Source organism: Artibeus jamaicensis, unplaced genomic scaffold, assembly GCF_021234435.1.
Source record: "Artibeus jamaicensis isolate MK-2021 breed Jamaican fruit bat unplaced genomic scaffold, CSHL_Jam_final contig_354, whole genome shotgun sequence".
Taxonomy (NCBI): domain Eukaryota; kingdom Metazoa; phylum Chordata; class Mammalia; order Chiroptera; family Phyllostomidae; genus Artibeus; species Artibeus jamaicensis.
This window is the reverse complement of record NW_026521803.1, coordinates 27,538,248-27,787,434: the sequence shown is the minus strand read 5'-3', so window position 1 is coordinate 27,787,434 and position 249,187 is coordinate 27,538,248. Positions and strand designations below refer to the sequence as shown.

The window sequence follows — 249,187 nt, the reverse complement described above, 5'->3', positions numbered from 1 at the left end:
GCTGTGTCAGCCACTTCCTCCTTCCTCCAACCAAGGGTTGTGGGGGTTTTCTTCTATTTTCAGGGGACCCTCGCTCTGCACCCCATTATACTTTCTGACATTTGAGGGGGAGCACGGAACTGGCTTCAGCCAGGTGTTCCACCAATACTTATTGAGCACTCATTTTGTGCCAGGTGCTGGGGAACCGAGGTAGTAAGTGATGAGCAGAATGAAGCCCCTGCCCACTGGAGGGAAGGTCCGGTGGGCGTGTCCAGACTAAACCAAGGGTCCTACAGCCCGAGTCAATCCCAAATTTTGAAGGTTGGCAGGAGAAAGATGGTAATTGCCAAAGCAGAGGATACTTCTCAGGCCTCATCTTCGACATCCCTGTGACCTGTGACGGGGTGACCTCTGGAAGCTTCCTCAGGGTTCTCCTCTCTTTTCAGGAGCTTTCCTTCAGAAATCCCAGTGATTCACAGCCTCAATCCTTTCTGTCCTTGCCTCTTAAACCCCTTCCCTGCAGGCTGGCCCTCTCTCAGAACATTGGAACCATGCCCACTGTGGTCTTAAGAATGCCTCTACCTGCGTGGCCTGTCAAAACTCAACAAGTCCTCAGATCTGGGCTCTACCTCCCCTGTCACTCACTAGCTGTTGACTTCGGAGGAGCTGCAAAAGCCCCTGGAAGCTCAGATGGAGGAGGCCCGGTCACCAGCTCCCCCAGCCGCAGCCAGGCTGGGTGAGACGGTGCTGCACAATGTCTAGCCCAGCGCCGGGCACGAAGGAGACACCCAGTGAACACGGCCTCCTTCCATCCACCCCCCCACTCCCGGTCGTCCCTCAGTGGGTGGCTCTCCTGCACCACTTCACTCAGTCCCAAACCTGGGTCACCCTTTGCTTTTCTTTGTCCTTCCCCTTCTGGCTCTGTTTGTTCTTCAAATCATGTCAGTTCCGATTTGTGAATATCCCTTGAATTTATTCTCTACCTGCATCCCTCCTGCCCTAAACTCAGGCCCTTCTGACTGAGCTGCTTCCAGAGAGTTACCTCCTGAAAATACCTTTGGTGGAGTCCATTGCCTGCCTGCACCACGTAGTCCAGATTCCTTAGCCAGAGAGGCAGGGCTTGTGCCAAGCTGGCTCACTCACTTCCCCGGAGACCTCCTGCCACCTCCCCACCCCACCCTCGCACCCCTCCAGGTGCCCTGCATTTGTACAAGCTGCTGGAAATGCCTGATGGGCTTCACACCCCCACCCCCCCTCTGCCCCCCTTTACTCTGTCACTTCTGCAGGTGTTAGGTTGTGGTCCCTGTGTCCTCCCCTCTGTGGGCCGGGCATTCTCTCCTCCTTGCTTCTGCCCTAACCGTCACTGACTTCATTTAGAATGCCCTCAGCTTGGCCTCGCCAGACCTTGAACCACAAGCAGCCTCCTGGAGCAGGGGTGCCCTGGCTGCAGGGAGAGGCCGGGTGTGTGCCGAACTCAGAGCAGCACCATCCCCGCCCCCCAGGGGGAGGGCCTGGGCTCCTGGCCTCCTGCTGGGCCTGTGCAGCAGTCTGCAAAGCTCAGCTCGTCTGCCTCTGGGTGAATAACACATTTTCATAGCACGTGGCCCAGGCATCCTGTATCCCTGGCCGAGGGCCTGTCCTTTCCCCAGTGGAAACCCCCTAATCTGGCTCATCTTTGCACCCCCAGCACTGGCACAGAACCAGGTGTTCACAGCAACAAGGGGCTCTGGTTACCTAGTTCAGGAGACCCTCGTAATAAACTGAGTGACATCCTGTGGAATTGTTGGCTTAAAAGAGTCCTGTGTTTATTTATTTTTTTTTGCCCAGCACCACCTCTGTGGGAAGCGCTGAGCTGTGAGGATGCCCCCAGCTGTCCTTGGGGAGCGTGGCCCCAGAAGGCCGGGCTGTCTGTGTTGTGGTGGCTTGTGGCTCCATCTGCTTCCCTCTCTGTTTCTCCCCTTTACAATCTTGCTCATCCGCCTCTTGCCTGCTACCAAAACCTCTTTCTCTAGATTACACTAAAGAAGGAAAAGACTTTTTTTTTCTTTTTCTTCCCTCAAAGCCAGACAGATTTGTCAGGATCTTGTATGAGGTGCAAACCGGATAAGGAGGGTATTTTCAACAGTGTCACCAAAACACGTGGAAAATGTGTTATTCACCCAGAGGCAGACGAGCTGAGCTTTGCAGACTGCTGCACAGGCCCAGCAGGAGGCCAGGAGCCCGGGCCCTTCCCCTGGGGGGAGGGCATGGTGCTGCTCTGAGTTCGGCACACACCCAGCCTCTCCCTGCAGCCAGGGCACCCCTGCTCCAGGAGGCTGCCTGTGGCTCAAGGTCTGGTGAGGCCAAGCTGAGGGCGTGGCTGTGGCGAGCGTGTGCCTCCGCTGTTCTTTGCAGGTCTGGTCGAGCCAGGCCAGTGTGTGGAGGTGGATCACAGCCCACCAGGCATCCTGCTAACGCAGTGCGTCCTTCAAAGGGTGGACTGAGTGTAGGTCACCTGCGTGGAATCCCCTGGGTGCTTGTTAAATGCCTCCATCTGGACTCAGAGCCTGGGGAGGTGGGGTTGGTGCAGAGAATCAGCTTGCAGGACACCCCAGGCCGGAGTCTCAAGTGAGAAAAGAGCACAGACAAGAGTCTGGCTCACAGTCTCACCTCGGAGTCCTCTATAAATACAAGCACAATGCACGGCCCGCCGTTAAACTAGCAACAGGAGTTAACTGCTTGGGAACCTGTAACATTCACAGAATCTGTTTTGGCCTTGACACCATCAGAGATTTTCGGCTTTTTCGTTTTTAACTGTGGTAAGACACACATGCCATGCATTTATCATCTTCACCATTTCTAAGCGTGCAGACCAATGTGCATCCAACCTCGGGAATGCTTTTCATCTTGCAAAAGTAAAACTTTATGCCTATTAAAAGACAAGTCCCCATTACCCGCTGCCCCAGCCCCTGGTGACCACCGTTCTGCTTTCCATCTCTGTGGATCTGACCCTCCAGGTGCCCCAGGGAAGTGGAATCATAAGATCTTTTTGTGGCTGGCTTGTCTCACACAGAATCACTTCGATAGGAGCTGTTCTCAAAGGACATGAGCTGTTTTCGGTGGCCCGTAATAGAATTCTGGTTTTGTCTTTGCCTGGAGCAATTGTCCTGGGTCCTCGGCTGACCCCTGGCTTCCGGCACTTCAGCACTTCACTGAGGGGCAGCTCGGACTGGGTCTTTCTTTGCAGCGTGGGCTCAGCCGTCCAGCCAGCCAGTGACCCGAGAGGCAGGAGCCTTGCCCATCTTTTCTAAGTCTTTAGGCATCCCCCCTGTGCAGTCTCTTTATTTAACACAAAATAAAAAAGAAGAAAGAAGGGGAAAAAAAGAGAGAAATATATGCCACCACAACCTAGCTCTTGGCACAAAGCCGGAAATCAGTGGGGGAGGGAGGGGGCTCCTTTGTCAACCAAGTAAGTCATTTCCTTCCACTAACTGACCTGTTCAGCTTTGGGATGGAAGTTTTACTCCCCCTAGAATTGTGGTTCTCAGCCTCATGTGCCCATTTGAATCAACTGGGGGTCCTGGCCCATTGGACGCCAAAGCTGGGCCCTGCGCGGTTCCACCCCCCCAGGGAAAACGAACACAGCTGGTGCTGAAGAAGAAACCTGGGTCCCACGGAACTGGGCGTCACGCGCTTCCCTCCCTTGCCTCCTTCCTTTGGAAAAGGCTCCGAGTTTCTGCCTCAATCTCTTCTCCCTGCAACTGGAGGCACACCCCTCCCACTTCCCCGCTGAAGATGCCCGAGCAGTGTGGTCCCAGCGAGAACTCTATGCCTGTGGCAGCTCAGAGTTCCTCACTCAGCTTCAAAGTTTACGAGACCCCTGGACACCGTGACTGGTTAGAGGACGCAGTGGCTGCCCCCTTCCTTCCCAGGTCCACGTAGGTAGGGTGTTCACTCGGCCCTCAGGGAGCCGGGGACCCAGTGAAGGAAAGTTAATCTTGAGACCCAGCAGTCCTCGCTGTGAACCTCTGTATCAAAGACCAAATGTGTTGCTGACAGCAAATCCCCCATGGCGTTCGCTTTAATTTTAACTTCAGTTCTAGCAGACCTCATTCTAGTTTTTTGTAACCAAGCAAACTAAGACAAGGGTACCAGGTGCCAGACAGAGCAGAAGCAGCAGCTAATGGCCTGATAGTGATGGCATTGGAAACGCCCAGACTGTGTATCACAGAAGATACCAAGTGATCTGAGGCTGTTTAGTGCAGGGGCAAATAGTTTAGTGGGGGGCAGATATGTCATAATAACCCCCAGGGGAGCAAAGCATTTCAGGGCAGCTCACCCTGGGGTGTCCATGCCAGGCCAAGGTCCAAAAACCCTCAAATGCCGTTCATTTGGGTAAGGAGGAAGAGCAGCGTCTTATCCACTTTATAATTGTTTCCATCCCCAAACACTCAGAAGACATTCATAGTGATCTCGGTGCTTAGAAGCTTAGCCCTCTGTTATTCCGAAGTCCAGGCAGCTGAACCAGTTCATTATCTGATGATCCAGGATACATGCGATGAGCAGGCTCTTTGGGACCTCCCTGTTTCCCTGTGACATCTTTTTTCCCCTCCGGTGATGCTCTCCTGCTGCTCCTCCCCCAAGACAAAAGCTGAAGAGGAGGGGGAAACACGCCTCTTCCAGCTTCCCACCTTAAGGGTGGGAACTTGCAGTGTTGTTTATGGTCCATGGTCATGGCTGTGGCCTCTTTGTGCACCTGTGTGGGGGAGGAGGCTTCCTGGCCCTTGGGAGCGGGATCAGGATCTCAGCTGGGCAGGCGCCAGCTTTGCAGTCGCTCAGGCCCGGGTTTATCTGTGAATTGAAGAGCAGAACATCCCCCACCCTCAGGTGAACACTCCTACTTTCTCAACACCTTCGCCATCGCTTTTCTCACCGGGCCTCCCTGTGCTCCTGAGAGGAAGGTGGGGCAGATGGTGGCAGTCCTGCTTGGCTGTGGCCCAGAAACATGACTGTGGGGTGCCCCAGGTCACACAGGGCTGGTCGGAGCTGTGATGTTGGGCACCCAAGCTTCCAAGGGCGGGGCCGGTGGCCGTGTCCTGCTGCAGCTCCTGAGACCTCCTGCTTCCCTCCCTGTGGGCTGTCGGGCTGACCTGGAGCCTGGCCCAGGCCTCACACACTGCCCAGCGTCCATGCGGAGGGCCCTGTTTGATATTCACTTCTTTCTAGGACCTAAGCCCTGGGCGCTCAGAGCCAGCAACACCGGGTGGCCTTTCCTGGCAGGGTGGCGGTTATACTTGGTGAGAGTCACCAAAGGCCCTGGGCCTGGGCAGTGCAGGAGTGTGGAGGGAGATGGCATCAGGCTTCTTATGCCAGCCCCCTGGTGCTGAGGCCCTGTGGGAGGAGACTGGGGGGGGTCCCCAGTGGCAGCTCCTGGGACCCCACCTGGGAGCTAGCTGTCCTGGACCCTCTGGAGCAGGACCAGAGATGGGAAAGAGATGGAAACCACTTCCAAACAGGCAACCCCAAATGCGGCACTAGTAGTCCCCGGGTCAGCGTTCTGGGACTGCCGTCCACTGGCCAACCTCCCAGTGTGACACTCCATGTGGCCCCCGCCTCGGGAGTCTCTCTGCCCCCACCTCCTCCTCTCCCTTCTCTGCCTCCAGTTCTATCTCCCCGGCCCCCTGTCAGTGGAGAACACATCTCTCCTTTCCTCTTCGGAAAAATTCGGTGTTCTCCGTGTGCTCGGGCCCCTGCTGAGCCCGGACTGCAGCTCACCCTCCACTTCTGGGAATTGCAGTGCCCACTGCAAGGTGTTCACACATTTCCTTGTTCTAATTCTAAAACGCCAAACACTTACTCTGTCATAGTAAGAAAAGGAGCCGGGGGTCAGGGAAGGAGGACTTCAATCCGAATTTCTGAATAATGAATCGATGAGCCGGGGGATAGTCCATTTATTGAATAAACACTTATTAAAGACATGCTAGTTGTCACTTTATTTAAGAAGTGTTTCTTCTTTATTTTCACTTATTTTTAATGTAAGTATAGTTAGTATACAACATATTAGTGATATTGGTGTCAGGTGTACAATGTAGTGGTTTGACACTTTTACACTCACAGTGTGATCACCTCACTGACTCCAGTAATCTGTCACCGTGTAAATTTACCCCAATATTATTGACCAAATTCCCCCGCCCCTCCCCCATCCCTCCCCCCACTCCCTCCCTCCCTTCTGGTAACCGTGCCTTTTGTGTTTATTTCTATGAATTTGTTTCGTTTTGTGGATTTGTTTTGCTTTTATGTCCTACAGTGATGTGAAACCATATGGCATTTGTTACTCTCTGACTTACTTCACTCAGCGTAACATCCTCTAGGTCCATCTGTGTTGTTGCAAACGGCGCGATTGTGTTCTTTTTTATTGCTGTGTAATATTCCACGGCATATATGTCCTCCTCTCTACGAGTATTGCTTGCACCTCTACTTTGGGCCAGGCTACTTGGGGATTGGGGAATACCAGGCTGCGCAAGGCACACGCCATCTCCGCGCTGACGCGCCAGGGTCCGGCCAGAGGAGCGGAGGAAACCGGGAATTTTCATAGCTCAGTGTTTACTTAGAGACCGTGCTACGAAGGGAGCGTGCCAGTGTGGCTGGCCGGGGACTGAGCCCGAAGAGCGTCCCCTGGGGAAGGGACAATGCAGACAGCAGCTGCAGGGTCAGGAAGAGTTCACCGGTTGGTTGCCAGGCAGGGGTGGAGTTATGAGGAAACCAGTCCCAGCAGAGGGCGCTGTGTGGGGAGGGAGCGTGGGACCCCGGAATAAGAACAGGATGGCCGGAAAGTCTGCAGGGCTGGACAGGTACAGCGGGCACGGTGGGGAAGGAGCAGAGGGGACAGAGTTGAGCGCCCCCCAGAGATAAATAGAGCAGATGGGCCAAGGGGCAGACGCAGAGAGGTCAGAGGTCAGAGGTCAGAGACGCAGAGTGACTGCCAGGGAGCGAAGAGAGGAGCCAGGAGGGCGCTTTCTCAGCTGAGACAGAGAAGGCTGAGAAACCGGCTTGCTCCGAGGAGGGGGTGGCCCAGTGGGAGAGGCCAGAGCATGTCATGCTGGGAGCTTCAGTCCAGGCACAGAGCTGCTACAGATGCTGCTTCCCAAAGGCGGTAGACCATGGGCCAAGTTTTCAGACAGATTAGCTACAAACCAGGCAAACTGTTCTTGCGCCCTTTGTGCAGATCAAAGATTATAAAGTGGCAGAGACTTGACAGAATGGTTGATTTTTTTAAAAGGATTTCCAGTGGAGAGATCTGTGAGCCCCAGCCTCAAGGTGGAAGGGTGGTCTGGACACTGGCTTAGTGGGAGGGGCTTCCATGGGACACCCCCACTGAGCGGCAGCTGGGTCACAGAGCACTGGTGCCTCACTCTTGCCTGGGGAAGCTCAGGTGGCCCCCTGTACAAAGCCAGCTGAGTCCTGGCGTTAGGATGTGTCAGCCAGAGGTCATTTAGAAAGGGGGTTTCCTTTGGCGAGGGTAGCCTGCCAGGGTGAGGGAACCTTGGCGGTGGGGGTCTGTGGGGTGTACTGCTGGGGCAGAAGGTGAGGTGGGATTAGGGACTGTCCATCCAAAGGGGGGTCATGGCCCTGTCTGGGGCGAGGGGACACGGGGAAGCCTGGGAGCAACCCTGCAAAGGTTCCCGTAGAAAATTGGACCTTAAACTTCCATGCGACCCAACCCTGCTGTGGGGCTGGGTCAGACCCCCAAGAGTGGGGGGAGGTGAGCAGACCCTCCACCTAAAGTGGCCACTCGGCCTGGCTGGGAGAGTTTCACCAAGACCAAACTCGGGCCACAATGGCGGATGGTGCGGTTCTTCTAGCTGCTGACATGAGATGGCGCTTGTCACTAGGGAGTGCCTTAGAGTGATCAGAGACATCGGGGGTCTGGGAGAGACTTCCTCCAGTGTCAGTGGGGGTGGGGGTGGCGGCTCGTCCTGACCAAGCAAACATAAAGGAGCTTTTCATCAGTCACGAGCCCTGCCTGGGGCACCATCCCAGGTGCAGAAGGGATTACAAAACAGTGGGCTGTGTGTCACTGCGAACAGGAAGTGGGTGTCACAGGCTTGGCCAGTGACCAGTGACCAGACCTTGGATGACTCACTGGAGTTTGCCAGTCGGAGAAGGGGGCATAGACTTGAATATGAAGGTCAGCAGGAAGCGAAAGCATTGGGTGAGTGTGGTCAGGTGGGGTGGGATTGGGGTGCAGGGGCCTGAGACCTGGCTGGAGTAGTAGACAGCACCAGTTTCGGGGGGCCTTGGGAGTGGGGCTAAGGAAATGGTACTTTGTTCTTTAGGAGATGGGTGACAAGGGCATGGTGTCTGAGTCATTCATGCATGTTGTGGCATGTTACCACGACTTCATTCCTTTCATGGCTGAGGACTGTTGGCCAGGTGATGAACAGTTGCGTCATTTCTAGTGTTTGCCTGTTATGCATAAAGCTCCTCAGAGCGTTCACAGGCACATTTTGTGCGGACATGTGCTTTTATTTTCCTTGGGTCAGTACTGGGGAGTGGAATTTCTGGGTTGTGTGGGAAGTGCCCAGTTAGCTTGTAAGAAAGTGTCCAACCCTTTTCCAAAGTGGCAGGACCACTTTACACCACCCCTGCATGGGAGGTCCAGCCGCCCCAGGTGCCCGTTACACTTGGCATTGTTTCATACCCTGCTCACTTAATCACCGAGTTCTCAAGCCATGGGTGTGTCTAAAAGGATTTGATTTCAATTTTTTGAAAAAACGTTCCAACAAACATTTTATTGTTTTTTTCTCTGAACGGATCCTCATGCAATGGTTACTTTCCCCCAGTATTCCCCCAGTAATTAAAGTCTGAAGAACGTAAATGTTTCTTTAACAACAGAGGTCAAACCACATGCTGCCAGCAGAGGGCGTGCATCACCCACAAGTAAATTTCGCTCCTATTCCTCATTCTGTCTTTGGGCAGACTTTAAGGCTGTGCCGCAGGGGAGGGGGGGAGGAGGTGAAGTTGCTCTTTTCTGGGTGAGGATGTTTGAGGTAAGAGATGCCTGCCCCTGGTGGGAACCTGGGTGGCTCCAAAGAACAGAGCTGCCCCAGGGATGGGAGTGCTGACTGCTGCTCAGGTGTCTTGCATTTGCTGGGAGTTTTGACAACTCCCTGTGCCCGGGCTGGACCCCAAACCAAGTGAATAAGGGACCCAGGGGTCGGTCCTGGGGATCAGCATTTTTTGGGGGAAGGGAGTAGTTTCTTATTAGTCTTAACATTCATTTCTTTTACTTTTTTACATTAGGCAAGCTTTTAACCTAGCAGATTTCAATACTTTTTATATGCATTTTTTATGTGTGTTGAAGCAAAAACATTTTTTTTTATTCCCATTTCCCACCCCCTTCCCTTTGGCAACCATCAGCTTGTTCTCTGTATCTGTGTGTTGGTTGGGGTTTGTTTGGTTTGTTTATTCATTTATTTGGTTCTTTTTAGATTCCACATGTAAGTGAAATCATGGTATTTGTTTTTCTTTGTAACTTATTTTACTTAGAATCGTATTCTCTAGGTCCATTTATATGGTCACAGATGGCAAGAATGCATTCTTCTTTATCACTGAATAATATTCCACTGCATGAATATACCACAGCTTCGTTATCCATTCATTTATTGATGGACGTCTGGGTTGCTTCCATATTTTATCTATTACTACTAATTCTGCAAGGACATAGGGGTGCACATATCTTTTTGAATTGTGTTTGTGTTTTCTTTGGATAAATACTCAGATGTGGAATTGCTGGATCATATGGCAGCTCCATTCTTAACTTTTTGAGGAATCCCCATACTCTTTTGAACAGTGGCTGCGCTAACTTACAACCCCACCAACAGTGTAAGAGGGTTCGTTTTCTCCACACCCTATTATACAACACTACTATTGTATTACTGTGGATTTCTCCCTTTACGCTCACTAATAATTGCTTTATCCGTGTGGGTGCTTCTGTGCTGGGTGCGTAGATATTTATGATGTTACATCCTCTTCCTGGATTGACCCGTTTATAATTGTCATGTCCCCCTTTGTCTGTTTTCACATTTTTTTCATTTTAAAGTCTATGTTGTCCAATGTAAATATTGCTACTCCAGCTTTCTTTTCATTTCTATCTGCACGGGATGTCTTTTTCCTTCATTCCACGTTGTCTGCATTGTCTTTCGATTTGAAGTGAGTCTCTTGTAAACATACAGATGGGTCATGTTTTCTAATTCACTCAGCCACCCTGTGTCTTTTTATGGGAGCATTTAATCCTTTTACATCTAAAGTAATTATTGATAAGTATGTCCTTGCAGGCATTTTTTTGTTACTTATTTTTAGTTTTTTTATAGGTGTCCTCTGTTCTGTTCTTCTCTTCATCTCTTCCTTTGTGTTTCTTTTTTTCCTTTAGTGTTTTGTTTGGGTTCCTTTGCCTTTGTTCTTTGTGTATCTTTTGTAGGTTCTTGGTTTGTGGTTACCAAATGAGGTTTCTGCACCTCAGTACTTTACGCTGATAGTTGTTGAGTGGAGCTCCCACCAGCCGGGTCAAAGTGGAGGAGACGGAGGAACCGAGACGTGGGCTCACTGGGTGCTCCTGCCCTGGAGGGTTCCCGCAGTCCCCGGCTCCCCAGCCTTGTCTCTCTTCTCTGGTCTCCTCCTCTTGTTTGCTGTCAGCACTGTCCATTCAGACTTGGGTGTCTGGAAGGACTGTTTGCTACCTATATACACGCATATCTACTTCTGCTCCTGGGAGGGACCTTGTGCAGTGCCTTTCTCCACTGCCTGCTTCTCGGGCGTTCCCACGTGTCAGCATTTAGAAACTCTTCTGGCGACTTAGGTGTGCAGCCCTGGGGTGGAAGCTGGCTAATCCCCTACCCTTAGTCCAGGTGGGCTGATCAAATTAGCAAGTTCATGTGCCAGGGTATAGGCTACTATGGTTTCCCAATTTAGTCCATATAACACCCCCACTGGGGGAGAAGGGGTTGTTGAAAACGAAGATTCCAAGTTTCACCTTAAGTAGGCCTAGAGTGGGAAGGGGAAGATCACAACAGAAATCGGCATTTTGATGAGTTCTCCAGCAGCGTCTAATCCAGCTGGTCTTGGCATCCCATTTTAGGAGACATTGACCTTGACAGAGAGCCTCTATGGGGAGAGGAGACCCAGAACAGGGAAGGGGAGGTGGTGGCCAGGGTTCCTAGGTGCTGGGGCTTAGGGTTAAGGGTGCAGTAGGTGGCCTCAGCTCCCGGCAGGGAGGTGGTGGGACAAGGAGGTGACAAGGGCGGAATGTGAAAAGCCCTATGGTTGTGGCAAACCAGCTCCCTCCTCCCTTCTGCCTTCTGCCTCCAGCTGGGGGCCCCAGGCCAGCTAGCGGAAAGCTCTCCTGCTCCCCCACCTCTGTCCCCAGTGGTTTGGGGACAGAGCCCTTCTCTCTGGTCTGGGTTTTGCAGCAGAGCCTGGAGCTGGCCCATCACTCATGGCGGCCCCTGGCTGGGTGACCTGTCAAAGCTGCTTCACTGTCTACCTGCACCTGCCATTCAGCACCTTAGAAATTCCCAGCTACCAGCAGAGGGCTGTCAAGTCCAAACACAAAGGACCGCTGGAGTTCCCCCGCTGCAGGCTGACAAGGGACGCTATCCAGCCTCCATAGCTGTCACCCCACAGCCACTGTCACCAGGCAGCATGCACTGTCCCATCCTTCCTCCTGGGTTGCATCGAAACCTTCTATTTTGTGATCATAAGAATCCCCTTTCAGCCATACGGGTTGGTCTAGTATTCACCCTATGGAACGATCGTTCATACTTGTGAGATCAGAGCCGCTGAGGAACCACAAGAAGAGAGAGAGCTAATAACAAAGCAAGGAGTTTATAGAAAGTGGGGTCCCTCGGGGCCAAGGGAGGGGAAGCAGTCAAGCTGAGGCCAGTTCCCAGTTCAGACAAGTTCCCATCATGGTGGTTCTGTGCAGGGTTCTTAAAGAAAAACCTCACACACTATGGGGAAGTAGTCTTGTAACTGGTACTTTGAACTGCTCTGCTTCCTTCCTCCTCTTATTGGGTGTTTCTGCCCCATGGCTCTCTAGGTCCTGGAACTTGTTCTTGCAGCTTTCTAGTTCCTGGAGCTGTCCTGTCCCTGACTGATTACTTGGGTGCTGTCCCACCCTGGTCTCTTTGTTCTGATAGCCTGTCTTGCTGGCTTGGGTACCTCTATGCAAGGTCAGAACCAACTGTTATTTGTGCAGGCAGGGCACGTGGACCCTTGAAATGTCCTCCCCTCCAGGCCAGTGTACTTGGAGTGGTTTCGGTCCTGGAACACTCACTTCCCCAGTATACTGTTTAGAGTGTGGTTTCTTTTCAACCCACACTGTTGTCCTTGTGGAAACAGTGAGCTTTGTGTTAATGGCCGCTTCCTTTTCTAGATCTGCCTGTACTTTGTCAACGTGTATGTCCGTTCATTCATTCATCGGTTGGTCACTGAACAAATGAGACCAGGGAGGCTCACTGTGTGCCGGGTGTGTTACAGGTGCTGGGGCCTTACCCCGAACCTGGGGCTGCGGTCCCTGCCCCCAGAGAGCTCACGGCTGGCAGAAGCTTGGAGAGGGCACCAAGTGAGCAGGCCGTTTCCAGGCCACCCTCCCAGGAAATTGGGAGGATGCAGGCATTTTGGTCTGTCCACTTGGGTTTGCTAGTGTGCGATTGCGGGCTGGGTGCCATGGCGAATGGAGTGGACAGGGGTCCATCCTCGCATATGGGGTCTGAAGGAGGGCTTCTGGAACAATCTGAAATGGTAACAGCCATCACCCCCATCACCGCCTATCGCCCCCATACAAAACAAGAAAGAGAAATGCCCATTGGAAGTCGTGAGCACTTATGAAGCCCCTACTGTGTTCCAGAGGCTTCCACTCCCTGAATGCTTTTTTCAAGTGCTCGCTATGCTTTAGTGGGTCATCAGTATCCTGCTTTATGGGTGGGAGACAGGCCTCGCCCAGGCCACACAGCCAGGAGGTGGCAGTCAGCCCAGTTCTCGCCACCACCTCACGCAGCCAGGTCAGGGGGACGAGAGTTGCAAATGGATTGACAATTTCTAGTATTTTAGGGTTTACCTAGAAATCTTACAACCTGGGTTGTAAGGAATCTGAATAAAATCCTAATTAAGTGCCTTAATAAAATCTTAAAGTAAAATAAATAAGGAAGAGGAGCCTGGTGACCCTGAGGGAAACTCTCCTTGCTGACTGAGTGGGGAGGGGAGGGGTCCGGGCTCTGCTTGTCTTGCTCTGACTCTGAATCCCCCAAATGCGGGAGATGAAGGTCAGGGCTCCGAGCAGGGCTGGTGTCTGCAGTGGGCTCTGCAGGGTTCTACTCGCTCCTGGGAGAGTGCGGAGGGCAATGCCACAGACAGTGAGCTCGTGTTAAAACAGATGCTGGTTAAACTGGCCAGCCCATCGGGGCCTTGTGGGGTCGCCTGGGGGTGGTGGGCTTCCCCAGTGTCCTGGGCTCTGGTCCGGCGACGTCATACCTCACAGCTCAGTGTGTGCTTTGTGGGTGGCCCTGGTGCTGGTCAGAGCAGCCGAAGGGCTGCTGTCTGTTGGTTAAATGGCCACTTCCAGAGGCAGCGGTCTCGAGAAGGAAGCAGAGAGAAAGAACAAGAAGGAGCAGGTGAGAACCCCACCTGCTCTGTAAGACGATCAGAGGTCATGAATAATGGAGGGAAATGGATGCGGATGCCCGGATGCCTCCGAGTCTTGGCAGCTGGGCTGATTTGGGGTCCTGCCCTCCTCAGGAAGGTCCCAGGCCTGGGGATGCTGTTCACAAAAGCCTTGAAGCCTGTGAGGCTCGGGGACTCTCCATGGGAGGAGGCCACCACCTGCCCTTGTTGGTGATGGGGGGCTGGAGGGGTGCCAGGGGGCCCCCTTGCTGGGTGGCCAGGTGGGAAACTGATGCCAAGGGCTTGATGTCACCTGATTCTCCATGAAGCGGGGAGAGGCGGCTGGTGGGAGGGGCTTGGAGGAAGGAGGACAGCCTGCCCTCGGTCTCCATAAATAAGTGATGAGGCCCAGGGAGAAACACCAGGGCAGGGGCAGGAGGAGGTGGCCAGCGACCGGGGGGGCAGAAAGAGGGGCCCGGGAGAGGAGGGGCAGAGAAAGGCACTGAGGTTTAGCTCAGAGGCCAAAGAAGCGAAGGGCTCTGTGGGTACAGGCATCCAAGTGTAGGCTCCGGCCCAGCCCGACGTGGGTGCGGGAGCTCAGGGACAGAGAGTTGAGGGTCGCAGGAAGTATAAGAAGGTGGTCACAGTGAGCCAGCGAGTGCCAGGGAAGGGTAGCTGGCAAAATGATGCCCCAGAGGAAAAGGCGGAGAAAGAAAGACATTGACTTCATCGGCCTGTACGAGGAGGAGCTGCGGAACTACGACTCGGAGGGTGACGAGGAGGAGCTGGAGCACGAGTACTACAAGGCCAAAGGTGTGGGGTCTGGGCCCGTGGGGGAGGGCGGGCAGCGTGGTGCCTGGGAGCCTGCCCTGTGCTTTGATGGAGGAACTGGAGGTCCAGACCGACCCCTTTCTCACGCATTACCCCATTGCGCCTGGGCTACGAGCCTTGGAGTAGGCGATGCAGGCATTGCTCTGGGCCCCCACTGTAAAGGCAACCTGCCCCTCATCACAGCCTTAGTGGCACAGAATACTCTAGAACGGCAGGGCCCATACTCTCCAGCCTGTTCTTCATGGCGTGGCCTGCTTCAGGCAGAGCCTGATCTGACCATGCTGTGATGGGGTATTTTTCGGGGGAGGCCTGACCCCTCATCTCCTGCCTAGTGGGGGTTGGGGGATTCTGCTCACCATGGCTAATGAAGGTGGGGGCCTCAAGGTTTTGCAAAGAGAGGCTGTAGCCCATGTTGAGAAGGCAGTTGCTCTGGACCCCAGGGTCCTGTCCTTTTAACCTCCTGGGGTGCGTGGGAGCTGCTTTGGAATGCCCCACCTTCTTGCGGTGAACCAGAGAAGGTGCCTCCATCCATCTCCTGACTGAGACGGAGCCCATGAGGGGAAGAAAAGGACTCCTACCAGAACCTGAGCTCCAAAGGGACCTCAGAGGCCACCCTGCACAAGCTTCCAGCCCCGGGGCTCTCTCCCATCCTGCATCCCAGCATAAGCCCAGCATATGTTGGAATACACTTTCCCAAGGCAGCCTCCTTGGATAGGCTGTTAATGGAGATGATGCAGTGATGGCAAGGAGGGTGTTGGTGGTGATGATGACAGTAAGGGAAATGACAGCGGTGGTGACGATGACAGGTCTCCTACCTATGGCACGCACGCCATTCATCCAGCTGTGGAGGAGTGTCTGCAAGAGAAGCTCCTGGACGTGGACACACCAAGCCAATGCATATGGCCATTGCAGACTTCGTTTTATTGGATTGAACCCTTACCATAGTCCTTCAAGGGGGAAGAGATCCCTATTTCAGAGAGGAGGGCATTGAACTCAGAAAGAAATTTGGTTAAAACCACATAGCCAGTAATAGTAGAACTGGGATTTAAGTACAGGTCCCTTTAGTTCCATAGTTCACATTCATTTCATTGTTTTGTTCATTCATTCATTTGCTCATTCGTTCATCCCGGCTATTACCTGGTGAGCGTCCCCCACTTACTAGGTTCCGAGCGAGGAGCCACTCTCTGTTGCTGTTGACAGCTCTGTGCGGGTGGGGGGACATTCTGGGTTGGGGGCGTCCCTCTGGAGCCCAACAGCATTTTGTGTTTTCCACAATACAATTGTCTTCCACAGGATGGTTCTTCAGCTATCTACATTTTTTATCTTAAATTAAATTAAAAAAATAAGAAATAATATATACGTGGCACAAAACCCATCAAGGTACAATGGGACGAATTTTCACCTAATGTGCCTGCTTGCGTGACCACCCTTCAGAACAGGACGCAGAACTCTTCCAGCCTCCAGAAGGCTCCTTCACTCTCCTTCCCAGCGGCAACAGCTTTCCTGATTCTATCACCGCAGATCAGTTTTTTTTTGCTCTTGAACTTCATGCAAATAGAATCAGGCAGTATACTTTTTTGTTCTAGCCTCTCAGTCAACATTATATCTGAGAGATTTATCTGTGTCATGGCACGTTATATAGTTTGTTCTTTTCTTGTTGTGTACCATTGCATTTTGTAAACACGTCATTGCCTTTGATTCAACCACTGTGTGGTTGATGGACTTTTGGGTTTCCTCCAGTTTTTAGCTATTATGGCCAAAGCTGCTACAGATCTTGTATACATCTTTGACGGACATATGCACTTATTTCTCTTGGATTTATAGTTGGACATAGAATTACTGGGTCATAGGGTGGACGTTGTGTTTAGCTAGCAGGGCTTTGGCACTTTACACTCTCTCCAGCAATGTGTGAGTGACCATGGCTTCATGTCCTTGTCAGTACTTAGTATTCTCAGCCTTTTTAATTTTAGCCATTCTGGTGGGCGTATTGCAGCATCTCATTGTAATTCTAATTTGCATTTCCCTAATGAATAATGACACCGAGCCCTTTTCCGTATGTTTGTCGGCCATTTTCTCTTTTATGACATTCTTGTTTAAGTCTTTTGTCCATTTGCCAACTTTATTGGAATATAATTTACTTAACAATGAAATGCGTCTATTTTACTTGATTAAAAAAAAGATTTTATTTATTTATTTTTTAGAGGGGGGAAGAGGGAAAAAGAGAGGGAGAGAAATATCAGTGTATGGTTGCCTCTTGTGTGTCCTCTACTGGGGACCTGGCATGTGCCCTGACTGGGAATCGAACTGGCGACCCTTCAGTTCACAGGCCAGCACTCAATCCACTGAGCCACACCAGTTAGGCTTATTTATTTTAATTTTTTTATTTATTGAAATTAGAGAGGGAGAGAACTAAACATGGATTTGTTGTTTCACTTATTCATGCATTCACTGGTTGTTTCTCGTATGTGCCCTGACCGGGGATCACACCTGCAAACTTTGACATACTGGGATGACACTCTAACCACCTGAAGCAACCCGGCCAGGGGAAACACATCTATTTTTTTAAGTAAATGATAATTTGTTAAGCATTTTTATAATATAGCATGACATAAAACCACTTACCCTTTGAGAATAGTGATACTACTTTTGTGTCTCTTTTTCACCTAGTTAATAAAGAGTAGGAGTGATGTTTTTGAGTCAGGTCTTCATATGAAACACAGGGTCCAATATACCCAATAGGAAGTGCACCTGTTCTAAGTGTGCTGTTTGAAGAGTGTTGACACACGTATGCATCTGTGCAATCGTCAGCACAATCTACTTAGAGAACGTTTAAATTATCCCCCAGATTTCCTGGGCCTCTTCTCAGTCAATTCTCCTACTTTCAACCCCAGGAAGCCATATTCTGCTTTTTGTGCTAAATAGATTCGATGTGTCCTTTCTAGTTTCGTATCAATGGCATCGGAGTGCTCACAGTTATGTGCCCGCCTCCTCTTGCTCCGCATACCCCACTCGACACTCGTCCCTACTGCATGTGTCGGTAGCTCGCTCTTTCCTGCTGCTGAGTACTGGTGCGTTGTACGGACGTGCCACAGTGAGTGTATTCATTCACCTGCTGGTGGGCGTTTAGGTTGTTTCCAGTCTTGGGCTTCTGGGTAAAGCCGCTGCAAACATTTCTGTGCAGGTCTTGGTGTAGACATGTTCCTATTTCTCTTGGGTAAAGAGCTAAAAGTGCCATTTCTGGGTCACATGGTAAGTATGTTTATTTTTTAAACAAATTGTTGCCCATTAAAAAATTGTGTAGTCCTTTTTTTTTTCTTTCAGATGTGTGTGAATTCTTTATATCTTCCAAGTCTGAGTCCTTTGTTGGAGGTATTCCAAGTATCCTCCACTCTATGACTTGCCTTTTCATATTCATGGGATGGTCTTAATTTTAGAGAAAGCCAGTTTGTCGGGTTTTTTTAACGGTTAGTGTCCTATTTAAGGGGAAGTCGTGCGCCCTTAAATCAGCTATAGTTTCTTCGGCCTTCTCCGGCACCTCAGACTCCCCTTTTCTCCAAACCTAGCATTGCCTGGCCTCTATATCCTCTCTCGTGTAATGAGGGTCTAGAATTGCTACTGTGCTGGTTGCCTCTTGTGGACACTTGGTTTGGAAATGCCCTTGAGCATATGGAAGCCATTTGGGCAACACTGTGGGTCCCAGAGCTGCCCCAGGAAAGGCTCAAGGGGTTGTCTGCAGGTCAGGCACCCTTATGGTGTAGACTGTGAAGATTAAGGATTTGGTTATCGCAAGACAGAGTCATGCAAATGTCCTGCTTCCTCCCTCTCCTTCAAGGTGCCTTGACGGGGACCTTCATTAGAACTCAGGGCATTCAAAGAAAAGGCATCCATAGCAAACAAAACAAGCTTCAAGGGGACAAAGAGAGGGGAAATCAGTGCCCCTGCCGAAGAGAGACCCCCTTGGCCAAGCTCCACACCACCCAGACCCAGGGTGGAGTATCCTGAGATTAATGACAATGCCCAGGACGTCATGGGAGGTGAGGGCTGGCAAGGCAACTGCGTTATGCAGAAGACAAAGAGGAAGGTGAGACCGAGGTGTAGCCTCTGAAGGTCATGTCTAGAAGGGCATCCGCTGCAAAGACCGCAGACTGGGCCTCCAGGGGCCTTGGGCTGGACTCTGGCATTGACACTGTGTAATGTGGGACGTGGGCTTGTCCCCCTGCCTTATCTGTGAAGTGAGTGTGCAGCATTAAGTGGGAGGTGTCGGACTTCCCACAGGACTTGGTGTGGGCCTGACCCTGGCTCAGAAGATGGCAGGTCGCAGCAGGAGTTTGTAGAGTCCTTTGTGGCTGGGCATCCCGTGTGGGGCTGGCAGGGTCTATGGCTCCTCTACATCCATGCAGGATTCAGGGGTTTTTTGTGTGTTTTTTTCCCCCTGAGCCTGCCACCTGTCTCTCCTTTGATCCTCCAGTGTACGAGGTGGTTGTAGCCACGGGGGATGTTCGTGGCGCAGGGACAGATGCCAATGTCTTCATCACCATGTTCGGAGAGAACGGGCTCACTCCCAAGCTCCAGCTCACCAGCAAGTGAGTACCGCCCTGGCCTGGGGTCCTGGTTCTGGGACCTGGGGGGGAAGCCATGTGTGTTCACACACCTGTTGAGGGGTATGGGCCTCTGCTAATGACAGATCATGTGTCAGCCAGGTGTCTCCCTGTGATTTTCTGTCAACCTTCCCTAACTCCTCTGCTGATTTGTTCTGTGTACAGAAATGCCTCTTTGGATCTTAGAATTCCCAAGAATTCATACTCATTGTCCCTTGATGTGGCAGAATGAACACTCAGAACCAAGAAGGCTGGGTCTAGGTCCAGCTTTACCACTTAGTTGCCTTGTAACTTTGGCCAAATCTCTTGCATCCAAGGCCTTGACTTCCTCGTATATCACCTGGAAGCGATAAGCCCACTTTTACAAAACTCACAGGACTTTTGGGAAGAGGAGACAAGATCCTGCATGCGAGGGAGCCATGAGCTTAAATGCTCTGCCCTCCATCTCACACAGGACCAGTGAGATAGTAAACCCGCCCGCCAATCGCACCAGCGAGTGCATTCCTTGCGTGTGTGTTTGTGTAGATGTGCACACGCGTGTGTGCCTGTGTTCCCCATTTTTTGTAACCCACGGCGAGCAGGGACTGCTTTCTCTCCCTTCGGTTCTTCCCCGCCACGACACACGTGCACACACAGATATACACAGTAACTAACACTCAGCAGAGTCGGTGAGTTCCAGGGCTGTCTAGGGGCCTTACGGATGGGCTCGGCAGCTGGTGCTCAGTCTGTGCTGAACGGCACAGGGGGCCGATCATCTGGTCCTGGGCCCACCCCATCCTTCCTTCCTCCCCAGCAGCTCGACTCATGGTTATTTAACCCACCGAGTTTCTGAGTCAGATTCTATTTGTGTCAAGAGCTCCATAGCCAAGACAAAAGTGAGCACCACTAAATCTAATTCAACCATTCGTGGGGTGACTGAGGCCTGGAGAGGAGCAGGGAGCAGCTCCAAGTCATGGAGCTTTTTGGTGGGAAAGCTGGTCCTCAAACCCCAGGTTCTCGATGTAGAACTTTTCCTCCATCACGTGGCCTTGTGGCCCGGGCAGGTGTGTGGGAGGCTCCAGGTTGTGATCTGGGGTTTGTGGCTTGGCACCTCCCAGGGTGGCAGGGGAAGCTGTGGAGGGGCGGGGTCCACAGGCCCAGACATCCCCACATTCTGTGCTCAGCAGACTGACCCGGCCCCGTGTCACATGCTTACCCTGAATGTGTGCAATGGTGTCAAGGCCACAGCGTCAAGGCTGGCATAACGTCCTCTTTTGTCCATTCCTGCAGAACAGGGTACCTGCCTTCTCCCGCTGCTTGCACTGCAGAGTGACTCGCGTGTGGAGCCTGCCCCTGCAGTGCTGTGGGCACGGTAAAGAGAATACATGAAACGTCCATCCTCTTTGCCATGTGACCTCCCAGAGTGCACTCCTTGGGGGAGTTGGCCAAGCCTGTCTCTTTTAAACAAAAGAGCCATTGTTTTCTTTTCTTGTGGTGGTTCCTCACTGTCTGTTCTTTCATGCATCCAGTGTCCTCAGACTCTTCCTTCTCCCCTTTGTCATCTGTCAAAACATCCTTTCAGGAAGGGCCTCGGGTTGGTCACCTTCTTTAACCTGGCCTGAGACTTAATCACCAGCAGCCTGAGTTTCAGCCTTTCTTCTCAGTGGGGAGGCTGCATCATGGGAAAGGGGTCTAAAGCCTGAATGTGCCAGCAGGGCCAGGTCTCGGCCCACTGAAACCACATGGAGGCAGCCAGTTACTCCAGGCTGGCCCCATGTATAGGAATCAGCACCCTCCCCCATTACCCCATAGGTCTGCTGATGGGGGTCTCTCTCATATATGTGTTATGCCCCAGGCAAGGAAGCAAGAGCACAGGTCTAGCCAGGACTTCAATCTGGCTGGTCCTGAGAGCTCTGCAGGAGCCCCCAGACAGGGGTGGTTTCAGGGATGCAGGCATGGTTTGCAGGATCAGCTGATGTCCTGGAGAGGCAAGAGGTGATGCACAGAGAGATGCCAGGTACAGCAGAGGCTGAGGACAGGTCTGCTTTGTGCTCTCAGCTTCTCTCCCCGTTCTTTGCAATAGAGCTAGTGGATGATGTCGGATTAGTGTGGCTAAAGCAGGGCTGTATAGGGGAGGCCATGTAATCTGGGCCTTGCATGGGGAAAAGGACTGGGTAAGAGAGGAACTGAAAGAGGGTACTTTAGAAGGGAACAGCTTTCAAAAGCATGGAGGCTTCAGGCCCAATCCTCACCAAGACCCCTTACATTTGAGATGGAGGCCTCAGGTCTGGGAGGGGAGTGTTGCTTTCCCAGGGATTCCAGGCGGCCTGTGTAACCCAGATGCAGCTGGCTGGGGAGGTCACCGTGCTCTGTGAGATGCAGATTCAGATAGCTCAGCCCAGCGTCACCCCTTCCAGTCCTTGAGGCCTGCTAAGAATGCCCAATGGTTCCCAAATCTCTAGTCTCACTGCTGCTGTTCCCTCTTCACCATACAGTGTCATCTCAGAACAAAGCCCTATGTCAACCTGAATAGAACTTATGCACACAGACTGCAAGGCAGTTTGGAGATGATCAGGTTTCACTGATAGCTCAGGGCATCAGAGAGGGTTCATATGAACTTAAAATGAAACATTAGGCAGGCTCTGTAGTCTTAAAATTAAGCCACCACCTGTCCTGGAGTTTCTCCCTGACCCTTTCTCTGCAGCCTCTGGCCATGTCCCTCACGCTGTCTTTCTCTCCAGCTTCTCCCACGATCCTTTCTCTCTCTCCCTTCAATTCCTGCTCTCTCTTGTGTCTTTTCTCCTAGGCTCCTGGATTTGTGACCTTCCACTCCCATATGGCTTATCAGGATTTTTTTTTACTAACACAAAATAATTCCTGTTGCAAGAAGGACTTTGGTGGCTGTTGGTGGCAAAGGGCATGAATGTTCACTTTGATTCCCCAATAAGCTGACCTGTACCCCGACCCCCACACCAGTTAACGCCAACAGCCACGGCTTGGGGATTCCCTTCCCCATCATCCAGGACCAACCCAACATTGGGTCACGTGTTCAGAATATGGCAAAAGGATGAGGTCTCATGTATCTTCTGGGACACGGCTCTCCTGTGGAGAGTTCGCTGTCTGAGAGTGTCGGAGAATGCCTGGCATTTTAGCCTGCTGGCCCTGCCCAGTGGGCGCCTGGAATGCCCTGTGTGGCCTTGAAGGCTCTCCTGGGTGGGGACCCCGGGCAGGGAGGGGTCTGTGTGCTTCTGCATTAGCCTTCCTTTGCAGATGGGCCAGGAGCCACGGAGAAGCGGCCGCCTCCCAGCAGGAGACATGAAAAAGTCTATTTCAAAGGTTTCCTGTGCGCAGGGAGCCTATCCTTTGCTCTTCCCTCCACACCCCCAGTCGTTTTTGAGATCCATGGGCACCTGTGTTCTGACTCAGCAGAGGAGGGGCCAGAAGTGGGGATTTCAGTCTCTGACCCCCAGTGCGTTGAGGTTGGGCCTTGTTTGGGATTGTTCTGGCCCCTCCCCTAGAGAGAGGGAACTTGCCCCTGAGTCCTTCCTTCTCCCTCCTCAAAAGACGAGACCCCAGCAATGCAGAAGGCCTTCTCTGTCTGCCTAGACTGCATTGGTGGCCAAGCTGTAAACACGGTGAACCATTGCTTTGTTCCCCGTGATCCCCCTGATGGCTGCAGTGTGATCTGGGACAGTGCCAAGCGCCCCTGCGGCCAACCTGGCATCTTTTTCTCCTGGTCTCCCTTCTTCCGACTTGCTTTGTGGAGTTTGTTTCCCGAGTGGCTCAAAAACACCACAGTCGCCCATTTCCCAGACACGGTGGGATGTGCGAATGCCCACTCCCCTGTCGGTGCCCAGGGCCTCTCTGAAGGCCCGGGGGACCCCTCCCTGAGAGCAGCGGTCAGGGATACCCAGAAAGCCAGCTGCTTTACTTCCAAACTCACACCTTACCTTTTCCCTTCCACATCAGCCTCCTCTTCCCCTTATCATCAGCATTGGCTGCTCCCCAAATTCCACACACCCTGAGGGGACACAGCCAATGGTCCTCAAACTTATTCTAAAGACTTCACCACAGGCAGCTGTGGGCTGGGAGGAGGGGCCGCTGAGGCACGGCTGTGCTTTCTTCGTGATCATACAAACAAGACCTCCCTTTGGAAAGCCGAAAGTTACACACAGACCGGAGTCAATAACCAATGCTTCGTAATAGTTCTTACTGTGTAGATGGGATGTTTTTGTAGAAATCTCCCAGTCTTTGTTGGTTGTGCTGTTTGTGCATTCTATTTTTAACCCGCCTTTTCTTTTAAATCTCTATCATAAACTTGTTTCTTTCATGGAATCTTTTTCTTAATAACCGGATTTTAATGGCTGCATAATATTTCATCATTTAGCTTCCCAGGGTGGCTGTTTCTTTGGTGTTTATTTGCAGCAAAGATTCTTGTCTATTTATTCTAAAAGTCAATTTTCTTGAAACGGAAAATACCTCCTGTTTGTTTCTTTGTTTCCTAGTCACATTGCTCTGAAGCACAGGGTTGACATTCATGTGTTTTCCAAGTCATTTAACCGCCACTTGGCTCCCAAACAAGTGTGGTGTGTTATTATTACCCTTGGAGGTGAGGTTCTGACAGGTGCATTTGGGGAGCCTGGGAGTGGGCCCTTGCCCTCCAGCAAAACTGGCCACGCCTTCGGGCCCTCTTTCCCCAGACAAAGTTGCCGCAGGGTACATTTCACCCGCTTTCACGGTTCTGCACTGCCTTAGGCGGGCCCTTGGCCCAGGTCTGGAGAAGTGCCACCACCACCACCACCACCGTGAGGAGTTTCTCCCCAGGGCAGACTGTTTGCGAAAGCGGGTCTATTTTCAGAGTCACAGCTTCTGAGTCTGTAGAACCTAAAAAGCCTTCTGTTACTGAGTCTGGGCTTTACTCCCTCGGGGAAAAGACCCTTGCCCTCCCTCTTTATTTGGAAACACAGGGATGGCCAATAATCAGGCACATATCTTTGCGCTTCTCTTTTCCCACGGGCTGCACTGGTGCAGCCCTGCCGGGAGCACAGGGTGGGGTCTGCAGCTCTCAGCCCCAGGGAGGCCTCACTGCAGGGTGGGGGCGGGGGGGGGGCAGGAAGACCTGCAAGCAGGCTGGGCTGGGATGGCTGGGGTCCTGGCCCACATGGAAGATGATGGAGCCGATGCCAGATGGAGCCGTGTGAGAGTCAGGCTTTCGCTCCTGGAGGACTCCTGTGTCCAAGCTGATCGAATCTGGGGTGCTCCCGAGTCTGTGCCGGCCTGGGCACCTCACAGTGGACCATCTCAGGTGCACTTGCTTCCATTCGCACCGTCTGCAGGACGCCGGATATGTCCTTCCTTGCCGCCCCACTTCCCTGGTTGCCGATTTGGGTTGAGTATTTCCTTTCTTGTTGGAATGGCAGGGCCATGGACCCCCACCCAAGGTCTGCATCCACTTGGGGCTGCCATTGCAACTCTCCCCAGCAAGAGCAAGGCCTAGAGAGGCAGGCCTGCGGACCAGAGAGCACCTCAGCTTTCATGGCGCTGCCTTCCTCCGCCACCGTCCCCACCCAGAATGACCCGGGGGGTATCAGCTCGTGACTTTGGAGAGGCAGGTTCTGGTCCCAACTCTGCAATCAATGAGCAGTTTACTTGTGTGCAACATGGGGCTAATACTGCCCCCTCTGCTTGCCTTCACAGTGCACAACAAGGACCGTGAGATCCTGGGTGTGAAGGCAAAGGATGAATACCAACCGCCCTTGCGCCTGCCTCTCCAAATCACACCAGAAAGGCATCTCTGAATGGGACTGGGTGCTCGTAGCACTTCCCAGGAGTGGGACAGCGGAGGGAGAAGGGGGCTGCCAGCCCTTGGCTTTCCTCCCAGACCTGTGAGCCCAGCGCAGGTTGAGCCATGTGTATACATGTTCTCTGCAGGAGCAAGTCCGCCTTTGGGAAAGCCAACACTGACGTGTTCCGGGTGAGGACCAACAACGTGGGCCTCCTCTACAAAATCAGGTGAGAATCCGGCCCTCGGCCAGGCGGGGATGCGGTGGAGGCAGGTAGACTAGGAACTGACCTCGTACTGACACTTTCTGAGTGTTGATCACTCTCCTCATGTCATCTGAGGGGGGACCAAAGGCCCAGATCTTTTCCTCCCACCCTGAGTCACAGTTTTCTAGATGTCCCCATTAGAGATTTCATTCTCTGAGTTCAGACAATTTGAGGTGGTTTTTCACAACTCAGGAAATATGCTCCAGGAGACCCTGAAACACAGTTGCATGAAATATGCTCCAGGGGTCAGGAGCAGACCGAGTCTGGGGGGCCTTGGTTCAGATTTCTGCCCCACCATTGACTAGTTCTGGGACTTCGGACAGGTTTGTTCTCCAAGTCTCAGTTTCCTTGTCTGTAGAAGTGGTGAGGACTCTGTGAGTGGCACTTTGGACAGTAACCGGTGCACAGTGAGCCCTCAGCGAGTGTCAAGATGCCCGGAAGGTAGAGTGTTAGCAGGAAGCTTCGAGACATGGCAGGGTGCCTGTTGACAGAGAGTGCCCCCGATCTTGTCTTGTAAATGCAACAGGAGGGATAACTCTCTCAGCCAGGCTGCAGAGGAAGAGCCTTCAACGGCCCATTTTTACCCTCCTGCCCCCGTACCTGCCCCCATTCAAGTTCATGCCCATTTGTCTGGATGTCAAGATCATCTGTGGTCTGTTGCACCCAGACTAGGGCCTGAACAGGAGTCAGATGCTGCCTCAGTTCAGCCCTGACTCTAGTTCCTCCCACTGGAAAATGTAGGACCGGGCACCCCTTTACTGGGAAAGTCAGGGACACGTGAGGCCACTGGCACTAGCTGTGTGGGGAACAGGGCCCTTGCAAGGGTGGGTCAGGAAGAGGGTGTCGGGTGTGGGGGAGGTGACCATTAAGCTGAGGTCCTCCTTTGTGACAGGCAGAGGCACGCATCCTGAGCCGGTCACACGTGCCATTCACTGCTGGGGTGGCACTGGCTTGAGCTGTGCTTGTCCCACCAAGACCTGTAGGGATAAGGTTTCACTGTGCTGGGCAGGGATGAGAGGCTTGGTGCAAAGTGAGGTTGTCCCAGGGTCAAGTTCTGGGGAAGAAACTGACCTCAGAGAGGAAACGAGGGCTGGCAAGGATGAGGGGGGAGTTATAGGGGTTCCCGTTACAACAGTCTGGATGTGTGCTGTTCTGTACAGCAGCCCTGGGCCACGGGGGCGCCGCTGAGCACTTGAAATGTGGCGAGGCCACGTATGCTGTGTGTTTAGTAGCCACCAAATCTTTTAAAACGTAGTATAAGGAAAGGAATGTAAAATATCTTATTCATAAAGCTTTACATGATTACATGTTGAAATGGTATATGGATTAGAATATATTATTAAAATTAATTTCACTGGTTTCTTTTTCAGCGCGACTAGTAGAAAATACAAAATTACATAGGTGGCGAGTGCATGCAGCTGTATGATGTTTTTATGGGACACCACCGATCTGGATGGCTATTGGGGATCCTCTGGGTGGTGGGACTAAGGAGAGTAACTGGGGGGGTCTGAGCATTGGAGAGAGGGGAAGCTGAAGATAATCCCGCGGGAAGCCTTGGCAGTCCTGGATTTTCTGCGGAAGGCAACACTTCCTTCCATGCGATGTAACAATGTAACATTGATTAATAAGCACATTCACCTTGCAAGGCATCCGCATTTGGTAGACAAGGAAACTGGATTCAACAGACAGAGTAACAACAACAAAACGATGGACCCTTTCTTTGCACTCAACATGAGGGTGTTGCAGTGCAGGAGGGGAGTCGTCTTTGTTCCGCCAATGACAGCCTGGGGGTCTGCTTCTGCCCCAGGATCGAGCATGACAACACCGGCAAGAGCCCCAGCTGGTACCTAGACCGCGTGATTGTAACCGACACGAAGCGGCCGCACCTCCGTTACTTCTTCAACTGCAACAGCTGGCTGAGCAAGGTGGAAGGCGACCGCCAGTGGTGCCGGGACCTGTTGGCTAGCTTCAACCCCATGGACATACCCCGAGGTCAGTGCCGGGCTGCTTTGCCCATGTCCCTCCCTGCCAGGCTGGGCAGTCCCATCTCTCCTTGCCACCCTCCAGGGTCTTCCTGTTGCCCAGGGCCCAGGTGAAGCCCTGTCTCTTCCTGGTGGCCTTCCCACGGGCAAGCTTACATGAGAAGTGGGAAATGTAAGAAGACCTATGCAGTGGCCCCTGCCTTCCTATTCTGTTACCTCCCTCCTGGTGCCCAAGGAAGCTGAGTCAGAGCCGGGGGCGTGGTGGATGGGGATCAGAACTCGCCGCGTCCAGGGTTCTGTCATCCTGCCCGACTCCCGATTTTTATGACGGAAATGACTTATTTCAAGTGCATGTCTGGCCAAAGGTCTTAAATTCAGTCTTATTAGCTCAACAGGAGACAGGGAAACAAAGCCTGTAAAAATACACACTGTATGCCACGTCCTGTTTTATCTCATTTTGTCCCTTAAAGCTCTGACCTCACCGCACCCCGTTACTGAATATGCTTTTCTAAAAAGAGAATACCACAAGTGGTTACCACCATCCTAATACCATCCCAGAGATGCACGGGCCATCGGAGGGAAAGGCACTTGGCAGCCAGGAGAAGTGACTTTCCTATGGCCACAGCAGAAGGCTGACGCTGTCCTTGGATTCTGCCTTCCAGCACGTCCCCCTGGTCTCCAAGTCCCACCCTCTCCTGTAACCCGGCTGGGCAGAAACAGATGCACCGTGTGTCCCCACCTCTGATCTCCCACCTCCCAGCTGACCTCGAACGCTTGCCTTGTTCCTCTTGATCCCCATCATAATAACTTGCAAGCTTGATTTAAAAAAAAAAAAGATGTTATTGATCCTTTCTCTTATTATAAAAGCCAACTTTGATCATTGCAGAAAAGTTAGAAAATAGAGACACACAAACATAAAAAAAGAATACCTGTGATTCCATCACCTGGAAAGACATCACTGGTGACATTTTTGGGCGCTTGTTTCTAGCCTTCTCTCTGCATTTGTGCGCGCAGTTTGAAAGAACGGGCTGTCGGGAGGAGCACTTCCGAAAAACCACCACTGAGAAGGGGTGGATGTAACTCAGTGGTTCTTCCGTTGTCCACGAGCATCATTCAGGGGAGTGTCTTCTTGCCTTGTGAAGGGAAGGCAGAGACACCTGCTGACTGGTGCGGGGCCTCCCACCCCTTCACGGGCTGGCAGGCACTGAGTCTTTAGTGTTCCCAGGCTGGATTATGGAAACAGGAATGGAAAATGGGATCGTGAAGAATTCAAATGACTGCATTAGTAAACAAAAGGTTAAATCTCCTTGCCTTTCAGCTGGAATTATGTGAACTTGGTTATTGATTGCTACCAGAGATCTTTGATGATCAAAATGGGGAAGATAATTATTTTTTTATTCATGCAGTTTGATAGATAAAAATATTTCATAGTATGGGCTATGGGCCATACAGAGGAGAGGAAAAGGGACATTCCATTGTTTAGTCCCCCACCTTCCCAGCCTTCTAAGGGAAGATGGATCCTTTGGTGGCCTTGTTCCCTGCCCCCCCACCCTCACCTCCAAGGGTCATCCCCTAAACTTCCGGCCGAAGTCAGCTGGAACTTTCTTTCATACCTGCTCCTCAGGGAAGGTAGGTAGGTGTTGAAGGCTGACCGACTGACCCTTTGACCGACCAGCAGACAGCAGTGGGGGTGGCGGGGACTAGACCTCATCGGGTTTCTAGATGGTTTATCCACAGGGGATCTCGAGTATCCTGCTTAAAGACGTGGGTGTGTGGGGAACTTGCCCTGCCTGGTGCAGGAGGCGAGCTCTGGGCACCAAGACCGCTCCCTGGGCAAGGACATCACCGCGCCTGCGGCGCTGCGCCTCACACTGGCCATGGAGATGATTTCCCTCTCTAGGCTTCTCTTTAAATGCAGATTTTGGGAGAGGCACCCAACATATTCCTAGTGTCTTGCGTTAAGGGCCTGGTCAGGGCCCCCTCTTCCTTCATGGAGAAGGAAGGCATGAGGAGTTTCTAAAAAGAGGAGGTAGAAGTTCATTAATTCCCAGTTGTGTGGATGGAGGATCCCGGAACCAAGTTCAATTTCTTAGTTGTTTTGAACTGGCTGGTAAAGTCGCTGCCTCTGGCACCGGGACCAACTCCTGCACTTGGCCTTTGGGTTTCTTTGGGGTGACTGCCCGGCCTTGGGGATCCGTTTCGGGGCCCTGGGGAGCCAGGTTGGTGTGTCCCTTCAGTCCAGTGGGGGTTCCTGTACCCCAGCCACTCACGTTCCACCTTCAAGATTTGTGTGTTATTTAAGTATCACTTCCCTTATTATTAACTTATTCTTAACTCACTTTTTGCAATTTATATTAACTTGTAAGTTTAAGAATGTTGATATCAATAGCATAGAAAACTGTTATCACTTGCTATAAATATCAGGTTTATCGGTACACAGATAACCCTCCGGATCACCACCGACATCTAGCACACGATCAGGGGTATATAAACTGGCCCCCCCCCCCAAACACCACCAGCCCTGATCTGGGAGGAGGGAAAGCCGAGTCCAGGGGGGATGGGAGGAGGGCTGGGAAGATACCTGGGCTCCTCGCAAGTCCTTCCTTCACTTACAGCGCCGCTGGGTGCGAGGCGGTGAGGAAGGGCAGGCAGATGTTTATTACACAGGAAAGGTGTGTAACTGAGGCCCAGGGAGGTGGTCACTCAGCCAACGTCAAACAGCCAGCCCCGGATGGAGCTAGGACTAGAATGCGAGTCTCTTAACCCTCGGTGGAAAGTGCTTTTTACCAGCCCCTTGGGCAGGGCCAGACCAAGGGCAAACAGTCTGGCACCTAAGGGGTCAGGGCCTGAGGGGTCACAGCTAAAGACTGTGCTGGTCAGGGTCTTAACATCTGTTAAAAAAGATTTTAATTATTTACTTCTTATAAAGAGAGGGGAAGGGAAGGAGTAAAGAGAAGGAGCGAAACACCAGTGTGTGAGAGATACTTGGTTGCCTCTCTTGGGCCCCTACTGGAGGCCTGGCCCACAACCCGGGCACGGTCCCTGTCTGAGAATCAAACCAGCACCCTTTGGCTTTGCACTCAGTCCACTGAGCCACACCGGCCTGGGCAACCATCTTAACGTTTTTAAGTGTACAATTCAGTGGCACTCAGTAAATTCACACTATTGGGCAGCCATCACCACCACCCATCTCCAGACCTTATTCGTCTTCCCCAAGTGGAACTCTTACCTACTAGACAGTAACGCCGCATCCCTCTTCCTCTCGGCCCCTGCTAACCATTCCTCCACGTCACCTCTCTCTGCGTGTGACCACCCAGGAAGCACATGCCAGTGGGATCACGTAGTATTTACCCTTTTCTGACTGGCTTATTGCACTTAGCATCCTGCCTTCAAGGGTCATCCCCATTATAGTATGCTTCAGAATTTCATTTTTTGTAAGGCTAAATAATATTCTAGTGTTTTACATGTATATATATGCATGCCATATTTCATTTATTCACTCCTCTGTCAACGGACGTTTGGGTCATTCCCACCTTTTAGCTGTTGTGAATAATGCTGCTATTAGCACTGGAGTAAAATACCTGTTTGGGTTCTTGCTTTTGGGGTTTTTTTGAGTTTACACCCCAAAGTGGAATTACCGGGTTGCACGGTAATTCTGTGTTTCACTTTCCGAGGACCCGCCACACCGTTTTCTGCAGCAGCTGCATCATTCCGTCTTCCCACTGGCAACATACAAAGGTTCCGGTTTCTCTGCTTACTCATTAGTACTTGTGATTTCCTATTGTGTTAAAATGACAGCCAGCCTAATAGGTGTGAAGTGGCATCTCCTTGTGGTTTTGGTTTGCATTTTCATAATGATAGTGATGCTGAGCATCTCTTCATGTGCTTATGGGTCATTTGTGTATTTTCGTGGGAGATATGTCCATCCACATCCTTTTCAAAAATTTCTTAAAAATTTATTGATGAGAGAGAGTGAGAGCAAGAGAGATTTGTGGTTTCACTTAGTTATGCATTCAGTGGTTAATTCTTTTTTTAAAGATTTTATTTATTTATCTTTTAGAGGGGAAAGGAAGGAGAGAGGTAGAGAAATATCAATGTATGGTTGCCTTTCATGCATTCCCTCCTGGGAACTGGCCTGCAACCCAGGCATGTGCCCTGACTGGGAATCGAACCTCACTCCTTTGGTTTGCAGGCCTGTGCTCAATCCACTAAGCTACACCAGCAGGGCTTATTGGTTAATTCTTGTATGTAGCCTGCCCAGGGATAGAAACTGTAATCGTGATGTATCAGGATGATGTTCCAACCAAGTGAGCAACCTGGCCAGGCACCCAAGGCCTTTTTGATCATTTGTTATCATTGTTGACAAGTTGTAGGTGTGTATCCAGAATGTATTTATGGATATTAACCCTTTATCACACATATGATTTACAAATATTTTCTCCTATCCCATGGGCTGTCTTTTTACTCTGTTGATGGTTTGTGTTGGTGCAGAAAAGTTTTTATTTTTTATGAAATCAAGTTCATCTCATTTTTTTTTGCTGCCTGTGCTATTGGTGTCATATCCAAAAAATCATTGCCAAGTCCAGTGTCATAAAGCTTTTGTCCCATGATAAGAGTTTTCTTCTTGAGTGTTTTGATTTTAGCTCTTATCTCTAGATCGTGGATCCATTTTGAGATACTTTTTATATGATATAAGTAAGTTTAAATTTAACTCTTTTGCATGTAGATATCCAGTTTTCTCAGAATCATTTGTTGAAAAGACTGTCCTTCACCCACTGAACGACCTTGGCACTCTTGTTGAAAATCGCTTGAGCATTTACATGAGGGTTTTTCCTGGGCTCTGTATTTTGCTCCATTGGTCTACATGTCTGCCCTGATGCCAGTACCATAGTGTTCGATTATAGTAGCTTTGTAGGAAGTTTTGAAATCAGGATGTGTGAGACTTTCAACTTTGTTCTTCTTTTTAAAGACTGCTTTGGTTATTTAGGGCTTCTTGATGTCATACTTCTTTTAGTGCATCCTAAACATTCATGAACTATTTTTAACAGTGACAGTGCGCCATACTGACTCTGCAGTCGAAGGGCTCTTACTCACCTGGAAGCAAAGGTGAAAATGCAGCTTGCAGCCGAGGTCCTCAGTTCCTGCCAAAGACTTCGGGCTGCTGGCAGAACCCCCTGGATCCTCCTGACTCATCCCCGCACGAGTGAGCAGGAGCCGGTGCCCCAGTCTTGACTAGCTGGCTCCCTCCCCACGTCTCAGTGGGCTGGTCCAGGCAAGCACCACACGTCATGATTAAGAATCTCAGACATACATGCGCATTAACAGGGAGTTAGCAGCTGTCCCTGTGCCTGTCTCCCTCTTAGAGTGCGTATCGGGGGTCCTGGCACCTTCTGGGGCCCGGGGAAGGTTGGTAGCCACTTTTTTAGCATAACCTCATCAGTTATCCCTGGGAACACTGTCTTGGCTTCCAAACTGCACCAGAAGTGGAGTGGATTTTCTCTCTTGCCATCTGCCTCTTGGCATTTCCCCCATTACTGCGAATGCCTGACTTCCTTCCTGGAGGATTTCTTCCTTCCCATCTGGAACGGCCCACCCTCTCGACAGCCCCGAACCCAGAGGAGCAGAGCAGCTACACTGACATCTGCACTCAGATGGCAGCCCCTGGCCAGAGTCTAAGCGCTGTCTCCAGGCCTCGAATTGACCCATCAGCACTAACAGCTGCCGTTGGTGATGATCCCCTGAGGTGCTCCTAGATGCTGGGTCTGGGATAAGGACATGTTCCTTATTCCCAAGGTACTTGCAGCCCAGTGGAGGACACAGATTGCCATAATACTAGGCACCCATAAAGAAGGTAGAGGCCTTCATGGTTCAGAGCTCCATCTCTGAAGTCACAGAGTCCTAGGTTCAAATCCCAACAATGCCATCTACTAGCTATATGACCTTTGAACAAAATACTCCTGTAGCCTGTGTCTTTGTGTGCATACAGTTTATAACTGGTACCTTATTTAAAATCCAGAGCACCCCTAGGAGGTAAGGCCTATTCGTATCCCCACTTTGCACCGGCTACAAAGATTGAGGGGAGCACGCAGAGACCACCTCTTACCCTCCTGTTGCCTCGTCTCGGGCTAGCAGCTTCCTTTTCTCCACCTGTTTGCTCAGGTCGTGTGGGCTCCAGTTTCTGGCAGGTGGCAGCTCTGAACACTCTTCTCCCACGAGAAGGTTTTGAGGGACCCGTGAGGCCTCAGGGACAGGATGAGACCCTCTGCCACCCACACCCGGACTGTGGAGCAGAAGCCAGACTGCTGATGGCAGTTTCTGGGGGTCCCATCAAGCCTAGCAGGGACCTAGTGGGGCTCTGTCCCCGGAGCCCTGGGGGCTTTCCCGGCCACTGCCTGGGTGGGTTCTCTTTGCTCCCAGACTTCTGTCTCAAGTCACTAAGAGAGAAAGCCTCCATCAATACATATGCCAGGGTCTGGGGCAACGTCAGGGCCAGTGCCTCTCCCCCTCATCTGCTCTCTTTTATCCTCCCCTTCAGTTCTCTGCAGGCCACCCAGACCATCAGGTTTAGGGCCCCCAGCCTCTCTGGGAAGCAACAGCTGCCCCCATATCTCGGCTTCCCCTGCCCTAGCAAACTCCAGAGAAATTGGAGTCTATGCCATTCACGGTAGCAGGGTGACTCTCCATGTGGCCCCTGTGGCCCTAACTGTAGTCAGGGATGGGCAAGGAATCTCCTGGGCAGAGAAGAGAAACTTTTCATCCTGCTCCCGGAGACTCAGACTTGCTCTGGCTGAATCACCGCCTGAATGAGCCACCGTGGCTGATGGGGTGGAGCGTAGCTGAGAAACACCAGATCTCAGGGACCACTGTTTGCCTTTTTTGGCTGCTAACTACTTAATATGTGTCTGTCTGGTCTCCTCAGCCACGTGCAGGTTCCTCTGAGGATAGCACTTTCACTGGTACCTGCCACTGTGGTCATTGGGACTTAGGGACTTGGGTGAAGATTCATAAGAAACAGATCATGTGGCTGTGGTGGGGGGTCACGTGTAGACACACCTACCCGTGAAGACTAGCACAGAGCTGGATGGAACAGGCTCTACTGGGGGGAGGAGAGCTGACTTGTCCCTCGATCACTGTGTGTCTTGGGTAAATTACTTGTCCTCTCCGGGTTGTTCCTCATCTCACCAGAAGGTTGCACCGGATGTTCTCTGAGGTCCCTCATTGCACTGGCTTTCTCTGATATTTTGCTAGCTAAGTGTCTTCTCATCCCTCTTGCCTGGCTTTGCTAATTTCACTCCCCCAACCTTGATGCTGTCACTTTTGGAGTGATGTTCATGGGGCAAGGTGCCCAGGTGCCACTGACGAGCACTCTGCAAGTTTCACAGGCTGAGAGCACAGGACTACTGAGTCCTCTCTGGCCCTGGGGAGGCTCCGAGCACACTCCTGAGTCTGGGGGTGGGGGCAATAATGAAGGATGGGGGGATGGAAGGGAGAAGGTGGGGGTGATATATGAGTCAGACAAGGCAGGATAAGATGGTGTAATCTCTCTGGGTAGATTTGAAATGACCCAGGATTGGGTCTTGAAGGAGCTTGGGCCAGGGGCAGTCCCCTGGTAGAGACGTATGGGTTAGATCTGTTTAGGGAAGACCCTGCCTGGCCTTCTCACTGCCGATATGATATCATTTCCTGCCTTCTGGCCAAGTAATTGTCCCCATCCCAGCGCCAACCCACAAACCCTCCCACCTTGAAAAGCATTGAGATGGTCACGTGGCTTAAATTAGTACTGAGCCCACACCGCACTGCTCTGGGAAAGCTCTGCCAAGTTGGCAAAGAGACAGGCCTCCGAAGCCAAGAGCTGAGTTCCAGCTGGCCTGGGGGCTGTTCACACCCCAGGGCTGTCACTTCCCAGGCACAACAGCTCATCGATGATTCAGACCCAGACTCTGCCAACAGCAGAGAGGGCCTTGCTCTCAGAAGGGCCCAGTTCGCTGTGGGTCCTGTTTCTCTGCTCTCAGCTGGGAACTGCTCCTCAGGCCTCCTTAGGGATAAGCATTCTTCTAAGAAGCATTTGTCTTCTTTGGTGGATTGATAATAAATATGGCTGCAGCCAGTTTTAGGTTATGCTCCAAAGAGACTGAGGGGCTGGTTGTTGGAGAAAAGAGAACTGTACCAAATGAGATAGCTAATGCTGGGGCCGCAAGCTGCTGGGAGCCTTGCGGGAAGAGGTGGAAGCGGGGCTGTGTTTGTCCCACACAATCACTGTTTTCACTCCTGGTTACTTCGTCAGGTGACTGGGGGACACTTTCATTGCCGCCCATGCGGTGCTGCACAGGGATTATCACACAGCTCCAGATGTGTGGCTGGTCTTAGCAAGACCGTGTTGGGCATGGTGCCCAGGGTGCATTTGAAGAAAGGACAGGGCCAAAAAGGGATTGTGTTCATGTATGAGGGGCATGTGCAAAGTCGCTACCTGCAGTGGATTGTGGACCTTCCAGAGGACTGCATGGCGCAAAAGCAAATGCAAATTGAAAGGATCTTGGGTGGTTGATGCAAAAAACTCCCTGAAAGGTTTTCTTAGGCTCTGCTGAGGAAGAAATGCCGATCAGCCACAAAGTTAGGCAGTATAGAGATTTATTGGGGTTTGCACACCTGGGCGAGGTTCCCCAGTCCACAGAGTGGGACTGGGGAAGTCTCACCCAAGCAGGGAATATGGCGGGGTTTTATTTGGTTGGCTCTTTTCGTGGGAGCTGGGGATTGGTCCCCTTTGAACAAAGCGGCAATATATCATTGGTGGTTCTCCTTGGGCTCAGGTTGCTATGCAGATAAAGCCCACCCTTTTGGCTCTCTGGTTTGACGTCAGCCATCTTTCCAGGTTGTAGTTAAGCCGGCATTTTGGGTTGTAGTTCAGCCACCATTTTGTCCTACCCCACCCATCCCATCATGAGGGCTCTGCCATATAAACCAATGGGCCTGACTCGTTCCCAGATTCTACTGATAATGCCAGAGAGTAATTACATCATTAACTTAAAAATATGGCTCTCTGTATCACAAAGCACCTAGGAGTATACACCCAGAGTTCTCAGGTCTCAGTTCCTCTCCTAGCTTCAGTTTCTGCCTCTATGGCATGGGCACACTAGTTGGCCTCTTGGGTCTTTTTAGGATTAGTTGAATATTTACCTTCACGACCCTTTGGGAGTAGCCCTCCTCCACAGGGCAAAAGGAGATTGGCTATTGGTGCTTGCTGTCCCTTATGCTGTGGATACACTTTTCCCACTTAATTCCCACCCCACCCCCGCCCCTAACTTTCTATTCTTCTGTATAGTGTCCACCTCCTCCCTATGAGCTCATTCTCTGGATCTTATTCTTTGTGATCAAAACCTGATCACTCTACCAGTCAGGCAAGCATGAGCTGATGCTTTAGGCACTTTGCCTCTATTTCCTCATCTGTAAAATAGGGAACAACATTAATTCCCACTCATGAAGTGGTTGAGCTGATTAATTGGGGTAATAAACATCAAGGACTTACTGCAGTGCTGGGCACAGAGTAAATGCTCAGTAAATGACACAAGAATCATGGTGGTTGGTGCAGTTATTGATATTCTGGTGCTTCCCTGTTATCTTCCCCTACACTCGGGCTTGGTCTGACGCTGAGATGCACAGACCCAGGAATCTGGCCTCTCAGAATCAGAAAGAACTTGGGAGCCACTCAGTGCCAGGATCTCTGCCTCTAGAATCTGGCAGGCTCATCTAGACAACTGGAAATAGGCTCACGACCTTGACTGCAGTTGAAGTCTGCAGGAAGCATCCTCTTCCCTCTCCCTAATATTTCCCCTTAACCCACCAGCTCAATGTTATCCAGGGCCTCGCTGTAGCTGCTGCAGGTGCTTCTAAGGGTTGTTGTTTCTAAGAACCCTACAAGGTGGTCCTGGCTTCACGGACTCACAGCGCTGGGTGAGGGCTTCCGGGTGGGGAAAGCTGGGCCAGCCCTGCAGCACTCGCCTCCTCTGAACTTCACAGCAGCTTCCTGCCCACCCCATCTGTTCCCACGTAGCATTGCAGAAAATCATCTCCGGAAAGAGTGGGAAGAAGAGAACTGCTTTGAATGAGGCCCCAATGAAGAGCATCAGAGAATTTCAGGACCAAAAGGGACCTTCTCTACTCCACCTCCATTTTATAGAGGAGAAAATGGAAGCTCAGAGGAATTAAGTGATCCGCTCTTGGTATCCTGGACTCATGATGCCAGCTCATGCTCCTCCAGTGTCATTCAGTGATCCAGTGGGTATTTATTGGGAATCTTCTATGCACCAGACCCTGTCTGTGCCCAGGGTAAATATGCAGGGGCCTAGATTATAAAGGGGAGAGTCAGGCCAATAAGTAATCAGAGTGCAAGGGGATAGAAGGTTCTAAGTGAGGATGACTAATGGAATCCAATGGGAGCATGGAGGAAGGGTGAATCAGGAGGGCTTCATAAAGGAGGTGATATCCAAGTTAAGACTTCGGAGTTGAGAAGGAATTTGCTAGGCTTTCAAATATAATGAGGACACTTGCAGACCTGATGGGCTCCGATGGCACAGTATCTGATTCACACAGCTGGAAATAGGCCCTCTGACTCACGGCTTCGCTGTGGCCTCAGGTTTCCTGCCCCCCAACCCCATCCTGCTGGGACCACTGCCAGTCACTTTGTCCTTTAACCCAGCATCCAGGACATTTGGGGAATACACGAAATAGTATATTTGGCCTATACTTGGTTATTTCAATTTTTAAATAGGTGTTTAGAAAACCTTTGTTTTCTTCTGTTTGTTAAAACAGTACTTCCTCAGTGCTGCTTTTGCATGCATGAAAATCTGAATTTATGATACAGACATTGCGTCAGTCCTGATCCAGCTGTTGGTGTTCATTCTAGCCACCTGTGGTTTTCTACCTGACCTCTCCCCAGAGCTTTAAGCATTGGCCAGTATGAGCCCATTGAGAGTCAAGAAGAGGTTCCCACCTGCCTGGGGCTGGATGGCCACCTGACAGCCACTGTGTCTGTTGTTTTCTTCTCCCATCCAACCTCAACCCTCCCTCCAGCCTTACAGCCACTTTGACCAGCTCAGAGGTTCCTGGTGCCAAAATCAGCCTGAGGGTGTAAGAGTGTCTATTGTGTGCATGGATTTTCTTTAGGTGTGTCTGTCCTGCAGACTAGCAAGAGTTCTCAACAGCTCCTCTGGATGACAGAGAGCTTGATTTATTCAAGCACTGACTCTGGGTGACTTCAACCTTTAGTTTTCAATTACAAGGGAAAAATATAGCTGTTGTAAAAAAATTTTTTTAAATACAAATAAGCAAGAAAAAAATAATAAAAACTTCTGTAATAGCCTCACCCAATGATAATAGCTAATTTTTATTGGGCATCATTTCTTCCTTCCTATCTATCTATCTATCTATCTATCTATCTATCCATCATCTATCTAATCTTCACAACACCTCCAGGAAGGAGGTGTTATTATTATTTCCATTTTATAGATAAAAGAAACAAACACAAAGAGGTTATTTAGCATATGAATGATGGAGCCAAGAGTAGACCCAGAGCCTTGAACTTGAACATAGTGTAGGCTAACCTTGGAGACACTCCAGTTAACATTTTGGTAAATTTCCTTCCTGTTCTTTTTTTGTGCATGAATGTATTAAACACTACATATTAGCTTAAATGTTATGATATTATAGTCAATTCTGTGACCAGGTTTTTTCACTTAGCGCTATATTTTATCATTGAATAATGTTTTAAACCATCATTTTAAATGACTGCATGGTAGTCCATAAATGTGTGAATAGTCGTAATTCACCCCAGCAAGTCCTGATTTTGGATAGTTTTAGGTTGTTCTTAATTTTTTATTAGCAGTACTGTGACAGACATCTTTATCGGTAATCTCAAACACAATTATTTCCCAGTCAATTGAATCGTTGGTTCAGGGGGTTTGCAGAATGTTAATACTTTTGACAAATATCACTTGCCTGCTTCCAGGAAGGCTGCATGGACTCGCTGGTCCCTCCATGCGCTTATGAGAAGTGCTGGCTTCATAGCCCTACGGGAGGATAAACTCCAGCAGTGGAGTGGAATCTGGGTTGGAAAGGGAAGAAATGGAGCCAAGGAGGCTGGGGTGCAGGTGGAAGGGAAGGCTCTTCCGCAGAGCAGCAGGTGTGCAAGCCAAGGAGAGTGACTGAAGGGCCTATGGAAATAGCTTGCGGGCTTGGCAATGAATTAGATGAGGGGGGTGAGCATGATGGACTGAAAGGAGTGAAAGCTTATCCACTCTATACTGTGCTTCAACACCTGAGAGCATCAGGCTTACTGTGAACATTTCCTTAGGAAAATATACTAGCTATATATTTATTTGGGGGTAGATCAAGGGGTAGAGTGGTGTTTTTTGATTACCTCCCATGAGCAACTGTTTAATGACTAAGTGATGTTTTAATGTTTTTGTGTGACCAGGCTCAGCTAAAGTCCACCCATGGCCTGTTGGAGCACATGTTAAGTGTCAAGTAAATGACACAGGCCCCAGGAGTTCTGGAGTAGAGCCCTGCAGGCTTGGCAGGTGAGGTTTAAGCTAGACCCCCGACCATGGCAGAGTGGGCGAAATGACAGCTAAGAGAGAACCTTCTTGTCTAGGCCCTCAAGTCTAGATCTGGGCTTCACCCTTTCTAACTTGGTAAATTCTCTTAACCTCCTGCTTCCACTGCCTCATCAGTGGATGGGAAGATGACATTAGTAGCAATAGGGTCTGTTATACTGAGGATTCAATGAGATAATAGGTGTGATTGCCCCATGGTAGGCCCTCAGTAACCATCAGAGGCTCTTATTATTATTTTGATAAGTGGATGTGTGTGAAAAGGCTGCCAGGGTGAGAAAGCAGAAAAGTTCCAGTCCTATTTGAAGAATAGGGTGAATCTGGGTGAGAGATTCAAGCCTCTTGACCTGAGGGAAGGGGAAACATTTGGGGGTCATCTGTCAGTGGCTGTGACCCAGCTCCCGGCATGTGGCATTGCTGTTCATACTTTGGTTCCTCTGACCACCACCTGCCCATACCTGGGCAGGCTTGGGTAGTCTGCCCCTGGCGGGGGGAGAACATTTCCTCTCATTTCCCACCCCCACAGGGCAGCCCCACTGAATTTCTCTTCCCACGAAGCACCCATGATATCTCACTTCTCTGCATCTGGCTCTCAGTGAGCAGAAGTGATGGGTGTCAGGGTGTGAGCCATTGCAGGTTTGGGCGTAGTGTAAGATCAAGTCCAGTCAACCTCCTTCCAACCTCCTCCCCACCCCTCACCCGCCAAAATAAATAAAGCCACGATTTAATTACACAGGATCTGAGAATGGGTGAAAGGCAAGGGAAAGTAACTCCGTAAGTCAGTTTGCCACCAGTTCATTCATGATTCTCTGCTTCCTAAAAAAGCCTGGACCACGTGAGCTTCTTTCTCTGAGGCTCAAACGATGGTGGGTGTGGGCTGGTCCCTTCCTCAGCAAGAGAGATGGAGGCTTTTTGACAGTGTTTGCTTGATTTCTGTTGTCATGGGCGAGGTGAGCATCCAGCCCGGCTCAGCCGTGCATGCAGTACCAAGACTTGGGGGTTGCAGCCCCCTCATGGGTGTGCCTCTCCCCGCCCCCGAGGTGGCTCTGTGGAGATATGTCTCGTCGCTGCCACGAGCTGACTGTTCCAGACAGTGTGGGGAGGCTGTGGGGGTGGCTGGCACACCAGCCGCAGGAGGCAGCTGAGGCCTGCCATTGCCTGCCTTTTCTGGAAGCCCACGCAGGCAGCTTCCGTCTGGCCTGCAGGGGACAGATTTCCTGTTTGGCGGGAGCAGCCTGTGCCCCTTCCATGGGGCTGGCAGAGAGAGAAAAAGAGGGGGCAAAGCTGGGCTTGTATACTTCCTGAGCAGGGCAAGAAGGACACAGACTACCCTCCGCTTGGGACCTGAGGCAGGCAATGCATCTTTAGCTGCAACTAACTCCGCCTGCAGAGGACTTCAGCCCACTTCTGTTTTTGGAAGGCACCGTGTGATTAACCTAATTCCTGGTCTATATCCTTTATTGTACACCTTTCAGATCAGTGCTCAAGTTAGCCTGGCCTCTCAGAGCTCACACTGACCTTTAGTAGAAGAAGGATTCTGTCCGAGAGCTTGGGTTGCTGGGTTCCGTGGTACAAGTTGTGCACTGCACAAGCATGTCTGTGTAAGGAGACAGTTTGCATATCATAGAGGTTGTAGGTTTTTACATTTATTATGACAATTATTCCACAGATGGAAGCAAAGTATCTTGAAGAAAGGATCCTTTTTTCTCGTGTGCACAGAGAGGCCGTGTGGGCTAATGTTAATCCTGCTGAAAGGCCAGAGATAATTCAGTTCTGGGGAGAGTTTCATAACAGATAACGTGCCAGATGGGCAAACCATAGGCCAGCCTTGGCTGGAATACAATTCCTGTGATCCTATAGGAGGCCGTGTCCCTCCCATGCCTGCTCAGGAAGGGTGCTGAACTCCTGCCTAGCTCCTCCTCCAACTTGACTTTCCCCTTCTTCCTGTCTCTGCTCCTTGCTTGCTCTCAGTGAGGCAATGAGTTGAAGGCACAATGCCTAAAGTTGAAGAACTGGTGCTTCCATCTGTCCCCACCTTCCCCGGACTCAGGAACTTTAGGCCCAGCTCAAGTACACAGCATCAGGGAAGTAGGGAAGGCTGGCCCTGCCTGTCCACACTAGGCATGGGATGTGTTCCTTCTCACCCCCTCTGCTCAGAGAAAGGGCAATCGCTCCCCAATCTTTGGAACCTTGACTACTTAGCTAGTGGTTAGGAAGTGCCGTGATCTTCCTGTGACCAGCAGTTGACCACCCCCATGCCAGGCAGCTCTGCTCTCGTTCCAGGCCACAGAGCGCTGATTGGCCACAGTCCTCAGCCCAGAAACACACAGAACGGTGCCGGAGAGCATGAGAGCTTAGGGCACGGGGTGGCCAGCTGTGGCCCGTGGGCCAAACACTGCCTGCCTCCTGTCTTACTGTGGACTTGGAGCTAAAAAAGGTTTTTCCATTTTTAAAAGGTTGAAAAAAATCAAAACAAGAATAATAATTCAGTACCCAGGAAAGTTATATATAATTTAAATGTCTGCGTTCATAAAGTTTTATTGGAACACAGTGATGCTCATGTGTTTATACATAGATTGTGTATGGCTGCTTTGTTGACACATTTGGTAGAGTTGAGCAGTTGAGACAAAAGACCAAGTGCCCTGTACAGACTAAAATATTTACTATCCGTCACCTTACAAAACACGTGTGCTGACCCCTGGCATGGAGTACGAGAGGCCGTGAGGTTTTCTGGAAAGACCCCCAGATTTGGGTCTCGTACCGGGTAGCCGTCTGAGCCCTGGTTTCCTCATCTGTAAAGGAGAGTGTCAGCAGTCCCTGCCCTGCCTGTACCAGTGGCCATTGTGTGAATCAGGTGACTTCAAGGACAAGCTGAGCCTTGAGAGCTGCAAGGCCTATGTGAAAGTTTAGTCGAGTTTTCCCTAAAACCTGGGTCAGCCCTGGTCATCTTCTGTCAACGCTTTTTTTCTCATCATCTTGATCCCTTCTGGCCTCCGGGCAGGGCAGGGATTTTTACTGGCCCTTCACCTCTCCCCGTTATCGCCAAGTTCCTGTTACCAGGAGGGCAGCGCATTTCATCTGTGTGCGTTTGACTCTCTCACCTGTGATCACCAGACCCAAGGGGTGGATTCAGCCTGTCAAAATCCACTTGCCACCCAAATCATGGTGTGCGCTCCCTGAAATTCTAATTGTGGGAAATTGTGAGGCTTTCACTCGGCTCTGGGGGAGGAAGGTCTGAGGCAGAGTGCGGACGGTTGTCCAGACGGGAGCGAAGGAAGCCCTACTTTTACTCAGCTTGGTCTTTCATCGATATATGTACTTAGCTGCAACCGAGGGTTGGCATGGGTCCTTGGTCTTGTTTGGAAAATGGCAAGTTAGATAGACCGTGGTTCTGCTAAAAGAGGAGATGTTAAAAAAGAAAGAAAGAAAGAAAGAAAGAAAGAAAGAAAGAAAGAAAGAAGGAAGGAAGGAAGGAAGGAAGGAAGGAAGGAAGGAAGGAAGGAAGGAAGGAAGGAAAGAAAGAAAGAAAGAAAGAAAGAAAGAAAGAAAGAAAGAAAGAAAGAAAGAAAGAAAGAAAGAAAGAAAGAAAGAAAGAAAAAGAGAAAGAGGGACAGCAGTAGCTTAATCAGCCTCATTGTCACTCTGCGGGACCTTTTAAAAAACAGTTGTGAGGTGTGCCCCTCCCATAGTGTAGTCAAAGGACATCTGACACTCAGGGATCCTACTCTTACCCAGCCTGTTACATGGGGACCCAGGGCCCCATTTTGACATTGAAAGTTCTCAGAGGTTAGAAGACCATCTGCCGTTGTGCCAGCCTTGACTTCCTCCTGCACTGTGTTCACCTGATCCCTGGCACGGCCTCAACCAGAAAGGCCTAGAAGCCCCTTTCACCCCAGCTCTGTCTGGTCTCTTGACCCCTGACCCTTGGCTGACTCCACACTGCCTTCGTCAGCCCCGATGCTCTGCTTCTCTGCACTTTCCCAGCACAGGGATGCTGTGTGTTCCCAAAGCCCTCGGCCTCGCCCGCACAGGCCTAGGGTACCTCCCCCATCCTCTGAGAGGCCTCCTTTAACTCCTGTCTTCCCTCCAGGGTCTGCAGGGATGCCTTTCCAGGTCAAATGTCATGGAACTGCAGATTGAAAAGGACCTTTAGTGTTCTCACATTCTCTTGCCTCTGGTGTTTTCTCCACAGCGTCCTGGCACATGGTGGCTGCTGACATGTCTCTAGGGATGGCAAACTCACTTCCCCTAGAGCATCCCATTCCTTGTTGGGTAGCCTTAGCCACTAGAAATGAGCTTTTAGTGAGCTAAAATATCCTTCTTTGCAATTCAACCTGCTGATTCGAATTCTGCCTTTTGGAATGATTCAGAATGTCTGCTACTCCTCCCACAAATGCATCCAGCCCCTCATCCTTCCACCTGCTGCCCTGTGCCCAGTGCCCTCTGGAGTCCTGCTGCCCCCGTGACTGACCGATGTTCAGCAGTGCCCTCAGAGACTCCCCTGGTCCCCACCCCACTGAGGCATCACTGGCCATGGGGCCCTGGACATGCCACCCTGCAGAAGGGCTTGCTTCTGTGTGGAGTGAGCCCTGGACTGGACCTGAGCAAGAATGTGAACCAAAATAAATGGTTCTCAGAGGCTCTTCCAGCAAGGGGAGGGAAGAGTTGATCTTTCCCCCATAACCCTGTGGGAGGGCTCTGCAACTTAAAAAACGAGTGAGAGCAGAATCATCTGGATGTGGCCAGGGTCTTCTTGGTCCCTTGCAGCCACATGTCCCATGATCTCTGGGAGGGGACCTGGAAATCTGCTTTGTTAACAAGTTCCCCAGGTAGTCAGCATGGGGCCCAAGTTTCAAGCCACTGACCTTGGGGTTGCCTGGGTCTGGCCTCTTCTGAAGACTCTGGTTCTGTTCCTGTTTCAGAGGGGTCTTTGTGGTGACTCAAGAGGGGCTGGGAATCTGAGAGAAACTAACCTTCTGGAGCCTTCAGGTGGGGCAAGCATTGGAGGGTCTTCCCTCCGCCATGACGGGTCTTATTGAGTGAGGCCCGAGGAGAGAAAGAGAGGACATTGCTGCCTCCTGGCTCAGGGTTCTCAGCAGGTCAGAACCCAGCCCTCAGGGCAGCGTAGGTGGTGTGTGTGTGTCCTCTGTGGGTCCCCTGAGGTATTCTTGAGGAACTTAGAAGCCTTATGTAAGGGAAACAGCAAACAGCAGAAGGTGGTAGATGGTGGACTTGGAAATCATTGACACAGACAATGTGGCAAAGCCAAGGAGTGTGGAGGAGAAAGACCTTGGGTGCTGGGACGTCAGGAAGGCTCTAGGGAGGAGGTCAGTGGGGGGACCAGGACTCTGGGCCTCAATGAAAAGAACTCTTGTTTTCATCAACTTCATATACTGGGCTGAAGATATCTGAACAATAGTTTCTGCTATGGGAAAGGTAGAAAGCCATTGAAGGAAGGGAAAGGGGAAGATAAAGTTGCCTCAGGCCTTGGAATTCTTGGCACCCAAAGAAGCTAGAGGAGTGTTGCTTCTCACACCAGAAAGCAACCCCTGCTCTTTGCTTCCCCCCTCCCCCCACCACAAGGCAGAGTCCAGTTGCGGAGATGTGGGCAGGGCTCAGCATGTGGTCAAATTTGCATTGACCGCCATCCCCCCTTGAGGCTAAAGCCAAGGCTGAGGCATTTGGGGGTTCAATGAATGGAGCAAAGATACAAGAAGCAGATGTAAGTCTTTAAATGAGGTAACCCCTAAGTGTGCATTTGCTGGCTACTATTGGTGTCTCTAGTCTTTGCACTGGTTATGGCCTTGACAATTTTCATTCACAGAATCCATTTTCCCCAATGAATGTTTACCCTGTGATGAAGTATAGAGCTTGGATCACAGAAGACAGAGTAGATGTCAGGGGCCCCGTTTGAGGCATTTTAATATCCAAGGGAGATATGCCAGGGTGGCTCAGTGGACTTGGGCTGATTCGTGCATCCCTAGGCAACATGTTAGTAGACAGAAAGAGAAGCCCCCTCTACCTCCAATTTATGCAATGCAATCAGTTTCACAGTTACCATTAGACTTTCCTCAGTGTTATTGAGATATAATTGGCATAGCACATTGTATAAGTTTAAGGTATACAATGTGTTGATTTGATATCCTTGTATATTAGCAATGACCATTTGGAACCAATGTCAGGCCATTTGTTTCCTGCTCAGTTATTGACTGTGACCGTGAGGATTCGTGCATGACTGGAGGGGAGGGTGGATGGTGGAGTGGCTCCTTTGGGGCCTCTGTTCTTCTCAGGATCCTGATGAGCTCAGTCTTTCTCTGTCCTTGTTCTCAGGTAACAAGTACGAACTTAAGGTGTGCACTGGCGACGTCCTTGGTGCAGGAACCGATGCTGATGTCTTCATCAATATCTTTGGAGAATATGGAGACACAGGTACCGGGGTTTGAAATCCTTTCTTCACACACCTTGCCCAGAATTGCTTCTTAGATGGGCTGTTTCCTATCTTCCTTGCAGAGGAAAGCAACCCCCATCTTCTCCCGGTTCCTCCGCTCAGGATCTCTCTTCTTGCCTTGTGCTTTGTCATGTGCTTCTCTGCACAACAAGGTGTGCATCTTATAAAGTTTGTGTGTGATGTATTTTCAGAAGAAGATGTGCTTGGATTTGGGTGCAGTTTAAAATTGTCCTGCATCCTAGAAAAGGTCCAAGCTCCACATCACCAAGGAACTCATTCTCAGTTATATTCTTTGTCTCCCTACACTCCATGTCCATCTTGAATTATATATTTGGATGTTGCATGGTCTGATTCAACACAGTGGTTTGGGGCAGCCCAGGATGGGGCAAAGGATCAAATCGGACTTGGTTTCATAGATGGAACAGGAACTGAGGACACAGGTAGAGAGAGGTCCAGGTGTTGGGAGGAAATTCAGCCCAGCAGGACAGAGATAGGCAGTTCTTTGCTGCTTCTGCCAATTTAATGGAAGAATATAAGGGTCAGTAAAGCTGCTGAGACATGTAAAATCTGGACACAATATATTAAAAAATTCAAAATGCATTGCTGAGCATATCAGGGAAAGAAACCAGAAGTCTCCAGGTGCCAGAAATAAAGAGGGAACTCAAAACTAAGTTATTAGCTGTGAGTTGGTGCAGGGGCTCTTGGAAGGAGGAAGCTTTCATGTTCAACAAACTATAGGATGGTTTTATACCCACTTGAGGTCAGAAAATGAGATAGTGGCCCTTTGTGAGGCAAGATATGAAAAAATAGAACCACACATACCGCTTAGAGTCCTGAGAGTTCACAGGAACATCTTTAGTTAAAAAAAACAGGCCAGGAAAAAATCTGCTCATTAGTGCAGTGAACTTACCTGTGCAAGAGCTCAAGATTAAAAGACAGCCGCTGAGAAACTGATGCCTTAGGCTTATACCTCATGCGAGCTTGAGGTTTGATTTTTACACTGTAAGTGTGATTTGGGGGCTTTTTTTCCTCCAATACAGAAAATTGGTTCCATGCTAGATACAATAGAAGAAAATAGTAGACACCAAGAAAAATATAGCAAATAAAAGAGGGAATGATTGAAACTTTTTCAAAATTGTGCAAAGATATGAATCATAGGATTAAAGTAAAGATACGAATTACTTCAGATTAAAGTAAGAAGATAAGTCATTAAACAAGATAAATAAAAACATCCACATTTAGATGCATTGTGGTGAAGTCAAAGGCACAGAGAAAGATCTTAAAAATAACCAGGTTTGGCAGATCACATAAAAATTAGACTTATAACAAATTCCTATCATCAATGTATAGAGGTCATAAATTCATGAATAATATCTTCAAAGTCCCAAGCAAGAATATAGACCAACCTAGAATTCTGAACCCAGCTGGGTTATAATTCCAGAGAGAGAGCATAACTAATGAATTTCCATGCAAACAAAGAGAAATAAGCATTACCACTCATAGACCAGTACCTAACCACTAAAGAAAATATTTTAAGAAAAAGAAAATTGTACCCAAAAGAAAGATTGGAATGCAAGAAACAAAAGTGAGCCAAAAATGGATAATTATGTGACAAATCTAAGCAAGCGTTTACCATACAAAGCAATCACAGTAATGACTGTTACCAGGGCATAAGAAAACATGGACCTGAAACACTAAAAAACAATACTCTTTGGGAAGGGAGGTAGATAATGAGAGGCAAAGCATAAGAAGGTCCTTGGTCCCAGCCCATTCTCCCATCCCTAAGAGAGTAGAGAAATTAGCTTTAGACTTTGACGTCAAGTATACATATTAAAATTATAAACTAACCACCACAAAATAAGAAATATATACTTTCTAAACCAATAGAAGGAGTAAAAGGAACAAAAACCGAACCCATCCAATAGGAGGCAGAAAACGAAAAAAGAGAAAAAAAGAAAAAGCATGACTGAAAGCAAAAATTGAGATAAATGTACAAATAACCACAATAAGTAGAAATCAACTAAACCTATCAGTTAAAGGATATATATCCTCATATTAAATAAAAATAAATAAAATCCAGCTTAAATATATGTTACGGAAGGGCTGAAGATAATCAAGATGGAGTAAATTATTTCAGGGATGTATCAGCAACAGGAGAGAAGGTAGTGTAGCTATATTAAAAGGTATAAATTAATCTTGAAGGAAAAACACTTTGTTAAATATAAAAGTGTGTTAGGCAGTGTAAACCTGAAAGATATGGTGATTCTGAACTTGTATAAACTTAACATATTTCAAAAATATAATGAAGCAAAAATTAACAATATTCTTGGAGAGACTTGGTAAGTAAATGATACTGGAATAATTTAATACAACACAATAATTGATAAGTCAAATGGATATAAATTCAGTATGGATACAGAAAATTTTAACTATACAGTTAATAACTTGATTTAACAGAAGTTTGTAGATTCCTGTATCCAACTGGCAGAGAACACACATCTTTTTCAAGCATGTGATGATAACATACAAACCTACAAAGTAAGTCAAACTCAGATCAACATCATAGAGACAACATTCTTTGATTATGTTAATAAAACTAGGACAAACCCCAATCTCTCATTCCATTTAGAAACAAGTTTTAATTTTTATCAGAAATAATCATCATTTACAAAATCCAGGAGAATTTACAAGTCATTAGAACCAATGAGAGGAAAAGGTTAGTAAAGATACTGGATATAAGATTAATGTACAAAAATTAATAAAAAACAAGCAAACATTTAAAAATATGTGACTTACAAGAGCAATTATAAGAGACCTAAGAATAACCCTAGCAAAAGAGTTTTCTGGAAAAAAACCATAAAATTTTATTAAAGGATATACAAAAATACTTAAACAAGTGGGGTAATATGTATGTACATGAGAAAAGACTCAAATTCATCAAGAAGTCAAATTTGCTCAGATTATTCTCTATACACAATGCAATTTTAGTCACACTTCCAAAGGGCAATATCCTGTAGCTTAAGCTGAAAATAAAATTCATGTTCATGAAGGGCTATGTATCGCCAAGACAATTTTGAATGTTGAAAAGCGCATTAACCATTTTAACAATATGGGGATAGTTACCCTGGCAGATATTAGGACAATGCAGGTCTCTAAAAACTGGAGCAGTGCGATGTGGATAGAACAGCGATTTTCAACTTTCTTCATCTCATGGCACAGATGAACTAATTACTGAAATTCTGTGGCACACCAAAAATTACATATTTTTTTGCTGGTCTGACAAAAATAGGTATAGTTTTGATTCATTCACACCAAACAGCTATTGTTGTGTTGGCTGCTGTCATTTTTTGAATTTCACAATCTAAGGGAAAAAAGGCCAGTGTCCCTCACTAAACACTCAGGTATAGCATGTTTTAAAAATTCTTGCATCACACCAGTTGAAAATTGCTGGGATAGAGGATAAACAAACCGATGGAGCAGAGTAAAGAGTCTGGAAACACACACGAAGGCAGCCGTCTCAGTCGGAGGGACGAGGGTGGAGAAGTCAGTTACTGGTGTGTGAACAGTCATTTCACCTTGTGAGAAAAGATACAGTTGCATCTTTTTACCTGTCACCATACACACAAATAACTTCCAGGTGGGCCAAAGGCTTAAATGTGAACAACTCTATGAAATTTTTAGAAGAAACTTTGAGAGTGTCTTTTTAAAATCTCAATTTAGGATTCAGTTTCTTGAACTATTCACTAAAAGCACAAACAACAAAGAAAAATATTGACAGAGTCCATTAAAACAAGAAAAATGTTTACATGATAAAAGACATAGTAGACAAAGGAAAGATGATAGAAAGACAAGAAAGTACATGAACAAAAAATTATAGAAGAACAAGGTCTAAATTATATATGTAAATCAAATATGTATATGATACATATATATGAGACATACACATGTTCCGTCTCAAAATAATCAAGGGAATGCAAATGAAAACTATGATGAAATACCAGTGTACACACGCTAAAACAAAATTGGAAAATCTGTATGTTAATAATGACTGTGGACAATGGGAATTCTCATGGATGGCTGGTGGTAACCGGTGTAGTACAAGCATCTTGAAGGACAGTTTTGCAACTCCTCATCCACTGAAGATGAGTACACCCAGCACCCAGCAACTGTTTTCATAGGTGTGTCTGTCTGCTCAGAGCCATTTTCACAAATGTGCAGCGGAAGGTAGGGACAAAAGAGTCCATTTCAATGCTGCTCATGGCAGCAAGACACTAGGAATGACTTCAGTGCCCATGAGTATCAACATGCCTACATCAGAGTGTTGGCTTCACCCGATCACTAGCAGTTGGACTAATGAACCAAAGTTTACAGCATTGGCGGGGTCTCAGAAGCACAATATGAACTGAATGAAAGTGAGTGGCACACGGGTATTTGAGGATGAAAGCAGCAGCACTAGCAACAACCCCAGTTAGTGACAGAGCACTTAACTAGAAGCCCTTTGTCTGTGTTAACTAGGTCACTCCACCTAGTGATCCTGTGGACGGTGCTTCATCACCCCCACTGCACAGATGAGGAACTGGAGACCGAGATGTGCGCTATGGTGTATTTGTGTAAAATTCTAAACTATGAGAAAATAGAATATTTTCTTTATGGATACACACCTGTGCAGGCAACAATCTATGGGAACAATACACAGCAAGTGAAGACAGTGTTTATTTGAGGGAGGGAGTGGGGGATGGGGATGGACGGTGAGACTGTCCACCTCTCTGGAGTGATTCATGTCCTTTAAAAAGGACGTTAGACAGAGTGTTAACATCTGCATTAACTCTTAAATCTGGGTGGCAGATACACGGATGTCATATTATTTTCTGTTTGAATTGTTGCAATGGAAAATGTAGAAAAATGTAAAGAATTAAATTTTAGAAAGGAAGAAAAACGTGACGGCATAAGCAAAAGGTTGGTGATTTGATGGGGCTGGAAGGGTTCGCCTGACCTTCAACTTGGAACATTAACACGGAAAATCGCCAAGTAGAAAGAACAAGTTAGAATGAGTCCTAAGTGACCCATATGACTTCTGGCAATGGATTTGACTTCCATAAGTCTCGGTTTCTTCATCTACAAGAAAGAGTTAATAATGCCTCCTTCCTGGATTATAGCGATGGGTAAATGAGAAGAAAATCCATGTTAAACAGCCCTGACCGGTGTGGCTCAGTTCGTTAGAAAGCATGCTGCAAAGTGAAGGGTTACCGGTTCAACTCCCTGCTGGGCATGGTCCTGGCTTGCAGATTCGGTATCCATGTTAAACAAACAAACAAACACACAAAGAAAATCTATGATTATAGCTCTCATGGCTATTTTCCAGAAAAGGAGGCAGACCTAAGGAAGTCTGCTGGCTGGGTCCCAGTCACAGCACCTCTGTACCAACTACCATGGCTGGGCTCCCAATTCAGGTACACGTGAGGCAGGGCTTCGGGTCTAGGGGTGTGGTGCTGATTGGTTTACTGGCATGGGGGCTCCAGACTAAGGCAAAAATCAGAAATGCAGTTATGGGCCCTAGGCACAAGCCACGCACAAGGCAAGCTTCCGGAGGCTGGATGGCTTTAAGGACACCCTTGTTAACTTTTTTTAAAAATTAACTTTATTTTTAGAGCATTTTTAGGTTCATAGCGAAATTGAATGGGAGTACAGAAAATGCCCACATACCACCCATCCCCCACTACAAAACCTCCTCCCCAAGTTGACTTTTGAGACCGCCCTTCAGGGGACAGACCATGAAGGCTTGGAGCTGGTTGTTTCTCCTCCCCCAGTCTCCTTTGTAACGTGCGTGCATGTCTGTGCCTACAGGGGAGCGCAGGCTGGAAAGTGGAAAGAACAACTTTGAAAAGGGAGCTGAAGACAGGTTCACAGTGGATGCCCCTGATCTGGGGCAGCTGATGAAGATCACTGTTGGCCACAACAACAAGGGGCGGTCTGCGGGTTGGTTCCTGTCCAAGGTGGGTTCAGCTGCCTGTCTGCAGCCCCTGTGCCCTGGGAGGGGGGACGTCTGGCTCTTTACAGGGTTACATTTCAGCCCTAACTTCCCTCCCACAGTCTATCTGCCTCCACTCTTCTGCCTGTGTCCACTGGCCAACCATCCTGCTCTCCTCATACCTCTGAGACTTTGCCCATGTTCCCACTTTTCTAAAAAGCCCAGTTCTCTCATCTGAAGCCTGATCATCCTTCAAGGCTCTGCCATGCCTCTTTCCCTGACTCTGGTCCACCAGATCCTCTCCCTCCCACAGATGTTCATAACCCTGACTACTTAGAGCATTCATTTCACCCTAATCATAGTTTTCCTTGTGGCTTTATTTGGAGCTATTGCCATATACCTCAAATTTCTGAGCCTCAGGTCCTTGGTAACTTCACCTACCCAGGACCAAACCACACAGCAATAAGATGATGCAAAGGCTTCTGAGAAGCTGGAATGTATCCGTCTGGTCCAGTTTGTAAGGAAAGCTCATGTCCCTGGCTCTATACTGTTCTGCCCTCATTTTGAAGGAAAGGCCCCTCCGACCCTCACTCACAGCCTAATGCTTATTTATAGTCGTGCCCAGAAGACTCACTACCAGCAGATGTAAACCTTTAGCAGAAAATTAGAGGTGGAAAGAGGCACCAAAATAGGTGGGACTATTGAGAAATGGGGAGTCATACAAGATATAAAAAGCCAAAAGAATATTAAAAATTGATGAAAGTTTGAAGTTATTTAGAAAATGGGATACCAGCCCTTTGCATTTATTTCTCATAGTCATGAGGCTATCAATATATTTCAGCTCATCACAGAATGATAGGAAAAGGTTAATGCAGAATATATCTTTAAAAAATATTTTGAAAAAGGTCTTACCACTTAAAATAGAAAACCCTCAGATTTGTAACAGTTTGTCTATAGAGAAGGAAGCTGTTTGATAGTTGAGGTTTTGCTATTATTTAACTTGATTTATCTCCTTGTATCAGTTAGGAATGTATTTGGTTTCAAGTAGGAGAAAATACAGTGCAGTGTTAAACAGTTAGGGGCTTATTTTTGTCATCTCACATGAAACCAGGAGTGGTCAGTTCAGGGCTGGTACAGCTGCTTTCTTTCTGAGACAGCTGTTCTCTTGCTGCATCACCATTCTCCACACTATGGCTTTCATCCTCCAACTTGTTGCCTCGTGATCCCATGATGGCTGCCAAACCTCTAGCCATCTTATCTGTGTTCCAAGCAGGAAGAGAAGAGGAGACCAAAAGACAATTTTCCTGTCAAGCCTTTCCTTATTGTGAGAGAAGCAAAACTGGTCTTGGAACTTCTGCCTGCATTTCATTGGCCAGAAATATGTCACGTGGCCACCCTAGCTGCAAAGGAACCTGGGAAATCAAGGGCCTAGCTTTCCAGTCTTTATAGTAGAAACAGGCTATGAAGGAGGTTATCGGCATGGGTGTTGAGTAAACATCCTCGAGTGTCTGCTATACTTCTCTCCACAACTAGACTGAAAGTTCCTTGAGGGCGCCTCCCCATCCCTTGGCTTGGGGCAGGGCACTGACTCAGTGAAGAGAGGAATGGCCAAGTTTCCTTCAGAAAGGAGAGGGCTCGGCTGGCCCTTGGAGCAGCCATCTCGGTGCTGTATAAGATGCCAGGGGGCTAAATGCTGGGTGGATTGGAGAAGAAAGGGGGTGGGCATCCAGACCCCAAATGGCCAATGCACGGACAGGGTGTGTCTCCAGGGAGGTTTTTTGTTGAGCTGGGGGCCAGGGCAGGAGAGGAGGGAGGGGCATCTGTGGCCTCAGCCAGGATGGGGCCCAGAGCAGGTACTCGGAAGCCCAGTTCCTTCATCCTGAGAAAGGAGACTGAGTGAAAACACAAGGTTTAGTGGAAGGAACAGGAAAGTGCTCCTGAAGTCCAGGTGTGACCTTCACACTGTTGCTGCAGCTGCATTTCAGGAGGTCAGGCTCCTCCTCGGTCACGTGGGCCCACCCACCCAGTGGGCTCGGGAAGGGTCATGGAGGGGGCAGGTTCACGCACCAGGGCAAGACCTTTCCTCAGTGCCCTGCTCAGGGGCAAGGGCAGCTTGGCCAGGTGTGAATGTGTGGGCGGGAACACTGGTCCTAAATCTTGCTCCACTGCCTTCTGAAATTTGGAACTGCGGCTTTTGTTCCTTTCTGGACAACATGTTTTGTGGTTTTCTTTTTCTTTTTTTTCCTGGGTGCTCACAGGATTTTTTTTCTTCATATTTATAATTCTAAACTCTTGACAGAGAATGCTAGGAGTAGGGTCTATGTTGGTTCATTCATTCTCCCCCCAGCCCCCCTCCCTGTCAAAGAGTTCTGCTCTTCTGCTGATTTTTCGGAATGATGTTTTCTTCTTTCCTCCCTTCCCCATCACCCCTCTTGTTATTGTTTGCTGTGTGGGTACTATTTGAAACCCAAATGCCAAGCAGGCTACTTTCAGTGTGATGTTGGCTATTCAGTTAGGGTCCCCATTATGTACATGGGCGAGTTCAGGGCCTGATAGGCAGGTCCCCATCTGTCCCCCCAAAGCCAAGGGGGTGCTCCCCTCAAAGGTTCACTGGCTCTTCTGGAAATTTCATAACAGCCTAGTCCTTTAACTAAGCAGACTGAAATTCTCCCTCGGGGTAAAACATAAAAATAATTTAAGCATTTTGTAGGTCAGTGTACCTGGATTTACTAGATATTTTCCTGAGGGAAAAATTGTAATGAGAAAGGAGGAACAGGGGTTCTAGGTCCCAGACAGAGTGGGTACAAGCTGAATACCAGGAGCTGGGGGAGACTCTGGCTCCTTTCTGACCGTGCCGAGGACAGCCAGCCCTAAGCTCCTGCCACCCTCCATTGGGTCTCCAGGCTGTCCCTTCTTCTCGGTCCACTCTGATTGACCTGCTTGCCCTGAGCTCCCCAGAGAGGCCGATTAAAGGGGCTGTTAAATTGACTGCACTCCCAGGTCTGACGTGTGCCCAGAGAGTGCCCGCGTCCTCCAGGCTGCCGGGCCAGCCTGCACACGACAACCACTCCCTGCTGTCTGTGTTTAAGGCTGTGGTGGGGTAGACCCAAGAGCCAGTGGAATTAAGCCCTGCATAAGTCAACTCCCTCTTCGTCCGTCCAGCCCATCACCCGTGTGTGTTTCTCAGCTCGGGCTGACGGACCTCGGTGAGAGGGACACTCCTCTCCCCCTGCTCTTGGCCCCTGGCCGGGCTGACATCCTCCCTTCCGGAGGCTTTGCTCATGGCTTTGGTCCCCACATCTGGTTAGCCCAACAGTTGCCCTCGACTCAAATGGTCAGTTCAGTTCTAAAACCACTTCAAAATGTCAACCGTCACCAGATGGACCATTATGCTGCTCGTGGGTCCATCCTTGGCCCATCTGCTTCAGGAAAGAGATTAGCTCAGAGCCCCCACAGCTTCTCAGTGGCAGGACTGGTACCTACCCCGGGTCCTTGGGACCCCCAGCCTGGATTCTCTCCCTGCGCCATGTGTTAGAAAGTCCAGAATTGGGTGGCCGACCAGCTGCGTGCTGTGGAGAGTGTCAGTTCAGCCAGCACTGCGGGCTCTGATAGGAAGAGAGACAGAGGCTCGCGGATGGATTACAGGGACCTTTAGAAGCCCAACGGGCCCTCATGTCACCAATTAATACTACACACGTAACAAACATTTACTGAGTGTCTACTGCATTCTGGGCCCCACACTGCCAACTGCAGCTGTTACGTAAACACATCCTGCTTCCAAAAGAGAAACTCCTTAAATTATTGCCCACTTGCTGTAAGGCAGATTACTTCCCATAACCTTATAGTCCAAAGTTTCAGGGAAAGTCCAGCTTCATTGAATGAACAGCCTGTCCTAGGGGGTCCCATGAGAGTTGATCAGCCCAGGTTTCTCAGTTTGAGGATCAGAATTCGGAACCACTGACTTTAAGGCAAAGCAGGATGAGATAAGAGTCTTGAGTTACAAACAGGTGTTGTGGGGGTGAGTCGTGTCTGAATGGAGGTCACAAGAGACTTCAGGGAGGTCCATGGGAGCTGGGCCATGAAGGTGGCTTGCAGGGGCAGGGGTGTCGAATAGACCTGGGCTGGACACAGGGCTCAGGGAACCGAGATGGGATGTTGGGGAGGCGGGCGAGGCCAGTCTTTACTGAACGCAGTAGCCTGAGGTGTGGAAGCAGGCACATGGGTGGGTTTAGGGGAGAGGGAGAAAGTGTAGAGGAAGAAGGGAGAGTATCAGGAATGTCACCAAATGCTGTCACTTACAGATATTTGTATTCGTGGTGTGGTACATATCATGTGACAGTATTTCAGAGTGATGTATCAAACACAGAGCATTTGAGGAAGGGCAGCCTTTTGACAGGGAGGAGGAGAAGATCCCACCTTCCTCTGCTGGCCTCAGTTTACCCCATAGAACATGCTCTCGCTCTTCCACGAGTCCAGGTCTGTTCTGGTAACTCTTGGATGCTGAGATTTATTCAAAGCGGGTTTATAAGTTCCAGAGCCTCCTCCTCCCTTGTTTCCTGCCTCAGAACTCACCTGTCCCTCCAGTAGTGGTTCCTGGGATGTGACTATGGTTGCTTTACTGGAGAACAAACACATCTGCCCTTTAAAGGGAAGGGGGAAAACTCACAGGGCCTTGGGTCTCATTCCATTCCTGCCCCTGCGGCCGATACATGGAGGGTACACTGTGGGTCCCTCAGGTTGTCCGAGCCTCAGCTGCCTGGGCATGTGGCAGGGAGGGACACCCCCACATTGCTCTGTGTGGGGGAGGGGTTCACTCCTTCTGCACAGTGGGCCTCTGCCCCAATCAGGGTGTATAAGTCAAATCGGTGGATGCTATCCCAGTGTCCAGGAGGGAGAGCTGACGTTCCACATCAACTGAAAACTTACTGACTCCAACACCAGCACCACACGTTGGAGACGTGTTTACTCTGTTGAGAGGACGTGAAGGTCCTGAGGCCCCAGGTCTGTTCAACTGTATCTGTGAACCTTCTGGAAAGAAGTGACCCCTGCTTAGCAGCTCCATCTTTTGTTCCTCTTGTTCAGGGGTAGTTTGTCCTTCTTGGCTTTTTGTGTCCAGTGGTCTTCCCCTGTGACCACAGTGGGCTTCACTGTGGCCAGGTCCCTCCCCTGCTGCCATCTCACCTGGAGGAGCTCATGACCCCTAGGGTCCCTCTCGCCTCGTGGAAGGCCAGCGCTGTCCATGGGTTGGTCTGCTGCCTGCAGGGAGAATATTCCTCTGGGAGAAAATAGCTCTCACTTTTCTATTAGATCATTGCTTCTGTCTGTCTGCCTGTCTGTCTGTCTAACACACACCCACACACTCTCCAGGTGTGCACTTCTATCATCCACGGTGAAGGGTGCTTCTGCCTCTCCTGACTTATTTTCCAATTGTCTCTGCCCTAACGACAGAATCCACAAAACAGTGGTCTGGTATGTGCGTTCTGTTAGCAAAAACATGTCTTGAATTCTGAAAAGGAACTCCATGAAAACCCAGAGGTGTCTGGGCAGTTTGGGAGCAGGAGTGGGAAAGCAGCTCACTCCTCCCTGGAAGGGCCCTTGGCAGTGCTCCTTTAAGCCACAGGGCTCACGGCTCCACCAGGACCCATGTCAGCGAGGTCAGGGTACCCTCGGGAGAACCCTCTGCCCCCTCCACCCCTGCAGTCTCTACACCCAGTGCCTGGGTCTGTTCCCTCCTTGTTTCACTTCTCTGCTCCTTCCCCCTGTACCCATTGCCATTTGCTTCTATATTTGTTCCAAAATGTTCTACCCTCCAGGAGCCAGCTCCCTCCAGCCTCATCGTGCAGACTTTGGCACCAAGAGAGGTCCCCATAATTGTCCCCACATTCCAATATGCATCTGGAAAATGTTTAGAGCTCTTCATGGATGTCCATACTTTCTGTCCCAGAATTTCAGATGTGTTCTCGGCCTTTGTTGTTTTTTTTAAGTACTTTAGAAAGTCTAATTTTAGAATCTCGGTTGTTTTTAAATATTCATTCAAATATTGTCTCTTTCCTTTGTGGTTCAGCTACACAAGCTAGTTTTGTCCTATAGAGGCATCTAAGGGCGCGCATTTCTCAGATTAGTGAAACACCTCAAGTCAGGAACTTCCTTCAGGCGCCAGCCCAGTAGAAGGCCCTTTATGATGGCGTCTCTGTGAGCTGTGAGGGTGGCTGTCTTGCTCTTCAACCCGTGATTGGCACACACTAGTCTGTGAACATTTAGAGACACATATAGAGTCTCTATATCTAGGTTTATTAGTAGGCTGGACAACTCACCCGATAAGCTAAGTCCTGTCTTTCTTTATCTCGCTTTTCCAACTCTGTGAGAGACCCTGAGGGGCCTTAGGAAGCAGGCTGAAACCTGGCTCAGGCTCCTGTTGGTGACTCCCCACTGCCCCCCACCCCTGGGAGAGAAAAGCCATGAAAACATGCCAGCTGATGAGTTGAGAGAGGCTGGACTTCCATGGCAGAACCCCTCTGGGCAGTACCAGAAACATTAATCAAATCCACAGGCTCTGAAGGGTGACTCATACCAACCAAACTTGCAAGAAGCTAATTATAAACTAAGGCCTGAATGCTGACCTATCTGGGACGGCTGGTTCCAGTCACTGGCGCGGGCCACTGGCTCTTCTCTGGAGGGCGGTGTCCTCAGAAGCCCCAAAGGGTCCTTTGATGAACTCTGGATTAAAACAAGGACAGATGCCCTCAGGCAGCCCAGTGTGTGCCCTGTTTCCACACTGCAGACACTTGGATCTTAGGAAGTGAGTTTCCATTGAAAATCAGAGCCCCTGCGAACCAAAATGTCACTTGTTCAATTCCCAGTCAGGGCTCATGCCTGGGTCACGGGCCAGGTCCCCAGTAGGGGGCACATGAGAGGCAACCACACATTGGTGTTTCTCTTCCTCTCTCCCACCCTCCCCCTCTGTCTGGAAAGAAATAAATAAAATCTTGGGAAAAAAAGAGAAAAGAAAACCAGAGCCCTACCCTTTCTCTCCGGCAATCCTGGGAACACCCAGGAAGACATTTTGACTTTCCAACTCCTTTCTGTCACCAGATCTTCTGCCTGTACAATGCTATGACTGAAGACACATTCTGGCTACTGACAATGCTGTGGATGTGAGACTGAGTTTTCAGCTGGGTCTTGCCAAGACATTTTGGGAAGGTCCATCAGCTCCTTAGTAATTTCTGTAAGACACATGACCTTAACCTCATCTAACCTGCTCACATGTGAGCTTGCCGAGGGAAGCTTCCTAGGTGGCCAATTCCATTGGCTTCACTGTGCGTGGCTGACACTTTCTGACCTGATCACCAGCTCCTGGGACTCTGGATGCCTGGTTTGAGGCTTGCAGTTCCCTTTGCGTAGACTCTGCTTCTGACCAAGGTTGGCACCCCCAACGTTCCTCAGGTAAGGAAGAGGATGGCCTTGCTGTCTGCAAATCCAGGTTTCGAGTTCTCACACCCTGGCTCCCAGGGCGCATCCTGCCAAGTGTCTTACATTCAGTGTCTAAAAATGATCTGCATCAGAGGAGGGAACAGTGGGCATGCAATTCAAGTAGGGGACAATTGACAGGCCTCTCTATGTGACTCTCAATATTTTGCAAGGTTTTCTGGGCAATAGGTGCATCCTTGGGATGTTTTCCCGGGCCCCTAGGAAGCTGAGAGAGTGTATTCTTACAGTACACTCCAGGGTTGGAGGATTTGGGTGGACCATCAGGTGCATCCTAAGCACAACTAACATTCTTTTCCTCTTGTTTTAGATTGCCATTGAAGATGTTGGCAACAAAAGAAAATACGACTTTCCTCTTAACCGCTGGCTGGCCTTGGATGAAGATGATGGCAAAATCCAAAGAGATATCCTAGTGGGTGGAGCAGAGACCACAGGTAGAACCAAAGAAAGAGGAGGCCCCTTTGGCTAATAGTTCACCTTCTGTCTGATGCTCAGTGTTCTCATCTGTGGGCCTGGAGGCCTACAATCAAGTGGGAGCCAGCTGTGTCTCCAGGAAATGTGTCCCCAACCCCCATTCTTGAAGGTGTTCTGTCTCTCTGAGCTGCAGTCAGGGGCTCTGCTGATGTCAGAGGAGATGGGAAGATGCCTTTGAGCAGACACTAACTGCCTAGGGCATAAAGAGTCATCCATGGGGTGAAGCCAGAACTCCTGAAACATGTGGGCATTTATGAGGACATTGTTTTACTCTTCACTCCTAATATTGGGTGCTTACTCTGTGCCAACCCTCTGCCAGGCACCTGACCCACTTCATCTCCTCCAGTCCTCACAGTGACCCTCTAATATAGGAACTGTGACTGTTTCCACTGCACAGGTGAGGAAACTGAGTCACACAGAAGTTGAAAGACCTGCCCGAGGTCTCAAGCAGGTAACTGACAGGTCCAAGATTAGGTCTGCCTCCTGCATTTCTACACTGTGAGAATTCCATGAAAAACCTGCAGCTCCCAGCATGGAAGATTATGGAAGTTCCAGAAAGCTGATGTTAATGCATGCATGTCTGAGAGTGTGCTGTATTGCAGAACCGCCCATGGCTCCCTCTGCATAGAGAAAATGTCCGGGTCCTGGGCAGTAGTATACAAGTTGTTCCCTAGTTTGGCTCCAGCTCACCACATCAGCGGGATCTTTCAACACCTTTTCCCACCACTTCCAAACACCCCCCACCTCCCTCCACCTCACTGCACAATTTTCTCTCTTTCCTGTGCCTATACCCCTTCCTCATCTGTCCACCTCATCCACAGGCCTTCTTTCTCTCTTCCCTTATCTGCTTGTTCATTCCTTTTTTCTATCTGGGAACCTGCCTTCTTCTCAGCCTGTAATGCCATTTCTCTTCTTTGTGTTCCCCAAATTGCCACTTCCAGTCACTTCCTTGGAACCCTCCCTTCCTCCTCTAGACAGGACAAGTCCTCCCCTTGGTTGTTGCAGACATTTTGAGCAGGTCCCAGTTGCTTTCGTTCAGGACGCCCAGAGCTCCTCTGCTCCAGCCCTGTGGCACCTTGGCCTGGCCTGACCTTTGTAAGGTGTGGCTCATGTCATTTGGAACTAGAGTTAGCAAATTATGTACTTAAAACCATATACTAGAATGGATTTCACTTAACCCCTTTAACCATGATACCATGAGTTGCCTGGAGTGGTAGAGGAAGGGCAGGAAGGGCAGTCAGATGCCAGGAACAGCTGGTAACCCTGGCCACCCTGAGCATGTGTGGTGTGAGAACACCATCCATCCAGGTGCTTTGAAGAATAAAGCTGGAGACCGACTGTTTTAGGGCAGTGGCCATTCCTTTTTATCTTCACATTCTCCCCATGCCTGGCTGAAAATAAGCACTCAGTAAATGCTTGTGGAACAAAGGAAGGTGTAAATGTCTGAATGGATAATGCAACTGGGTGGTTGCATGTGCTAGCTCCTAAAGAAGTTTGGGAAGTTTATTTCCCTGGGGTCAAGGAGTGAGGGGGCTGTGGTAGGGTCAGGAGTAGGCAGGGGGCATTAGTAAGGACTAATGAGTCATTGCCTTAGACTCCAGGGCAGAATGAATGAATGGGGCCAGACCTCAGCAGAGTTTCCTCTCCGACTGTCTGTTTCAGTGTTTTCTCTTACTCAGTCCCACTCAGAGTTTCATCTTCCCTTGCTGGCTCTTCCCTGGGACTCCATGACCTCACATTGCATCCCAACTGACCAAAACCCCAACTGATCTCCTCCTCCCTCAATCTTCCCTCATCCCTCCAATCATCAAGTGAAGGAGGACATTAGTGCCCTTCATTAGAAGTTATCTTTTGAAGTTATGAGCAAAAGAGCAAACTGAATCAGATAACCCTGACTATAAATCTCTATTAATGGAGTTGACTATTACAATTAAATTAGACATAACAAGAATTCATCCGGCAGCTATTAATAATATACGCATGGTAATTAACATTAATAAGAACTATTCTTGGCTAACCCAAGTTCCTCCTCCTCCTTGCTAGTTTCCTGTGATCAGGGCTGGCAGCTTCCTATAATAATACCTGCCGTTTATTCCTAGACACAGGAACACTGACACATACACTCTGATAAAAAAGATAAAGGGAGGTTGAGAGGGGCACTGGTTGTCATCTGGGATACTGGGACAAAGGGACTGAGGGCATATGGAAGAGGGAGACCTAGGGAGGTGGTGGCCAGGCAGGGGGAAAGCGAGCGCGATATTGTAACCTGCTGGCACTAAACCCTCTCTTGTTTCCACACCAGCTATCTCATACATTGTCACCGTCTTCACTGGGGATATCCCAGGGGCTGGGACCAAATCCAAAATCTACTTGGTCATGTACGGGGCCCGAGGGAATAAGAACAGTGGGAAAATCTTCCTGGAGGGTGGTGCATTTGACCAAGATCGAACGGACATCTTCCACATCGAGCTGGCCCTGCTCCTCAGCCCCCTGAGTCGGGTCTCCATTGGGCACAGCAACGTTGGCTCCAACAGAGGCTGGTACTGTGAGAAGGTAAGGCATGCTCCTGGGAGCACCCTTCCCTGAGTCTACCCCTCTCTTCTTTAATTTGCAAATACAAGCTCTAACTTGAATCCTGCTTCCTTTGGACCAGTAGCAGAGCACACGGGTGATCCCTTTCATTGGGCATTTTGGATGGTAACATGTCCATCTTGTCTTGCTGATGGTCAGGAAGGGAGGCTGTTCCGTACATGCATCTGAGGGCCAGACACAGGGTAGGGGATCCAGATGTGCCCAGTCGGTGGTCATAGACTATTCTGATTCCTGGTGTGATGCTTTGCTTCAGTTTATAAATCTCTCAATCAACAAGTATTTTTTTAAACAATTCTTTTCTTTAAAAAAGATTTTATTTCTTTATTTTTAGAGAGAGGGGAAGGGAAGGAGAAAGAGAAGGAGAGAAACATTGATGTGCAAGAGACATAGCTATTGGTTGCCTCCCGCATGCCCCTGACTGGAAATCTGGCCCACCACCCAGACAGGTGTCCTGATTGGGAATCAAACCGGTGGTCACCAGTTTGCAGGCCAGCACTCAATCTGCTGAGCCACACCAGCCAGGGCTCAACAAGTACTTTAAATATATGTTTGTATTGTGGGATACTTATGCTTTAAAGAATATCCATAACAAAAGATATAGAGAATTATTTTAAAAAAACCCAAAAGTCAATTCTGTCTACTGCCAACTTAAGAAACAGTATTCCTAAATCTCTTGAAACTCCTTGGCAGCTTTTCCCAATCATAATAATGCTCTCTCCCTGCCAAAAGCATTATGAATTTATGTAAGTGTATATCAGTGGAAGATTTTGTAGTGTTTCAGGAGCTTTCCTTTAAACACCTGTAATGTGAGTGGCCTGGGCTGGATAGACTTCCCTGTTCTAAACCCAGGAGCCTGGAACACAGGTTGAGATGGAGAGGGTGTAGGAGAGAAGGGTGCATGAGGCTCATGTCTAGAAAAAGGCAGGTAGTTTTTGTATTCAATTCCAGATATTAATTACCTTTCACGTGACTGATCTTTTTTTTCACATGACAAATAAAGGGTTAATCTAATATTTAGGTAGTTCGGTTCAGACCGAGATCTTAGATGTACCTAAAGAAATAGGGTGTTTGAAGGGGTCATTGTGTATAGAGGAAAAGGTTGGAGATTTGGGCTGCAAACTGGGGGATGGATGACACCTGTTTGGGAAGGCTTCTCAGAGGAGGTATTTCTTGATCTAAAATTTAATGACAGGCAATGGGAAGAGTATGCTGTTCCTTGAGGGTCCTAATGCAGATGACCCTTAACACGGCGCTGAGGAGGCTGCTGAGCATGGCCAGGAGGTGCCGTCCAGGGGACCTGCTGCCACAGACTTGTGGTCTGCTCCCCGCAGGTGGTGATTCTGTGCCCTTTCACCGGCATCCAGCAGACCTTCCCTTGCAGCAACTGGCTGGATGAGAAGAAGATGGATGGGCTGATCGAGAGGCAGCTCTACGAGATGGTGTCTCTCAGGAAGAAGAGGGTGAAAAGTAGGTGAAGGGGGCCCAGAGCTTGGTGGTCTCCCAGACAGGGCCAGGAAAAGCACAGGATGTTAGACCCCTGGGCAAGAGCTTCAAAGGGGCCCACTTCTGCTTCTTAATTCTCTGGAAAGGAAGAGAAAGGGACCTCTAGGGAGCTTAGTTCTCCAAGGTCTAGGTCACACACCTAGCCCCAGGGCTGATACTCTAGTTCCTCAAGTTGAATAAGCTGCCACAATGGGCTCGATGTTCCACTGAATGGCTGAAGACAGCGCATCCTGAATGCACCAGACAGAGGGTGGGTGGAGTCAACTCTTCTCCCTGTGTAAAACACACTAACATGCCATCTCTAGTAAAAGGAACACTGAGCACCCTCTCAAATAGCAGGGGATCCTTGGCTTCCTAACACTGGAACTTGTTCTAAAGGGTTTCTGAGAGTGGGACCCACCTGTGCTTCAGTCCTGATCACCTTTGATTTGCTCCTCTTCCTCACTGGTACCATGAACATCTCCTTACTTATTAAAGTTTTTGGTGCAACTTGACCTGTCTCTGCAGAAATTGCTTGGTCCCTGTGGGTCTGGACGACTGACTTGAGAAAAGCTGGTACCAACACTCCCATCTACATCCAGATTTATGGGCGGAAGGGGCGGACAGATGAGATTCTTCTGAACCCCAACAACAAGTGGTTAAGACCGGGCATAATCGAGAAGTTTAGGGTAGGACAGAAGTGTGCCAGGGTGGGAGGGAGGAGGGGGGCAGGGGCGGAATTGGTATTTGTCATGGGATTCTAGGTTTTCCGAGCCAGGGTAGATGAAGCTTGAAGATAAGAAGGCACAATGGAGACTTTAGGTCCCTATGAGGAGTGGCAAATTTGATCTACAGATGTACCACATGGGATGTGGTTTAGCTCTGGCCCTGCCTCTGAATCAGATAGTCCAGAACCATGCCTGGGGGAAGACACAAGTATGGAATGATTGTGAGCATCCGGGAGCCTAGCCACGGGGAGAACCGCTGTAGCCCAGAGATCCTGAACTCGGTGTCAAATTGCCTGATCTGGACTGAATGAGACAGTGAGGAGCAGATTTAAGGGAAAGTACAAATTTCAGAAACTTTCAAAAGAAATTCAGCTTTAAATTTCCATTATCTATATAACTAGAGCAAGGCTTATTTTGCCAACAGAAGTGTGGGTCTGACCTTTAAGTAAGAATAATTTGTAATTTGCCACTTGCTTCTCAGAGCACCCCACCGGTGCCTTTATTATACCACTCCATTCACTGCTCTTTCTGTATTTGTCTTCCTGGCTAGACTGCAAGCCCCTGGGGAAAGGGTACGGCTGCTGTATTGATCTTCTTGTCTGTTTCAATGTCCAGCAGTGCTCTGGGGCTGTGGGCTTGTGCTAATTTGCAGGGCTGTGTATGAATTTTGTTACTGGAAGTTTATTGCTTGGAAGATTTTCTTTAGTCTGGATCCTACTGTGGGTCAGTTATTTTTGTTCAGTATCACCAGCTCAGGCTGAACCCTAGCTCCACATAGCTCTCGCCTTCACGTGCCACTGGGCACTAGGGCATGAGAGGAGGCAGGATATGAGGGTGTCTGAAACCCATTCTCATGGCTCGAGAAACAGCCCAAAGTGGGTGCCCCCCTGCCAGAGGGTCAGCTATGGAGATAAACACATTTCACTTAGTTATGCTCACTCAAACCTTGTTATTTCTCACCATAGCTTGAGCTCCCGGATCTTGGCAGGTTTTATAAGGTTCGTGCATGGCATGACAGAATGTCTCCTGGCTCCGGATGGCATTTAGAAAAGGTGAGACACACCATCTTGGGGATGGGGAGGGGGTAGGGAGAAGAGCCAGAATTATCCCTTTATTGTTTTTTAATTTGAATTTAATTTGAATTTAGTTTTATTTTTCAATTAATTGATTAATTAATTAATTTAAACAATATTTCAGAATGATCCCTTTCTAATGAACCTGTCACATAAGTTTGCTTTTTATCTGTTTGGAGTGAGGATGGGAAAGGGTTATGGTGAGACGTGAATCTGCACATGGGACACAGGGACTTCCTTATGGGGAAGGACTTCCAAAGTAGGCTAAGGAAGTGCTCAGGTGTTTAGTCTTGACTTATATTCTCCTCCAGCACCTGATTGCTAGGCAAATGTGGGTCTCAGGAGACCGGAAGGATGAATGTTAATCTGGCACTCTACCTTCCACAAGAGTCGTCCCTAGGGAATGGCCTTGGCCTCCTTGGAGATTAGAGAGTGGAATGAGGACCACAGGGAATGGATGAATATCTTTGGTACACCAACCTACTCACCCCAGGACTTCTTTCCAGATGACCTTGATGAACACTCTGACCAAGGACAAATATAACTTCATCTGCAACCGCTGGCTCGATGCCAACGAGGATGACAATGAGATCGTGAGGGAGATGGCTGCAGAGGGCCCCGCCGTGCGGAGGATAATGGACAGTAAGTGCTTGCCTGCTCTCCATCCCAGGGCAGGCAGTGGAACGTCTTCTTGGTGTGTCAGTGGGGGTCTGACCAATGAGCTGTCTTGTCCGCTGTGCACCATCAGGCTCCCTGTGAATGCCAGGGTGGGTTCAGAGGCCCAGCCTCAAGACCATCTTGAAGGAGCCATTTCCAAGGCATGATGCCAGAGTTCTGTGCTGGTGGGTATGGAAGGGGGGTATGGAAGGGGGATGGCAGGGAGATTCAAGGGCCTTCAGGCTGGTTAGAAGGGGAGGAGAAGAATCTGCACTGAACAGTATTTCTCGAGAGTATCCCTGAAAATAAAGAAAACATCCTCTTCAAATTATCTGTGAGATGCTCCCCAAAATGGAAGGCCGGATCTAGTAGCCAAGCTTAACAGCTGCTGATGGATCCTCTATTTCTAGTTAAGGTTAGTAGGAGAGGGACGAAGGTTTCAATCTGGAGTCCAGTGTCCACATTCAGAGGGGTAATGGGAGATCGATCGTTTTACCTCTAGGTTATAGTAGCAGAGTGTTGGCAAATGCACAGCACACGTCTTGTCCTTTTCCTTGGTAGGCATCACCGAGCGCTCACAGATTCTCTGCCACTGAGTCTGAAATGAGCCTCACAGCCCTCAAACAGTCCTCCAAACAGACATTAGCAATTGATCAGAATTGGCACTTAATAAATTCACCTATTTGTTTTCCTTATGGTAGTCCTTAATTCATTTAGTAGTAAAGAAATATTGCAAACATATAAAGAGTTAAGAATATAGACAACAATGTCTCTCATAGTTCCAGTAGCCCTTATAAATAATTTTACAGTGTTACTCCTCGGGCATTTACATATTAGTAGAAGCACTGTATATACTTATTGAGATGGCTTGAACAGAGTTGAATACACGAAAACAAAGAAACCCCGAGTAGCACATATCTAAAAGAGATCAGCCAGTCTGTTCATCTAATTAGGCAATGTTCGCAGTTAGCACTCTTTTATGGGTCTTCTTCATTTTCTTTTTAGTTTTATTTGCTTATTTTTTAATAGGGAGGGGAAGACAGAGAGAAAGAGAGGGAGAGAAACATCAATGTATGGTTGCTTCTCATGCACCTCTAACTGGGGGCCTGGCCCACAACCCAGGCATGTGCCCTGACTGGGAATCCAACCAGTGACCCTTTGGTTCGCAGACACACACTCAATTCACTGAGCCACACCAGCCAGGGCAGTCTTCTTCATTTATTTGGCTATAGAATATTTGTGTTCAGGAGCCCTTACAATAGCCTGGATCAGATAAGGAAACTGAAGTCATTGCCCTGCTTCTTGGTTAGTTAGAGACAGAGTTAGAGAATAAGGTCTCTCGCCTCCTGGGTCAGTGACTATACTCTGCCTTTTCACATTCAGCAGTATGTTCTTGGAAATAAAGCAATTCTCTCTGTGAATAGCACTACTTTGCCCCAGATTGGGACATAATATAATTCATAGCCCACCAAATCAAAAACATATCTGCTCTTACCTGATCTGTCTCCTTTGTGTGCCAGAATTGAGCCCACAGACACAAACAATTGGGTGGGTGGGGGGGCTTGGGACCTAACTGCTTTCTAAACACTTCTAACCAGTTCCCATAACTGTAGCCCCTCGGTCTCCATTGCCGGTTGCGTGGTGCTGTCATTCCCGAGCCTTTCTGTGGGACTGCTTCTCAGAATTCATAGCCGACAGCTCTGATCAATCCTCTCTGGTCTGTTGAGTCAGAGGTCCCCAAACTTCAGCGTGCGTTATCACCAGAGTGCTTGTTAAGCCCCCCACGGCTGGGCCCCACAGGCAGGGCATCTGAGTCAGTGGGTCTGGGTGGGACCCAGGAATTTGTCCATCTCACGAACTCCCAGGTGACACTGCTGCTGCTGGGAGAAACCACTGTGCTAAGTGGCATGAATCACTTTTCCAGCCATGCTCCAGCTTCCAAAGTTTCGTTGCTGTCATCTGCGCTCGTCCCTCTCCCCTAGCCTTGTTGGTAAAACCTCTTTTTTTTTTGGTTTGGTGAACACTTTTAAAGAATCTGTATGTCGTCATTTTAGTGAACTTTTTTTTTTTTCTTTAAAGAAATCTGCCATTTTGATTTCAAATGACGAGCATGTTCTTGACTTTTACTTTCTCCATACCTTTACCAAAGGGTAACTCTGCTGGCCCCCAAACCCTGTTTCCCCTCTGCACGCAGAGGGAGGCGGAAGACTTGGACAGACACGCACGGGCTCAGTTTCTTCCCGCCGCGCCTGCCCCGCTGGAGTCCCGTGAGGCAGTAAAATCAGTGAGCTCAGCATGCTCCGTGCATGCCTGGCAGAAGTGGTCACGGAGCACTGATGAGTGGGCAAGAGACCGTTGAGTCCGACAGTCATAACTTCTTGTTAATCAAGCTGAGCTGTAATTATTAAATTAAAATACAGGGTCTCTGGTACTTACCCATTTGAAGCCTCTGTTCAAAGCCTCTTTCTGCTAATGGCTAGCAATGTAATTCTTTCCGATTGTCCTCAGACTTCTCGCCAAGAAAGAGCTTGGGACCTCAGTGGCTGGTGGGCTGGGAGGGACCCACAGAGAGGATCGGGACCCCTGAGAACTGCCAACCAAGTAAACCCCCGAGCTCCTGAATGAAGAGGGCTGGAATTCCCAGGTGAAGGGGTTTCTAAATTCCCTCATCAGTTTGCTTTTGGGAATTGCCTAAAAGCTCCGTGTAAAAAGGCAAAACTGACTTTTCATCCAAAGTAAGACAGAGGCAAGACTGGTGTCCTCCTTTCCCTTCCGTGTTTCCATGTTTCACTCCAGTTACTACTATTCGTTCCTCTTTCGGTCACTGGCTTTACTTCTGACAAGTGCTTTTGCTCCAGATGCTGTATCTACGCAGACCCACATGTTTGATTGTGAACTTTCTTTTCAGCTGTCTTTGTATCTCCAAATACATATGTGTATATTACTGAAAAAAAAAATCATTTGTTCATTGAGTCAAACTTTCAGATAATTTGTCTCATTCCAGACATACTTTATCTTCATTTTCAATGGACTACCAAAGAATAGTGTCTGTTTTTTAAAACTGCAGTTGCCCTGGCTGGTGTGGCTCAGTTGAGTGGGTGTTGTCCTGCAAAGTGAACGGTTGCAGGTTCAATTCCCAATCAGGGTGCAAGCCTGGGTTGTGGGTTCGGTCCCCACTTGGGTGCCTACAAAAGGCAGCCCGTCGATATTTCTTTCTCACAGGGCTGTTTCTCTCCCTCTCCTTCTCCCTCTCTTCCCCTCTCTCCTCTCATCCCCCTGTCTCTCTCCAGCAAAGAAAAAAATGTTTTCTGGTGAGGATTAAAAGTAAATAAGCTACAGCTCTGCTGAGGTGTAATGTATGCACAATGCAATGAACCCATTTAAGTGTGTAGTTCTGTGGCTTTCAGTATATTGGTAGAATCACACATGTACACGTATGTGTGTGTGTGGACACGTGTTTCCAGTTCTCTTGGATATACACCTGCCAGTGGATTACTGGCTCTATGGCAGCTTGATTTAACTTTTTGCCCAGGACAAAAACCTAGGAGCCATCCCCGATTCCTCTCTTTCCCTCAAACACCTATCTAGTCCATCACCAAGTACTGTTATTCTACCTCAAAAATGCATCTCTAATCTATTGACTTATCTCCATCTTCGCCCTTATCCCTAGTCCTAGGCACTCTCCTCTCTTTTCTGGACCACTGTGATTATTCCACTGGCTGGCCTCTCTGACTCAGTCCTTCCCCTGCGATCAACTTTCCACATGGCAGCCAGATGCTCTTTAAAACATAGATCAGATCGAGTTACTGCCTGGCTTAAATCCCACTAGTGGCTTCCTGTTGCATTAAATACATACATACATACACACATATATACATGAAATAACAAACCAAGGAAGCCCCACTCCTCACCTCGGCCTGTCACACAGGACGTGTGTGGCCCCCGTCCACCTCTGGGCCTCACCTCATCCCACTCTCCCTCCCTCCACTCTGGCCGCACCGGCCTTTCCTCTGCTCCTGGACACACGCTGCTCGTCCAGCATTGGGGCTTTGCACTCACTAGCGCTGTCTTCTCTCAGAGCTCCCTGTGGCTGACTCGTCTCGTTGCCATTTAAACATTAGAGCTCAAACGCTACTTCCCTGCACCAGGCTTTTCTGCACCTCTGAATCACCTTTGCTTCCGCCCCCACTTCCATTGTGCTTTGCAGGGTCACTCTGTTGTGTGGTCTTTGTTACCGATGGAACTCAGAGATTTCCCTGTTCATAATTGTTTATGACTGCACTGTCCATCTCTCCTCCCCACTCTCCCACTCTCATGTAAGCTCCATGGGAGCAGGAGTCTGTCTACCTCACCACTGAAGTCTTGTACTTATTATGGTTCCTCATGTCTACTAGGCTGCAGTAAACAGATACGGGGCAAAAGAATGAATGAGTGAATGAATGAACGAATGAATACATTTCACTTTCCAGCTTATTTTAAGTGAAAAGTGAGGCTGTGGTGTGCAAAGACGCAGGTCTGCCTCCTTCGCGGTGCGTTCTTCGACACAGGAAGGAACTGCTGCCCGTCCCATATGCAGCTGCGTCTTGTGCCCTGTGCTCTGCTTGGCTTCCTGGCACGTCCTTAGCACTGGAGCATTCCAGAGAGACGGAGTGGCTCAGTTCTGGTTCACAAAGTAAAGTTATCTTTCTTGGGAAGATGAGACACAGATGAATGGAAGAAAAACCTAAGGCAAAGAGGTCTACTTGGTTGGATGGAATCAAATGCCAAAATGTTTGAATTAGACCCGTGACCCCCAAACGCTGATATCTCCAATCCCCTGGGGGAGCTTGTACACTAACAATACACCTTTAGGGGTCCCACCAATGGAAACTAAGACTTAGGAGGTCTGGAGTGGAGCTCAAGGACCTGAATTTGCATGTTTCCCAGGGGATTTTGATGACCGACTGGAATTTGGAATCTCTGGTCTGTCTGGGAGAAGGGATTTGCAGGTTTGCAGGGATTTGCAATGGTAGGAGATGGGATTTGGACAGCTGGGGAAGGAGCAAGGTCAGCCCACATGAGAGCTACGGGAAGAGGGGGAGGCCATGCTTAGAGGTCGGGAACAGGGGGCTGTCAGCCAGTGGTGTCCCTCTCTCTGCCTGCCAGTGGCCCGGTACCGTGTGACTGTGTGCACAGGGGAGCTCCAAAATGCAGGAACAGATGCCAACGTCTATCTCTGTCTTTATGGTGACGTGGGGGACACGGGAGAGCGGCTGCTATTCAACTGCAGGAATAACGTCGACATGTTTTTGAAAGGCAATGTAAGTTGCAGCAATGAGCCACTGCCCCACCTCCACCCCACCCCAGCCCATGCCCACTCCCTGCTCTTCCCTGTTCTTCTGAGCCATCAAAGAGGCTTGCTCTGGGTGAGTGGAACGGGAGTTAACCTGCCTGACACCTCTGGGCTACTACTTCTGTCCAGCTGTTAGTTGGAGAGCCACCCTGGAGGGGTCTTGGTCCCCTCTCCCCCGCTGAGCTTTGAGAAGGGGGCAGTAGAGCAGGAGGACACTGGAAGGTGGGAAGAACTCCTGGCTTCCCTCATGGGTGGGCAGGCAGGGAAGGAGGCCAGGCACGTCACCCGTGGGCTGGAGGACACAGGCTGGGGCAGAGCTGTGGCCTCTGTGGGCCAGCATGGGAACTTTGCCTCCTCCACTAAGTGTGACCCCCGGGGGCACCTTTTTCATTTCCTTTTTGCAAAAGAAACTAAAGGAAAGGCACTAAATACGGGGTACAAGAATTGGATTTGGCTCCTAGCCTCTTTAGAAATGTACTGGCCATTCCCCTCTGTTTTCTTAGCCTTCAAATGAATTTCCTGGGAGGCTGTGTGAGGCAACGGGGGGGGGGGGGGCTAACCCAGCCCACGGCCAATCATTCCATTGCCCTGAGCCTCAGTTTCCTCATTTCTAAAATGTGGGGAGGGATGCCTGCCTGGTGCTGGCTGTTATGGGGATTAGGCATGGCAGATGCACTGGCCTGCCAGCACACCTGGCCCAGTGCACACAGTAGGTACACAGTAAAGAGTCGTTGCAATAATATGAGGCTTAAGGCTGCTTGCCAGGGGCAGGGAATTTGCAGACTGTTGTCACATAAGCCTTTGTCCCTCCTTCCTCTCCTGTGAAGCACAAGGCAGGCTTGGAATGTGGGTGGAGGTCTCCCTCCACCTTTTTCTATTCTTTCCCCGTTGTGTGTGCTGACTCCTTCATCCATTAGTCCCACCCTCCGTGTTCCTCTCCCGAGGCCCCCAGTGTGCTCCTGCAGACTTGGCACCTCTCTCTCCCCTTCTGCCTCCTTGCTGCTGCCTTGTTGGGAGGCAAAACTTGTGACATTCAAAAGACCACTGGTTCCTCCTCCCCAGTCAGTTCTGATCATTCCCCTCCTCAAAGGGATTGGTATCCTCCTACAGCAGGGAGCCTGAGGCGATTAGGCAAGGAGTTAATTCATGGTAAATGTTAGTGCCTTCTAGTACCTTGGATTCCTTTTAGGGGACCTTAGGGAATGCTTTTCCAAGTTTAATTGTTGGGAAAGAAGGGAGATGACTTCTGGGCCTGGGTGTTCCCTTGGTGTTCGAGTCCCGGGGGAGCCACTGTCCAACTGGCCTTGCTGTCCTGCCCCTTTGAAGGCCGACGAGTTCACCATCGAGTCCGTCACCATGCGGAAGGTGAGGCGGGTGCGAATCAGACACGACGGCCTAGGTGGGAGCAGCGGCTGGTTCCTGGACCGGGTGCTGGTGAGAGAGGAGGGGCAGCCCGAGAGTGACAACGTGGAGTACCCATGTCTCAGGTACGCGAGTCCTGCCTGCCGTTAATTTTCCCCCTGCTTAGGTCGAGGGCCCTACTTTTGGGAACACCCAGCCCTACGACCAGGGCCAGGGAGCAGGACAGCAGCGTGAGGATGTAGTTGGTGCAAAAGAGAGGGGGCCCTGCTGGTGGGACTTAAACCCAGCCCCACGCCACAGGTGATGGCACCCCAGGGTCCTTCCGTGGTGCTGCCGTGTGCATTTAAGCTCCAGAATGTCAGCACTTTTTCATGATAGAACGTGGCAATTTCAGAATGGAACTGAGAGTTACCTCGGAGAGTTAGTTTCGTGCTAAATCAAACTTTTGAATTAAAACTGTTTGTTTCTTAATTTGGATAGCCTTCCAACCATATCGCTTCCCTGCTAATATCTTTCAGGATACCCTACTTTGTTTTCATTTCCTTTCCCCAACTTCCTAGTGAGGTAAAGTTTCTTTTCTCTCCTTTTTCTCTCAAGTATTTGGATTCTTTTCATAGCCAGTTTGGGCTCTCACTGACTTCAAAAAGTTCCTGATAGAGACATTTTAAAAACACGGAGCAATGTTCATGTTCACGCGTGTGCACGTGCTCTCAGGCGGGCCACCCACTCCCATCTGGGAGGTGTACGCAGTGTGCTTAATTTGAGACTTAGGGCCATAGGTCCCCGCACGTCCCGGATCCAGGCCAAGCCCCGCACGTGTGAACAGGGTGCTGTGGGTCCAAGCTGACTCTCGAGCACTGGCCCAGGTGTCCCATGGTGGCTGCGCTGAGACGGCCCTGCTTGCAGTGGATGGGAGCAGGCCGCCCACCAGCCCAGCTGCGAACTCATTACTCTCTCTCCACCCCCACACACATGGACGCAGGTGTACATGCAGACACACATTTGCTGCAGCTGAATTGCTAATCACCCCGTGAGCCCGGGAAGAGCAGTTTTCCCCGGAGGGCTACTGGGATGATCCCATGTGAAAGTTCGGCATCTATCAGAAAGGTCTCTAGAATCTTCAAAGTGTAGCCACTGTTAGTTTTACAAGGGATTCCGTTAAAAAGATAAGCAGTGATACAGGCAGTTCCAAGTAAGTGGAACAAATAGAAAGAGGCTGAGAGTGAGGTTTGGGGAGATCAGGGAAGGCTTCCAGGAAGAGGCAGATCTGAAATCTGGGGCCTGAGAGGAAGACCAGAGTGTGGCTGGAAGGTGAGGAGAAGGGAGGGTGGGTTGTCTAGGCTGGAGGAGTAGCATTTGGCATGGGGCTGAAGGGACTGTTGAGGGGTGTCCCGACCCCTGGAGAAGGAGCAAGAGGAAGAATGGGATGGGAGAGTTCTGGCCTCTCTTCAGATCAGTCACTGGCTAGTCTGCCCTCTGCTGGACCTGGGGGCTGCCTGCTGGGGTGCTGGATGGAACAGTGTTCATTGTTTTATTCCCATCCACTAAAGAGATATTCATGAAGCACTTGCTTCCTAGTCTCATGATGTTTATAGCCTAAAACAAATTAAACTAAGCTAAGCAATTGAATTAAAGAAAAACCCACAATTTTCAAACTGTGGCAAACAGGATGAAGGAAGCACACAATGGCAGGGAAGGCCAGTGGGCGGCGCCACACTGCGAAGGTCTGTCTGTAGAAGAGACATCTAGGCTGGCTTCCTCAGGGACAAAAAGAAGAGTGTCTGGAAGGAGCGTGGGGGTTCCAGAACTCCAGTTAGACCAGAGCAGGTGGGCAAAAGAAGGGGCCCTTAGGTGACGTCAGAGGTGGGCAGAGAGCCAGAGGTGGGCAGTGTCAGGTAGGATTGCTGGGGATTTTCCGTTTTAGGAACTCCCCTGTGGTTTCTGGGTGGAGGGTGGGCTGTCATGGGTCCATCGAGGAAATGGGGGGACCGGTAGGAGGCTCTGAGGGGTTCGTTATGGTCTGTATAGTTTTGCAGGGGCTGCAGTAACAACGTACCACACGTTGGGTGGCTCAGAGAACGGCCATCTCACCATTCTGGAAGACCAGGTGCCGGCAGGGCCACGCTTGCTCTACGGAGCTCTGAGCAGGCCCTGCCCTGGGCCCCTCTCCCAGCTTCCAGGAGCCCCAGGCGTGGCCTGGCCTGTAGGCGTCTCCCAGCCCCTACAGCGTCTCCTCATAGTGTCTCCCCGCTGCATATCTGCCTCTCTGTCCCAATTTCCCCTTCTTATAAAGACTCCCGTCATTTTGGGTTGGGGCCCAGCCTAGGACCTCATTTTAATTTGATTGCCTCTATAAGGATGTTATTTCCAAATCAGGTCATATTCAGAGGTACTAGGGGTTAAGACTTCAATGTATTTTGGGGGAGGTATGGTTCAACCCATAACGTGGCAGCTTGGCCTCGGTGGGGGCGGTGAAGGTGAGGAAAGGAACTACACAGGTGGTGGGTTCCGGAGGTCGTGCCAGTGAGAGGGGGTTGGAACTGAAGGACCAGGTCTATGTCTTTGGTAAGTGGGGGGATGCTGTGCTCTCTACCGAAAAGGGGAGCGTGGGACAGGAAGCATTGAGGGGGGCTTGGCCTGTACCCTGGAGGTCTAGTTGGGGTGTGTTGTGTTTGAGATGCCTGTGATTTGAGCAGGCAGTCAGCCTTGAGAAATAAATTCAGGAAATGAGAGATTAGACATGAAATTTAAAGCCAGAGAAATGGATGAGACCCTTTCGGAAGACGGTAAAGAAAACTGTGAGGACTAAGCCCTGAGACAGGTCAGGAAGAGGAGCGGGAACCTGGAGAGGCGATGAGGATGAACTTGTAGTGTCCACACTGCCATGTACATGGTGGGGAAGCACTTTGAAGGGAGCCAGGCCTGTTGAAGGCCACACTGATGATGTTGACTGCCAGGGAGAACAGGCTCTGGGGCCCCCCAAAACCCCCAGAGCTCTCCCGCCCCCAATTGCTGCATGCATATTTTAGAAAATGGACTCTCCTATCTTGCTGAGGTGTGTGGTGATGGTGTTTGCTGACTCAGGACCCCAGAGGGTGTTGAAGAGCTTAGAGGTGGAACCTGACCTCACACGTTGCTTCTTTTTCACCTGAGCTGTTATTTTAACTGCTTGGGAGATGGGGACAGCCCAGCCAGTCTACCAGAATCACCCTGCCAGCATCAGGGAGTGGTGAGCGTTTTAGTTATGGCAGGGGTGTGGTGTGTGTATTTGTGTGTGCAGACATGTGCCTACTTGCACATTTGTGTGAGCCCAGGGAAAGAGCCATAAAACCACCAGCAGACTGGCTTATCCATTTAGCAACATCCCTAAAACTGGGCTGACGCGTTTGAAGCTGAAAGAAAAGGTTATATTTGGAAATATCTATTAATACCCCTCAGGTATTTAGGTGCAAACTGAAATGACAGGTCATGGATTCCTTTTACTGCAGGAGACAGCCTGGGGATGAGTAGGTGGTGGAGAGAATGGAGAGAGGTGGGATTCTCCTACGCTGAGGGCTGGCTGACCTGCCATCCTCCCTGTCCCTGGGCATGTGTGGCCAGGGCTGCTTCACAACCTTCTCCCCTGCAATCTCCATGTCTGTGGGAGACGCCAGGGTGACCTTGGCAGGACAGGCAGAGGGTGAGGCTCCTAGTGGTTGATTTGAGGGGCTCGAGCCATCGATCCCCTGTTCCCAAGTACTCCCCCCCACCCCGTCCCCTTGGTGCTGTCATCCAGGCCTGGAATTGCCCAGCTGGGTTTTCATGGTTTGGAGTAAGAAATGTTTTCTGGTCTGCTCAATTCACAGCACCAAAGCCCACGGGAGGTGTAACAACTTGGTTGCCACCTAACATTTCAATGCTAGTTAACAACTAGCTGACAGCAAGGTCCATGGGAATATAAGGTCACGTGCTCAGGGAGGGAAGGCCGGAGGGAGAGAAGGGAGGGAGGGGGTAGCCACAGTGCTGCTTGCATTGCCCCTGGGGAGGGTCAGTACCTAGGCAGAGGGGACTGTGGTTTAGGGCAGTGTGAGCTCCATGTCAAGAGGGCAGGAAAGGAGGCAGTGCCTGGGCTCCATTTGGTACTCCTGTGGTCTGGGAATTGCCCGCCATCACAGGAGTATAACAGGGGTAGGCTGCAAAGACAAGGTCAAGACTCAAGTACCTTGGTTCCCTCATTGCCCTGGAGCACAGCAAGGGTGTCTCTTCTGCTTCTGTCACCTGTTTCACAGACCATCTTGAGTACTGGGGCCAAAACAACCTTGCTTGCATGATTGTCTGGTTTCTCGGGGGGCGGGGTGGGAGGGGTCCCTCTGCTCAGTGGGAACAGTGCTTTCCAGGTGAACTTGTCCAGCATCTTTGCTGGCCTTGTCCGATGTCTCTGCTGGAGAATGGCCAGCTGAGAGCTGGGTCCATGGCCCACTGTGACAGATTGATGAGTCCCAGCCATCCAACCCTGGCCCTGTAGGGACCACCCCAGCTCCTTCCTGTTGGTAAACCTCACTCATTCTTGAGGAGTCAGATCAAAGCCACTTCACCACGACCCTTTCTTCTTTCTCTAAATTCCTGACGCACTTACTTTGATCTAACGTCCATCCTTATCTTGGTCTTCAATGCCTTGGTCAGCCTATCCTGTCTTCTAAGGGCTGGCCTGTGTCCTCCTTATCTTAGTGCATCTCCTCTGTCTTCTCATCACCCCAGAGCCCTTAGTGCAGTGCTATGCACAAGGTGGGCTCTTAGGGGAAAAGGTGGTTGTTTTGGTGATGACAATGTCCCAGGTGTTTATGGCATTTAGGACACACTCTTTTACCATGATTGCCAAGGTCCCACATCCAGTGACTCTTTCCCCTCTAGGCTCATCTGCCAGCCCCTACCCTTTACTCACTGCATTCCATCCACATTGGCCTTTGTTAAACTTGTCCCAGCCTATGTTGTTCCTTCTGGAATGTGCCTCCCCTTCCCCTGGTTAACTCCTTGTCACCCTTCCAGTCCTGGCCACATGTCACCTCCTCAGGGCAGTCCTCCCTCCCCAAGCTGGGTTGGGGTCCTTCGTTCTGAGCTCTAGTGGAACCATTTTCCTCCACCTGAATTCAAAGCGCCAGCCTCCCTGGTGAGTATGCACAACTGAGTGATGTTTGGTTGTCTGCCTGCACTGCTCAAAGAGCTAACAGCCTCTCGTCTGCCCCCCAGGTGGTTGGACAAAGATAAGGACGATGGACAGTTGGTCCGAGAGCTGCTGCCCAGTGACAGCAACGCAACACTGAAGAGTAAGTTGTCCTGATGGCCATGTGCTGGCCGGGCCCAGGGGGAGGCAGGAGCCCTCCCTTGGCTACCCAGAAGCAAACCCCAGAGAAGGCGTGTGCTCCTCACTTCATCCCACAAGGGCAGCACAGGGGAGGGTGCAGAGGAGGAGGCCCTGGGGGAGGATTAATCCGCCCGGCTGCGAGGTGCACACAGGCTCTTGGTGGCCTCGGGTGTGTGGCCCTGCACACATGTGGACCTCTGTTGATTAGAGTAACAAGTGATAACCCTAAAGGTAAAGAGGATTCTCCTCTTCCTAGAAGTTTTGTCATTCCTTGTGTGCAGATGGTGCAGACCTTTCTGGATGATAAAACTGAGTAACACCAGCATAGTGTCCCACTTAAGAACAGAGGGCTTTACGTCCACAGTAGGTCCACATTAGGCCTTCACTCCTGACCAGCTGCTGACCAACTGTTGACATCTTGAGCCAAACACATAAGCTTCTGGGCCTCCTAATCCTTGCTTCTGAAGTCGAGGTCAGAGTACTTCGCAATAATACTGTGCATATAATGTGCTAGATGCTGTCGGCGAAGGTCGATGCTCCCTTTGCCTCAGGTTCCCCATCCACCAGATGAGAAATTGCTTTAAATCCTTTGTCTCTTACATTTTCGTGTTGCATGCTTTCCTGTTCCTAGCACGTCCACACCTTGTGGGGCAGGTTGAACAGGTATTAGAATTCCGATGTGGTAGATGATGGGACCCCATGGGGTTGAAGGGAACCTTGTTCCAAGTCACAGGGCTACTTAGAGAGAGCACCAGCCCACCCCTGCTTGCAGACCACCCCCAACGATGCTCCTCACTACCCTGCACTAACCCCCCTCTTCCTGCCTTGACTGCTCAGACTACCGTTACCACATCAGCCTGAAGACGGGGGACCTGCCTGGGGCAGGCACAGACTCCACAGTGTACATCAAGCTCTATGGGGACAAATACGACACCATGAAGCAAGACCTTCTCGTCTCTGACAACAACCTGAAAAACTATTTTGAACGTGGCCGGGTGGACGAGTTCACCCTTGAGACCCTGAACATTGGGACTGTAAGTTTCCTTCCCAGGGCCACGTGACATCGTCGCCCCCACTCCTCTGCACATGTGTATCTGCACACGGGTTTGTAAGGGGGAAAGACCTGAGTCAGGGCACCCTCCCCAACCCTGAGTTTGTTCCTTGGTTCTTGCCTTTCTCCCAAGATGAATTCAAAGGAGAGACAACACGTGTAGTGGAAATGAGATAGCAAGTTCATTTATGAAGCACACGCAGTCCAGAGCCGTAAGCAGGCACCTGGCTGGTCTGGATGCCCCACATATGGAGGAAAGGAAGTTGTTAGTAAGTTTGCCCTATACATCTGAACCAAGGCTACAGGTGGACACTCAGCTAATCTAAGTGCCCTGACCATTGGGGTTCAGGGGTTGTATACCTTAGCCAACTTCTAGGTACCCCTCCCTCTTCCCTTTCTAAACCTAGGGAATAATGCACAGCTACAAAGACTTTCTTTCTCAGCTAGTAAAGGCCAGTTGTCTTAGTAAAATTGCTACAGAGGCCCCCTTTCCCAGAACAGTCTCAAGGGCTCCCTTCCTCCAGCTCTATCCCTGCCTGTGATGTTCAGAACGCCTGGCTGTCATGTCAGACTGGGCTCAGCACTGTAGAATCAACGGGTGAGACATGTCTCCTTCTTCCTCCCTGCCTTAGCTTACTACCTATTCTATCTAACAGGTTCACACACACATACACACACCATACACCACACACTCATGTACGCACAGATGTACTTATTTTGAAGAAAAAAATGCCCACTTGGGGGTTAATGAGGTGCATTGCTTTCCAGCTATGACTAGAGCAGCAAAAGATCTGTGAACAGAGGTTAAGGTTCTGGAGTCTCTTTGGGGATGGAATGTGTATAGGTAGTGGCTGCAGATACCACATTTTCTTTACTTCTATAGCCAGGACCAGGATGCCCAGGTCACTGGGGGACTGAAGGGGATACTGGTGTGCAGGGAAGGGAGGAGGAGGAGGAGAACTACAAACTGGAGTGTGCATCAATGCTAGGGCCAGGAAGCTTGTTTTGGTGCACACTCCCAGGCCACACCTGAGAGATTCTGCCCTAGAAGAAGGGACCCAAGGGTCCGTCTCCATCAGAACCTCAGGGGGCCCTGATGCAAGGGGTCTGAGCGCTTCATTCAGAGAAGCACAGCTTCTAACTCTCTGGACCTGAGGTTGGACTTCATATTACCACCTGCCCCTCCAGGGGTATGGCTTGTGGAAATTCAGACAGTCACAAGCTTCCCATCTGCAACCTCAACTTTCCTGCCGCTCCCCTCTGGGGAACCCCCCCTATTTCAGGTGCTCCACCAAAATGCATTCTGGGGAAAGGTCTCATGTCAGTCATGTATATCCTGTAGATAATGAGCTTCAATCAAAACTTCTTTTTATCAAAATACGTTTACATTTTAAGCTGAATTAGTAATTGTAAAATGACTTACTGTTCCTTTTATTTAGGATTTCTGGCAGCAGCCAGAAGATAAATTGGATGCCTGAGGAGAAGGGGAGGGTGTTTGTGTCCTTCTTTGTATTTCTGAAACCCCCCCTCAACAGGCAGTGTGGGCTCTGGCCACTCATGGCCTGGGTCTGAGGCCCAAGGCTTCCATGTACCTATCATGTGTAAATTACACCCACGTGCATATAGTAAGCGCTCAATAAACAGTAGCTGGTTTTTTTGTACTGCTCCATGTCTATAACAGTTGCTCCAAGTCAGGTGCTAGGTGTAGAAGTGAAAGACAGCCCCTGCCCTTACAGAACTTCCAGTCATATCAGGTAGGAGACACCTGTCCCTGTCTTTACTCTTCTAGCAGTCCCTCCCCAGGACTGTCAAAGTCCGAGCACCACAAAAACACAGTGAAGCTCTTCATCCATGCCCCTTGGCACGCACTCCAAAAGCTCACAGGCTATGTTTGCAGACATAGTCGGTTGCCCTCTGACAATTCCAGGGGACCCGGCTACATGCACTCAGTTATGGCTCTGTTTCCATTACCAGCTGCAAAGAGACACTTGGCACTCAAAATAGTGAGATCAGGGCTGACAGGGTTCTGGCACCAGGCTCATAGCTGACATTGCACCTCCAAACCATCACAGAGAGAATCGAGGGGGCTGGAAGGGGTCTCAAAGGCTATGTGATAATTCCATCTGATGTTAGAATTGCCCAGTAAACAACATTTCAAAAAATCATAAAAGCAGTTTGAACACTGAGGACCCAAGCATACATAAGGAGCAGGTGGAGTTCTATCCCATACATAAGGATGGTAACATGATCATCCCCATGATCATCTATCTTGCTTGTGGAAAAAGATGTTACAATGCAAAATAGCAAAACAAGTGAACTGAGTATTACTGGAAAAACGTTCCCCAGGTTCAAGAAGGAGAGGAGGAACAGGACACAGAATGACAGCACCCTGAGAGGCTGTCCACGTATTCTGTCACCTACAGGATGGGTGTATCAAAGAAGAATGGCAGAAATACGTGCACATCAATAGCATGGCTGCCAGATGCAGGAGGCCAACTTGCAAATGTTTGCTTTCTTGTGAAACCACCACGTTATTATTAACTGCATAGGAAGTACACTGCCTAATATTACTAAGTACATAGCAGAGCCTTCAAAGTTTATGCCACGCCTATTCCCCCACTTGCTTCTCACAACTTCCCCTGGGAGGTGAGCTGGGCTAGAGGAGGGAACAGAGACTCCAGGCACTAGAGGTGGTGTCGTAGCCCCCCAGCTGGCTGATGGCGGGTGGGAGCAGGACCCAGCCTCCACCTGCTTAGCCTCCCTCTCCTGAGGAACTAGAGACGGGGTTGAAGAGAACAGTTTGTGAGGGTGTTTGGAGAGGTAGGAATGGAGGCGTGGTGGCTTCTGGGCACTGGCTCCTTGCTCACCTGCAGCCTGAGTCTCCTTTCAGATCAGCCGGGTGGTGATTGGGCACAATGGCCTGGGCAAGCGTGCCAGCTGGTTCCTGGGCAGCATGCAGATCCGTGTGCCTCGCCAAGGCAAGCAGTATACCTTTCCTGTCAACCGCTGGCTGGACAAGAACAAGGCTGATGGGCGCCTGCAGGTGGAGCTCTATCCCAGTGAGATCGTGGAGATCCAGAAATGTAAGGAGGAGGCAGGGGTAGAATAGCAACACTAGTCCCCTGGCGAGTGGGGGAGTGGGGATGGAGGAGGGCTGTGGGGTGACTTACATCCTGCCTCCAAGGGGAAGGCTGAGGGGAGAAAATGGGAGCTTCCAGTAGCCTCTGGTACCATGTTTCTGGAAGGGAAGGAGGGCTCATTGTACAGATGGGAAAACTGAGGACTCAAAGGATGAAACCTTTTGTTTTGGGCTAATGGGCAGCAAGTGATTTTATAAGAAATATATATTCTCAGCCCTGGGTGCAAGAGGACAGGGTCCATGTCTTCCCTTGGGAAGACTGGCTGGGGAGGTAAAGCTGTTTAATCGCTCATTTATTAAATAAATATACATCAAATATTTCTCTGAGCCAGCACTGCCCTAGGCTCTGTGGAGGCAGCCATGAGAAAAAAAAAACAGGCAAAATGCAGTCCTTGTGTACTTGACATTCCACCAGAGGAGGCAAACATTAAGTATATGCGACAATACCAAGTAAGACCTGTGGAGAAGGTGAAGCAGTCTGGGGTGTCAGCAAGGGCACAGGGGTGCAGGGCCTTCGTGGACAAGGTGGTGATACCTGTGAATGAAGATGCAGGTCAAGGTGATCTGGCCACCCACTGTACATAATGCAAGAGTCATAGATTCTGGTAGGGCTCAGAGGAACAAGAGGTTATTAGAGGGTCAGAAAGACAGTGGGACCAAAACCTGACACCGGGAACGTCGATTTCCTCACCTCCGCACTTCTACTCCCACCCTGAAATCAACCGCCCAAGGCTTGCTTCCCCAGGAAGCATATCTGAGAAGGGACCCTAATCCAAACTCACCTCGTTCTCTTCCAGAGCCCTTCGTGTCTTTTCATGCCTGTAGGTTGCTTGAGGACTGTGTGCAAAATCAGCTCCTTTTCTCTTTTTATGAACTAGACCTTGATCTCCATCAGGGTAATATAAGTACTAGTTAACAACAGAAAAATAAAAAGCAATAGTTCCCTTCCTATACCATCCCTCTTCTTCAGGGGTAACAACTTGTAAATTACTTTAGCTTTTTCTTCGGAAATTCATCTCCATATTTTAAACAATGTGCTTATCAGTTTCTTGATTTTTCAGTCACAGACATTAACTGTTGACTTACTCCTATGGAAGAGGAGGCTTTAGTTCTCTTAACCCATGTGCGTGTGCAAGCATGCGAGTGCCCACCAACTCACTTCTCCTTCCAATCTTCAATAAAATTAAATCAATGATCAATTTTTACATGATCGTGACTATGCCAATATTATTCACTGCTGAGTTACCTACTGTGTGATGGTGGCATTTCATCTTGTGTAGAACTTTCTGGATTTTTCTCTGGAGTTAGTGATTGCCTCACTTTTTCCATTTGTATAGTTTTCTGTATACACACCTTTATTTCTACACGCCCACGTATATGCCCACCTATTTGTAGAAGTGCGCTAGGACTGCCATAACAACATAGCACAGACTAGGTGACTTAAACAACAGAAATTTATCTTCTCATAGTTCTAATCAAGGTGTCAGGAGGTTGGGTTTCTTGCAAGGCCTTTCTCCTTGACCTGCAGGTGTCTGCCTTCTCTCTGTGTGTGCGTGGTCTCTCCTCTGTGCGTGGGCATGTTGGTGTCCTAGTGTTCTCCTAAAAAGACACCAGCCATGCTGAACATTGATGAGGGGATTCGATGAGATAGTGGAGCACCAGATACATGGCACAAGCATGGGAAGTATTTTTTTTGTTACTATCATTGCTGTTGTTTTGATTACCAAATGTCCCATTTCTCCCCGTATGCACACCCAGTGGTCCACTATGAGGTTGAGGTTTGGACAGGGGATGTGGGCGGTGCAACCACCACTGCCCGAGTCTACGTGCAGATCTATGGCGAGAAAGGCAAGACCGAAGTGCTCTTCCTGTCCAGCCGCTCACGGATCTTTGAGCGAGCGTCTAAGGACATTTTCCAGGTATGTGTGGATAAGGCGGCAGCGGTGCCCACAGAGGGCCTGCTGAATGCCATAAAGTGAAGGGATTGAACAGGATCTCTCTGGCTTTTTATTAGGATCACCTGGAGAGCTTCAAGAAAAAAAATATGGCCCTTGCCCCAATTAGTTAAGTGAGAAATTTCTGGGGATGCTCCAAACAGCTCTGCTAATACAAACGTGCTACCGATTCTGAGAACCTCTGGAGTAGATACATCTAACTTAATAGAATATGGCACTTGGCCCCGGGTCACTGCCCTTGCTCCAGGCTCTGTGGCCTCGGACTCTATAGCTCTGTTGGCCTGTAGGCAGGGCCATGCTTCCCAGGCAGGACACTGGTGAGCCGTGGGGTCTCCTGGCAGTGCTTGGAGTGCCCTGGGCCTCAACACACCCCTTTGAGTAGAAGAGAAAAAGAGAGGAGGACATGGGCGTATTGTTGGCAGGGGAGGAGGATACAAGGATGGCACCCACTGGGGGCCCATGCATGTTTGATATGAGACATGAGTGTGTGTGTGTATATGCGTGTGTGTAGGGAGCATGTTCAAGCTGGTGCCCTGTGTGTGCTGTGTGACACAAGCAGCTGTGCCCTCAGCAAGAAGTCCTAAGCCAGCGCCCAGTAGAGGAGGGCGCTGGGCCAGGCTGCAGCTGTAGAGAGCGCTCGTGCTGGATGGGGCCTCGTGGAGCACCGCCCCTGCAGGCACTGCTGAGGGGCGGGGGCCCTAGCCATGCACCTCTCTGAGCCGGAGATCCTTCATCAGTTCAAACCTAGCTCTATAGTGCTGCCCTGGAAGAATCAAAATGGTCACTGTCAGGGAAAGTGTGTAGGAAACTGTGGCCAGTCATGGAGAGGGCACAGAGTGGCATATCTGGACTCCAACCAGCTGGCTGGATGTGGTGCGTGGGTTCGAGGCGGGTAAGGGAGTGGGGAGGGCAAGTGGGGCTGCCTGGGGGGCTGGTCACAGGGATGCTGTGACCTGGGAAATGCCGGAGGAGGGACTCAGGGTGTAGACCCCATCTCCTAAGTACCTGAGGAGAAGAAATTCCTCTTTCCCGGGGATCCTGGCCTCCCTTTGGTCTGGTGATTTTCTCACAAAGATGGTTTTGGCCACACTGTGTCTTCATGAATCTGAAGACCTGAGTTCTCATTTGGGTCTGGACTAAAATGATGGGACACTGAGCAACTCCTGGGATGGCCATGGGCCTTCATTTCCCCAGCACACAATGGGGAGAACTGGTGAGACGGCTTTGAGGAATGTCAAACACCCAGAAGAGGGCCCATCAGAATGATGTGGCCCCAAAAGAGTGGCTTTACTGGCAGGGGCTCCATTTCAGCCTCCTGAGACCCCCTGAGCTTTTCAGAGGCCAGGCCTCACCTCACTGTGAGGCCAAGAATTAAATAGAAGGCCTAGAAGCTGATTCCCTGAAGGAAAACTGTACTCATCCCGATGCCCTTTGAATCAGCCTGTGCTTGGCCCAGTGGGGGACAGATGCAAAAGTAGAGCCCCTGCTCTTAGGAATACTCACAGGAGTGGGCAGACACCAGCTTACCTGGACAGAGAGGAAATCCAGGCCAGGACCTCCTGAGGCCTCTGAAAGCATGAGTTGCATTTTTTTCACAAATAACACTTTTTTTTTGCTATTGCAAAAGTTATATATGATTAATCCTGAAAAATTTAAGAGAGCAGATCACAGAAAAGCACCAGCTAACAAAAAAGTAATAATAATGCTCAAGAGTCTGAATGAGCAGTTTTAAGATAGAGGTGGAGGACGGAATTAAGGCCTTCTGGGAGAGGGGGCTGCATGAATGAGAATGTGGAAATAGGAGTAATAGAACTGAGTGTGACGTGCATGGTTAGTGTGTGTGGGTATGTGTGTTTGGGGGAGACGGAGAGGGAGAGAGAGAAGGAAAGAGAAGAGAGGAAAGCAGCAGGGACATCATCTTGACCACCACAGGGGCTTAGGAGGAATAAACTTGGTGGAAGGTGGGGCTGGCAAGATAGATGTCCTGGAGGGTGGGCCGGGAAACCAGGCTGGATGTGCAGGGGAGAGGCTGCTGGGGGGAAGCTTTTGAGCTCGGGGACCCTGAGCCTCTCCATCCTGTGGCTCCACACACAAGCTGGTGCCTGGCTGTGCAGGGAAGGTAGGGAGGGAGCCGGGGGCCACCCCAGCCACTGCCCTGCACTTTGCACAGCTCGAGGCGGCTGACGTGGGGGAGGTCTTCAAGATCCGGCTGGGACACACTGGCGAGGGCTTCTCGCCCAGCTGGTTTGTGGACATGCTGTGGCTGCGGCACCTGGTGGTACAGGAGGTGGAGCTCACACCCGAGGAGGAGGCCTTGAAGAAGAAGGAGGAGAACAAGCTGCGGCAGCAGCTCAAGAAAGAGTGGCTGAAGGCCAAGCTGCAGAGGAAGATGAAGAAGAAGAAGAAGAAGGGCAGTGATGAGGAAGATGAGGGGGAGGAAGAGGAGGAGTCCTCATCGGAGGAGTCCTCATCTGAAGAGGAGGAGGAGGAGGAGACGGAGGAGGAGGAGGAAGAGGAGGAGTTCGGGCCAGGGATGCAGGAGGTGATTGAGCAGTACAAGTTTCCTGTCAACCGCTGGCTGGCCTGGGGCAAGGAAGACGGCGAAATTGTCCTGGAGCTGGCGCCTTCTGGCGGGTCGGGTCCTCAGCGTAAGCCTGAGCAGGGGTCAGACAGTTCTCTGAAGGGAGTCCAGGGATGGGGGCGGCGCCTGGGCTCTCCTCTCACATGGAAGCCCCATAGGTGGGCACCCATCATAGTTTCCTAATAGCTCTCCCGACATGTGTCTTCAGTGACTCCAAGGGCAGTTCCTGCCTGGGGTTGACATTGTGCTTGTCCCAAGGCTCTCAGGAGGAGTGGATGACTTAGGAGGAGCCCTGATATAACTTAGTGTTGGGGACAGAAGGCAGGAGGGCTGCTGAGGGTGAATTTTCCCAAGACTCACAACCTCTTGGGCTTTATGGCAAAAATGTCTTGGGTAGGGAGGAGGGGCAGATTCAGTTCCAGGTTAGTGAAGCTGTGCAGGTGTCTGAAGATACTTCCTGTGTCTTCCCTCAACCTGGAGCCTAGAGGCTGAGCCTCAGGTCCACTCAGAGGCCCGGATGTCCTCAGTGCTGTGTCTTTCTCTGTCTGCAGTCAACACCTATGAAGTCCAGGTGATCACAGGGAATGTAGCCAATGCTGGCACCAGTGCCAATGTCTACGTGACCATCTACGGGGAGGAGTACGGGGACACGGGTGAGCGGCCGTTGAGGAAGTCAGACAAGAGCAGCAAGTTTCAGCCGGGGCAGGTATGGTATGGGCTTTCTGGCCCTTGGGCGGGTGGTTGGGATTCAGTTGGAGGGAGCCCTCTGGTGATTTCCAAGGCCACCCAACCCACAGTGACTGTTGGGTCTGGCAGCGAGCTTTGCTCAACCCGGCCAGGTTCATGGAAGTGTCTCCTCTGTAAGAACCAATGTTTCTGGTGGGGAATGTGAGAAAGGCACAGGTGAGGGTCCAGCTCCCTGAAGCCCAAGGGAACTCACTGGAGGTAGTATAGGCAGCCGACACTCAGGGGCTCAGTGGGTGGAGCAGAGGTTCAAGGAGGAAGTGCTGGCCGTCAGATGGTGCTTTGGGGAGGGAAAGGAGAGACGCAAAGGGCCTTGCTGGGTGAGTGTGGGGTAGATATGTAGGTGCTCTAAGATGGCATGACCGAGATGTCGGGGTAGAAATGTGGCAGGCCAGTTTGAGGACAGTGAGTCTTCCTGCAGGGCTGTGGTTAATGCTGAGCCATGGAGGATGCTGCTCCTGGGAAGCCTGATGAAAGCAACTTAAGGGGCAGGGGGCGGGGATAAGGGCCTTGAAAGGCAGCTGAGAACCCTGAACTGTGTCCTGAGGCAGTAGACGCCACTGAAGCTTTTGAGCATTGAAAGAAATGCACCTGCCTCCCTCTTCACCAGGTAGCGGGAAAAGCATGGAAACGCAGCCGTCATCCTTGTCTTTAGACATTGCAGAACATCGTCTGGCTAGCACACTCTCTTCTCACCTTTCCCATTCCTGCCCCATCTTAAAGCCAGATTCCCTCACCAACACAGGCGGAGAGAGAGGGGTATCAAATCCATTAAAATACTTCTGGCCTCCTCACTTGGTTTATTTCAGAGATCCCCAATTCTCCTTTTAACACTCCCTTCCTATGACTTGAGAATCATGGTTTATCTTTGTTTCAGTACTTTCCTTAAAAAGTTACAGCTAAGAAGTTCTCATTCACGTATCGGGTCCAAGTATGGTCTGTCTCCTGCTTCCCCCAGTGTGTGTACACCTGCCGTGCACATTCTGTCTTCCCACCTCAGCAGGGAGCAAGTCCAGTTCTGTTTCTGTCTATCATTTTGAATTTACACATCGGCTCATAGCAGGTCCTTAATTAAAATTGGCAGTTGAAGAAGTTTATGCACACATGTGCACACGCAGCACACACCCAAGCTCTCCCCCACCCCCTGGCACACAACACATCTCACATTACAAATCTGGGTGTTCCTCACTGGTTTGGGTCTTAAATCAGCCCAGGTTCTGGGAGGGTGAAGCAGATGGTGAGGTGGGGAGGCAGAAGCTACGCTTCTGAGTGCTACCCTGGCCCTTCCCAGACAGACACCTTCATCGTCAACGCCATTGACCTGGGGCCCCTGACCAAGATTCGGATTCGCCATGACAACTCAGGCAACAAAGCAGGCTGGTTCCTGGAGAGAGTAGACATCACCGACACAAACAACGAGACCACGTGAGTGGGGCTGGAGGGGAAGAAGAGGGGGCCATGCCTGCCCCTGAGATGGTCTTAGAATGAGGGCTGATCATGCGGTGGCTGTGACGCCTGAGGGTGGGAGTGGTGGGGGAGGGTGTAACATAGGTTTGGTGCAGTAGCTGGCTAGGCGGGCACTGTCTCCCTCCCTTTTCTCTCACTGGGCAGCCCCCTGGGAGCTCCTGGCCCTAGAAGGGAACAAAGAGTCTGGTGCAACATCCAGTCCCTGACACCCACCAACTCAGAGGGTTGGGTCTTCCCCCCAGAGCTTTCCTGCCCACTCTCCATGACCAGATGTAGTTGCCCAATAAGTCTTTCCATGGGTGAAGTGGCATCCAGTACGTTGTTTGCTTTAGACCAGGGACAAGCAAGCTTTTCCTGTACAGGCTGGGTACCAAACATTTGAGGCCTGGGGCCATTTGGTCTCTGTCACAACTACTCTACTTGACCTTGGCAGAGGGAAAGCAGCTACAGGTGATGCCTAAGTGAGTGGATCTGGCTGTATTCCTGTAAAACTTGATGGTCATCAAAGCTTGAATTTCATGTAATTTTCACATGTCGCGAAATGTTTTTTTAATATTTATTTATTTATCTTTAGAGGGGAAGGGAAGGAGAGAGAGGGAGAGAAATATCAATGTGTGGTTGCCTCTCATGTGTTCCCTGCAGGGAACTGGCCGGCAACCCAGGCATGTGTCCTGACTGGGAATCGAACCGAGATACTTTGGTCTGCAGGCCCATGATCAATCCACTGAGCTACACCAGCCAGGGCTGCAAAATGTTTTTAAGATGGTTTTTCAATTGTTTAAAAATGTGAAATTATGCTTAGCTTGTGGGATGTAGCAGGTGGTGGGCAGATTGGCCCACAGGCCTCAATTTGCTGCACCTGCTCAGGAGTTACAGCTCCAACCAGAAGCTGGGCTGGGAAGGGGGTACCGTTGTCCTGATGGGTGAAGGGATTGCCCCCAGAGGAAGTCAAACTGTAGCCCCAGAATCAAACTGTGTCTGAATCAGGACCAGAACTCCAGACCATCCATGATGAACCTTGTTATATTTCTACCATTAGGCCACATTGCCTCTTGGGCAATAGGCATGACAGAGGCCCTGAGATGGGGTGGGGATTGTGCGGGAGACAGAGGGGGAAGCAGGAAAGACCCTAAGTCAGTGCTGCAGAGCTGTCCAGGGCTTGCTGGTGCCTGGAATGTAGTGGGCGCTCCATAAATATGTATTTGTTGAATTAAACAACTTCTTGACCTGTATGCCGGTGTCTCTTGGAACATGCCTTCTTCTTGGGCTCCCCTCTAGGCAGGCAGGGCAGGGGGTGACCAGGCTCACCCTACCTCTGACCTCCATCCTGCCCCACCAACCCAAGAGGTTGCTTCAGGTGGGGACTCTGAGGCACAGCTCACGCATGGCCTGATACTCCCATGAGGCCATCATGATGCTGCCAAAGAGCCATGACATCCACGTGTCTGGGACCTGGGGTCCTGATTTGGGGCAGGTCCAGAGGACCTCACCGAGTCACCCTGGATGAGTTGCTCCATCTTCATGGGCTTTCATTTGCTCTTCTGATAAATGGGCTTAAGGATGCCAGCCCAGCTTACTTCTCAAGATGTTCTGAAGATCTGAGGCATTTAAGCTGAAAATGTAGTGTTGCAAGGACACGGACAAACTGTGAACATCGCTGCTTCCCCTTGCAGCTTTGTTAGGGCCAGTTTAGGCTGTTCCATTGATTTAGCATTTTTGGGTCAGCCCAACAGTTTTTAAATTATTGTAGCCTTAGAATCTATTTTAATTTTTTTATCCTTACCCCTGAGGACATTTTTTTCATTGCTTTCAGAAAGAGAGAAAGAGAGGGAGGAGAGAGAGAGGTGGAGAGAGAGAGACACGCACAGAGAAACACTGATGTAAGAGGGAAACATTAACTGTTGCCTTTTTGTATTCACGCCCCAACTGGGGATTGAACCTGATACCTGGGTATGTGCCCTGACTGGGAATTGAACCCATGACCCTTCAGTCTATGCAACAAACACTCCAACCAACTGAACCACACCAGCCAGGTCTATAATCTACTTTAATACCTGTCACTGCTTGGTCTCTTTTATTATGGTTTAAAAATATTAGCTATCCTTGCCTTTTTATATCAAGACATTAAGTGACTTGAAAAAAAAAAGTCCTAATGGAATTTTGATCATTATACCATTAAATGTACGTGTGGAGAACTTCATATTTAGAATATTAAGTGCTACCCCCAAGGCACACATTTGCATTCCCCAAGAATTCCTTTAGGTATCTCAGTGATGCTTTACAATTTTCTGCACTGAGCTGCTACACACTTCTGTTAAGTTTAAGGCCAAGTATGTTATATTTTTATCACCCTTGTGAGTGGAACCTCCTCGTTACCCACCTCTCTGCCCCCCTCCTTGTCTCCTTCTCCTTTCTCCCTCTACTCGTTGCCCCCCTCATCTCCTCCTTTTCCTCACCATCCCTTCTTGCTGATGTTGTGTTTGCATGTCTCCGTTTCCTTGGTTTTGAACAACACTAAGGGCTCTGTGATGAGCCGCCTCCAGCCATCTGCAAGCTGAGAGGGACTCTGAGCAAAGCCTGCTCTGAGAAACAGACAAAATTATGAAAGTTCAAGGCCAAAAATCAGAGTAGCCAATCTCCTTTATTTTGGAGAGGCACCATCTTCCTTGACAGTGCCTTGAGCCTCCCATGACCTTGATTAGCTCAGGATAAGTGAACACTGACTGCCCCAGACCCAGTCACCTCCCTCCATGTGAATTGGATGTCCTTGCCCCTCTTTGCCCCTCACATCCCACCCCCAGTCCGTCACCCACTTCCTCCTTCAGAAGGAAGGAGGTGTCCTTGCCCATCCCCAATCTGTCACCCACTTCCTTCTTCAGAAGAACATGGTCAAACCCCTGTCTTCCATCAAAGCCTCTGCACTGGTCCCGCTGCATCCCCCAGGACCTCCTATTTATTATCTACAGCAGGTCAGCCCTCAGGGTCACGCCCCTGCTCTGCTCAACTACCCGCCGAGGCTCCCTTTCACTCAGGGTAAGAGCCAGAGCACTTCCGGTGGCTTCCCAGTGTCCCCTTTTTATCTCTCAGTCCTGGTTCCCTCTGGCTCACTCCTTGCTGTGCCTTAAGCCCAAAAGACATGGTCCCGCCTCAGCGCCTTCCCATGTGCCCTCTTCCTGGCACTGCTTCCCCCAGTGGCTCACTCACATACTTTCTCTACATAGGTCTCTGCTCAGGGGTCACCTGCTCAGCGAAGCCCCAGCCCCACCCCTGGGCCGTTTATTCTTCTTCCTCTATTTTTTTTCCATCTCACTTATCTATCATGTGACCATAATAAACTGCCCTATTTGGTCATTGTTTCTCTCCCCACAATAGAAAAGAAGGTCTGGGCATGAGGCAGTGACTTCATCTGTTTTGCTTATTGCTGTGTCCTCCCTAGTACTTAGAAGAGAGCCTGGCACATAATAGGCATACTATAAATACTTGCTAAATCAATTAATGAATAAAAGTTATGCTTGGTGCACTGAGTCATTCATTAATTCAACACACACATGCCATGCTAAGGGCCGGGGTGAGACAGCTCTGACTCCACCTTTAATATTAGCCGGGGAAAGCCGGACGGTCCAGGAGGCAGATGTGTTGCCTTTGATTCTTTTCCCTCGCACTCTCAATGTGTGGGGCTTCGGGGGGGGGTCACTCTGAACCTCGCTTTTTCAGGTAAGCAGTGATCCGCATTTTACAGCAAGTACAGCCCAATATTGAGTAAGACATATTTATAATACTAAAACATGATTCACTGCTTACTAAAATTCAAATTTAACTTGGAGTCCTGGGATTTTATTGGTTGAGTCTGGCAACTCTAACAGAGAGGTAAAGAAACTTGTTCAGAGTTCCATGACTATAAGCCAGGATGCGAACCCAGTCTAGCTCCAGAGGGAAGTCCTTTGTGACCCCACCCTGCTGCTTCTCCCAGGCCTGGTCTGTCTTCCTTCCACCCAGGTACCTCCAGTGGCCTCTGTACTAGGGAGTCTAACTCAGTCCTCCCTTCCTCTGGTGTGCCAGCTCCTTGGCCACACGCTTTGTACCTTCCAAAAGCAAAATTGGGTCGTTTCATTAAAATTCCACTCTTACGTGTTGGGTACCTTCTATGTGTGACCCCCTCTGCTGAAGTACTTCTGGCTGATTTGTTAGCTCCAGAAAGGCTGGCAACAGCCCCTGCAAGTCCCTCTTACTCTAGATACATCCAATATGACCCTGATTGAGTGTCTGCTATGCGGCTCTAGGCTCTTTTCAGTGGGTTGTCTGCAGACTTGTCCCCACGTCTGTTCTCTGTTCAAGGCAAGTGTCACTACTGGGCCCATTCCAGCTGGGATGGGAGGACAGTGCCCTGGAGGGCAGGCAGGGAAGTATTAGGACCCCTGAGGGCCTCACTTCTCAGCCCATGACTACTCCTTCATGAGACCTTTCCAAGAGACTTTGTCAACCTCTCCTCATTCCCCACTGCCACAGGTACTACTTTCCATGCCAGCGCTGGCTGTCAGTGGAGGAGGATGATGGCCAGCTGTCCAGGGAGCTGTTGTCAGTGGATGAGTCCTATGTGCTGCCACCGGAGGAGGACGACGAGGGTGGGGGTGGTGGTGACAACAACCCCCTCGACAACATGGGCCTGGAGCAGAAAGGTTTCCTCGACTAGGGCTGATGTCTTCCCACCAGCCACCCTCCCCTCTGCTTCTCCCTCATCCTAGGTCTCCATCTCCTCTCTCTTCTATGAGCTCTGGCTACCCCTTCCTCTGGCTTTCTATCTGTACTGTCCCTCATTCCTCCATGGCAAGAATGGGGAGGTGGGGGAGCATATTCCCACGTCTAGCATAAGGCTGAGTATATACTGTACACAGCTTGGGACAGGATGGGATGGGATGGGATGGAATAGAATGGGGTGGAATAGAATAGAATAAAATGGAATCGAATAAAATGAATAGAATAATGACTAGAATAGAACAGATTGTACCTTGTTCTGACTTAGCCTTGTATATAGGCTTGTATAGAGGCTATGTGCTTAGCCTCTCCCTTCTAAGCACATAAGAGGCTCTCAACACATTTTTGTCAAAAGAAAGAGTGAATTTTCCAGAGTTCTATGATACTTGTGCTCCCTTCCTTGAAACACAAATCCCTAAAAGTCTTCCAAACCTGGAGGAATCAAACTGGGGTTCTTGGGTGGTAAGCCCCTGACCCTCAGTCCCCCTAAGTCTCCCCTAAGCATCCTGCAAGTGTACTGGTTGAGGGCCTCCTGCGTGAGTTGGAGGTGGGGGAGACCTCATCTCTGCCTTCAGGAAGTGTCTAGGCTAAAGCCAACTGCAGATCAATACATCCTGCAAGTAAAGCAACTCATAGAAATGGTCACCATGGACATAGAAATATACTTAGTACGTTTTCTCTCTCCTTTCTTCACGGGAGGAGCAATCTACCACTCACTTCTCCACACTCCTCTCTTGCAGATAAATCGACCACATTCTCAGTGACCATAAAGACTGGAGACAAGAAGAATGCGGGTACGGATGCCAATGTCTTCATAACGCTCTTTGGCACAGAAGACGACACTGGTAAGAAAACAGTGCAATTCTGAGGTTCACTCATATTGTCCCCAGGGAGCCCGGAAGACTCAGCAGAACATTCCAAGGAAATCCTGGTTGTCTGTCTGTCTGTCTCTCTCCTTAAAAAAATCACTTTAACAATTCCCTTTTATGGTTTTGTTTTATTTTATTTTATCATGAGATGAACACTTAACACGAGATCTATCCTCTTAAAGTGTGCATGCACAAAACACTATTGTTGGCTATAGGCATGTGTGGTATGGCAGATCTCTCACTGAACTGAAACTTTATGCCTGTTGATTAATAATTCTTCATCCTCCACCCCTACTCCCCAGCTTCTGGTAAACACCACTCCAGTCCTTGATTTTATGAATTTAACTATTTGGGACACCTCATAGAAGTGCAATTATGGTGTATTTATTTTCCATGTCTGACTTACTTTACTTAATGCAACGTCCTTAAAGACCATCTACGTTGTTGCACAGGGCAGAATGTCCTTTTAAAAGGCTGAATAGTATTCTATTGTGTGTGTACACCACATTTTCTTTATCCACTCACCTCTCAGTGGACATTCAGATTTTTTCCCACATCTTAGCTACTGTGAACAGTGCTGTGATAAGCAATGGGAGTGCTAATATCTTTTCAAGACCCTGGTTTCAATTCTTTTGGATCTAGACCCAGAAGAGGGATTGCTGGATTTTCTATTTTTAATTTTTTGAGGAACTTTCATGCTCTGTTCCATAGCAACTGTACCATTTGCATTCCCACAATTGTGTGCAAAGTTTCCCGCATCCTTACCAGCACATTGCCTTTGTTTTACAGCAACCTTCCTGCCAAACATGAGGTGTGATCTCATTGTGGTTTTGATTCGCATTTACCTAATGATTAGTGACAATGAGCACTTTTTCATATACCGTTGACTGTGTGTATGTCTTCTTTGGAGAATTGTCAATAGCCCAGTTTTAAATTTGGGTAATTTGTTTTTTGCTATTAAATTGTAGGAGTTTCTTATATATTTTGGAGATTCACCCCTTATCTGACATACAGTTTGCAAATATATTCTCCTGTTCTATAGGTTGCCTTTTTACTCTGTTAATAATTTTTTAGACTTTTTTTTGAAACATTTTAGTCTGATGTAGTTCTACTTGTTTATTTTAGTTTTTGTTATCTGGACCTTTGGTGTCATAACCATGAAATTACTGCCAAGGCCAATGTCATGAAGCTTTCGCCCTGTTTTCCTGTTAGAGTGTTACAATTAGTTTCAAGGTTTATGTTTATGTCTTTAATCCATTTTGAATCGACTTTTTCGTATGGTGTAAAATAAGGACCCAAATGAATTTTTTAATGTGTGAATATTCCATTTTCCCAGCACCATTTATCAGATGGATTGTCCTTTTCTCATTGTATATTCTTCCATGACTCTGACTCATGACAGATTGTGCACAAAACTAGCCTCATCAGAGGAAGGCAGTTCCTTTTTTAAGTCTCTGTGTGAGGTGACTTTGGGTCCTCAGGTGGCGAGTGCTGTTTTCTTTGGAAATTCTTCCTAAACCTTCCAAAGGCAGTCCTGCGCACTGCAGGGCCAGTGAGCCCCTGCCCTCTCGGCCATCCTCTTGCTGCCTCTAGGGCCCTGGATGCACGTGAGAGCCATGTGAGTCCTCTTCCTTCTGGAGTCCTCGTCCAGGTAATGGTGATGGATCCTGTGGTCCATCGTTTTGCACGTCTTTCTTAAAGTTTTTACTGTTTCTCATGTCCTCCCTGGAGACAGCACTCTATTTGCCTTTTAAAAGCATAATGAAGGGGCTCCCCACTCCAAACAGTGGGTGGTCTCTTCCCCACGACTTCTGCCAGCTTTCTTCTGTTCTAACAGTAGAGGTGACCCTAACTCTAACTCCACCTCAATAAGAAAAGCCAGTGGGGTCCAGGCTACTCTCAATCTGAGATGCACAGGGAATTTGAAGTCATTTGGTGGGTGGGGAGGGGGCCTCTGCCCAGGTACTCAGACAAGGTGACATTTAGTGCTACAGTCAGCCATCCACTTGCGCTACCTGTCCAGCCATTCTGTGTGAGCTCAGAGACATTCAGTCCCTCAAGTAATCATCAAGTATTTGCTTAAAACTCTGTGGATCCAGAGTCTTGTGCCAAGCATCACTGAATAATGAAAGGACCTACCTACGTTCTTAGGGGGCTCATATTCTAATACAATGATGTGGTGGTAGAGTGTGAACTCAAGCTTGACTGATGGGGTTACATTCTGCTATAACACTCACTATCTCTGTGACCTTGGGAAAGTTGCTTCCCCTCTCTGTGCCTTAGCTTTCCCCATTTGTAAAATGGATAGTAAACCAGGATGTGTCTCATAGAGTTGCAGATTCAATGAAATTGAACCCATAAAACATTTGAGACAAAATGATGCTCATAAACACTTATTTTATTATTTAATAGGTTAGATAATGTATAGTGAATAAATTAGGTCATAACTTATAAATATATGTCATTACGATAGATCTAGAACCATGGGCCCTGGTATCAAAGATCTCTAACAACTGCTTTTATTTGCCAAGGGACTTTTACATGTCAGGACCGCTCTTGAGCACTCAATAGTTGTCATCTTATTAAGCCCTCACAGTGACTCCATGAGAAGGCACCAAACCACCCCTTTTGACACTTGAGGAAACCAAGTCTCAGAGAATTGAGTAATTTGCCCAAGGCCACCCAGATGTTCACTGACAAAATCAGGCATTGAACCAAGGTCTGTCTGATTCTGGTGCACTGCCCTGAGTGTCAGAAGACTTTCTACTTAGGGTGGACTCAGAGCTAGGACTCACGGGGTGAGGAAACTTGAAGAGAATGTAGTGCATACTGAGATAGGCGGGGATGGCAATGGCATTGAGACCACCTCAAATTTCAGACTGATGCCACAGCCAAGGTCCCAGAATAGACTGCACATGTGAGATGGCTGGTGGGGGGCATCGGAAGTCATCTGTCCACTGTTATCTATAGAAGAGTCTCCAGAGAATTCCCACATGCCCCATCCTTCAGGGGAGCCCGGGGAGCATGGAGAGGGTGCCTTAGTCATGGGCTCCCTCCCCGCATGTAGAAACATGAGGATTATGAAAGCAGAGCTGACATTGACCTAGGGCCCCACCACCTTCTCCTGGATGATCTTGGATAAGGCACTTAGCCTCTTGGTGTGTCTCCTTTTCTTCAGATGCAAATTGGAAGTAACAATACATACCTCAGAGGGTTATGGCAGAGCTCAATAAAAAGACACACACCACAATAAAACATGCCAAAGGCACCCAGTGGATGGTAATTGCACAGTCTAAAATTGGTAAAAATTCAAAATTTGGTCATGAGGAAAGACTAAATGGGGTGGGCACTCTAGGCTTAAAAGTCCTCAGGGCCAGCCAGTCATGTTGAGGTCTTTTGGTCGGTAGGAATGAGCCTCCTGAAATCCTCCAAGGTCAACAGTGACAAGTTTGAGAGGGACAGCATCGACATCTTCACTGTGGAGGCGCTGGGCCTGGGAGATCTATGGAAAGTCAGGATCGGCCATGACAACTCAGGTCTGGCTTCCCTCCCCTCTGTTTCCTGCTTAAAGACCACAGACAGGTCCCACGGGGTGTCTGGGAATGAATCTGGGGGAAACTTGGATGTCATCTGCCTTCCATAATGACATAACTTCCTATATCCCTTTAGCCCAGAGGAGCCCTGGCTGCACCTGGAGATTCTGATCTAATTGGGGCGGGGCTTGGGCACTGGTGGTTTTAAAAGCTTTCTTTAGTCCTGACTGGTGTGGCTCAGTTGGTTGAGTGTTGTACTACAAAGCAAAAAGGTGTCGGTTGGATTCCCAGTCAGGGCACACACCTGAGTCATGGGCCAGTCCCCCTGCGGGGGCATACAAAAGGCAACCAATCAATTTCTCTTGCATATCAATGTTTGTTTCCTTCTCTTTCTCCCCCCTTCCCCTCCCTCTAAAAATAAATAAATAAAATCTTTTAAACAAGATTTTCCCTAAGCCTCCAACCCCAGTAATTTTATTGTGCAGTCAGATTTGAGAATACCTGACCTCGCTCAGTTGTTCTCAAATCTGAGTGTGTATCAGAACCATCTGGGGAACTTATTAAAACATAAGTCTCTAGGTCCCATCTCCAGAGTCTTTGGCTGGTCTGGGTGGGACACAAGAGTTTTTATTTCTTACAAGTGATGCTGAGGCTGCTGGTCTGGGGACCCCATTTTGAGAACCACTGATGTAGCCAATCCTTTCTAGAGCCCACTGACCCTACTGCCAAAGGGTGTGCCCAAGTTTGCTCTTTCTCAGTAAAATGGGGCTCCTTGGCTTGGTCTTCAAACCTTGTCTTCTAAGCCGACAGAAGGAAGCCCTCCTCCCAGTGCCTGGGACTGAGTAAATGGGTTCTCTGCTTGGCTTCCAGTGCCTTTTTAAGCTTGGGCACTCCTTTTCCCAGGAAGAAACATCAATTCTTCACTGATTTCCCTTCCACTCATGAATCACAAACTGAGGCAGGGAGCTGGGAGTGTCATCCCTGCAGGGGGAAATTGTGAAGTCCTTGTTAACAGTCTCTCTTTGGCACCTCTGGGCTTCCTGTTTGGAGTGCCTTCCACCCTGGACTGTTTCCTTGCTTTCCTCCCCTCAGACTGCCCTCCTGCCATGCCCTCTGGTGTCCGTGGGTGCGTGTTTTTACAGGAATCATTTTAGCAATGCCGTAAGCGAAAAGAAGACATATTCACTGTGGAGTTTTAGGCATGAGCTGATGAGTAGGGGAGGATGCTCGGAGTCCCTGCGGCTACCCATAGGAAGCCACCCCGTAGAAGTCCTTGATGGGTCTGTGTCTGCTCTCCCTCCAGGCAAGGCTCCCGGCTGGTTCCTAGACTGGATAGAGGTGGACGCCCCGTCTCTTGGAAAGTGCATGACGTTCCCCTGTGGCCGCTGGCTAGCCAAGAATGAAGATGATGGGGCCATTGTCAGGGACCTCTTCCATGAGGAGCTTCAGACGAGGCTGTACACGCCATGTAGGAACCACACACAACCAGCATGGCCCTGTTTCCAGACCCCGTTACCCACCGCCGCTACTGTGCTCTGATCCCTCCTCCAGTGTCCACTCCGGGCCAGGTCCCGCTTAGAGACTTGGGTCTCAAGTTCCTTTCCCAAATTCCCTGCTCCCTGTGCAGGCTGTGGGCTGAGCCCTGGCCCCAGGAAAGAAAATATGGAACTTATTCCAAACTCCACCCCAAACTAGCTGGTGACAGCAGCTAGAGCCTGGCCTTTCTGGGGCTCAGTTTCTTCATCTGTAAGACAGAGATATTAAAGCAGATGGGTTGTAAGACCCAAAGGAAGAAAGATAAGGGTCTCACTGTGAGGTATCATTATCAGTGCTGTCACCTGTCCATATTCTAGTCGTTAAAAAGCCAGAGAAATCCCCACGATAAAGTTTTATCCTGAGTGGGAGACAAATGGAAAAGAAGGCAAACCTAATTTCTTTTACCTGCTAAAGGGCAAGAGGAAGGGGAATAACTGGGTGACATTTTGATACTTCCCTTCCACTATCATCATCAGAAAGTATGTATTAAATATTTCTATACATACAGGAAAATACTAGGTACTGGGACTCAAACTGAGGTCAACTGAGCTATAAAAATCTGTCTGAATATACTAAAATCTGAACTAAACCCAGAGAGTGCAGTTTCTTTTAAACCAAATAATTAGCTATATCAAAATATTTTCCCCAAACTACTCACACTTACTATAAATCAGTGAACAAAAAAATTTTTTTTTTGCCTACAGCAGTTAAACTGGCCATGACCAGATCATCCAAATACTTTTCAGTTCAAAGCCTAAAATAAAGTGACATTTTCTTCCAGTGAGGTCCCTGCATATACAAATCAAATTCTAGTTCCAGCCTCTGCCCCCAGGATTCTCCTGCAGTCACGGACAGACACACTGACCTGACAGACCCACACAGAGCTGGTGGTAGGATTGGGTGGGAACCTTCAGGCCAGAAATACTCATTTCTCCCTTCGTGCCCTAGGTCAGGCCTTGCTCTTCACAGAAAAAATAAAATAAAAAAGGATCTGTATGGCCTGACCTTGAATACATTCAGCAGTTCTAACTTAATATTAAAACTAATCCATCTGCCCTTTGTCTTACACTCACATTTGTCAAAAAAAAAAAAAAAGAGCAGGGCAGAAAAACTTGACTTTCAGACTGCTGAGCTATGGAGGCACCTTCAAAGTGTAGCTCTCCCTGGTTGGGGGGGGGGGCAGCACAGAGAAGAGGCCTCTGCCCCTCAGGACCTGCTTCCCTGATGGGTGAATGTGCTGGGGGCCCGAAGCGCAGGAGCTCCAGGGCCTGGGGAGCTGCGGTCCAGGGACGGTAGGTCACGGGCCCCAGCCGTTATCATCAGGGGCCTAGAAGGACTCAAGGCAGCTTATCAAGATCAACAGAACCACACAGCAGAGGCATATAAATTAGGAAGGGGGCTGTTGTGAGGTCTGAACTTATAGGCTTCCTGGAGGAGGTGGGACGGTGCGTAGATCCCTGAATGTCATGCCATGTCAGGGCTGGGAGGAACCTTAGTCTTCGACCTATGTTCTGAGGATCCCAGGCAGTTGGAATGCGTATCTGAGGGCAGCTTGTGGGAGGAAGAGAAAGGCTGAGAAGGGACAGCCCCTGGTCCCCAATTCATGCCATCCAGAATAGCACCTCGGGTCTAAAAAAGTCAAGGTTTTTTTCCCTGAACATTCTTGATAAATGTATTTATAAGAATTCTGCAGTTAAAGAAACTAAAAACCACAGATCTAGGAAAACTCCATAATTTTATAGGCAAGGAAGCAAAGGTCCAGAGAAGTATCGTCACTTGCCCAAGGACACACAGTAACTCAAATGGCAGCGGCAGAACTAAAAACTAGGAAGAAAATTGGAGCCCAGGCCTAGGGCAATAAGCCCAGACATTTCCAGGGCTTTTTCTACTGCCAGCTAGTCTCAGGAAAGCTCAAATCCATTGCCGGATTCTCTGCTCAAGTCCTCACGGGCAGTAGGCCATGGAGAAAGCCAAGAGCCCTGAGAAGAAGGGACTTTGTGCTGCAGAGAAGATGCCTCTGGCATTACCTGAGAGGCTGGGAGAGCCACACTGTGTTTCCACTTAACCCCCTGGTGAGAGCCCTGTTCGGGACCCTGTGGGACCAGCCATCACCTACATAGTCTGCCCCTCCCTGTGGCTTGTGAGTAGGCAACTGTACTCACCTTCAGATCAAGAGAATAGCACACACGGAGGTTGGTCACACAGGATTTGGTGTCAGATATGCCTGGGTTCAAGTTCAAGTTCTAGCAGTAACCAGCCATATGATGACTGAGGGTAGTCACTTCCCCTCTCTTGGTTTTCTTGTTTGTAAAACTGAGTATGGCAATGCCAACTTCACAGGGTCAACATGAAGGTAAAATGAGATAAGGAGTGTAGAATGCTTAGTATGGGGGCTGGCACCTAGCAAGCACCCAGTGAATGGTAACTACTATTATTACAAATATTATCATTGCAGTTCTACAGTAAGATAACTCTGATAATAAGCAAAGAGCAAATTCCTCCTGTGGAGAAAGTGTGGCCACCCATGGGGTGACTTCTGAAGTGACCCCTTTCAAGGGTCAGAATCACAGGATAGGGTAAATTACCTCTGGAACTGTTCTCTGGGTTTTCAATTTTTTTTTTATTGTGATCCAAGTAAGTATACACATTTATATGCAAATGAGACAAACTGAAATGTCCCAAAACACTCTTACCTCATTATGTGAGGTAACCATGTGAAAGTCCAGGGCCCTGGGCAGCCGCAGCTCCTGAGGAAGGGGTCTGGGGCCCTGGTGCTAGTGAAGAACTTGACCTCTCCCATGTTTGTTTTCCTATTGTCACATCTCCTCTGATTGTCCCTCTGTCCTTCACCTCTAGTTGTCCCTTACGAGATCACCCTCTACACCAGTGATGTCTTTGCTGCTGGGACAAATGCCAACATCTTCATTGTCATCTATGGCTGCGATGGCCTGTGCACCAAGCAGAAATTTCTATGCACCAACAAGAGGGAGCAGAAAATGTTCTTTGAGAGGAAGTCTGCCTCCCGCTTCATTATGGAGGTACGTGGGCTCACTAGGCTACTGGGGGGCCGGGACTTGGAGGGTGAGGGAGACCCAGAAAATCAATGAGGAGATGGAGCCCTGCATCTAGAGCCAGATGCATCTTTCGCTTTGATGGGCTGCTGTTAGTGAGGAAGGTAGGCAGTTCATCAGCCTCTCTGAGCCTCAGCACCTCTGAGAAGCCAGGAGGATGGTGAGCCTCGCTCTGTCCCTCCAGAACTAATGTCAGATCAAAGACCCTAAGGAGTGGATGGAGCTTGGGGAAACTCAAAACACAATTCCCAATCCACTGGGGCCACCTCAGTGCTACGAATGACAGACTCACTCCTTATATACCTTGGTGGCCCCTACTCATCCACCAAGTTATGGCCAAATGACCTGATACAGAACAGTCCATATGCTTCTGAGGGTTCTGTTTGGTCAATGTCTGCTATGGGCGTAGGTCTAAGCAACTTGGAAAGTTGTACATGTCAGCTCAGTGTCTCCTCTGTGCACTCACTGCATGTAAGCTTGGGTGGGAGAGACAAGAGAATGGGAAGACCCAGACTTTGCCTGTGAGGGTTTTGCAGTGCAGCTGGGGAAGCCCTGATTGCCACACAGATCTAATGAGAAAGTCAGATGATCATCATAATAACTGGTCCTGTGGGTAAGAAGGCACTGTCACAAGGCTTTACCTATATCGACTCACTCACTGGAGCACATCGAGTTCAGTAGCTTATGTAAAATCGCTCAACCAGGACACAGAGTAAGCAGGGTTCCAACCCAAGGGGGCTGGCTTGGAATATGTGCTCTTCGCCCCTGCAGGAGACTATCTTATGGGGATGTGGGCACTTGGTGGGGCTGACTGAGCCTGCTGTGGGTGTGCAGAGAAGGGAGAGGTTCCCTGGACACAGTGGCTTTGAGCTGCACATGAAAGTGGGCTTCAGCAGGAACAAGGAGTCATTCCAAGCCAGGGGAACATGATGGCCAAAGACCACAGGTGAAAATAAACACAGCATGTGGTTGGAGGTTTGGCCACAGGGCAGAGGAGGGGAATGACGTGACTAGGGTAGAGAAGCAGATGAAGCAGGATTTAAAGGGATGACTCTGAGGCAAAAGAGCTGGGAGTCTCAGAAGCCTGGACTCTCTGGGTAGTGGGGGCCTTTGGAGATGTGGCCCTTATTTTTCTGATGGGAAACAAACTCCAAAGCCCTTTCCTTCTTTGCTGGCCAGTGTCTGTCCTAGGAGCTCCCTGCTCCCTCTCCACCCTCTCTGAAAGCAGACAGTATTTGTGAGAAGGTTGCCACCTTGGTGGAATCTCTTAACGAGGGAAATTCAAGAATGATTCATCAATTCACACAAAACCACATCTCATCCACCCAAGATGTCATGGTGCCTGAGTCATCCAACCCTGCTGCTGTCAGTGGCTGGGCTGAGATTACGCCTCAGCATGACTTCCGGGGAGTTTTATCAATGAAGTCCTCACTAATAGATATAATTTGCCAGTCATCTGTTGCTATTTTTTCTTTTTTCTTTCCAACCTAGCTGGGTATTTGGGGTGTATGAGAGCTTGGAACACATGAACAAGCTTTGCCTTCCTTTCTCTCCATTTCTCTTTTCTGACTGATCTTCGGGTAAGAAGATGAGCACTGGGTGCAAGCCCGTAGCCCCAGGTTCTGGTTCTGGCTTCTGGTCCGCTGCTAGCTCATGAATGAGCCACCCCCTTCCTCTGTGGCCTCATTTTAAGGCACAGGAATTAGATGGAAAAAGCAATAATAGGTTATATTTATTGAGCACCTCCCATGTGCTAGCCTTGTTCTAACTGTGTGATGTATATAAGCTTGATCAATCCTCATCATCTTTCTGAGAGTTAGGTAGTACAATCATCCCATTTCACAGCTGGAAGGGCACAGGAAGGTCACGTAACTTGCTCACCATGTCGTAACTATAGAACATCAGAGCCTGAGTTTACACTCAAGCAGTTCAGTTCCAGAACCTTCTCAGCTTCACTCTTTCACCTCTTGGGAGAATGCCAGGATTCTCCCCCTTCTGATTCTGATGTCGTCTCAGTCATCCCTGGGGCCCACTGTCCATGGCCAGTGGTCCCCTAAGCCTTCCTTGCGGCTATCTGGAGGGGTCGTGGCCGAGATGGCCTCCCTGGCATGGCACACATGACTGAGTGGCCAGATGATTAAGGGTCATCGAAGCCAAGGTCTGCATATCTCGCACTCCAGAGATGGGATGGGGAGGAAAAAAAGAGGCCCCTGGTGAGAAGGAGAGGCCATGAGTCCTCAGTCCCTGGTTCTGCTGGGCAGCTCAGTGTCCTCACGTGGAGATTCTGGGAGCCAAGGATTCCCCCATAGCCTCCGTGTTTCTCTGCTATGAAAGAATAAGGTCCTCCCTAAAAATGTCCACAGCATTAGCCTCTGCCTGAAATCACCACCCTTTATTTAATGATTCAGAAAGCCTGCGGGGGCTCTCGGGGCACTGTACTTCTCTGACAGAGCTGCAGGAGTTGGCCAGTGGGGAGCTGGGGCATGGTGCAGGGCAGCAGAGGCAGCAGCAGCTGGAGCAACCTTGTTCATTTACGGTCCCTGGCAGTGTGGGACCATGCTGCTCACCTAGGAGGACATAGTTGATAAAAAGAGCCAGGTCTGCAACCTTAGACCTAGAAGTGACCTCAGTGGGTTACCCTGCCCATGCCCCTTTCTTCATCTGAGACTAGTCTCCCCCATTTTACAGATGAAGAAGTCGAGGCCTGGAAGGTCAAGTGGTTTGCCTCAGGTCAGCTCACGGATGGCAGAGCCAGAGTTGCTGTTGGGAAGGGTGAGGGTGGGGGTGGGAGCAGGGACAGGTTCCTCCGCCTCCCCTTGGCATCAGCTGTGGGGGGGGGTGTGAGGAAGGAGGAAGCCTGGTCGGAGGCTACACCGGTTCATTCGGAGGTCACTTCCGTCTAGGACTATAGAGGCTTCACATTTGATGAATGACTCAATCATTCAGCTGCCACTCACTCCCCAAGAACCCTCATTCAGTCCAGAGCTGACTGTGCCATTTCCTTGTAACTCTGAGAACTTGGTGGAGCAGGCAGGCGGGCAGCTCCACAGAGGGGCTGACAGGAAACTCAAGTCTGCACGTACCCCATTTGACCCCCCAACATCTGTCGAATCACACCTCAAGGCATGATGAATTCCATGGACCAACCTTGAGCCAGGGCATCTGGGTATTCCCCTGCCCTTCCCTTTGCCCAGATTCCCTCACCTATTTCTTATCCTGTTATTGCCCAGAGGCTCGTAAGGATAAGGCAGGGTGCAGAAGGATATATTTAGCACCATTTCAGAGGAGAGCATGACACACGAAAGCTGGGAGAGACCCAAGAGGCTCCTGGAGGCCCTGGGGTGGCAGCGTGGCAGAGACAGCCAGGGAGGCAGGTGCCAGCTGGCTGGATGACCTTGCCTTGCCCTCACTACTTCCTTAGAAGGCTCCAAGAGAAGCATCGGCCATTCCTGACTGGGTCCTTTCCCTGCACCCTCCAGGCGGGAGAGAGAAGAGAGGGCAGCTGCTGAATTTCAGGGACTCACTATGGCCACACATCAGTGGGACCTTCACACGCACCATCGTGGTTAGCATTCAACACTGCACAGGAGAACAACTGGCTGCCTTTATCACACGCATTTTTGCAGATGAGGAAATATTCAGTCTTCCATTCTTTCTTGACAGAAAGGACACTTATTCAGTACCTAGGTCACAGCTGTTTCCTAGGCTTTAGGGAGCCTGCCCGGTAGCTTTCAGTGGTGGAGGAGAAGATACCACACAAATAAATGCAAACTCCCGGCTGTGAGAAGTGCTCTGGGTTGGGGCAGGGGGTGGTCTGTGGGATGCTGTAAGAGCTTCTCATGAAGAGATCCGACTTTCTAGAGGTGGTCAGGGGCTTCTCTGAAGAAGTGATGGTTGAGCTGAGACCTGAGTGATCAGGTGGAGCAGACACTGGTTTAGGGATAGAAGAGGAAAGGGGAGGGGCAGGGGAAGCATGTGTAAGGGTCCTGTGGCAAGAAAATGTCAAGCGTGAGGGACTGGAATTGGAAAAATATAAAGAGGGACATCTAGAGGTGGAGGGGACTCTTAGGGGGCCAAGGAAAAGATCAGGCTGGCATAACAGGGCATGGGCAGAACCAGAACTCACCTTCTGACAGCCAAGTCTCAAGCAGGAAATAAGCTGCTGCAATGATAAGGAATGAAAGGCAGAGAGACAGGCTCCACCATGAAGAGGGAACAGCCTCCCAGACACTGAACTGAGGCAATTGAACTGAGATGAGGCTGATTTTAAGTGGGGAGAGTGGAAGGGAAGCATCAGCGTGGCGTCGCATGTGTAGGGGAGCGTGGGGGCTGGCTTGGCTTCCAGAGGTCACTTTCTCCCAGTACAATGGGACACACTGGGGGAAAACAACCTCTGGAAGTTCAAAAGGACTCCAGGGTGCCCCAGGGAGGCAGGTTTTTGCTCAGGCTGTGCTTTCTTGGACCTGTCAACCAACACCTGCTGTGTTTTCTCCTTTTCAAAGTTAGAAGACGTGGGAGAAATCATTGAAAAAATCCGGCTCGGCCATGATAACACAGGCATAAACCCCGGGTGGCACTGTGCCTATGTGGAAATCCGCAGGCTCCTCCCGGATAAAGATGTGAGTTTTGGATTGATCTGACCTGCTGTTTCCTTTGCCCCTTTCAGAAGAGTCTCAAGACAGATTCATTATAAGAACCTGCAGCCTTACGAAGATAAAATCTTCTGAGAAAAATCCCCACAGTTCACTCAGAGTGCAGAAACTAGCTCAGCTTCCAGGCAGAATCTTTTAGAACTTGGTTTAGGGGTCAAGGAGGAGGGTCTGGGCAGCCATGTTTCTGCTCCCCACCCTACGGCCACACTACTAGTAAGTGACCGGCCATGCCCTTTCTGTTACTCAAGGTCAACCCATAGAAGGTATCCACCCGACCAACTTGGCAAACAATCTGAAACTATAGAATTCTAATCCTAAAAGGCAGCTCTCAGTCGTGCCTGTGGATATGAATGACTTGGGAGAAATTAAAAAATACAGACTCCCTCCCCTTACTCTTTTGAATCCGAGTTTCCAGGATGGGATTTAAATGTCTATTTTTATGTGACTCTGGGGACCCCAGCCTTCAAGAACCAACCACTGATGTGGTTGTGTAAGTCTTCAAGTAAGACTTGGTCTGCTAGGACTGGAGCAGGGCTGTGGCTTTTGCATCATTTATGGAGCTCCATGACCCTTGTTCTTGGTCCCCATGAGTGTTGCCCCACTGATGAACCACTGAAGTTGGCAGTTTCCATATTAAGGGCTAATTTTTCTCTTGCTGCCTCACCCCAGGGTACAGAGACTGTGACTTTTGCTTGTGATCGATGGCTTGCCACCTCGGAGGATGACAAGAAGACTATTCGAGAACTCGTTCCTTTTGACATCTTCACTGAGAAATACATGAAAGATGGGTCCTTAAGGCAAATCTACAAGGAAGTGGAGGAGCCACTGGACAGTAAGTGCGGTGTGATCACCCTCATCCTCCTCCCTGGCAGGGCACCTGCCCTGTGCCCGGCAGAGCCTTTACTCCCAGGACAAAGAGTCTATTATTATCTGCGTTCCATGGAGAGGACAACCGAGGCTCACAGAGGTTACATAACCTGCCAAAGTTCACAGAGCTAATAAATGGCAGGGCTATTCTTCAAAGTTCTGGGTGTCTCATTGCAAGGTTTGCACTCAAATCCTTTCCTGGTCTGACACCGTGTTGACGAGTCCAGATATGGGTCCTCCTGTGCCTGGATTATCTTGGTTCCGGTCCTCTCCTTTCTCTTGGTTTATTTGGCTGCAATCTGTGGGGCTCGTCCTCTCCGCTCTTGCTGGATCCAGGTGTTCCAACCAAGGGTGGATCCCGAAGCATCTCAGATTACTCTGTACCTAGAGCTGTTGTAGATTTGTCCTCAGGAACTGGGTGCAGCTTCAGATTGCCCAAGGTCATGGGTTTCTCTTCATCTTGTGCCCAGGTGACTTTGCCCATTCCTTATTGCTGTGGTTTTCTCTGCGGGATTTGCACCAGCCAATCACACACGCTGTCGTTGTACCTCCTTTGCTGTTGGAGCACCATTTTCTGGTTCTCACCCTACCTCTCCCACCAAATGCTGTTTCCCTTCTCATACCAGGTGGCATTGCTTCAGGCTCGGTCCTCAGCCTCCTCTTCTCCTTCCCTTCTACATCGTGTGAGTGTGAGAGAGCACACACATGTGCACACACGCACCTGGATAGAGTCTCCCCACTGTTTCGACCAGCGATGCCACTGTCCACACCCACCTCCGTGTTATTCCCCAGCTGGTCAGCTGTGAATAGGCTTCAGCTGTGTCCAAAGTCAAATTCACCTGCAGAACCACCAGACTTTTTACCACAGGCAACATACAAAAGAATACTTTTGAATTTAACTTTGATAAAAGATCAGAGACACTCCCAAACCTTGGAAATCCATCTTCTATTTGTTGCACTGCTTTTTTGGAAAAAACTGGAGTAAAACCCAAGATTCCAGACCCCATATGGAGCCAGGAGGACATAAAACAGCCCTAACATTTCCTTTAATCTGCATTGCCACTGCTTAGAGATGAAAACAAGTGTTGCCTCAACAGCATGCCTTTCCCTGGTCCTATCTTTTCTCTGAATTTTCTTCTCTATTAACTCTGGGGGATAATTCCCTTTTGTACTTGGAACCCAGAGGATGCCTTGGAGAGCTGTCCCAGCAGCACCCTTGGGCTGCTCTGGATTAATAATGTGTTGCAGACCTACTGTGTGCTTGGTCGTGTTTCTAGGGAGCCATCTTTCCACTGAGAGCTGTGTGGCCTGGTTGGGGCAGGGAGCCGGGAGGATCCAGAAATAGCCAGATTTGACTGCAACACCCAGAAGCTGAATTAGTTTTCCTAATTCCGAAAAGCCTGTCGAGAGCCGTGGGGGTGGAAGGAGAGGAACAGGAAGCACGTTTACTCACAGTTCCTGGTGACATGGCACCCCGCTCTGGGGCAAGGGCTCCTAGAAAATGCCCTGCCCCCGTGTGAAGCGGGGCTGAGACACAGCTGGGAAAGAGATGGAGAGAACGATTGGAGTGAGGGAAGGGGAGGACAGCTAATTGTCATGTCTCAACTGTGACAAGATTCCTAATGTTACTCTTGTCAGTATTAGCCAGGCAGGCTTGGGTAACATTGACTCTTTTTAACTCTGAAGACAAGATTTTATTTTGTCACACAACACGTGAAATGCTGGCTGGACGCTACAGTGAGCTGAGTGAGGTGGGCGTGGGGGGCAGTGTGACTAGTCCTGGTTCTTGCCCTTGAGGGGAGCAAGCCTCCTAGAGCAATTCTCACGGTGCACCCATGAGGTCTGGAGAGCAAGTGCTGGGTGGGGCCACGGAGACAGGGAGGATGGGTGGGGAGAAGGTTTGGAAAAGGGGGCGTGGGAGGGGTGGATTGGAGGTTCAGATGTGTGTTTCAGGTGGTCTTGCTCAGGTGGACGGGTCTCCTAGGTGACAGAGGCAGGGGTCCAGAGGGCAGCAGGGCACTGGGTTGGAGACAGAGACGTGGGGAACTCCAGGAAGTCAACACTCAGGACTCGCAGGACAGAGCTGCAGGCGGTGAACAGAGCCAGGTGACACTGGCTTGGGGTGGGGAGCCAAAGATCAGGAACCTGCAGTGCTGCTCACGGAGGAGCTTCCACAGAGGCAGAAGGAGGCGGGGGAGGATAATGTTGTGGGATCCAGGGAAGACAAAGAAAATAATGGGAACCCTGTGTGGGCGTGAATGTGCTCCATAACCGTGAGTGTGAGCAATTCACATCACCTGACCCTTCTAAATGTAATGAAATGTGGTTCTGAGCCCACTTGCAAAGTCGGTAAGAAAGTCCATCTCAGTGACTGCAGGTAGGGGACCCCCTTTTAGGGTCGTATGTGCATCTTGAGGCTAGTGACTCCAGAGCGCACCCAGGTCAGGCATTTCCCTGCGTCTTTCCCCTGGAAGACACAGGTGGCTGGGTGGGTAGATGGTTTGAGGGGTGCTGGGAGCGGCCCCCATTCTTTGAGTCTGAGAGGCCCCTGTGTCCAGATCAGATGGGCAAGCTGCCCACTGGTGAATCCATGTGGAATTGTAGCAGAATGTGCATAATTGAGCAAATAATAGGAAAACACTAACTTGCTGAGGCCTGGGCCAGAAACCTAATAATACCTCTTATAAATCCAGTTCCTCCAAACCTAAAGCAATGCTATTCTTTTCTTCCCTTTGTCTGTCTGTCTGATTGCCTGTCCAGTTGTGCTGTACTCGGTGCAGATCTTCACAGGAAATGTTCCTGGGGCAGGAACAGATGCCAAGGTCTACATCACCATCTACGGGGACCTGGGAGACACCGGGGAGCGGTACCTCGGCAAGTCAGAGAATCGCACCAACAAGTTCGAGAGAGGAACGGTAGGAGGAGCACGCGGAGCTGAGCCCCTTCCCTTCTCCTTCCTGGGGCCAGATATCTGGGGGCCAGCTCTTCTTGGTCCCCAAGGCTGCCTGGGACCTTCGTGGGGTGTCCTGAACCCTCACGAAGACATTCACTCTTGCCCTCCCCCTGCAGAGGGCTGGTCCTCTCTCTCGGACCCGGGCTCTGCCTGTGGGGTGCAGATGGGGCTCCAGCAAGCAAGAGGCCTGTCTGAGCTCTGGGTTGCTGGTTGTCAGGACTTGGTCATCTTCAGAAAACCCAATCCCCTGTGGGCGGACTGTGAGAGTATCGGTGCACATCTCAGAGTAATGAGGCTGCATCCACGGAGGCTTGAGCTGTGGGCGGGGGGCGGGGCATTGGAGGTCGGTTCTGCCATCCTCTCCTCATCAGGTTGAATCCCTCTGCCCTCGCTGTCCTCACGTTCAAGATGAAGGGTCTGATATCAGTCAGCCTAAGTGTGTTGTGCACCACCCTCGAGAACCATGGAGGGGCTGGGGGAGCAGATGGGCACCTACTCCCCCCACATGTGGATCCATTTGACCTGGCCTGTCTACTGGGGCACCAAGCAAGTCCTCTACTAAGCAAAGTACTCTGTGGCTCAAGAAAGGCTTGAAAACTATGCGACCTGATGGCATCTAAGGCCCTACCAGCTCTGACATTCCGTGGTTTTACAAAAAGGAAGAAGTCTGTCCAAATGTCCCTTCCCACCAGCTCAGCTTCTGTTTCCCAGCCCAGCTCTTCTCTCTTTCACGCCCTTTCTGCCTCAACCCCTTCGCTCGCTCCTCAGCTTCTTTCCCGTCTGTCCATTCACCTACATCTGCTGGAAATCCCCACAGGCCAGGCTGCGGCCACAGGGTGATCAGAGCCAGGTGATTGGCTCCTAACCCAATCCTTGGTTAGGAGCTCGCGTGGGGCCTTGAGCGTGTGGGGATTTTGTGCATCCTCCAGTGGGTGTTTGTCGGGGCCTCCTTGAGCCTGATCCTCAGCCAAGCGTGACCTTTGGTGCCGAAACATTTGCTAAAGGCGAGGAGGAAGTTAGCTCTGGGACAAGGAAAGCAAGTGTCCTCTAAGTAGGTGTGCAGCTAGCTGGTGACCCCATGAGCCAGTCTACCTTGGAGGGAGCCCCACCCTGACCTCAGGGTGCCAGGGCAGTCAGGCTCAAGGCTCCCATTCATTTGCTCCATCATCCAGATATGAACCTTTGCTCTTCAGCTCTGGCGACTCCTTCTGAAGTGGGAAGAGCAATGTGATAGCTACTTAGACCACTGGGCTGAAAAGCAGGTCAAGACATATGTAAGAACACTTTGTATCAGGGAGAAATAATTTCACACCCACACACGCCCACACACACACTCACTCACACCCTCACACACGCACAAGATACAATTTCCCCTGCACTGGTAGGATAGTTAATAGTAAGTCTGTCTGTTTTGGAAAAATGAAATGCCAAAGAGGTCAAGTGACTCATTCGGTGTCCCGGATTCTATAGTGGGGACACGATTACCAGGCTCACTCATGTGCTGCTGTGGAACGTGGCTGTGCTGAGCGGTGGTCAGGAGCCCGCCCCGTGGCTGGGACCCCATCCCCTGGCCTCACGTCCCGGCTCTGACACTGACTAGCTGTGATCTTGGGCAAGCTACTTAGCAGAGAGATCTACCTCAGTTTCCTTTGCCATATAACAAGTTAACTTCATTAAAACACACGAAGAGCCTGGAACTGTGCCTGGCACGAAGTTGGCTCTTTGTCAGTTGGCAAGGCTTGGGAGGGCACACCTTTCCCACCTTCACTGGCGCCTGGAGCAGATGCCTGGCAAATGCTTGTACCAGGCACACGGCTGCTAGATACATTTTGGTTCGTGGCTTTATGCACTGAGCCTGGGACAGAGTTGGCACAGTGGATGTTTGCTGAGTGAATACATGAATGAAAGTATACATGAAGGCAATACCACTCATTCTCCCCTCTGTGTGCAGAGTCATATTTTCTTCTCTCTTAGCAATCGTGGTATCACAACAAAAATCTTTGCTGCCTTCTGCCCAGGCTTTTCTCTCCCCGTCCTCTGGTTTTGATGTCCCATCAGGGGAGCTGCGGCTACTGCGAGCTTAGTCCCTGATGATTTATGTGACTTTATGTTCACTGCCTCCCTCCTCAAAGCTTCCATATCTTGAATCACTTGCTGCAGAATCCGGGAGTTATCCCTGATGCCTCTCTTCTCTCAGTACCCCTCCTCACCCACATTCATCAGTCACCAAGTCGTAAAGATTCTCCCTTCTAAATTTCAGATCAGCCCAGTCAACTCCCTCTCCACCCAGTCCTTATCTACCTAACTTACCAGGCCAGCCTGGCTCCCTGCCCCCAGCCCCTGAAATCCAGCCCACCCTCTGGGCTTCCCCAATTTACCTACTCAAAGCTGACAGAGTCACTCTCTCACTTGAACCACAAGGGGCACCCCACCCAACCCGCATCCGCCCGAGCCCTGCATGACCCCCAGCCCAGCCAGCCTGTGTGGAATGCCAGACCCTCGGCCTTGGTGGCCAGAATGCCCCACACTGACCCCTGTCTCTGTGTCCTCCCAGGGCTTTTCTCTGCACCTGTGTATATGTGCCCATAAAAAATATATAATGCCGTTCTGTAGTTTTAATGTTTTTGTAAAAGGCATCATCCTATGCCAATGCTTCCTCGGCTTGCCTTTGGCATGCAACGGGACATCTTGGAAGTCTTCCATGTCCGGTATTCAAACATCAACAGGGCTGGCTCGTTCTTTATAGCCACCACACACATAAGGTTCCACACACAACACCGACATTGTTATTGGGCTGCTCCCCAAGCACTGAACACCTACTGGCTCCCAATTTTCCACCACAAAAATTATCCTGCAGCAGACGTCCTTGTTCACAGACGAAGGTGTCGCCCCAGGACAGATGCAGAAAAGTGGGACTGCTGTGCCGTGAGGGGTGCCCACTTCTGCTCTGATGAACTCGGTCACTGGCCAGTGCCCCAAGGGCCTGCACAAGTCCGCACCTGCCCTCAGCCATGCACCGTGCACCTGCACATCCCCCGGCCCTGGCTGCCTGGAAGACCCAGCCCCCCATCTTCGGCTTAGTGCCACCCCTGGGGGAATCTACCCAGCCCTGCCTCTAGTCCTCCCACAGGTGGCTACTTCCACCACCTGGGCTGTCCCAAGGAGGAGCAGAGGACATCCCAGAGTACTGATCTCTGGGGTCCCATTGCTCAGTGGAGTGATTTGGTTGATCTTTCAGAAGAAAAGTAGGTGTCACCCACGGTTACCTGTCCCTCCTCCTTCTTCTCCTCCTGCCACATTCAACTTGTGTTTTGACTGTACTTCACCCAGGGCCTGGAACGCCACATCTCGCTGAATGGTGTTCAAAGAATCCAAAGACCTCGCTGTGTAAGGTCACCTTCCTGAAGCTACAGTCAGGGACACAGAGAAGGGCTTTATGTCACCCTACACAGAAGCGTCCTGAACCCACGCCCCTGATGCTGTGCCCCCCACTCTCCTCAGCCTGCCTCCACCAGAGACCGCAGCCCAGAGGGCTGGCTCCTCCAGCTGCCTCCCTCCCGCCCCCCTTGGAAATTTCATGTCCTGCCCGTCATTCAGAAGGGTCCTGCCTCTCCCTCAGCTCTTACCCTTCAGCCTCCAACCTGAGCTCATGCTGATACTCGACGTGACTAAGGATGTCCAGTTACCAGGACAGGGCGCAGCACCCTCCTCTGTCCCATCGCACTCCCACAGCTCATCGGAGTCCGTCTTCCAAACACCCACAGGGAGTTTCCCAAGGGAACTGGGCTGCAAACAGGGCCATTGTACCGCGAGGCCTTGGCACAGCACACTCCGTGTTAGGGACTTGGGCCTGGAGGGCCCCCAGCCGGGAAGGTCTGCGTAGCCCAATTGTTGAGGGGTGTGGAAGGTACCGGATGGATGGGGTTGGAGTGGGAGGAGGTGGGAAACACCCCCACTCAAGTCCCCACGTTCGGACTGTCCAGGCCGACACTTTTATCATCGAGGCTGCCGACCTGGGCGTCATCTACAAGATTAAGCTCCGCCATGACAACACTAAGTGGTGTGCAGACTGGTACGTGGAGAAGGTGGAGATCTGGAACGACACCAATGAGGACGAGTTCCTGTTCCTGTGCGGGCGCTGGCTGTCCCTGAAGAAGGAGGACGGGCGGCTCGAGAGGCTATTTTATGAGAAGGTGCGTGAAAGGCAGTGGGGGGGGGCTCAGCCATGGCTTGTCATCATCCTCGCACTTGAAGGAGGCCCCCTGGGGCGGAAGGTGCCGGAGATATGACAGGCCTGGGACCTGCTCTTCCCGACAGGAGTACACTGGGGACCGGAGCAGCAACTGCAGCAGCCCCGCTGACTTCTGGGAGCTCGCCATGAGCTCCAAGATGGCCGGGGTCGACATCAACACAGTGACGGGAGTCATGGCCAGCTACGTTCAGGATGGCCTGGGTAAGCCAAACAAAGGGCTTGTCAGAGCAGGAACAAGTGCGTGGCAGTGTGTTTAAGGTGTCCGTGGACAGGCCGTGCATTGGCCCCACCGTTACCTGACTTACTGCAAGGTCAAGCCCCACGTGACAGCACCAAGAGGTGCACAGGCTTGGTGAAGGTGGCCCCACTGATGAAGGTGTCTAGTGTACTATCTGATGTCTTAAAATTTACACACAGTTTTCACACCTATTGCCTGTTTCCATCCCCACAACAACCCTGAGAAGGCAGGGATTAGCCTGGTATAACAAGCAGATGCACTTTGCTCGGAGCCAGGCCATGGGAAGGAATAGAAAACAGTGCAGGTAATGCCAGCCAGGAAGGTCTAGTTTGCAAACTTTTCAAAGAGGTACAGAATGCATAACTTATAACCCACTATACCAGGGCAGTGTCTCCCAAGCTATTGAGGAAGATGGGCCAGGTGAAGGGTTTCCAAACTTGTATCAATTTGTTAACTGCAAGTTAGCGACAGAGACGTGAAGATGGTGACTTAAACAATTGAGGGATTTTTCTTTTCTCTCATGGGGAAGTTCAAGGGTAGGCAGTTGGTACTAATGTAGCAGCTCCAGTAAAGTCAGGGAGCTAGGTTCTTTCAACTTAATCACTTTGGAAACCTCACAAGCAGCTTCCAGCCTCACAGTCCCTTATGTTGCCAAGATGACTGCTGGAGCTCCAGCCATTACATTCATACCCCAAGCAGAATGAATAGAAGGGTAAAGAGCAAAAAGGGCTCCTCCCTGTTGAGTCAGACCCTTTAGAAGCAATTTTCCCAGTGACATCTGCTTACCTATCATGACCACCCCCAGCTGCATGAAGAACGGATACTGGATGGGCAACTAGGACCCTGTGCCACATTACCTGAGTGCGGTTTTTAAATGCTGATTAGTCTGGGCTAGTGGATGGAAACAGATGCTTTCTGGGATTTTCATTTACCATGCTACATATATAATACTCTCTATTCTGCCCTAAATCCCCATCTTCTGTGAGACCTTGGTCTGGCCAACCTCACTTTTGCTGACAGTGAGCGTTTCAGGCATCCCCTAGACTTGCGGGGAAGCTCTTCTCACTTCCACTTCACATGGGTGCATGAGGTGCAGTGAAGTCTTCATGTGGCAAGGACACTCTCTTCGATCTTCACTTGTGGGTGACCGACTCCCTCCTCCTTGGACAGTAGACACTCACCAGAGATAACGTGCCCTCCTAGAGCACGCCCTTGCCCTTTGTCTTGGAGGCAGGGAGACGAAATCTCCAAGTCTCGTTTCCAAGTCTGCAGATCCTGTTCCGGTCCACCTGGCTTGTCATAAGGCTGGGCCCCCTGATCTCTTGCAGTCATTCCCTACTACGTGTCAGTCACCACTGGAAAGCACAAGGATGCAGCCACTGACAGCCGGGCCTTCGTCATCCTCATTGGGGAGGACGATGAGGTCAGTAATCGCATCTGGCTGGACTACCCTGGAGACAAGAAGGGGTTCAGCTGTGGTTCTGTGGAGGAGTTCTACGTTGGAGGCTTGGATGTAGGCGTCATCAAGAAGATAGAGGTGCTGGTCCCTGGGGCCTTGGGATGATGACCACCCCCAGGGAAGGGAGGAGCTGACTTGGGGCGGGGGAGAGGGAGAGTGGAGGGTGGGCAGAGCAACTGACCTGAGAGCGGGGGGCAGGGGAAGACCTCCTCGCCTCTGCCATCACCTTGGGTGAAGCACCCACCCCTCCGCATCCCAGTTTTCCACCCAGCCAAGGGGTGGGGATGCCTTGTGTATTAGTTTTCTGTTGCTGTGTAGCCAGTGACTGAAAACTTGGTAACTTAAGTGCACAGTTTCTCACACATTTTCCTGGGTCAGGAATCCAGGAGGGAGTGAGCTGGTTCCTCCTCCCAATGTGCCACTGAGCTGAAATCAAGGTGCTACCAGGGCTGCAGTCTCCCCTGGGCTTGGGACCCTGTGCAAAGCCCACTGGAATTTGGTGAAGCTGTTTCCTTGTGGGTGGAGGTCTGAGGCCTCTGCTTCCCAGAGGCTGCCCATGTTCCCTGCCACGTGAGCCCCTCCAAGACATGGCAGTTTCCCCAAAGCCAGTAGGAGGTGATGTTTTCTGCTTCAAATCTCTCTGACCTCTTCCATTTCTGACGTCCAGACCCTCTTATAAAAGGGCTCGTCTGATTAGGTCAGGCCCACCCAGAATAATCTTTTTATTAACTCAAAGTCTTCTGATTAGAGTCCTTAATTGTATCTGCACAATCTTTTCCCCTCGTGGGAGGCACCTTGGGTCAGTAAGTCAAGAACATGTTGGAAGGAAGCATTGCAGAAGGAGTCTGCAGAACCTCCTGCAGGAGAGGGGGGCTCCTAAATGACCTGGGGAAGGGGATGCTGAGCAAGGCAGGGAGGGCTTCCTTCCCAGTGTGTCCAGATGCTCATGGCCCCAGTGTGTCCCCTCGCAGCTGGGCCATGACGGGGCCTCCCCTGAGAGCTGCTGGCTGGTGGAGGAGCTGAGTCTGGCTGTGCCAACCCAGGGCACCAGGTACACACTGCGCTGCAATTGCTGGCTCGCCAAGGACCGAGGAGATGGCTTCACCTCCCGGGTCTTCGACCTCCTGGATGCTACGGTGGTGAACATCGGGGTGAAGGTGTGGAGGGGCCTGTGTGTGTGCCTTGCACAGCTAGAGCAGGGTATACTGGGGTGAGCAGTAGTAGGCAGATAAATGTGAGGGAGGCAGGAAACTCGTCACTGGGGCGCTGGTTGAAGCTGCAGCCTGGAATACCAGCCACATGGGCTTTGCTTGGAGCCAGGAGACCCAAGTCTCTTCTGGCCTGCCACTGCTTGACCTTGAGCAAGCCATTGGCCTCTCTGGGCCTTGGTCTTCTCAGATAGCACATGGAGATGGTGTTTTCCATTCTGTTCCACGTAAAACCCTAACTAATACAATCATGAATTGTCCGTGATGAGGTTTGCAAAGTCACGACTCTACTTAGGTGCTCAGAGTCATTATTCTCCAAGTATGCTCGTCAACACCAGTAGGACAGTGATGAGGACAGACGGCACTTGGGATTCTGTGAGCCTCTGGGTCTCAGGGTGTAGTGAGAACTGTTGCACAAGACCCTCCTTAAGCAGAAAAGCCTAGAAGGCAGGAGCTCTGTGCTCCTGGTACCACCTCTCACTGGCTAAATGACCTGGGGTGAGTTATGTAAACTCACAGGTCAGTGCTGGGCAGGAGGCAGATGTCTGGGTGCTGATGCCCAAGGAAACACGGCCAGTTGGCATCCCAGAGGCCTCTGGTTCATGTGACCCTACAGGCTTCTTTTCTCTCTAAAAAGCTGTGGGGTCAACAGAAGGTTTTAGTCCTCGTCTCTGTTCCTGAATCCAAACCACTGGGGTTTAAGTCGGCAGCTGCCGACTTAAAAGAGTCCCTGAAAAGGAGTCAGTCTGCCCCTGCATGCACCCTGTTATATTGTCTTTGGAAACAGAAGGAAGGGCTGAGTAATGAGGCTGTAAAAACCTTGACAGGCAGGAAGGTGGATGCCTGCCCCTCCCTCACTTGAGGGCCAGAGGGCAGAGCATTCTACAGTACAGACAGCCTCCCTCCCTTCCCTAGTCATCACCTGTGGCCAGACGGTCTGCATGGGTGAGCATACAGTTCATCCAGGGACCTCTGTCCTGACCCAGTTCCAGCATTCACATGGGTATGTGTGTGCCTGTGTGTACACCACCCACCAGCACCCCCCACCCCCGACTCAGTGCAGCTGTATCACCCCTGAGCTCTTTAGTCCATGGAAATCTGGACCCACATCCCTGTTAGTCATATTACAAAATACACGTTACATATTGTGGGTTGTCCTGACCGGTGTGGCTCAGTTCAGCATTGTTCTGCAAAGCAAAAGGCTGTGGGTTTGATTCCTAGTCAGGGCACATGCCTGGATTGCAGGTTAGGTCCCCAGCTGGGGCATGTATGAGAGGCAACTGGTCAACATTTCTCTCCCTGTTGCCACGGTCCAGCCTCGGCAGGTTCCAGGGGTCCCGAAGGTGGGTAAGGTGTCGGCGATGGGTAATAGACGACATCACGCCTCAAAGGACAGTGAAGCTCTGTTTCGTTTATTGCAAGCACAAGCAGGTTTTTATATTTTCATTTCAGGTAGTGATTAACATTTGCAGTATAGCATGATCAGTTAAGCAGAAAAAATCAATACAAAGGTAACCAGGAAAAATATGAAAGTTCCCATAGATTTAGTTATATTAAACAAAGATTATTTTGACCAGGAGAGCCATTAATCAGACAATTAGAAGTAGCTGTATGTACAGAATTTGAATGTCTTATTGTATATTAAAATTTCTCAGAATTTGTCATGGGGCAAAAGGATACGCTAGATTGAGTAGAGGTAATAGGAAATTTATTATAAGGCCTTTGTGATGTCTAACTTAGCTATCTATCCTTTTCTGTCTAAAATGTTTCTCTGTGTACTATAAACTCTGACTCTTTAGTAACTGTTTCTGTGTGTTTAGTTTGTAATAACTAGCCAGCTTTTGTTATTTCTTTGCCTGTCTAATTGATATATATTCTTATTCAAGGTAAAGGAGGGGTTGTTACCCCAACAACTTTTAAACATTCAGGGACTATTTCATTAGAGGGAACTTTGTTCTCTGGTCAAGAAATTATTTTGTACAACTTCATTGGAATTGTGCGAATCAATGAGCCTGAAATGCAGGTGTCTAACAATTCCACCACCTTTTGATCACCCAAACAAACATGTAACTTGTTTTTCTTATTTCTGGTACACTATGGCGGTCCTGATCACTTTAAGTTGCTCAAACCAGGGTAATTTATACAACTTGACATGTTTTCCCTTATGGTTAACAATTATATTACCCTGGCTGTTGTACTCCACTGTATAAGGGAGAAGGGAAATCTGTGGAGATTTTTCCATTCTTTCAGGCAGTTTCATGGGGAATACTAATGTTTTCCCCTGAATTGTCCCTTCCTCTTTGGTGATTTTCACAGGAATAAGTAAGTACAGTAAAATGTCTATATTCAGCAGCAAGAGTAAAATAATTAAAATAAGACAGCCAATTGTTAACCCATTTTGGATGCCACGTTCTCCTCCGGGGAGACAAATTCCTTGAACTCAAATCCTCCATGCCCAGACCTTGTCAGACAACATGGTTGGAAGAGGACATGGCACCCTGTCCTTCTCCTTCCTTTCCTCTCTCTAAAAATAAATAAATATATATTTCTCAAAAAAGCAAGAACACAGGTTTGTTACTTTACGAAGAATCACAGGGTTCTTTGGACCAGCCATCTTCCCAGGATGTCTGATATCAGACTGCATTTACATAATTCCTGTTTCATGCTTCTTTCTGGAAACACACCTGTGACATAAAAAGAGATGTGTCTCTGTGTGAAGGACAGAAACAGGGACATGAGAGCACAGGCGCCTGGAGGGGGCAGCCTTAAGGGGTCCGTCTCCTTGGGACCACAGAGCACATTCCGCTTTTCACGCCTGTCTGGGTAAGAGCAAAGAGCACCAGGCTCCTGCCTTCATTCTCACTGGCTCTGTGCCCACCACAGACGCTCTTGTTAGGTGCTCTAAGCGGATTTTTCTGGTAAAGCAAGGCACTCCCTCGGCAAACCTGCCCTCTGGGCCAGGCCTGAAAATACTACCTCTAATCTTGCAGTATCACAGCAAAAATTCTAGCTGTTGCTTGACAAGCACCCGGTACCCAACAGGCATAGCATTGGTGGCATGATCATTGTGATGAGTAACTTGGGCTCTGAGTTCTAGAGCTTCTGGTCAGTGGGTACCAGGTACCTGCCCAGGTGAGAATACTATGTGGCAGCCACAGGGGAAGGGAAGGGCCAGGCATGGGCAAAGGAGACTGTAGCCTGGCATTTTCTTGGCCATGTGGGCAAGGCTCTCCCGAACCCTTGGGACCTAGTTGCTAGTGGTGAGAGGGAATGGAGTAAGAAGGCAGGACTAGAGGACACTGCGGGTCATGGGCAAAGATGGCCCCTTTTGCCATGAGACTGCCTCTCACAGGATGAACCAAGGCAGGGGCTTCAGCGAGGCTTCTGGGGAGGGCTCACTGCTGCCTCCCCGCCTGGTGGAAACAAATCGAATATATTGTTTCTTTGGAGCAAACCTCGGGCAAAGATGGCAAAATCCAGGGTGGCGGCTGCATCTTGAGGTCATACCATGTGGCAGGCCCTATGTCTGTAGCTCTCACAACTCTGCAAACTGTTTATCCCCATTTCACAGTGGACAAAAGAGAGGTTGGCAAGGGTGGAGCACCTGTTCAAGTTAAACTGCCAGCCGGTGGTGGATCTGGGATTCAACTGCTAGAAGTGGGGGTTCTGAATGGCTCTAAAAGCCACACTGTCCTGCCCCCATGTGCTGCTGGAATGCATGGACTTAGGTTGGGATTTGATTGACAAAAGAACCAGCTGATCCTGGGACTCTCAGTCATGTTTCTGCTGCACGCACGTTCTCTATCTGAAATGGAATTCCCTCTAGTGCTAAACTGGGCCCAGTGGGGGACTCTTTTCAGAGCCACAGAGCTTGGAGAGAGTGTCATCTGGTGCTGGTGTGAATAAGGCAAGTTGGTAGAGTTGGTAGGTGAGACCAGGGCTCAGGACCCACACCCCTCTTGTGGCAGGAGCTCTACGAAATGACTGTGTGGACGGGTGACGTGGTCGGCGGTGGCACTGACTCCAACATCTTTATGACCCTCTACGGCATCAACGGAAGCACAGAGGAAGTGCAGCTGGACAAGAAGAAAGCCAGGTATACAGGGGCCATCTCTGCCCTTGCCCCTCCGCATACCCAGTTCTCTACTTTCTAACCTCACCCTGCTTTCAACCAGATCACTTCCCTCACACTCCCCTCCTACTTGGGGCCTTCTAGCCTCTGTACGTCTGTCTCTGATTCCCTCCTCCTGGAATGCCCCTCATCCATCTGTTGTGTTTCAAGACCTTTCTCTTTCAAGGTTCAGCTTAAACCTACCTCCTCCATGAAGCCTTCCTCGATTATCTCATTCCATAGCCCACCAGTCTGTCTCTCCTTTCATCTTTCCTTCCCTCCATCCATCCCTCCCTCCCTAGAAAGTGTTCATTGTAAGGTCTGCAGATTAGTTGATAGTATTATGTCACTGTGAATCTCCTGAGCCTCTGGCTCAGCAGGACAAGCTGCTAAAGTGGTCCAGGGTTTGCTCTGCTTGTCCACTCAGAGGAGCCTCTCTACTCAACAGCTGAAGAGGTGACATCCGAGCAACATGGCCTTTGGCGGTGGCTCATTCCCTTTGTATTCTGGTTCTCTCCTGTTCCCCACCTCATCAAAGCGCCCCTACTCAGCATTAGTCTCTGTGACTGAGAACAGCCTGAGGCTAAGTAGGGCCAAAGCCTTAGGCTGGGGGGGGGGGCAACTAGTTTACCCAAGGGTTTAGGCATTGGGGGATACGACTCAAAGGCTGACCATTTCTCCAATGGCAGCCCTGCAGTGTTGGGGCCTCACTGTGCATCAGCAGAATGTGGCCAGTGAGTTGTGGAGGGGTAAAGGGCCCGTGAGGAGGGCTTTCTCTTTGGATGTGGGCCTTTCACCTGAGGGGAGGGGTCCATCCAGGTGGAGGAGGGATTTAGTCTCCAAAGAAGAGCAAGGGAGCCAAGTAATCCATGCCTCCCCCTTCTAGAAGACCAGCTTACTTCTCCCCTTTTCCTCCGCCTGCCCCACCGTAAGATGGAGTTACTTGGCTAAATTCAAAGGGTGAAAACTAAAGAGAAATACAAAGCCAAGAATTCTAAAGTTCCTTTGATCTGCAACATCATACACCTGGCAAGAACAAGGAATCAAATGAGTTGAAAGATGTTTTGAGGGGGAGTCTCCAGTATATGATATGAACTTGACCACGGACTTCCTGAGCACCGCCTTCAGTTTCCACATGAACAGAGGCACAGACTGGGCTTAAATTGGAGCGGAAAGGATTTAGGGCAGACTTTGGGAAGGATATTTTTACTTTGAATAATCATAAAATACACACGAGCAAGTTATTCGAGGAGGCTGGACTGCACAGCTGTTCCGCCACTGTCTTTAGGACCAGGAGTCGTTAGCTCCCCGTGCGTCGCACTTGCAGTCCCAGTTCCACCGACCGTGGCCCCTGCTTTTAAAAATGTGTCTTGTGTTCAAGAAGGCATGACAATTGCCATGCAGCGTCATATCTTCAGTGCCACCTGCATTACCCTTAGGGGCTTAGCAGCAGCAGCACCTGGAATCAGCCAGCAGTCATGTAGTCCGTCAGCACTGAAGTCTGTTTTATATGCGCAGCACTGTGGGAAGGTTAGTAAGGGATAAACAGCACTGAGATGATGCGGTCATTCCCCAGGAAAGTAGTCGTAGCAACAAAAGCGATGTTGCTTTCTATGTGCCTGCCACTCTAGGCCCATTGTCTTTAATTGTGCAGATTGTGTATACGTGGAGAAATGTGAATGGCACCATCTAGAGTTGTGCAGTGTGCAACCTGCCTCCCCCCATTCGTGGCAGCCTGTAAAGCTTGGCAGGCATGAAAGTCCTTTTACATTTCAAGTTCATTTCACATCCATTTGGTCCTTGTGACAAGATGGGTTGAGATTGCAGGGCTAGTGCCGTTCCCCACCCCCACCCCGCCCAACTGCAAAGGAGGAAACCAAGCCCTGGAGAGAAGCTAGGACTGCTGAGGTCGCTAGCAGAATGAGATGGAGACCCAGAACTGGCAGGTCTGGATTCAGGACTGTTTCCACCAGTCAGACTCGTTTAACTGAAGTGTTTGGGGAATACACCTAGGGTGCAAGCGATAGGCAATTGGGGAGTCCGTGAGAACTGAGAGAGGCTGAGGGGAAGACTGTTTTCTCTTTACCCCGAACCTGGTCTGTGGCATGACTTGGGCCCCTCACCATGGCCAGCTCCCCTTTTCCATGCCCCTGTGCTCCACCTCCAGGTTTGAGAGGGAGCAGAATGACACCTTCCTCATGGAGATCCTGGACATCGCTCCATTCACCAAGATGCGGATCCGAATTGACGGCCAGGGCAGCCGGCCCGAGTGGTTCCTGGAGAGGGTAAATTGTCTGCACCCTCACCCTCCCTTCCACCCACAGCCCACACCTTTCTCCTGTTCTTTCAGGTTGTCAGTGGACCTCGATAAAGTGCAAATGTCACCTCAGAGCGTTGTTCCACAAACCCAGCCCATATAATCCAATAGGCCCCTTTGATGTGAATTAATTAGAGAACATAGTTCTATTTATTTGCTTCCAGTCAAAACCAAATTAACTGCCCACGAAAGCAGCATGCACTGTAGCAGGCAGAGACTTGGTGTGGGCTTCTTGGAGGATGTGAGCCAGGAGCAGGGGGAGAGGAGCGGCAAGAGCTGGGACAGCGAAAGGCTCTATGGTGGGAACTTGAAGTGCAGCAGCAAGGGAACTCTTGCTGTCCCTGTGATCACGCAGTTAGGTGGCTGCCTCTTTCTCCATCTTGGACCCCTACTTCCCCCGGAATCAGTCCTCTCATCCCCTGTACATCAAAGGACATCTGTCCCGAGTCCCCCTCAGGCCATGAACAGATTTTTCTTGAGCCAACAGTATGGTGCTCACGCCAAGGACAATCTGGCCAACTTCTCAGTACACTATTCCCAAGTGTTTATGCCTGACAGTGGTTTGGTTGGTCCATTTTCTGTCATTCACTCAGCACACATTTCTTGTGCACAGTCTTGGACACATGTTTGGACAAACTGCCCATTTCCAAATCCCTGCACTAGAATCATCGTGGTGCGGGTTTCCGACCCTGTGCAGGGCACGCAGGGCAGGGTCTTTGTCCTGGAGAGGGCCCTTTCCACATGCCTGGGGTCTAAGTCAGAAGAACCCATCTCGAGGGATTCTGAGCCTTTGGGGTTCAGCCAAAGGGGCTGCATTTGTGGGTGGGAGGCTGGTGGAGATGAGGGAGGGCATTCTCACACTGGGTCCTCTCACCCAGGTCCTCCTGAAAAACATGAACTCTGGAGACCTGACCATGTTCTACTATGGAGACTGGCTATCCCAGCGGCAGGGCAAGAAGACCCTGGTGTGTGAAATGTGTGCTGTCATCAATGGGGAGGAGATGATGGAGTGGACTTCCTACACCGTCTCAGTTAAGACCAGCGACATCCTGGGTGAGTCAGTGCGTCCCCCCAGGCCCTACTCCCTCCTCTCACTACTCTTGTCCCTCCTCAAGTTCTGGTTTAGGCCCCAGGCTCTGGTCAGGACATTTTTTTTAGATGGCCTTCCAAAAGTTCATCAATGCAAGTCCTTTCCACAGTGTATTATTTTCTGTCTGGACAGAAGTATTTCCTCCCAGTGACTGAGTTGCTCTGTTGCTCCTCCCTCAGAGAAGTGAGGGAGAACAGTGTCGAGCAAGATGGTCAGCAAACAGTCAGAAATGAAGCTTGACTAGCAGGTCCTCTGTCCTCCTGCTGCTCCCTAGTGCTTCTCACCCTGGTGTTGTGCGAGCATCATCTCAGATGCTGTGTGTTCCTTCCCACACCCCTGTACTTGGCAACCATCTTCTGCGAGCCCAGGGCCTTAGCATGGATATATGACCCTGGGCCCTTGTGGGTCTGACACTGTCATGGAGCAAATGACAGTGAGGTTCTGTCAGTACAGATGCTGAAAACCCAGAGGAAGGCACAAAGGATCGAGGACAAGGGTCATGGAGAGCCAAAGTCTGGTCCAGAAAGACAGAAGCCACTGAGGTAGAGGGGACCCCAGAGGAAGCCTTCCAAGCAAAAGCACTAGTGTATGCAAAGGCCATGCCGCCTACCTGCCCCCCCCCTGTACAAGTCTGCTCCCCAGGAGCTGCTGCAGGAATCTGGCACACTCTCTTACACTAATCATAAACGGCTACTTTCAGATCAACTTGTTGGCTGTAGTAGGGCCAACAGGTAAGCGTTTAACCAAAGAAGTGAAGCTCTCATGGTAGGATTTCAGGCATAACTGATGGGTCAGTATAACTGGTAAGGTTTGTTTTTGGCCCTTCCCTTCTTCCTTTTCTCCTCAATGTGGAGCCTTCAGTCTTTTTGCTTAAAGTTCCAAGCATATACATGTTTTCAAGCCCCTCGATCCCCTTGTGGTGTACCCTCAACAAATAATTGGTAAGTTTACTGATGACCTCAGGGTACACATCAAAAAAGCTTCACAGGATCACCACTTCCAGAAGCATTTTGTTTTTAACTGGGGTCAATACCTCTATTTGGCTTAAGCAAATGATATGAACTTTAGTGCAGTATGTCAACCAGAGGTAGATTTGGGGAACAAGAACCTTTTCTATTTCCTCCGAACCCACAGTGGGGAGGAGGGGACCTGTATTTCTAAACTGCAGCAAAGCCTGTCTGCATGGCATGCCTTGTAAGTATGGGTGTATGTTCCCAGAACTAGGTGAATTCTTGTACTAAACCATTCACACTTGCTAACCGGGGCTGTACTTGGCCCACCAGCATGTATGAAGCAGAGATAAATGAAGGATAAAGTAGGAGACCCAAGAGTTCCAGACCTTTCCAACTGCACCCTGGCCTCGTTGACTCTGAACTTGCCTGTCTGCACACCTGGCTCTTCCAAGGATGCCAGGATGCAGACCAGAGCCAGAAGGCTGTGTGTCAGAGGGGCCCACTCCCAGAGCTGTCATCTTGTGCATTCCCAGGTGCGGGCACTGATGCCAACGTGTTCATCATCATCTTTGGGGAGAATGGGGACAGTGGGACCCTGGCCCTGAAGCAGTCGGCCAACTGGAACAAGTTTGAGCGGAACAACACAGACACATTCAACTTCTCTGACATGCTGAGCCTGGGTCACCTCTGCAAGCTGAGGGTCTGGCATGACAGCAAAGGTACCTCCCACTTAAGGTCAGGGTGGTGGGGAGGGCAGGCCTCAGCTCTCCACCCAAACCCCTCCCTGTCTCCCTGGATGCATGTTGATCCTTCCACTGCAGGGTGGCAGGCAACTAAAAAACACTGATTACTATCATTTTGATGTTTCCATCAGTTAAAAGAGCCTATGTTTCTGGACAAACTTTCAAGATGAAGCTCAGTTCCTCCTGCTCTCTCCCAGGGGTGATGAATGGTTCTTAATTTTCTGTGACATTGGAGCATTGTCTTCCTGGTTCAGACATAAAAATTGAGAAACAGAAAACTCACTTCCCATGGATTTTCTGTAAAGGATTATGCTTGTTTACTTATAATAGCAAGTCTAAAATTAGTCAAATTTGCTTATAAATATAAATGGTGGAATAGGATATAAGCCAAGTGAGAAGTTTATTTTTAACTTTGAAATATCCAAGGAAACTCTGTCACATCCATAACTATGATGAAGTCCATGTTCTCAATATCTCTTTGGTTATTCTTCCGTTGTCTTCAACCCACACTGACCTTCTTTTTTTTCTGGCATTGGGCCTTTAAGTTCTGTTTTAATTAGTGACTAGTTGTTAAATACTAAATGTCACCTCCTTGAGACATGCTGCTTTCTGCATTCTCACTGTTCTCACTCACCCTGCCAGTCCTTTGCTGAAACCAGCCGAAACCACAACTATCTGCTCGGAGCCTTCCCCAGCATTTCTGAGTCTCCTTCACAAGTGGCCCGGAACCATCCTGACTGTTTGTCTTCACTTCTCCCAAGTCCTGAGGACCAGTATGTCTGTTGTGGTGACTGATGAAACCCAACTTGGCAGTTTGAAACGTCTCTTCTTAAAGAGCTGGACTATTTTGCTTTAGCATGAGTTGAACAGTTAAATATTTTCCATAACAGGAATAAGCTCAGATTAGGCACAGAGGAAATAGCCAGTCTTCAAGGCAATAAGTGACAATATTTGCACAGCACTCCCCAGTTTTCAGATCTTGGTGTGTCCACTCACTCAATGTTCACTACATGTCGGATGCTCAGTTAGGTATTAAAGATACAAACATTTGATCATTACAACCTCTTCGTGAATTACTACAGCAAAAGCGCTTTGTTACCTGTCTTTTCTACAACCAAAAAATATATCAAGGTCCTAAGAAGTCTGAATGTCTTACTCAGGACCACATGTCAAGAAAAGAATGCAGCCCACGCAAATCCAGGCCTTCTGACACTGTTCCAGTACACCATGCTGCACGCCAGTCCATCCTGCACCCTCACCCAGCCACTGTGCCAGTGGGTCAAAAACGATGAGGAGATGAGGGCAGATTTTTCTACCTCTGTTCACTGTGGTCTCCATATGCGGTTGTTATCAGGGTGTATTATCTAGAAAAGGGTGTAATGGATGGGGATACTTCTTACTTGTCCATTCTGGTCATTTTGAGTCTGTGAGAAAGAACATGCTTGTAGAACATTCTCAAAATATGCCTGATGAACCTCTCCTCTTTTCCAAGAAGCAAACCAAAAGGCTCCGCTGAATTCTTTCCCACTCTCTCATCATCCATTATCATTGTCTTAGAACCAGTAGCAGGTTGACTGATGGTTGAAAGTCTGATGTAATAACAAGAGCCATAATCATTAAGGCCATCTGCTTCTGCAGACGGTTCACAAGATCAGGATGAGCTGCTGCCCATGATGCTCCACAAATGATCATTCGGTCAAGACAAGCACTGCAGTGCTTAATTGGGCTGCCAGTGACTCAGGAAAAGCATTGAGCCCCACAGTGTGTGTCACAAGCCTTATGAGAAGGATGTGGCTTGTCAGATTAATGGCAGTGGGGTGGAGATGGGGTCTGCCTACCCTAATATTCAGCAGCGAGTCTCCCATTGCAGTGCCCACACCTGATGCAAACCATCATATAGGAAGTACAGTACCAGGAATTGTGTCCTTGCCATCATCAGAAAGAAGTGTATTGTATCCATGGGCTTCCAACTTTCTGCCATGCTACCAACACACATCAACAAGATATTGGTGCTCTTGAGAGCAGAGGGGCTATGCAAAAAAAAAAAAGAAGAAGAAGTCTGCCTCAGGATTTGCTGCTGTATAAAAAAAATATCCAAGACCACTGGGCCAAGATAAAGCACACCAAATCAGGATGTAGTGCCATCAGAGAGCCTAATGTCAACAGGGTTAAATGCAACAGCTTCAAGTCCAGTGAAACCAGATGGTCCAGAGTTATAATTCTCAAGGTGACAAACTCATTGCTTTAACTTTTGCAGCTGGGGTTCCTATACCCCTGCAGGCAGTTCAGTGGTAATTGGGGCTCAGAAACCAACTATATTCCTCTAAGCTGAAAAATAGGAAGACTCTAGAACTAAAATCATCATAGATTAACAGATTCTCTTATGTCCTCACTTCCTTACTGAAAGTTCTTCCTATTTCCTTACCTAACCAGAGTCCCTCCTGGAACACTCATTGTATTTGTAACTAGAGGCTTGTTCCCTGTCTCTTTTGCTTGACTGTCAGCTCCCCAAGTACCATTGTCTTCTTCATTGTTCTTTCCCTGATGCATATCAGACTGCTTATGATATAGTAGGGATTTAATATAGTTTTAATAGAATTTATTTATACCCCTGTTTTGATCCCTTAGGTCCATTCTTGTATTTTCATGACTCAGTCACAGTGAACCTACATTTCTCCAGACTCAAAGTTTTTTCTTGTGCCTTAGAACTTTCAAAAATTGAGACCTGGCCATGAATTTTAGGGTCCCGACTAGGACCTCTATCACTGGCTGCCAATCTTTGACACTGAGTGTGTGCATATCCAAACCTTCTAAGTTTTCTTCATGTATTTTTTTATGTAAAAACCTGACACTCAATTCTATCTCATCACCTACTGTCAAAATCCTGAAAGAAAAAAAAAAAGTGTTTCAGAACCATGGACAGCAACACAGTGGTTTAAGGGCCAGGCTCTTCAAAGACTGATTCCTCCCCTGGATAGCCCAAGACTATGGGATTACCTTGACCTTACAATGGCCATTTGGAAAATGCTGAGTCATTCATATTATTCTTTTCCCTTTGTAGGCAGAGAACTGGGCTTCTTCCCCTCCAACAAGACATTGCTGAGAGCAGAGCCATATCGTTGGTGGGGAAAGGAACATTTCTGTATCCTCATTAAACCCAGGTGGTTGGGATATTAGGGTCAGGAGAGGGACAGGAAGTCCAAGTTCTGTGCCTAACTTCTTCTTTATAGAAACTTTCTCCTCCAGAAATGGAAGTTTAAATGTTAATATAAGTTAAAACAGCTAAACATGTCCTTAAGTGCTCTCTATGCCACGCTTTTTCATATTTAGTTTAAAAATATTCATGCTACATTATGCTTCCTTTGCATAGCAATTTAGGAGGACAAATCTATTTTGTTTGAGAGTTTTCCAGACAAAAAAAGTTGTAGATTCTGAAAAATCACTGTGTAAGTCAGATTATAAATGTTTAACTAACTTTATAGCATAGCAATATTTTCTTTCTCTGAACCTACCTTTTAATCTTTTTTATTTGTCCAATGGTTCTTTTTTATGAAAAATTTTAAACATACACAAAAGTGAAGGGAATATTTCAATGAACTTCCCACATACTCATAACATAGATTCAACCATTATGATTTGTCATACTTGCTTTACCTTTTTCTTTTGTTTTTCTTTCTTAATTTCTTTTTTGTTTCTGAAAGATATAAAATCAAATTCTAAACCTTATGTCATTTCATCTCAAATACACTTAGTTTGTTTCTTTTTTGTAATATTTTTATTGATTATACCTTTACAGTTGTCTCAATTCCCCCCAACATTCCCCTCCACCCTATATACCCCTCCCACCCACCTTCCCCCCCTTAGTTCATGTCCATGTGTCATAAATTCTCTAGCTTCTACATTTTGCACACTACTCTTGCCATCCCCCTATTTTCTCCCCACCGTGACATGCTACTTATTCCCTGTACCTTCTCCCTCCCTCCTCCTCCCACTCCCCTGTTGCTAAACTTCCATGTGATCTCCATTTCTGTGGTTCTGCTCCTGATCTAGCTGTCTGCTTAGTTTGCTTTTGTTTTAGGTGTGGTTGTCAATAACTGTGAGTTTGCTATCCTTTCACTGCTCATCTTTTTTATCTTGTTTTTCTTAGATAAGTCCCTTTATCATTTCATATAATAAGGGCTTGGTGATGATGAACTCCTTGAACTTGACCTTATCTGGGAAGCGCTTTATCTGCCCTTCCACTCTAAATGAAAGCTTTGCTGGATGGAGCAATCTTGGATGTAGGTCCTTGCCTTTCATGACTTGGAATACTTCTTTCCAGCCCCTTCTTGCCTGTAAGGTCTCTTTTGAGAAATCAGCTGACAGTCTGATGGGAACTCCTTTGTAGGTGACTGTCCCCTTATCTCTTGCTGCTTCTAGGATTCTCTCCTTCATTTTAATCTTGGCTAATGTAATTATGATGTGCCTTGGTGTGTTCCTTCTTGGGTCCACCTTCTTTTGGACTCTCTGAGCTTCCTGGATTTCCTGGAAGTCTCTTTCCTTTGCCAGATTGGGGAAATTCTCCTTTATTATTTGTTCAGATAAGTTTTCCACTCATGGCTGTTCCTCTTCCCCTTCTGGTACCCTATAATTTGGATGTTGGAATGTTTAAAGATGTCCTGGAGGTTCCTAAGCCTCTCCTCATTTTTTTGAATGCTTGTTTCTTCATCCTTTTCTGTTTGGTCATTTTTTTTCCTCTTTCTGGCCCACTCCTTTGATTTGATTCCCAGTTTCCTTTCCATTACTATTGGTTTCCTGTGCATTTCCATTCATTTCAATTAGTTTAGCCTTCATATGTTCCTCTAATTTGTGACTAAAATCAACCAGTTCTGTGAGCATCCTGATCACCAGTGTTTTGAACTGTGCATCTGAAAGTTTAGCTATTTCTTCATCGCTTAGATTTATCGGCTCTGGGGCTCTGAGTTGTTCTTGAGCCACGTTTTGATCTGTTCGTGCCTGTTACGTACGAGGAGGTGTTCACCAGGGTGGGGCCACCAGGTTGCTGGTTTGTGATGCTGTGTGTGGGGGCAGGGTCAGAGAGGGACAATGGCGGTTCTCTCTGTGGCTGTCCACCGCTGGGGCCCGCGTGGTCCGTCGTACTGCCACTAGCTCCTTCACCAGTTTATCTGCATTCAAATGTGTGACCACGGTCTGCCCTCAGTGGGTCCGCCACCTTGTGCCCTCAGTGGGTCTGCCCGCTTCTCCACACCTGGGATCTGCCCATGGCTGCCAGTGTGCCTGGGTTGCACGCCCAGGTCAGTTCAGTGGATCTTTCCTGCCTGACCCTGGTCTGCTGCTGGCTCTGCCCCTCTTACCAGTTTGGCTGAAGGGTTCCTCATTGTCAGACTTTCGTGTAGTTCAATTTTCTGTGGTTTGGCTGCATTTTTGTTGCTAAAACTTTGTTATTTTTAAACTTGGTTGTGTGAGAAGGCACAGTGCTTCCACCTACGCCTCCATCTTGGCAGAAGTCTTATTAATGTTTTCTTTTGGATAATATAAATTCACAGAAATATAAAGCACCTTAGAAATAATCATCATCATAACCTGTCATGCCACTGGGATTTCTCCCCACATGTGGCCCTTTGGCCTTCTGAGTTCTCAAGGACATTGAGGGGTGGAGAATAACAGAACCAGTACCTAGTATAGGCAGTATGCAGCTCACAGAATGAATGCACATTGATTCATTCATGATAACTGTAACTTGAGGGGAACACTTCTGAAGGAAACACTGCCAATTACAACAGAAGCAGCTGATTACTTGCTATTAGGGCAAGATGTGTCCGGTTTAACAACATACCCTACAGAAATCACCATTTCTGTTCCTTCCTATGATTGTCAAAAAACAAGTGATCTCAAAACCATAGCATATTCAATTGGCTTTCATTAAGCAACTACTACACTCCAGTTGCTATGCTAGGCATTAGGAGAACAAAGACAAATAAGACCTGTTCCTGCCCGCAAAAGCTCATGATCTAGGGGAAGAGACACATGTAAACAGGATGGTCAGGGCATGGCCACGGCAGCTTCAGGGTGTCATCAAAGCAAGGAAGACACCTGATACAGGTTGAGTAGGCAATGGGAGAACACGGAGAAGGCTTACTAGAGGAGGTGATGCCTGAACCAATTCTATAAGAATAATGGGTGTGAGCTAGGTGGATGCTGGTGTCAAGAAGACAAATGATTCATCCTTCAGCTTTATGAACTCTAAAAGGTCTATTTCTTAGGTCAGAGACCCCATTGGGACTATGATAAAGCAATGAGCCCTACCCTGGTAAAATTTCCCCGTATAATTATAGCACAATCTCCTGGGGCCCACAGACTGCTTAAATCCCACACGCAAATCCTTTAAGGTTCATGAACTCCAAGTTAAGAGTGTTTTCAAGAGAATTGTATTCTCTGGGCTAGAGGAGCCCTCAGAAGTCATCTAACCCAAGCCCTCTTTTCATCAACAAGGAGAACAAGGCCTAGAGAAGACAGAGAACTTGTCCAGGGCCACACAGCCAGAGGGCCAGGGGCATGGGGGTTTGAGAGGAGAGGAGGAGCATGCACATCTCCAGGCCCCACCATCTTCTCCCACAGGGATATTTCCAGGCTGGCACTTGAGCTACATTGATGTGAAGGACAACTCCCGTGATGAGACCTTTCGCTTCCAATGTGACTGCTGGCTCTCCAAGACTGAGGGCGACAGACAGACACTCCGCGACTTTGCCTGCGCCAACAATGAGATCCATGATGAGCTGGAGGAGACCAGTATGTGGGGAGATTGGTGGGCTCAGCCTTGCTGTGATGTTTGGGCTGAATCTTCAGTTAAACGGGAATTAGCTTAGGAGAAAGGTGGGAGACAGTGTTGACAAGTCTAAAGAAGGGTCTGGTACAGCTGGAGGAAAATCAGATGGCTAATGAAGAGAATGGCTGTTGTGGAGATGCATAAGTAAAACCCCTAGGTGAACCTGCAACAGCCAAGCTACTGGTATCAGATCATGGCCCTGAATTTCGGAGACTACTTAGGTAGGAGGAAAACCCACTGGGGACAAGCTCTCCCTGCCCTGAGGGCTGAGCTAGGAAGTCTGAAGCTCTCTCCAGTTCATTTTTATATCATGGACTCCATCCAACTGATGCCTGTGGCCATCAGCGTTCCTGGAAACAGAATGTGCAGGGTGTTAGGAGAAGGGGGGAGCCAGCATCTCCATCAGCCACCTTCTCTGTGATCCCTTCTTCAGGGAATATTTAAAGGTAAAGAGTAATTGACCCCAAGGGTGGGTGGCCATCGGGACTAGGGAGGTGTTTCCTCAATGCAGATACCAGGGTCTGGGTCTGACAGAATAAGGAAGCCTTGTCCAAGGTGGGGCCCAGTGTAAAGAAAGGATTTCCCAACCTTGGTTATTCAGATAACACTAGCTGTAATAAGAGATAAACCCTAAATCTCAGTGGCTTAACACAACAAAATTTATTTCTTACTCATGTAATAGTCCACTGCTGATGTTTGGCAGGAAGTCTCTCTTCCATACCATAGTTCAAGGACCCAAGCTCTTTTTATCTGTGCCAGCTATTTTCAACACATGGCTCCCACATTTCTTTTAGAAGGGAAAAGAGAGGGCATACTCCTCTACCTTAACACATTGACTCACTTTCTATTGGTGAAAACGAGTCATGTGGCTCCACCTCAATGCAAGGACACCTGGGAAATGTAGTCCCTGGCTGGACAGCTCTTTCTAGCAAACACTATACTGCAGAATGGAAACGTGGATCTTTGGTGGAAAGCCACCCACCCATCTCTGCCATACCACCCAAACTACTGAAAGGTGACATTAGCTACTTTGAGAGGTACTGAGCACTGATGTCCCTGGGAGCATTCAAATGAGGGACAAGCACCCATTTTTCAACATATCTGTATGAGGTTTCCTGCCCTAATTTAGAGTGGACTCCTAGCTTCTGTAATTGCACTTACTGAGGAGTTACGGGTGCCCAGGTTTAATTTAGATGCTACGAGTGATGCACACTGCTTTGTGACCCCACGTTTATTTGTATTAACTCTTGTACATATGTTAGTCTCCCTACACAACTGTAAGCTCCTAGAAATCAGGGATGGAAGCACTCATGTGTGCAGCCCTCTGCAGTTCTGTCGGCTTTGGGACCTAACGGGTGTGCAGTTAGTGCTTAGTGAATAGAAGAAGGTGCCATCCTTTTCCTTGGAGCCTCACAATCATGTTAGAGGGAGCAACATAAGCCCCTTACCCAGTGCCAAGAGAGCAGCAAAGGCTCCTCAAGCTATCAGCATCCAGGAGAGGAGATACTTGTGAGGCTTGGAGGGTAATCACTGAGTCTCCCTCACAGATCTCCTGCCTAACAGCAGCTAAGACTGTGGGATTGGGGTTGGCAGGGAGATTGAAAAGGGTAGGCAGCACGAGTATTAGTTCTAGAAGGATGTGTATGGACTGGAGATGGGAGAGCAGGGTCCAGAGCCTGGGAGACACCTGGGTCAGTCTGTCTTTACTAGGAGCCTACAGGGGGCAGAGTGGCACCCTCTTACCCTGCCCACTAGGGCACAGACAGCCGCACCTTTGTCCTCAGATGGAAGCTTATCTTGGAGAGAGGGAAGGATACCACTGCACCCAAACAACCAACCCTCAGCTACCTTTACTTAACCATTGAATACCTACTAAGTGCCACAGCCTACTCTGAGTTCTGAGGATACACCAACAAATAAAACAGAGACCCAGCTCATGTGGCACTTATGTTCAGTGTCTGTGACCCAGAGGCACCTCTAGACACCCTCTCATACTTGAACAGAGATTCATATGCGGAAAGCCCTCCATAACCTTGTTCTCATTATGCCCCCACAGTCTTCCCACCACTCAGCCATGAGCCGGCGCATGCCTCTCTATCATGGGTAAGGAAAACAGAAAGCCAGAAAGGTGAAGGGACACACCTAAGGCCCATTTGTAGCTAGTAGGACCCAGGTGACCTGATTCCCAGCCGGGGACTCTGAACCACCACAGGCAGACTTGTTAGGATTAAGCCTGGCTGGTCCTCCAACTGACCGACTGCCCCACCTCATTTACCCCCCTGTTCCCTGCCTTCACCTGTGATTCTCATTAGCAGTTCCAGAAGCTGCTCCAGGCCCTCAGCAAACACTTGATTCATGTGTAGCTGAAGCTGAAAACCACTGGCAATCTTTAATTTTTTTAAATATTTTAATTATTTATTTTTAGAGAGGTGGGAAGGGAGAAAGAGAGAGAAGAGGAGCATTGACATGAGAGAGAAACTTTGATTGGTTGCTTCTCACACACCTCCCTGCAATCCAGGCATGCGGCCTGACAGGGAATCCAACTGATGACCTTCCAGTTTGTAGGCTGGTGCTCAGTCCACTGAACCACACCAGCCAGGGCCCACTGGCAATCCTACCCCAAGGGTTTATCATAATGAGCATGGAGGCTCCTTGAGCTCCCTGCTCCAAACCATTTCCTTACCAACTCCCAGGATTCACTCTGAATTCACAGGGGTCTGGTTTGCAGGGCACACGTAACCCTCTGCTGGGAACAAAGTTGGGAGCAGTGGGATCGCTCTCTGCCCTGGGATGGCTTCTAGTTCCTGACAGTAGCCCAGCCACCCCATGTTGCTTGCCACCCTAGGCAGGGCTCCACAGGTCCTCACCTCCTGCAGGTGTTACGTGCGCTCTGCGTATCTCTTCCCACGGTGGTCTACCCAGCTCTGTGCTCAGATTCATTCTCTGTTTCAGATAGCAGAGGTTCTCCTTGAGAAAAGTCACAAAGGCAAAGGGAGGCTGAGGAGCTGGGGGCACATCACAGGGAGCAGCAGGCATAGCCATCTCTCTTCTTAATCGTCTTCATCACATCTCTGAGATAAAGGCACAGAAATAGAGTGACTCCTTTGGACCAGAACCCCGAACCCTCACCAATGAATTTACCACTGTAAGAGCTGCATGTATAGGGACACTCTGAGCAAATATTTGTTATGTCCTTCTGTGTGCTGGCTCCGCCCCTGGCCTGGCCCCTGGGGATCAGGTCTGCAGTGGACTTCAAGCCCCAGTCATGCCCCTCAGGGTCTTCTTATGCTTCTCCCTCTGCCTGGAACATTCCTCCACTTTCTGCTGATCATAGCCATGGCTCTTCTTCAAGTCCAAGCTGAAATGGCACCCGCTTCACGACAATTCCCATGATTAGCCCCCAAATTCATTCATTCACTTAGCAACTATTTATGAGTTTTTATGTGCTGGGCACTGTTCTGGGCACGTGGGATTTATGAGCGAGCAAAATGAAACCCTTGCACTCATGGAGCATGTGTTCAATAAATAAAATAATAACTAAATTACATAGCGTGTTAGAAGGAAATAGTGATAGGGACAAGAGATCATAAGAGGTAAGGCAAGCCAGGGGTGCTGAGGGAAATCAGGTTGGAATTTTACTGGTTGTAGTTGGGGTAGACCTCAGTGGAGTGGTAACGTTTGAGTAAGAAATAGAAGCAGGTGAGGAGTGAGCTAAACTAGTGTAGGGGGTGGAGTAGGGGGAGGGGGAAGTAGTGCAGACAGAGAGCAATCACTGCAGAGCTCCAAGGCAGAAGCCTGCGGCGGTGCTCCGGGGAACAGCGGGGGAGCAGGTGGAGTGGCTGGAGGGGCAAGGCAGGGAGTTCTAGATGAGAGAGGTAACCAGGAGCCAGGTTTTCCCTCTTGGCCTGTGGTACTTTGGACCTTTGTCCAAAGTGTAATCAGTGTGTGTGTCAGGGACTAGAGATTGAGTGCCAGTGTCAACTAGAGTCTAGCCCAGTCCTGACACTTGGCACCCATTTAACAAACGTTGGACGAATGAATGCAGACGTGCTTGTGGGAAGTGGAGGGGAGGAGGCTGTGATGCTGAGCCTGACCCCCGACTGAAAACTGAGACAAGAATGGGAAGTGGGACCCCTTGATAGAGAGAGTGGAAGCTCTCCCACAGCCTTGCCTGCCTGGGGCTTTCCAGTCCCTTTCTGTAGCAGACCCCTCCTCTCCTCCCTATTCTTTGTATTGGATCTCACTCTGCATCACAGGGGCTCTCCATCCCTGAGAGCCAGGCCCCGGCATCTGTTGGAAACCTGCTTCCTGGAGGCAGCTGTGGCTGTTGCTTCACTCCCAGAAGCTACCAAGTTCACCAGGCAAAGAGGCTGCTACTATAAATAAAATAGGAACATCACTTCAGCCCCAAATCAGGGCAGATTCTATTTATATTGCCTCAACTGTGGCCGTTTTAACCTGCCCCAACCACACCCCGGGCTTGGTCTAAGACCTAATGTAGGGGCCGGAGGGAGCAGCCCTGATGGTGGGTGCTACTCCCCTCCTCTGACCTCTCCCACCTTCTCTACCGCAGCCTACGAGATCGTCATAGAAACAGGCAACGGAGGTGAAACCAGGGAGAACGTCTGGCTCATCCTGGAGGGCAGAAAGAACCGATCCAAAGAGTTCCTCGTGGAAAATTCTTCTAGACAGCGGGCCTTTAGGAAGTACGAAGAAGGGTGCTCACAGGGGAATGGGGGTGGGTGGGGTGGGTAAGAGAGGGCCCTCAAGGATCAACCGTGGCTGGTAGGAGCTGTGGGCATATTAATGGGCTTCAACTGCAAGTGCCTATTGAGTACCTACTGTGTGCCAACCCCATGGGAGCTGCTAGGGATGAAACAGGAGATTTATAAAATGGAAAGCTAGGAGGGAACTGCCATTGAACATGAGCCCACCATAAGAGACTAGAACTTAGTTACTGCAACCGCTATGGAGAAAGAGTAATTCTGTAACGTGGTTGCAATGCTTTTTATCACTACACTGGCAATTGCAGCACAGTGTATATTACCAAAGGGACGTGCTGTCCGCCTTAGGTTTATGCAACGTTATATGTCAAATGTATTTCAGTCTTTAAAATGTTAATGGAAAGCTACAGCAATGCTTAATTAATTAATTAATTAATTTAAGAGACCCTACTGTGCTACAAGACCCAGAATCACTGAAGATGTTTTTTTATCCCACACCCACTCAGACAAAGAACTCACAGTCTAGTTGAAAAGGAAGATACCTGCCCATAAACACGCAAAGGAATCATGTGAGACAGCGTAGAATTAAGTGCTAGTTAGAAGGAAAGAAGGAAGTGAGAACGTCTAAGATCCTTACAGGAAAACCAAAATTGGGTCTCATGTAAAGGGGCCTCTCCTCACCGCTCCCTCTGGACAGACGCCCCCTGGAGAATCTCACCCCTTCCCCTGCATCAGTGCTGCCTCCAAGCTGCTCAGATGCCCACCTCATCCCCCCACTCCCTCCAAAGTTGCTTAAACAAAGTCTCTCCTTCCCATAACCCACTACACCTTTTATCTTAACTCCCTCTAGGTCAGCACGAAGTCTGAACTCCTTTGATCGGCAGGCACGTACAGGCTGCTGCAGCCCCTCTCCTTTCCCTGCATTTCCCTCACTGAGCCCAACCTCCAGCCACGCCAGCAACTCCCCGGAGATGTCAGCAACTCCCATCCCACCACTTTGCCAAGTTAGGTCCACATCAGAGGACTGTTCGCTCCTTCTCTCATCCCATGCCCTCCTCTGTCTAATACCCTGGGCCCAGGGCCTCATACACCTCTCTCAAGTTCATGTGTTGTTATCATCCACTGGTTCTGGGACCAGGGAGCAGGCAGAACTTTTTAATGGTCATGATTGTCTTCCTCCAAAACTAGTCTGAACGCCTTCAGAAGTGGAGGCCTGACATTGGCTCTTGCTTGGCATTCTATCCCTGTTGCTCCAGCCAGAGGCTAGAATACAGTAGGTACTCAATAAACGCTTACTTCCCTCAGTGGGCACGGTAGCTCTGATTGACCACATCTTTATGTCCTACAGGGGAACCACAGACACATTTGAGTTCGACAGTGTCTACTTGGGGGACATCGCCGCCCTCTGTGTGGGCCACCTTGCTAGAAACGACCGGTTCATTCCCAAGAGAGAGCTGCTCTGGCATGTCAAGACCATCACCATCACCGAGATGGAGTATGGCAATGTGTACGTATGTGTGTCCCCTGTCCCCCTGCAGGAGCCCAAGGCTGGACCATGGGAAGACAACCTGGTGCAGGGGGGTGTCCCCTTTGAGGCCAAGGTCACCTTGTTCAGGAAGCTTGTGAGGCAGGAAAGGAAGAGGCAGCTGCACTGGTTCTAGCACTATCAGAACCATAGGCCTGCCCCAGGGGAGGGGGCCAGACCAGGGGACCTCAGGTGCTCCTGCCTTTTATTCCATGGATGCTTTTGAAGAATGCTGAGCAAGTCAGACAGTGCCAGACAGCAGAGACTTGCCTTTCCGTCCCTTTCCATCACTGTATAATGACAAAGAAATGCAGCTTTGAAACCTGCTGCTTCCACGGTCACAGTGGAAGGCCACCATCTGTGTGGGCAGGGTGGGGACCAGAGACAGCTGGGGTGATGTCACAGCCCACCTGCCTCCGAGGACCCTAGATAAGGAGCTTTGCATTTGCCCCACTGGGGTCTACCTGGGGACTCAGGCATTTTTGAAAGATTAAGAGTCTTAGTTACCTGGGTAACACTCCGCAGTCATCAGTTTGACTAATTAAAACCACTTGGTAACCACTTTGGAAGCCAGAAAGAGTCTGAGGCTCTGGAAGGCAGGAAAGACACTGCAAAGGAGCCAGGAGAGGAGAAAGGGGAAGCTGAGGACAATGCTTGCCTCCGGGAGGTGGCCCTGAGGAGTGAGACAGAGCCAAGGTCAAACTCTTATTGGGGCACACTCCCCCCCAAAACTGCTGCTGGCCCCTCAAGACCCTTTGTGTACACTTTTGGGGCTCGACCTGCCCTCGGCCACACCTTTCACAATAAGCACACCAGAGAGAAGCAGCACAGGGGCAGGCCTGCTCGCTGCAGGCAGGTCCCTCAGCTGCAGGCTCCAGCTTCAGGAGCCACACCTCTCCGAGCAATGCGTGTCCACGCTCAACCTGCGGCCTGCAGGTCCCTGGAACTGGCCCCCTCTCACCAAGCTTCCACTTTGGGAACGGGTGGGAAAGAGTTCTGACTTCTGGACTTCCGTCTCAGCCAGCTCAGGCTGCCATAACAACGTATTTCAGGCTGGGTGACTCAAACAACAGACATTTTTTCCCCCACTGTCTGGGGGCTGGAAGGCTGAGGCCGGGGTTCGAGCATGGTTTGGGTTCTGATGAGGCTTCTCTTCCTGGCTTGCTGCATCCTCACTTGGCAGAGAAAGAGAGCAAGTGAGCTCTGGTGTCTTTTCCTCTGCTTTTAAGGCTTCTAATCTCACCGTGGGATCCCCACCTTCAGCACCTCATCTAAGCCTAGTTAACTTCCAAAGGCCTCACCTCCAAATACCACCACACCAGGGGTTGGGATTTCAGCCTGTGAGTTTGAGGGGGACACAATTCCATATAGCAGCTTCCGTCTTGCACCGCAGTGTTATTCGTGGCCCTCCTAGGAGTCACCGGGCAGGGCTGCTGGGAGCAACACAGGTGTGGGCTCGCGAGCTGGGTCACAGAGTGCGGAGAAGAGTCACCGAATCACCCAGCAAGCCGGGGTCTGGTCAAAGCTTCTTCTGCAGCCGGTTACTGCCTCTTGGTCACAGGCAACGTGGCTGCTGATACTGCTCCCCTGCAAACCCCCAAACTAAACAAAAAACTCCTGCTAGATAATACAATAATAAAATAGTCATCCGTTGAGTTAGCTTTAAATGGACCATGTTGGCTGTGAGCGAGAAACAGCCAAAGACCTCAGCACTGCCAGTACCTTCCGGGCTCCGGAGGAGAGGACATGAAGGCCCAGCCCATGACCTGCCCGTCCCACAGTCCCAGCGCTGAGGCAGGGGACTTCTCATCCAGTGGAAGGAAGCCCCACCCCCAGGAAAGCCTCTTCTCCTTCACCAGCAAGGGTGTGGCCTCTCATCAGTTTGTCCCGGGTAGACGGGGAAGGTGGGATGTCCTCCGGACAGCGCTTCTCCGGAAGGAAAGAAGGAAAGAGGGCAGAGAGACCAGACCCCCAGGTGACAGGTCACCTGGGTGGCCTCAGGCAATTACCCATCACCTCTCTGTGCCTGGGTGTCTCCTTCTGGGGGGCGAGCTAGATACGTTCTAGAGGCAGGAGGCAGGGGAAGGATCAGCCTGGGGCTCTCAGAGGTCCTCAGTGCAGGTCTCAGGCCTGTGGTTTCTGGTGGACGGCAACCTTCACCCCCGGAACAGCACCCCCATTCCGCGGGGACTGGGCAGGCATGTTTAATCATCGAGATGACTGACGTGTCGATGTTCTAGAACACCCTGAAAACCACCCCCTAGCCCTGCGTGTGCCTCCGCAGTCCCTTCCCACCGCCACGCTGAACACAACCTTTGGCTTCCCTCGACGTGCAAACGGATTTCATCTCGCGCCTGGGAACACAGTAATCTCGGATCTTCACCTTCCCACGGCTTCCCGCTCCGGCTGCTGTGCAGCCACGCGCGCCGCTTTCCCGCGGCTCTTCTGTATCCTCGGGGATTCGGTGTGAGGACGCGCGGAGAGGCCGGTGTTTCTTTAAGACCCCAAACAGCTCCGTTGTCCTGTCCCAACAGCATATCTGATACATAGTCATCATAAAAGGGAAGTAACACAAAGAAAGTGGGTACGGGGCAGGGAAGATTCCCCGGAGCCCTGCCCGTCAGAGGCTGCTGTGGTCAGCAGGCGGGGACCCTCTCCTCTCTGGCCTTTTCCTGACACCTCACATGCACACCGTTCACCGAAGTATCATCGCACTGTGCGCGTTTTTTCACATATTCAGCTGCTTGTGTGCTCGTGATTCTCAGCAGTTGCCTTCACTTTCGCGGATGACCCCCCGCCTATTTGCGGGGGGGGGGGGAGTGCGTAGCGGGCAGGCGTCCTTCCGCAGCGAGTCTTGACTCTGCAAAGCCCCGAGGTCCCGCAGTTTGGGGATCTTTTATGATGTCTATTAGAAAACATTTTCTTATAGCTACACCAGGGAATATTGTTCAGCCATTAAAAATAATGAATTAAATACGTACCAGATGGCTTGGAACAAGTCCCAGGAAGGACTGTGGAGTGAGAAAAGCAAGTTATGGGAAAACGCAGATTGCACAATGCCATTGCGGAGGTGGCATGTTGACCCCCGTGTGCCTGCGGTGGAGGCAGGGTCTGAGCAGGGTTGGGGGCTGGAGGGGAACTGGGCCAGACCCACCTGCGACTGTGATGGGTCACCTGAGGCGACCGTGGGATGCTGGAGTGAGGGAGGAAAAGGAGTGAGCGCCAAAGGGAAAAAAAAAAAAAGGAATGCATTTAGAAACACACGCATATGATCATCTGATTTGTGCATTTATAGGGAATTATGTATATTAGTGAGCATATGCATAAAGAAATACATTTTTTTAATTTTAAACAAAGAATGCAAGGGTATCCCCCACTAAGAAAGTGTGCTTCGTAACAACAATCCAGATTTATCAAGATAAATTGGGGGAAGACAGAACTTCCCAACAGAACAGGAATGTCCTGTGAAGTGTCTTTAAATGGCTGGCTCTGGGCCCCGGCTCTGTGTCCCCTCGTGCAGCAGCCTCTGTTCTCCAAGCCTTGGTTTCCCCTCCTGTGAAAGGCCTGCAACCCAGGCCTGTTGTGGGAATGAAAGGTGTGAGAATGCAAAGGCCTGGCATTTAGTAAGATTGCAAAAGCCAGGGGTTTTTTTTTTGGCTGTCCTGGGTTTTCCTCTAAAATGGGTCTGATTTTCTCCCACCGGGCGTGCCTGCGCAGGACTGTGCTCGTGAGGTCGTTAGCCAGTGCCAGAATTGTTTCTTTCCAAAGCCCTTACAATAGCAATTTGGCGTGGGAGGAAACCGTAGCCGTTCAATCCAGACCTCTGGTGTTGCTGATGGGAAAACCCAGGTCTGGGCGAGGATGTGGCTGGCCTCAGGTCCGCAGGCAGCAGGGCGGGAGCGGGCCCCCCCAACCCAGTGCAGCGTTTTTCTGCTGTGCCCTCTGACTTCCTGCTTGGTAATCAGTGCACTCACTGACCACACTGGGGAGGTGTGGAAGGGGGGGTGGTAGGCAAGGAGCTTTTGGGTCCAAGACCATTTCTCTTGGCCGTGAACTTGCTTCTCCTTGTGGTGGCTTCTTCAGTAGAGGACTTTCTCCTAATCTTTGCACTCCACGCTCCACAAGCATGTGTACACACACACACACACACACACACACACACATAGTTCCACTTAGCCAAGTGTGAGGGATTTGGGAGCACACATTCCATAGCCACGCTTCCACTTGGCTTTGTCGGGGACTGTCGCTCCAAACCCCTCAGCTGCCTCTGCAGGTGACAACCCTGGGCAAAGGCATTGGTCAGTCCCTTTGAGAGAGGAGGGGATCAGCATGGCTGCCATGGCAGGAGCTTAGAGGAGAGGAGTTTGTCCCCGGTCAGAAAGGTAAATGCTGGGAGGAGGCTCGGATCACATAGGGCCTTTTTTGCTTAATTTATTGTATTTTTGCCCCACTGCTCCACAGGGTCTTGCAGGCCTTGGTAAGGTGGTGATTTGTACGTAACCTGGGAAGCCACTGGAGGGTCTGAGCAGGGGCGTGGCATTCTTGGGCTTACATCTCCCCGGGGTTACTGGGCTGCTGTATAGAACTGACCACAGGGAGCAAGAAGCGGGGAGACTGCTTCGGAGCCTGATACATTCCAGGGGCAGACAGTGGTGACTCAGACCAAGGGGCAACAGGGCAGATAGTGAGAGCCTGCCTCCTCTTCCAGGTGAGCTGGTTTTGGGGTCTATTTTAAAGAGCAGCTCATTAGAATTGGCTGGTGCATCAGATATGGAGTGCGAAGGGAAAAATAAAAGGAGAATTTTAAAAGCCAGCTGGAAGGATGGAGATGCCTCTGTGAATGTTAAGATAAACGAGACTTTATCCTCACATTCTATGCAGACATTTCCAGTCCCAGTATCTTGTCACCTGGGAGGGAATCATTTATGGATGGCTAGGGTCCTGGGGAGGGTGTGAGCCTTGGCTGGTGCCCACTGAGCTTCCTCACCCCCACCTCCAGGTACTTCTTTAACTGTGACTGCCTCATCCCCCTCAAGAGGAAGAAGAAGTACTTTAAGGTATTCGAAGTCACCAAGACAACTGAGAGCTTTGCCAGCAAGGTCCAGAGCCTGGTGCCGGTCAAGTACGAGGTCATTGTGACGACAGGCTATGAGCCAGGGGCCGGCACCGATGCCAACGTCTTTGTGACCATCTTTGGGGCCAACGGGGACACAGGCAAGCGGGAGCTGAAGCAGAAGATGAGAAACCTCTTCGAGAGGGGAAGCACCGACCACTTCTTCCTGGAGACGCTGGACCTGGGTGAGCTGCGCAAAGTGCGTGTGGAGCACGACAGCAGCGGCTACTACTCGGGCTGGCTGGTGGACAAGGTGGAGGTCACCAACACCAGCACGGGGGTGGCCACCATCTTCAAATGTGGCAGGTGGCTGGACAAGAAGCGGGGAGACGGGCTCACCTGGAGAGAGCTCTTCCCTTCTGTCTGAGGGGCTGGGGTGTCCCCACCTCGCCTTCCCACCCTGCACCTGGGCTTCCGGCCGTCTTTTCCTGAAGCCTCCTGGAGCTGGGACTGGGGACCAGAAGGTGGCACGTGGCACTGTGGACCGGAACTCCACGGCCCTTCAGAGGCCACTCTGGGTGACTCCTAGTGGGTTCTGCCCTTCTCTGTCTCCTGGACCTACAGGAAGCCATCAGCCTGGGCCGCCGCCTGCAGCTGCACGAAAACAGCTCTTTGCACTTTCTTTTCCAGTAACAGCAGTGACCAGGCTGAGACTTGTTTCTGGTGCAGATGGGGAACGGGGGATTCTCCCAGGGCATCGGAGTGATGAAGAAGATGCCATTGAGATAGTGTATTTTAAGCAAAAGTTAATTAACACTCCCCCCCTCCCAAAGCTGGGCTCATTAAATTATTACCAACCACACTCCACAAAGAACTCATCTTGACCTCTGCTCACTAAAAATGCACCCTTTTCCCAGTTTTAATAAATCCAGTGCAAACAAAGGAAGACATCAGGAGGAAGCATTTGTACCAGGGGGATTGATGAGTCTGTGAAAAGGCACGTGATTCTTTCCCCTACTTCCCAGAGAATGCACGGCCACCAGCCCGCTGGTTGCCCAGCCTGTGATAACACAGCTGAGACCTGAGCGGAAGGCAGTGGGTGCCTGGAACAGCCTGGTTGCTGCTGCATTCCTGGCGGGGAAAGGGGAGAAGGGAACGTCAGGGTTATTTACACCTCTTGCCTGGGGCTCTCTGTGGGCAAGTGGACAGAGAGCTGCTGTCAAGGGGGTCTCGACCTTGATGAAGAGGCAGCAGGAGAGCGAGCAGCACACTCCTGTATCTGTGCACCCCTCCCCACCCCACACCCTCCCCGACTGACAGTCGCAAAGGGATCAGACATGGCACCGCACGAGTGCAGCAGGACTGAGCACTCCACTGCTGCCTTCCCTGCAGGGGGGTCCTGAGCGGTTGGGCTCATCAGGCCCATGGGAGGGCAGCCTAGGCAGGGCTCCTGTCACCCAGCTGCGTGCCCTGTGCCCTCTGGCCATACAGGTGTAAATACTTAGCAAGGCTTCACGGCTCCGAGGCAGGTTTCTGGAAGCCTAGGAGACTCTTGGAGAGCTGCCAAAGTTGAAGGCACTGGCTGGGCAGGCAGCCTGCCTGGGCGTGAGTGCCCGCTCCCCCTCTCACCGGCTGGGGGAGCTGGGCCATGGTGTCCACCTCTCAGGCCTCGGCTGCCTCACCTGCGACATGGAGAATGGTAGTCCCTACCTCACAGGTGATTACGAGGGCTAAGTGTACTGATATGCAGTTTTAATTCAGCACTCACACTGAAGGGTGAGTATGTCCATCATGTCGAACAAGCAGGGCTCGAGGGGGCCGTGTGGTGCTGGGGAACATTAAACAGCTTCATTGAATCTTTTTCTGTGGTCTGGTTCTTCCTTGGTCCCTGGATGAAAGTTTAGGCAAGTCTCAAAACTCTTCTGGACTCTCTCAGGTCGTAAAAAGTCCAACAAGCACTTTAAGTCACAAAGCCCATCTCAGTTCTGTCGTTTAAATGTCTGGCTCCAATATAAATTCCCAAATGTCACACTTAGAACTGAGTCCCCTGGGTGCCACTGTGGCCAGTGTCTTTCCTTCAGGACTGGCGGGTGTCTGGGCCTTTCCTCTCACTTGCACTTGTGTGGGTTCTTTCTCAGTCCCTCCGCCCCTCCCCTCTGCCTTCTTCCTTCAGATCTGAGAAGCCCCCACCTGGTTCCCCAAGTTCCCAGGACCTGGGCCATTTCCCTCGGGGGCAGCTTGCCCACAGCTCTACGCCCAGCTCACTAGCCTCTGGCTATGACGAACGCTGTCCCCTCTTTGACCCTGCTGGGGCTGTTCCCTGGGCTTGAAGTCTCCTCACCACCTATCTGATCTTCCATCCCGCATGCTGGGAGGCCCCGAGCTGGTCCACACTCCCTGCTTTGCCACGGGACCAGAGAGGGACCCTGGTTCCCTGAGTGTTCCAGTGAGACAGAGCTGGGCTCCAGCTAGGCCGTCTGACGCCCTCCCACTCTGTGGAGGCGGCTCTGGGGGAGAGGAGCAGGGGCCCGCAGTCCTGGAGAACTCAACGTCTGTCAGGTCCATCTCCACAGCCCTGTTCCTAGCCTGGGCGTTGCCTTTCTTGGGGAGCGCTGGGGCCCTCGGCAAGTTACATTGTTTGAGACTCCACAGTCCTCGTTTCTGCATCCCGGCTGTGGGCACAGGTGGGAGAGAACCACTTCAAGGTCACTGGGGAGAGGGGTAAAAGAAGGCTGACTCCCCACTGCATTCTGCTGTCACCTGTTGCTGCCCTCTACACCGAGGAAGGAACGAGGGATGCCCATGGAAGCCCCCCTCCCAATCTCACCCCATCCGCCCCTGGTCAGGACTCTACTCATTTCTTCCTTGTCGCTAACTCAGGAATCACCCTCTCGGCAAGGCCGAAAGCAAAGCTAGGGTTAGGGAGAAGCGAGCAAGGAGCCCAGGGTGTGAACTTGAAGGAGGCACTCAACCTGGGGCTGTGCAGAGGCAGGGCTAGTGCCTGAGAGTGAGGCCTCCCTCCCCACCGCACTTGCTTGCCTTGCCCTAGTCCTGGCCCTAGGTGAAAGGTATTCTTCTACCCTAATCCCCCACACAGCCGTGTACCCCAATAGTCCACATCCCGGGGCTGAGACCCAAGAGCCGGCCATGGTGATGGTGAACAAGGCCCTTCTCTTGTGAAGGCTCCTCAACCCATGTCACCCCAACGCCCCTGCTACTGACACAGTCCCTGGTCATCACTGGCTGGGGCGGCCGGCCAAGAGCAGGTGCTGCTGGAATGCCACCTCTCCTCCCACCCAGGCAGGCAGCCTCCTCCAGAGCTCAGAGTGACAGAAACGAAGGAAGGAAGGAATGGTTACTTCCTCCCCCTCCCTTCCATTCCCGGTCCTCACCAAAGATGCTCACTCCTTCCCCAGCCCCAGCCCCGCCCCACCCCCACTCCCCCAGCTGCTGTCTGGCAGAAAGGTCTTCCTTATAAGGGTGGCTTCTTGAGTGACAAGGTTTTCTATCAGCTCCATTTTTGCACACCCGACTTAGAGACAAGTCTGTGTGGAAGGATATTTGGGAAGAACCTTGGTCATATTGCGTTCAAGTAACTGCTGAGTATTCCCACATAAGTGTCTCTGGGGTCTACATCAAAGAAAAGATCACAACTCATTTGCAATTAGCACAAGCTATTTACATACAAATGGTTGCACCACAATGTTAAAAAACTATTTTGCTCTTAAGTAGGTTAAACAGAAGCCTTCCCTCACTATTTCCCCAGCTCTGACTGAACAACCCCTTTCTTCCAGGATTTTGATAGAAATATAAACTCAGTCAGTTCAGATACAACTCTTATGAATCCAATTATGTGGGGGTCCCCCTAGACAAGGTCAGAAGTACCGCAGGTGCCCCTCTTCCCAAGAACCCCTGTGCGGCGTGTCCATCCTAAACTGGCACCCATGTTACCCCCAGCCCCTTGGCAGAACGTGGCACCAGGCACAAACCCCTGGCAGGCACCCAAACGCCCTGAGCGAGGACAAGGTAAGGGGACTTCAGGGAACAGGTGAGGGAAGCTTGGCCTGGGAAAAGGGAATAAAAGGAGCCTGGAGGAGCAAAGGGGCTTGGGATGGATGGGCTTTGAGAAGGAGTGCCTTTTTATAGCAGCCCTCAGTTTTGCAGGAGAAGGTGGACAGCTGCCACCCACCTGGATGGGGGGTGGGGGTGGGAAGCGATGTTGATTATGGGCAGGAGGGAAGGTGGGTTCTCTACTTCTGGTCTAGAGCTTTCAACGTGGCCTGAGGGTGAGGTAAGAATAGTGTGATGCTTAATTTCATGTGTCATTTTGGCCACTGGAAGCCCAGATTAAACATTGTGTATTTTGGAGTGTGTCTGTGAGAGTGTTTCCAGGTGAGACTAGCATTTGAATTGGTGGACCCAGTAAAGAGGACCACCCTCCTTGATGTGGGTGGGCATCATCTGGTCCATGGAAGGCCTGAACAGAACAAACTGGTGGAGGAAGGAGGAACTTGTTCCTTTTCTACCTGCCTGCTTGAGCAGGTGTTGGTGCTCTCCTGCCCGTGGGCAGAGACCGACACCCTTGGCTCCCCTGGTCCTCAGGCCTGTAGACCCCAACTAAATTACACCACTGGCTTTCCTGGGCCTCCAGCTTGCAGATGGTGGGAAATGGGACTCCCCCACCCCCATAAACACTGGAGCTAATGCTTTCTTATGATAAATCCCCAAATATATATTTAGATATCACTATCTATCTACCTACCTACATACACACACACATACATACCTATCATCTGTCGGTTCTGTCTCCTGGAGAACCCTGGCTGATCCAGACAGGCTCTGTTCTTCTTTAGCCTCCTGGGCTCTTCATGGGTCTTCATGGTGACAGGGAGTCACTGGCATGCAGACAGTATGCACCTGGATGTTTTCTGAGAAGTCCCTTCCTCCTGGGCTCTGAGACAGGATCGTGGGGGACAGGAGGAGAGACTAGGAAGGCTGCATTTGCCAGTGTAGGGGGTAGGACAAAATCTAAAAAAAGAGGAGCATTTCTCCAGTCCCTAGAACAGCTCAGGCCTTTCCTTACAGTGGAACTTGCATGGCGTAGACAGAGATTAAACAGACAAGGATAATAGAGGGGATGGCGTCTATAAAAAAAGACGTGGAATGTAGGAACTGGAAGGATCCGAGTCTACCATCCGTATTATTACAGCTGGAAACCCAGGGAAAGCAATGGCTTTGCACATCCGCATGCTGGTTGGTGGTGGGGCCAGGACCAACCTGCCCCGATTCATGGACCAAGAGGCAGAGATGGAAATACAAGGAAAGCAGCAGACAGCTGTTGTGGTCGTGGCATTTGAACAAACACTAGGGATTTAAGTGTCCATTGACCTAGTAACTATGGGTGTTAGTTAATAAGAATGAATGGATAGCGGCTCATCAGTCCTAGCAATGCACTGCACCTGGGCAAGATGCGTATAATGGCAGGGACTGAGTGGTCGTGGTGAGGGAGTGCATCGGAACTCTGTGCTTTTTGCCCGTGTTTCTGTAACCCTGAAACTGCGCTCAGAAATGATGTCTGTTACTTTTATAAAAAGTTCACGAATATGGGTTCTGTTTGCAGTTGAGGAAAGAAAGCCATCTTTCAGTCCATTGACCCACATGCTGAGAACAGACTCGAGACCAGGGGTGCCCAACCTTTTGGCATCTCTGGGCCACACTGGAAGAAGCGTTGTCTTGGACCTCACATTCAATACATTGTGACATGGAATCACAAAAAACATCTCAAAATGTTTTAAGTAAATTTACAATTTTGCATTGGGCCACGTTCATAGCCATCCTGGGCTGCAGATGGCTTGCGGCTGTGATGATGCTGAATGTCTAAGTTAGGCTCTACAGAGGCCTAAGAAACCCATGCCGAATGTCAAAAATCATATTCTGTCTAGCCTGCAGGGACACTGAGGTGTCCTTCAGTTGAAAACCTGAGAGGTTACTTTTGAAAATTGATGAAAAATGTGAGCTTTCCCCTTTAAGAACCATAAACGGAAGCTTAGGAAACAGTTTAAACTAGATGTTGGGTTCACGGCACAGAACAGATTCTTTGACAGATAAAGAGGTTAAAGAAAAGAATGCATGAGACTGGAGAAGGAGGAGGAGGTCCTTCTTCTTCCAGTGGAGGTGGAAGAAGTGGAGGAAGAGGAGAAGCCAGTGAGTGGCAGGGAGGGAGGCCGAGGAGAATGAGTGGGGAAGGGTCACCCTCCATGGCCTCCGATCCTGGGTGGAGACAGGTCTGGGAGGGGCTTTCTTGGACGCACCCTGGGTGTGCACAAAAACAAGCACCCTGCACAAGCGAGGTGTAGTTAGCAATGCAGTTCATTTTTATTAGTTATAAATAAAGTACAAAAAATCCACCAAAAGTGAATCTAAGCATTTACACAATTCCTAATGTCTCCGCCTTTTCATTGATGCACTATTGCTTTAATATTCATAATAAATATTCTTCTAGCTTTCTGCTATAAAATAGTCTATGTAGCAAAATGTTGCACAGCACAACAGAACAGAACAGCAGGAGGATTACAAAAAAGGACAATCAACACTGAGGATAATCCTTTCACTTACCAGGGGCAACCAAATTACCCCCTTGAGGGGCCAAGTGCGCTGGCTCCACAGCAGAGAAATGAGCTGAAGCCAAGGCCAGGGGTGGGCGTGGGGGAGGGGAGGGCTGGGGTGAGGAGGGTGGGGGCACAGGCCAGCCAGGGCAAGGGGCCCCTTCCCACTCCGACCCTGCAGAGCAGCATAAGGCATGTCTGTCCAGGAGCCTTGCCAAGAGGGCAGTGTCTGCCAGGCCCAGCAGTGTGGTGGCCGGGTGGCCTGGTGGGCCACTCCACAGGCCATCTCCAAGGAAAGCAGGAGAACAAGGCTCCAGGGCAGAAGCAGGAAGGGAAGCCAGGCAGGTAGCAGGCAGGAAGCCCAGGGAACGAGACCCATAGTCCAGCCGGAGCAAAGTTGGGGCTTAGGGACCATGCCCGGCCCAGCCACTTCTACAAGCCTGGCCAGGCAGTATGGCAAATTGGGCACCCACGTCCTCCCCCCATCAGCACCATCCCAGGGGGCCTCATGTGGAGGGTGGACTTCTCCACCAGGTAAAGGCAGTGGTGTCAAGAGGCAACAGGAAAAGATGGGCTGGAAAGGAAGGGAAGGAGGAAAGGGGGAAAGAGGCAGGCATGCAGAGAGCATGGGAGTGACCCTCCCTCTCCCGGCCAGGGTCTGAGCCCATTCAGAGGCTTCAGCCGAGGGTATGGACCTCCTCTCTCTCCTATTAGCTCAAAGTCATCTGAGCTCACAGCTGCACGGGGCTTTGAAGCCACTACTTCCCCAAACTCTTCCCTCACACCCTTCCTCAGGGCGGTGAGCGGGGAGCCCCCACCCCTATCTTCTGTAGCAGCGCCCTCTGCCCACAGCCCCATGGAGCAGTGACAGACAGCGAAGGAGAAACCAGTAGTCTAACACGTGTCCCAATCTGCCGTCACGGGTGATGCCTCAACAACACGGTCTCCAAGAGATGGCAGGATGGGGCACCAATGCAAACACCATGGTTTGGGGCTCACTCCATCCCCACATTTAGCAAGATGTGGACTTTAGCTCAGTCTCCAAATGCCCATCAAACCTTGTGAAAGGACATGTCCCATGTCAAAGAATGAATCCACCCGCCCTCCCTCCCTGTGTCCCCACCCCCCTCACCAGGATGCTGCCTATAAAAGGACAGAAACCCTCCCATGTCTCCTTTGAGCGAACCCACTCTCTCCCTCTCCTCTCCGCCGCCTCCTTCCTCCCTTCCTTCCTGTCTCCTTTCCTGAGAGGGTGAGACAGCACAGCAGGGTGGTCTTCCACCAGACCTGTGTCATAGTCTCTCTGAGTCTGAGGGACCCTGAGACCCTCCAGCTCACCTCCCTTTCCCAGCCCAGAAAACTGGGACATGAGGAGGCCAAGTGACTTGCTCAAGGTCACAAGGAAGTTTGCAACAGAGCTGGTCTGAAAACCTGAGCCTCCTGACCTCTAGTCCAGGGTTCATGCTAATAAATCAGGCTTTTTTGGCTTTTAGATGCTCCTGCTGGTCATGTCTGAAGGGAGCATTCTGGAACCAGAGAGATTTGGAGCCCAGGTGAAGAGAGTGACCTCTAGTGCCCCCAGACTTTCCTCAGAGGACGGGACAGAGCGGGCGGAGGTTGTGGGAAGGGCAAGGGAAGAAGGAAAGGCAGGTTAATGGGGCGGGGGGGGGGGGGGCGGGGGGAAGGTGGGGGGGAAGGGTAGCAAGTGAAAGGATTACCCCAGTCTGCTGATGAGTGCAAATCATATTTATATATGTGCTAAATACAGTCACTATATTGGAGTTTTTCACTAGATCACAGCATACAGAATCAAAGGTTTGCATTTCGTATGGAATGTATCCAAAGAGGCCAGCACCACAGGAGGACAGCTTGCAATCACACACCCTGATAGTTTGGACGAAATAAAGTTCGCGGAATTTTATTTATTTTTTGTATTCGTAGTTGTTTGTCATCGTACCAATGCATGCAAAGCATTCCACTCCCAGAAACAACGCCAAAATGAGGTAATAGGAGTAATAAAAAAAATTAGTATCCTTTCTAAATAAATAAATTATAATTAAAAATGCAAAACAACTATAAAAATAATTAAATAAGAACCCACGATATCTACAAGTTAGTCATAAATTATGATTGTTAAATATAAGGCATTTAAACTCACAAAACCCTGTAAACTAGCAACGTGCCATGTTTTTTGTGGTTTTTTTTTTCATTTTTGTTTTTCTATCAGCTGAAATCGCTCTAGCATTTGCTCTACGCGCGCGCAGGTGATGAAACACGAGGGGGGGACCTGACAGACGACGTTGCTACAGCCCCACGCGGGGAGTGTGTGTCCCGCCGGCCGGCGGGGGGGCTTGGGGGATTTCTTCAGAAAAAAAAGAAAAATCTGGTGCTTTTTTTCACCATTGAAAAAACTGTGCTTGTTCATTAGGCGTAAAGAGTTAAGAATACTTGCACGGAGGCCGGGAACATTTGCAGAAGAGGAGCTCAAGTCTTGCCACAGGTGGTGGGCAAGGGCGACAGGGCGCGAGAGGGTCCCTGGGGGCGGGTGGAGGAGCCCCGTGGCCCCGCCCTCTGCCTGAGCGGGCCGGGCTCGCAGCGTTGGTTTCGGCGATTGGCATCCTCAGTGGACCCACTGCGGCCAGGACTGTGCTGCAGCTAGGAGGCCCGACTCGATCCTGGGGCAGCTCTCGCCCCAGAAGGCACTCATGCGTCTCAGTCGAGAAAGGGTCTGAGTCCCTGGTGTTGAGCAGAGGGGAGCGCTGGGGTTCTCCCCTCCTGGAGGTGGCGGGTGTGAGATGCTGAGGCCTGAGCCCGCCTCTTCTCCACTCTTCCCCGGCTCCCGGACAATGGGGGAGGGGCCGCGAGGGAGCAGAAGCACAGACCCCCTGTCCTCTCTTCTCACCCAGGTAGCTGCCCCGCTAAAGGAGCAGGGAGGTGCCTGCATCCACATCACCTCCCGTGCCCACCTGCAGGGTAAGAGGGCCCCGAGGAGATGGGGAGAGGACGAGGGCTTTAGAATCTACCCGGAAAGCCAGCAGCTGACTTCTTCCCTCCAGGTGGTCCCCACCCAGTCCAGGCAGTGCGGCTCAGGGAGCCTGCAGATAATTGGGAGGGGTAGGAGGAGGAGACCACGCCCCATGCTCAGCCCCAAAGCAGGCGTCGGGGCCACAGCAAGTCGCCTCAACAGCGCGGCTGGCACGCAGCTCTAATGACTTGACTGACGTGTTGATGTTAGGGAAGATGGAAGAATGTGAGTGTGGGAAGAAAATTTAGCAAGCACGCAGTCCGGCCTCCTCGTGGTACAACCGAGGAAACTGAGGCCCAGAGAGAAGAAGGCAGCGTTCTGGCACTACCCACTCTGTCCGGGAAGAGCCAAGGCCAGGACGCGGCACGCCAGCTCTCGCCCGTCTGGCCTCCCCCCCCCCCCTCTACCTGCCAGCCTTCCAAACCAGCCTTAGAGGAACAAGAGCCCACGACTAAGAGGGGAGTGACCTTCCCTGGACCGCCCTGGCTACCTGGGGGTCAAAGCAGGGCAGGGAGAATTCCCACCTTCCCAGGAAAACAAGTCACTAGCTTTCCCCCAAATCCTGACTCAGAACTAAATCCTTCTCACACCGGTGTGGTCTCTAGCCTTTAGCCTGAGACACTGTTAGGGGACAGTGTCATGCTCATTGCCAATTAGGTAGACTATTCACCATTTTTGCGCTGTTCTTATTCTTCGTGTCTTAACTCCTCGGCTCTACCGTACACTCCTCAAGGCAGGTACCGTCTTCCTCACCATCATCTGTCCCAGCACCTGCCCTGGCAGGCACCCAGTAAGGGTCGCCTTACTCTGAGTAAGATCCTTGAGTAACCCTCCCTCCAGAAGCCACCTCCACACGCCACCTGCAGCTGTCCAGAGCAGCTACCTGATAGCTTAGTTGTACTAGAAGGTTCTACCTCAAGCCCAAATCTGCCTCCCAGTCATTTTTACCCATTAGTCATGGTTTTACCCTTTGTAGCAGCAACGCACACTCCAATTTCCTCAACCTTATGGAATTTCTTCATATATGTAATAAATATTCTGTCCCCCCTAGTCTTCTCTTGTCAATACATGGGCATTGAGACTGGGGTCGAGGGGGAAGCTTTGAGGGCAGTGCAAATGAGGGAGAGGAGCACAAGAGGGGAAAAGGAAGAGAGCCGAAGTCCAGCTGAGCTGGTGTTTTCCACCAGCAGATAAAGAACGTTGGGTTGGGACCGGTGGATTGGTGGAATGTGGTAGATTTTCCCATCTCCACTCCTCTGTCCTCTCATCTCTCAGCCCCCGTTGAGGTTCAGGGAGACTGTGGGCGCGGTGCAGAAAGACATACTGTGTGCTGTCACCTGGAGCTCCCAGGTCTGTCTCTCCTACCACCCCCACCCCTATCCCAAGGAGGTCCCCAGGAGAGCGCGTGAGCGTCTTGGGCAGGTCGGATTAATCCTCACAATATGTAAGTGAGGTAGAGGAAGTGGAAACGGGGATGCACTGTCATTTCTCCTCACTCTAAGGAGAGGGAAACTGAGGCACAGAGAATGAAAGGGACTTGCCCAAGGTTATCAGAGTCAGAGAAAGGGCCAGAGGCCAGGGACACAGTGCCTCCCACACCCAGCCAGCAGGGTCCCAGGGCCAGGGCCTTCTCCGTGGGACTCCATCAGGATTTGAGCCATCCCAAAGGAAGCTCAAGGTCCTCCTCAAGGCCCACAGTATTGACCTCAGCCCAAGGGTGCTAGCTGAGAGCACTTTGGCCAGGACCTAGTATCCATCACCTATGCTACGTATCCTTACCATCTGGTTCATTTTTTGCATAGGGAGGCAGTAGCCAAATTGCCTCTTTGTGGCAGGGCATGAGCACAGCCCAAAAGGAGTTGGCGTGAGCAGGCGCATCCTGGCTCTAAGGAACCTGGTGGCAACTTCAGTTGAAGGCCGGCCCCTCCCTGGTTCAGTGTGGAACTGAGGGGATGGCTGGAGCTAAGTAAACGGGCCTGGAAATAGCAATCCCTCCTTCGAGACAGAATTCTCCCCTTACCTGCTCAAACCCCACCTTCCCAAGCCTGGCTGGGCCCCTTGGAAGCCTATCTAAGCCCCCTCCTGCTCCTTCTCCAGTCCTTGCCTCTCCCAGATGCCCCCTTCCACACTCCGTGCATTGTAAACATGAGAAAAATGAAAGCAAAGGGAAAAACCAAAACGGAAAACGAAACAAGGACCCCCCCACCCGCCTCCCAACCTGGGTGAAAAAAATCATCCTTTTTTCATCGTAAACAGGATTTGGCTTTTTTTTTTTCCTTTCACTTTTGATTCCTTTTCCCTTTCCTCTCACAAAGACGGGAAAATCTGGGCTGTCGTTGGTTGGTTCAGTCAGGCACCAAAACAAGAAACTCAATGAGAAATATTTGGTGCGGATTCGGTAATAGCGACATGACCACCACAAGATGACTAGAGCACCACACACAACATTTTTCTTAAGCTAACATGCTCCGGCTGCCATCCACAGAAATAGCTAGAGACCCCTACATGGTTTCTACGTGGTCGAGAGGTATATATACAATCCTTCAAAGGACAGGATTGAGGGGCCCGTCTATGAGCTGGGACCTTCGGGATCACGTGTGGGTTCTCAGCAGCGTGGGCCCCCCTTCCCACCCCTGCTCCGGCACGGCCAGCTCCCTCCCTCCCGAGCAGCGAGGCAGATGGGGACAGTCGCCATTCCGGATGGGCGGGTCCTCCCCGACCCCTCCTGTCCCTCAGACACTGATACCACCAACTCCTCTTTCCACAGAATGTGCTTGCAGGCTTTTCCTCTACGTCAAATGGCTCAGAAGGCAAAGTTTGGCTGCAAGGGCTATGGCCGTGGGGGGACCTGGTGAAGGAAAATGGGGCGTCCACTGGCTAATTCCTCCCTCAGCTGTCAGCTCCCAGTTGTGTCTCAATGTCCACCCGGCAGATGGGGCATTTCTTGCTCATGGCGAGCCACTGGTCCACACACAGCTGGTGAAACAGATGCATACACGGTAGACGCCTAGAAGAGAGGGGCCGAGTCAGAGGACAGGCCGAGGGGAAGGGGCCCGGGGCTGCGCCAGGAGCCGAGGGGCACCGGCTACTCCAGGGACCAGAAGACTCACACCCAGGACTGCTGGGGGCGCTCTGCCATGAAGTGAGTCTGCGGCTGGGCCGGGAAGTCATGCCAGGAAGGAGGGCTCCAAAGTCCTCCTTCTGCGTGAGGCCCTTTCAGTTCAGCCTGAAACAAAGCCAGGCTGAACAGCAGGCTGTTCTCTTAAACTTAGTTTCTCTGAGTCCACACCCACAGGCACCCACATCTAGAATGTTCCATACCCCCCCTTCCTAGAACCAGGAAGCACACTATGACACACATAGGTGTACACACTCACACACACAAGCAAACCCACGTGATCACCAACACCCATGAGGGGAGGGAGAGGGAATCCAAGAGACCTCCTACCTCACATCTTCTCCATCTTCCAGCATGGACAGACAAATTGTGCATTTCTCGTCTGTGTCTGACTCCTCCCCCTCCTCTTTCTTTCCCTTGCCATCCTGGGGTCTTCTCTATGAGAAGCAAAGGAGGAGCACTCGTTACCTGAAGCGGACTCGCCTGGTGGTCACTGTCGTTCACCCACGGCCTCTCCCTCCCTTGCTGCCTTTTTCCCACCTCCTCCCACAATGAGAAAGTCTCTTTTAAGTTCCTAAGTAATACCCAGGCCTCTATGCTCTCCCCAGACCCCTCTCCCTGCCTCCTCCCCAATCTCTCCTCCTCGCTGCAGAATACAGAGGGTTAAAGCCAAGTGAACTTTAATTATTGTTGTTCCAGGCAACTCACGCCCCTGGCATAAACTGTATATCGTTCTAGGAACAGAGTGTTGAAAGGAATTGGGTAGCAATCAATCAATCCTTTGCAAAGCAATGGCTGTGCATAAACCATTTCACATTTTCTGTTCACTTTGTTCTGTCCATTCCTCACACTCTTCCAGCCTAGATCCCGCCTCCTGGCTTCTCCACCTTCAGGTCCAGCATGCTTCATCCATCCATGCATCCACTTTTTCTTTCCTGCCTTCCTTCCTTCGTTCCACTGCTACTAATGTCTACTTATTTTTTTAATGCATTACTAGATAATAGCAAAAATCCTCAACCTGGCATTAACATCTGTGATTTGTAACATACTGTTATTTTATATTGTTGGATTTCTCTTCCTATCCAGGAAGTTCCTTTAAGATGGGCAGTAGTTCCAACATAATATTAGTCATCTTGCGGGCACTCTGTTTATACTTTATTGACTTTAGTTGTCCTGTTTTAAATGCTACTATAATTATTTGAAAATAGTTAACCACTATGTGGGAAGTTTCAAGTTCTCAGATGGCAGGGACTATGGCTCACTCTTCTTCAGGTATCGCTCCACCCTTGGCCAAGTACAAGTACATCACTGGTGCTTAGTAAATATCCTGGGGAGGAAGTGATGTAATCAGTGAGGGAAACAGGCCTACCTTTCATGTTCCCATCTCCATGCTGTGAAACAGTCTGATAATACCCATGGGAAGAAAATTAGCCCTTCTGTCCCCTCTCCAGGAATAAGCAGATTTAAAGATCATTTTGCCAAGAGCAAAACCTGGAGAGTCCCAACATGAAGACCACCCAGAGAATGACTATGACCTTGGGGCCAGGCCTAGATGCCATGGCTCCCCACTCTGGTCCCTGGTTCTAAGCTCTGGAGTTTCTTAGTCAGAATATACAATAATACCCATGCCTTCTGCTCTAAGCATCCCTGTGCCCCTACGCCCTGCTGCAAACCATGCCAGGTGACTGCAGTAACTTCCCCTTACCCAGAATCCAGAAAACCAGAATTACGTTCCTAGTCCCATGCACTTGTCATGGCTTGTGAGTATGAATGGCGTCACATGATCTATCTGTCTGCCTAAGAGCCCAGCAGTGTTTGCTGGGGGAGTGGCCTTTTCTTAATTAGCCCTGCGACAAAAGGGAAGTTCAGTAGAAGATGCCATTAAAACTCAACCAACTACTTGCTTATTTTCTATTTTCACCATTATTTATGATTTCCTTTTTATAATGAATAATTTTAACTTAATAGTCATACCTTATTTTACCACATCCAATGTATATTTCTCTAAACCATTCTCTCTTTTCAAAGCTTACTCTGCTTCTTATTTTGTATTTTGAATCTTTTAGGTTTTCTGGTTTTTGTCTTTTTTTATTATCTTTGTAACTTTTATTTTAACTTTAACTTTTTTCAGGATTTAGTACTTATTTTATCTTTTTTGCCCTTACTTTCATATTTTCATTAAATTTCTTTTCACCTTGCTGCTATTGATTTCAATTTTATGTTGTTTTCATATCTTCTCCTAATTCATACTCTTTTTATATTTTTCTATTTGATCATATATTTTTTCTGCATTTTTCATTCTTATATCATTACCTCTTTAAAATATCCCTTTTTGTCATATTATTTTACTCTCAGTTTGAATTTTTTAAGTTTTTTCTTTAGATTTTATGTGGGTCCTTAGCTTTATCATCTCTCATTTTTAATTATTCTTATTGCTTTTTTATAATACTTTATTCCCCTATTTCTCCCTTTAGTCTCATAATTTTTTAAATCCTCACCCAAGGGCATGTTTGTTGATTCTACAGAGATAGGAAAGGGGGAGGGAAGAGAATGAGAGAAAGAGAGAGAGAGAGAGAGAGATGGGGCAGAGAAACATCAATCCGTTGCCTTCTGCACATGCCCCAGCTGGGGACTGAACTTGCAACCCTGGGTATGTGGCCTGACTGGGAGTCAAACCCGCAACCTTTTGGTGTAGGGGATGACACTCCAACCAACTGAGCCACCTGCCTAGGGCTATTCTCATCAGTTTTTAACTCAATTCTTTATCTCGTTGATTCGGTCCATTTTCCCTTTCCATCCTTTGTATTTGTTCTTTTCCTTATGTCATCATGGCCTCTGACAACAATGAAAGGCGGAACGTGTGGCCCTGGCAGCAGAGAGCACGCCCTGGGCAGGGACGCAGATGCTGCTCCAGGCTTCCGAACACCCCTCATTCCCACCCGTGTTCTCTAACAACCTGAAGCCCCCTCTCCAGAAAATGATCATTTTTCCCTGCGGACCAGCCCCTTAATTACCAAAATACTGTCATTTCCTCTTTTAGCACACTGTCCATGTCTGCCACATAGTAGGTACTCAAATGTTAGTTGAAGTCACTTACTGGATGCATCTAGTGCTTCTAGGAGGAGGGGCACAGACCAAGATTTGTGGTTTTTAATGTTGGCCCATGGTTTTTAATGGGTCGAGAACAAAAGGGCCCCACATCCAGGGGAGAGCTGTTCACCATTGCTGGGCACTTGCCTGGCACCGTGCTGAGCTGTGCATGTGCCTTGTCTTGCTGAATCCTCAGAGCACCCCTGTGGTAGCTACTAAAGTATCACCCCCGTGTTACATTCAGAAGGGCAGACGGCCAGAGGGCCAGAAAAGCCAAGTAAGTTGTCTGGAGTCACACGACTACTAGTGGTGGTGATTGACTGAATGTCTGGGTTCTCCCCGCCCCGAATTTAGATGTTGAAGCCCTAACCCCCAGTGTGATGATATTAGGAGAGGGAACCTTTGGGAGGTGATTAGTTTTAGATCATATCACAAAAGTAAAGCCCCAGGATGGGATCAGTGACATCATAAGAAGAGAAAAAGACATCAGCACTCCCTCTCTCCACATGTGAAGACAGAGCGAGAAGGTGGCCATCCACGAGCCAGGAAGAGAGCCCTCACCAGAAACCAAATCTGCCAGTGCTTGATCGTGGCTTAAGTGTCACCCCGTTTATGGTGTTTTTCTACAGCTGCCCAAACCAAGTGAGACAGCGGTAACAGTGTCTGCTTCCTACGCCTCCTGCCCACAAACACTGAGTCCTGGGGCCGCGAGCAGAGGCGAACATGGGCCCTGGCTCGACCACAAGGAGTGCATACCTGCCCTAAGGTTCTCAGCGCTTGAGAAGCTTTTAACTCTTAAACTTTAAAAAATGATTTGTTTGTTTTCATCTCAGACTTTATTTTTTGCCCTATTAACAACTCTCATTAGCGTGATTGATTTGTTCCAACTGTCAAACCAGTACTGATACACTATTATGAAGTGAGACCTCTTAACAGACATCAGGGTTTACTCTTTGTGTAAAGAGTCCCACGGATTTTTGACAAATGCACATTGTTCTGTGCCTGCAGTTACAGTATCACACAAAATAGTTTCACTACCCCCCAAACCCCCTGTGAGTCACCTATCCATTCCTCCCTCCTTCTCCTGAAGCCCCTGGCAATACATGATCTTTTTTTATTGTTTCTAGTTTCCTTTTCCAGGATAGTATACAGCTGGAATCAGACAATATCCAGCCTTTCCAGGCTGGCTTCTCCCACTTAGCAATATGCATTTCAGGTTCCTTTATGTCTTTTCATGGCTTCATAGCTCATTTCTTTTTATCGGGGAATAACAGTCCATTGTATGGCTACACTGCAGTTTGTTTATCCATTTATTTATTGAGGGACAACAGAGTTGCTTTCAGTATTTTTCAATTCAATTAAAAAAAATTTAACTCAGATTCCTGGCTTCTAATCCTATCTCAGATTTCTGGCAATAACTGGAGAGTCTACCTCCATAAGCTTAGGGAGCAGCCTGGGAATCTGTGGCTTTAAAAGCTCCGCTGGTGATCCCAACACTCAATAAGAATTGAAAATGTGGCTTTGAAACCTTATCCGCCCATGTGGCCACATGTGAGTCTGGAGTTGGAATCCTTCCCAAGGCAAGTCTCAGCCTTCAGTGCAAGTGCTCCCCTGGCTGGCCCCACTCAGACCCTGACACCCACTTCCCTGCACAGCTTCCTGCTGCACCCACTCACAAGTCCACATGCACACATGTACCCAGCCTCCTCCCTTTCTGACGGGAGCCCCCGTCTCCCCTCCTGGTCACACCTGGCAGAGACAAGGCAGAAGACCCTGGGAAGGGATCGCGGCTTCAGAGCATCTACCCAGAGTAAAGGTTCTAGATTTGGGACTGTGCCTCTCTGCAGACAGCCAGGCCAAAGTCAGCTAGACGCTCTCCACTGCCACCCTTACCAGGCAGGTTGTCCTGCTGGCTGACTCACCTTCTTGTACTTGTGGGGGAAGGTGAACCTCTCGATGGTGTTCTGCACGGCCCCCCGAGTCACATTTCCCAGCCTGTCCTCGAGCTGCAGCAGCTCCTGTGAAGAGAAGGACGTGGACGTGAGCACTCGTGTGCAAAGGTGTACGGACACATGTGGTGGGGGGGAGAGGCCGTGAAGGATGTTAGCAGGAAGCACCCACATAACCACCGGGAAGAACTTGTCTGAAAGACTAAAGTTTCTCTACTCTCTCTTTTTCTCCCTCTTCCTCCTGGCCCTGAGGCTCCTCCTACCCCACCCATGCCCCACCCACCAGCAGGGGAACGGGAAAGAGGACACGATGAATGGCAGTGACACAAGATAGTGGCTTCTCCACCAGCCCCACTGGAGCCAGGCTGGCAGGAGGGTTGACTCCCCGACAGAGGGGAAGGCGTACCTCATAGCTCTCCCGCACGGCAGAGGTGTGTCTGCTGGGGTTCAGTCCCTGGAGAGCAAGGAAGTGAAGCTGAGGGTAAGGGTAGTTTCGGATTTCATGGACGACCTGGAGGGGAGAAAATGCCTCTGATAGGATTCAAGGCTCCATGAGCCCAGCATCCAACTCCTCTGCCTGTAACCCCCAATCTGCACGCCCCGAAAAACTGCAGGCAGAAGTGCCATTCTGCCTGCCCCTGGGTCTCCCGCACCTCTTTGCGAACCAAGCTGGTGCTGGGCCAGGCCTGGAAAGAATAGCTAAATCGGCAAAGTAACACCTAACCTGGCGGGGCATTGGTTTCATGCCAGGCCCAGTTCTAGGCTCTTTCCATAACTAACAAATTTGATGGTCTCGTCTGATTTACATTGTGGGTGCAATCACTATCCCATTTCACTGAGAGGGCAAATGAGACACAAACATTAAGTAAGTGGCCCAAGTTATGCACCCAAGTGGCAGGACCACGATTTCAAGCCCAGGCAGCTGGGGGGCCAGGTGAGTTACCTCCCCCTTGACTCTACCCTGCCTGACCAGGGGGGCGGGGTAGGGGCGCATATATGCGAGCCCGCATTTAAGGGGCACCAAAAGATTCAGTGATTGAGACAAACAATATTTTAATGCAATATTTTTTAAAAATCAGAATTAATGTAAAAAACCTGTACTGAACAAAATACCAATGTTTTAAATAAAGACAAGATCTGCCCTGTCCTGACCTGGAGCTGCCTCTCTCACCTCGCCCTGACCCAGGTGTGAGTCAGAGGGCCAGGTGTCCAGCCCAGCTCCTCATCTCATTCTCTGTGTGACCCTGGCCTGTTACTTAATCTCTCTATGCCTCAGTTTGCCAACCTGTAAAATGGGTGCATTACCCTTCCATGAGGGGTTATTGGGAGGTTTAAATGAAATAATTTGTGTAAAGTGCTTAGAACAGTGCCTGGTATGTAGTAAGTGCTCAGTAAACACTGGCTTTTGCTCTCAGGAAATGGTGCTTTATGACAGGAACCATGGGACCTCGGAGCCGACGGGACTGCCGAGACCACTCGCCCACACCCCTCATTTTCCACAGAACGAGACTGAGGGGCTGAGCTGGTGAGGGCAGACACAAGGGCCAATGGGCTGGAATTATGCTTTGGGGCGGCCACACGAAGAAGCTGCCTGTGGATAAGATTTTCGGTCTTCTGCTACTTTAATGGAATATCTTCACCTTTGTTCCACGCAGCTCACAGCACCCCAAACCCGACCTGATCCTTCAGTCTCAACACCTGCAGAGAGAGAGGCCCAGTTCCCTGCAGAAAGGCTGGCTCAGCAGGCCGGGCCACGGGTCACCCCCAGGGTCTCTTGTTTTTCACACCACTCTTGTGGGATGGGCCAAAGAGGGCAGGACCCAGGACACAAACAGCAGGACACATGGAGGAGGACCACAGAGGAGGACACAGGCCCCAGCCCACATGGCCCCAGCAGGCGACAGGGTATCAGCGCCCTGGCAGAGGCCCCCACTCACCATCTGCGTGGAGGAGGAGTTTCTGGGAAAGTGGTGCATTCGAGGCGTGGCTAGGTAATGCTGATAGTGCTGAGGGATGGGCCGCACCTGGAACTGAGCAGGACTCAAGCCGGCATCCACACTGAGATCCCTGCAGGGACACAGCCACAGGAGCCACAGGTGGGTGACTCGGCCATCGGGTAACAGAAGGGACCTCGGACATCAAGCCCATGGTGGAGAACCAGAGTCACAAATTGCCAGAGCTGCAAGGAACTGGACATCAGCTCGCTTGTCCCCTCTCTCCATACAAACAGAAATGAGACTCGGGGAAGAAAAGGTTCTGCAGGGTCTGAAGGGGCCAGAACAGTTGAGACCTCATACAACTTCTTGAAACTAGTGCATGTAAGCACCCTCCCAAGATACAGCAGCCCCCCACCCTGAGAGAAATTCCAAAAGAAGGACCAAATAAAGGGGAGGGGCAGCAGAGGCCATACTTTGACCACTTGGAGGAAATAAGAGAAGAGAGACCTCGACAGCCGTGAGGCAGGACAAGTCACCCCAGAGCACCCCCCACCCCTCTCCTTAAGGTATAGGAAAATTTGTCTCACTTAAAAGTTGATCAATTAATGCAACTGAAAAGGAACCAGGGCTCCTTAGGAAAAAGGCTTATTTCAGGTCTGGAGCATGGAATGTGCAAACTGAGATTGACTAAAGCATTTTGTCGTCACTGAAAGCGAGACAGTTATCAAACACTGCCAGGCCCAGGTCAAACACCCTGAAGGTGCTGCAGGTGGCCAGAGCCGGACACTGGGCACGTCCATGAGCACAGCTGCAACAGGGCGAAACACATCAGACGGGTGCCACCCCACGACCGTGAAATGACACTGTGGTCCCTTTGAAGGATGCTAGGGAACCAACTCCTCATTTTGAAAACTAGTAAATAAACGGGGGGAGAACCAAGCATTTAACTTGCCTTTCTTCTATTAACTGCACTTCATGGGAACCAAGTAGTTGATGAAGGGAGATTTTTCTTTATGAAAGTTTCCTAGCTAATAACTGAGTAAGGAATGATTGAATTATCTGTCTCCTTGTTTACCCTGAAGAGATAAAGGATCTGGCAGGCAAAGATCATCAATTGCCACTAACATCTCAAAAGGAGAGATAACCAGCTTCCTGCTGGAAAAAAAACACCACCTTTAAGTATTTTTGATGCAAAATAAGAGCCAAACCTAACTGTGCTCAAGCCTTGATCTATGTGCCAATGTATAGAGGATGCAGGAAACCAGGCAACATTGTAAATGATGGCAGTAGAGTGTGACCGGCAAGATCCAGACGAGGAGAACTACAGAATAAAGTACCAAATTTCTTCAAATATATATACACATATATAATTTATTATTATTACTATTAGTATTATTATTATTATTAAAGGAATTTCTGCTTTGGCCATGATAAATATATAATATCATATACATATTCCTATATTTTGTGCATATATTAGCATGGATCCCTGGAATAACTCCTAATGGGTATGTCTTTGAGAAATGAGTTAAACTCTTGGGGCCAGTTAGAAGCAAACTTAGAAATTCACTGGTCCAGCCCCAGTTTCTTCAGACCCACCCGAGGCCTGAAAAGGTCAGTGTCTTTCCCATGGCCCTGGGCTAGCCAGTCAGGGCTGCCAGGGTTTCTGAGCCTGGCCTGCGCTCCTCCGTGACCTGCCTCGGAAGCGGAGAAGGATTCCACGGGCACCCTGGTGTGGCTGAAGCTCTGACCCTTGGCATTTACCCAGCAGCCTTGAGGAACCCAGCAGGTTCAGAGCAGCAAAGAGACAGTCAGAGAATTCTACCAAAGCAAAGTCCTGCGAACTGGGAACAGAGTTGCCTCCACTCCAGGAAAGCTGACTAGAGAAGCGAAGGCACCTTGGCCTTCAGAGGAGAGGGATAATCCGCCTGGGTTGGTCCTGGGAGGGCTCTGGGATTCCCTTTTACCATCTCATCAGAAAATTCCTTCCTAAACCCAGGATCCCTGAACACGGGGTGCTGCTTGGGCCCCAAAGGAGCCTGGGTGGGGACTTGCCTGAGGAGACATCAGCCCCTGGAGAAGCGGTGCCTGCCACCTTCCTGCTGTGGCCATCAGCCCGTGAGAACCTGGCTGAGTTCTGAAAGGGGTCCTACAAACACCCCAGAGGCCTGAAGCCTCCGAGTCACCCAGAAAGGTGCCCTGGAGATTTCTCATGGACGTTGTCTCAAAGCACAGCTTTTATCAGTTGTGTCTAGACATCAAACTGAACTTGGTCTTCTGCTGTCAGTGGCCTTGGCATGTGGAGTAGTCTGGGTGCTCCATGGACCCTTATGTTCTTTGCATCGTGTTCGCTCCAAAAGTTTGAGTGACAAGGCTTTGCTGAGGCAGAGTTGCCTGCACGGGAAGGACAGGAGGAGGTTCCTGCCCTCCGCCCACCCTCCTGCCCAGGTCCCAGGTGCCTGGAGGCCTCTGCCTGGGCAGGGTTAGGGTTGGGTGGTGGAGGAGGGTGCTGTCTGCGCTGGGGGGTCAGAGCTGGAACTGGAAAGCCAGGACTAGGTCATAAAGGGAGCATGATGAGGAGGGAGACACTAGAGTGGTAGCTCAAGGTCAGGGTTAGGTTATTGGGCCTGGGCCAGAGAGGGAGCATGCATCCTGGTTCAGAGAAACTGTCTGGCGGAAAAGGCCTAGGGCCGGACAAGGGCAGTTGCAGTGTCTCAGTTCCTGGAATGATTTAGAGCAGAATTCAGTGGGTCCTGGTGGTTCTCTAAAGGAAAGGGGCAAAGGTGTTGCAAACACACCTTCCCCACCTGCTCCCTCCCACAGCTCCTCCTTGCAGAGGGGGGAGGCTACAGCCTCCTGTAGTCCATTTGCTGCCATCTCATGTCCAGACTGCGTTTCTGCTGGCAGAAGAGGCCTCCCTGGAAGAGGGGCAGGATGCCACTGGCGTGACTGCAATTACAAAAGGCCCCTTGTCACAGGAGGCCGGCCCTTGTTGGAGCGAAGCTAATTACAAAGGAGGAAAAGTTGTCACCTCCTCCTCTGGAAAAGGCTTCCTACTTGAGAAGTAGGGACAGAACAGGGAGACAGGGCCCAGGAGTGGGTGGGTTCAGGTGGCGTCAGGACAGGGGTTGCCCACATTCCCTGCCGGGGCACAGGCCAGCCTCAGGGGCCTTAGTCCTCATGTTAGACAAGCAGGGGTCAGGGATGCAGAGTGACCAAAATGAGTGAGAAGGGCGAGGATATTTGGCTAAATAAAGTGGCCAAGGCCAAGGTTAACACCTGCACTGCTCCTCCTGACATCTCTCCAGGACACTTCTCACCTGTGCATCTGTCCAGTCCCACATGTCACATTGGACCCTGTGTGTTTGTTCAGATCACTCAGCTGTGTGCAAGGGCCCTGGGTACTCCATGTGGACTGGATTGAATTAAATTGGATTGACTTGATGCTGAGGGACAGAATTCAATCCAAACTGCAATTAAATCTTCCTGATTTGAATCTGCTAATTAGAAAAAGGCTGGGCTGAAGTCGGCGCCATGCAATCTATCTTTAAAGGGGGTGTTCAATTTAACAGTGTGTACCTGAGAACCAGTAGGGGCTGGGGACAACAGAACATGTTAAAACGACCACTTCTGCACTTGGAAGCACCGTTTACCTTCAGTCAACCAGCCCTGTCCTGGTGAATCATTCCCAGGTGGCCAGCACTGGGCTGCTCCCCAGTGAGCCCTTGACTAAGCCCGGCTGTGTGACTAAATGGCTGAGAAAGGACACAGCCGCACGTCCGTTTTGTTTAATAGTCCATCCTTCCCAGAGGTTCTTCTGGGGTTTTGTATGTTTGTTTCTACATTCTTTAAAAAAAAAAAGTTTTTGACCTCAAAGTTGCAAGAACAGCACAAAGAATTCCTGGATAGCCTTCACCCAGATTCCCCAAGTATTAACATTTTACTGCCTTTCTATTTCTCCCTCTCTCCCTCCCTCCTTCTTTCCAACACCCTCCCCCCACCCCCCGCCCTCTACACACACGTCCACAGATTTTTTTTTCTGAACTATTTAAAAATAAGTTACAGGCAGAATGTCCTTTACTTCTAACCACTTCAGGGAACTGTGTACCTGTGTCAAGTGTTCGGGTGCAGAGTCTGGTGCAACCAGAGTTCCAAAACCAAGCAACACCACCTCCCAGGGCAACAGAGACCTCTGTCCCAAAGGCAGAGGGTTTCAGGAAGACATCACGGGGGCCCACTGCCTTCATCGCCTTCATCCTCTCTCCCCACCTTCTCTCCACAGTCCTTGCCTCTAACCTGGCCGGCTGTCTCCTTGCCGGCATGCCCTGGCTATTCCCTGTGGATGCCTTGAGGTTCACCCTCTCTAGGAAACTTTCCTTGGCTATCCTAACTTCTGAGACTCTTCCTTCCGTCCTCCTCCCAAGAACCACTGGTTCCTACCCCTCGTTGAGCTTAGAAAATGTTTTGTATCTCTGCCCCCGCCTCCCATGCAGGAGCATGAGAACTGTGCCCCAGTTGGGCACATGGGCTCCCAGCCACATCTGAGCTAACTGCCAGAACTGGGCCCAGTAGGGGGCAACCTGGCCCTGAGGGTGCCTGGGGACAGGGGCAAAGCCTGGGGCTTGAAGACCAGGCCTTCTGCATAGTTCAGGTAAAGAACACAGGAATTCCACGAATCAGGCAAGGCCCTCCACCCTCCCTTCCTCTCCCAGAGACCCCCAAACTCACCAGTCAGTGCCCTCAGCCAAATACCTGGGCTGAGGTGTCTGGAGTTGGTGACCGAAGTCGAAGCTGGGGTGGAGCCGGTGGGGGTGGACAGACACGCGCTCCTGACTCCGCCTGCACCAGAAGGGAAGGAAGGTCCACTGTGGAGCTCCGAGCAGCCCTAGCCGCCTCCAGAGCAGCGGGCTTTGCCCCTCTCCCCAAACGCTGAGGAGGTTTCCCAGCTGCTCGGCAGCCGATAACTCAGACACGCCTGCCCTGTCTGGCTGCCCACCGGACTGAGGCCTCTTCCTGGGTTTGTCTGCAGCAGGCCACCTGCGCACCCAGGCCGTCTGCCTCCTCCGCTCCTTCTTCTACTCCCCTTGTCCTTGCTTGTCTGTCTGCAAGACACTCACTCAGATCTGCCTGCTGCAGGCTCTCCCAGTTCTGCGCACCTTCTGTTCCCACCATGCCCTTCTCTCCTTCACCCTCTTCTCAGCTTTCATAGTGCAGGTCAAAGCCACCTCCTGCCAGAAGGCCTCCCCGAACACCCCAGTCATAGCGGCCTCTCCTCCCTCCGACTCTCACCTGCCTCACTCCCCTGCTGTCCCAGGCACCCGACCCCTGCGGTTACAGGTGTGTACGGCCTTAGACATCACCTGGGCCCGAGGCTCTCCAAGCACCTCCCAGCACCCCTGGGAGTCCCTTCCTAGGGTTTGTGAGCTCAAAACTATTTTTATAATAATACTACATTGTTCTTTACTGCTTCATTTTCTCGCAAGTGAACATTTGTGACATGTGATTCTGCAACAGAAGCAGACAGGAGAACACAGCTGTCTTCGATTAAGCCGGGCATTAAAGAGATTTGCAAATATGTTTCGGGGGGGCAGTCCCTCTTCTTACCACATTAATATACAGCTATTTTTCGAAAATAGTTTATTGGTGTTTATTGTTGTTATTTGTAAATGAATTAGTAATTTTTAAATTTCTTTTATTTTTTAACAGAGTAAATATCACATCATAACCATGCACACAGAAGCTGGAGCACCGCTGGTTCCACTCTTTCTCTTGATGGTTCCTGGGGAGAAGCGATTTGCCAGGGATCACCCCACCCCCACCCACCCCAGCTCCTTCGGACCCTTTGATTAGTGTTTATTCTAATTTTATTCTCCATTTTTTTCATAGCCGGTCTCTCCGAGCTGACCAGGGGCTCTTGAAGGCAGGGCTGAACCGGCCATGACCTCTGGTATTCCTCACGGATCTTGGGTTTTAGAGCCAGGTGATCAGGAAGCTAGTGGGGACCTAAAGGGTCCTCAGTCAAATATTCCACAACCTGCAAAATACGCCCGTCAGCCCACGGACCACCAGTTACCTGCCTCCTGTCCCTGCACCTGGACAATGCGGCAGGGACACACACTGGGGAGTCCGTGTGGAGTCGAGGTAACCCTCACTGCTTGAAATGAATTCCCCCAACTGGAGCAAAAGCTCTGCCTCCGTGCAGACCCACTTAGTGACCACGGTCCTGCTCTAGGACCCGCCCCTGCCGGCCAGCGGAAAACACCCACCTGGGGTGCGAGACCAGCCTGCGGTGCTGGGCTTCCAGGAGCTGCTGCTGCAGGAGGTATTGCTGGTGCAGGGCCTGAGGTAGGAAGGAGGGACCTGTGACGTCCTGGAACTGCAGGGTGGGCAGCGGGGTCAGCGACTGGTGCAGGGCGCCGCTGTGCTGGTGGGCCGGGGCCATGTGGGCGCTGAGGCCCGGCTGCGACTGCACGGGGTGGGCCAGGGGGAAGTCGGGCGCGAGCTGCTGCGGCTGCGGGGGGCCCAGGTGGAAGTGGCGGCAGGAGGTAGCGTGAGGATGCTGAGACCTTTGAAAGGGGGCACCTAGAGAAGCAAGGGCAGAAAGAAGACTCCTTGAAGACCAACACTGCACCCCTCCCCCACAGACCCCGTCACCGCCCGCCCCGGAACACCCTGCAGCTGGTGGAACTCAAGACCTTCCTTAGAACACAGCAATCTCATCACTTTCGTATCCATATGGTCATCTTCCATTCTGCCAAGCCAAGGGCTGGAGACTCATGGGTGGGAGGAGAGATGGGTGCTTTCTTGAGTGAATAGATAAGCATCATTTTCAAAATTAACATGCTTGTTAAAGGAGTTTTAAGGTCCCTGAGGCTGATTCGCTTTCTTGAAAAGGACTCCTCCCAGGCAACCTCATGACCTCTCTACCTTCTCTGATAGATGCCGCATAGAGAACCCTGAGCCCAGCCTAGCCAAGCTCTGAACTGCACCAAAACCTCACCTCCCTGGGACCCAGCCCCTAGAGAACCCTCATTTCCAGAGAGAAAACAACCAGGAATTGTTGTCCACGCAGTTTTAAGAGAGAAGAAAAACCTCACCACGTAAATAATAATTTAACAATGTGTTATAATACTATAATTTATTTAAAAGCAACCATTTCTAGGAATACGTTGGGCACAGCCAACACTGAATCAAGCCTCCATTACTTTTCTAAATAAAATTGACTTTGGTGATAAGCAAAAATGTAGCCCTTGGCCCTGGAGTCTCCAGTAAGGCCGGGTCAAGTGCGTGGCCCCTCAGGAAGGTCCGCCGAGGCTTCCTGCTAACCACGGCAGGTGCAGCGCGCTCCCAGACCCCGCAAAAAGGAATAGAGAGCAGATAAACAGACCAGGACAGGGAGAGCAGGAGAGGTGACATCAGCAGGCAACAGATGTCAACACATGTCTGGAAGATGGGAAGCAGATGGAGGAATTAGCAGAGCTGAGAAATCAGAAACCAAGCTCCCACTGAAGGGATGGACGGTCAACAAGAAGGGCGGCTGATCTTGCCACATGTGCTGGAAGGGTCAGGAGTGGGAGGTGGTGGCTACTGTGTCTTTGAGGACAGGGGGGCGATTTGAGTCTGTACGAGGAGCACGTCTGCCTGGGGCCCCCCACTCACCCCAGCAGTATGTGGGGAAATGGAGCCAGAGGGGCGCCGATGGAGGAGGGAGGGCGCAGCCCTGCTCAGACTGTGGGGTGAGGGGAGCATCTCGAATGGGTCTTTGGAGACCCCTGCCCCATTCTGCCACTTGGTTCTGAAAGAACTGTCACCCAGACGCCCTTTCTCCACACCCACCATACCCCTGGACTGGAAACTAGCCCTGGAAAGAGCTCTACAGACACTCTGGCTGGGAACACCCCAAGGAAGTGGCTGGGTCCCCTTCAGAGAGCTGGCCACTCTCTAATGAAGCCTGTTGGTTGGAAAATACATACACACAATTTCTGGAAGGTTTTAGTGACCTATTCTTCAATATGAGCAGACAGCACAAGGTGGCCAGTCTGGTGAGGAAGATTACAAAGTGAAAAGAGAGAAAGAATATACAAATATTTTTTAAAAGAAGAAGAAAGAAAAGAAAAAAAGGAAATGAACTCAGGGGAACTGAGGTCATGTAAGAACCAGGGAAAAGTTAACTTTAAAACACTCATTAAACTTTTCAGAGAAATAAAACGCTGGATCCATGAAAAAACAAGAAGTTATTTTAAAAGGAGCAATGAAAAAATAAGAGAGAGAGAGAGAGCTCTTGGAAATTAAAAACACAAGAGTGAAGTCTGAAATTCAACAGAAGAAACACTGGGGAAATTTCCCAGGAGGTGGAACTAGGCGATCAGAACCAGGAGGAAAAGGAGACAAACAGTGAAGGGTCTGGTCAGAAAATTCCACACTGACTAGTAAGAGAGAAAGAACATAGAAAATACCAGGGAGACAATTGTGAAAAAAATTACCAAGAAATATTTCCCAGAACTAAGAGACCGAGTTTCTACACAGAAGAGGCCTCCAAGTTCTGGGAAGTTCGGTGGGGGAAGAAGCCCCCATGCAGCCATCTGACTGGGAAATGTCCAAACGATGGGGGCAGAGATATGATTCTAGCACCTTCCAGAGAGAAAAAGCAAACGGGCCACACAACAGGTCAGGATGCAGAATTGCAAGAGATTTTTCAAGAGCAGCATTGGAAGCTTGAAAACAGTGGAGCAACTGCCTTCAGGATCCTGAGTGGGGGAGGGGGGATTTTTAATCTAGAATTCTGTGCTCAGCAAACTATTAATCAAGCGTGAGAAGAGAATTAAAGCCATTTTCTAACAGGCAGGGTCCCAAAAACATCAACCTTCTTGACACCCTTTCTCAAAGAAACCTGGAGAGAGAAACAAAGAAATTGGGGGGCGGGGGTGGCCCCCAAAAGAGGCAAGGTTACCTGCATACTCAGCGGTGCAGGGGATCCAGCAAGCATTTCGAGGGGAGCAGGAGGATGGGTGCTCCGAGAGGGTGTGTCAGGGAGATGGGAACGAGAGGACTGCCAATGGATTTGGCCACATGAAAATAGTATTTGGAGGATACTTTTACAACTCGACAGAGAATTTGGTAAGAATTTGTAAAAACATCATAGAAAGCAAGGCAAGCCCCCCCCCCCAAAATGAGGTAACTGTAACCTCCAGGAAGCCAAAAAATTGAGCAAGAAAGTATAACTATTATGCACTACTTGGTTCATCAGTCAACAGTATTTATTATTAATCATAAACACAATAAACTGAAGAACAGAAAAGGACATTTCTCCCATAATAAGAAGAAAATAGCCAATGTCAAAATTGGAAAATCAACCAAGAGCAGTAGAAGAATTTGTCTGGAAATTTCCACAGTAACTTCTGTGTCAGGAAGTGCAGACCCAGAGAAGAGCCGGAGTGCCCGGGTTCAGGGATGATAGGACTGTGGCAGGGAGGCCAGGGGCAGGCGGTCACTGTTTCGCTAAATGTCTCATGTGGGTGCTATTCAGCTTTGTAATGACATGCATGTTGTTAAGAGATTTTTTTTAATGTTTTAAAAATAAATATGTGCAAAAACAAAATAAAAATAGTTTCTGACTGCCCTCGAGTGAGCCAGAAAAGAAGTCTCTGGAACCTTAATTCCCACAAGCATCCTGGATAAGTAGGGCCCCTGGGCCTGATGAGTTCTGGCTTCCAGGAGTCCAGCGGCTGTGGCCTAAGCAAGTAGGTGAGAGGCGCACCCCTAGCCTCATAGCAAGGCTCCATCCTCCCGATCCCCCACTAACCCACCAAGTCCCCCCGGCCGTTCATGTTGGTCTCCTGAACCTCCAGACGTGCCTCGCTCATTCCCACGAGGGCCGTTGCTCGGTCCTCGCCAGTTACCATCCCCATCCATAAAGGTCACCTCTGAGCTCTTCGGAAAATGCCTTTCCTATACACCAGCCCTGGGGGACGCCTCTCCCCTCCGAGTTCCTGCAGAACACCTTGCCTGCGCCACTCAGCCACTCACGGGGCAACTGGCAGTGGCTGCCTTGAGCTGCTTCTTCACACTCCACCCCCATCCCCCGCTGGCCGAGCGTCATGCCCCCTCCCCCTTGGAGCTGGCATTCATCGAAGACCTGGCTGACTGTTGGAGCAACTGAGCAAAAAACAGTGGCTTACAGGGGTGGAGGCGCTGAGGCTGGTTCAGGTCGGACTGGACTGACATTGAAGGGGAAGGGGAGTGGCAAGGAGGGCTCAGTGAACTCTGGGTTTTAAAGCTGAGGCTTGGCAGAGACAGGTCAGGCAGGGCCAGCCAGCGTGCTCCCCCTGGGGCACTGCCTCTCTGCCAGGACAAGCAGGGGCCTCTCTTCCACAAAGCCCTCCTGCCACAGGGGTGCCTGCCCTGCGAGGCAGAGCCTTCAGGTTTGTATGGAGACCTTTAGAAAGGAGGGTTGACTGAGCGTCCGAGCTGGGAGAGGTGGCCACTGTCCTGTGCCCTGGAAAGTGGGGACAGGTGCCCTCTCTCCAGAATGAGCGGCAAGAGAAAGGTGAACAAAAGTATCTGTTTGTCCCATAGGTTCCAGGCAATTTCTACCTGTAAAGTTTCTTTTTAAATTTTTAAATTTAATGTTTATTGGATTTTTGCCATTACCATTTAGCCCCCTTATGCCCTCCCCCCGGCAACCACCACACTGCTGTCCGTGCCCATGAGTCCTTTCCCTTTCTGCTCAACCCCTCCCCTCCCCTCCCCCACCTAGCTGTCATCCACGAAGGTCCTTTAACTCCCGTTTTGGGACCCTGTTTCCCCTCGCCTGTCGTCTCCATGCCCAGAGGGTCCTCATTCTCAGCACCTTGCTCAGGAGGGGGCCGAAGCCAGGAGACCCCCATGCAGGGACCCCCTCCTCGCTGCAGCCCTGTGTCCTGTGCGGTCTGTGAAGGTGGCAGATAACCGCCGGTCTCTTTGGTCTCCGAGACCACAGGACTGGAGTCCTAAGGGTGGAACATCTGGGCCCATGACAAGCCAGTGATCAGTGACATCTGAACAACATGAACATCCCCAAAGGCCCCCCCATCAGTAGACAACCTACAATTTTTCCCACTAGAGTTACTCAGTGAGTTAAAAAATAATCTTCATAGGACCTGAGGATTGACTGAGGGAGGGGCAGGGGTGACGCTAAAAAAATAGTGATGATCTCCCAATGTCCCTAATTATACTGTCCATTTATTTCCCTGGGGCTGAAATGCCTTCGACTGCAAGGTTCCCCATGAGCTAAGTAACAGTTTTAGGGAGTGGGGAGAAGGATCTTCCAGAAACAAACAAAATAGCACACTAGAGAAACACATCAAGCGTAAGACACATGTTTGTTTCAGAAATGAGAAGAAAAACATGTGCGTCTTAGAATCCAGGAAATCGATGTTGACCGTTAACACCCTTTGCCGAGAGCTGGCTGGGTGCAGCACCTCCCAGCCTGGGGTGGGCTGGGGAGGGAGGCCCAAGTCAGCCTTTCGCAGCTGGGGCAGGGGAAGTGTGCGCAGCGGAGCTCACCTGATGCCCGCCTGGCACACAGAGGACATAAAAGGTGCTTCACAAGTGCCCTGGGACTGGTGGCTGATTCTTGTCTCGTGGGCAGGGAGCCCGAACAGGCTGACAGCTGGACTGAGTGGATCAGAGGATGGAAAAACCACAGGGCATCACTGGAGGGAAAGGTAAGGGAGAAGCAGAGGACTTGGGGGCCCAGGACTCCGGCCCAGGTAGGTGAACGTAACAGTAACAGAGGTCCCGAGTCCCCGGAAGGTTCAGTGACAGAGTAGAGATCTGAACCGAGGTCTTTCCTGAAAGCCAGTGGTGGATGGGAGGGAGAGGGCAGAGCCAGGGAACAGCACTTGATAGAGCGGAGGTAGCAGTGAGGGGACCTCCAAACAGGAGCGTGGCACAGAAGCTGGGCCAGGACACCCAGAGGACACACGGGTCCTTCCATGGTTTCCTCTGGCCTGGGGGTGAGGGGCACGGTGCCAAGCGGGTGCAGAGGAGCCTCAAGGTGGGGCCTGGGCAGGAGCAGAGAGGAGCTGGGCCGAGTAGTCGGAGGGCCAGAGATTGTGACGAAGGCAGAAAGCCAGGGTGCTGCCCGGGCTTCTCCGCAGCAGGTGCCCCCAGAACTGCAGGGATCCTCTCTGTCTTCTAATCCGGACCAGAGTGGTCACCCCAAAGTACAGTGGCTTTCATTCTCAGCAGCCCAGGGCTGAGGGCAAGCAACCGCCCCCATGCCCTCACCTGATGCAAACAGTGAAGACCAGGCCGTGCTGTGGAGCAAGGACGAGGGTGGCAATCTGACACCTCCTCCGCCCGCCTACTGCCCACCCGGCCTCCCCAGTGATGACTGCCTCCACCGAAGGCTGGCCCAGCGTCCCTGTCGCAGGCCCACCAGCCAACCAGGACCAAATCTCCCCCACCCCTCCCGGGGATATGGGACCCTGGGAGGGTAGGGTGGGAACTGGACAGCCCTGGTCCCCAGGGAAGCCGGTCTGGCGTGTCCCATCCTCCACGGGCCAGTTCTCAGGGTGTCAGGTTCCAGGCTGCCACTCAGCTCATTGACCCAGCAGCCTCTCCCTCACGGTGAGGGCAGGACAGGCCTTGGGGAGGAGAGGAGTTACGGGGAGGCCCTGGGACGGTGGGGGCAGAGAGGATGGTGGTGGGCAGCCAGCTGGCAGGGACCATGGACCGGAAGGTTCAGACTTGTCACTGCTGAGCACTTCCCCAAAGCTGGGGCTGGAGTCAGATGTTACTCCTTTCCGAAACCCCAGCTCTCAAGTTGCAGAGAAGACCAGTCTTTTGAAAAGCAAATATCTGCCCACAAGAGACCAGTGAGGAAGGCCTCCACCACCAGAGACTCCCAGGCAGGCAGAGTTACTGGGGCAAGTGCTCTGCCCGGGGGGCAGGGCGCCTCCCCTCACTGTCAGACCTGGACCGGACGGTTTGCCTCCCCCAGGCCCAGTTCCCGCAGTGGTAACAGCTGGTCCTACACACCTGCTAAGATCTCTCAGCTGGCGGGGGCCGCAGACATCCCCTGGCCAGGCCTCTCACCTTCGGTGTTTGTGCACTGAATGCTGTGATGGCCCCGGGGTCCCCCAGCTGGGCGGCCCAGGCCCAGGCCTCCCGCCCCAGCGCCTGTTGAGATAAGCGTGTGAGTGGAAGCAGCGAGTAGCAGGACAGACAAGTGCTGACCTTCAAATTCCACCTTCCAAATGGCCGCCACATCACCCTAACACCCAATCCGGAGCATTCTGTTCCCTGCCGGCACTCCCCCTGGCGTTTCTCCCTCCCCCCTTTCCTCTCCTCTCCCAGGCCCCAGGGGCCTTGCCTGCCTCCAGGCCCACAATGGCCATTCTCTGCCCCCTGGTCCTGCTACCCGACCTCGCTGGACAGTCCTATCCGACCTCAACCACCCAAGACAGATCTTAACTCTGAGATGTAATCTCCCCTGTGGATGAGACTCCCTGCTTCTCTGGACTTGTGGCATTTGCCTACAATGCTTGGCATTTTGTTTGTGGACAAATTTTATCTCCAATAATAAGCCGTGAAGTGAATGCTTTCGGGGCAAATACCATGCAGCAAGTGCCCTTTGTTCTTAGAAAAGGCTTAGGGGTCCTCCAAGAGGGGAGGGAGGGGGGTGGGGGAAGGGGAGAGAGAGGAGAGAAAGGAAGAGGGAGGACAGTGGGAGGAAGGAAAGAGAAGGAAGACCTCCATTATCATAAAAATATGAATTATCAAACTATTAGCTCCTGAGGAAATATGGTTCTTCTTAGAATCACACTAAACAATCACACAAATAAGCTAAATGAGGCTTGGAAATCATCCAGCCTTCATTCTACAGATGAGGACCCCAAGGCTGGAAAATGTAGGAGGTTTTTTCCGGTGCTCTCGGGCAGTTCCGTTGGAGCTGGGGCTGGAGTCAGGCCTCCCTAGTCCCAGTGCACGGTGCTGTCCCTCCGCCTGCCGTCTCAGAGTCCCCCCGCCCCCCACACCCAGATCCTCATATGCCCGTGTATGTCTGCACGCAGTGCTCCCAGAGAGAAATCCTCCTGCCCAGAAATGACATGCTATGGCCCTGGCAGTCCCACCTCCCCTCCCCACCGCTCATCCCTCTCCTGAGCCCTCTGCCTGCCCAGGGAAAGCCCATTTCTGCCTAAGGAAGTAACCACAAACTGGCAAGAAACCCACTACTCATGCCCACGGGGAAGGGTTTTGACTGTCCCCTGCAGGAGATGCTGAGGAACAGCCTTGGTAAGATTGCTTAGGCTTAGTCCAGTCCACTATGGCCAGTGGCTAGACTCAGCAGTGGATCATTGTGGCCAGTGGCCCCAGGCTTGCTCCCTGGCCTAAGAAAATGCCCAGGACAAACCCCAACTTTACAGAGGAGGCCAAGGTGTTTCCAGCCCCTTGGGTGCTTCTGCCACAAGCCAAGTCCTATGTGGCCCCTTAAAATCCTCATGGGAAAGTCTTTCTTCAGACCCTACATTTCTCAGGGTTCAATGGATGGAAAAGGATGGGAGAAACTTCTGGGGTACTAGCACCAATTCCTGACAGCTCAGACGAACATGGACTCGTGTAAATGGGGCTGTGATGATGGAGACAGCTGAAGCATCGGGTATGAGCAGGGAAGAGGTGACTCTGGGTCAGGGAATAGCTGTGGGCCAAGGGATTAGGCTCATTTGGGTAGATCTGGATCAACATAAGGAAGACATTTCTTCAAAGGTCACATTATCCCCCAAAGTTTCTCATCGTTAGGGATGCCCATGCAGAGGCCAACTAACTGCCCAGTGGAGGAGTGGGAACACTGGAGTGGGAGGTGGCCTGGAACACTGGAGTGGATGGTGGCCTGGAACACCTCCAGGTCCCATTCTAAGCTCACCGTGAGATGATGCAAATTCACTGCAAGCCCCAGCTTCCACCGGATCATAGTTAGGCCAGACTGGTCCATGAAGGCACAGAGATGCTGGCCTGGGTGGTAGGGAAAGGGGGAAGGAGGCTAGTAGCAATGAGAGAGCCAGCTGAGTACTCAGGGCCCAAGCCTGGAGACCTGAACCTGCAAGCCACAGGCAGGTGTCCCTGTTCCACTCGGCGTGGCCCCTCAGGAGCTTCCTCTGCCCACCGCACTGACACAGCTCAGAATCGCATTTTCTGCATCTCTGAGCTTCCTGCCGGCCCTGACTTTGCCATCCTGGGACCCATCTGAGCTCCATGTGACTAGGTAACACATCCTTTGCGATCCATCCAGATGTAGGCTGCTTGGGGAAGTAGACAGGAAATTGGGAGAATTTTGAATGCTGGGACCAGGAGTCAGGGGGATACTTCACGAGTTAACTGCTTGACTACAACCCAGAAAAATCAGAGATGAAGAATATGGAGGCCAGGTCATTTGCTCAGAGCCCAGTTCCCTAGGCTGTCCTTCCCGGCTTCCTACTCCAGGTGGATCCGTTTCACCAATTTTGCTCCAGTCTGATCAACACCAGGAGGTCTCTGCCCCGGCTTGGCTCCACAGGCTGCCGCTGGTCTGCTTCCTCCCTCCCCGTAGTTTGGCTGCCTTTCCAGCAGAGGAGCACTGGGGCCTGGAAAGGAAGTGATCTGCCCAAAGGGATCCCCACACCCAAGAGCAGCTTTGCGAATGCTTCCCCGGAGCCAGTCTTTGCTCTCCAATGAAAACTTCAGCTTCTTCCAGGGAACTGAATTCCCAACTCTCAAGACACAATGTCCCATCCCAAGGAAGCCCACTTGCCCATGGGCATGAGAAAATTAAACAGAAAGCTTCCAGCAAGCAGCGGGGGGCCAGTTCGGGCCCCAGTTGCTGTGAGGGGCTGAGGGGAAGGGAAGGGAACAGGGTGGAGTTAGCTAGACAATCCCCGTGGGTAACAGGACAGCCTCCCGGGCATCATCCATCGCAGAAGGTGCCTTGTCTCCATCGGATGCCAAAGGAGGTTATAAAAACATTCCCGCCACAGTCAGAAAAGGACGTATTACGAAGGGCATCTATGGTCAGAAGACCTTACTCTGTAAAAGCCGGACCTGGCTCTGTCTCATTTGCTTAGATCCCTAGTGCCTGGCACAGGTTGGTTTTTTTTTTTCCAATTTATTTTTTATTGATTTGAGAGAGAAAGAGAAACATTGATTTATTGTTCCACTTATCTATGCATTCATTGGTTGATTCCTATTTATGCCCAGACTGGGGATTGAGCCCACAACCTTGGCATATTGAGATGATGCTTTAGCCAACTGAACTACCCAGCCAGGGCTTGCACAGATCTTAATACCTAGTAAAATCTCACTGGTTGAATGAACGAATAAATGAGTGAATGAATATGGACAGTTGAACATGTAGAAAGTAGCATCTTGCTAGAAGCCTTGGTAGTGTGCAGAGCAGCTGCCTCCCAGCATTTTGCACTGTTTGCTTGGTGGCTGAGGAAGGACTGTACTAAAGGGGCTGAGAAGCACTGCAGACAAAAAGGCTGGAACTCTTTCCATGAATATCGGGGCCCAGTTTCAAGACCGGCAGGGAGTGAGGGGGCCCAGTGTGCTAGGTGGTCAGTGCAAATCCCATCTAACCCAGAAGAAAAAGCGGTTGCAGAGCCAGAGCAGACTGAGGAAGTAGGGCCTGCCTTGCTGGTGGCGTTGGTGGTTAGCCGTGTGTAGTTCTCATAGGTCACGGGTTCAGACATTCTCTTAATGTTCTTGATAAAAACTCTAACACATTTTTTAAAAAGTAGATCCCCAAACCCCAGCAACTTTCACAAGGAGGTAGGGCACTTCCATTAGCATTGCTTGGTGCCCAAACGGGCAGGTCAAGTTCAGAAAGCCACTTGGGCGGGGCCTTCTCCTCTGATCTTTACAAAACGCACGCTCCACTCACACAAAAGCCCCGTGAACACTGTGGGCAGGACTGAGGGGAACTCCGTTCGTCGGCCTCCTGTTTCCTCCAGGAGAACTGTCTCTTCTGAGTACGAGTTTTTCCCAGCGCCTGTGCCCTGCTCCAAGCCTGGCTCTCGGGGCCCATTTACTCTGAACTGCAATGGGGAAAACATTAGGTCTCGGGGCCCATTTACTCTGAAATGCAATAGGGAAAATGTTAGGCGGTGGCTTTTCTTGGGAGGAGTCATGTTTTGGCAAGATCACATCATGAAGTTCTAATGGTGGGATTTCAGACAGCAGCCAGTGAGTCTGGGCACCGCGGGGGTGCCCGGCCTCCCCGTGTCCCTGAAATCAAATCACATCAGCAGGCGGGTATCCACTGGCTGTCAGGGGAAGCCACAGGCAATTAAATTAGATTCCCAACTGTAATTGCTCATGGGGACCTCGGTCTAACACCCTGGTGTGTGTGTGTGTGTGTGTGTGTGTGTGTGTGTGTGTGTGTGAGAGAGAGAGAGAGAGAGAGAGAGACAAGGCAGAGAGAAGGGCAGGAGGACACTGGATGATCTGTTAAGTGAGGAGAAAGGAAGGCAGGAGCGAGAAGAGAAAGCAGGAAGGGAGATGACAAGAAGGAGAGAGGAGGGGCAAGAAAAGATGCTTGGGAAAGGCAGGGCTTAGGTTTCTCAGAACGGCAGGTCCCAGCAGCAAAGGCCCACCTCAAGTCACCTCAGGTGACTCCATCGGCCCCTTGTCTGCCTCCAACTTGGCCTGCGACTGCACTTGCCTTCTGACACCCGACTGGCCCTCCCCTGGCAGGCCCGGTGCAGCTGTGCCCCTGCTCACTCAGCTTGTTGCTTCATAACCTGCATATTTCTCATTTCAAGTCAGCGTCCCTTCAACCAGGTCACCCAGCTGGACTAAGAGTCCCTGTGAGCCAGGACTAGGCCTGTGCCCACAGAGGTCAGCCCTGGGTGAGTCCTCAGGAAAGAGCTGAAGCTCCTGGCTTTCTAGCTCTGGGCTGCAGCCCTCCCATCTGCTAAACGAGCACACAGTTCCTCACCTGCCCACCTGGCCAGAGAAACACTTTGAGACCACACCTGTGAAAATGCCCCACGGAGGACAGATGCTTCTTAGGCTCCACTGGGCCCAGCCCAAGGCTGGCTGCAGAGATGCGGCTCAGAACACACACACTCCTCACGTGTCCCCTCTGTCCCCATGAAGCCCAAGCATGGTCTGGAGTGAAACACCAGGCAGGGGAGAGTGGCCAGGGCACCCGGCAACAGGCTGCCCCAGGGCTCCCTGCCAACAGAAGCTCTCTGGCTGGCCTCCTTCTTTCACGATGAACCAGGGAGCAGAGAGATTCATGGTCTGGTAATAACATTCCCACTGGAGCCAAAAATTCTCCAAGAGGAAGTCAGTGCTTTGGATTAAGCATTGCTCTTTCTCTCATTCCTGCTTAAGATGCAAATGCCCCCAAGACAGCAACACATTAAATCCCTAATGTTCAGTGTGGATGAACCTGCAAGTCTGTCTGTCTGTCTGTCTGTCTGTCTAGAGAGAAGGGAAAACTGTGGAGATGTTGAGTGAGGGGGTCTCTCTGACCCCTGCCTCTACCGTGTAAACAAGCCCAGGCTAACCAGCTGGAGGATGAGAGACCACATACAGCAGAGATAAACCATCCCAGACGACCAGAGAGGCTGTGGGTGAATGAGTGAGCCCAGAAAAGACCAAAGAACTTCCCAGCTGAGTTCTTTGAGCCCAACCAAAATTATCGACCCACTGAGTTGTGAGCTAAATTAATGGCTGTTGTCTTAAAGCCAAGCTTTGGAGAGGTTGTTATACAGAAAAGCTAATGGATACAAATGATGTTGCCATTTATTGAGGTGCGGACTCAATTTTGAGTTACGCTCTTATTGCTTTGAATGTGAGTCTGGATGCTTGGAGAACAACATCCTTTTCTCCCTGGAACATCCAGAGCTCAGGAGAGGGCTGAATGGCATCCGGGTGCTCATGCACCCTTACTGGGTGGATAGATGGGTTGCTCCCTAAGCATTAGCAATGTCCCTTGGCCACCCTGCCCACCGAAAAGCCAGAGAGCTTCTAATGCCTCCTCTTCTCTCTCCCTCTCCCTCCCTGCCTGTTGCTCCCTAGAGCGTTTGCTGTTGAACCTCGATTTCCTAGAGCTTTCATCAGCAATAGCAACACGGAACTGAAACCCACAGTGCCCTTGAGAATGTGAAGCACTGGATTTTAGCCTGTTTTGACCTCCCACAGCCAGCCTTTTCCCAGATGTGCTGGCAAGCAGACAAATCAATTGTTTTGAGTTTTTCCTCCTCTCCACCCCCATGACATGTTAATTAACAGGGAAAATGCCAACAGCAAAGTCAAAAAGGCTGAGGACAATCCCCAGCCTTTGGTGGCCAGCTGGTGCCACACGGGGCACCTCAACTCTCCTACGCAGTGTCGATGTCCATTTCTGAGGCTTTGGGAACCTCTTGCTGCCTCTCTGCTTGTCCCTCCTTCACCCCAGGTGCTCCAGATCCCCAGGAACCTCACTTCGGTCTTTCTCTGATGCCGACAGCAATGTCAGTGCATCGCATCACCTCTTACAAAGCATTTCCCAAATTCAGCCCTGCACCATCCAGCACAGCGAATGGTGGAAAGAAGCCCCATTTTAGAGATGAAGACACTGAGGCCCAGAGGGTTAAATGGACTTACCTAATACCACTAGGCCCAGGGCTGGGAATCTGGAGCCTGGTTTTCTGAGTCCGAGCCTGTCTTTCTTACTCTGCCAGCACCATCAAAATAGGTTCCCAACAGAGGACCAAGTACCCTGAGAGGGGCCTCTCATGCAAGTTGCCCACAAGGTCTTAGGTCTCACAAGGGCATCTAACTGGTGTTAGTTAAGCTCTGGCCAAGGTCATCCTGGCCCAGGAGAGAGAGTACGTTGAATGACACAGAGGCTCCCCCAGGCCCTGAAACTGCCCCTGCCCCCATCTCCTGGGCTCCAGGTGTCACCTGAAGCCGGTGGGGTGTCTGTGAGCAAAGAATAAAGGTCCATCTTGCCAGGTCCTTTAGAGGCCTTGCAGGACTGGTGGCTTAGGCCCTGGTCCCACATGCGTCCTCCTGCAGCCCAGTGGAAATGCGTGCCCCCCTTTGTAGTACTGTGGTGGCACCAAATGAGGATGTTTAATGGGAGTGACGGGCCCCCCACATGGTCCTTCCCAGTTACCACTGCCCCCCTCCCTCTCCTCCAGGGCCAGGCAGCCACGAGCAGCAAGGGACTGCATGCAATGCGTTTGCTCCTCTGGAGCCTGCGGGGTCTGTGTGGGCGTGCGTGTGAGCATGTGTGCGAGAGCACGTACCTTAGTACCCCCAACCCGCCCCGTGGCCTGCTGGGACAGTCAGACCAGACTACACACAGGCCTGGTTCACCACGTCAATTATTTCTCTCTCTCTCTTCTATTTTTTCAGTCCTTACCAGAGGACATTTTTTTCATTGCTTTTTAGAGAGAGAGAAAAAAAAAACACTGATTGGTTGCCTCTCACAGGATCCCCAACCAGGGATCGAACACACAACCCAGGCATGTGCCCTGAGTGCACAGGATGATGCTCCAACCAACTGAGCCACACCGCCCAGGGCTGGGTCAACTATTTTTTAATTAAATACCTGCTCTATCTCCAGCACAGTCTAGGGGGAGTGAGGTACTTTCCCACAGGGAAGCAGTGGGATGCATCATCCTGGGGAGTCAGCAGAGTTGCATTCAAGTCCAGTCTTAGTCACTCATTTGCTGTGTGGCCTTGCACAAGTAGTCTGCCCTCTCTGAACTTCAGTTTCCTGGCCCACAAAATGGGCATAAGGATATAGCCATCTCGACCTCCAGGACTGTCATGGATTTGGATGAGACACCCAGGGGTAAGGGGCTTGGAATAATGTAAAGGGACTTGTACACATGAGGCCCAGAATAAAGGATGTCGCAATAAGCATTTACGTGACAGGAACCTGAGGGTGCTGCGACAGCTGAGTGGTTTGGATTCTAGTACATACGTAGCAAAAGTAAATGTGTGGATTATTTCTGGAAGGACCCATGGGATCAGAAAACAGTGGTTCCCCGTAAGGAGAGAACCTGGGTTGCTGGGGGCAGGGAAGGAAGGGGAATGTGGTTTTTTCTCTCTCTGTATATATTATACATTTTATAAATATAATGTGTATATTATACATTATGTGTTTCATATAATGTATGATATGTACATTATATATAATGGCAGAAAAAATATATATAACGTGTATGTGTGTATTATGTGTGTATGTGATGGCAGAAGTAAGGCTTGCTTAAGTGTGGTCAGTAGGGTAATCACATGTATAATAATTTATAGTTTTAACTGCAACATTGCTCCTAAAATGTCATACAGCATGTTTGAGTGGGATATTTTTCTCTTACAGAATTACATACTTAGGACTTTATCATAACAGATTTTGTAATAAAAAGGGGCATTATTTGCCCTAGCCCCTGTTTATCTTCTTGTACCGTACATGGATGTTAGGTGGCTTTTAAAATGTACTGAGTAGATTTTAAAAATAAAATAACAAAAAATACAAGTGCAGCAGAGTGGGTACTGCGGTCGGTCCTCAGTGTTGTTCTGCCCCTTCTTCAGCCTCCCCCTCCCAGGCTCCCTGGGCCTCCCACCGCTGTCTCCATCTCCCCTCCCCAAATTTCAGCTCCCCTCCTTTCCTCGATTAGATGGTAAGTGCACTAAGCAACCTGCTATCACCTGTCCCGGGGCTCAGGCCAACGCAGGGGAGTCTGGGCTCAGTGCTGGGAGCTGTGCCGAGCCCAAAGCCGGCAAGGGCCTTCCGAGGGCACTCAGAGCCTGTGGCTCAGACCTGCTCAGAGGGCCGGGGAGGGCCCTGCCCTCGTGGGCACTCAGACATACTGTGGGGTGAAGAGGGTCTCCCCAGGGACCCTCAGGTGCCACCACATGTCTACTTCTGGATAAGGCTGGCTGGGGCGATGCTGCTTTATAAAAGACGCCTTGGGTGTGAACTCAAGCATCAGGACCCTTGGAAAGGGCCAGGGCAGCTCACCTTGTTCTAATCCCACTCCGGAGAGAAGAGATCCTGGCAGGGTTCCCAGCTGGCAATGTGTTAACCAAACACTGAAAACTGAGTTTGGGACCTGTCACCTGACGCGACCAGCTTGAACAGAGTGCCACAGAGCCTGGCCCCCCGGTGAAGGTGGGACGACACCTGGAACACCGCCAGCTTCTCAGAGAGGAGGCTGAGTTCTTGGAAGCCGAAGCATCCCTCACGCATTGCATCCAAGGCCTTGAGACTTCTGGGGTGTTTAGAGGATGCTCATAAGGGAGACAGAGAGGGCCTGCCAGTGAAGTTGGCCAGCAGCTCCCCTTTGGGCCTCTGTGTCCTCCTCTATAACAGAGCACAGTGCTCCCTGGCCCAAGGTTTGACAGCTGGAGCATGGAAGGTGTTCACTCTGTATTGGCTGTTAATAACACCTCCATTTCCATGGCAGCTCCAGCCCTAGGTGGCCTGGTCCTTCTCCGAGAGTGGGGGGTATTCAGTCCCACCAGCCATCGCCCTGGAGGGCGCATATTCCACACCCGACCTGTGGCTCAGGGGACCCTCCAGCAGAGGCTGCTGCCGCTGGGGGCGCTGGGAAGAGGAAGCACAGCAAGTGAGAAGAAACAGACAAAGGAGGCGGCCTCGTTGGCGGTGTGGTCCCTCCAGCCTGGGACGCACTCAGTGCAGGGCTCAGCTCCCAGAGGGACAATGGACAGGAGGGAGCCTGCTCTCTGCCCTGATTCCTACTGTCTTCAGAGCCTGACAGGCAGCTGTGAGCGGCTACCAAGAGTCAATGACAGCAGCGGATGGCAGACAGGCAGGGACATGTTTGCCTGCGGGCTTAGTGGTAAGCCTCTGGCGCTGCCAGGCAACCAAGGAACCAGGGCCTGGCCCCAGCCAGCTGGCAGTCAGTACAAACCAGCATATGTCCCTTGGTCCCCACAGCCCCTGGAGTCTACCCTTCCCCAAACCAGGGTATGTGGTCGTGGCAAGATTCACAGGTGGTTGGTTGTTCAATGTGAGATCTGATTTAGAAAGATGGGGGCAGGGAGATTTAAACCCCACGGGGGAAGGGGCTGCTTTTTGATTCCCCAGGCTCAGCAATGAGCCATTCTCCCCCGCTGAGTTTGAGATCTGCACTTGGGGGAGGGAGGGCATTTAAAAATAGCACAGCCAACTTGAATACCTCTGCTCTCTGCCTGCTGCAAGTCATATCCAATTACTCTGCTGACAAGAGGCTTTTAGCCCAGGGAACCTGGCATCCTAGATGTCACTCCAGGGAGCTGGGCACCACGGGCCCCCAGCCCCTTCTTCTCCCAGGGGGCATCCATGGGTCTGGAAGAAAGGGATGGACAGATCATACACCCAAGTGCCCCAGCCCCAGGCCATAATGCGGACATGTCTAGCTACTTTGCTGTATCTGGTTTCCTTGAACAATCTCCCCCGCCCCCAGTTTTTGTTCACATTGGGTGAACAGCCCCACATATCTGCCCCATGCTTGAGATTCCCCCAGTGTAGCTTCACCCCTTTGGAATGTGAAGACTTTTTCGAGATTCCCCACTAAGATCCAAGTGACCCTCCCTAGCCATTGCCCTAGGATGGGCACTGAAGCTGGGGACACAATGGAATGTCAACTCCATGAGGCAGGACCTCTGCTCTCTGGCTCACTGCTGACACACAGCAGGAACTTACCAAATGTGTGCAGAGGTGACTGCACCAGAGTAGAGGACACCCGGCAGGAAGATGCTCATGGCCCCACGCAACCTCTTCTCAATGGCTAGGGCAAGCAACAATCGGCTGACCCAGAAGCACGCATCCTGATGATAATGCCTCACAGCATCGTCTCATCAGCGAAGGCCCAGTGCAGAGGCCTCTGCTCTCTTTCCTTTCTCCAGCCAGCGACATCTCCAGCCAGCATCACCGCAGTTATCTCTCAGCAGACTCACCCAACCCAAAGAAACTTGCCAGTGACCCCGTTTAAACCAGCAAATGCCAGAGCCGAGGCTCACTCCTGCAAGGCCTCAGCCCCCTGCTCCATGCAGCTGTCTGCTCCTCCCTTAAACCCTCGATTCGATTGGATGCTCAGGGAGCACTAGCTAGGAGAGCTGTCATGTGTCACGGGCTGGACGGTGCCTGAATCCATTGCACGTTTTGCCTGTCTTGTTTATGACACTTGTCACTTTCCACTCAATGCTTTGTCACAAGGAGGCTTGAATAAGCCACTTTCCTGGGGTCTTGGTTATCAGCCACCCACACACAGCCCACACCTGGCACATACTGGTGTCCAGGAGATGTCTGACTAATGAGTGTGTGTGTGTGTGTGTGTGTGTGTGCACCTGTAACCATTATAAGACACATGTAAAGAATCCAGGGATTACTTGTGGACCAGTTCCATTAACCTGGACAATTGAGGAAATGATGCATAAAGTGAGCTCACCGTGTGCCATGCCAATGAAGGAAATGAGAGGAACAAACAGCACTTCCATTCCCTGGGTGGTGTTTCACAGTTCCTTTGTGACAGATTTCCATTTATTTGCCTGGGAGGCCCTCGCTCTCAGCTAAGCCCATGGGTGGTTACTGGTGATAGCTCTGAGCGTTTCCAGGAATGGCTCCAGGTCACAACCAAGATTTAACCTCTACCATCACCTTCCCCAATTTCCCGGGGTGAAATTGCCCATAAGTATCAGGAGTCTTGCTAAACTAAGTAGGATGACCCTCAGCTGAAGGCCAAGAGCAGAACCCTCGATGGTGAACTTGCCCTTCAGTCTCACAGCCTAAGCAGCTGTGACCTTCACCATAACACAAACAGCTGGCTGGCCTTGGCCTCGGCCTCCTCCTCCTCCCCCTCCACCCTCACTGTGGGAAGCCAGGTGTGTGTACACAGAAGTTGGAATGATGACAGCTGCTGGCATGTCACTGGTAAGACATGGAACACCTGGAACCCTGGCTCATTCATTCATTTTCATTCTTTCTCTCTCTCTCTCCCCTTCTTTCTTCCTCCCTCCCTCCCTCTCTCAGATTAGGGGTTGCTGGAGAGCACAAGAGCAAAGTGCAAGGAAAGGAGATACAAGCCAAGCCCAGCTAAGCCTTTGGTGCCTGAAGAAATGGGGCAGAGCAGGACCCTGACATCATGGAGCTTTAGAGGCGGAAGGTGTGTTAGAGGAATCACCGGACATCCCACCCAGCACTCCTCACCACATAAGTGAAATAGCAGGGCCCACACTGGGCAGTAGGGTTATAATGTGGTGCAAACTTTACAGAGAGTGAATGCCCACGAATATCACAGATGCATAATCTCAGTCCACTGGCGGCTTCCTTTGGCAACCTACCGATAAACGTATACAACTGCTAAGAGACACATGTACCAAATGTGCGCTGTGGCTTGTAAATGCAAAACACTGGAAACGACCGGAGTCCATCAGCTGGAGAACACGTGTTCAGGGAATATTGTGCAGCTGGTGAATGCAATATCGAAGAACGAACATGATCTTCGGGATGCCTTGAAGTGAAGAAAGCAAGGAACCTGCGAGGCCTTTTAAGACCATTTACTCTGAATCCTTCCTGTTATAAATGCGGAGGCTAAGACCCAGAGTGAGGAACGAGAAAGCCACCACTCTGCCCCTTAGCCACCCCACCCCAATCCTTAACAATCCAGAGGCAGACAGCTCTCTCTCTTTCAAATCCAAACTTACAATGTCATTACTTTAGGCCACGTCCTCCTGTACCTGCAGAAGTGCCCCGAACCTCCAAGCACCATTTGATCCCCTTCCTTCTCCCCTAGAGGATCACACCTGTCAAACAGGACTTGTTTATTCTAGGTCATGGTGGCTGCTCCCTAGGACACCACACTGGTCTGTTCGAGGTTTCCCAGATCACTGTGCCTCTTCCTCACCCCCAAAAACTTTCAGACAACCGCTTCTCTTGAGGCAATGGAGGCATCAACATTCTTTCTCTTTTTTCAATTTATTGATTTTTAGACAGAGAGAGAGACAGAGAGACCCATCGATTTGTTCTTCCATTCATTTTTGCATTCATTGGTTGATTCTTGTATGTGCTCTAACCAGAGATTGAACCCACAACCTTGGCAGATCGGGAAGACACTCTAATCAGCTGAGCTACCTGACCAGGACAGCACTATTTCTCTTGATCTCAAAGGCTTGTAGTAATGATGATGGCTGACGTTTACCCTGTACCCATACATTGCCTCCTGTTGTCCTCAGGGCTCCATGGTATAGCTGTGGTTATTATTCCCATTTACCAATGAGGAAACCAAGGCACAGGGAGGGCAAGAACCCCGCCTGCGGACAAACTTGAAGCAGAAAATGGCCCTGAGGGCTGCCAGGCAGTGACTAGAGAATTGAGACTTGAATCAGAAAGCACAACTTGCAAAAGGCCTGTGCAGTGACTCATACAACAGATAAAGGGCACAGCACAGACTGTCTAAACTCAAGTTCTTTTGACACCAGCTCACTCACACCCATATGTTCCAAGATTAGACCACGGACAAATTGATCTGACAGCAATTCTGCATCGGCTGGTGTGTTCTGACGACAGGACTCCTGGCTGTTCCAGCAACCCGCTGGTTTCCCAGCTCTGACGGAGACCGTGCTGTGCAAAGGGCCTTCTTTAATGACCCCTGTGATAGGCCCTGCAGTCCCCCGTGATGTGTGCTCTCCCTGCCGGTGTTTGGCTGCAGGCATGTTCCTGGTGGCCTTTGCTGGCGGGCTCTAGGGGGGCAGATCTGGGACTGGCACCCGGGCAATCTGGCCCTGCGAGCTGAGCGGCTCACCTCTGCTGCCTCAAGGCTGCCATCGAGAGCTCAGGGTGGGAGGAGGCAGACCCCACCTCCCTTTCCTCAGTGCCCCCTTCCCTGCCCCTCAAAGCAGAGCCAAGACTCCTCCTGCTCCCCCTTCCCTGCATCAGCTGCCTCCACGGTTCTCTGCTCCCTGCAGCCAGTCACCACCCTTCCTGTCTGCCTCCAGCCCACCACCCCTGCCCCACTGAGCCACACCCAGACCTTCAGACATACTGGAGCTTTTCTGCATCCAAATATGTCCCCAGGCCCCTTCCCCACTGGGAAATACCCCCCTCCCCCAACACCCCAACACCCATCAGCAAAGACTTCCAAGCTTGACTGCCATCTCCCCTCTCCCAGGAGGACTTCCCCAGCCACCTCCCTGGACCGTTGCCTCCCTGAGTTCCCGAAGTGCCACAAGACTCTGTGCTTCTCCACAGGGACATTTGTGATGATGTAATGCCTGCGATGCCATCGACATTTTCCTGGGTGGACCCTGTCTCCCCAGCTGGGATGTGTGTCCCTCCTGGGCAGGAGTTACCTGATATGCCTCAGGGACAGCTCCCAGCCAGGGCTTTCCTGTTCTTGATTTTAAAAATCCAGCTACGAGTAGCAGCTGAGATTCATTTGTTTCCTGCGCAAGGCTCTGTCGGAGCCCCAGGTCTGGAAATGGCCTCTGTATTAGAAAGGACTGACCATCAACTTCAAAAAAGACTCAACTTAACGAGACCTCATCTGCCCAGGGAGACAGTACCAACAGGTTACCAGGGGCCTGACGGGCGATGGGATCAGGAATGATTAACAAGGACAATGTGTGCTGGAGAGAAAGCACCTGTGAACCAGGCATCGCCGCAGAGCTTGAGTGGCACGGCGGGCGCCGCTGGGAAGGGACAGCGGGCTCCTCGGAAGGGCTGCGTGGACCCGGAGCTGGACCTAGGCCAGAGCTGGTCTTCCACCCTGGGGCGAAGGCTGCACACGGCCTGGGGAGGGAGGCAGGGGCTTTGTCCCTGATCCAGGACTTCAAATAGATCACAAACACAGGGAATTTAAGGCCAGTCAAAGGAAGCCCGACTGTATGTGGTAGGATGCAATTTATAGTCCTCGTTTCCCCCTAGGCGATGGGAGAGGTGGGGCGAAAGTCAGGTTCCAGAAGGTTTTAGATAACTTAAATAAGAGCTCCATAAATAGTCACCTTTAAAGGGCTGCTGGAAGAGTATACTTTCAGGGATCATTTCTATAGTTTGTTAAAGGGGTGCCGGGCTGTGCAGGGACAGAATGAGGGTGAGGTCAGGAAAGACAGCCACCATTGCCTCCCCTATCGCCCGGTGTCCCCATCAGCAACAGGATTCCGGGACAGAATCCTGCGCTGCGACTGCCTGCCACCTGCCCTCACTGCCCACTCCCGGTGCCAGTCACGCCCTGCCCCAGGGGAGGCAGCCCCGTGCGGGACAGGATGGGAGTTTAAGGGGCCCCAAGGTCTGGCCTCATCACTGTAGGTGGGTCCTGCACACGACCTTCTCGACTTGGGTTCACCTCTGATCCCTCTGTGGCCACACCCATAGCCAGGGCACTAGGGGCTCCCCTTGTCCCGGACCGTGGTGCTCCAGCCCCTAACCTGCCACTGCCTGGCCCAGTGACTCTGGGTGAGTCAGGCCCTGTCATCTGTACAACAAGGCAGATGAAAGGCTCACTACAGATTCTTCTAGTTCTACCGCTGCTCCACTTCACCCTGGTCTTGTGCTTCTTGGAGGCCTGGAATTTTTGAGGACAGAGGGCTTCAAGGCCTGAACCTCGAGGCCAGTCCCCGCCGACACGCGTGGGGTGGGTAGCACTCGGAAGCCACCCCATATGGCCACCCGACTATGAAGCTGTGACTCTTCCCCGGGCACTCGGTCCTGATAGTGGCCACTCTCCCAGGAGGCTGCGGGGAGCTGGCTTCATGCAGCAGGAGAAGTTATGAGTGGGAGTGGGTGAGTGAGAGTACATGTGTGTGAGGGTGTGTGCACAAAGGAGTGAGTGTGTGAATGTGTGCGAGTGTGCCATGTGGGGGGTCAGCATGTGTGGATGAGGGGAATGGGCTGCACGGCTGCCCGCGTGCCCAAAGGTGCAGAGTGTGGTCTGTGTGTGAGGGGACTGTGTATGTGGGTGAGTGTTCAAGTATGCACATATGTGTCAGTATGCAAATATGTATTACATGCGTGAGTGTGTATTAAGGGGGTAAGTACACGTGTGAGGGAGCATGAGTGTGTATATGGATGAATGTGTGCATGTGAATGTGTTCCAGGTATGAATGTGTATACAAGGCCTGTCAGGAAAAAGCCCAGCCATTGTTAATAGAATGAGAACAGTTAGCACCACATCGATGTGACCCGGCAGTGACGGAGAGTGGACTGTGAACAATGACGACTTCGCTGTACTGGTCAGTGGGGGTGGTAGACACTGTTGAGTGAGCATGTGTACTGTGTGGCTGTCACATGCAAAATGACTGAGTGAGTAGAGCAACACATCTGCATCCAATTTTGCATTAAGCTTGAACATTCCTCCACAAAAACTATTCAGATGATTCAAAAGGCTGCAGCTATGGGCAGCCGGTGATTGGCAGCTTCATCACGACAATGTGCCCACTCATGCATCATGTCTCATGCAGAGTTTTTTGGTGAAACATCAAATCACGCAGGTGACTTATCCCCGCTACAGCCCAGATTTGGTGCCTTGTGACTTCTGGCTTTTTCCAAAACCAAAATCATCTTTGAAAGGGAAGAGATTTCAGACCATCAGTGAGATCCAGGGAAACATGACGGGCAGCTGATGGCGACTGGGAGAACCGTGTGAAATCCCAACGTGCCTACTTTGAAGGGGACCGAGGCGTCATTGTTCTATGTACAATGTTTCTTGTATCTTGTATCTTCTTCAGTAAATGTCTCTATTTTTCACACTATATGGCTGGATACCTTCTGGACAGACCTCGTATATGAAGGGGGTATGTGAGCGAATATATAAAGGTGTATACATGTGTATAGGGATATATGTTTGTGAGTGTGTACAAGTGTATGGGTGAGTGTGCAAGGGTGCATATGTGTATGAGTATGTGTGTGACTATGTGAATATGAGGTGAGCATGTGGTGCATGTGGGTAAGTCTGTAAAGGCCTTGTGGGTATGTGTGTGAGTGTGTACAGGTGTGTGGGTGAGTGTGTAAATGCGTTCACATGTGTATGGGTATGTGTGTGAATGGGTGGGTGAGTGAGGGTACACATGTGTGTGTTTAAGTGTGTGTGAGTATGTAACTGTGTGGTTGTGTGCATGTGAGGGAAATATGGTGTGTTGGTGAGTGAGTAAAGGTACGTATGGGTGAGGGTATAGAGTGTACATGTGGTGGAAGCGTGTGATATGTGCGGGTGAGTGTGTAAGGGTGCTCACGCGTGCACCTGCCCAGGCAGAACCTCACTCTGCGTGGGAGCGAGGGAATGTCGGTTCTGCAGGAGGGTCATTGCAGGGAAAGCCATGAATACACGAATAACTCTAGAGAACGACCACCCTCGCAGCCCCACGCCTCTCCTGCCAGGCTGACCTGAAGGAGCTCTCTGCCTGGCTCTCCCACGCACCCTTGGGACCCGACTCACCCGAAGCAAACTCATTCCCCGCCACCTGCCCCTCCAGCCGTCCTGCCCCTGGCGTGTACGGAGCTCATCCGGACCCGGCCCAGGCAGGATCTGGGCGCCTTCCCAGCGGTTCCCTCTTGCCGTCTCCCTCCGTCTCCCACCTTCCTCTTCGACCCTCCTCCCACTCTGTTGTTTCCGCCACCTCCCACCTCTCCATCCAACGGCCTCTGCTGAGCCTATGGCCCTCATTGTTCCAACCTGGGTCGCTGCTGTCCCCTCACTGGCCCCACCTCCCATCTGGCACACACTACCCTGTACACTCTGGCCAGCCACCTTCCAGGTGCCAGCCCATTGGCTCACAGGCTCTGTGGCTCCCAGCAGCAGCACTGTCCACCGTCTGACCACAGGTGTGGCTATAACTGGGGAGCACTTGAAGCTGAAGAACACCGACTCCGCTGAGACCCTCAACAAATCCCTCGGTTTCTCTGTGTCCCTCAGAGCACCAACCCAGTCTGCCATCCTGTACCTAACAGAGGTGTTCAAGAGCAATAGACTCATTTTATGAATCAGATCCTACAAGAAAAGGAATTCTATGAAGAACCTCCTCTCCCTCCCTCCCCAGCATGGATTTTTCCATATGATACTTAAAGTGAAGCTCAGCTCTGTAGTCGAGCAGAAAGAACACAGACTTTGAGGCTGAACAGGGCTGGGTATGAATTCTCCATGTATCACACAGCCATGCCAGATGTGTGACCTTGAGCGCCTCCCTTTACTTCTCTGAACTTCTCAGCCTCAGTTTCTCCATCTCGAAAATGGAGCAATCCAAGCTTGGTGAGGGTGAAATGATATGGTGAATGCTGTGTGCATTGCATGTCTGATGCAAAGTAAATGCTTGGTGCCTATCAGTTCCCCTCTGCCACCCTCTCTCCTGCCCTTGACCCACATGCATCAAATTATTTAGTGAGAATTCATTAGATTAAGTTTAAAAAAGTAAGGGAGCCATGCAGCACACCCGCTGAACCTACACCTTCCAACGATGTTACATTGTGGAGCAGCACAAGGGGGTGACTGGCAGAAGTGACCCGAGGACAGCAGAGCAATTTTTGAGGGATCAGGAAGCTCAGCAGAGGCCTGGACACTCTGACCATAGTCGCGTTTAAATCTTCCCACAAGGACAGAAGATAAAATCCAGAAATTTTGAATTGGAATATAAAATACCTTGACAAATTTGTAACGGAGTTTAAAATGGTTTGTGATCTCTTAAAATGGGAAGGGGGAACGAGAGGGCACCGCCCCTCACTAGGGGCCAGTAGAGCCCTAAGCAATGAGCTCCTGTGACTGGGTCACCCAGGAGGGTTGGGCGGGGGTGGAGAGGAGATGAACACCAGGGCATAATGGATCTGATTGTCACCAGGTGTCTGGCACATTGCACAAGGACAGATTCAATAAGTATTCACTGAAATGAATGAATCAGAAAATTGAAGAAGACTGTTACAAACTGCTTATAGATAAAAATGAGAAACGCAGTCTGGGTAATAGACACTACACTTAGGTAAATTGGCCCAATGAGTGTTGACGAATGTCAACCTACAGGAGGGAGGGGAGAGGAAACGGGAGGGGTGGGGGGGAGGGAGAGGGGAGGGAGGCAGAGAGAGGAGGGCATGGAGGGAGGAGGGCTCTCTCCGGGCCGCACCCCAGAGGTCTGTGCTTAGCTCTGGCCCGGTCCACTTTTCCACCAGTTATCTGACTGAGGAGCTGCAGCCAGGCTTATCCGATTACGTAGTTTCTAATCTGGGAAGGCCAGACATCTGGCTAAGTGATAGACTCTGGCTTCCATGAGATTCCAGTGGCCTAGAAGTAGCGACAAACCAACAAGATGAAATATCACTGGCAGAGACGGAGAAGTCGAGGCGCAGTTCACACCCTCTGCCAAAGGGACGAGGGGAGGCCTCTGTCTGACGGCCCCCCAGTGAGTGTAAGCCAGGGGTTTGGAGGGCAACAAGCTCAAGAGGAGCCATGGGACGAGACTGGCACAGTCTTAATACCAGTAATTAAACTCACAGCACTGAGCCAGAGGAGGTGCTGTCCAGCACCGGAAACACCAGGACGGCTCACAGCACGTGAGACCTGTGTTCACAGCCCAGAAAGGCCGTCCCTCGGCGGAGGGACTATGTGCGTCCTCTACAGCTAAGAGGGGGGAGCTTAGGGTTGCCAGTTAGAAAATAGAAACAAAGTATGCCAGTTAAATGTGCAGTTCAGATAAATAATGAGTAACTTCTAGTATAAGTGTGTAACAGGAATACGCGTATGTGAAAGCTCATGAGACTATCCTTTCAATAGGTGCGGCTTATGCAGCACCAGCTACACCTCAATAAGGCTTATGTTTGAAAGGAGGAAGGCGAATGGACGGCCTTGCAACATGTGGGGCCTCTCCCAGAGACAGCTGGGTCTCAGACCTCTGAGGGGTAGTAAGGAGAGGTGTTCTGAGTTTGCATCAGATCTGTGGTTTTCCATTTATTTTGTGTGAACACATCTTACTGAGAGCCTCACCACAGAGAATGGACAAAAGCTGATGGCCCTCCCACAATGGAAAGCCCTCAACTCTGGCAGGAGATGCATGTGGTCAGCTGGACTCCTGGACCCAGGATGGGCCTTCCTGCTCTGTTTGGGGGTCACAGGAAGAGATGCCTCCAAGGTCCCCTCAACTCTGTCATCTCATGGTGCTGGGAAGTGCCACAAAAATGCTTGAGGTCACCAAGCCTGCTGCGATGGTTTATACTCACCTAGAGGGCAGCCCTGAAGGTGGCTGACATTTGTTAAGGAGGTTCGGTGGGAAGCTGCAGGATGGAATGGCACCCACCCCCTCCAATTGGGCCTCTACTCTGTGCTCTGACTCAGGTGTGGTCCAGGCGCAGCCTGGCCCTGAGAAGCAGGGTGGCCACGGGCAAGTCACTCTGCCTGACCAGAAAAGGATGGGGGAGTTGCTCGGGTTCTTTCCTGCCCTCATTTCTTGTATCCATTGTAGAATTTAAGTACAAGGAAACTTCATTCTTAACTGAATGATGCTGAGACATATGAAAGATTCCATAGTGAGGGAAAAACTGTCCCGAGTGACACCGGTGGTTGGCAAAATAGAGCGTGGGGGGAAATGCCGCGTGCTGCTCTCTGATTGGTCTCCTGGCCTCCTGAGCTTGGTGTGGCCTGCTCAGCTGATGAGCGGGCCCTAGGCCATGCCCGGGCTGGTGCAACAGGGAGAATGGCTCCCTGGGCAATGGAACCATGTCCCAGGTCCTCACTCTCAGACAAGGCCTGGTGGAGCAGGACTGGTCCTCGCCTCTGAGCAGGACCAAGCCGGCCTCTGGGAACCGTGCCCAGTCTTCCTGCGCCCTCACCTCCCCGTAGGTTCCCAGCCCGTATCCCACAGCCCTGGGACTCTTAATCTGCACACTACACACCCTTCATTCCTTGGTGGGAGGGTCGGGCCCCCCAGCATTTCCAGTACAAGGCTCAGCTTTGATGGTAGCAATCTATGCCTCTTAGTGGCTTCAGCTGCCCTGTGCCCTAACCTTCACCATTTCCACCTGCCCAGCCCAAACCTGCTCTCCCCAGGAAACCCACAGCGGGTGAGTTGTAAATGCCTCCCGCTCCTAATCCTGAGCCAGCACACTTCACTCTCACAGAAGACCAAGGAGGACAGAGGGCAAGGAGGGGGCTTGCAGGATTCAGCCATCAGGAAGGAGCACAGCAACAGGGCTGCTGGGCACAAGTTAGGCTGTGTTCAGACCTAGGGAGATGGCAGAGTGTCCCCGAGGGATCGGCTGTCCCACTCAGAGGCACACTGACACACCAGGGAATGTTCGTGATAACGGGGAGGCATTCTGACAGCCTAGGAACGACATCACGCAGGCAACGATGCGACGCATCTCTCCTCTTTCTCTGTCCCCAGAGCGTGTGGCCTGGAAGCAGAGGCAGGTTGCCCAGTCTTCCAAACTGCCTATTAACAGACTGAGGGTCCCTGTTCGACCTGTCAGCAAGGGGACAAGGGTCATAACAACGCTCTTCTAATGGGCCATGAAGAAGCCACGTCCGGTCACCGGGGACCTGCCGGCTGCCCAGTCCCTCTTCCGGGGGACACAGGAAATGAGCACTCAGGCCCCTGCCCTCGATGCGGAAACAGGCCGAGCCCAGGTACAAAGACTTGCCCAGAGACCCACGTGGTCAGAGGACAAGGCTCAGAGGAGAGGGGATACAAACACGAAGGTCAGGACTGTCTGGCCCATCTTAGAAGTCAGGGCTGAAGAGGGAGACCGGGACGTCCTGCGGGAGAAACAGAACCAGGTGAAGGCCAAGACGTGGGGCCGGCATCCGAGGCTTGTGGTGGGTGTCCGAGGAGTCAGAGTTCCCAGCACCCCAACGACCTGCAGATCAGATCGCCCAGGGGGACAAGGACAGTGGAGCACCCACCCCACTAGGAGCGCTGAGTGGAGGGGGAAGGGGTCTCCGCACTCGGGGTATCTGGCCTCTCCTGTCACCGGGGCCAGATCCCTTGGTGGTAACAGTTTGAGCCCATCAGTCTCCACGGAGCCCGTGAGGAGGGCACTTCGTGCTCAGTTCAACCGCAGGTGGCCGTGCCGGGGCCCCTGCCAGGCAAGGCCCCCCAACCCCGTGGTGTCGCCCCAGCTCACTCTCCTCTTTTTTAGGATTTCCCTGACCTCCCCACTGTGTGGCCCTCCCGCCCTGCAGTCATGGCCACACCATCTAACACTTCCTAGGACACTGTCCGGCTTTGCTGGCCAGTGGTCTCACCTATGATCTTGTCCCCACCAGTGGGGGTAACCCTGGGGCCAGGGGCCAGTTTCTTCCCCTTGACCAGCCACAGCTCCTGGCAGGTGTTCGGGACATGCAGTACACACTTGACATTTAATGCCTGACCTGGTACTGGCTCTTCCTTCTACCTGCCTTCTTCCCACCCTGCCACCTCTGGTCACTACACACACACATACACACACACCCTCCCTCGGGGACTGACATAGTGAACTCTGCTCTCAGTCACCACGCAGAAACACTATCTGATATTTCCTGATCTGAAAGGAACCCCACTTTCCCACCCACCCCACACCCTGCTCCTGACCCTGGGATAGGCTGAAGGAGAGACGGGAGAGGAGAATGATGTCTAATCAAGGCCCCTTGCCTCCTCCTCCAAGCTGGAGGGCAGGAAGAAGGACACCCGGCCCCCTCGGCCAACGCGAAGCCTAAACTCCAGGCCTGGCATGAGGCGGCGAACCTCGCTGACCCCTGGCACAAGGCAGCTGACAACTTCCTGTTTCTAAGAACCTGGGGCTTTGATGGGCTTCTCCCACCCCCACAGCCCTTACACAGAGAGCACTGTGGTCAATCTCAAGCCCTGTCTCAGATTTCCCCTCCAGAGCTCTCGGGCTTTCAAAGGGAAGGGATGCCAGCCAGCTGCAGAGACACTGCTGGATGTGGTTAACTGGACCCACTGGAAAATTACCAGGAAACCCACCCAGCCCACGTGGGGCCAAGAACTCGGGACATTTCCAGAGGCTCAGGCCTTTGCTGTGCTCCTCCTTGGGTGGCCCACTCTGTCACAACATGGGTGTGGTTTGCAAGGCCCCCTGCCCCCCAGGCCCCCATCCATCACACCCGAGCTTTGGGTCAAAGTCCTGGAGACAATCCAACATCGGGCGCCCGGCAGGTGAGGAGGGAGCTGCCTCGGGGCTGGGCTGTGAGCTGGTGCACGGTGGGAGCACAGCTCCGCTTGCCCTGCCCAGGGCTCATGCGTGTGTCCCTGACAGAGTACCTTCCGTGGTGAAGTCAAGGCTTGCACCCGACCCCTTTGGGTTCCTGTTTTCTCCCTGTTTAAAGTCTATCCCTCTGTAAGAGACTGTGCCTCACCATCCCGGGCCGCTGGCAGCTAAGTGAAAAGAAGTTTCTGGAATTGGGAAATTAGTGAGAGCCGGGTCTGCAGCAGGGTGTGCACCCATCCAAGGGCAGCAGGCAGACAGAGGGGAAGGTTGGAGCATCTGAGGGGAGCTCCCCCGGCTTCCTGTGATGCCAGGAGCTGGCCCTGGGGAAGCCGCCTAGACCCACAGCGGACATGCGCACGTCACCACTTCTGAGGCTCCCATCAGCCCGAATTCAGAGGTTAAGTAACCACACAGCCAGGAAAGTGGTGGGGACAGGGTTTGAACTCAGATTGTCTGGCTCTAGAGCCCAGCTGGGCAAGTGAGTTCTCAGAACTTGCAGGCTCTTCCAATCGTGGTGAAGTCAGTCAGTCTGCCCCCGTCCCAGGAGCTGGGCTGGCAGCCTGCGTGCCCAGGTTGGCTGTCGCTGCGATCACCGTCTGCCTCAGAGTCTGCTTTTGGACGACTAGATGCTAGGGTGTCAGGAGTCCTGGGTGGTGGAGACTGGAGTCATGACCTCCACACGGCAGCTGCCTGGGGTTTCCCTGGGCCCTAGAACCCCTCAGGTGACCTGCTCACTCAGCTCTGAACCTCCTCCCGGTTTGTGATGCCCACTCTTCTCTCCAGACCCACACTCGGGCGGCTCTGGAAGCACAGCCGCAAGGGGACTTGGGCACCATTGTTTGGATGGGACCTCCCCTATGAGCTCTGGAGCACTGCAAGTCCCGTACGGACTCCCTGTCCACAGGGCTAAGTGTTTTCACTGGGGAGGCCCCCAGAGGCCTCCACTGTCCTGAGGACATGCAGCTTCCCAAAGTCAGGGTGGCCCCTGGAGCCCTCATCGGCTCATGGGGGGGGGGGCATTTAATGAAGATCTCACCCCCACACCTGCTGTGGGGCTTTCTAGAGGTGGGGCCTGGCTATCTGGCTCTTTGCACACATGCTTCAGCTGTACATTAATGTTGAGAACCACAGGTCATCAGGAAACCAGTCTGCTGAACTGGCCAGACCAGGGCCCTGTGCTTGCGAGGGACATCAGGGTATCACTGCTGTGGGACCTCCAGGAGCCCCTGTTCCCCTGACCTGGCCCACTCTCCCAGGTCCCTGCACTACCTTGGGGAAGGTGAGGAATGAATTGGATGAGTCGTGGGCAGTGTGCTGGGTCAGTGCCCGCACCCCACAGTGCCCCAAACACCAGTGGCCCTCCTCTTGTGTGCTGCTCCTCGGTCACCAAATCCTACCCCTCAGAAGGTGGGGGGCTTCCAAAATGACCTAAATCCAGTCTGCTGCGGGCAGGAAAAAAGGTGGCAGGAAGAGAAACCCAATGTTCCCCTGAGAGCTTCATACTGGGGCTCCCATCCACACCCTGGCTCTTTCTATCTACCTAGGAAAGACTCTCGCTTAACCGAGAGCAACTAGGGGCAGAAAACAGGTCATTTTTGCTTACTACTCTCCCCCTGCCTACCTGCTTGGCATGACATGAATTCTTAGTGTTTATCTGTTGGATATTTGGATGGATGGTTGGAAGGAAGGAAGGAAGGAAGGAAGGAAGGAAGGAAGGAAGGAAGGAAGGAAGGAAGGAAGGAAGGAAGGAAGGAAGGAAGGAAGGAAGGAAGGAAGGAAGGAAGGAAGAAAGGAAGGAAGGAAGGAAGGAAGGGAGGGAGGGAGGAAGGAAGGAAGGAAGGAAGGAAGGAAGGAAGGAAGGAAGGAAGGAAGGGAGGAAGGGAGGAAGGGAGGAAGGAAGGAAGGAAGGAAGGAAGGAAGGAAGGAAGGAAGGAAGGAAGGAAGGAAGGAAGGAAGGAAGAAGGACGGGTCTGGGGTTAAGGCATGAGATACCAGAGAAAGAGACCTGAATTCTAGTTCTGGCCCCATTACTTACTGGCCTTAGAAGAAAATTGATATTAACCCCTGAACCACTGCTTTCTATCAAACAATGATGGTTATACCTGCCCCGACTCCTTCAGAGCAGGAGTTTGTGCCTCAACTAGGATGACGACGTGGATGGTGGTACTTGGAAAACAACCAGATTGTATAAATGGCAGAGGTGATGGTGACGATGATAATGAGGAGGATGATTAAAGAGAAGCCAGGGTGTGAGAGCCCACAGTGCCTTGCCCACGGACAGGGAAGGCTTCCCTTCGGCCTGCCTTGCCAGGGTGGGCACCAAGGCAGCCAGGAGAAGGGGGATGAACCCGGCATTGCGGGCACCCAGCAGCATTCCCTTCTCACCGTGAGGGAGTCCCCTCTGAACTGATGGGCCAAGCACTGGCCGCCAAGGCCCGTTCGCTGTGGGTGGACCCCAATACCTCCTTTTTGGCAAAACAACTGAGAGGAAGACCCAGGTGGTTCGGACACTCCCTCCTGTGGACACAGGGTTTGTGGAGCCACAGTGTCCGAGCTGGCAGACACAGCCATGAAGTCATCTAGCCCCATCCCCTGGTTTATGGAGACAATATTACAGTCTTCCTGGCAGTTATTAATAAAGGCCCCAGACACCTCGCTGGGCTCAGCTGAAATACTTATCACTTACAGAAGGGATAAAAATCACTCTTCCAAGAAGAAGGCAGACACTGGTTTATTAATTAATTACCTCCAGGGGGTCCTGCCAAAACTGCAAACGGGAATCAAGAGGGTGGGGAGTGAGTGGCAGAGAACCTCTGGAAAGAGGTGGGGGGGGCTCCGCTCACACTCTGGAGGGTGAGAGCTGACACCTTCAGAGGAGGGGCTGTGGGCTTGCATTTTCAGTTTCTCTCTGTGCATTTTAAAACAAGGCTTGCTCCTCCTTCCACCCATCAGCAGAGGAGCAGAATCTGGGGATCTTAGAGTCTCCAGAGGCGGTTCTCTGTCCACTGGGGTCCGCAGAACCAATACAGAGAGTTCCAGTCTCAGCCTCCACATCCCTGGGCATCACCTTCCTCTTTAGAGCCCCTCACTGTGCGCACGCACACACACACACACGCACACCCAGGGCCTTTCTAGTGCCCAGGGCCTCGGGACAAGACAGCTGGCATAGTCACACCCAATTGTGAAGGTGTTGCCACCACCTTCATGGCCCAAGAGAACATGCTATGTAACTCATTTCTGTGCAGTTTGATTTAGGGCCCAGGAAGCAACCCTGGAACTGCTGGGGTAGGATGACCTTCTGCTGGCCTGGATATCACATCACCCTGGCGACCACAGTCTCTCTAACCCAAGAGGCAAGGGCTGGCACCAGCGTGGCGAACAGGACCCTGGAGCACATACGTCAGTGCTGGTTGGACCACCTCCCACTGGGACTGTAAAAAGTCTGCCAGCCAAGAGGCTGAAGAAAGCCTTGCAGACCACTCTGGAAATCTCCGAGGGGGAGCGGATGGGGTCCCTACCTGTACATGTGCTGTCTGTGCCTGGCACAAAGATGGCCCTTGAGGGGGTGAGTGGGGCTGAAGTGGCCACACCCATGTCCTGGCCTGGCTGTGTCCGCCAGGGTTAAGGAGAACCACTTTCTAATTCACACAGAGGTGTGAATGGACTAGCCTCGGTCCCCTTTCTACTGGGTGGCGTGCTGCCTCACGGAGCGTCTCAGCGAGTGGGTTTGCTTATGGGGCGGGGGGTGCTGCATGGGCCTGTGTGTGTGATAGGGTAATACGTCCATGGAAAAATCTCAAGGAAAGAGCAATGGATTTGGGAGAGGATAAAAAATAGGGCCCAGAGGTGTTTCAAGAAAGAAAAGGCTCTCGAACCCCAGCTCTGGGAAGGGCCCTGAAGGAGTGAGTCCCTGTGAAAGCGGGAAGTGGGACCCCCCCCCACACTCCAGCCTGCAGGTCCTCGAGAAGAACAGGCATGGACAGGGAGCCAGGTGAGGTCCTGGGCGCCCCCAGCCCCCTGGGAGTCCTGTCCATCATAAAGTGCCCAGGCAGGTGGGGTTCTAGATGGGGGAGGGGTCAACCAAGTAGGTGAAGGCAGGACCAGGGGAGGGGCCGTGGCCTTAGAGTGGGAAAACCCTGCTGCACCACCCCAGTCTTGGTCTCCCTCTGGCTGGAATCTCTCAGTTGCACCTCCTGCTACTTTCGCCTGCTGTTAAGAGAAAAGATCCTCGCCCTGTCCAGGCAGCCCAGCTGCTTGGACTGTGATCTGCACACCAAAGAGTGTGGGCTTGGTCCCCGGTCGGGGCGTGCATGTGAGGCAAGGGATCAATGTTCTTCTCCCACATCAGTGTTTCTCTCTCTCTCAAATCCATGAACATATCCTTGGGTGAGAATTAAAAAAGAAAAGGAAAAACTATCCAGAACTTTGACATTAGGCAGAAAGAAGACTGCTGTCCTTTCGAAGTCGTACTAGAACGCTGGCTCGTAGTGCTGCCTCTGAGCCATCTGGCTTCCGTGGGGCAGCTGTCAGACTAATAGACGAACACGGTGGCTGTTGGACTTACTACCGACTGCGGGGAGGGCCCAGTCTCTGTGCAGTTAGCGTTAGGCTTAGAGAACTGATAAGGCACAGAGATCTGCCCTGTCCAGGGGAAAATATGACACCAAAGGGCATGGCTCTGTTACCTGCCAGGCATTAACTAGCTTTGGCTCTAATTTAGCAGTCTTATTCAGCATTCTTTTTTCTCCATTAATGTGTCGATGTATATATAATTTTTTAATTCCTTGTTTGAATGATCATCCTGCTGGTTCCCTCATTCATGACTTCAATAAATCTTTGACCCACGCTCACTATATTTGTAGAGAATTACATTTCAAACGTTTTAAAAACGTGACACTGTCTCAGCCCCCACACTGACCGTCTCCCAAGGATGGACAGGGCCTGACGCACCCCCCTTCTGGGCAGTCATTGCCGGCCCAAGTCTGCCTCACCCAGCCAGCGCCTACCCCTGCCTGGCTGGGCCTCTGGCCTGACACAGGCCTGGCTCAGTGAGAGGAAGGAGGACACGAGGTGGGTCCCAGGACCTGGCCAAGCTGGCCCAGCAGGCTCGGGCGTGGGTGAGTTTCCAGACCCGGGGGACGGGAGATTGACTCACCGCAGGCTGCTTAGCCAGGAGGCAGCCTCAGGCCAGCACTACAGCTCAGGAGCCTCCTCCTTTTCCTGCACACAGAGGGACTCAGGCCCAGGCCACCTCAGGGCTGCAGTGGACATCCAAGGGGATGGACCATAGGTGGAGGGCGGTTGGAGAGGCCGGATGGGCAACAAGAGAGCCTGCTGGTTCGTGGGGTGGGCAAAACAGTTATCTTGGCAGCAGGTAAAACAAACAATGGGAAAATAAGAGACTGACACTGGGTGAATGGTGTCATTCATTCATTTGCAAACATTAATGACATACTAGGGGGAGGATTCTTTAAAAAAAAAAAAACAACCCATCTCTGCAATCCACAGGTTTGCAGAAACCCACACCCAGCAGGGGCTGTGAGCTACACAGAGGTCTGAAGTAGCCCTGAGGGCTTCAGTGCGGGAGCACCCCTTGTCATGTCCTCCCCAGCCGCAGACCTGCAGGGGACCCCTGGCGATGACAGGGGAGGAGGGGCGATAGTGGTCCAGGAAGGCTCTAGCTGCTCAGTTGTGGTGCTGAAGATTCCCGCCCAGGCACACATCAGGGTTGCAGGCCAGGTCCCCGGCTGGGGGTGTGGGAGAGGCAGCCAATTGACATCTCTCACACCGATGTTGCTCTCCCTCTCTCTCTCCCTCCCTTCCCCTCTCTCTACAAATAAATAAATAAAATCTTTTTAAAAATGTGCCATGAAAAAAATAAAAAATTAAATCCCTGCCGCCTCTCTGACAAGCTTCTCTTCTAGAAATAAGATATTTCTTGACAACTTTATCGTGTATAACAAATCTTTGGGGGGGGTTTTCTTCCTTGTGTTCTTCCAAGCTTCTAAGTTAGAGAAAAAGGAAAAAAAGGTGTCTAAAGTCCATCAGTATTAACTCCCTGTGACAGAGATGAAGAAAAATAACTTAAATAGACCAAAAAAATAATAATGCTGACAGCTCTCTACAAAACACTGAATGTGAAAGTAAAATGTGCATAGTTGTTTTAGAAAAGAGTTTTTAAATGCGTTTCTTCTCTATGCATTTTTTTAAATTTAAGGGATAGTTTAATGAATAAACATGCCAAGTTATTGATGGGAAAAAAGAAACCTTCCCAAGCCGCCCAGCCCCACAGAGGAAGGCAGCACCCAACAGAGACTGAGCTGGCCACTGAGGTCTCCCAGTGCCTCTGGTGGCTCAGAGCAGACCCTTGAGGAGCACCTTGCCTGTGAGGCCTCAGGGAGGGGCAGGCACGGCAGGTGCTGGAGCTGAGTCCTGGGGCAGAGAGCCAAGGGAAAATGTATCTCTCCAAAAATACCTTCTCATGGATGGTCCCTGAAATCTCACCACTGGTGTTTTGTTCCTGAGAATCTTAAAGGATGCTTTTCCCTCCAGGAGCCCTCTCTGGAAATAGGAGTACCTGAGAAGGGCCTAACATTGATGCAGCCAAGAGCCCAAGGAGTCCTGAGCCCAGCACCTGTATAGGGATGTAGGAACACAAGCCCAGGAAGGGGCGTGGGCAGAGAACCACAGGTCCAGGGCCCAGATGCCTGGGCCCAGGCCACTGTTTCCTGGGGGTTGGACTATAGGGAACCTGTCCCGGTGGAATGGCAAATGTAGCCCAGCCCTATTAGAAAGCCCACAGGCGCATGTCATCACACAGGACGCCAAACCCACAGATCGGTTCTCCCCTGGGAAATCAGGCCTGCATTGTACCTAGGCTGCTTTGTGACTTGCTCTTGCTAAAACTCCCTCACCCTGAGTTGAGGCAGAAAATGCTTACTGCATATCTTTAAAGTAACTTCCTTAAGTCTGTGCTAATTCTCTCCAGGATTGAAGTGTAACCAGACCAATTACTCTTATCATTCCCTTGCATTTGCAAATTTTTTCTTTGCTAATCTGTAAGAAGTAATCAGTAACATCCTTTCTATTGCATTCTGTAAAAAGTAATTACCTAAAGCAAACCTAAGTATAATGAATGAAAACCTTCTTTGATGTATGCTATTAGAAAGCCAATAAAAGCCTGTCAAGGCAAGGGTCAGGGCGCTCTCCCCTTGAGAGAATGACTGTGCTGTCCCTTTTTCTCCACGGGACTCAGTAGTCTGTGTGAATTTGTGTCATTACATCCACAACACCCCGCATCACTGGATGTGCCCTTGTATCCTGAAACAGGAGAGAATGGTTCCTCAGAGACCAATCTGGATGGAAAGCTGGCGTTGGTGTGGGTGACAGAGGGTGCACCTGGCTGTGTCCCCAAACTGGACTAGTAGTAACAGCAACTCCCTCCTCACTTCAAAACAGCTTGGCTTCCCTTCTCTTCTGCCAGGGGGAGGGCAGGGTGACAGTGTTGTCCCATTTCACAGATGGGAAGACTGAGACCCAGGAAAATGTAGAGTCTAAGGCTGCAGCCCACTCTCACACCTACACTCCCACATGCAGCCAGAGGAACCCAGGAGTCAGGGTGTTCTCTGTGGCAGATTCATCACGGAGAGAAAGGATCCCAAGGCAGGCTGGGGGTGCCTTCTGTGTGGGTAGGTCTCCCTTTGTCCCTTCCCTTCCTTTTCCGCCATGGGGCTGGTTCCAGGGTTTTCTGAGACTCTGGGAACTAGGGTTGGCAAGGGTGTGATGGGACCTGACCCAGGAGAGCAGCCCTCCCCTCCTGGCCCTTCTTTTCCATTATCTAGTGAGGGCCACTCACAAGCATCTAGCCAGGGCATGCGGGCTGGGCTCAGAGTTCCAGAATCCCAGAGACTGGGAGTTGGGGCACCTCAGAAGTCACTGCACCCAGCTCCCACCCACCTGAGATCCCTCAACACCAGCAGCGAACACAGCATCGCCCTAAGGCAGCAGGTTCAGAAGCTCAGGGACCTGAGGATCGACAGGCCCCTGGGGCATGATGTAAATGCCACACGGGCAGCCACTGTGACCATCACTACTGCCTCTGGGTTAGAGGAGTGTCTGTCCGAGCTACTGTTTCCTTCGCTTCCTTCTCAGTGGAACCTGGTCTTTGGGCCTCCTGCAGGGGGCGCCTCTGCACACCCCCAGCCCAAGCCAACAGGGGAAGAGGGAATGGAGGGAGAGGAAGACAGCTCCAGAGACACCCTCCCCCAGGGCCAGTCTCCAGGCCTGGCCTGGGCAGTGCCAGACTGGCCACTTAAGGCTTGTCCCCTCACAAAGATGCACATGCAGTGACCCAGGGTCTCCCTTTCCTGGGGAGTCAGAAGATGGAGCACTGGAAGGCAGCAGGAAGACCCTCCAGCCCCACTGTCTTTTATGTAGGAGGAAGCTGAGGCCCAGAGGTAGAAGGTGCAGATGGAGGCAGGGGTCCAAGGCTTTTGCACTTGCCCCTTGTGGCTGAGAGGGGGGAGTAAGCTGTTTTTAAAAACCTCTTAGCAAGCAAGCAGTGATAGAACGTGAGACCAGGCATTGGGAGGTATTTCAGGGTAGGGGCGGCCTTCACCTTTGGACCTTCCTGCATCTCTCCTCTCTCTTCTGTTTGAGATGAGCTCAGTGAGCAGGCTGCTGGCAGGAACTTCCCGGCTGGCCAGGACCCCAAGGGCAGGACTACCCTTCCTGCAGTTAGAAGTGTAGGGGCCAGCGCTCACAGGGCAGCATCGCGTGAAGGGACCTTGAAACAGACCCTTTGCATCATGCTCCTCCCCCCTGTGGTGTGTGGTTTTGAAGTCACATCCTTCAAGTTCAGAAAGCTCATTAGGTCCCCAGGGTGGCTGCCTACTCTGCGGCTACCTCTGGAGAGGCCAGACCTTTGCGGCCAGCAGGGAGGGTCATGGGCAGGGAAAAGGATTGGAAAGGTGGCCTACAGGGGAACCTTGCTGTGCAGGGCCTGGTGGAAAAGCACAGGGTCAGGAGAAAAACACGAGGACCGGGACTGCCGTCCAGGCCCCAAGGCTAGCTCACCGTGTGACCTCAGACAGGTCACTCAACCCCTGTGGGCTTATCCCCTTATCTGTAAAATGGAAGATAGGGGCAGGCAAGGCTGGACTCTCAGAATCAGAAACCAGCACTTTGCCCTATGAGATTGATTTGCTGTCTTAAATTTCGAGTTACTTTTAAAGGAGAGGGTTCTATGTTTGTCAAGGGGGGGGCAAGTGGGATCAACAAGCTTTAAAACCTCTGGACTAGAGGCCCCCCACTAGACAGTTAAAGAGCGTTTTCCTTGACTGTGAATGGCTCGCCAGGACCACAGTGTTCCCAGCTCGCCTCCTTCATCACAAGGTAGAATCAGGGGACAGGGTGTGGCCTGAGGGCTCTCAGCAGGGACAAGAGGCCCCAAAGCCTTCCCTTCTTTGCCACCTTCCCCAGACCGGTGAGTCCTGGGAGCAGAAGCCAGGTGCTGCCCTCCCCACTCCAGCCCCAACTAGAAGCAGATGAGCTTCATGTGCACCCTGGGAGCCCTGCACTGGACATACGGTTAGCTCTACTCGGTTCAGTCGTATCTGCACTGGGGGACAGAGAGGGGAAGGGGAGTGGGAGGTGAGACCTCCCCAGCAAAGGTCCCTCAGAGCCCCCACCTAGTTCCCCAAAGCCTTTCCAATTTTGGTGGTGATCTGCAGAGACACGGGTTCAAAAGGCCACCACTTTTCACCCTGTCCTCCCACCGAGTCTGTTCACAGGGATGAAATGTTCTAGAGGACGTGCCCCTGGCACCTGGCCTCCAGCCCTACTGCTCACCCTTCCTGCCTTCAGCAGTCCCCCAGCCCCAGCTTCCTCGCCTACAGTGTAGGCGAGGGGAGAAACTGCTGTGTACTTCAGTGCAGGTTAGAGCTAGGCTGCCAAGGGCATGTGTGCAGTCCTTGTCTCATTTTTGAACACCATGCCCTTGAGGGCTCACCACTCCCCGAATAAATACAAGTTACTAAGTGGCAGGGAGTCCCCTGGAGCATTAATGAGGTCTGCATCAGGGTCATAGAGTGGGTAGCTACAGTGCAAACCCCAGGGCTGTCATCCACCAGCCTCATCTCTCAACTAGAGTGACATCAGCTGCCGAGACCCACCTCCCTCTTCCTAAATGCCTCTTGAATCAGTCTGCCTCTTCATTCCTGCACCACCTCCCACAGGCAGCCACCTTCACCTACCCCAGATATTCCTCCTGCCCCAGATATTCCTCTGGGATGCCTGATCATACCACATCCCACCCTCTTGCCCCCTCTGCTCCGGATGCAGTGGCCTGAACATCACAGCCTAAATATACCATGCATTTATTGGTTCCTGACACTCCTTCTGCCCAGAGTGCTCTCTACTTTTCATTACCAAACTCCTATTCATCCAACAATGCCCCAGTCAAATACCAGGCCCTCCCTGAAGCCTTTGTCTATCCCCTGCATCTGCTCCCAAGCAAGACTGATTTCACCCGCCCCTTACCTGCCACACATTTGGCTCAGAGAACCTGCATCTTCTCTATTCGATACCCTCTGTCCAAGTCCCCATTCAACCTCCTGACAAAATACTTCTGTCCTCCTCTGTGATATCACTTCTTCCCAGAAGACATCCTCTGGCCACTCCCAGCCCCAGATCGGAGAGAAAACCCCTCCTGGGGGCCCGGTGACACCTCCACACGCAGCCACTTTGGAGCAGTGTTGATACCGCAAACCTCTTTTCTAGAGCAGTTTCCGGTTCGATGCCGCCTTTTACTTGTCTGCCTCCCTCACCTCACTGAAGGCTCCCTGTTCAGTGCGTGTCTGGCACACAGCAGGTTCCAGTAAATACCTGTTGCAGGGGAGGGAGGGAGGGAGGGAGGGAGGGAGGGAGGGCAGGCACTCTAGGTCTCAAATTTCCAGTCTCGGTTTTATGGGACTTTTGCCTTTTCATTAATGGCTGTTTACTAAAGATGTAATTAAATGAAATATATTTTATACCTCCTTAATTAAGATCTTTCATAGAAATACATTCACAGCGTAAAATAATCCATTGTCAGCCCTACGCTGACTTGCAGCTAAGACGCGGTGGCCACAGTTTCAGTGGCCACGATGGGCGTGGCCACCTTCTCCCAGGGGCCTGGCCGTTCCCGAGGGGCAAGGCCTTGGCTTTGCATCTTTGCATTCCTCTCAACCCCTTCACGTAAAAAATCCTTAGCTGATGCTCACTGAATTAACTTCAGATGAATTGAATTGAGGCCCTCAAAGAAATCCCTTTCCCGGGTCAGAGGCCAGGATTTTCTAACATCCTGCAAGTTCCGGTCTGGTATTCCAGCGCCCATGTGGGCCCCGGGGTCCCATCCGGGAGGCTTCAAAACACCCCGGACAAAAATACCTCCCGGGGCCGTACGTTCTGTTTCCTTCCTGCCTCTGCCCCCTCTTTACTCAGCAGGAGCAAAGTTCAGCGCTGAGCAGGCCAGGCCTGGGCTGCGGCCCCTCCCACACCCTGACCTCGGAGCTCACCCATGCTTTTTAACCAGCCTGAACTTCAGGTTCCTTGCCTGGAAAATGGGCATACTAACACTCATCTCTCAGAGATTCTTGACACGAGAAGCCCGCCGACTAATGTCGTTTCCTCCTTTTTGTATGTGGATTTTAGAAAGGACTTACAGGGGACAGGAAGGACGAGGGTATGGTTTTGCCGTTTAAAAGCCAGGGGGCTAGAGCAGAGCCCTTCGGCCCCTCGGCCGCAGGTGAGGGTAACAGTCAGAGGGGCCGGCACCTGTGTGGCTGACTGCTGGCCCGTGCTAAGCGCCCTACGTGTCCTGTGTCACTCAGTCCTTGCACTGGGGGATACCATCCCCCACTTTATAGAGAAGGGAACACAAGCAAAAGGAGATGAAGTAACTCGCCCCAATCCCAGTCTCATCGGGGGCGGGGTCTAAGGCTGGCGCGTTGTTTCCCTAGCCCTCTGCCCAGGGCTTGGCACAGCACCCAGCCAGTGGTGGCCGTGGATTTGGGGGTTACCCCAAAGGTACTCTACTCCAGGTACTGCCCCCACCCCACAATGCCCCCTGGCCCTTGCCTATCACGGAGTCTGAAATTCTACATGCTCCGGACCTCCACACAGAACTGCCGGAGCCAAGAAGCAACTGATAGGCCTGGAGTTCCCCCCCCACACACACACTGTGCATAAACCCGAGAGGCCACTAACGCTGCAACTGATCCCCACCAAGGCGCTGAGGAGCTGGGACTCAGGATGAGTGATTTCTGATGGAAGGGACTGGAACTGTCTGCAGCAGGTCTGTAGATGAGGCCAGTGCGAACAGAGCAGGTGTGGCCAGGGCAGCCTGGGAGGAGCCGAAGCTCTGAGGGCATGGGGGCAGTAGGAAAGGGGGATGGAGGGGAGGAGAGGCTCCTGCTGGGTCCTGGAAGAGACTCAGACAGAGGCAGATAAAGCCAGTGAGGGGGAGGTTTGCAAGAAGAAACTCCAAATTCCACCACTGCCACCCCCCGCCAGCAGTCCAAGGACGTTTTAACTTTCCCTGGGCCTTCACTTGAGTTAGGAGGGTCTGGGGGTCCTGCTGGAGACGTGATGAGGACATTTAGGAGGAAAGCAGAGGAGGAAGCAGCGAAGTGAAGAGATGGAGGGAGGTCAGGCCCCTTGGCGCCAACACATTGGCCCATCGTCAACCCTAACCCCCCCGCTGCCCCAGGACGTGGCCAGCTCTGCGCCCAAGAGCTCCTGCAAAGGGTCCCCAGGGACACCAAAGTCAGGGTGAGGGGTGCCTAGTTTCCCCCCAATCCAGCCTTCTCTGCTGTGTGTGCCTGCATTGCTGAGCTTCCAGGTGAGATTCTGTTTGGGGAAGAAAAAAGCGAAGAGAGAATTCCATTGCCTTTTTTTTTTTTTTTTAGTTTAAAAACAAAGGAATTAGAGCAGTAGAGAAGGCATAAAGCTACCTGGGTAGGGGAAGAATTTCTTCCTATGATACAACACACGATATGACATAGATGAACCTCGAAGACAATATTCTAAGAGAAATGAGCCAGACACCAGAGGACAAATGCTGCGTAATTCCACCTGTGTGAGCTCCTGGGGAAGTCAAACTCATGGAGACAGGAAGCAGAGGAGAGGTTTCCAGGGGTTGGGGGCGGGGGGCAGGGCGGGGTGTTGGTGTCTGTCAGAAACAGTTTCTGTCCAAGAGGACGCAGAGGCCAGCAGACGTGTGACGGCGAGGGATGCCTGTGCAGCCGTGTGCGTGTACCTCATGCCGCTGCACTGGACACTAAAAATGGTAAATTTGCCTTTAAAACTGTGCGCTGGAAATGGTTAAAATGGCAACATTTTGGGTATATTTTAACACAATAAAAATCTTATTTATTTATTAAAATAAAACCACTGTAAAAGAAACAAAAGCCCCGGGTCCCCAGTCTTTTGACTTCAAGAAGGGCTCGGCCAGGGGGACCCCTTGGTGGCGAAGTGAGGTGCTGGGCCAGGATGACAAGAATGGCCCAGCCCGGCCGGCCCTGGTCACACCAGGAAGAAAAGAGCCCCAGGAGTAATGAGAAACACGAGGGCCTGAGTTTGCCATGGGAACCACAGCGCGGGTGCCACTCATCCCCTTTGTGGGAGCCACTGCCCATCTGCTTCTGGGAAGGCAGGCAGCTGCCAGAGCGCTCCAGGGCATGGGGCTGGGGGCTGGCAGCTGGGGGCTGGCGGCTGGGGGCTGGTGGCTGGGGGCAGGCGGCTGGGGACAGGAGCAGCCCCAGTCCGAGCTTTCCCAGGGACAGTGCAGATAAAGCTCCTCCCATCCCTTGGGTGCTGGGGAGGGTCTAGAGAGGGCTCTTTGCATTCGTGTCTGCTCTGGGGGTGCCTGGCAGGCTGCATGTAGCCCATAGAGCTTCTATTGGGGTACTTGGCCCCCTCCTCAGCATCAGCAGAGTGTTACTAAACCCTCCCTGTTCTGGACACTGCACTCTTTCTTATCAATACATCCCTTTGAGTTGGGTCATCAAAGGCAAGAGACACCATCTCTGTGACCTGCCTTCTGGCAGGCATCAACCAGGCCGGTCCTCCCAGGAAGGACATTGTGGGCCCCTGGGGAGAGAGGAGACCTAGACAGAGCCACCCCTGGCTGGGCCACTCCAGCCCAGTGGCCACCTAAGCCTCCCTTCCCTCATCTGCCTGGCAGGCCGGCTGCCTTCACAGGTGGTTTTGGGGATGAAAGAAAGCCTGCTGGAAACTCTGTGGAAATGGGCCTTGGGTTTAGCCTTGGCCTTTAGCAGTATCACCATCCCTAGAGGCTGACTATGGGCCATGCTAGACCAAGGGCCTTGGTATCAAGCTCATGGCCCAGGGGGAGTCCAGGTCCTGGCAGGGGCTGTGTGGTGGGGCAGGGGGCGTGGGTGTGTAATGAGAAGGAGGAAGGGGCCCTCGGGCCACTCATTACCTTTGGAGTTTCAAGTCCACATCCCTCCACACACACTCACACACACGACCTCCTATTTCAGAGCCAGCAAGAAGCTCCCATCCCTCAGCAGTGCCGTGGGGAGGCAGTGGGAAAAGAAGGGAAAGTGGAGGGGCACAGGGGTGAGAAACCTCATTCTCCCTGGGCCCCACGAGGCCCGTAGCCTGGACTCCACGCAGCCCTTACATAACAGCACTGCAGTGTGGTCAGAATAAAGGGAACATATGGATCTTGCCCTTCTTGAAACACACAGGGTTTAACAACTATGGATAAAACAGCCCAGCAGAGGCAGCAGAACATTTTGCTCCTGTAGCCAGAGCAAGAGAGGGCTCAGTCCCTAGCCCTGCCTCCTGTCCACCTCCCGTCCACATCCTAACCAGAGAGCCCTAACCCTGCAGGCCAGCCCTTCTCACGACTACTCCTTCCTGTTGCCAGGGTAACATGAGCTAGTTCTACAGCCGGTGGCCCTCTCTTCCTGAACCGAAACAAGGTAGAACATGGGGTGAGCTGGGATCGAGCCTCAGGTGCCCCACACAGGGGATGGTGGAGATGACAGTGGTGTCCTGACGCCACAGAGCACTGTTTCTAGGCTGTCTGGTACACACAGGACCCCCGGGAGGGGCCGTGGCAGGTTTGCAGCTCCCACCACGGACACAGGAAGAAAGGAAGTGACTTGCCTAAGGGTGCCCAGCAGGTGAGCATCAGAGGCACCGCTGCAGTTAGCTCCCCACTCTCCAACCACAGCTCCTGAGCAGCACGCTCTGAAGGAACCCATGTGAGAGCTGGTGGCTTCTAGGGTGGCCCTGAACTAGGCATTGCTGAAGCATGGCAGACAGTCCAGCCTGCGAGGGCCTGCCGGCCAACCCACAGGCCGCCAGCATCGCCCTCATGGTGCACGCCTGTGTAGGTACCAGTCCCTTCGTTCTACCCTATAGCAACTCTGCCTTGCTCGAAGGATGCCTCCTGATACGGTGTATCCAGGACTCTGGACCCAGCTCTCAGAAGTGACACTTGGTCAAGTTCAGCTCATCATGAGTCACTATTTAAGAAACAGCTATTGGTGGAATGGATAGGAGTAAAGCGACATGAGGATATTGAGGTTCTAAAAGGTTAAGTGACCTGTCCAAGGTCACATAGCTAGTGAAAGGCAGAGCAGGGTTGGAATGCAAGCATTCTCACCCCAGACTATAATTCCAACCAGCAAGCTGGACTCTCAGCACAGGTCACCCCACTTCTTTCTTCACAGCCAGGACCTGGTGCACAGTAGGTGCTTCCTGACCCACTATGTGACTGAGAAGACGGAACCCCATGCTGTTGTCCCGAGGAGAACAGAACTGCAGAACCGAATTGCCTCCTGAGGGGGTCCAGCCGGCTTTGGCCACATAGCTGATGAGGCCTGGGACACCGCCCATGGCAAATGCTGACGAAGGTGGCCTGGAACCCCAGGCCCGGCAGGAAGCTGGGGCACTCACGGCCTTCTTTCTGCTCCTCCATCCCAAGACTAGGCCTGGTCCTGAAGTCTTGGTTTCCCACCCAGTGACCCTGGGGGTTTAGGGCAGTGATGTGGGCAGAAGGCAAGGTGATAAAGGAGGCAGCTGAGGGAAGAGTGAATGATCTAACCAACATCTTTTATTTTCTGTTTGGACCTCACACCCCAAGACAGTCTCAGCCAGCATCAGGCAAGCCCAACCTACATCTTCAAGATGAACTCAGTGAACTTCCAAAAACTCTTCCCATGACAGATTTCTTTGCACAAGCACATGGGCTCATGCAGGACCAGGAAAGCAGACAGGCTAGGCAGAGTGATTTTCTATCAGACTATGGGAAATTACCCACCTAGGTTCTTACTCAGTGGCTCTGGGGAGGGGCCCAGAGATCTTCACGTTTAACAAGCTCCCTAGGTAAGGGTTCTGCCAAGGAGATCACTTGGAGGCTTGCCAGCCACAGGTAGTGGCTCTCAATCCAAGCGAGACATCTCAGTCTTATAGGGCGGTGATTAAAAATATAAATGACTGCCCCCTCCTAGGCCAGCCGCGGTGACTAGCAAGGAGTACAACCTAGTGATCTGAATTGTCTAAAGTGCCAACACTTTAAGAAGCTTGAGAACCAGACCTCTAATCTGACATTCAAGGGAACTGAAGTCTAGCCTTGAATGAAGTACCCAGTCACGCAAATCTGGTGGGGAAATTAAGTCCCATTTGGTAGCATGTGTTGCCAAAGGTTATACAATCACAAGTTGTTCCAGGCTGGAAGCCTTAGGCAACATGGGTTTTTTTAAGGCCCAGTTTGGGGGTACCTTTTCATTGAAACTGCCTGATTATGAGGACACCAGGTAATGAGTCCACCAGACCCATCTGTCATTCAAAAACCAACACTGCCCTGCCACAAAGAGTGTCCGTACGGGGCTTTGGCACCAAGGCATGGAACAGAGAGCCACTTTTCCTCCAAGCAGGAGCCCACTTCCCTTCCAGGTTTCTGCTGTGGACAAATTGTTCCCCACCAGTAGTGCTGAACATTCATGCAGCCCTCTCATTGGAGCTCAGATCCTGAAAACCCCTGAACTGCAGAATTTTAAAGCAGGAGGAGACCTCAGGGGTCCTCTGGTCTATCCAGCATCTGGAGAGGGTTGAACCAGTTGAATAGGAAGCTGAATCCCAAAAGGTCCTTGGAAAAACCCCAAAACTCAGCATCTGTAAGAAGAGATCCCACATCCCCCAGCAGCTGGGCGGCCTGGAAGGAGCCTTTCATCCACCCAACGCCAGTGTCTTCCTGTTGTGTTTGCTTTATACGGACCGCAGTGGTGTTTTGCTTTGGTGATTTACTTCCTTTTTCTTAGAAATTAAGTATATGATGAATTTCCTCTTGGTGCGCATCCCAGAAGCCCAACAGGAGAGGACTGGGCCCTAAGCCAGTTTCAGAAAATCCATTCTTTCTAGCAGGACACAGAAGGCCTTTTGCTAGACTTGCATTTTCACTCTCCAAGACTGTTTTTACTTCCTCTCCTTTCCCTAACCGCTAGCACAGCCCTGGACATACAGTGGACAATTCATAGGTGTGTGTTAAGTAAATGAACGAATAAGCAGATGAGTGAATGAATGAATGAATGAATTCACCTAATCTCAGGACTAGGAAGGGTAGAGAAGGGTCTCAAGACAGAGCTACCCTTGAGCCATTCCAGAAAGGAACACTTTTTTCCAGTTGAGAAGCTTTCCAGAAACCCCACCCTTCCTGTCATAACTCCAGCACTTCCTAACCACTGTGCTATCAAGAAGTTCTCCTGGGCCCTGGCCGGGCAGCTCTGTCAGTTGGCACATCCGCCCCCATACACCATGGTTGCGGGTTTGATGCCCCGTCAGGGCACGTGCAAGAATCAACCAATGAATGCATAAATAAATGGAATAACAAGTTGATGTTTCTCTCTCTTTCTCTTTCTTTTCCTTCCATTCTCTCTCTAAAAATCAGTAAATACAATTAAAAAAAAAAAAAAGAAGTCTGGAATCTCCCAAAAGACACTGTGGGGCTCTTTCCCTGACTAAGAGCACAAGGAACCCAGGGTGCAGCGCTCCATGACCCTCACCAAGTCCTCAGGGGCGTATCACAAGGTGCACTTCAGGGTCCCAAGGGGGCACTGGGAAAAGCTCGCTGTGCTCTGGGGCTGGACAAGGCTGAGGAGGACGGGGTGGCACTGCCAGTGGTTCCCCGCTCATCTCGCCCTGTGCCAGGGGCACAGGCCTGTATCCCAAGAGTTAGCTCTTCATCAGGCCCCGGCTCGCACTGGCCCTCCATCGTTTGTTCATAAGCGATGATGTTTCCCCTGCAAATGATTTTAACTTCCTTCGGGGCAACTGCCTTGCTGGATTTTTCTCCTGCAGTCACTCCTCTCCCTTGCCCACACCCTGCACTCTCAGGAAAACCTAGCCACAGAGTTAGAGGGCCCCGTGACTAAGTGAGGACGTGGAAATCGGAAGTGAGGTGAGCTGTCCTAGGTCATGAAACGAGAAGGTGCCCTGCCCAGATTTCATACTCGGGACCCTGAATATCAACAGCATCGCTGGGAAGAAATAACTACATGTGTTCACCCAGCATAGAAGAGGCTCCTCCAGGGACTTCTGAAGACAGACACAGGTCATCCCAAAGCAGACCCCCTGGACCTTTGACCCTACGTGACCCAGAGTCAGGGGTATGGGGTGGTCCATACAGAACTTGGGTTTCTGAACAGCCCACAGGGGAGCCTCAGGGCTTGGCCGGGAGCCCAAAATCCAGGCTCCTGCTGCCCAAGCCCTCCTCCCCTCCCCACCCAGGGCTGCTTCCGGAGAGCAGTGCCCCTCCCCCTCCTCCAGCAGGAAGGCGGGGCAGCTGCCTGGAGAGGACTGACTGGAGGAGCAGGGGAAGGAGACAGGGTAGGGATACCTGGGAGAACCAGGGGCTCGGGCTGTTAGAAGCAAGCGCAGTCCCAGGGACCTCCAACCCACTCACCCTCTCTTGTCACAGAGAGAGAAACCGACCCCCGAGAGCCCGAGAGGGACCTGCCGAGACCTGGGCCAGGGCTCCCCTCCACCATCGGAGCAACCCTCAGGCTCCAGGAATCCTAGCCAAACAGATGCTTCCAGAGGCTCCAGCCCTTAGCTCACAGAGAGGCTGGGAGGAATCCATGGTGTCTGGTTCTCCTGATGTTTCTATGCTCCCGGGGGCCATGTGGTCCTCAGCAAAGGCCACCCTCAGCCAGCACATGAGGACAGGCTGTCAGAGGGGGCCTAAGGGCCACCCTCTGAAATGACCAGAGGACACTCCATGGTGCCTCCAGCCTCTCTTTGGCCACCTCTAAAGAAAACAAAATCCAATTATAAACCAGTCCTAAAATCTAGGCATCAAGACGTAGATGAAGGAGAGCATCTTACAACGAGGGGTGGAAGTGACCTGAAATCACAGGCCCAGGGGTCCGCCTCACCTTTGTGCAAAGGAAATGTCCCCTGGTGAGTGAGGGTCCTCAAGAGGCCCCACAAAGTCAGCCTGCCTGCGGTCACTTAAGAGGATGTGTTCTACGTCTCGGAGCTTTTCCTCCGAAGCTTCACTAGAACACACCACAACGCGTTCTGGCTAACCATGGAGGGTTTTTGACCTAAGCAAACTTCTTCTGGTTGGGGAGGAAATGCATGGGCAGGGGGCAGGAAGTGCAAGGTCCTGGGCGACTTTTTTCCCTAGGAGAGTGGTCAGGCCCTTTAAGAGGTGAATTTGGAAGTCACACTCAGTGGTGGACCCCACTATTTCTTGTAACCTCTTCAATGGCTCTCAGAAAGTCCAAGGAGACCCCGTGACAAGGAGGTGTACTCCCTTGCACCAAGGAGCTTGCAGCCAGGCTGGGGCACAAGGCCATCTCACTAAGAAAATGAGAGTCATCATTGCTCAATCAGCCCCTCAGCCCCCACGGGCTGGACTTTGACTTGACCACCTGCTCACCCCCATGCACCCTGCCCTGGGCCCACAACAGGGCTGCGTACCGGGTAGGCATCCACCACACAGGGGAGGGTGTGCAGGGGTGAATAGGGTAGACACCTCGAGTCAAGGAGCAGCCCAGGCCCCGAGAGAAGCCAGGTGCAGGCACCACTTGTCCAGCTCCTGCAAAAGCTGGAGTTTGCAAACAAGACCTATCCAGTTGCAGACACTGAGGTGTGTTCCTTTCAATAGTTTCAACCTCTACAACAGAGCCGTCTGTTCTGCCAGGACAGAAGACAGGGCCTTTACGTCCTCTGCAGCAGAAGGAGCTGGAAGAATTAAGAATGCTCACCTTCAGGGCCCCATGCAAAGCCCAGAGGAGGTGTTTTCATGGCAGACAGCACGACAAAGCCGCATTTATTCAGACCCCTCTGATGTAGAATGGTAACTCCCTTTCATCTGGTTGGTCAACCAGTATTTACTGAGCATTTGCCGTGTGTCAGCAGTGCTAGGCCAGGTGCTGGGGGTACAGCAGTCCAGAAGTTGGGCAAAACCTATGCTCTGTGGCCTTCCGTTCTGCTAGCAGCAGAGGCTGGCCTTGCTCTAACTCTATGCTTTCCAAGGTGTGAGAAGTTCTCTGTGGACTCCATACAAGAGCCCTGGGCGCTGGCTTGCCCTTTGACAGTCTCGTTCTACGACTTTGTCCCCTTCATGACTCAGTCTGCCCTCTGCCAAATGGAGGGGCTGGGTGAACACATTTCTTCAGTCCTTCCTACTCTAGTATGTTGTGCTTCTGTGACTTGAAGAAAAGGACCAGCGCAGGCTGTTGAAAAGGAAAGCTAGTCGAGTACTTTGTATATACCTACTTAAGTACAATTGAGCTTAGTGCAGTCAACACAGATCTCTGTTATTTAACTGAAGCGGGTTCCCCTCATTTCAGGGGCTGAGGCTGAGTTACCCTGTGCCTGTAAGTCACCAAGCTTCAATCGAGGCTGTCACTGATTCAGACGGGCCAGGCGTGGCTGTGCCACCACCTGTTTGGGTGGCTCCCATGCTACAGTTCGTGGTTTTCAAAAACAGAACATGAATCACAAGGAGGAAGTCCAGGATAGAATTGTATCACCGCTAATGAGTGAGCCAAATTCCTGGGGCCAGGGGGAGGGGGGTGGACCTCTGCACAGCACACCCTGCTCCCAGTTCACTCCTGGAAGGCAAGTCTCTGGGGGAGAGAGAATTCCTTTCAGAAGTGCCCCGAGGCTGGCTCTTACACAGGGAAACCAGGTTCACGGAATTAGAAACAAGGTAAAACCTGGCTGCTGTGTGAATACATCCGAAGTGTCTATGCAGCCTAGTGGAGAAGACTGGCCTTGGAAGGCGAAGCCACTGCCCCCTGGCCCCGTGTTACCTTGGACCTGCTCCTGAGCCTAGAGCCTGGGGTCTTCTCACTACACCCCCCCTCTTTTTTTTTAAGCAGGGACCAGGTGGGAGGGGCTGCCTCTAGCAGGCCAATTACAGCCGAATCTGAGCTCCATTTTGCTTGCAATCTGCACATGCCTCTGAAATCCTTCGGGGACATAAATGAGCTATTATCTTCAAAGCTGCCCTATTTCTTAATTTCTTTAAGTGGGGAAACGGGGCATGAAGTAGATAATAGGATCATGGAAATTTGAGCTAAAGGGGATCTTCCAGAGCATCTCACCCAACCCCCTCATTTGCTCATGCTGGAGACAGAGTCGGGGAGGCTTAGAGGTCCACTCACCCAGGAGCCAGCAAGGGGAGGGGACGGAGGCCCCGGAGCCTCGGAGCTTGCATCTGGAGAGGCACAGGCCAAGCACTTGGGCCGCCATCCTACTGTGAGGCTGAAGCGACTGTCCCCCACACAGTCAGCCTGCTTCCCTCTCCTCCCATAATCATGTGTGTTTAATAACAATCCTGAGAATTTGCAGGAATCAAGAGGACCAAATGAAATGAGCATGACAGTTCTCGATGGGGCCCAGGGGAAATGGTGGGGACCACCAGGCGACTGAGCACTGGGGGGGGGGGCTGCTTTCCCTGCATGAACCGTCTACCTTTAGGCAGTGTATCGTGTGCTTACTATACCCAGTCAAATATTAGTGCACCTATACACATATATCTACTACATCCGCATATGCCTGCACATGTGTAACTTTTCATTATAAGTATGTACGAAGTTACATTTTTCTCTTCTTTTTCTAGAACAGCTAGCCTACAGGGGTTGAATTGAAATTTCACTTTGGAGAGCAAGGGTGAGAGTTCGCTTCTCTGTTTGTCTCCCTGACTTGTGCTGGGGAGAGGCTAGCTCGGGGTACCTGAGCCCCCCCCCCCCACCCAGGAGACAAGAAACTCTTACTTAAGCCAGCTGGACTGCAGCAGTGTGGGGTGGATAGCAAGTGTGGAGTGGATCTCTATTCCAGGGATCAGGAACACAGTCCCACCCCAGCTCTGCCACCAGCCAGCATTGTGATGAAGCAAGCCCTCCCCCTTTCCCAGCTGTTTCCCACCAAACACTCACTGAGGGACAGGCTGGAGTCTTGAACGCTTCTGGCTGCTGAGGCCTTCCTGCAAACGCAACGTCCAGTGGGAGCCCACTTTCAAAGCAGATCGGAGGTCACACCTGCTGTGAGCGGAAGCGCTCCTCCATAGTTCTATGATTCCCCAGGAATCCCAGAGAGCAGCTTGAAGATCCCAGGGCTGAATGGCGCTCAGCTCCCTCCCATCCTGAGCGCCCTTTCGGGCCCAGCCTGACTCTTTCAGTGCCTGACTCTGCAGGCACCACCCCAGACAGAACCCCACCCCCAACCCAGTGTGCCTGTCAGAGGCAGGCCTGGGGGAGGGGCGGGCTTCTCCCATCACACCCCACCCCCTGGCCCTCCGGGAAGCTCAGACAACTTCCCTAACACAGGGGTCCTTTGCCTGGTGCTATCTGGTACTTTCTTCCCAAAAGAGAATAAAGGAGGGCCAGGTCAGAAAGCTGGGTTTGCCATGGAAATGCCTTTGAGAAAAGGACACAGTAACCTGGGTCTCAAGAGTCTGTTTGTAAATGAGTTGTTTGGAGTTCCAACTGCCCACTTTTCCTGAAGAGCCCTGGGTTCCCAGGAGAGCCCATGGAAGGAGTAAGACCGCTTTTCCAGTCGGGCTTGTCCTCTCATCAGCTGTGTCTACAGAACGCCCTCTGTCCTTCCACAGCTAGTTATGAACGCACTATCCCTCCTCCTCCCACCCTAGCAGCTGGAGTGAAGAGCCCCAGCAGCCTCAACAGCCTTGGTGGAGAGCGAGGCTTCCACAGAGGGGAGGAGGCCAGCCCTTGAACGAACCACATTGGTGGGGGGAGGATGCTTCTATTTGGAGGCGGGAGGTGGAAGCCCCACAATGGTGCCTGCCCCTCGATGGACTCGCAGTGCAGCTCATGACATGCTGACCCTCATCAACCGAAATACTGAATATGGTCACAATGGTGGAGGGCACGAGTGATCCCCCAACATCCATCTTGCTCTCTTTCTGTAGCAATAGAATCTCTCATTCTTAGCTGGCCCATGGCTGTCTGGAAAAAAGATATTTTCCTAGATTTCCTTGAAGCTAAGCATGACCATGTGTGTGACTGAAATCAGTCAAATAGGATTTAAATGGAAATAGTAAATGCAATTTCTAGGAAGAGCCTTAATTTGAGTAAGAATTCCCATCCCTTCTTCCTTTGTATTTGCTGGAATGCAGACACAAGGTCTGGAGCTTTGGCAGCCATCTTGGGCCATGAGTGATTTTGGAAATGGAAGTGATGAATGGCAGAGTAATTAATAGAAGGAGCCTAGGTCCCTAACACAATGGGGCACCACACCAGCCTTGGATTGCTACTGCCAGATTTCTTCTATAATAGGTGACGGAAGTAAACTGTAGATTTATAAAATCAAATCAAATGCGATTAATACAACGGCCTTTCGGATAGAATCCACCTGGGCTCTCTGGCCTGAGTTCTCACATCCCCTTCACTCTCTATGCTCCCACCACACCAGACTGCTCTCCACATCTAGGCCAGGCCATGAGCTCTAGCCTCCACACTGCTATTCCCTCTGCTGAGAACTCTTCTTCCTCTCCTTGCCTGTAAACACCTTCTCTTCGTGACACCTTCTCAGGAGGGCTTCCCTGACCCCGAAACAGCTGAAATCCTGACTACACCCCCTCAGAGCTGCCTGTGCCCCGACCATTTGTAGCGATCATCATTGTGAAAGCTCTTTATATTCAATCCACCTTTCCCAGCAGACGGACCATCACGTGTACAGCGTACAGGCAGGGAGCAGCCTGCCTTGTTCACCCTGAGCCTGGTGCAGAGCTCAGAGTGATGAGCAGGAGCCCAGACTGTCAGCTGAATTGAACTGCATAATCCTAGCGGCTTGACAGCCAATCACATTTCCCTCTTGCATCAGCTTTTTGAAGGGGATATTACTATCTCCACTTTACAGAAAAGGCAACTGAGGCCTGGGAGAGGCAAGTGCCTGCCCACAACTCACGTCAGCTCAGGGCAGTGGCAGTCCCCGAGCCTAGTCCTCCTGCCTCCGTGGTGTGTGTGGAGGGCCCGGGACCTGCGGGTGCGATGGTCAGCTGTCTCTTATCTCACTGTGTCTTTCTCTAAGTCAAAAACCATTTGTTGCATGAGCTGAGCAGACCCCCTCTAGGGGGTATAGTGCTGAACGAGGCAAGTGTTGACGCAACTACAGGTTTGTCCCTGAGTATGGGAGAGGGACAGGACAGGAAGCTGCTTAGTGCAGACGTAGGAGAAGAAGGGGCTGTTTGGGTGTTTGGACCATGTCAACAAGCTCCAGAGACGCTGGGTTACGGGGATGTGTGTGAGCCCCCACAGCCCCCATCGCTTCCTCCAGGAGAGGAACAGGAGCTACCCTTAGGACGTGCTGCAAGCTTCCTAGCTGCGGTGGCCCCGTTTTACTGGGCTGTGTTCTAGAGGGGGCTCTGAGCAGGCCCTGGGAGCCTCTTTCTTGTGGTGGCATGTGCTTTGTGCACCCCTGCCTCTGCCACCTGTCACTCACCCACCTGCACACGCGCTGCCCTCCTCCCCTTGGACTTGGATCCTCCCAAGCCATTGAGATGTCCCCCTTCCTGAAGCCTGCCCACCCCAGCCTGAGGCAACCATGTCCCCTTCCCTGCATCCTTGCAGCCCTCGAAGGCTGTCCAGGTCCATGGGCCTGCAGGTTTCATCCTTGTTGGGGGTTGAATTGTGTCCCTAACGCCAAAAAAGACACTTTAAAGTCCTAACCACCCCCCCAACCCGTACCTGTGACCACGACCTCATTTGGACACAGGGTCTTTGTAAATGGGATGGAGTTAAGGTGAGTGGATTACAGTGAGCCCTTGTGCAAAGACTGGTGTTCTTACAAGAAGGCCATGTGGGGACACGGACGTCCAGGGAGAGCGCCACATGACAGCAGAGGCAGAGGTTTCAGTGATGTGCCTACAAGCCAAGGAACCCCGAGGGTTACCAGCAACCACCAGATGCTCGCAGAGGCAGCAAGGACCCTTCCCAGAGACTGCAGAGGGAGCATGGTCCCGTCACTACCTTGATGTCAGACTCCCAGCCCCGGGACCGAGAGGGAACACTCTACTGTGTGATTTGCGGGCCGCGTTCGGAGCCAGCATTGTCAATACTGTCCCGTCTGCCTAACGGATGGTGACTCCCAAGCACGAGAAGGGGTCTTGCTCCCGTCTGTATCCTGAGTGTCAGTGAGAAATGAGTGGAGAGGATCCCGAGACCCCCAGGACTCCTTCCGCATCACCTGGGATTCTGACAGGTGGTTGGGAAGTCCTTACCCTGGGGTGTCAGGCTCATTTTCACCTGGGCCACACCGGCCTTGAGGTTGCCTTCAAAGGGCCGAATGTAGTGTGAGGACTGTATAAATGTAACTGCTCCTTAACAGTTAAGCGAGAGCTCAGCACTTCCGCTGGGTAGAAACCAGGTGCCGGGCCAGATGAAACCAGGTGGAGGGCCGGATTCGGCCTGTGGGCCTTTGTTTGCGCCTGTGCCTCATCCCATCCACGCCCGCCTCTTCCAGCATAGCCCACCAAAATGAGGCTGCCCCTGCCATTCTCTCCTGACACTGTGCTCTGCTCAGGCCTGACCATTCTCACGTTTCATAATTACATATGTATTTGTGGGTCGTTTGTTCCCTCCCAGTCACCTCCACTATGAGGCAGGGACGTACTGGTTCTGCCCAGCACAATATGGGAGGTGTCTAGCACAGTGTTTGGCCCAGGATGCGTCTAAACAGTGGTCACCTCTGGGGAGGGACCTGGGCGACGAGCGTGAAGTGGGTCGGGGAGCAGGAAATAAACCTTCATTGCTCAGTGATGAGCCCTCCACACTGCTCGCATTTCCCCTCATGGCTTTCTTCGTTGCTGACAAACGACTAGCTTGCATTTAAAATTCACAAATACATAAACTATAGATTCCTACCCTACAAAGGTAGCTCTGCTCTGGGAATATGAGTTTTCACAAGCTTCTCGGGTAACCCAAGGACGGGTGTAAGAACTGGACCAAGCCAGGTGTCCCCACCTGAAGTCAACACCGCAGCTCAAGGTGCAGAATGTTGCCTTTCCTACCCAGCTCCGTCCGGCCCCGGGGGAAGCCTCTCTGGTCTTCAGGGTTGCATTCTCCCCGAGTGTAAAACCTCTGTCACGTGTGCCGTGACCAGATGTGACCGAGGCCTAGAATGGAGGCAGCGGATCGGGGGGATGGGGAGAAGTGGTGGCACTCTGGGAGGAGCAGATGCAATGCCGTCGAGAAGGGCCTGGGGACTCAGAGCCTTGGGAGGGGCAGCTGAGCCCCCAGGAGTCCTCCCGGCCCTCGGTTCTCCATATCCTCTACGCTGCTGTGTCCTAGAACAGGCCCAGGACAGGGACAGCCACTCAGCATTTGTGGAAGGAGCGAGTGAATGCCAGAGCAGGTCATCTCTTTTTTAGCTTCTGCACAGTTCCCAGCACAAAGCAGAGGCTTCGTAAATATCGAGGAAGGAGGGTGGAGATTTGGCCCCGGGCTTCCACTGAGCCAGACTCATCCTAGTTTAGGACCAACGGCCATGGTGAGCCTGCCAAGGATGAGGCCTGCGGCCTTGGCCCAGCAGCCGCCCACACCTGCACCCACCACAGAGACCCTGCTGTGTCATCATCATTAACTGTGTAGGTTGGATGCCCCATGTGGGTACTGGGTGCTTAGGTGCTGGGGTCCTGCAGGCACTGTGGGGCCACACAAAGCCCTGGTTTACGAGAGCAGTGTTGGAAGGTCTCAGTGGAACAGCTGGGTACACGAAGGAAGAAGGACGAGGAGGTGCAGGACACCAGGCAGGTGCTACCTGCAGGGGTGGCAGAGACCTGGGAAGAGATGCCCCAGAGTACGGGACCGTGGCTGCTAGAGGGGCGGAAGGGGGGCCGATGTTCCAGAAGGATCACCGGAGTGTCTGCAAGGTTGCTGGTCCTCAGATAGGTTCAGGAGGGGGGCTGGGACAGCCAGTTTGGGGAGACAGGTTTAGGAAGTCAGCCTCTTTTTCTAGAATATTGACTCTGGGGCACGTCCAAAGTTTTCTAGAAAGCACCTATCCTCACCAGCCCCTGAAGAGTGAAGTGGGAAGTGGGTGCTCTTCCCACTGGATCAGCCTGAGGCCCCCAAAGAGGCTGACAAGAACAGTCCCTGTCACAGGGTCACAAGACTCCTGTTTCATATTTGCTGACTTCCAGTCCCCCTGGGTGTGTTCATTCTCCTGAGTCCTTGGGCACAAGAGGTCAGGAAATGTTGAAGACGAGAGGAAGGGGATGTGCACGGTGAGAAAGAACTAGATCTTATGAGTCACAGACTGGCACTGAGGTTTGCCCCAGAGGCTTCTACAGACTTCTCTGTGGCCCCCAAAGTTTTGTAAATGGGGTGTATAAAAAAGAACGCCAAATTTCCAACCTACAAGGTCAGCAGTTGCACAGTTTTCCATCACCTCACAAACTAGGAAAAGGTTTTTTAAAAGACAATTAGAACCAGGACAAACAGGTATCTTTAGGGTGCATCCCAGTTCCATAAACGTGAAACGTGAAAGCACATCCATCTGAGAGGCTCATGGGTGCCGTGGCAAATGGCAGTGGTTCCTTCTCTGACAACCGGAAGTGCATCGAGCAGAGCCCCTGGAGATGTGCTAACCAACTACTGAGACTCGCAAAGATTTCTCCTGCTTGACCTCTCAGATACAACGGGGCCCCAGGTTGCCAACAACGCTGTCAGACTTTGGCACCTACACACCCTGATCTCGCTTCCTTCCATCCTGTGCCTCCTGCATGAGAAAATGCATCTTTACAGCCCAAACGGACAGAAGCCCTCACGTCTCAATGACCCCTCACAGTTTACAAACTTGTGTAGGTTCGTCTCCACCCTAACCCTGGGAGGCAGGTCCTATTTTGCCTGCCCTTGCCCTTCAACACACACCAGGGAGCATGGGAGCTGGCACCGAGACGAAGCCCCCAATCCCTGACCCTTCGACACTTCTTCCCAATCACAGCTGCTCCCCCAAGAGGTGCCCCCCAACCTCCTGCTGGTGCCCCTGCTGAGCCTTCCCCAGACGTGGAGACTCTGGGCCTCCTGCCCTCCTGGTCCAGGAGTGAGAATGGAGAACGGAGTGGGGCGGGAGTGGGCTGGCCTTTATCCTAGCTTAGTACACTTTGGCAAAGCCCCTTCCTCTCTGGGCCTCTGTTTCCTATGAAATGAGGGGTCAGATGATGGGCCGGATACCTCAGGGGACCCTTCCAGCAAGAGCTGGGTCTTGGTGAACACTGGGTGTTCCTGAGAGCCAAGCCACCAGCCACAGGTCTCTGTGCCTTCGGTACAGGACATTGGTGTCTGTAATGCTTCTGGAGGCACATCTCATGTCCCTCACCAGAGGAGGGACCAGCGGCAGGGGTGTGGGCCGGGGATGCGCCTAACGCTGGCCTAGGAGCCAGCGTCCTCCTTGTCCTCCGCCTGCCAGCAGCTCTCGCCTCCTTGGCCCCCTCACTTCTGCTCTGATTCTCGCACCCTCCCCCCACCACCACAAACCATCTGTAGGGATGGTGCAGAATGCAGGGAACTTTAGGCGATGTCCCTTACCAGGGGCAGCAGGGTAGGGGACAGGGAGAAACCGGTATTCATTGAATAGCCACTGCTTGCCTGGCTAAAAGCTCTGCATGGCTCACTTAACTTTCCCAGCCTCTCAGGAGGTCACAGGGCCTTGGGCTCCCCAGGCAGCCTGAGCCCCAGGCCACCCTGCTTCTGTGGCAGCTCCCATTCCCTGCTCCCGACACTGCACCAGGTACCGCCTCTGGACCCGCCCAACAACCCATGGGGTGGGGCCGTCGAATGCCTTGCCCAAGGACACACGGCTTCTGCTGGGGGCCTGCTGTGCACCACAGCCGAGGCTGGGCACTCAGAGTCATCGTCTCATTTGTAGCTCTCACACCCTGGGCAAGATGGACAATGAGCCCTGGTCACCAGAACAACAAGGAGGATTTGTAAGTAAATGAATAAGCACATCCCACCAATACAGGTTAGTGGTTTGTCACCAGTTTGTAGGGTGGCTGGTGGCTTCTCGATTCCTGCCTTGGGGCTCTGTCCCGGCCTGTTAGTGAAGCCACAAAGGGCAGGCAAGGCCCTTCCACCACGGCACTTGCCTGAGAAGGGCAGGCCAGGTGAGGTTTAATGAGCACCGACCTAAGGCCAAATGTGTGGGTCCTAAGAACCAGTGGAGACAAAACGACTAGTTGTCTCCCAATATATGTTCTGTTTTTCTGAGGTAATAGAACTCCCAAATCTGGCTGGGCACAGGTCCTTCCAGAACAAGGACTACATTTCCCAGCCTCCTCTGCAGCCACACATGGTCAGCGGACCTAGTTCTGGTCATTGGGATGTGAATAGGGGTGACTTGTACAGCACTGCATCATGCTCTTTTTGCCCTTTCTCTTGTTCCTCCCTCCTGTAGCTTGGAAAGTGGACGTGGGGTGAGCTGTCCTGGGCCATGCGGAAAAGGGCCACACTCTAGGGAGGGTGGAGTAACAAGAGAGGGGGCACCTGCATCCCTCATGTCAAGCGCCTGCCTGCCGCACCTGCCCAGGACCCCTAAGTTGGTGTCCCCTGTAAGCCACCTTTGAGTCTCTGTCACCAGAGCCAAACTGACACTCTACCCAATAGACCAGCTCCTTTAGGCAAAGACAGACAAATCCATAGCAAGTGGTACCAGACTCGGGAGTCCTGCCCCATGAATTAAGTTTGATGACTGTGTGAAGCATGCCCAGTGCGCCTGATGCAGACTGAGGCTACATGAACAGGACCGCGGATTCTTGATCAGGGGACAGTGTCAGATGGAGTTCATACCAGCCATCTTTTTGTTTTTATGGGTTTTGGATGGAGTTCAACAAGGCAAGTTGGGTCCTGGACAGGACCCAAGGCACCCCCGGGGAGGGGTCTGGGGATGCTTGCCCTGAAGTGTTCTCAGAAGTGCCCACCAGAGCCCTGCAGAGGCTGCCAAGGGGTGAACCAGTGGTGGGAAGAAAAGGCCAGGGCCTTGGAGGCAGAGGACCTAAAGCTGTCACCCTGGGACAGGCCCCGGGAAATACAAGGACAGGCAGGGGGCAAGGTTGCCACCCATGGGCCACTGACCTCCGTCAGGACAGGGATCAGGTGTGTAAATCAGGCTCTCCTGCCGCGCAACTACCTCTCCCGCTGGCCTGCAGGGAGCGGGTCCGCCAGGCCTCGAGTGGAGGAGGATCCATTCATTGCTTTTTGCTCCGGAGGCCCCTGAGAAACACACCCACCCAGCAGAGGAAGGCTGATGGGTGCGCGGGGCAAGGGGACCCCTGCACCAACACCCATCGGTAGTTTTAGTGTCAGCTGAGGGATGCAATGTCTGTGCGTGCAAATTCATGGTGGAGCCCTGCCCCTGGTCACAGCAGGGACCTTGGTGACGCAGGAGCAAGGTTTAGACCCCGAGTGCAGTTTCTAGGCCGAGTGACTTCAAACTGCCTCTCGCAACTCCTGTTATCTTATCTTTCAGTTGGGTTTTTAAAAAGGTCACCCAGAGATCAACACAGGATGACAGATGATGCTTATAAAGCCCCCAATGTGACATTGATGAACTGATGCTTCTCTCCTGCTGTGCAGGAGGGGCTCAGAGTCAGATGAGGGTGATGAGGCAGGGGTGGGGAGGGGGGAGCTCTGTGGGTGGAAGGAGACAGCTTTTGCCAACTTCATCATTTTGCTCAAGACCCGACCTCATTCTTTGCCAGCCCTTCTCCTTTCTCTTCAGGTATCTAGGGAGGGGAGTCTATGCTGGGCACAGAAGAACCTGGAGGACACTCCTTAGGCCTGTCCACACCCCACCCCCACTCCCACCTGCCATAGCTCAAGACCCATTGAGCCAAAAGTCTACTAGGCAGGTGTCCCCTGAGAAAACTCCAGACTCGGGAAGTCCTAAGCCCCACTCCCAGAGATGATGACTTTCTGGAAGGCTGAGAGAATCTGTATTTTAACAAGCTTCCAGATGATTCTTACTTGGTATAGATGCTAGAGTTCGAAGCTCCTTGGACAGGTGAGGTCCCAGGGTCTCCCTCCTAGCACGGATGGTCATGAATGCCTGCCACCAGCCATCGGGGTCTGCAGTCCTGCCACCTTCCAGGACATCCCTCTCCTGCACGCTGCCAGCCCAGGGAGCTGCGAGCCTCTGGTCTCAGCACCGCTGGTGCCTTCCATGATTTATGGCCGCGACTCCCACACACTCTGTGAGCAGGAGAACCCAGCGCGCTGTTTGCAAATTAAATCCAGCCCTCCTCTCCTCCCAGGTAATGGGCCCATCTGATGATAGAAGAGCTTATAAACAGCTATCGTCAAATTAATCTCAATGTCAGAGAAATAATAGCAGTTGTAAATAAGACTGAGTGCGCCTGGCTCACCAGCTTGTTAGGACACTTTATAAAACAGGGCAGCAACATTAATATTGCACCGTCTCTTTAATTCCCCCAGCCACCTGGTGCAGAGGCTGAGCACTGGCTGGGGAGCTCCCGGGGGCGTCGGGACCAGGCTCAGGGCGCAAGGAGGAACCCTCTCAGGCAGGGATGCTGGCCACTTCCTGGCTCCGCCTCTTCTCCTTCCACCTTTGTGCACTCTGTCCCTATAACCGCCTCAGGATTCTCAGGGTTGGGGGGCACAGGCCAAGCTCACAGCTCCCCCTGCCCCTCAGGCACCCTCCCCACCTCTGTGCCCCCCCCTCTAGTGGACATCACCTTTCAAGCCCGGTTTGAGACCCACCTCCTCCACAAAGCCCTCCAAACCACACAGTATCCCGAAGGGGTTTTGCAATGCTTGTTTTATACATCACCAGGGGGCTATGGTGGGGACCACAGCAAATCGCCTGTGCCTCCCTCGTTAGCCCAGAAAGATGCTGCCCCTCCTGGGCTCCCCATGGGCCCATGGAGACAGCAGCGCCCTCAGGACAGTGACCACTGGGTGCCACAGGCCCAGGCTCTTCAGCAGGCCTGGGTCCCTTAAATGTCTATTTCCTGAGATAATGTGCGTAGGAACTAGGGTGTGTACCTGTGGGTACACGTATGTGTGAGTGGCATGTGATTAAGTGTGTGTCTGTATTTGCATCTGTGAATGTGAATATACTGTGTTCCGATGTACTGTGTACAGATTTTAATGGGGGTGTGTGCTGGTGTTGTAAATGTCTGAGGATTGCATACGGCTGTGGGTTGCATGGGGGCAGGGTGGGGACGGGCGTGTGTCAGGGCTGAGCATCTGCGTGCACTATGTGAAATCAAGTGCTGCATGGACCGTGTGCAGTATATCGGGGGTTAAGACCATGAGGCCTCCCAGCTGGCAGGGAGAGAGCCCGCCCCCAAGGAATCTGGACAAGGTCATGGATAGAAGAGGGTGGGAGGGAAGTCCCTAGCAGGTGGGGCTTTGGTACAAGGCCAGACCCTCCAGTGGCCGAGAACTCCCTCCAGGACCACCTCAGCTTCCCAGCCTCTGGCAGGGATCCCCCTGGCTGGCCAGCAAGGGTGTCACCAAGAGTGAATGACTGGCTCACCACTGACCTCTGACCTCGGTGTCTTCTGTGGAGTAGAGAAGGATGGTGCTCCTGTGAAGGAGACTAGGGTAGGGGACTGGGGACTTCAAGATAGGCAGTCACTAACGGATGAGCCACCTTTCATGGCCTTCCTCTCAGTCATCATTGCCCCTTAGTATAAGCGAGCTCCTTCGGGCCAGTCTTGAGCCAGATGACCCAGTTCCCAGGTCAGCACTTCCCAAACTGTGCTCCATGCACCAAGTTCAAGGCATGTTTCTAGGATTCATACACACACACACACATACCCATCAAGTCCTGTGCTCAGATGGTTTGGAAAAAATTCTACTAAAGCAGAGCCAAAGGGATTTCTTCATTGTGGGACTTATCAGAGCCTTTAACGTGCTAATAGGAATGCAGCATTTTCCAAGTTGGAGCATTTAACTCGAGCAGAGACAACTTTTAACAGCTCCAGGGTCCTGGTGTTTGGTTGGTTGGACGGTGTGGGGAATGCTGTCCCAGGCCCCTACTTCGAGCGCCTGCTCAACACCCAGCCCTGCATCCTCCAGGTCTCTCAGTCACCACAAACCCCTCCTTGTCCCCTCCCCCCAGGCCTGCAGCCGTGGACCATGCTGCTGCTGTTGTTATTTATTCCCCATCATTGTGTCACAGGCATCTGTCCGGGCTCCAGCCTTGTTTTCTAGGTGTTCCAGGCTATGCCCAGGTCTCGCCCTTAGCCCTTTGCTCAGGACATTGGAGCTCTGGGTAGGTGAGATGGTGTGCACTTTGTCTTTGACAAAAGCCAATCAACCAGCAGCAATGCCGATCAACAGGCAACACTGCTCGCTGACAGCGAGGAGTGACAAAGCCCAGCTCTCTCCCTGCACGTGTGTGCCCCCTTGGCAGTGCTCTGCTTCTCAGCCCACCCTGTGTCCCTGCAGCCCCTCTGCCTGCAGCAGCCAGGTCAGGGCGCAGCGTCCTTGAAGCCCCAGTTTAGCCTCAGCCCCTCCAGGAACCCCCTTCCCCAGGGAAGCTCCACAGGCTGAGAAAGCACCCCTCACACACCTTGGAGCATATCTTCGGATTGTTCACGTGTCTGTTTCCTATCAGACTGAGTCCCCATAGGGCAGGTAAAGCACCAAGGAGAGTACCCAGCACAGAGCAAGTTTGCAGGGGCGTTTGCTGCTATTTTTATTTGCCTCATGTCTCCAGTGCCCAGCAGTGTGTGGGCCCATGTGGGTGCTCAGTGCACATTGTTTAGATGAGCTGACCGAGTTCATGGTCAAATATGAGCTCATTATAACCCTGTGTGGGGTGGGAGGGTGTTACCAGGATTGTCCCCATTTTACAGGTGAGAACACTGAGGCTCAGAGAAGTTTTTCCCTTTCCCATTGTTCCCGGAACCAAATTCAGGTTTCTCCTAGGAGGAGGCAGGGGATTCTGCAGGTAGAGACTCCCTAGCACAACAAGAGTGGCCCTGTGCTCGGTGCCAGGTGTCACGATGGGCCCATTACATCACCACCTCACTTGACCCTCACACAGCCTGGCAGCTAAGATGCGCATCTGGATCCAGAGGAGCAGAACCAATGCCCCATTTGAGAGAAAGGTCTCAACACCCCTTGGCCAGCCTCATCCTCTGCACAGCTCTTGTGAGGGACAGTGCATGGACGGACCCATGGGAGCTCGGCTGAGCAGAGTGGTGGGAGAGGAGACAGAGCTCCAGGGCAAATGTCCAGGGCCAGGGGGAATGGCAGGGAAGAAGGGGTCTGAAACAGGTGGGGCGACAATGAGATGGGGGGGCCCAATGCTCCCCCAAAAAAGAACTAAAATCAGACAAAGGGCCAGCCACAGAACTGAACATTCACGTCCTGGATCAGATCTGAGCCTACTGGGAACAGGGCGTGTGGGGCGGGGCAGGACGACCTGATAGCTCCCCCAGGCAGCAGAGCCAAACAGCTCTTCCCGCTCAGGGAGCAGCTCCTGTGCTGCCTCCTCTGGGAGGCCCTCCTGATTTCCCCAGGCCTCAGTGACCTCTCCCCATCTCATGTGCCACCCTGGCCAGCTGCCTCCAGGCTGGGCCATACTTTCTGGTCAGTGGGACCATGGCCTGAAGCTCAGTCTATAAGTTCTTTGCCCACTTCAGGGGTGCTCAGGGGTCTCCCCAGCTAAGCTGTGTGCCAGAAGCTGTCCACGCCTCGGTTCCCCACAGCCCAAAGTAGATTCTCAGTAACTTCTTACGCAGTGAAGCTAAAACAGGCCCAGCCCTTTCCTGTCTGTCCCCTCTGCCCACCCTTAGGACCCTTCAGACTGTTCCAGGTCCAAACAAACAGGAACATGTGCTCAGGGGGGGCAGGGCAGGCGGGAATGGCCATCTTCTGCAAAGCACCCCCAGGGCTTTGTGTGCCTTGTATTCTGTAATGTAAGGCTCACTCGTCCTCTCCTCCTGTGACACTGGTATTAATAGTGATTATATCTCCATTTTTTCTGACAAAGAGACTGAGGTTCAGAGAGGTCCACAGTCACCTGGCTTGTAGATAGTAAGGCCAAGAGTTGAACCCGAGACTGCCCGATGCCAAAATGTGTACATTCCTTGCAAGTACTTAGTCTCCACTGACCACCTTCAAGGAGCCCCAAGAAGTGTGGCCGGGTTGGGGAGCAGGCCTTCAAGTCAAAGGGCCCTGAGTTCCTCTCTGGGGAGATGAAAACATTTTGGAAATAGAAAATGGCGATGGTGGCATGACATTGTGAATGCACTTTGATGCCACTGAATTGCACACTATAAAGATGGCTGAATGTATTTTGCCACAGTAATAAAAAGAGAGTCCTGGAGTACCAGGGGCGGCCAGTGCTGGGCGCCTGCTACAGGAAGGCCTCCCTCATACACCCGTTCCTAGGGCTCATCTCCGTGCCTTGACCTTACTGCTGGGACCCTCGCTCCCAGTCCAGGCCCTGGCTCTCCAGACCACAAACACATGCGGATCGGCCACCGCAATGAACGCCCACCCCGGTCCCTCTGCTGTTAGATCCCACACTGTCTTCAGCCTCACCCGGAAAGTGCCCACTGACCCCTCTGCTGGGTACTGCTTCCCAGTGGCCTTGAGTCAAGAGCCTGGCAGAACACTGGACCTCAGAGTCAACGGCCCAGGTCCCAATCCTGAAGGGGCTCTTGGGAGGTGGACAGACTTGGGTTCCTGTTTCTGTGAAGAGGAGACAGTGCACCACCCAGAAGTGCTTCTCACACCTCCCCAGAAATGCCCAAATGTCTCCAGGATGTGAAACGCCCCCCGACGCAGCCTGGGGGCATGGCTGGGACTGGCCCGCCTGAATGAACTTTGCCATCCACGTTTTGTATTTGCACTCCAAAGTTCCTGCAAAATTTGCAACTGGTGACACGAGAGTGCCTTGTTTAGTGTAATATAAAAATCTCCTTTTTCTCAAATTTTGCAGTAAAACAGGGGACCATGCTGTGTTTCTCCTGGGGCGTGGCAAGGCGCTTTTGAGCCCTGAGCTGAGGTTCTGCTCCCTGCCTGCCTGCCGCACACTGTCCAGTCCCCGCTGTGGTCTGGATGCTCCCAGAGGGCAGGCCAGGCCCTCCTGCACATGGTCAGCACGAGGCAGGGCTCTGCGGGCACCACAGCACGGACTCCATGAGCATCCTGGGATGAGCGGCGCCCACTGAGGAGCGGGACAGCACGGCCTGTCTCCAACTTCCTCCCCTTTCCCCCACAGGAAACATGCCCTGGTCAGGGACCCTTTGGGAAGGGATGGGGACAGAATAGAAAACTGCCATCCAGGTTGACGTCTGGGCTCCTCCTCTACCTTCTCTATTATGGTCCCAGCTCACCTGCCCAGGTGAGGGCAGGTTGGCTGTTGCTCCCTTCCCCCGACATGACTTCTCCTCCCCTCACCCTTCCGTGGGCCCTCTTGGTGGGGAGAGAGCTGGATTCCTGTGTCCTGGTGGGGCCCCAGCTCCCTCCTGAGACTCTTGGTGCCCTTCCCCTGCTGCCCTGGCTTGTGACAGCCCTGCCCCCTGGGTACCCCTGCCTGGCACAGCCTCAGTACCTCCTCAGCTGCCCCCCAGGCCCAGCTGCCTTCAGAACAGCTGACAAAGCCCCCTCTCTGGGCCTGACCTCTACCTCTGCCAAGGGGGTATGAGTCCACCCAACGTGAGGCCAAGGCCAGGGCTATGCACCCAGGTGTCCAAAAGGGGCTCCAGTGAATGCCAACGAAACGGGGCTCTGTCCAGCTGCCTCTTTTGTCTCTCCCTCGGCACGGCACGGAGTTGGACGCACGCACTGCCAGGCAGTGGGGTGAGCAGCAATGCAGGGAGCCTTGAAAAGAGGGACCAGTCTGTGGGCCCAGGTCTTCCCCTGCCACAGCCTCACCTCCTTCAGGCAGATTCTCAGCTCTGGTCAGCAGGGACGCCTCCTAGGTGGGGACCACGTAGCTCTGACAGCCCGGTGGCCTGCCCCCTCGGTGCATTCCAGCCCCTCCCCTGCAGGAATGTCATGGAGGCCGAGCCCCAGCCCCAACCCTGCCCCAAGGGCCGACACTGCCCCAAGGGCCGCACTTTGAGGGAAGGAAAGCCAGTGCCTCCAGCCCTGGGGTGGGTGTGAGCACATTAACCCATTTAGTGCTGAGAGTTTGGGACTGAAAGCAATTGATCTAGGAGTGGGGTGGTCCTAGGGGACAAGTGTCCTGTGGGGGTGGGGGACCCCTGAGTGGTGGGAAGAGGGGTGGCGTGGAGGCCTGGCAGCTGCCACAGTGGAGCTGGCACTAAGCAAGCTGGCGGGTTGGGGGTGGGTGCCTTGAATGCCTCCGTCCCCTTCCTGCCCACTCACAGCCCGGGTGGTGGGGGAGGGAGCAGCAGCTGTTCGAAGCTTCCTGCCCTTCCTTGAGACAGGTGTTGGCTGAATTCTCACTTCCTCCCAGCCTCTGAGAGCTCCACCCACCCCCTCTCCACCAGCAGGCTGGTGCTGAGTCAGCAGCCACCCTTACTTCCTTTCCTAGGCCAGTGCTGCCCTGCCACCAGCGACTTGGGACAAGCCACCATGAGGGTGACTTCCCTGAGGGCTGCCAGTCCCCTCTGTCTCTCGGCGGCCCTCCTAAGGAGGCCGTCTGAAGTGAGGTTGGCTACACCAGGAAACAATGCTATCCCACCGAAATTTTTGAAATTCTCGCTTGGAGGTCACACAAGAGCAGTGGGGCCAGGAGGCAGGGCCCGCCCTAAGCTTGAGCCCCCATGGGGTCTGGGCTCGCTGCCCTGGCACAAGCCACCAGGGGTAACTGCCGCTTCTGCAGCCCCGCCAGCAACCTGGCCAGCAGAAATGCAAGCGCTAAAGAGCTGGGGGTGGGGGGACAAAAAGAATGGAAATGTAAGTTATTCTCATCAAGAGGAAATCACAGCTTTTTAGAGCAGGAAGGGGCAATTAGGCCAATTACATCCCTTGGCAGATAGGAGGTGCGGGCACAGAGCCGTCAGTGGCCAACGTGCGCCGGTTATTGGCAGAGATGGGGCTGCTCCCACTATATGAGTGGCCTGTCTGAGGATAATGTGAGTCAGTATTGCTACTGTTGCCTTTGGTTGGCTTCTCTCTGTTTCATATGCAATACTTCATGTGACATGTCCTGAGCATAGATAGATACCATTTCATGGATGGGGAAACTGAGGTCTGGTGGAGGAGGTTGACCGGCTTAAGATCGCAGTGGAAGTTTGTGGCAGAACGAAGACCAGAACCCAGGATCTCAGAAGGGTTTATCCAAATCTTCTTCCTTCTCTAAGCCCTCTCTTATCTGCCCTCCCGTCCACCTAGCTGGGCCTGCTGATCGAAGGGGCTGACAGTGAGGAGAGAGCCTGACTGCTGTCACACCCGTTCCACGAACTACCTCCTCCCAGACAGCCTGAGGGAGGTGGCAGGCAGACGAGCGTGGAGCAGCCCTGCAACCCAGGGCCCGCTGAGTACCTCAGAAGCCAGCGAGCCTACGTGCAGAGCCACCAGTCAAGTAGAATATTATGCAGCTGTTAAAAGTGATGCTTGTGGCCCTGCAAGGTGGCTTAGTTGGTTGGAGCATTGTCCCATATACTGTGGGATCGATCCCCAGACATGACATATGCCTAGGTTGAGGGTTTGATCCCTGCTTGGGACAGAACTGGAGGCAACCAATCAATGTTTCTCTTTTGCTCCCTCTTTCACCCTTCCCCTCTCTCTAAAATCAATTTAAAAAAACCAAAAAACAAAACCTATCCTCAGATGAGGATCTTAAAAAAACGTAATGCCTGTAAAAATAACATAGCAAAACATGAAAAGGCTTGTTTTTACTCAGTTCTGCTTACTTCCTCTTACAGTCAAGGCCCCGGTGCCAATCTCCCTTCCCATCCCTCACACCCCGGTTTGGGGTCCATCACCCCTGGAAGCTTGCCATGGCCTCCTCCCCGGCCTCAGCCCCTAGGATCACCCCCGAGTCATCAGCTGCCAGAATAAGTTGTTGAAACACACCTCCTCCCAGAGAGCTTCCAATGGCTCTTGGAGCAAGTCCAAACTCTACCAGACCTTCCGGAGGCCTCCCAAGGCCGGCTTCAACAGCTCTTTCGGACTTTTCTCACCCCCCCACCCCCTACCCCCGTTCTCTGGACCTCCTGCTGTTTCAGTCCTGCAGTTGTGCTTTAGGGAGAAGCACCTCCTGTGGCCATGTCATGTGACAGGTCTGCACACATACCCTTACACAAACACACACCTGCACACCTCCCTCTTCATATGAACTTTCAGTTCTTTCCAAACCAGAGCCACTGGCCTTGGCCCAGGTCTCACTCCTTCCCCACCCCCTACCTGGAGCTCCTCCCTCCTGTATACACATCACTCTTTGAGGCACATCTCAACCCCACCTCCTCCCCACCCTCTGACTTTACTGGACCCCTGAGGCCAGTAAACTCCTACAGTTGTGAGGAATGGGAGGCAGCCACCCAGCACACCCTAGGCATCTGCTGTGTGTCGAAGGCCTTCAAATGGTCTGGACAAACCCTATCAGGCAGGTATTTTGATGGTGGTTGTTCAGATGATGCTCAGAGCAGTGGCCTGAGCTCACTCTTCCAGCTCACTGGGCTACTACTCCACCCCTGAACTGCTCCACGTGCCTTCCACCTCACCATCCGCTGGGCGCGTAGGCACAGAACGTCTTTCACAGCATCTGGTGTTCTGAGCATTGATCTCCCAGCCTCAGCATGAACCTCGGGAGGGCAGGCACCCGGGTCCTCCATTGTTTCTATCCCCCTTTGCCTGGCCCCAAGTAGGTATTCAATAAACACTCATTAACTAAATGAACAAACAAGTGAGTAAATAAATGACTGAATACATGAAGGTACAGGTAATGTGAGTGGTTCAGATGTGAGGTTATAAATGTTTGCGTTTAGTGATTAAGTCATCCGGAAAATCTGAGTCTCTCAAGATGAGCCTTCCCCCTGCCTGCTCTCCTAATTTTCTTGGAAATATATTGGTTCATCTGCGGCTAAATCATACTGGAAATTAATAAATACTAATTCACATTCATATGATGTCAAGCCAGGAATTTTTAAAGAGCTAGGTAGAGCCATAGAAAAACCGAGGTCCAAGGGTCTTGCACACTCGTGCCACAGTGGTCTGGTGGGCCTGAGATCCACAGTAACTCTCGGAAGGGAAGTCAAGGGCCCGCATCTCCCATCCAGGATGGTGGCCCCACACTGCGCTTGGATCCTGCACCGAGCTGTGGCTTCTCTGGCCCAGAGAAACCATTAGGCTTTGCAATGTGACACTGAAGCCTGCTTAGTAAAGATGGGAAAGATGTTGAAGGGAGGGGGCGGGGGGGCAAGAGGTGAGCAAACTGCAAAAAAAGAGAGATGGCCCAGTCTCTGTCCTCTGCACATTAGGGCATTGAGACTCTTGGCGGTCTTCTCTCCTGCCCTGGACTGCCATAACCAGTACTTGCTGGTTTCTGGGAAACTATTACTTAACTAAACTAGTTAATTAAGTGGGCCTTATCTGATGCTAGTTTCAAGAGAGTTCTCTCCTTCAGAAAGGGGAGCCGTGAACAAGAGCTGTGTTCCATCTTATTAAAAGTCTGTGGTATCGGATCTCTGTAACAGATGGCTTTTCCAAAATTCTGGAGTCAAAAGTTATTAAAACAGATAGCGTCAGATGGCTTGGAGAGTAGATACAAAGTGCAATGGCTCTGTAAACGACTGGATCATCCAGTCAGGAAAAAAAGCCTCCTTCATATGTGTGTGTTTATTCCGATCATCTGGGTGAAGATACTGTGTGCAGTTGATACTGACTTCCCATTGCCCCACTGACTGGGGTATGTTATTACCAGGTTATTAAACCGTCCTCAAAAGGTATTGGTCAAATAATTCTGACATCCAGAACACTAATTTAGAAAAATAAAATCTTGGAGTCAGTCAATATTGATCTAACAAGCCACAACTCCCTAGGACAAAAATGAGGGTGATCACCTGATGTGCAGTAGTTTTCTTATTGTTGAGTTGGGGTTGGGGGTGGTTTATTCTATTTCTTAAACCAGGCACAAAATTAAAAGCTTTGTGCAAGCCAAGATGAAAGGAGGAAGAGGAGAAAAGAAAAGCCCTGGAAGACCTACATATCTCTTCTTGCACAACTACAGCATGGGCTCCGCCGGGGACTTCCGTGTGTGTCCATGTGTCACAGTAAATCAGCTCAGCTTTCCCACCCGGGCTGGGGAGAGTGCGAGAACAAAGGGTTGGAGCAGCAAGGGCAGCCATGGGCTGGCGGGGAGCAGAGGCGCACCGAGCCACGAAGACGACAAGGCAGCGCTGTGGTCAGGCAGCGTGCACCGCCCAGGAAGGCGGAGGAGCATAGACATCCCAGAGGCGAGAGGAGGAGGCCTGTCAGCCCAAGGAAAAGCGGTTCCAAAATGATGGCCCTTTGAAGGAACCCTGAATTTCTTTAATCAACTGATTTCCTCCTCTAAAACGCCTCATTTAGCAAGGCTTGTTCTGGGCTGAAATCGAATAGGTGTAATTGACAAATGCTTGAATTTGGGTTCCACTCTGGGGGAAAAAATACTTCTACACTGGCTTCTCCAATGTAATTTTGGGGAAAAAAAAGATACATTTTAAGGAGTCTTTTTCCAATTCCATTTGGGGGTAGGTCCTGACTTCCCTCCTGCTCCCCCACTCTTTCCCTCAAATTGCACGGGGGCGCGCGTGCACGCACCCTCACGCACACGCACAACACTTAAACAATGCCAAGCGATCTGGCTTTCTTTCTCGAGAGAGGCCACAGACGAGGCAGCTGTCAGGGACTAAGCTGTAATCAGCTTTAACTGGCTCCCGGCCTGGGAGGGCACAGACCCTCTTATTCCTCCGCTAACAGGTCAGGCGGCTGCCGCTGGTGCTGAGTGCTGAGTGCTGAGTGCGGGGGTGGGCGGAATTGGTTTCTGCTGGAAACACCTTCCTTATGCAGGATCCACAGCAAACCTTCCACTGCCAGTCCCAAGAATGCAATTATACACAAAGAAGAGGGCAATTTAAAATTCCAGATCATGGCTTGAACTGCATGTAACATGTCACCCCGCCCTCCCCCCAGCGTGATTTAGAAGGACAATAAATCAATGAGACGGTAAAAGGAAAAGTTAAAACACAACTAAAAATGAGTTTTTCAGGCGAGTCTGATATGCCACAAGATTGCTAGTTAAGAACAGTATCCCTTTTCTCGACTTCAGTGTTAGATCCCCTTCTCTTCACCAGCATCAGAGACCCAGTGAGTGTAACTTGGGAACCAGATGAACCGAGGAGGCTATTAGCTTCACAGGTGGTCAAAGACAGGGGCTTTCTCTACATAGTGTAGCTGTTTAGGTGTGAAAGGACACCTCCCCTTCACCTCAAATGTCTATTGTAAAAAGGTATGGACTGGATGAGATTAAGGTCACCATATCTGTACCACGAAACAAAAGAAAAAAGTAAAAAAAATAAAATAAAAGGCATTCACTCGAATCTTACAATGGGAGGTGGGAGTGGTGGGTGGGTGAGGGTGGGGATAGAAAAGCAAGGGAGGTATCTAAACAGCAGGATACGACAATAAATGGGGAAACAGCAAGAGAAAAAGCACACTAGGTTAATATAGGAAACTAGTTCTTTATTGAGAGATTGTATATTAGTATTAGTGGATTCTGTGTGTAACAATGTTGTCATGCACACAATACAAAAAAAAAAAAGAAAGAAAGAAAGAAAAAAAGGCTGGGCCCACCATGCTTCGAAGGGCAACAGAACAAAAGCAGCGTACAATGAGCAGATGGCCCGGGCTACACAGTACGGTTCAGCAGGGCAACGTCTCTAACCGAGCGCTGTACATTGTCAACTGGGGGATGTAAAAAAATACAGATCATGCTTTAGTTTTAGTACAAGAAAAGGTGAAAAAGATACACAACCAAAAGGATATTTGATACAGAAAAAATTACCCACAAAATAAGAACAGGAAGTAATCCAGCACAGCAGAACACACTATCCCTGTTTAATGGAAAACCGTTTTGCTGGAGATTGTTTTTTCTTTTCTTTTTTCCTCTTTCCTTTCAGATTGCCACATGGCAATCTGGGGAGGCCACTTGGGACTTTATTTTGGAAGGGCCCTCAAAGTAGGGGCCTCATTCTTTCATTATTGCTGTTTTGTTTCAAGCAGGTCTGGCCAGCGAGGCCGCAGAGGGGAGCCGGCTGTTAAAGGGGTAGCTCTGAGGGCCAGGGCAGATGTCCAAAGATGCTCTTGACATTGTACAATTAAACAATTAAGACACCATCAGCCATGGCTCCCCCTTAAGCCACAGACCTTGCCGCACCAAATTTTCAAAGGCTCTGGGGTGGCAGCAACTGTCATTTCATCAAAGATTTTCATAGATATAGATTTATTATTTTTTGCCTTCGACTAAATGTGATCTGTTCACTTATGCTTGGGTGCCTCCAGGAAGCTAGCTTATGGCCACCCAGATAAGTGGGAAATGGGCTGCTCTGGTCTCCAAGCCAAGGCAAAAGGGATCCACTTAACAGGGATTTACAGTGCAATGTACTCAGCTAAACAAGATGAAGATACAAAAATGGTTATTTCTCTATATCTATTCTGAAATGGTCTATATCCTATACTACTACAATGGAAACTAAAAAGAACAGGTTTAAGCTTGCAGGCTATCTAATAGTTTTACAAGAAGATTGTGGTTTAAGACCTTGTCAGGTTAAGCATTAGTATCCTCTATCGGAAGGTCATGAATTCTTATCACATTGTGCTATATTTTACCCACAGCCTGGTCACCCTCAGCCCTTGAATTTCCTGTGAGCATGTCCGCCCTGAAAGTAAACTTTGACTGTAGGGCAGAATTTGTTTTGTTGGATTTTTTTGGGGGGGAGTATTAAAAATAAAATTTAAAGGCAGCTGAGCAATTTGAATTTCAAAACATGAACTCGACATCCTGCAGTGGTATTTAGAGATCGGTGGTATTAATGAGGATGATAATGATTTAATCAGGATAATTATACTTTCAGGCTCAACATCCTTCTTAATCATTTTTGAATTTCTGCCTAGTGTAATGTTCCACACCCGTTTTCAGAGGAAATGCCAAGCAATAAGACATAATTGTGATTTGGGGGAAGGGGCTGGCATTTCAAGAGAGACTTCATCCAGCCCCCATTCCTGTTCCTCACACCCCCCCTCCACCACCACCACCACCCACCCCCCCAGGTGCTGGGCTGGCCTGAGATAGGGGATACTGCCGCTTAAATAGCAATGCTTTCCTCAGATGGAGACAGGAGATGGTTAAGAGGGGTGTCACAATACAGCTAAATGCGGAGGCAGAGGGTCACAGCGCACACAGCAGCGAGTTGACCATTCACTGAGCTACACAATGAAGAAAAAAAAGATTTGATAAATGCAGAATGTCATCATTCTATCATCACACACAAAAAAACTGCGGTTCAAACAGGCCTAAGAGGGTCAACCTTGCCTTTTAGGTTCTGGGGAGAGGCGTGGGGTTGGGGACAGCTGGGCTGGGCTTTCATTTTCTCGCCCAATCGGGCCCCTGGGGCGCACTGAAGAGCTGGCCCCGCGACCCCACCCCCCACTCAGCCCCTTGGAGCAGCCCTGGTCGGAAGGGAAGACATCATTCTGTGTGTGAGGGAGGGGGAGGGCCTTAGCCAGCAGGGATTTAAGCAGATGTGGAGTGGGAGAGGATAGAAGAAGCATTTCCAAGAAGAGGAATGTGAGTCCAGAGGCAGAATACAAAAAGAATAAAAAAATGAATCTAAATGCATCTCAGATTTGCTTTGGGAGGTGGGAATTTTTGATTAAAAGAAAATGGAAGAAATGGTGGGGGGAGGGGAAATAAAGCTATTGTACCAGAAGGTGAGGGAAAGGGATGTGAGGAAGAGGACCGTGCAAACACACCCCATATATCACTGTTAAAAACAAAGCCGGCGCCGGCCTGCTGCTTGATCCATGCCTGCCCCGGGCAGCGGGCCTGGCGTGGGGCAGCTTACCACCTCATCCTCACACACACCCAAGGGCCAGGCCCCCGGCTCCAGCTGGGCCCAGGAGTGCACAGCAGTGCACGCCTGACTCTGAGGCGCGCACAGTCTTGCACACATACACGCACACGCACAAGCACACACCCCAAGCATTTTGAACCGGTGCGTGCAACTGTCATACAAAGACAATGGGGGAGGGGGAGGGAGATAGCACGAGGGTGACACAGAAAGGGTTAATCGGAGAAAAGGACGGGACGGTAAATCGTGCAAGTTCCCACGAGAGGGTGGAGGGTGGGGGCTGGGGCTTGGGATGGGGCAGATCGGGGATCCCAGCTACCCAGCCATCAGTACCAATGGCCAAAAAATGAAATAGAAAAAGAGATAACACAAAACATACAAGTACCTAAAAAAAAAAAAGCTAATCACAGAAATCCAAATGTTTCCACAAACACACGCACACACGCACACAGTCATGTATTTCGGTCTTCCGATCATACAGGGCTAGGAATTAAGGGAAGGGGCTGTGACTTGGGGGAACTGAGTCCGCCGCAAAGAATAAAAAATGGGGCTGGGGAGGGAGGGACCCAAATTCACCAAACGCTAACTTCACTACAAAAGCTCCCACGAGGGAGGCCGCCCTCACACTCGGGGGTCCCCCCAAAAGGGAGAGGGGAGAAGCCACCACTCGCCCTGTGTCCCCGCGGGTGTGCCCTGAGCCCCCCCGTCCCCCGCGGTGCCTGCCCCCGCCCCGTTGTCTGCGGCCATCCACACTCCGAAGCGGACCCCAAAAGGAAAAAGCGATACCTCTGTTTCGCACAGAGCCAAACACTGGAAGCACGAGATAGCCGACGTGGACCAGGACCATCCTGGCTCCTCGCGCGGCAGCGGCGGCAGCAGCGCGCGGGCCCTTTGTGGCGCGGCTCCGGGGCGCGGGCGCGGGCGGCGGCGGGGCTGCGGGAGCCGCCGGGGCGGGAGGCGGAGCGCGGGGCGCGGGCGGCGGTGGGGCGGCGGCTGGCGGGGAGACAGATGGCCCATGGAAAGGCTCCCTTCCCGGCCCCTCTCGACATTCAAAGGCGCTGGGACCGCAGCTGCCGCCACACAAAGGCGCGTGCAGCCAATGGGAGCGGAGCGCAGCACGGCGCGGCCTCGCCGGAACCGCGGGGGACAGCGGGGACCGCGGGCGCGCGGGTGGCTGGGGGGAGGGAGGGGTGAGGGCTAAGAGAGAGCAGGCGGCCAATCGCGGTGGCCCGTGGCCCAGCGCGAAGGGGTGGGGCGGGGGTCAGCCCCAGGGGAAGCGTGGAGCCCAGCGCGGATCCCTGGCCGCCTGCAGGCCAGAGCGCACGCGTGCACGAGGCACCCTGAACACAGAATCAGGCGGCGTGCACATGCAACCTGCACACACAGAGAGGGACGTGCACCCAGACATGTGAAAGTGCGTTGGTGCGTGCGGAGAGACAGGCGCGAGCACACCAAATGCACACGGCCTGGCCCGGAGGTCCTTGCACAATGCACACGGGTCAC

The 249,187-nt window shown here is 51.2% G+C and overlaps 2 protein-coding genes across 4 annotated transcripts; one reads left to right on the top strand and one right to left on the bottom strand.

The window, feature by feature from the left end:
* The first annotated feature begins 14,300 nt into the window (after positions 1–14,300).
* LOXHD1 (lipoxygenase homology PLAT domains 1) lies at positions 14,301–147,299 on the top strand. 2 transcript variants are annotated; one of them, XM_037165011.2, is made up of 41 exons: positions 14,301–14,430; positions 18,917–19,031; positions 24,957–25,037; positions 26,881–27,065; positions 45,991–46,089; positions 51,953–52,101; positions 59,872–59,995; positions 62,338–62,588; positions 63,959–64,094; positions 64,638–64,798; positions 65,803–65,889; positions 66,417–66,552; positions 71,713–71,867; positions 73,226–73,386; positions 78,488–78,564; positions 79,440–79,636; positions 82,544–82,736; positions 84,551–84,711; positions 86,918–87,395; positions 87,880–88,034; positions 89,364–89,497; positions 94,046–94,215; positions 95,032–95,136; positions 98,568–98,696; positions 99,997–100,161; positions 103,086–103,267; positions 107,803–107,919; positions 108,622–108,784; positions 111,580–111,734; positions 115,756–115,965; positions 116,090–116,225; positions 117,591–117,799; positions 118,693–118,878; positions 122,898–123,025; positions 125,208–125,325; positions 126,236–126,410; positions 127,934–128,119; positions 134,762–134,932; positions 139,543–139,675; positions 141,042–141,200; positions 146,218–147,299. In XM_037165011.2, exons 1-41 carry the CDS (start codon positions 14,301–14,303, stop codon positions 146,696–146,698), a joined length of 6,843 nt encoding a protein of 2,280 aa, XP_037020906.2. In that variant the 3' UTR covers positions 146,699–147,299. The 2 variants fall into 2 exon arrangements, with proteins under 2 accessions (XP_037020906.2, XP_037020907.2); XM_037165012.2 differs by lacking the exon at positions 118,693–118,878.
* Positions 147,300–154,562: 7,263 nt separating this feature from the next.
* On the bottom strand, positions 154,563–248,804 carry ARK2C (arkadia (RNF111) C-terminal like ring finger ubiquitin ligase 2C). Of its 2 annotated transcripts, none has more exons than XM_037165120.2 (8): positions 248,471–248,804; positions 172,262–172,577; positions 170,724–170,834; positions 165,996–166,125; positions 164,465–164,569; positions 164,032–164,127; positions 159,350–159,456; positions 154,563–158,908 (listed from the first exon to the last, which is right to left on the bottom strand). In XM_037165120.2, exons 1-8 carry the CDS (start codon positions 248,529–248,531, stop codon positions 158,791–158,793), a joined length of 1,044 nt encoding a protein of 347 aa, XP_037021015.2. In that variant the 5' UTR covers positions 248,532–248,804; the 3' UTR covers positions 154,563–158,790. The 2 variants fall into 2 exon arrangements, with proteins under 2 accessions (XP_037021015.2, XP_037021016.2); XM_037165121.2 differs by having other exon boundaries at positions 164,465–164,512.
* Between the last annotated feature and the right edge of the window lie 383 nt (positions 248,805–249,187).

Bases quoted from the DNA above. Each gene is read 5' to 3' on its own strand.
- LOXHD1 (XM_037165011.2), top strand. From the start codon at position 14,301: ATGATGCCCCAGAGGAAAAGGCGGAGAAAGAAAGACATTGACTTCATC. The intron at 14,431-18,916 runs GTGTGGGGTCTG...TTGATCCTCCAG, and splicing joins CGAGTACTACAAGGCCAAAG to TGTACGAGGTGGTTGTAGCC. The intron at 88,035-89,363 runs GTATGGTATGGG...GGCCCTTCCCAG, and splicing joins GCAAGTTTCAGCCGGGGCAG to ACAGACACCTTCATCGTCAA.
- ARK2C (XM_037165120.2), bottom strand. From the start codon at position 248,531: ATGGTCCTGGTCCACGTCGGCTATCTCGTGCTTCCAGTGTTTGGCTCT. The intron at 164,128-164,464 runs GTACGCCTTCCC...TTCTCTTCACAG, and splicing joins CCGTGCGGGAGAGCTATGAG to GAGCTGCTGCAGCTCGAGGA. The intron at 158,909-159,349 runs GTAGGAGGTCTC...CCTCTCTTCTAG, and splicing joins GAAGATGGAGAAGATGTGAG to GCGTCTACCGTGTATGCATC.